General features: G+C 40.2%; 3 protein-coding genes and 3 long non-coding RNA genes across 31 annotated transcripts; 4 read left to right on the top strand and 2 right to left on the bottom strand.

The window, feature by feature from the left end:
• Positions 1-20,633: 20,633 nt before the first annotated feature.
• On the top strand, positions 20,634-63,192 carry POC1B (POC1 centriolar protein B). 2 transcript variants are annotated; one of them, XM_085222712.1, is made up of 12 exons: positions 20,640-21,059; positions 21,136-21,220; positions 33,924-34,095; positions 34,849-35,028; positions 36,120-36,227; positions 36,846-36,961; positions 37,262-37,395; positions 38,193-38,261; positions 40,293-40,445; positions 44,481-44,567; positions 59,822-60,004; positions 61,222-63,192. In XM_085222712.1, the coding sequence occupies exons 1-12, from the start codon at positions 20,859-20,861 to the stop codon at positions 61,324-61,326; spliced, it is 1,593 nt and encodes a 530-aa protein (XP_085078838.1). In that variant the 5' UTR covers positions 20,640-20,858; the 3' UTR covers positions 61,327-63,192. The 2 variants fall into 2 exon arrangements, with proteins under 2 accessions (XP_085078844.1, XP_085078838.1); XM_085222718.1 differs by lacking the exon at positions 44,481-44,567 and having other exon boundaries at positions 20,634-21,059.
• On the top strand, positions 21,266-26,262 carry GALNT4 (polypeptide N-acetylgalactosaminyltransferase 4). Its single transcript, XM_010708952.3, has one exon. It carries the CDS (start codon positions 21,661-21,663, stop codon positions 23,410-23,412), a length of 1,752 nt encoding a protein of 583 aa, XP_010707254.1. The 5' UTR covers positions 21,266-21,660; the 3' UTR covers positions 23,413-26,262.
• LOC146545265 (uncharacterized) lies at positions 34,753-68,633 on the bottom strand. The gene is made up of 2 exons (XR_014882999.1): positions 68,361-68,633; positions 34,753-35,121 (listed from the first exon to the last, which is right to left on the bottom strand). It is a non-coding gene; the product is annotated as an uncharacterized LOC146545265 (long non-coding RNA).
• An 833-nt stretch (positions 68,634-69,466) lies between these two features.
• Positions 69,467-119,635, bottom strand: LOC109366554 (uncharacterized). The gene is made up of 8 exons (XR_014882982.1): positions 118,994-119,635; positions 117,570-117,664; positions 105,842-105,971; positions 96,147-104,397; positions 94,026-94,148; positions 86,619-86,793; positions 73,444-73,707; positions 69,467-70,941 (listed from the first exon to the last, which is right to left on the bottom strand). It is a non-coding gene; the product is annotated as an uncharacterized LOC109366554 (long non-coding RNA).
• DUSP6 (dual specificity phosphatase 6) lies at positions 96,782-100,906 on the top strand. The gene is made up of 3 exons (XM_003202120.5): positions 96,782-97,184; positions 97,606-98,043; positions 99,389-100,906. The coding sequence occupies exons 1-3, from the start codon at positions 96,782-96,784 to the stop codon at positions 99,694-99,696; spliced, it is 1,149 nt and encodes a 382-aa protein (XP_003202168.2). The 3' UTR covers positions 99,697-100,906.
• Positions 103,706-209,537, top strand: LOC109366551 (uncharacterized). 25 transcript variants are annotated; one of them, XR_014882948.1, is made up of 10 exons: positions 103,706-103,835; positions 106,100-106,248; positions 119,630-119,774; positions 122,818-122,970; positions 123,136-131,486; positions 139,800-140,127; positions 165,459-165,548; positions 176,909-176,961; positions 196,866-196,975; positions 197,172-206,023. It is a non-coding gene; the product is annotated as an uncharacterized LOC109366551 (long non-coding RNA). The 25 variants fall into 25 exon arrangements; XR_014882955.1 differs by lacking the exon at positions 103,706-103,835 and having other exon boundaries at positions 105,811-106,248; positions 123,136-123,250; positions 128,664-131,486; positions 197,172-206,029; XR_014882979.1 differs by lacking the exon at positions 103,706-103,835 and adding an exon at positions 115,390-115,519 and having other exon boundaries at positions 105,814-106,248; positions 197,172-206,025.
• The last annotated feature ends 9,930 nt before the right edge of the window (positions 209,538-219,467 follow it).

Raw genomic sequence — 219,467 nt, 5'->3', positions numbered from 1 at the left:
CGGTTTCTTTCCAACAGCTCTGTGTTCATAAGCACAGTATTTGCGTGGATCATTTTTCTTCTTTCCCAGAGTAGTCCGTAATATTGAAGGTTTTTGTTTTTTTTTTTTTTAAAGCGGTCCCTTGGGAGGAATTACATTGGTAATGAGGGAGGAGATAATGATACTAGAGCAAACTGCAGAAATGAGCAGGTTAAGGAGACAAACTCGAGCAGATCTTTTCCTTTGTGGTGGGATAACTTCATGCTTGCGTTTGTTCTTCAGTGGCTAATGTTGAATGTGTAGCACTGTATCCCACTGTCAACCACATCTGAATTCAGTCTTTTCTAGTTTACTGAAGAAAATACACTGAATTCTAGGCAAGGGGAGTTTGCACTTGACACTTTGTATAGTAACTTCTCCCACGTGTTTCTAGCACTTCTCTCACTTCAGATTTCTTACCTAGAGTGCTTGGTGGGGTATTCCTTTTTATGTACGTGGTTTTTCTCCCTACTACTGAAGTCAGATAAACGTCGGTTTAAAATGTGGAAAATTTCTTTACCCATAACAGTACGCCACCACGAGAGGAAGAGTCACTGTATCATAACTCAACTTGATTTTGAAAACAGACTTTAGTTTTTCCCTCTTCCAGTTGTGCTCATGACTGCATTGTATCTTTCGGAATAAATTCTCCACGTAAGACTTTTGGGGGACAGGGGAGCAAATGTAGGCTTTGTACATCAGTGGTCCCTCTTGATTCTGTTAATATCAGTGTGCTGTTCTTTATAGGAAGTGTAAGTAAATAAGGAAAAGTTGTTGGGGGGGGGGTGGATGGGGGAGGGAATGCTTTCTTTGTGATCTCAAGAAATCATAACATGTTGCCTAGATTATGAAATGGTTATCACTAAGCTACTGAGGCCTTCATTGCCTTTCTGGTTGTAAGGTTTACTTGTCTTTATTGTAACTGAAATAAATAAATGTGCTGTTCATCTCAGTCTGTATGGGGACTGAAATTCTTGAATGTCAGTACAGGACTGATTTAAACCTGAAATGTATGCTTATTCTATAAAACAGCTCTTACTGCCATGACTTTAAGCTCATTCCTTTTCAAGAAGTCAGAGTATACGTGGTATTATGATCAAGCAATAGTAACTAATCTGAAAGTAGTTCTATGCTGACTTCTGTTTGAATTCAGTGTCTTGAATGGGATGTCTAATATATTTCCTTATATGACAAATCTCAGGACACTTAACGTTGGTTTTGGAGGAGTTGGTTGTTTTATAAGTGGTTTCATTTTTTTCTATATTGATCGTGACAGGAGGAGGAAAATCCTTCAGCGTGGAATAGTCTGAAGAGAATAATGGAAACAAATGCTGTAATGTCAAACCAGTAGGAAAACACAGGGGTCTGTAGCAAGTGTGAGCATCCAAGGATGATGAACTGACACCCAGGATTTAGAACAGTAGGAAGCTTTCCAGTGTGTTTCCAAGTGAACAAGTAAATATAATATTCATAGAAGGATAACTCATATTCAGCTGATGGTATTGGGAAGTTTTCCCAAAAACCTAATGTGTGCAGCTTCTGCTAGTAGTGCCAGCTTCTGCAATGTCTAGACAATACTAAGCCTTGTGAAAATTAAAGTAGAATATCTTAGCATCCATTCTACTTTTACAATAGAAATGCTTGGTTCTAAAGAGCTCCTTGCTTTTCCCACCACCATATCCTCTCCAAGCAGTGTATATCTTCTGATCTTACAGATTCCAAACCCTCACTGAAATACCTTAACTTTGTTGGATGAGCCTTACCAGCTCTGACTTAAACTTACCTTGAGACAGAAGGTCTGGCTTGCTTGTTCAAGGTCACATCCTGAGAATTTTTGTGCCAGTCAAGAGCCAGAGAGGTGCTTCAGCTTATCTCCTGATCTCTATACAGAAATATCTAATCAATAACTTCAGGAGACCACAGCACCAATCCAGGAGTTGGCTTACATGGTGTCTAACCCAAAAGCCTCCTACAGGTACTTAAAGGAACCTGTATCATTTTAAAAGGACATAAAGATCTCAAAAGACTCAAATTCTGCTGATTTTTTTTTTTTTTTTTTTTACTGCTTTTTCCTGGGGTTTAGCAGGATTATGCAACTTTTAAACAGGTGGACTACTCAGATATTAAAAATGAATGCATACTTTTTGTTTGTTTGTTTCTTTGAAAACATACTGCAAACAAACTGAAAGTTGTGTAAAATCCAAAGCTTAGGAAGGGAGAGACATGCCTTTACCCTAGTCAGCAAACTTGAGTTTGTAAGTAAGATGAAGTTTCCTTCAGACTGCATTCATTCCCATTAGCTCAGTTATTTTACTCTTCTGTATTTCTAAACTTAACAGAAATGGAGGCACCAGTTTTGTCGCAGAACAGTAAAAGAAAATAAAGTTAATGGTTTTTTTATCGTTTTATTTTTGGTAGTTAATGAATAAGATTAAGCTGTGCAGAATTAGAAAAGCTCCTAAACTTCATGTGAATACCTTCCTAAAACTTCTGAGTAAAGTGTTGCTCTTAAAAAAACAAAAACAAAAACAAAACAAAACAACAAAAAAAAAGACAACAAAAATCCTACTGATAAACCCCAGAAGATATATTCATTTTCTTTGACAATTTCAGTTTTATAAGTAAAGGCTTTAACCTGTCGCTTTCCCTCTTCCAGAAGTTGGTTGCTCTGATGATGGCTGTAGCTAAAAAGCATCTTTAGATTTAACCTAGGCTAGTCTCAAGACCTCCCAAAGGTAAGCAGCTATTTGGCTGATGTTTGTGAGGAAATGAGCTCATTTCTGATGCTGTGCTGGCAGGTACTGAGTAGTGTGTTGTGCTATGTACTTCAGGGAAGAACCTGCAAAACTATCAAATAAGAACATTCAGGTCCTTGCCAGAGGACGTGTCAAAAGACACATGGGTGAGAACGTAGATTGCCTAAAATGGGGAGCTCTTGGAATTGGTATTTTGGTAAGAGGCTCTCGGACTTGCTTTATGAGCAACAACACTTCTTCAGATGAGAAGGTACATCTTCACTCACCAGACATGTCTGTGGGCCTCTACATTCTTTCTGACATCATACAACAGTCTAATATAGTGTTGGGAACCAACATATAACAAGCACTTCTATTAAACTACTAGAATTAAACTACTATTTAGTTTAAAAAGAAAAGAAAAACCATCCATCAATCCTGGAACATTTATTTGCCGTGGTACTTTAATTTTCTAAGAGGAATAATTCCTAGCTTTTTTCCTTTTATTGGATTATCTGGACCGTTTTAGTGAATATAGCAGGAATTTGGACATGACCTAAAACCAGGTATGTTCTCCCTTTTCCTTGCTTCTCCTTCCAGTTTGTCAAAGACTGTCCTAAAGAATCAGTGAAGGGCATATGCAGTAAGAGGTATAATTATGGAGTTCTCCTGTATTATCCTCGTGCTTTGCCTTGTGGTCTCTGCCTTCTACATCAAGATCTCACCCACTGTCAGCATGCTGGGAAATATCTGTGTGTCATGGCTTTTCATTTTTTTCCAGCGAATTATCAATTATATGCTTAAAATTTTAATTGGTGTGAAGGCCTAAAGAATTACATCTTAAAATAAGCATGGACACTCAATGAACATGAAAAGGAGCAGAAGTGAATGGCAATTTCAGGCCAAGCATTTTTCCCAGGTAGTTGACGTAAACATTGCTGAGAACAAGAAACATTTTGGATATGTCTAAAGTAAGGGAACCCTCTACTGCTCTTCAGTGCAGTATGAGTAGTTCAGCTCCAAGTTAGGATGCTTAGAGTCTGAATTCCTCGTGTAGTTGCCTGATCCTGCACAGTCATTTGGCTGACTGGTCATTAAGCATTCACCTTGGATGACCCGCTGTCCTGGCTCCAGAAGACACTTGTGTAACTTTCAGCTGCCTCAGCATGAGTGCCCGGTGCCATTTTAAGCGTGCTGATGAGCTGCTATTCTGAAACAGCGCAAGAAGGATCCCCTTCTTATTCAGTGCTACTGCTGTGGTTGCATCACCTGGGGCTAAATCACACATTGTCAGTCACAGTGCGTCGCTTCAGGCTAATGTTAAGCCATCAAATTGGTATGCTGAGGGAATCTGGAGATAGCTGTCAAGCAGTTGTGTTAGTATTTGCTATCTGTCTGTGGTGAAAGGAAAACAAGAGTGCAAAAAAGGTGTACGTACCTAGAGAAATCACTGTAGATGAACTGAAAGTCTACAGGAACAAAGGAGATGGAGGTTATTCCAATCCTTCAATTCCTTTACATCAGGATTGAAAAGCCTTGAAAGAACTGCTTTGGTAGGGATTGGAGGGGGTTGGAGAAGGAGTCACAGAAGGAAAACTTCCTCATGGGTTAGCTACAGGAAGTGAATAAGGCTTTCCGTGTATGCTGTAAGCAAGCAAAAGAAACCAACTATATTTTTTGAAAAACAAAAGGTAGTCTTGAAAGATTTATAACAGAGTTTATTGTGAAACTCCTGAACAATAATTGTGTTGCAGCTTAAAATTCCTTTTCTTACTTTCTTTCAGAAACAGGCAACAGTAAAAACCCACAGAAAACCAGTTGTCTTTTTTTTTTTTTTTAATGAAGTAAAAACATTTGAGAAGTGACTGTGTAGAGGTGTCATAAGAGCAAGCAGCATTTCCTTACTATCTGTAAAGGGAAATAGGACCTATATTGGCTTTATTTATGACAGAGCATGAAGAGAATTTGCACTTGCATTTTAATACTCTACTGTTCTATGCTTGAACTTACTAGGTTTTGAGCCAAACTTTAAAGTATTTTAAGAATGTACATTACTGCTGAAACTCAATCATAAGGAAAATCTGTGCATATCATTTGAGATGTTAACTTCTTAAGTATATTTAGTTGACTTTACTGCTGTTGCTTGCTCATTCTACCCCCCAAAAGCAGTAGTAAAACTATCCGGTTAAATGAGTTTGCAAAATATAGTGTAACTGGCAAGTCACAGGCATTATGTTTGGGCGAGAATGGAGACCCACAAATGTAGGACCTGATGTTCACATGTTTTATCACAGAGCTTAGCTGTTGCTGTTCATGAGCTACGCAGATTTTGTGTAATGTCCAATCCCTTCTTCTTCTCCTTTCTCAGCTTACAATGCAGTTCTTCAGACAGCCATCTGGGAAGATATTCTGAGTTATAAAAAGGGCTACTGAGTTAAACCAGTACTTAAACATTCAAAACAAAATATTGTTCCACCATTATGCAGATGGAAGACTATTCAGCAGAAAATAACACTTATGGAGGAAAATTCACAGCCTTTTTTCTTCACAAACATTAAAGGAAAGATGCTTCATGAGGCAATTAAAGTGAAACTTCACAAAGTTCTACTGCTTTGAACAGGAACTTAGATGACTGCCCAAGGCCCCTGCCAATCTGTATTATCCCCCAATCCTATTTTTAAATACTCTTCAGGGACTATCTGTTCAACTTTGTTTATGCCTTCTAATGTTTGGTTTTTACTGTACAAATAGGATGTGCTCAGCCACTTTGAGGTAGCAGTCTGTAATACATGAGGAAGCCTACAGAAAGCTGTACTGCACTCACGTGGAAAGCGGCTGTTCCTCAAGGAAGAAGATGATTTGTCACTCAGTTATTTGCCTCTTTTATATCGTTCCAGTGTACAAAGAGCGAAACCTACTTCTAAGGTAAACAAAGAGCTGCCTTATTTGCAGATTGGTGAGGTTTCTTTGCTCTCTACTAGGGACGCTTGCAAGAAGTTGTTCCATTTTCTTGGAGCTGCTGTTTTATCTTGCTGGTTTCAAACGCTGGTTTCTGAAAAATATGGTTCTCTTGTCATTGCATAGTGCTAATGAAATCTATATGATTGTTCAAATAAGAAAGAACATAGAGCACAAATATGTATTTTCAATAATAGAGGCCTATAATTTCAGTGGAATTGAGAAGCTGACTTTTCAGTTTAACTTGCAGAATGGCTGTCTTTCAGGCTTTTGTGTTACTAGGTGAAATAGTAAAAGAGAATACAGTATCAGCTTCAGTGCTTCTCTTCTGCCTCAAATTACAAAATATACCTGGTTACAATTGTAGTAATTCATGTTACATCAACTTCAGGTGTCTCTTTACCGATTTTCAGTCAATTGCGTACATAATTTTAAATGAGTGCAGTGTGCAGATAATCTTGTGCAAATGTAGGAAGCCTGTTATTCTGGTCTTAATGAGTGTAATAGGTACAAATTCTGCCAAATATTCCAACTTTAAGGTCTATAGTAAAACTAGCTGGCTGACCGAACATTAAAGTGACCTGAGATTATTCAAAGAGGAACTTGACATTCTAGCTATTAAAAGAAGTCAATTTTCTGACAGTTGCTATGGCAATGTCTTATTTATAACAAAAGAAAAGGTTTTTTCTGAAACTAAAAAGATTTTAAATGAGTATGTTTACAAGATATGTGAGAACTGACTACAACACTAAACGTTAGTGTATTATGTTCTGGCTCTCTAATAGTACAAAAATTACTTGAATTTTCTTCTGTAGGACCAGTGTATTGCCACGCGTTTCATTTAAAAAAAGTATTAGTGTTTCAATAAATGGTGACCTAAATTCCATAGCAAGAGTTAAAATATAAATAAATAAATTCAGAATTGCTATTTTTAAAGAGCTTGAGATCAAGCAGAAATTGCCAGGCATTCTGCAGGCGTATCAGTACCTGAATGCAGTTATTTCAGCTTTAAACTTCATTCATTCTAGTCTTTGGAAAAAGGGCTAAAAACAGTGTAAGCCTGAATATCAATTACATGATGTCAGATTGATACTAATTACTATGATCAACATTTTCTGTACTTCACTGGTGAAGTTCTACGGACTTTTTGATCATTGGAGCTGATAAAATATTCCTTTACAATACCACTTTTGAAATTTTTTTGTTACTGTCCCCAAAGGCAACCTGCACAACAACCTAGACCCTCCAGTTGGTTTTCCAATGCCATGTTTGATCTTTATTAACAGTTTTGAAAAGACCAAAACACTGAAACATTCTGGTATGCTGTCATAAACTCATTTTGAATCATTAAAGTTTATAGTAAATTCTGTTTAACATTTTTATCAATAATCTGGATGCAGAGTGGAATGCATCCTTAACAAGTTCTCTGGTGATACTAAACTGGGAGATGCTGTTGACTCTTTGGAGGGATGAGAGATCCTACAAGAAAGATTTGGATAGACTGAAGAACTGAACAGTAATCAGCACCAGGGAATTCAACAAAGGTAACTGACAACCAATTGGTACTGCATCTGGAATACAGTAACACTGGATACAGGCACAGGCTGGAAGGTGAGTGGCTGGTGAGCAGCTCAGCAGATCTGGGGATGCTGCTGACAGCAGGCTCAGCACAAGCCAGTGGTGTGCCCCTGGTAGCTAAGGGGCAATCTGCTTTTTAGGATGCATTAAAGACAACATAGACATCTGATGGAAAGAGGTGATTATCTCACTGTATTTAGCATTGGTGCAGCCTCGTATTGAATGTTATATGCAGTTCTGGGCTTCACAAAAAATAGCAGATCTTAAGATATTTGAAGGCAACCAGAGGAAGGTGACAAAGCTGGTAAAAGGGCTGGAAGACATGTCTTTTGAGGGGAGGCTGAGGACACTTGGGTTATCTGGTTTGGAGAACAAGAGGCTGAGAGAGGAAATGAAGAGAGAGGTGCTGATCTCTTCTCTCTGGTAAGCAATGACTGAACACGAGGAAATGGCACAAAGCTGAGCCAGGGGAAGTTCTGACTAGATAGAAGGAACAAATTATTTATTATGAAGGTGGTTAAACACTGGGACGGGTCTTCTAGAAAGGTGGTTGATGTTCTAAAGCTATCGGAATCTAAAAGGCATTTGGATAATGCCCTCATTAATATACTTTAACTTTTGACCAGCCCTGAAGTGGTTAGGCAGTTAGCCTCAATCTTTGTGTAGGTCCCATTCCATTCAAGTTCAGTTAATTGCTGAAAGTTATTTCCTTACTAACTACAGCCAGAATACTGCCCAATACAAGGCAAGTGTTCTTCTGTGTTTCTTGTCTTGTATTGCAAGGCCTGTACTGTAACTTAAAAACAAGAAGTTTGAGAAAACCTCATGTAGAAATAGATTCATCTATTGGCAACCCTATTAAAATTACACAGCTCAGGAGGTTTGCATTTGGGACAGAAGAATAATGATGTGAAATAAAATAGGTTAGCTATTTCCAGAAATGTAGTTGGAGAGGGAAGTGTTATTTTTGCATTAGTGTTTGTTTGCTGTTGCTATTCTAACATCTCCAAGCTATTGAACAAGCTTTGAGACTCAAAGATGATGTCCTGGTATTGTGGGTCTCTTTTGCTATCTAACCAGAAAGTGTGGACAAGATGTAACTTGTTAAGTACATTTTATAGTTGGCATTATCAGCTGTTGAGCACAGTTCTCTGAAAATTCTATCTGTTCCAAGCAAACTGCTCAGTTCAGTTTCAGGTGAATCCTGACCAAGCTGCAGCTGATACTTTCATACTGCAGTGATAATGATCATAATCCATGATGATGTCCTGAGTTACCTCTTCTGCTCTGCCCCTCTTCCTGCACTTCCTCTCAGTTGGGCCATTTCAACTGTTCCTGTGACAGCACAGTGTACCATGTCAGAATCTGTTCTAGTTAAACTTTTGCTGCCTTAGTTACTACTCCTACTGCAAAAAATGCTTGTCATGCTATCCTTCTGTATGGTTGTTCTGCGGACAGCAAGACTTGAGCAGAAGGGTTCTTCCCACTGAAGCTACCCTACTATTTGAGATCATGTTAAAAGGCCTTCCTGATACCAAGGTATGCAACATACGTGCAACCGTGCACCTAAGCACAGAAGGCAATTAAGTTGGTCAGGTGTGATCTGTCCTTCTTAAATCTATGATGAGTGTCCTCAAAAAGTTTCTTGTTCTTCACACAATTACAAAGAACCTTGAGGAAGATCAGCTCCACAGTCTCACTGGCCCCTAATTTCCTGGTCCTCTTTTTGCTTTTCTCTGATCAACAGCAGTGTCCCCTGATCATGACCTAGCAAACATGAGAGAGGAGAGCAGTCTGGTTTCATAGACTTATATGTATTAGATTGGTTTAAGTGCTGTATAATTGTACCTTTCTCTACTGTAAATAATGTTTCACTCCACAAACTACTAGTAGGATTTAGGAAGCTGAAGAAAATACATTGCTGAAAACCGATATAAAAAGAAATGAGTCCATCAAACTTTCCCATGCCCTCTGGCAGTAGGTGGGTCCCAGTGAGCTGTGGATGTACTTTCCTTAGCTTTCCTTTTGCTGTACGTACTTAAAGAAGGTATTGTTGTTTTTCACATCCCTCCTTTGAATTCCCGCTAAGCTTTGTCTTTCCTAATTCCAACCTTCTGTATGCAAATAATTGTTAAAACTGCCTTCTCTTCTTGAAGTTCTATATCAAATCTTGTTTTCCCTTTTTATCTTACTGTTACCTCATCAACTTTTACTAGTGATTACTTTCTTATAAACTCAGGCAGAATAGACAGTCAAAGGTGAAGCCATTAAGACTCAACTGAGTAACAGTCCAGGCATGTAGCACCTCCTGGCAGATGTGACATGAGAAAGAGAACTTTGAGGCTACTGTTGTTACTTGCAAATATATACAGTAGAACAAGAGAAGGTCTGTTCCACCCTGGCTGCCTGTGTCAGACCCAGAAATGCTAAATTCCAGTACATGTTCTGGTAAAATAGTAGAAAGCAGAACTACCACGTACATATCCAAGGACATTCCAAGGCACCAGGCCTGCATCCAGCATTCCACGTGGAAGATAAGCTGGAGGAAAAAGGATGTGAGATGATCACTGCTTCCTCTACAACTTGATGTCTGTCTCATCACAAAATAAGCAAGGTTATAGTTCAAGTTGAAGTTGGCTCTAGAAGTAACAGAGTACTGCCAGTATTACCTGATGGGTAAAATCCTGATGGGATTTGCATGTGAACTAGCAATGAGATGTGTTGAATTAGCTCTGCTATCTCTGCTCCTGTGATGGATTACTTAGGTTGTAGATAATCTGTAATTGACTATGTATGGTGTGCCGTTGAGTATCATCTTCATAGTTAAAAGTCCTAATATGAATGGGGACTTCTATAAAATCCAAATAAGAAAAGAAGTACAAAACCTGTGCTTTTTTTACTGCAAACTGTAAAATGCAGATGTGAAATTAATGGCAAAATAAAAAAGCAATTTCATCTCTGAAAAGACAGCAGAGCATCTCTCCACTATCTCATATAGAGTGAGAATACCAGACAAAGAAGAAACTTGTGGAAAAGGTGGAACTTGGTAATGCAAAGGTCTTCTTAGATCATCAAAACGTAGAGGCAGGGGAGAAGCTTGATGAACAGATGATATTTCAGCTCAGTGTGACAGGAAGAAAGAAGTAATAAAAGAGATTAACTCAAGGTTGTGGGGGCAAAATCCATGTTATCTAGTGTTCATATTTGCTAGAAGGCATTTTAATCTCAAGGTCCTACCTGGTGACCAGCTGACAGCAAGTTTCAGTTTAAGAATAAACAAAGCAATGAGAAAAATCAAGATGTTATCATATAGTCTTCATTAGCAAATTCATAAGCTGTATCTGCAAAAGCAATTTATATATGCAGAAAAATGCTCTTGATCTGCCAAAAAGTTATTTTATAAATCTACCTTTCTATCTCCAGTTCTTTCATCTTCATCTAAGTTCAAAAGACAAACTGTACAGCCAGTGGGTGGGAATCAGTAAACAACCACATAGTTTGTAAACATCACAGGAGAGAAGGAGAACCTGTGTGAGAAACATTAGGGACACGTTGCACTATACTGTGATTACTGAAAATACCTTGTTTACTGTTAATAAGCCTTACAGCAATCAGAAAACTTTTTAGTTGAGTTGACCTACTTTTAGCAGTAGCATAACATTACAAGTTGTGATACAGATCAGGTTGTTGTTACTAGCTGATCATGTGGTGGCACTGTATGCTGACGAAACCTAGAAAATGAGTCACCTAAGGATGTCATTTGACAGCCTCTCCAAGAGAACCTACAGAATAAGTACTGCCAAAAGCCACAGTGCAACACTTAGCAGCAAACTCCAACCACTTACTGTGCACCAGCATTAGCATCGATCTGATCCTGAGAACTGGCATACATTAAAGAGTAAATAAGAGAAGAACACACTACTGTTCTTGTTGGTTTAGCACTCTAAACTGGTTCTATCCTAGGTCAGATGAGCATTAATGCCAGTATGAGATAGAAGGAATGACGATGACACTTTAGGCAGCAGCTAGCTGCTAGGTTTATTTGTCTGTTTTAGCACTACAGCTAAGCATAAATGCAGCACAAGGATGCAAGAAAATTCAAAGTTAGAACAACAATTTGATTTAAAAACCACCTGAAACAGGCTAATCAAACTAGCATATTTAAACACTCTCACTGCACAAAGCTTGACATACCTTGCTGACACTGGTAAGTCCATTAAGCTTCACCCTGAGCTAGGAGATACTTAAAAAAAAAAAAAGAATTTTATCAACATGAGCAAGTAAGCAAGTATTCAGAACAGACCTTGGATTCTGACTCAATCTTAAAGTATGCTATGAATCCAGGTACTGTTTACATATACCTAGTATATCTTGCTATAAACTACCTATAATCCAGAGTTCTATTATTCTGACATTTAAATTTCAAGCAAACATGCAAAGCAGGGCAAGAAATATAGAAATAGCTGTTCCCTTATTCTTCCAATTTGACTCTGATACCATAAAACAAAACAAAAACCAAGTAGCTAGCAGAAAACAAAAGCAGCAGAAATTCTCAAATGCAATCCTGTGGATTTCTATTCAGTAAAAGACAAGAGCAATAAGAAATGGCATTTGAACAAGGTGTGACACAAAGCACACATGAGGATATTGAACAGAAAATGCCATTAGTTAAGTGAAATTCTGTTATGCCCTTCAGTAGGTAACTTTAGCAAGTAGCCTTAATTAAAAACAACTCTTACAACTCAGAATTTTATCTCCACACATTTTTCTTTTTTTTTTTTTTTTTAATGTCCCTTGGAGGCTTGCCAGTAATTTCTTGCAGCCCTGAAATAAGAATTTGGAGTCAGACAGGAATTCTGGTTCTGATTCTACTGTAATTCCCTATGAAATCTGACTCCTTGAAATGTATCTTTTCAACAGCAGTCTTTAGCATTCAGCACTGTGTGAGTCTCTGCAGAAATTCAAAAGTAAGTAAAATCCTACCTGTAGAACAAACTACTAGTCAGACTGAAAAAGTACTTCACAATCTCTGAATAAAAAGCATCGTATCAATACAAAGTACCTGATTTAGCAACGACATGCACATCTTCTATTTTTTCATTCAATCCCATAATTTCCCAAAGAATCAGAGAAAACCTATGCATCCTGTTCTGTTTTGTTCCTTCAAGATGAGGAAAAAAGCCTCAACCTTCTTGTCTTTGTTCTTCACTGGCACTTTATCAGCCTACCCACCCTCACTGATACGCTCTGGATTATTACACAGCCTTCAGATCTGAACATCCTTCATTCACTTCCTTATGTTTACTTCATAGCTGTCCATTAAAAAGTTTCTGACAGCTTCTTGGGTTCCTGAAGTGTTCTAATCAATTGTAATTGCAGGTGGTAAAACAAGGTGATTTTTCTACATTTTCTGTTTAAATGGAAAGTATACAATATTTTTCTTTTCTAAAAGCTTAGTCAAGCAAAACGCATTAAGGTTTTATCACTCCTTATATTCTCTACATCTTCACTGCAACATTGAAAACATCACCCATCTACTTTTAGTTGTTTATAGTAAACCCCACGAACTACCTGCCAACAGGAGTTCTGCTATGTGCAAATATCAGGTTCCTCTGTAACATCCAACAAACAGATGCTGTGTCACCATTTATTCATAAATTTGTCACCTCAGACAGAATTTGTTTTCACCATATTTGGACTTCAAGAAAAGCTACTAAAATTGAGTAAGTGAGTTCATCTATCAAGAGTTCATTTTTATTTAAATTTATTGTAGTTTCTGTTGGTCCTGTTTATTCTACTTCTCAGTTTCTTCTCATTATTAGTTCCTTTATGAATAACGTTGCCTTGAGGTGTACCAATAAGCAGACATTTCATCAAGTTAGGTATCTTCACATGGCAGTTCATCAGTTTTCATTAACTCGCTCTTGCAGTTAATAACCACATAATGTTAGATGAAGTTATTATTCAGCTGTACTAAATGGAGATAATCTGCAAACACCATAACATATGGCATCTGCCAAAGCATCACATTTATTCTAATTTTTGCTGCATTGTAATAAATTCCTCAAAACTTGTTCTAACTTCATGAACCTAAAACACATAAGTGTTCACTGGTTTTAAACATCCCTTACCAGAAAGTTTGCTGAAGTTGATTATGCAATTTTCTCAGGTTCTGTATGCAATGGAAACAGTCATCATACCACATATCTATTTAGAAAACGTTGCTTATTTCTAGAAAAAGTACATGCAGGTGCTCTGAAATAGAAATCTATTTACCAACATATTCGTGTTTCTGCCAACATAGCAAATATTACTGATATTGGTCATCTGTTAAAACATTATGAAAGGAGAGGAGAAGGAAAAGATGTTCCTTAAAGTTATAATTACACGTGGCATGCAGGTATTGATGTCATGGCTATAAACCACCATAGCAGGATTATCATAGAATCGTAGAATGGTCAGGGAAAAGGACCATAATGATCATGTAGTTTCAACCCCCCTGCTATGTGCAGGGTCACCAGCCACCAGACCAGGCTGCCCAGAGCCACATCCAGCCTGGCCTTGAATGCCTCCAGGGATTGAGCATCCACAACCTCCTTGGGCAACCTGTTCCAGTGTGTCACCATCCTCTGTGTGGAAAAACTTCCTTCTAATATCTAACTTAAACCTCCCCTGTCTCAGTTTAAAACCATTCACTCTTGTCCTATCCACCCTTGTGAACAGCTGTTCCCCCTCCTCTTTATATGCCCCTTTCAAATCTTGGAAGGCCACAATGAGGTCTCCCTGGAGCCTTCTCTTCTCCAAGTTAAACAAGCCCAGTTCCCTCAACCTTTCCTCACAGGAGAGGTGCTCCAGCCCTCTGGTCATCTTAGTGGCCCTCCTCTGGACTCATTCCAAGAGCTCCGTATCTGTCTTGTACTGGGGGCCCCAGGCCTGGACACAGTACTCCAGATGGGGCCTCACAGGAGCTGAGTAGAGGGGGACGATCACCTCCCTCTCCCTGCTGGCCACCCCTTTTTTTAATGCAGCCCAGAACACAGTTGGCCTTCTGGGCTGCAAACACACACTGCTGGCTCATGTCCAGCTTCTTGTCCACCAGGACCCCCAAGTCCTTCTCCGCAGGGCTGCTTTCAAGATCTTCCCCCAGTTTGCATAAATACCTGTGATTGCCCCAGCCCAAGCACAGCACCTTGCACTTGGCTTTGTTGAACCTCATTATGTTCTCACGGGCCCACTTCTCCAGAGGGAGAAATTATCCATTATCCCAGAAAATTCTACTAGTCAAACCAATCTCATTATCAGAAAAAAAATCTGTGGCTGCAAGTATTCTCACAGGTCCAAACAAAATGTGTACATTAAAGAGACCATGATTTATAATGAACACTGGAGGTGAAACTAAGGTTTAGATGCAGCTCACAGCATATTATTACGTGAAGTACCTTCACTGTGCTTTTAAGGTACTTATGGAGAAACATTAAGAAATGTAATTCCTGAAGTCATTATAAACATATGCTTCTTTTATACAAATTATCCTAATTAAAAGGAACAGACAAAAAAACCCTTTGGATAACATACCCATTTTTTCACAAATTCTAATGACTTAAAGACAAATTCTTTGGCAGAGTAACTGCCACTCAGTTTCTAATTATTTGTTTTGTAGTGTAAATTATGCTGTTTCTCTTTACAGGTGTTTCCCTTCAGGCACTTAAAGTTCTCTTATGTATCCTTCAATAAAAATACAAATCATTTAGTGAAAAAGGAAAAAATCTTAAAAATCTATCAGCTGCAAGCTACTGTGAACATTAAAAATTATATTTAGATTACTGTATTTCTGTACTGTGCTTAAGCAATGCCCTATTACACATTCTTCCTCTCTTGCCCTATTTCAAGGATACCTTCAAGAATCAAGGGCACCTTAGAAAGTCATTTGACCTTATATGTAAATTTGTTGCCATTTCATCAATCTACACAAACATAAAACTAATTATTTAAGGAATCAAAGCTCTTGACATTTTAATTCATCTCACCATATAGTTATTGAACTACAGAACCATGTAGATCTAAAACACACTGCCTTCTAATTTCTACTTAGAGATACATGTGACTTGCATGCAATATCTAACTTGTCTGGCTGGAAAAAAAAAAAATCCAAAAAATAAATGAATCCAAATGTTTTAGTTTAGCTAATATAATAGCTATAACCAGTGCAATTCAAAAAGCTGCAACTCCTTTTTATTAGAAGATTTCTACTGGAGATTATGTAATCTATTTGGAAATAGAGCGGTGATATAGATCACAGACATTATACATACAAAATACTCCATAGCCATCTACATGAGGATGCCACTGATTTTAATGAATACAAACCACTCAATATTCAATAACTTTCATGTATTTTAATAGGATTCCTGAGCTACCTCATTAGCAGATTTAGATATAAAATGTAAATTAATATTTTAATTAAACTAGTAATAGTTAAATATTGGTTAATTTGCCATGTATGCCTTGCTTTGATAAGAGCCTCATCAGACTTTTTACTGCGTACTGAACTACATAATACTGTTAAGAGCACTTCATTAATATAAAACTCCTACCATATCCTTCACCTTTTGTGAAGATTAGAAAGCTGGGACATGAAGCGGATGCATCTGACTATGGTTCTACCTTGCATTTAGTGGCAAAAAAAGCATCCCGTTTCCACAGCAAGAAGATCTAGAGTTTCTGTAGCTGAAGTGTTTGCTGGCTCCTCAAGCTTTTTAGACCAGCTGATGAAAGGTCTGCCAGGAGCACAGAGTGGTGTTTTGAAAGGGCTGCAGCTACCTTCTAGCTGAAAGCACATTGTTTGGAAACAGATCTTGTAGTATCTAGATGCTTATCAAGGTCTACTGATCTGCAGTCCTATGAAGAGTTAACAGACAGGAAAGCAAGGAATGGGGTTTAGCTAATTTTTATGCCTCCCTTCTTTGATTTCTCGCAAAAACAAGAAAAATGTTTCTGAACTTTCCCTCAGTTTATCATATGCATTCTGATACTTAGCACACTCTACAACTTACTTCTGATCTGCTCACTGCTCATTTCTGAAATTTCAATTTTTTGTTTAGATTCAGCTGATCTGGTCTGTCAGGCTAAGGAAATAATTTGATACAATGATGTATGCATAGAGTATAAGAATACAGAACGAATATATCTACCAAGCTTTCCCACTAAAAACTTCTATGAGTGCTCTTCAACAAGTCTTTGAGGTCAAACAATGTTTTTGAAAGTTTCAAGTGACTTTCTTCAAATAAACTATTCTGTCATCCCCAAAAGGTAATTTCCAGTTATCTCTCAGGTACATGTGTCTTAGACTATAAGTAACAACAAGACATTTTCTGAATTACCCTTGCATTACAAATCTGTATGTACAGGCTTTCAATCCTTTTATGTTCTAGGTGTCATTGGTAAACAGATTTTAATGGGACTTTGATAAGGAAATTCCTCCAAACCAACAGCAGTCCACAGTTACTTACAGTCTTATTTCACAGCTCTTTGTTAACACAGCAGAAAACAAGGTAAGAGATTGGAAAGATGCAAGGAGAAAGAATTGCAATAGTTCTATAACTGCAAAACAGCCCCAGTACAGGAAGGATGTGGAGCTCTTGGAGCGGGTCCAGAAGAAGGTCACTAAGATGACCAGAGGGCTGGAGCACCTCTCCTGTGAGGAAAGGTTGAGGGAACTGGGCTTGTTTAGCTTGGAGAAGAGAAGGCTCCAGGGAGACCTCGTTGTGGCCTTCCAAGATTTGAAAGGGGCATATAAAGAGGAGGGGGAACAGCTGTTCACAAGGGTGGATAGGACAAGAGTGAATGGTTTTAAAGTGAGACAGGGGAGGTTTAAGTTAGATATTAGGAGGAAGTTTTTCCACACAGAGGATGGTGACACACTGGAACAGGTTGCCCAAGGAGGTTGTGGATACCCCATCCTTGGAGGCATTCAAGGCCAGGCTGGATGTGGCTCTGGGCAGCCTGGTCTGGTGGCTGGTGACCCTGCACATAGCAGGGGGGTTGAAACTACATGATCATTGTGGTCCTCTTCACCCCAGGCAATTCTATGATTCTGTGGATAATATGATTAATATGTCCTGAGACTGCTTTTTCCTCCACCCTCCAGCAGCTAAGCTACAAACTCACTCCACCCTGGCAAAGTGCATCTCACACCCCCTACCACCCAGGGTACACTGGAACTGCCTGGCTCCCACATGTGCTGCAGAGCCAGCACCAGCCTCTCCCGGCTGCTAAAGGCTCACCCTAGTGCTCTGTGGGTTCAGCTGTGTTAGGAGCCACTGCTGATGGGACTCCACATCATAAAAGTTGGACTCTCAGTTTTATCTTGAAGTATAATATGACATTCAAACCCTGTATTAATACTAATGCCATAAAGTCCTCCTATGAGATAGGATGGAATTCTCAGCGGGCTGGTGTGTTCAATTCGTCCCTTTTGCCACACGCATTATTACCTATGTAATTATGAAATAATATGTAATAATAAGGCTCAACTTAATTTATGTATGCATTGCAATATGTATGCAAGAAAAGTACTAAGTTTGTCTACGCGTCCTTGAATTCAACATATAATTTAATTAGGTCCTTCCCTACTGTGACCAGGTAACCCGCATAACTTTGAGCTACAATCTTAGCGTTCCTCTATACACACAGTTTCTGGTTGGACATACATACACTACCTTAACTCAGTATCTGAGAACAACATCACAGGTGATAAAGCAGAGGCTTGCTGAGGCATTATGCTTGGAAGATATCTTCTGATGCACCGTTTGTCATTGCCATCATGGCATACAACAACCCAGTATAGTAGATTGCAGCCGTATATTACAGAACAGTTGCTCTCAACCATGAAAAAGTTAATGTCAACTCATAATTTTACTAAATAATTAGGAGTTTCAAGAATCAGAAAATCATTCCAAAAATAAAATCTATGCATGCTAATGAGAAAAAGAAATCTACATAAAGACTATTAGCTGCCAGCTTTATAGCTACAATTATTATAGCTAATTATATATCTGCAACAAGGGAGTACTTTATCTCCTACGATCATTTGGGAGTCCTCAAAATGCCCTCAGGTGAGGGAAAGCAGCAAGGAACAGATTAACTTTGTAAACCCTGAAAGTTGAGAAACTTTCAGCCAGTAGAAATAGTGATATCCACACTCCTTTCAGTAGTTGCAGTTCTTTCTTTGCTTTGTGCCTATCACCTGGCACTATGTCAGGAATTTTAGGGTAAGGTACAGATTTTTGTTAATTGGCAATACTCTAAAATGAGTAAAAGATACTGATCTGCTGGAAATGTAGCAGATGTGAAGGCAGTAAAAGGAGAAAGATTCATTATTACTTAACTCCCATTGATCTCAGCTTGTAAATATAATGCCAAGTACTCCTGCCCACTGGCTTCCAGAACACAAGATACCAGAAATACTGAGATACTTCAACAAGTGAATTACAGAAGCAGAGGGTAATTTCTCTCAGAAAATATAACGCAGCAACTTGAACTGGTACTAAAATTGCTTCCCAGATGCATACAGCTCATGGTTGCTTGGCTGTTCCCCTGCTGATAGGCTTCATTCACAGTCAATAAGCACTAGGAGAAATGGGATAGCTGGAAAAACAGTAAAGAAGTGGTTGGAAGACTTCAATAGTGGTAAGGAGGACAAGTGAGTTCACTGAGGATACCTCAGTGTTCCTACAACATGGCAGAATGTGGGACACTCAAGTCTTATCATTACCAATTTTTTAATGTTAGATTTTTACTTTGCAATAACTAAGTCATAGAAGTTAACATGAATGGATGAATTAGAGTGCAGTGTGGAAAAATACAGTGCCAAACCAAGAACAAATAGTGACACAAAGCAGTAGCTTTACTTAGGTCAAAGTTTAAGTCAATGTATTCCACCATTTATTTTTTGAAAAACTTCTTTAAGCTCTGAAGCTGTAAAGTCAAATAACCAGTATGCAATCAAAGGTCTGACTAGAAGATAATAATGGAAACCTTTTTCACCTCACTCATGATAATCCTGCTTTTTCCAGCATTTTTAAATTGCTATTTTAAATCTAAATTTCATAGTTAAATATAATTGATTTGGAGCTGTTCTGTAACTGACCAATCTTACATGTTGGCCTAATTACTAACCTGATTCTATAGATGTTTGAGTTCAATGTCAGATGAAACGCTGTAAAAATGCAGGCTAGATTTAAAAAAAAAAAAAAAAAGGGGGGGGGTGGGTAATTGCAGTATATAAACTATTTCTTCATGAATGCCTGCATATTGAATGATAGTTTGATAGCAATCACAGCCCTCCATTTGCCAATTACTGTTACCTATTTCTCCTAGCATAACTATTAAAGCAGTATTTTTCCCTTGAGATTGGTTTCTGTATCTAAGGATTTGAAAAGCTGCACAAACATTTGCACCACTAGTAACAGTAACTTTTTTGTTGTTTAAACAGAACAAAAAGTCTACTCGTACTTTTTTAAAGCACTGCAGCTGGGAAGCCCACCTGTATCATGGGTTGCATCAAAAGGGGGGTGGCCATAAAGACAAGGAAGGTAATTGTCCCCCTCTCCTCTGCCCATGTGAGGTCCCATCTGGAGTACAGAGTGCAGCTTTGGGGCATTCAGCACAGGAAGGACATGGAGTTGTTGGAACGGGTCCAGAGGAGGGCCACTAAGATGATCCTCTGATCAGGAGCTGGTGCACCTCTCCTATGAAAGAAGGTTGAGGGTGTTGAGCACCCTCAGATGCTCAGTCTGGAGAGGGCTCCTGGTAGACCATACTGCAGCCTTTCAGTATTTAAAGGGAGTTTATAAGCAGGAGGGGGACAGACTTTCCATGTGGGCAAACAGTGGTAGGACAAGAGGGAACGATTTAGGTTAGATGTTGAAATTTTTTACTCCAAAGGTGGTGAGGCAGCAGAACAGGCTGCGCAGGGAAACTGTGGATGTCCCATCCCTGGTTCAAGGCCAGGTTGGATGGGATCATGAGCAACTTGGTCTAGTGGATGGCAACCCTGCCCTTATCAGGGGGTTGAAAATGAATGGGCTTTAACGTCCTTTCCAACCCAAGCCATTCTGTGAATCATTAAAGGAGCGTTTGAAGACAATTCTATGTGATACAAACACAAACTGAGAAATCTGGAAAGCACAAACAGGTTAAGAAAGAAAGGGGGGGGGGAAGAGGCTAATACTAACTAAGCTTGTTTAATTCAAAATCACTCACTGAGATATTACTTACAACTTAGAGTTGTCCTGTGTTAATTTAAGGAAGATCCAGGACAAGCGGGCCTTTACTTCCACCAGCTCTGAAGGTTTTGTCCTCTCTCCAACTCCCCTGAAGGAAGGAAGAGGCAGATAAAAGTACTGATAGAACCAGATGCACAGCAGACTGACTCCTGACATTACCCTCAGGCACTCCTTGCCACGTTTGCAGCTTGGGGCGACGTTCCTACAGAGTAAAAAAAACGAGGGGCTTTTGTCGGGGAGGAAAGAAAAAAATAAAAAATAAAAAATAAAAAATCGAGTACCGATGGCGGGGAGGAGATCGAGTGCCGACAGGGCACAGCCCCGCCCCGCTCCCCCCGTGAGGCCGCCGATGGGCGGATCACAGGACGCGAGGCGGGCGCCGCGGAGGAGCTCGGGGCTCGACCGGCCGCGCCTGGAGCGCGCGGGGTTTGAGGCGTCGCTCGGGCGGCCGCAGCAACCCGCTCCGCCCATGGCCTCCGCGCTGGTAAGGGAGCGGGACGGGGGGCGGCGGAGGGCGCGGGTCTCTGCCACGGCTCTGACGGAGCGCCGCTTTTCCTCAGGAGGACCCGGTCTTGATCCGTCCCCTCAGAGGCCACGGGGCGGCGGTGACGGGCGTCGCCTTCAGCGCGAGCGCCGCGGAGCTCGGTGAGTGCGCGGGGCGGGAAGCGGCTCTCCCCGCCCGCCGAACTGAGCCGCTCCGGCGGCGGTTCCGGGAACGGGTCCGGGGGGCGGGGCGGCCTCCCGCGCCGGCCGGCCGGCCGGGCGGCGAGTCTCTGCCCCTTCCTTAAGCGACAAGTTTTTGAGCAAACCACAGGGCGGGGGAGGGGTTTGTCCCGCGATGAGAGGGGAGGAGGAGGAGGAGAGGGAGGAGGAAGTAAGCGGACGAGCAAGTAAGCGAGGGCAGCGCCGGGGCTGTGCGGGCGGGGGCTGCGCCGTGCCTTTCTGCCGCCCCTCGTCTCCCCGGCCCGGCCTGCCGCACACCCGGTGTCGGCCCGAGCCCCGCGCGGGGGCAGCCGGGGACGTGAGGGAAGCCGGCGGCGGCTCCCCGAGCTCCGCTCCGCGAGGGGCTGCCGCGAGGGGCTGCCATGAGGATCCGGCTGGCGAGAAGGTGGACGTGGGTCCGCAGAAGTTGCGCGTTGCTGGGCTTCTTGATGGTCGCCTACTTCGCTTTGGAGCTGTCTGTTTCTTCCTTTGGTGTCTCCCTCGCCGGGGAGAGCATCTCCAAAGGGAAATGGGAGCGGCGCTTTACGGACGGAGCAGAAGAGGCGGTGGATTTGGCTCGCCCGGTTTATGACAAATCCCCGCCCGATTCTTATGCCCCGGGAGAATGGGGCAAACCCACTCGCCTGCAGCTGAGCCCCGAGGAGAAGAAACAGGAAGCAGAGCTGATCGATAAGTATGCAATTAATATTTATTTGAGCGATAAAATCTCTCTGCATCGGCACATTGAAGACAATCGAATGAGTGGCTGTAAAACTAAATCGTACAACTACAGAAAGCTGCCCACAACGTCTGTTGTAATCGCCTTCTACAACGAAGCCTGGTCCACATTGCTGCGGACAGTACACAGCGTTCTTGAGACTTCTCCTTCAGTGCTTCTGAAAGAAATTATATTGGTGGATGATTTGAGTGATAAAGTGTATTTGAAAACTGACCTTGAGAAGTACATAAGCAGCCTGAAAAGAGTTCGTTTGATACGGACCAACAAACGGGAAGGGTTGGTTCGCGCGCGCTTGATTGGAGCTACCTTTGCTACTGGTGATGTCCTCACCTTTCTCGACTGTCACTGCGAATGTGTCTCCGGTTGGTTAGAACCACTGCTTGAGAGAATTGCCGAGAATGAGACCGTTGTGATCTGTCCTGTTATTGATACCATCGACTGGAACACATTCGAGTACTACATGCAGTCAGCAGAGCCCATGATCGGGGGCTTCGACTGGCGACTGACGTTCCAGTGGCACTCAGTGCCGAAACACGAACGGCTGAGGCGCAAATCTGAAACAGACCCAATCAGATCCCCAACTATGGCCGGGGGCTTGTTTGCTGTCAGCAAGAAGTATTTTGAGTACCTGGGTACCTATGACACGGGAATGGATGTCTGGGGAGGAGAGAACTTAGAGTTATCGTTTAGAGTGTGGCAATGCGGAGGCATGCTAGAAATTCATCCGTGCTCCCATGTAGGCCATGTGTTTCCAAAGCGTGCTCCGTATGCTAGACCGAATTTCCTTCAGAACACAGCGCGTGCTGCTGAGGTGTGGATGGATGAGTATAAAGAACACTTCTACAACAGAAATCCTCCAGCGAGAAAAGAAAACTATGGAGATATTTCTGAGAGAAAGCTACTAAGAGAGCGTTTGAAGTGCAAGAGTTTTAACTGGTATTTGAGAAACGTCTTTTCCGAGTTGCATGTACCAGAAGATCGTCCTGGTTGGCACGGTGCTGTCCGCAGTGTAGGCATATCGTCAGAGTGCCTTGACTACGTTTTACCAGAGCATAATCCTACTGGGGCTCACCTTTCTCTCTTTGGATGTCATGGTCAGGGAGGAAATCAATTTTTTGAATACACATCAAACAAAGAGTTTAGATTTAACTCTGTGACGGAGCTATGTGCTGAAGTCCCTGAGCAAGAGGATTTCATAGGTATGAGGAGCTGCCCAAAAGACGGATCTCCTGTCCCAGAAATTATTATATGGCATTTCAAAGAAGATGGGACTATTTATCATCCTCATTCTGGAAAGTGCCTTACTGCTTATCGTACTGCTGAGGGGCGTGCTGATGTGGAAATGAGAACTTGTAATGCTGCAGATAAAAATCAGATGTGGAAATTTGAGAAATAATCATTAGCGGTAGTAAGAATCAAATTGAGCAGAGTCTCCAAGGTTTTTGCAACGTTTGATTGTATACCTTGGAATGTCTTCAGATGTGTCTTTCCTGTAGTGGTGTAGGAACTATCTGCTGTGGTGAACTATATGGAAAGCAAATGCTGGGAGTTAGTTTCTTAAACAGTGATTTACATTTCTAATGCCTTCTATTTTTGTAAAATTTTGACCAATTATTTTCTTATTTCGGTCTCTCTTAATTATGGCAAAACAAATCCTTCTGAGTGGACTAATTGTTTACTCTTAGAAAATGAGTGCATTAAGCCTGAACAGTAATGTTACATGCAAGTAAAAATTTTGTACTTACTGAAGTAGAGTATTGCAGTATTCACCTATTTGCAGATTAATCAAAATAGGCGTATCTCTTGCCCTAAGTTATACTGCAATAGCATGTGACTGCATTGACATTGGTGTGGAAAGCTGAATCTGAAGTCTTGGAATATTCTGGGAGTATTTTTTCTAGGGAATTTACATGCTATTAAGGGTTTTAGGGTGACCTCTAACTATAATACGGCATTGAAGAGAAGGAAGGACTTTTTAGAGTGTGTGGATTTGGGCACAGCTTTGCAGTCTTGCTCCTGCTCTGTAAAACTCACCTGGCCAGGATGAGTCTCATGTGTTTAGAAAAGAGCATAGTAGCAGTGAAACCAAGGACATGCTAGAGGTGCTGCATATGAGAAGAAATGGGTGGTTAGAAGTATGAGTTCTGCTGGAAGGTAGCAAGTAAAGCACAGAACTGCATTAGCTACTGCTGTTTCTTTGCTATGTATTTAATATTTACATCATTGGGTAAGCTTTTCATTAAGTTTGGCTTCGTAGAGCACAGTCTACGTGACTACGCCATGTATCCTTTTTTAAAAATAAAAATAAAAAATTAATGAATCTTACACGTTTTAGACTGGCAGCAAAGTAGGGGAGAGAAATACAAAGGAAAAGTTGGGCTGCCGCCTTTTGTGTTATATATTTGTCACCAGCTGGCATGCTGTGCAGACTCGTTAGAGTCTGGAAATAATGCAGCATACACAGGTTCTTTCCATTCACCATAGTGTCCTGGGAGGCCTAGTCTGGGGTTGCTGAGGTGAAGAGGGCTGGAAGGGCAAAGGAGAGATCGGAAGAAAACAAGATGTCTTGTGAACCATATAACAAATCTTATTAATGTTTTCTGTATCCTGTTATACTGAGCTTTGAGTAACACCGATTCTACAATCACGTCACTGATTAGCTTTCAGTGTGATTATAGATAGTAGATGACTGATATGTTTTTTGTATTTGAAAAAAAAATCTTGATTCTGTGTTTTTTAGTTACATACAATTAAGCTGAGCACTTACCTTAATATTTTGGGCATTTGAACTTTGGTTCCTTACACTGAAGTGGTAAATGTCTTTCAGTAGCCACAGTATAGTAATCCTTGACTCTGGGCTGGTGGGAACTTGAACTTTGAGCAATGGGAATCTGGATAAAGACAGCTGAGGTATGCAGTAGATGCACGTTTGGTAAAGGCGTTGCTAAGTAGAAGGGTTAAATGGGAGCAAGTGAGACCTGAAGTAAGTGACCATATTAAAGATAATAAAGCAAGAGTTAATGAAGATTTATGTTTGAATCTAAGCAATTTGAAGAATTGAAGGGTTTGGATGCAAACAGGCCGAGATTAAAGGGGTGCAGAGGAAGAAAATTTGGAGTGGGGGATGCAGTGTTGAATCATGCTCAAAATGCTTGCCACTGTGTGGCATGGGTTGTTTTAAGCCTCTAACTTACTTTTAGGAGGTTACTTACAACTTAATTTTTTTTCTCTCTTTTTTTTTTTTTCCCCCCAAATTCAATTTTGGGGTAAAAGGGAGTTCTTTACTATATAAGGGAGACATTCCGGAAAAATTCCATTCCACTGCAGTAAGGAATTATTTTGCAGACCTACAAGTTATGAATCATGTATCAAATTGTAAAAGGCAACCAGTCATTAAGTACTGGAGGAACAAATTATACGAAGTATGTGCTTTTGTGAAAAGCTTGTTGTAGGCTGTTATATTCAGTAGGTACAACAGTAAAAAGGCCTGGGTTCTTCTACGTGACTGAAGCATCAGTTGTATATGCAATGCATGTTTCCTCAGATGAAAGTAAAAATATAGACTATGCAAATTTTATGCAATTAACTTTTTTTAGGATTTGACAAAAAAATATATTTTGTATAAAGAACTCCTTCATGTTAAATCTGACATTCAAAGTGTTCCTTATCTATTTAAGCAATAAATCAAAGTGAATCTGCCTCTTAAAGTTTAAAAACTTGTTCTACGTGTACTTGAACCTTTCTTCCTTCTCCCCACCACCTCCCATTCTGTTTTTGTGGTTATTCAAAACCTAAATAGAACTGGGAGGGGAAACAAAATCAAAAAAAGCAAAAGCAAGCAACCTGGCCGAAGTGAACAATCTGGATTTCAGACATAAAGTGTATATTTTCTCCCAAATGGAGGAAAAAGGTTGAAAGGGGGGAAGTAGGCAAGGAAAGGAAGAGAGAAGAAAAGCTTCCCATTCCCAGTTCAGCTAGTCTTGAACTGGGTTGTGGCAATTGTACAGAAATACTCCAATCTGGTTGTTTCCCAGTGCCTGCAGATTCCTGGAAAATCTGTAGCTGTGGAAAATTTTTTATTCTGTTAAACTTTAAAAATTTGGGGAGCACTTGTGTATATTTTAAACTTTTAAACTACTGATTTTTTTTAAGTGACTTAAGAAACAGAATGTAAACTTAACACTGAATAAATGTGAGATTACTTTGAGGTTTCTCTTGAAAAATAAAATCCAGAATGATAATTAAATGTTGGCTGGTGTGCTGTTTTTTTTTTTTTTTTTTTTTTTTAATTTATTTATTTTCTCTGCCACTTGCATAAATAGCTTATACTACACAATGAAATTGCCATGATCGTGATCTTTGTGGGAGCTATTAAAATTTCTTCATGTGGAGTCCACTATTAGAATCCCAGATTAGTTACTTTGTCAGAAGTTTAACTGCTAACTCTTTTCCTTGAAGTAGGAAATGTTTGGAATCGCTGCTAACTGTATTTGTATTGTGACGCTGCACCTTATCACAGTGTGATTTGCAACGTTGCTGTAAGGTGTGAGATTTTCCTCTTTGTATTGTTGTTCTTCAAATACTCACACGCACGTTCTTGTTCTCCATTTAACGTGTAATCTTTGCACTGAGTGAGCTGATTGTGCTGGGCGTGTTTCAGTATGAGGGGGGCGGATGGGATGTAGGGGCAAAGGAAGAGTGACCAAGTGGTGCGTTTAGCTGGGAGAGCCTTGCTATGCATATCCTTTCTGATCTTTTGCACAACTTTATCTTGTAGTCACTACTGTGGTGTTCCAGGAAATGGAAGCGCAGTACGTAATTCCATACTGAGGTACCTTGTGTTTATTTTTCTGTTTCTACATATACATGCATTTCATGATGGAACACGGGCACCGCAGTTTGAACTCTCTTGTAATACTGATGTATGTCCATCCCTGTTGGAGCTGAAATTGTAGTACACAAAATGCTAGAACCGTTTTGTATTATCAGAGGATGTGGAATCACGTGTTTTGTATGAAACATTTGGTGCTGTCATGGTGGTGTGACAGAAAATGGCAGTCAAGCACAGCTTGTTTGAATAAGTACTCTAGTTTGTAAGGCTTTGTATTCACATCTGGCAGGGCACGCAGGTGGAGTCTGAAATTGCACATTAGCAACTTCGCATTAACTCAGGACTAAGTTGTCTTTTTGATTTTTTTTGTTTTGTTTTCTGTATGCAGTTGCATGAAAGGAAATTTTTTATTTATTTACTTGTTACTTTATTTAGTTCATCAGTTTCTGATTTCATCTGTTTCATCAGTGCTGTTGTACGTAGTCTCCAATTCAAAAAGCATTCCTTGTTAGAGATAATCTTACCTAGGTAAGTATGATGAGCATAGTTCTTCCTGACAGTTATCTGTACTGTGCTGGAGCACTCTGAGTATTTGCTTTTGTGTCTCAGAATTAACTGTAAAATAGGAAAAAAAAAAAAAAAAAAAAAAAAAAAAAAAGATGGGAATTGTAGATACCAAAGTTAGAGTCTTGGTGGGTGAGCAGTAGGGCTTAGGATAAAGTTAGGAATTCAGGGTTTTCATGTTTGAATTAAAAGCCTGAATTGAATGCATAATAATTCTTTGAGGGCTTTTTGTAATTAAACGTGGCTGAAGTTGTCAATCAGGTGAATCCAGGGAAATCATTGGTTTAGGATTTGTGATTTCTCCAGAACATTTACTGCAAGTATGTGAAGATGGGCTGAGTTCTCTGTGTTCTCAAGACACATTCATGGCACTTTGCACCCGAGGAATGCTGCGTGGCAAGCTGAAGAGGATCAGTGTGAGGCTGTTGCCAGTGTTGGGTGGGAGATCCAAGAAAGAGAAGGTAGAGATAGGGAAGTACTTCAGGCAGATCTCAAGGCTGCGCAGAGCACTGCTGTTAGGATACCAGACAGGGCAGGGAGCCTCAGTATATGGGCTGCCTGTACCCAGGTCACCACCTGGCTTTCTGGCAGGACTGTTTCAGTGGAATTTTTTTGCTCCTGAGTTGCTACTGAGTTTGATCAGTAATCAAACTATAATTTTGAGAAGGGGGTATATTGTACTACCTCAGGTATAGATAGTGGGAGTCCCTGCATGGCTTGTGAATGAATTCTACTGATGTTGCCTTGAAGCTGAGAGCTCCATGCTCTGTGAGAACCATGGAAAAAAAAATTAAAATACTTTCTTCCCTCTCTAGCCCCATAAAGATGGTGCTTTTGAACTTCCCTTACCTTCTTCCTGCCAAAGAAGATAAACTGGTGTGGTCAGTAGAGAGTAGTGCTCTCTTTGTTTTCTTTCTTTTCAGTTGAACTTTTCTTTGCTTGACATCGATACGTGCAGTATAAATAGTAACGTCCAAGCTGTCAAGGCAGAGTTGAAAATATGGCTTATTCAAGAGCTCTTAGAATCACAATTTTATGAAGTTTTATAACTCATTTTGAAACTTCATAACATTCACACAGATTCATGAGCGTTGTTTCAGAATTTTTAGTTCAAAGCATATGAAGAGACAGAGTATTTTCTGTAAAGTGGTGTTTCTGAATGAGGCGTGTGTTGCACAGCCAGACTGTGTGTGCATGTCTGTAGAGAAATGTTGACCTCTAGTTGGACTTGAGCTGACTTCTGAAAAATCTTCTCTTCATTCTCTGATGAAAATCTTATCAAATCTTATTAAATAAAATGAAAGTTGGAAGTTAATAGATTTAGAGCAGCATACTAGCAGGGATCCAGGACGAAAGGGTTTTCTTGAGTTGTTTTCCCTGGTTTCATTTAAAATGGGATTAATAGCTAAGGTGGAGATCTGCCAAGTATTTCTAAGTATGTTTGGTTAAATCCTCTAGTTCTAATTAATAAACTTAAAATCTACCAGGTATCTGCTACCATTCTTGAATACGTTATTCAGTGCAATTCTTGCCCTTCCTAGTAGCTGGAAAATGTACCTAGAGAAATAGTGTGTTATTACAGGTCATTAATCATTTTTGTTCATGGCAATAATGAAACACAAGGATGAAGACAAGTTGAAAGATAGAAAGTGACCATAGAGGATACGTGACTGAGAATCAAGATAGTTTGAGTCCTTTTTGCCTGTCAGTATTCTTTTAATGTGAAAAAAATTGGAGGGGATTTTTAAATGTCATAAGCATATTTGAAATGAACAGTAACTGACAGTGATAGTTATAAATACCTTGATATATTTAATTGAACAGAAAAAGTAGATTAAGAGGTAGGGGGAAAGTATAAGGGGATTCATTCTATGTGCACTCACTAGAGAAATACATTACAAGATTCAGAGGCTAAAAAGGAAGCAAGTCAAATAAAAATGAGCAGTATGCTTCAGTTTTTAACAAGTTAAGTAATGGATTCAGCATCAATCAGTTTCCAGTCAAAATATTTATTTTCTTCCTTGATATTCTGTAACTCAAACAAATAGTTGTCTTTTTGTGTAGGAAGTCAACCACACTAGTCAGAACAAATCCTTCAAAAAAGATTAAAAAAAAAAAACAAAAAAAAACAAAAAAACACAACCAACAAACCATGAAGCTAATGAAAGATGTGTATAACCTGTAATAGATTACTTACCCAGCTAGATCATGAAACTTAACAACAGTGCTGGAAGTAGAGGCGTATCTGCAAGAATGCTTAACTCTTGAGAAAATCTAATTGCAATCCTGCTTTAAGTAAATATTTTTTCATATTTCTGCATTTTAGTTAGGCATAATATTCATTCTCTAGTCTGTAGCATTTTTTGCAGGTTAATATAAATGCTATTCATACTGCAGTTATAGCAAAGATGATGTGTTGTGCATACTGTTCTTGTTGCTATGTAGATACTCTTACAGATAGAGAGGCCAGACAGGCCTTTAGCTGTGAGGTACAGGAAGCCATACATTTTGAAATTCTTGGTGGGGTTTTCTTTGAGGCTTACTTTTTTTGAAAAAAGAATCACAGAGTCACCAAGGTTGGAAAAGACCTACAAGATCATCCAGTCCAACCATCCACTGATCACCAATAGTTCTCACTAAACCATGTCCCTCATCACAACGTCCAAACATACCTTGAACACCTCCAGGGTCAGTGACTCCACCACCTCCCTGGGCAGCCCATTCCACTGGCTGACCTCTCTTTCAGATAAGTAGTATTTCCTAACGTCCAGCCTAAATCTCCCCTGGTGCAGCTTGAAGCCATTCCCTCTAGTCCTATCAGCAGTTACATGAGAAAAGAGGCCGACCCCCAGCTCACTACGACCTCCCTTCAGGTAGTTATAGAGAGGAGAAAGGTCTCCCCGAGCCTCCTCTTCTCCAGACTGAAGAAGTCACAGAGCAAGCAAAAGATTGGGAAAAATGCGTCATATTCACTATCTTTGTCTATCTGTTTGCTTAACTGCTACTTTGGTAAGGAATCTACTGCCTTGATGTTTTTGAACAGCATTCTGCTATTTTAAAAGATTTTACTCTGCATAAATCTGTCAACGTTTGGTTTCAGTTAGTGCACATGTCTATAGAGCATATACTTTAAACAAATATGTCTTACTGTCCTTTTTTTTTTTTTTTTTTTTTTTTTTTTTTTTTTTAAATATTTTCAAGAACCAGACTGGCATAGGAATAAATTGGAATCTTTGTCTTTTGGGTGTATTCTCCCCTGGCTATGCATGCACACAGCCTCATTTGGTGCATGTCAGTGAATACTGCGCAATTCTTTCAGCGAATCAGAATGCAAGACCATCATGAATTTACTGTCACTGATTCTTATAGTCAGGATACGTGATTTTGGTAAAGCATCTTCTTGGCAATACTGGAAGACCTTAAGAATACTCAGAAGCCTTTCAGGAAATATTTTACTGATTGTGAGGACTTGAGATAGCACTTGTAGGTATCCACAGGATTTGTAAAGCATAGTGAGGACAAATTGGCAGTGAATGCCTGCATCTCAGACTGCCTGAACAAGGTAGGTACTGAGAGTGTCTCTATAATGTTAACGCTGATGATGTGAGAGCCTGAGTGCAGGGCTGAGTCTGAGCCCTGCAGACACATTTCAGCACGTGTGTACTACCAAATCCATCAACGTGCCTCAAGATGCATGTTCACACCACACAGCTCAGCATGAGCTGTTAACAGGTGAATACACCTGTTAACATCACACCTCAACATATGTGAATGGACTTTTACCCAATATGTGCCTCAGCATGCCTGTTCACCTGTTTTCATTTCTCCTTTCAATGTGCTGTGCCATGCCTGCATGTATATATTTACATCACATTCCTCATCACAATTGAGCATGCGCGTCCTATAGGAAAAGCAGAGCTTAATTTCATTGCAAAGTACCTTAAATGTTTTTCTTGGCTTATTGAAAGCCTAGGCGTTTGTTTAGAGAACAGGAGCAAAGCAGTGTGTAAACTTGACCTTTGCATTTAATCCAGGTCTCCGTTCTTTGGTATTCCCTTCTATTGTGACACATGACCACAAAAACAAATTTTCTAGCATTGTCTTGGGTGGATGTACTGAAAGCCCTGAGCTTATAAACTGGACCAAGTTGCATATTGAAGTAGCCCCAGAGTGGTTTTTAGCTTTCATCTTTCTAGTTACATGTTGCAGATGGTCAGTTATTATCATTGCTACAGCGAGTATTGGTTAGTTGTTTTTCTCTACATGGACTTCTGGTTACATTGTATTTCTGGGAGGAGAATGTGCCGCAGATCTGTGATGTAGCTCCTCTTAAAAAACTGCTCTGGACCTCCTGTACTTGTTTTGTTTCATTTCTGATGCTTTGAATTGGCCGTGGAGATCTGTATAGGCCAAGTACAGTAGGATAACAGGAAACCAAACGTTAGGATACTGGCTTATTTAGCAAAGTGCTGGCAGGAGGTAACATCAAGGTCTGGTCTGTGTCCCTGCCGGACCCCTACATAAGCTGGGCTGGAAGGTTCTTGCTCCTCTTCTTTTGCATGCCTAAATGTATGCACAGTGTGAACTTGAGACAAGAAAAATGCATCAAAAGATGAAGAAACAATTCCTAAGGTTCTGTGCCTGAGTAAGTTGGAGAAGCAGTGTTACAAAGGAGATAAAATCCTGGAAAGTGAAATGAAGAGAAATAGAAGAGTTAATTTGATAGAAGTGATTTCTGCCGCACATTTAACACATTTGCAACTTTTTAAGATTAGATCTGATAATAGAGATTACTTTTGACAACAATGTTGCCCTGTAGATTCCTTCCTAAAATAAAATATTTGACTTCACAGCAAAAAGCTTAGGTATTAACCACATACTCTGAAGTCGATTTCAGCCTCTGAGGCATATTCCTGGTAAGGGGACCTAACTTCCTTTGCAGCCCAAGCTCAAAGGTTTGATTTAGTTTCTTTCCCTGGGCTTATGCTTCTCAAATTGCCGCAGGAAGGCATTCACATTGCCTCAGGAAAAGAGTTCTGCATTTGGTCTACCAGTTATTGACCCTTTCCTGTGCAAGTTCTGAACTCCTCCGTTCTTCTGACCCTGGAGTGGTGTCAACTGGACTTAAACTGCAGCAACAGAAATAATAAATAGCCTTTAAACTTCTTGGTAATGAAGAGGTGATTTGAAGAGAGAAACCTCCCTAAGGATGGAGAGAGTTTCAGCACAGGCAGTGGGGAATCCAAAGGAAGAGCAAGGAAAGTTTTTGTTGGTGTCCCAGAAAAACATGAATGTCACTGCTTGTGTCATTAGCCTTGAGATAATCCTTCTGTTGGAGTGCAAGCAGCAAGAAACCAAGCTTTAAATTTATTATACTGTCATCTCTTAAAATATTTCCTTTAGTTTTAGAACTGGAAGCAAAGAAGGCTAGTATTTGAAGGTCTGTTGGCAGTCTGTGAGGTACTTATTCATGTTCCATAGGTAATTGGCAGTTCATACATTTTAAATTTTAGGAAACATCCATCTTGTATGTTCCACATTTTCAACATGACTCCTTCAAATTTTATTTTGGCTTATTTTTCTTTTTTTTTTTTTTCCTTCTTGTTTATGCCGCTCTAGGTCATGTTTTTCTGAATCAAAGACAAAAATAAAAATCACTCAAGTACCTTTAGCAAAAGCTTATGTGAAATAAAGAGATCAGAAAAGTTGGAATGGGGGTGTGGTTAAATAGTCTATGCTTCTGTCAGATTTACGTCTACTGATACGGGTATTGGGAAAGTCTTGTTCTATCCCTTCTAGCAGAAGCCATTTTAGGAGGAAAATGCTATCTCTGAGCCAAGTTTCAAAGTCTAATATTTTATTTAAGGTTTGCCTTGACACGTGTGCTAATAAACTTCTTCATTTCTTCAATTGCTGCCAGTGCTATCCTGGTGCCTGAAACAGGCATCTGTTTAGATACACAGGCATCTTTAGGTACACGTTCTTTAGATTCTTTAGATACACATCTCAGTTTAGGTATATGAAGTATTAGGAATGTTATATTGAGTTTAAGATTGTCTGTTTCTTCTGAGTTAAGTAGTAGGTGCTCAAAAAAAAAAAAAAAAATTCATCTCAGAGAACAAAGTTTCTGAACTTACCATTGAAAAGTTTCTCTTGTTTTTAGTGACCTTCTTAGTATTTGCTAACACAGTATCTGGATTCATACTCATGGTATGCGTAATGTTTGGCTTGCTTGCTCTATATGTGGGAGAGCTAGCTGTTAAGCATTATTAGCCTTCACTTCCCTAGTCCTTTCATATCCTTGCCATAAATTGGTGGTGATGTTTCTGGCTGCCAGGCTTCTATTGAGGCCAAGCAAACCAATCTATCAACTGAAACCCAGTAAATTCTCCCTCCCCAAATGCCCTCCCAAAATAGCAAGTTGATGGTGATTCCAAATCTGTAATCATATGGTCTGATTTTTCAAATAACAATTGTCAGACATTTAATATGTTTTAACCGTTTCTTGCCAGCTACCTCTTCTTTGGATAGGTGTCTTATGATATGGAAGCTGAAGAAACAATGCAGAGCTTACAAATTTGTAGGTCACACGGATGCTGTGACCAGCGTGAATTTCTCACCAGAGGGGCAGCTACTTGCTTCAGCTTCCCAGGATCGTACTGTCAGACTGTGGATTCCTTGCATGTGAGTGTCACTGGGAGATGCTAGCCATACGTTTCTTTAATGTGTAATGTGAATATTGGGGACCTTTCATGGTACATGTTTCTGTTTGCTTCTCATGTCCCAGCCTGGGTGTTGACAGATACAGAAGAGCACAGGTAGTGTGATTCTTTACTGTTTATTCTTCTAGGAAATAGTTTAGCAATTTAGAGATTATAATTTCATGAGTGTGCAGGAATACACTTGGTAATATACTTCTAGTTTAAAGGGTGTATTTCTTTTGTAAGAACTGCATGGCTGTACTTCATTTTGGAGAGACAAATGATGAAAGAAACAAGAAGTGTTTTTAAAGAAAATATTGTAATTGATTTGTCTTCTTAGACTTATTTTCAAGCAGTTGTAATTGTGAGCTATCCAGGATGACCTTGGGAAGAGTGGTGTTGTTTTAACTCTTAAACATTTTGTAGATTACTGTATCAAAATATTCAATAAATCCTTTTTCAAATACTGCATGGAGAATGGAAATGATAGTTGCAATATTTTCCAAATATTGGTCTTCTTAAATATGATCACTTTTAAGCCTATATTCTAATATTTTATCTGCAAATAAGGCAAAAAAATATTGACAGCAATGATTTAGCCAGTGTGTATTGCTTTTCTCTATTTGGATGAGATGTAGTCTTCCAAGTAGATAATTTTTTTTTTTTCATTTTTTAACCCTATTTTTATTTAATGGTGTTTTTTTGTTTTGTTTTGTTTTGTTTTGTTTTTTTCCAGTCATGGTGAATCGTCAGTACTGAAAGGTCATACAGCATCTGTCCGTAGCGTAAGCTTCTCACATGATGGCCACCTTCTAGTTTCAGCATCCAATGATAAATCAGTAAAAATATGGAGCGTTCAACGTCGGCGCCTTTTGTTTTCACTGTTTCAACACACTCACTGGGTTCGCTGTGCCAAGTAAGCTTTGGTTTTACTCTCCTCAGAGGGGCTTTCATGGTGGATTCTGTGTTCAGAACTCCTTGAAAAAGATTTTTGTTTCCTAAAACAGAACTAAGAGAGGAAAAATCTGTGAATGGTATAAGCTGATCTATTGCTAATAATAAAATTGTAATAAGCCAATATCTCACACACACATATTTTGCATTTATCTCCAAATTAAAATCTGAAAGTTTGCTGTGTGTTAATATAGTACACACATAGTAAATCAGCTATTGATTCTTTATCCTTTTACTCTAAAGGACATTTACGTCTTAGGTACTGAGTAAAGGACATTTAGGTCATATATCACTGAGTGTCTTGTCTCCTTCCACTATCCTGTATATGTCTGTGCTCTGGTAACAGCTTAACTTTGCAGCATTCACTTATGTCTAGTTTCATTATTCGTGGCAGTAATTTTCTTAACTATTCTTCAAACAATAATGGCATAAAAAAAGGTCATGAGTCAAAGTGAGTTAAATTTACAGAAGTGGAGAAGGTAAAATAAAGTCTTTGTACTGAAAGCTAAGATTAACATCCCATTTAAGGCAGAGCAGATTTTCAAAGACAAAAAAAAAAAAAAGATTGTTCTTTCATAATTTCTTTCCATATTAATGGCAAATCTCCAGCTAAGAGGCCCACTTTAAACATCTTGGGGAAGAAACATGATACTTGTAAAGCACTGAAGCCCTATAAAATTCCAAAGTATCTAACCTTGAAAAGAAAAATGGAAGCTGTTGGAAATCACAGTTTTCTGTAATTATCTCATTGGTATCTGAAATGCCAACCTTAGGCTGCTGTTACTGTTGTTTTTTTCTCTTTCCATCACTTATGGGTCTAGTATTTATTGTAGTTGTCTGTGAAATGGAAAAAAAAAAGTGTAGAGGGAAGTTTACGGTTTTATTACTTCCTAAAAAATATGAGAAATTCAAATGTTGTTTGAATGCTATTCATTCTACTTCTGGGTAGACTTTCCTGGTTCTGGTGTTTTTCTGCTTGTGTCTAGAATACAAAGTGACTGATACTTCTCAGACTAGCATTCTATACATCTCCAATTTCTATACATGTTCCAGATTTTCACCTGATGGAAGACTAATAGCATCTTGCAGTGAGGACAAATCTGTGAAGATCTGGGATACAGTAAATAAAACATGTATTGATAGTTTCATAGATTATGGAGGGTAAGTGTTGCTATAAAAAAAAGTGCAAGTGTATAATTCTAATAAGATTAAAGTTGTGTTTTGTTTTGTTAACGTGTGCTATATTTGAAGATAGGTTGTAAGTTCTTCTATCACCCATATAAGCTAAAATAATTAATTTTTTTCATTTTCCTAAATAATGCTATTTAATATTGGAACTTTGAGAACTCTCTACTTGCTGTTGAGGAGGAACGTATTTTGTTAGCTTCAGTAATCTGCCACATCTAGGTATGGAGACATTTATTTTACTTCCTACTTAAAACCTCTTGATTCTTGTGCATATCAATGCCACTATGGTCAGGAATAGATTTTGCAGCATTTTCTTCTAGGAGCTTTGTATGCAGGTATCAGTTGTGGATATCTGAGTCAGTAAGCAGTCCTTAAAAAAAAAAATACAACAAATAACAAAAAAACCCAGATTGTACAGAATCATCAGCCTTAATTAGTCTATAATTTATTAGGCACATTTTGTTTACTCATGCTTATTTAAGTTCCCTGGAAATTCAAGTGAGGTATTTCTTACATACTCAATACTTTATTAAAAAAACAAATATTTCTACCAAAACAATTAATCAGTCTATTTTTGTGAATTATATTTAGGTTTCCAAATTTTGCAGATTTCAACCCAACTGGTACATGTATAGCTTCTGCAGGTTCTAATCATACTGTGAAACTGTGGGATATTCGAATGAACAAGCTGCTACAGCACTACAAAGGTAAAAACAGCATCGTTTGTTGTGTTTTAGTAAGGGTGGGACTCTTTGTTACAGAACTTTTATATATGTGATTTCATTCCTTATTGGAGAAAGTAAAGAAACAGATCATGCTGGCATTTTGTAAATAATCTTTTTATAGCCCAGTGACCCTAAAAAAAAAAAAAAAGAAAAAGCCTCAACATAACCTGCGTTCCGATTATCCTAAACAAACATTTCTTTTAGAGTGGGGAAGTAGAAAAGATCACAGAAATTGTGTATATTTCCTTATATAAACTTTGAATATTGTCTTCTGTATATTAGTTCACAGAGCAGAAGTTAACTGTGTATCGTTCCATCCTTCTGGTAACTATCTCATCACTGCTTCTACTGATGGTACCCTTAAGATTCTGGACCTCTTAGAAGGAAGACTTATTTACACACTTCATGGACACAAGGTATACACCATAAACCTATTAAAGTGGAGATTTTAATAAGTTTCTCATTTTTTTTTTTTTTAAGTGAAAGTAACATTTGCAATGTCTTGTCATAGTTGAAGATTAAATTTCAGTGAATGGCAAAGTTTTGTTGTGTTAGTACACCTTTCTACAAGTGTGTAAGGAAGCACATCAGTTTTGGCTACAGCTGTGCAATTCAACTGTCAGTATTGCATGCATGCTTAACATTGAATAATGGTTTGTGTTATGAATTAATAATTCATTTTGGAGAGTTAATTATTTGGAACATTAGGCTTTTGTCTACTGGAAAAGAGTGTGGAACACTAGGCTTTTGTCTACTGAAAAACAGTGCTCTCCATAGGGGGAAGCTTATGGAAGATATTTTTTGTGAAGAATGATAGATTTTTTTTTTATCCTTTTCCTCCTTATGCAGAAGAAATCTTAAGTTTGATAATGAATCTCTCAAACACTTTCTCTTGAGAAATGTCATATATATTTGATCTTTTGTTTGTTTCTTTGTTTAATTTCACATAAAATCTACGGAAAGTGTCATCTTTTTTTTCAGTATCTATTACTGAAAAATAGATATATAAATGAAGCATCTTACCAAGATGTGCAACAGTAATGCATCCGTCAAATCATGCAAAAATTTTTATAGCTTATTTGCTCCTTTATTATTGAAATTGTTTTTTTTTAAAATATTAAATAACTATGATTTTTTTTTTCTTTTTCTGTGTATTAAAATACTATGACTACAGTCATAGCATTTTACTCTGCTATTTTGTTTTTTCCTTCAGGGACCTGTCCTTTCTGTGGCCTTTTCAAAAGGTGGTGAAAAATTTGCCTCAGGTGGAGCAGATGGTCAGGTTTGTAGTGTAGTCTTTTGAAATTAAATGTCTTCTCAATGTTTGTTACAGTTAATGTTAATTAGAGTATGCTGACATTCTTGGCATTTTGTCTAAGAATGTGTTATCCTAAAGTTAAATTTGGGTAGAAAAGTGGTAAATATGTTATTTAAAAACTTAAGCTTAACTATGTTAGATTGGATATTATGAGAAGGAGATAATAGGCACTTCTCTACAGGTCATTTGATTTACAGTAACAAAATGGTTTGTAATAGAAATATTTCAATTGTTGCAGTTCAGTGTCAAATAAGTTTTTTTGCAAATAATATTAATTCATACACACTCAATTTGTTTTTCTCTTCTTTTAAAGCCACTACTTTGTTTTTGCTTGATGTTTCACGTAGCACCCTTTCTAGAAATGACTTGAAAGCATTCAAAATAAATAATTTTTAAAGAAGGAAAAAAAAAAAAAGATGCATTGTATTTCATAGAGTTGATAAGAAGGACTGCTAAGATTTGCAAATATTGAAAAAATGGAAATGCTAACAAACATCCATTTTAAATTTTTCAAGCTAAAGGGAAAAAAAAATGTACTCCTTGAGCCACTAGTATAATCTTTTATTTTTTTTTATTGAAATTTTCATATGAAATTTTTTCTGTTTCTGAAGACAATTTTGATTCTTAAGGAATCCTGAATTGTCCTTATTCTCATGAGCACTTTCTTGGAGCCTAACAACCTCACTAAGGAATAGGATGGATGGCCACAGCCAGAGCGTTGCAGTGACTCTGTGTCCAAATGAAGGCTGGTGATGAGTGGTTTCCCCGAGGGGTCTTTCTTGGGACCAGTACTGTTAAATATCTTTATCAACAATCTAGATAGTGGGATTGTGTGCATCCTCATCAGGTTTGCTGATGATACCAAACTGAATGGTACAGTTGGTGCAATAGCAGGAAGGGATGCCATCTGGAGAAACCTGGACAGACGTGAAAACTAGACCCACACGAACTGAATGAGGTTCAACAAGGCCAATTGCAAGGTGTTGTGTCTGGGCAACCCCAGATATGGGTGCAGACTGGGAAAAGAACTTCTTGAGATCAGTCTTGTGAAGGACTTGTGGGTCCTGGTGGATGAAAAGCTGAACATGAGCCAGCAATGTGCTCTTGCAGCCTGGAAGGCCAACTGCATCCCAGGCTGCATCAAAAGAGCTGCTAGTAGGGTGAGGGAGGTGGTTGCTCCTCTCTTCTCTGCCTTTGTGAGGCCCCACCCGGAGTACTGCATCCAAGTCAGTGGCCCCTGGCACAGGAAAGGTGTGGAGCTGTTGGAACAGCTTCATAGGAGGGCAGCGAAGATGATCAAAGGGCTGGATTATTTATAAGGAAAAGTTGAGGGAGCGGGGCTTGTTCAGCCTGGAGAAGGGAAGGCTCTGGGGAGACCTCATTGTGGCCTTTCAGTACTGCACTAAGCGATCATGGAAGATATTGAACTTGAAATGAGCTTGTAACAATCCATCTACTTAAGATTATACTAGAAATATGATTTAGATGTAGTAGAATTTCTGCTTACAGGTTTGACCTTTCTGATGTTTACATATTTTTGCTTTTTTTCCAAAAAACATTTTTAATAGTTGCTGTAAATACTCTTGCTCTTTTAAGCAAGTGATTTTTAAGTCAGACCATGCAGAGTAGACCATGCTCCAATCTCTTTTTCTTTTTTCTAATTCAGAGGATAACTAAAAGAAATCAACATTGGTCTTCTGGAAATTGCCATCTTCTGCTAAGTGTTATGAACTTCTTTTTATTAATTTTTTCTCAGTATTTAAAGACATTTATTTAAAGACAAATATTTAAAGACAGAAATCATGAAACTTATGCTAAATTTAATTAAATGACTTACATTTCCAATTACTTTGTTACATGAAAGAGATTCCATACAGAAGTGTCTGTATTGTAGAATAGACCAGGCTTGTTCTGATGTTATGCTCTATTGATGCTAACAGCTATCAGTGAGTAGACTCAAAATAGTTACTTGCTGACATAGTGGCTTTTTTACAGGTATTACTATGGAAAACCAACTTTGATTCATTTGATTATAAAGAAGTTCTTAAACACCACATTAGAAGAATACAGACTGATGACCCTCCTCATCTTCTTGATATTTACCCAAGATCACCTCATCTCCATGATGAAAAGCTTCAGTCAGTTGAGGTGAGTGCAATAAGTGCTCCAATATATAGGAAACTGGAAACTTACGAACACCATCTGTGTAACATTTATAGTTAAATGTAGTCTGTAAGTACTAAAAAGCTTTTTGTTGCTGTGTATGATATTTTGGGAGTAATCATAGCTTACAAATTCATATTAACATTACTAGGCTAGTTGATATTGGCAAATAAGTTCTTACAGAATTCCTTTCATGTTTCTTGTGTAGGTCTGTATCCTTCTAATTAGAAAAAAAAAAAGTGCATACTGGTAGTAGTCTGGTTTCTACTGAAGTACCCTACTGAACTGTTGCAGAAGATACCTCGATGAGCAGGACAAAGTAGCATTGTTACTGAAATTCAGAAACTAGATTGTCACAAGTTACCCCTCTTTCCAAAACCTTTAGATGTTGTGAGAAGACCCTGTTATTGATCTAAAAACATATCAGGCTACATATCCACTACTAGGGTAGTGGAGTTCTTTCATGTCATTATGACATAGTAGGTCCATGTAGTCTGATTTCTTGCATCTTGTTCTGCAGATGCTTTGCTGTCAAATCTTCTGTTAGGAAGCCTTAGAAGTACTGGGAGTTGGGGAACCAAAGTGGTATGTTGAATACTGTCAGTTTGGAAAATCCTGTTGTCAGGTTGTCTGATAGTTAAGCTCAATAGGTGAATACTACAATGCTATAGACAAGACAATTGTTTGTGCATAAATCACCATGGATATGTTTGTGACTGCCATTGGTATATCTGGATAGCTTTTACTTGGTGATGATTACCTACACTTTTATATCTTTGATATTCTCCAGATGTCTCTACTGTCCAAAAGTTGAATCCAGTATATAGATCCATTAATTATTTGACTTCTGTCATTACTAATAGGGCCCTATAGAAATTCACCATTATCTGTTTTTTATTCAAATAAAATGCTGCTATGGTATTTGTTTCCTTCTCAGACTTTTCAAAGACTTAAACTTGACACTGAGAGGTGCCACTGTGTGCCTCTGCAGGCGTATTTGGCTTTCCCTATTGAATGGGCCTGAGCATGAGGACAGTATTATTACACCTTTGTAGAAAGCACAGATATGCAATCTGAGTATTATAAAGATTGAAAATATTTTGGTGGAGGTCAGGAACCCCAAAAGAATCCATCACTAAGTATTCTCACTTATCTGGTTTGTTATCAAGTTAGATGTGAAACATTCTGATCGTGGTCAGAGTAAGAGCAGGGTAATTTTTTGTATGACAACTTGATAAATAAACTTTTCTCATGGACAATGCTGTATCATTGCAAGGTCAATGAATGAAGTGTAAGTCCTGTTTGTAGCAGCCTTCAGTATCAAGGGTCAGTGTTTGAACAAACTCAGTCACAGCATTTACCATCACATTTAAACTACCCTTCCTGCATCAGCAGTTTGCTTTAGGATCTGTTCAAATTGCATACACTTAAAATACTTAAAAGCTAAGAACACAGGTTAATTTATAGTTTCAGGGTTTGGTTGAGTTCTTTTCAAGTTGATTTTTCCAGACTACTCAAATGCTTAGCAAATGAATGAGTATTTACTAAAGCAATCTTCCTTTTTTTTTTAATTTTCTTTTACTCCTGGATCCTAGGCAATCAAGATCTGGAAAAGTGTTGAATTCAGGCTACAGATAAACTAAGGTTCGGAAGCACCTAATTATCTTCACTAAAAGAGCAGATAAGGGAAATCTGATATTTGAACGTCAGGAAATTATTTACAAGCCAGTTTTGATGGATTTAGTTTAACCTATTATCTGCATTTCTGCATGGTTGTAACATTTGTAGCATTTTACAGGCTTCTGGGTTAGCTGTTCCCAGGGAGTATAGTAGTCTGAATTTTAAGACACAGCTTTGAAATATATTCTTGACTTATAAATCTTTATGGCTGTTCTTCAGTTGCCCTTCATCTATGCAATTCTTGATTATTCAGGAAACAATACACTAGGATCTGCTTCACTTTTCTAAAGCTTGTAACCATTACAATTATTCAGACAATTTGGAAATATAAGTAAGTGACTTAAAGTGCTCACTTTTCTCCATTGACCATAGAGGTAATCTTAGATGACTTGCTCAAATACAGCAGTATGTCTAAGTTTAAAATGAAGTGAACCCGAGTCACTGTCTCCTTTTGGAGCTAAGGAACTGTTGAGGGTATTTGAAAATAGTGTGCTCAATCAGTAGCACAATTTTTCTGCAGTATTCCGAGAGATGCGTTCCATTTGGTGACAATTATAGAAAGTGAAATTTCCTTTAACATGTTAAAATCCCAGTGCTATCTTTTTTTTAAAGATAAGTGTTTCCATCTTCAGCATGATAATCTAATGATAATTTAGTTTCTCATTAAAATTTCAGCGTACTTTCAGTTGCAAATATTTTCACAGATGTTTGAAATCCACATGTACACTAGATGGCAGTAGAAATAAGAATATATGGCTACTGCTTGTTTGCCTTGAGAATTCCAGTCTATGGAAAAAACAAGTGTTAATCAAGTTCAAAGCTAAATTTCTTCTTAATATGTTTGGAGAGGTTATTTAACAGCTTTTCTAGGAAATGTTTTGCATGAGTCATTTAGAACTTTATCTTTTAATTTTATTAATTTATCAATTTGCTATCTTTTTATTTAGCATCGCTGTCTTCTTATGAAAGATGAATTCTTTTTGTTTCTTTTCTTGTTTGATTTTTATCCACTTTAAAATGAAATAGATAGAATTAATTCCACCTCTGCTAAGGCTGCTGTTGGTCTATTGATTAATAGTTGAAAAAGGGAAAGTTCATTTCTCTTTGCTACTCCAGACTTCATGGTGATGTGAAAGTCATCTAGTCCTTCTTTATTTCAGCCTTTACAAACTAAATGAGCTTCCTTTTCACTTAACATGTTTAGCACAAGAAGCTGGATACATTGGGCTGTAAATCTCCATAACTGGCAGTGCTCAGCACAAAACACAATTTCGGGCCAGCAAAATATTTGGCTTTTGTGCCTTCTTATAATGCGTATGTATACTAATTTTTCCATATACGAAAAGATTATCCGAGGGCAAAGGGAGTGTCCTGTATTAGTATGGTGCAGGTTTTTATCTATATGGTGCTGAACTATAAGGTTTTTTAATTGTGGTAATCATGAAGGTAAGTGATAGTGTGAATGTTGTAAGTATACTAGCAGTGTACATGCTGGAAGTCTCTGTTTTGGTGAAGTAAAAATCTACAGAATAATTTTTAAGTCTGTATGTTTCAGCTAGAGTGAAGTGGGAACAATTTGGTGTGAACCATGGACAAACTAGAGCAGACAGCATGGGTGATGCAAACACATGACAGCTAAAGCTTTCTATAGTTTCTTTATTTGTAGTTACGGAGAACATAAACTAGCTCCAGAACTGAAAACCTACTAGCAGTGTTAATTTGGTATTCCATATAAGACTAGCTTCACTCTATTTCTGCCCTGTGCTAACACTGATTCAACTGCCTAAAGTTGTTCACTGCTCCAAGGATGACGTTTTGATATGGTACAGATTCTTAGGTGTCTGTGTCAATTAAAAAGAAAGCAGTATAACTTAGCAGTAGCACATGTCAAAACTGCAAAAACACTTTCAAATTAGTTATGCAGTTTGAAATTTTTTATGAATAATTCCTATTGTTTAGTATTTCAGCAGCAGCATTGGTCACTTTTTTTTTTTAAGTTGGATGTTTTTTGAGGTGCTACCTCATGATCATGGTAAATCTATGTCAAGCTGGTATTTTTGATTTAATTTTTCTTGATTTATCATGAAACTAAATGTTTGAGTTAGTTTTGAGGAAAAAGATGTTTATAAAATATAAATGATATCTCTAATAAATGCATGTCTGGATTCTCTTTCTGTGCTATATGATCGCATTTTATATTGTTGTGAATCAGCATCCTTCCTTTATTCTTAAGACTTGTTTTTAGCTTGTGGCGAATAGTAATTCCTCACTGAAGCTTTCAGTCTTATTTCCCTTCTTGTACTGCTGGAAATAATGAGGACTGTAATTAATTTTCAACAGGTCAACCCTATGTTTGATGTGGCTGATACACAAACAGTTGACCCACCTGTTGTAGAGATTAGTTCCTCTCCATCTTTTGGTACTCTGGTAAGTTGTCTTCTGAGCCAGAATGAAAGAAAAAAAGAAAGAAAGGAAAAAAATAGCACTGCTTAGGTAGCTTAGCTTTAACTAAAGATGTTACAGAATTTTTTATTTTTTTTTTATCTGTATGAATAAAGTACATTTTTAATAAGTTGCTGATTGTTCAGAGCTCAATATTCCAACTTCTCAATTTAAGCTTTTTCTTTTTACAGTTCCCAAGGCTAACCAGAAGATGGTGTAATAGTGAAGCTTCCACTCTGTACTAGTAATTTTATTAATGTACTAAGCAGAAATTCTAATTAGATGCCCATGTTAATTCTATCTAGACATTGCTGTTAAAATCTGGCTTTTTCTCAGACAATTTTTGTAGCTGTACTTAGCTTCAAATAATGAGAAACATTATAATGAGTAGTTGTCTCACTGATGAGATTCCAGTAGAAATTCCAATTTTTCCAGGGGAGGAAAAAAAAAAAATATTTTAGGAGAGAAATATAGGATTAGTTCCTTCTAGTGTTAGCTTTTCATATGACATTGTTAGAGCATGTGGGAGGAGAAGGATGAAATGTTTTAACCATAGTTTTGTAGGAGGAGAAATATGCTTTTCTAGTTTCAAGTCCTAGAAGATGTACTATTCTAGAATTGGTTTAAATGAAAATATCTTTTCATTCTGAATCTGTTCATGGGAAGGTATGATTTGTATCTTGAGCAATTTTAATTACCATAACAAGAATTTGTGCAGCTGAGGGGTCAATACATATCAATAGGCAGCAGGTGTGGTTTCTGCTGTTTTCCTTTGTTGTGAATGCTTTACAAAAAGGCATGTTGGGAGGGTAGTTTATAAAATGCTTTAAGGTCGTTCAGTGAAAATCATGATAGAGGTTCACATCCTGAAATAAACCTTTCCTTCAAAAACAAATAAAAATAATAATTCAATTTAAGAGATGGTATTCAGGTCACTCCAAAAGTAATGCCTTCTATTTATTTCTGTGGAAACCACAACAGATACAAAGAGCACAATAACACTACTTGATAAAGCAAATGTTCAGCTACAAAACACTGTTTTTCAACATAGTCACCAGCACTGGGCAGTTCACATGGATGAGCTGATGAACGTGCTCTTCATTTCATGGTGTGACAGCTGTGCATGGCCATCCAGAATGAGGCTTGTCTTTCATGTCGCTGTTGCCACACACTGCCTTATTGTGCTCACATCCACTGTTTGGTCTCCATAAAAATTCAGCAAGCATGGATGAGTGTCAGTGGGTGCAATTTTTTCTGCACTGAGGAATTCAATGACACACCTCTGCTTCAGACACACTTTTATGTCAGATACGACTTTGTCAGACTGCCTTTCTTCTGCCATCTGTCATATGGCAACAAAACGTAATGGAATATTGGTGGGAAGATTCAACCTCTAATGCTATACCACCAATATTCACCTCTGATGTTGTGGGCCAACATAAAAAAATAGGAGGGATTACTTTTGGAACAGCCCTGAAGCTCCATGTATTTTAAGTTGCGGTAGTTGATGTGTTATGTTTTCACAATACAATATGGATCTTTGAGATAATTTCAGTCAAAAGTAATTTGCAGACTCGCAGATGTCTCTTTAGGAGGCTTGACAGATTGAGGATTGCAGTGGATAAAATTTATTGATTGTCAATTCAAAATATGCCTTGTTCACTACTTCCTGTTCTTGATACTGATCACAGAATCCAAATGTACAGCTGCACTGTAATTCTTTGTTATGTACCTATAAATCTGCCAATCATTTAATCTCCTTCCTTAATTCATTTAATATGAAAGCAGTTTATAAAATTTTATGCCCAGAACTCATTCTGGGATTAACTTGACTCACTACTGACAGCATTCTCTTCATTTCAGTATAGTTGGCTTTACATTTTTTTATTACAGAAATGTTGCTTCAAAATTCACATTCATCTCTTTTGACAGACAGTAATCACTATGTTTTTGTTTTTGCATTATCTTTATCTCCTATTCAGCTTTGGTTCTCACCTTTCTGCATCTCAGTATTCAGTCTGCATATTTTGTCTATCTAATATTGTTTCTGTATCCTTGCAATTCAGACTAGAGACACAAGGACAACTGCTTTATCTTCCATATTTTTTTCTTTAGCTAACTTTCCACTCCAGCATAGTAAGTAATACTTTGCAAAACTCTGGTCCTCCCTGCTTTATGTCATCTTACCTTTTGAGTTATCATTCTGTTCAGCATCTGTGTGCCTTACCTACATCTATTGTTTGTGGAATGATTACCTGTTTCTTAATTGGGTGAACCATCCAATATCTTGGTTGCTTTCAAAGCTATCTCGATTTCCCTAGTATGTAGAGGCTTCACGTTTTCTTTCTAAAAGAAAGGAAGATGCTGGATTTCTTCCCATCCCACCTTCACTGCCAGCTCTACCTCCTGGATACTATTTGGCATCGTGTGAATGGTACTGTGTTTGTGTATCTGTGTATTAGAAGATGTCATCAGCCTCTGGTGAAGCTCATTTTCTTCCCTGATGTGTTACCTCCAGCAACATCATACTAAACCCCTGGGTTACTCTTTTCCTACTGATTATCAAAGATAATATAACTGTATATTATTTTCTTCAGAAACTTGTCAAGACGCATCAAATCCACTTGTGGTTTTTGGTCCTACGTTCATAGGAAGTACTCTGTTCTAGGCTCTTGCTCTTCTGATAACTGAAGTTCTTAGATCAGGTTATCAGATTACTTTACAAAAGACCACCATTTAGCTGCTTTATTCTTTTTCAATCATTTTTATTTAGCTTAAGCAATTCTTCATCCATTCTGATTTATTTAGAGAGAAAAAATACACTCCGTACTTATGTATCCTTAAGGATTCTTGATCAGTGTAATTGGAGGTTTAGGTTGGATATCAGGAAAAACTTCTTTACAGAAGGGGTTGTTAAACACTGGAATAGGCTCCCCAGGGAGGTGGTTGAGTCACCATCCCTGGATGTGTTTAAAAACCACGTGGATGTGGTGCTCAGGGACATGATTTACTGGAGGGTTGTTAGAGTTAGGGTAGTATGATTAGGTTGTGGTTGGACTCGATAATCTTAAAGGTCTTTTCCAACCTGAGCAATTCTGTGATTCAATGACAGGGCCCTAAGGAGAATTTACACAACATCTTGGCAATTCCCTGAGCCACTAGTGGTAGCCAGTGATAGTACAACAGACGTACTTAACTGTTTCTATGGAAGATGAGAGTTAAAGCCTTCTTTCAGATCACTGTCTTAAGTATTTAAAGACAAACTTCTCTAGAACAAATGAAAAGCTTGTGTAGGATCTGTGATGAGTTTCCCCTAGATCCCTGAAAGATCTCCAGAGAGAATGGAAGTCTATACCAAACCATATAATGTTTTGTTGAAGCAAGAAGTATACCTTTTCCTCCCTTCTGTGCAGATAGATTAGAAAGGACATCTAATTTCATCTGTCCCCTGCCTTAAAGCAAGGCCAACTTGGATGAAGTTCTGAAGGACCTGATCCAGTTCTTTTGTGAGTGTGTGTAACGATGGAAGTCATGCCACCCATCCAGGCAGTTTGCTATGATGTTATACTGGTGAAAGTATGTGTCATAATATGTAGCTAGAATTTACCATGTTCCAATTTATCTGTTGTCCCTAATTCTGCCACAGTGATTTTCTCGTAAATTTTTGGCTCAATCTTCTCCATTTTTCACCCATTAGATATTTTAGGTGGCAGTAAGATCTCCATGTGGCCTGCCTTCTCTGAAGCTGAGCAAACCTGGTTCTCAGCCTCTCCCTGAATTTCATGTGTTTCAGGCTCTTGATCATCTTACTCTTCTCCCTCTGGATTTATCCAGGATGTCAGAATCTGTCAATGTACAGTCTTGTACTGAGAAATACCAAACTGGGCACAACTCTAGATAGTTAAGGTGCAGCTTCATACTATAGTTGTTTATTATTTACAACTACACAAATTATTAAACTCCGAGCAGCATATCTTTTCAATATTTGTACAAAGTTATATGGTATAAGGCCAGTTATTTTCAACCTTAGTGAGTAGTATGCTTTTGTCTAAGATCCAAACTGGAGCAACTTACTTCATGAACATAGTAATGGGAACATAGTCATTGTGTCAGTGTAATAACTTAAATGTAATTATCAGTACAGAGCTACTTTCTTTTGAACTGTAATCACAAAAATATTAAGAAATCCTGTCAATATATTGGTATTTTCAGCAAAATAGCTTTTTCTAGCTATTTTTTAGCTAATTTGATGATTCATTTACTTGTTTCCTGTGTGTTACTGAAATGTATATAAAAACAAGCTGTATATTCTGCGTAGCTAGTTCGCATAATGCCCTGACTTTTCTGATGTTAAGGGTGTTTATATGTTACAGTTATTGAAAATGAGGTATGTGCTAGCCTTTTACACTTCACGTTCACTGAACTGGGGTCAAGTTTTTGGGGCTACATGAGTGGGTTCTTTTTCACCTCTATCTTACTGAAGACCCTGAAAACATTACTGCCTCTCTTCCAACCACTCTTTTCTGTGTAAAGCTTCTTAACATTGCCTTTGTTTTTTGAGCTATTGAAAAGGAAAAAATGGAGGTCTTGTTTCCCTTTTTTTTTTTCTTTTGGTATGTAAGCCAATACACTCATAACCTCCGGTCCCTGATAAGCCGTTGGGAACAAGTGAAAGTTGATGATGTCTCAGTAGTTTTTACTGACAGCAGCAGGAAATCACTGTAGAGGCTCTCTAATGTTCCATCCCCTGACCTTGCTCATGTAAACAGGATTTGGAGGAAGCAAAGCAATGTACTGTAATCTGGAAGTCAGAAAGTCTGCACTGACTGTGAGATGTTTGCTGTTCTTTCTTTTCCAGTACTGGTTAACACTGAAAGAAAAATGTGCTTTTTATTTATTGCAGTATGGATTGTTAAGACTGTAGATTAATTATTGGAAGGGGAAAGATTGTTCCTGTTTGGGACAAAAGGAACATGCTGTGTTTTAATATAGGAAGTGACCAAATAAATTCTCCTCAAAACTTGTAAAATATTCAAATAAAAATATGTAATTTTGATTCCTTGAGATCAGGCATTATTAGCTAAGCTGTATTGCATTTGTAGTTGGCCTCTGGATGCAAAAACAAGTATCTATATTCTCAATTTATCCTATACACGTGCCTTCCTTGGTACGTATTTCAATGCCTAGGTATTTTTGACACAATTTTTAATGACTGTATTTTGAGTACAACCAAAAAATAAACAACCCCTTGTAAGTTGTCAAGTCGTCTCAGCAATTACAAATGCAAAATTTGCATCTAGTTCTTCCATCTCTGTGTATATTAAGGTTTACAGAACTATCCTTCTAATGGCAACTTCTTTTGAAAAGATCTTCATGGAATATTGTACTTTCCTTGCATACCTTAACACAACTTTAGAATTCTAACAAAGGGAATAACAAAAGAAAATTTATCTTAAAACCTAAAATCACTGCATGTTTTACTTACTGTACAACTTCAAATATATTGTGATTTACGTCCTTTCCTAGCTCTAACCTTATATGGAAATAAACACCAGCCCTTTTCAGTAAGTTTAAGGCAAAAGGAAGAAGAAGAAAGGAGAAAACAAGAATTTTACAGCTAGATGCAGTTTTTTTGTAGATTAGTATACTAAACTTTAAAAGAATCTTCCAACACAAATGCCAAAAGAATGAAGCAAATGGTATATTGAACAGTGAAATTCTAAACTTTTAAATGTCTTCATAGATGTGCAGGCATGTTTAGAAAAAAAATGTGTATTTAATCCTAAAGGAACCATGATTTAATAATACTAACATAAATAATAACATAAATAACAAAGGTCAAGACACATAAAAGTGAACGTAGTGTTTGCAATAGAAGAAGAATAAGATCCAAGTGGCCCTTGCATTTTGCAGTGGTGATATTCTACCACAGCATGTAACTGCAGGTTTACAGGGATAGAACAGGAAATGTACTAATGTGCTACGTAATTAGGTAATAATATATGTCTTGATGTTCTCTAATAGGATTCATTATATTCTTTGAGTGAACTGGAGCTTCAGAGAGTTGAGTTTTCATTGCAGACAGAATTCTGAACTTGAGCACTAGAGAGTGCAAGAATATAATATTTCTTATACTGCTTTTTAACCTGCTTTCCCAGGGAAACGTAGCTAATGAGTTTATACAGTTTATTTGTCTCTGTCTCATCTCCCTAATAATTCTTGAATTGATTTTTTTTATGAACAAGTTTTGAAATCAGGAGCTGGCAGAATAAAGAAACTGAAGTCAGTGCTGCCACTAAATTAAAAACAGGTGGGACGTGACACTCTGACCCCACTGATGCTGGACTAAGCATGGACTAGCAGCAGGTGACCTGTCCTGTAAGAGTGTCACTGTACATATGGAGGGAGCTAGAGTAGGACAAGAAATTCAGGAGATGGACCTAACAGAAACCCACTCCAGTGTAAAAGATTAAGCTTCAATATTTAGTTTTTTCACAAAGCAGTTTAATTATGTTGCCATTGCCCCACAGTGATATTGTTTACACGTGCTGTTGCTGGACTTTCCGTACCATTTTTTGACATTATGGGCTTCCTGTAGATGACTTGGAAAACTGGCAGTATTTTGCTTTGTCTAAGGTCGTAGTCGTGACAACAGTGCAAAGCCTCAGGAATGCTTCAGGTTGATCCACGTCTTTATATTGTTCTTTTAGCAAATCAGCACTTTTCTGGGAACTAGGGGCCTGGAAGTTCCAGGTATTATTTCTGCTTCAACTTCCTGAGATACTGTACTTGTCTGTTCTGACCTTGTCTGCCAAAGTCATGTTTCCTCCTCATATCTGCTGGGAATCCAAGCTGTATTCACAGTTCTCACAGCTGATTCTGAGGCATGTAGAAAATGCTTGACAGCTATCAGCCCCCACATCCAATAACAACTGGTTCCTTCCTCTTCCTGGGGAAGTGTAACATCCTCTGAGAAGAACTATCCCCTGAGGAATGCACGACAGCAAGCAAGCCTTTCACACAGGAAATTACTACTATTGCACTTGCAGAAAAGTGTCTCTGTCACTTGGATTGTCAGTTTATAATGAGCTTCCTGCTGACCTAGATGATGATTTACTACTGATCTGAGTGCCATTTGTGAATCATTTAGCTTAATGGAAGTAAATGAAGTTAGCATTCAGTAGCTCTACTACTGTAAACACCTGTTATAATTTGTTTTTCATTCATTAGCACAAGTTAAGTTTTGAACTTCTTAGTATTCATGGCATTTCAATAATTCTGAGATCCCACATTTTCTGAGACAGAGAAACAAGGGAATGTTTGGCTTGGTTCATAGTGTGTGATTCCCTTAGAAAAGGTTACAAGGTTTTATTTTTGTTTATCTTAAACTGAATAATAAATTTGTGCCACAGGTGAAGCGTGCCAGAAAAGGTGATAGTATGCTCTTTACTTACTCTATGTTCTTAAATATTACTGGAATGTAAGCTCAGCACAGCGTGCTTTCAAATTAGTTGTGCAATCTTGAATATAAAATTAAGTATTTATAATAAATATGCTATTAAAGTGATTAATGCAAGTTTGTTACTAAAGGAACTGCTTTAACCATGTTTAAATCTCTTCTTATTTTTCTAAATAACGGGGCTTGAATGAGTGCTACCAAATTCTATTTATCACTGAGATTACAGTGATATGTAAACAGAGAATACTTTCTGCTAGTTTGCTGTGAGAGTTTCTTGCTCCATGTGAGACAATGGAAACACTGAGTTGCTTAAAATGGGACTTGCAGAGACTTTTAAAATAAAATTCAGTACCAAGAGCAGAGATGTTTTTCATACTGATCTCATCCAACAGATGTTTGATGCAGAAAAAAGTGTGAAAACCTTTTGGTTCCATCTTCCGTTTAAACAGTTTTGAGGTCTGAAATTAGGTAGAACAGTGCTAAAGGATGATCTCACAGTCATTTTAACTTAATAACTGTTTTTGTTTGGTCAGTTGCATCCAAGTCAATTCCCTGATCTGCGTAGCTATTCAAACACCAATACCAGCACAAAAGAAATAGTGGGAAAAACGATTTGGAGATTAAGTAGGTTAGTGCTGGCTGTAACTCAGTTTAGGTTAACCTGTGTCTGTTGAGCCCATGTATTTAGTCTCAAGAAAGACCACCTGAGGTGATTGTACTGTAACACATACAGATGTGTTATATACATGGCACATCTGAGCATAACCTTTCTTAAGATACTGTCCAGGGAGAAAATATGAACAAAGCATGTGGTGGTGGTGGCTTCCTTTTGTTGAGGCAATAGGTGTCTTGGGTTCAGCTCTCCTTTGCAGCTTTAGAGGGTTCAGCCTGCTTTCTTCCATCTGTATGGCTCTACCTAAATAGCAAGAAATGAAGACAGGAACTGAATGGAAAAGATTACTTTTCCAAGCAGTGATTTGTTCTTAGAGGTGTTTTCCCATTTCTTACACATTGCTTTGGAAGTATAGACAAAGAATTTCTGTCACATTTTTACCAGTGTAATGTAACAGTATAATATGACCTCTTGCTCAGTACTTTCAGGTAGCTAAAATTATATTGAGGCTACTGTAGTTTTTCACTCAATAACCTAATCATATTTGATTTTATCATTTTGATCAGTTACATATTATGATACTGTAATTCTTTTCCAAAACGTCTACTTTCCAGTCTATAATTTGATAGCACCTTCATCTCTGCGATCTTACCTTTGAACATGATGTTGCATTTGGATGGTTCAATGAAATCCGTTTGCCAAACAGCCCTGACTATTTTAGATAGCAGTTTCCAGTATATCTCTTTTACATCAATATCTCTTTTACATCATCTGTTAATTTCACGTTTCTCATCTTTTTTTTTCCTTCTCAAATCATATTGATTTGCATTATGTTATGTCTTAAGTATTTGCTAGTTATGTTGTAAATCAACTTCTTACTGTTTTTCCTGACATTATTCTCAAGCCAACTGTGACCTGTGACCTCACAGTTATCCTGTTTATCCTTTCTAAATATTGATGGATTGTTAGCTTCTCCATTCTCTTGGTATTTTTCCAGGATAAAAGCAAAAAAAAAAAAAAAAAAAAAAAAAAAAAAAGCAAAGCAATACCATTAGCCTACCTGTCAAGTTACTTTTAAAACCATTGAGTACAAACTATATAACCCAAGATTTAAAAATATTTGCATGCAGTGTAAGTTGTTTAACAGTTATTCTGATTATGGTTGAAATCAAGAGTATTTTACCATAAGTGCAATTACTGCATTCATGTTCTTACTAAACAGAAGGTAAAATTACCTTATTAACTACTTAAAAAAATTTCTGCATTGCTCTTTAACATCTCTAGCTATTAGGAGTACTATTGCTAGGATTTCGTTTGTTTCTGATACTTGTAAAGTACAAATAATGCTTGAGTGGCAGAAATAATGTATACTAACTTCCTACATATCTATGTTGCAAATGTTTTATTTGAAGCTTTTCCCTTGTTCTGCAGTAATTGTAAGTTCTATTTCTCATGTATGCATTCTCTGGTCTCCGATAATATGTAAAGTTGTGCCAGATCCTTTCTCCCAGTGGGAGTACTTATTGATTTCTCTCCTTTAGCTAGCAATCTATTCTTAGGAAACTTATCTGAAATCAGTTCTTTAAGATACCTCTATCATATTCCTCTGTCAGACCCTTTAAAGTCTGCAACAAGTTCAAAATGGAGAAATGAGGTGTGGGGACAGCCAGACAGAAATGAGTGGGCTAAAATGTCTTTTTTATTGCTTGTAATTCTAATGACTATAGAGTTCTTGCTGATGCCATCAGTTATCCCAGTCTGATGCATTTTGTCATTTATAGTTTATGGTCATTTGTGTTATTCTGCTAAGTTGTGAAAACCAACAATATATTTTACATATCTGTGAAGACTGTAACTCCCCAAGAGGAATTTGGCATTTAGGATTAGAATGCTATTGGTCTGGGATTACAGTGCTAACTGCTTTCATTTTTATTTTTGTTTTAACATCCTGTCATGTATAGTATGTGGTACACAGCAGTGTTATGTCTTCTTCCATATTCCAAAGTGTGTGGCTTCTCACATGCTGACTAGACCACTACCTGTCATAACTGATACTATACAATTGATTACTCATTGTTTAGCTCTCCTGTGCTGTTGAAAGCATACAGTTGGTCTGAATCAAATAAAAATAATAAAGGGAATATAACACGTTGGTCTGGTTTACATGCCTTTAAGCATGGTTGTTTTTGTATATCCCAGTGCAGTTTTTCATTAGTGGCAGCTACATCTTTCTATGTTTTTCTTTCAATACAATCGAAAGTTTTTGACAGTAAGGGTGGTGAGGCACAGGCACAACTTGCCCAGAGAGGTGGCATCTCTAGTTGGTATAGGATGTTCATTGCTTTTTATTGTTGTTATTTTTCTGTTATAAGCATTATTGCTTATTTTATGGAGCACAATCCTCAATTTCCTCTAAATGCCAGACAAGTTGTTGATTAGACCATTTTTAAAGGATAGTGGTTCTCCCTTTGCAGATTGCATAGCTACTGAACTTATGTACTATGAGGATTTCATGTTAAGGGTTAGGTTTATCCAAATCCAGGGAAATAAAGATAAGCTATTAAGTTTTTGTGGATCCCTTTAGTGGATCTGACCATGCAGGGAATTGTCGACATTAGAAATAAAGATCAATTGAACAAACAAACAAACAAACAACAAAAAAAAGGAAACTTCAAAAAATAATATTTTCTGCCTTTAAAGCTTAGGTATTACCGATAATCTAAGAATTTAGGAAAAGCTAAGAGAAATATTATTTGCATCTAGCTGCATGTACACAAATATTAATGGACTGCTATGATCTTTTGCTGAGCAGTTTAAATTAATTTTTGTACTTCTTTGGAAAAAAAGCTTTTCTTTTTTCTCCTATGTTCTCTTGACAAGAAAAGGATATGGAACAAATTGTTTGATGTTTACTAGTTTCTGAATATGTGGAATTACTCACTGTTTTTCAGCTTTTTTCTGACCAGCAGCAATGGTAAATAAAGCTATTGGGGAAAAGCTGACATAGTAAAACAACATAGCCAGTTTCTCAGTATATGTTTGATAGAACACTGGTAATGCACAATATGATTTATTTACATAAAAACTTAGTCTGTTGTGCCTGTGAACAGAAATGTTTAGTCTTTTATACTGTTACAGCAATGCTAAATTTAACATAACTGTAATCCTGGTAAAAATGAATCTGATGAATCAGATCATTCTTGTAAGGGCATCAGGATTTCCACTAATTTTGCATTGATGTTTTTAAAAACAAATTAGCAGGTAGTTTTTATTGTATTGTACTGACCTCTTGACCTCTATAAACTCAGCTGGCTTCAGATGGAATTTGCTGTTTTCATGGTTAAGAAAATGTTGTCAGTGAAAATGCATGTTTTGCTAAGGAACATAGTTGGATAGTCTTGCCTGGTGTGCCAGCTGTGAATTTGTACCCTGATAGCACCGGCAGCCATGGCTGGATTCTACGTACTACCAGTAGTGATGACATTTGCATGGAAGAGTGAACATTTGCTTGCCAGATTGGATCATTTGCATTTACAATAAGTATTTTCAATTTCTATGTTTGGATTCATTTAGATTGGACATTCTTTTAAGAACTAGAGAAGATTAAGGTGTATAAGAAACTACAAAAACCTTTGAATTAAATGTGAAATCCTGTATTGTGAGTTGTTCTGAAAGCGTTCTGCTCAAACTAGAAATGTTTGGTCGAACTTTTTCAAGACAGCTGCACAGTTTATATTATTGCCTGAACACAACACTTCCATTAAAGTTTGCAAATAAAATATATCAGAGCAACCACATCAGATAACAACGGGCAGAGAACTGCAGTTTGACACATGGCAAGTTTCTGCTGTGCTTAATGCTGATTCATGTGCGTGCAAGAGAAGAGAGGAAACGATGAATGCTGTCATCAGCTGAAACCAAGGGGAAGTTTTCTGCAGTAGAAACTGGTAAAACAGATTGCGATTTATCATGCTTGGTGTTAGTCTACTAGATTAGAGAACTTTATTTTTTGTGGATCATTTATTCATTCAAAAAATAATTACAAAGCACTAGAAACTATCTGCCTCTAATTATGGCCTACCTAAGATAAATACATGCATACATACATACATTCCCCTGGATGGTTCACTTTAGATATCCACAGTGAAACATTTTAGTTTGAGGCTGGGTTCTCAAGATAGAGGAAAAGACAGTGATAATAGTATTATCATTACTTCTCCTGAGAAATTTCCCATGATTAAAAACAAACAAACAAACAGACAAAAAACACAGAAAGTCAAGGTCTGCTGAGCTGGGAGACCACTCTGTCAAGTCTTTTCTTGTTGGTCTATTTTGAGCTCTAATGCTCTATTTCTGACTAATTGTTTGTAGTTGTTTTAATCACAGTATCAGAAATGTTTTAGTATTAGTTGGCAAATGTGCCATGTGTTCAAAATTTAAAGCATTATTTTTAAAAAGCAGGCCATGCCAATTTTTGTGATTCATTAGGAAGCTTACCAATGTCACTTTTTCATATAAGCCCATCTTAATTATAAATAAGATCATTAGGGTATTCATTTGGAAGCTGTTGTGTATATTTTCTGAATTCAAAGCTCTTAGAAGGCTGAAGCCTAATGATTTTCAATTGAGTGACATAGACATGTATTATTTCCTACCTTTTTTCCTTTAAAGAATTGTTTTTTCTCTATAAATAAAACCGCTCGGGTGTCTTGATATATGGATGCATTTTGCTCAGATTCTATTCTTATACATCATCTGTGAGTGTTTCATGGGAAAACATTTTGGAATACGCAGAGATGAGCAGATCACATGTTAGGATTTTTCAGAAATGGGTTAAGTACCACCCACAGAGTTTTGTCTTATTTTACTCAACAGAAAACAAAGATGAGCAATTATGGTTTGCTGCTTATGACATCATTTATAAGCTGAATTTAATTTTCTACTGAACATCCGCTTGGTAATGTCATGGTAATAACTTCCTATTGATTAATTAAATCTGCTCCTTCTCCTCCTTGTTTGTAACTCACATGAGTTTGTCCAAACGTGAGTCTATTTTATTACTAAAGGGCTATGAATGGAAACAATGTACACATTTTAATTTTCTTCTTAGTTTGCTCCAAAGTAACAGTTTTAAATTGTAACCTTATTCAAATTTATTCTCTTACAATAAGGAACAGCTCAGAGGTTTTACAGAATATCACTTTTTTTCACTTTTTTTTTTAATTATGAGGCATTTTTACAACATTCCTGGCAACTAATGTTATTTTTATGTACTTCAGAATTAACTATTCCCTAGGACACCGAATTTGCAAAGCAGTATGCCATAAGCAAAGCCAAACAGTATTGGTTGGTGTTTAAATATAGTTATGTAGGTTGCTCCAAAAGCAACTACAACAGATACCAAGAGCACAGTAACACTGTTTAATAGAGCAAGGCTCAGCCTCAAAACCCTATTTTTCAACATAGTCACAACCATTAGCTCTGCATTTTCACCAGCAACGAATAAGAGCCTGCGTGCAACATTCATAAAAATCTGCACCAGCAGAGGCAACCCACTGTTTCACAGCTGCTATGACGGCGTTATTGCCTTGAAAATGTTGCCCGTACAATCCATCTTTCACTGGCCTTAACAGATGGAAGTCAGAAAGCACCAAATCTGGACTATACTGTAGGTATGAAAGGGCTGTCCAGCCAAGACTGGCAATATGCTTCATAGTACTCAAAAGTATGGAGCTTTTCAAAGGAAGTCTACAACAAAAGTATTGTACCAACTGGATGTTTTTCAGTGGCACTTCCAACTTCCCTTTTCCAATTGTCTGCATTTCATAAGGCACATGATAGTCAAGCAGGCAGTGTGTCTCACCTAACCTGTCTTCAGGCTGAGTGTACCCTAGAGAAAACATTCTTGACAGAGAATCATCCAACTTGCTTCTAAGTCTCCCATGCCCTTGGTGACTCATCAACATGCCTTGGTAATCTTATAAAGGTTTGCCACTAATTCTGTCATTCTACATAATTATTTTAGAGACTTAAGAGACCATTTTTAATGGTTCACAATGATTTTTAGATTTTCACTTGAAAAATCTATTCAGCTTTACAACGTAAGTATTTTGAGTATGTTGTAGACATTGTGTATTTTAAGCACATCAGATAAGATTGAAATTTCCTTTTTTTTTTTGCTCAGTACATGGATACTTTCATCAGCACTCAAGATATTTCAGAGAAACTGCTGAACTGGAACTAGTTATTTTATAATGGTTGCAGATATTGCAAATATAATTAGAGATAATAAAATTTGTCTGTTTCTTTCAATTTTTGTTTATTTTTATACTATCTGAAGGTAGAAGTTCAGAGAAATTGCAAAAGGATTAATAAATCAGGAAAAGTTTTTATGAGGGATCCTCTAAAGAATTAGTGATGATTTAACCTGTCCTGACTCAAAAGGGCCTTTAAAACTTCAAGGCACAAATAAAAGCAGAAGTGATTGGGAAGATCATGCTCTTTCACTTACCCTGAAGCAATATTTATACAGCAAAGTTATTTCCCTTGTGACATGGTGTGGATCTTTTCTGTTTTCTTTTCCTGTTTCCTGAAGAAATTGGTTCTCAAAAAAGTAATGCAACTAAATAAACATCTAAAAGCTACTTTTTTGTTCTTTTAGGCAGAAAACTCATACCAAAGAGAAGTTTCATACTATGAAGTTGAGCGGAACCCTTGTGATCATCTAGTCACATATGGAATTTTCATCCATATGACTGCTTTGAATGAATTTCTTTGTGAGCTAGAGCTATCTTTTTGAATTAAACTCAGAACAGCAATAGTATTTGAGCTTTAATTCAAGCTCTAGTAGTAACGCATTTAGTTCTTCAATCAAGTACCTGAAACTTGTTTGTGTTGAAATCATTCGTAAAGACTGCTGAGATTTCTCACTACATCATGTGTGATTATTGCCTCATCTATCACAGCTGAAATTAACTCTTAGGTCAGAAGGAGTTGAAGTGTTATGAATTGGATGTGGTACAAGAAGCAAATCTGAAAGCCACTGTGTGTACATGTGTTAAGATTTTTAAAAATATAAAAACAGACCTTTCTGCTGATTTTCGTGCATTATGCCATTAAATGAAGACAAGGGCAACTGAATATTCAAATGGTGTTTCTTTATTTAAGGATGATGTCAGCAATGAAGATTTGCAGTATCCCTCTGCTTCGGTCTTGGCAACAAGCTCAAAGAGGAAGTCTGAGAATGAGACCGAATCAGTTATGCATAATGTGGACAAGAAAATAGGTGTCTCCCCATCCTTGGGTAATGCTCTGGAGAACATTGTGGAACAGCTGGATGTTTTGACTCTAGTAAGTATGCAAGAACAGATAGCACTCACAGTGGAAAATAATAATTTTATCAATGGTGGAAAAAACAGGAACTATGTTCGTAAATCAGAATGTTAAAGTCTGTAGGCTTGAATGATTTTATAGTGAAATGACTGTTTTGTTTCTTGCCTTTCAGCAAACACTGATTGCACGTGTTGTGTTTCCTAAAGTAAAAGCTTCCTGCTACATAATCGTAAAGATTATTGTGTTTTTAACTGTAGAAGAAAAAAAGTCACTATTTTTCAATAGTGAGATCTAATGTGGATTCGCCAGAAGCCAGTTGTTGTGTTGACATTGTCAAATTCCAGCTTGAACAGTCATGCATTAGTAGGGGATGAACAAAGTAAATTGGCAACGTACCGTTAAATCCTTCTTCAAACTCAGTGCTCAAGATATTGGCTTAGGTAGGAATCTATGCAGTGGAATAATTTCAAGTGTCAGTGAAACAGTACAAATGTTAGTCTCTGTCAGTAACTCTGAGTTGCTTCTTTGCAAAAGCACTTATTTTTGGTGATCCAAATTCAGACAGTTTATATCTTAATACACTACTTTATGGTCTGGAATGTATTAACATTAATCATTAATAGGAGTGGTTAAGATTGTTTCTTAATTCTTCTGCAATATGTATCTTAGCTAAAGAAATATGTTTTGAAAAGTTTGGAGTCAAAGCATCAGCTGAAAATTATTTGTGAGGTAAGTTGGATTGGGAAGAAACTGTCAGCCTGTGTCCAGGAACCTACTCTTCTTGAGGAAGATGGTCTGTTGGGGAATGCCTTTTAATATTGGTTTTTTTTTCACGCTTCATTTATTTTTTATATCTTTAAAGTTTCTTTTAGGCTTTTGGAAGACATCATTTGGGGTCGCAGTTTATGGCTGTTTTATATTGCAATATGGAGGCAGCTTTCACATAGTATTTCTGAGTAGTTTTTATGTGCACATAAATATTGTACACACATAGAGTTTTTTTTTTCTCATGAAAACAATTTAAAACCTTTAGACAGTCTTCATAGATACAAATCCATCATTCTTAAATACAGTTGTAAACAGTAGTGGAACAGCTAGGGCAAAGCCATCTTTAGGCTATTTTTTTGTTGAGTTAAAAGGATTTTTTTTAATGTTACCGTTTTGCACACTGTTGTACTACTGTGTGAATGATATAAAAACATACTGAAGCTATTCCTACTGTCCTCCTCATGCAGACAATTTCAATCCTGGAACAACGGCTGACTTTGACTGAAGATAAGTTGAAAGAATGCTTAGAAAATCAGCAAAAAAATTTACCTCAGGGAAGACAGGAAGAATAAAAGATGAAAATGAACTGCATTGATTAGTATGTTTTGTATTTTCACAAGGAAATAATAAATGTTACTTCATTGGATTTGACTATAAGTGGAAAAAAATTCCTTTACTGTTCATCAATGTAATAAAAACTGAAGAAAAAAATTTATGATATTTTAAACATTGGTAGCAAGCAGACACTCTGGTTATACATTTAGTAAAGTGTAGCCCAGCCAAAAGTAATATCAGCCAAAAGTACCATCAAAAGTACTATCCCACTGAATGTTTTTAGTTACAGAACTCTTATTTCAGCCTAATAAGATCTTTAAATGAAACAAGATGTATGTTTTTAGATAAAAAACACTTGCCATGGAAGTGCACTATGCAGATTTTTCAACTCAGGTAGGGGCTGTGAAAGTAAAGCTCATTGTTCTAAAGCAATATTACTCTAGCACATAAATAAGGTCCAAGTACCCCTATCTGCTTAAGTGCCAGAAGTTTTCTTTGTCTCTTATGGACTGTCAGATATTTTACCACAAGCTTATGACAGTTACTCTTCATCTTCTACATATTTTAGTGATGATTGCAAGATGTAGTGTAATAACTTTTAGTTACGGATATGAAGTCATGTAAATGTTGAAACAATGATTGTATGTGTGAATTCAGATGCAAGACATGCGGTGTTGCACTTCTATTCATCCAGCAGAATTCATTTTTCATCTTTAGTAAAATAAGAATTAGCTTCATATTTCTGAGGAGTATGTCTGAACCAAACACACAGTAACTCAAAGTCTCTATCACAAATACAAAAGATCCCCATCCTCCAAGGACTTCCACAGGTGCTCACGTTTCTTGTGCTATGAATTCTCATCATCATTTAATGCATTATGAATTAAGCCACAATCAGTAAAGGCATTGTATGAGTCAGTTTGCCATGTATAATGAATTTTGGTTTTATTTGTAATAAAAAAACGATTTTTAGAAAGGCATAATTGTAGGTATTGTTCTTCAGTAGAGAACATCTCTGCTTCTTTATGTCTACCTATTACTTTTTTAAATGGCAATTTAAACACCTTTTGCATATCCACAATCAAAAGTAAGTAGTCATCCCTTTCTGCAACTTCGCATTTCGTAGGTTGAAAAAATAGGACACTTGAAATGGGGGGAGCATCTTAATCCAATTCTGCAACTGACTGTATATAGATAAAGCCCATTTCCCAAGCTGAGCCTCATTAACATCAATAGAATTCAGCTTAAGTACAGGACTACCATGCAAACACCACTGCAGTTGGGGCCAACATAATAAGCAGTCAAATGTTCTTTTAGAACTTTTTATTTTCTCTTATAGTACACCTTTGGATAGCCAGAAATCATATCAGTTAGTAATTAGTAAACTCTGAATTTTGCCAACAAGTGCCACTTACTTTCAGCTCGGCTTTAAATAGTGCTGTATACTGTGAAGAAACAACTTACAAGCTTTCCAGATATGACTATTTCTATGCAACATCCTATGCACTGATTTTTTAGTGGAAGGATAGTCTTACATATTCCAATGTGTACAGCCTGACCTTTGATTTTGCAATTGTTTATAATGCTATATAATGCAGAGTTATGTAAATACTGTCTTTTAGGTCAGATGTATTTTGTTGTTTTGCATTTGGAAATATTCTTGTGGTCTTTGCCTTTTCTTGGTTTCATTACAAGGCACAAAACCATGCAGCTGTTAAAAAAACTTGGCTTACTTCTTGTTTTTTTTTTAATGGACTACATATTTTTTTATTTCTATATAAATAGGATTTTTTTGTTAAGCTTTTCAGGATTATTTATCAACAACGTATGAAAATATTTTTTGTTTGTTTTATATTTTAATAAAATCTTTGCTTTTGTCTTCCCTTCTGCCTTAACTCTGCCTTCTTCCTTTTCAGTGGGAGCATTTAATACTTATGTATGTGAATCTGGTGAATTAATGTAACATTTCCAAATTAATGTATGTTATTTTCATTCGATCAGGTAGTCTGTTGATACTGTAATGCTCAGAATGCCTGACACCTGGGATATCTGTATAATTAGAGAAGATAGTTTGATAAAAGTGTGGAGGTATTTTCCTCAAGCTGTGAGCACTGTCCTAAAATACAACAACTACCAGCTAACACGTTTTTTTAAAGGAATTTTGACATGGGCTATTAGCCTTTTTTCTTGATCCATATAATTTCAAGAAAGGCTACAGAATAGAAAAACTTCCTTTCAAAGTGGCTGAAGGGGCTGCTTAAACTCTCAGAAGCAAGTATTCTCAGTATTGCAAGGGTGGCTGAATACCAATTCAAAAAAATAATAGTTGTGTCTGAATGGCACGCTTCAAAGTGTGGTAGGTCCCTGATGTTTGTGAGTGTGTGAGCATGGCAGAACAAATAGCCCTGCCTGAGTCCTCTGGAAGATTTGCCAGGGGAACAGACTGCAAGTTCGTAAAGTTTCACAGTGCTAGGAAGTAGCTTAGCAACTCATCTTAGATAATTCTGCAGAGATTTCCAATCAAAGCAAAAAATACTTTGTGCGAATTGAAAGAAATGCTGTTGGCTGCTGCTGTGTCTTAAGTTCCATTTGTAATTCCTATCAAAGTTTAGTCATTAATCTTAATGGAGTTCCTATCCTGAGCATTGAGTACAGCATGATACTGAAGCAATCAAGGTATTTTTCTGAGTTTTTTTACTTTTGGATAATTCTGTGTCATCTCTTTTGAAGCACACATGGAGGTACCAGGCTCTCGCCATGCGCTAGACACCAAGTGGCTCATACTGCAACGTGGGTCTGGAAGGCACTTCTCTGATATGAATGTACAGGTTTTCTGGGACATTAATCTATGCCAATAATGGGTTGTGTACTATGGACCAGACTGACAACTCAAACACTATTCTGGGTTTTCTCAAGCTCTATCTTTATTATTATTATTATTATTATTATTTTAAATTTATTTTTATTTTATTTTGTCCATATCCAAACATTCTCCAAAAATCTCTATTTACCTTTTGCTGTTGCTGCCATGTCTTCTAAAGCCCTAGTGTTTTGGAAAACCAGTTCCTGGAGATGAATGTATCAGAACGACTCCCAATCTTGTTTATTGCTTTTATGCATGTAAGATAACAATTCATTGTTTCATTATCATAATCATTATCATGAGAAACTTAAACTACAGGCTTACATTCTGATTAAACTTACCTTTTGGGTGGAAAAAATGGTTGTAGACACATTTCTCCCAGCCATTTCCCTATGTAGATCCCTGTAGCATGACTTATTCCAGAACTATAAATTGCCATCTTTATTTGAATAATTAAGTGTGCTGTACTATTTTTAAGGTAAACAGTTACGTCTTTTTCTTCCTAGAAGTCTTTTAACAGGGTTACTGAGTTATTTTAGTTGCTGTATCGCAGCGCAGAAACACTGAACGAGAGTAGCTGGGATCAGAATGTATTTCCAAGGACATAGCTTTATGTAACCTGTTTACCCTGTAAGACTTGTAAAAATCAGAAATTCTGTACTCTCTGCCCCAAACAATTAATGAATATGTATGTTCACATTGGATCCAGGAACAGTATGTTTTTGTCAGAGTGCCCCCTCAGGGACTTTTGCACGCTTCGGATGCATAATACAATTGAAGCCGTTTCTTTGTGAGAAAATAGGTTAATAACTTGCCAAAAGGCAGATGTTAATTGGAAAAAGTGCAGACAAGTCCTTTTCTTTACAATGTATATGGGTTGTGTTTGTTATGACTTGCATCCAAGAACAGGTGCAGTTTCAATTGACTCAGCTAACAGGATGTGCTGAGTGCACTCCTCTCCAATTTTACTATAAATTTTAAATCCAGCAGAAAAATACAGTTTCCAAACTAGTCAGTGAGTGGTAAGCTGCATCTTGTACCTGTGTTACAAAACATATTTACAATGTATTATTGAATTTGGACTTAAGCATCTTAGCAACACAAAAATAATGCCCTCGTTTATTCATCAGTGCTGACGAATTTTACTGGTGGGGAATTTTACAAGACAAAATGTGTCTTCCCTTCCAAAGTGTTTATTTCCTAAGGGATAAAGCAGTTCTAGATGAGGTAGTGTGTCCAGCAGTGTGCACTTGTAGCCCAGCAGACCAACTATGTTCTGGGCTGCATTAAAAAAGGGGTGGCCAGCAAGGAGAGAGAGGTGATTGTCCCTCTTGTGAAGCCCCATCTGGAGTACTGCATCCAGGCCTGGGGCCCTAGTACAAGAAGGACGTGGAGCTCTTGGAGCAGGTCCACAGGAGGGCCACCAAGATGATCAGAGGGCTGGAGCACCTCTCCTATGAAGAAAGGCTGAGGGAACTGGGCTTGTTTAACTTGGGGAAGAGAAGGCTCCCGGGAGACCTCATTGTGGCCTTCCAATATTTGAGAGGAGCATATAAGCAGGAAGAGAAACAGCTGTTCAGGGGTGGATAGTGATAGGACAAGAGTGAATGGTTTTAAACTGAGACAGGGGAGATTTAGGTTAGAAACTAGGGGGCAGTTTTTATACAGAGGGTGGTGACACACTGGAACAAGTTGCCCGAGGAGGTTGTAAATGCCCCATTTATGGAGGCATTCAAGGCAACGTACATCAAGTGTTGTTGTCAATGACTTAAAGCAGAAAAAATATCCTTACTTTAATGTAATTAATGCATTTCCTGCCACAAAGTTACGCAGCAGATTGAGCTCTTTAACCTTCCCCCATCATTTTTCCTGTCTTAAAAAGCAAAAATGAATAAAACAAAAGAAAAGACACACGCACAAGAAAACAATACAAAAACATCTGGGTGTAGCAGGTCAGAAGAGCAACTGTTTCATATTTAATCATTCAGATCCACGGGTCTCTTGGGCTTGCTTGACTACTCATATGAGTCCACTGAAGCAAGGATTTTGGTTTGGAGCCATGTGCCCACCCAATCCTAGCTCATCCTTGAAAAGTCACTGACCTAACGCATGCTGGCTGTGAAAGCTATGGCTGCCCAGGAAGCACCTGACTCAGCTTCACCCTGGAGTACTCTGCAGCCTCAGAATCAAAGCCTTTGTCTATGGTGAAATAACATTGGCTCAGACCTGTGCTCCAAAGCCACCCGCATTAAGACTGTTCAGTTAGATTTCTAGTCAGTAAGGAAAGCTGCTGGTAAAAGGGAGTGTGCATGTTTTTAGAAAGTCTTGATCCTGGTCGATTTTCATACCAGGCCAAAATCTGCTAGGCATCTTTTGAGATGCTGACTTGATTGAGGCCTATGGTGTAGACTGGGCAGTAACACCTAGTCCAGGAATCCTAGAGAAGTGTCAGCATTAATGGTGATACTGGGTCTACCGGTGGTGGGGTCACACAATTTTCACATGCCCATAGCTGGGCATGGGCATCAGCAGACTTGATGCACTTGCAGAGACAGGAGTGTGCTGGGGAGAAAAGCAGAGGCTCTCAAGGCCATCTAAATATAGGATTCCGTGACTCAGAGAAGTGGTTGGACTTGTAAGTCCCTGTACTGCTTGAGCCCCTGCAGAGCAGGATAAAACAGAGGAGCCTAACTTCTCTTCAAAGCTGCTGAAGAGAAAGCAATTGCCAGAAGACACGAAGGAAAGACATCCATTAGGCTTCTTTTTCATCCTTTTGTGCTTTGTATTGCAACGAAACTGTACCTCTCTCAACTTTTTTTCCTCCTCCCAATCCCCGGAGGAAATCCCTGCTCCTTTTAGAGAAAGAAAACACTAGAGAGGAGAAAAAGTAGCAGGATCTCTCCGCGGCAGGATTTCACTTGAAGCTTTTTCTGGCTGCTGTGACGGCTTACGGTGCTTATTGCAGCATCGGTACTAATCATCAGCTCCGTCCTAAGATTAACCATCAGAAGCACAGTGTGTTGGCTGCTGCTTGTTGGGACTTCCTGAACAAGTGTCATAGGACAGAAGTCTGGGAAGCTCAAAGTGAAAAAATCCTGCCTGATTTATTTTAAGAAAGAACCAGGTGAGCCATGCACAAAGGGCCCTGCTGCTTCATGCTGCCTTCATGGTTCAAGTCTCTCAAAATGAAACATCTAAGATGCAATACACTTGGGTGGCAAAAAGGACACACTGCTCCTGGCAGCAATTCTTCCTCATGAGAGCACTTGTCTAACATTTTTTTAATCATTCTTTTTATAATTATTTTCACCCTATGATACATGTTGGATGCACAAAGCCCAGGACATATTGCTAAAATCTACAAAGAGCAACTTGAAAGGGAAAGAAGAGACAGTGTTGGTATCTGGCTGTCAGCAGATTCTGCACTGATTACTGTGTTAATTCTGGTGATTACAAATAAAATGACACTGTGCCTAAAATGTGATGCTGGTGCAAAAGCAGGTCTTAGTCTGTAAGACTTGAAAATTCCTGTACTTCACAAGACTAACTTAGCTTCTAAGAGAAATTTTTTAAGTGTAATAAATTAGATACCATTAACTTTTCAGTTTAGAAGTGAGTGTAATAGGGCAAAGCATAGTAGGTTATAATATTTAATTGTATACAACCATACTGAGTTTCAGGCTGCACCAGTGCCTCTGTACCACTTCACTGCTGTAACACGGCGAGCTTTTGTGCAGCTTCTGCAGTCTATTCAGTATTGACCCGACCTATAAATAGCCACATTATCGAGAGACTGCAGGAGCTTCATTAGAGAAGTTGTGGCAGCCTCTCAGTGCTTATCCCAAAGAGTTGAAGCAAGTGGGTGACACCAAGGCTGAAGCATTTGCCGTGTAGGCAAGCCAATGTCACTGCAGCCAATCCTCTCTGTCACAGAATGGTTTGGGTTGGAAAGGACCTTAGGGGTCATCTATTCTAACCCCAGTGCTATGGGTAGGGACATCTACAGATCAGGCTGCCCAGGGCCCAACCAACCTGAACCCATTCAACTTCCAGGGATGGGGCATCCTCAGCTTTTCTGGGCAGCCTGTTCGAATGTCTCACCGACCTTTGAGTAAAGAATTTCCTTCTAACATTTGACCTAAACCTCCCCTCTTGTAGTTTAAAACCACCCCCTTAGCTGTGACTCACCAAGCACACACCACGCTGGTTGCGGTGCCCATGGGTTTCCTCCCAGACGGCAGCGCGACACTCAGCAGCCTGTGGTCAGGCGGCCACAGCCAGCAGAGCCCGGATGCTGCCAGGGTGGGTGCTCAGGGCCGGGGCCGTGGGACATCCTGCAGGGCGCTGGACCGGCGGCACGGCCACAACCGGGGAATGACTCATCAGCCCAAAGTCACACGCAGGCAGCAGTGCTGTCCTGACTCAATAGGAAGTCTCTGGCTGAAATCAGTGAGACTTCTCACATGCTTGAAGTTACACGGTGAAAATGTCTCAATCTTGTACGTTATATTCACATAATGGAGGGAAAGAGAAAGAAAGGTTGGGAAGAAACCAATGGCTGATTTTTTTCTGAAGGTAGATGGGAAACAAATGTAGCCATGAAAACCTGACTTTCTGATTCATTTAAGGGTGTACTTCGCTATTTGTTGCACAGCTTTCTGAAATAGAGGCCCTGGAACTCAGGTAAATGAAGAGTGCACAGGACCCAGTGCTAGGTTTGCACACGCACCTTATCTGCAGCCTTCTGGATGCTCATTCTGAGGAGTTGATGAAACAAGAGAGGTCTACAGTGTCATTCAAAATTGTAAAAGAGGAAATATCACTCATTTTTTCTTCCCATCCCCCTTCCCCCCCCCCTTTTAGAAAGAAAAATGCTTTCAGCCACTCAGCTAATTCCAAGCTGTGTATATGTTGCCTACATTTCTCTCTCACTTCTCTAAATGATCAAGTTAATCATTTCAAAGGGAGAGTTATGCCCTTGTTGCATAACCTGAGTACTGGGGAGGGAATTGCCGTGTTTTTCTGTGTAATGGATTTGGGAGGAATGGGGAACAGTACAAAGCTAGCAATCTGCACTATTTGAAAAATGCTGTTTGGCGTGGAAGACATTATGGATGCAGTAAGATCTCCCTATTCTCACCCAGTGTCTCACAATTCCATTTATGTTTGTTTAACTTGTAGCATAACAAAGCTGAGCCTTCAGCCCTCACTGTGAAAACAAAACCAGACCGAAATGCCTGAGGTCAGATTTTTAAGATTTGTTCCACACAAAGAATCACTGACAAAAATATATATAATTTGGCTCATTAGCATTAGCCATCGCACACCCACTTTCATTTTATTTATTATTGGAGGAAGAGCAATGCCATAATAAACAGTGCTGGGAGATTTCCAACAGAACAGGTTTTTGTCAGAGGATGCTGATTTGTCGTAAGCAAAATATTTCGCAGAAGCACATCTGTTTGGGTCAGCTTCCGCTGCAGCCCAGGCAGGTTTCCATCACTGTCCTGCCTGACTTCCTGCCAGCCTGCCTGGCCGCACTCCAGGCTCCGCGGCTCCGGGACGGCTCGAGACTTAACCTGGGATTCTTTCTGGTTCCTTGTTTGTTTCGTTTTTTTTTCCTTCTCGTTTGAAATTAGAGGGAAAAGGTCTTGGAAGAAATATAAACCAGCCCTGCGTGCCTTTTTCCAATTGCTCAGAATTAGTTTTGTGTTGTTTTTAATAATGATGACATCACACAGCACATCTTGGTTTGTTATACGGGAGCACCAGAATAGTTTTCTTCCCTGATGGAGGTTAAACTGCCCCTGGAAGTGAAATAGTTTCCATGCCATGTTGAGCTTCATTTCTGAGCGTTTCCTGGAGAACTCTTGGTGCCAGTATAATCTCCTCCTTCCTATTTTCTAAAACACTTAATTGCATCACAGTCGCTCTGAAGCAGCAGTGCCTTTCGGCACTGCCTGCCTCACTTGCTTCTTCCAGCCTGGTCTCTGATACAGAGGCTGCATCTACCCCTCACATGGCTTCGGGACACTTGCAGCTGCTGGTCATCGTGGTGGACAACAGGTGGTTTCCTGGGACCTCGGGCACCAGATTTACTCTAGAAATCCACCTCAGTGGCCATCTGCTTGTGCATTAGCTCTGCTGATGCTTCCTGCTTTATGTGCCCCATTTTTATTGGAGACAGGGATACTTCCTTGCACTTCAGCCTGTCCCCCCTCGGTGGTTGTTTTGGGTTTTTCTTTGCACTGGGGTTATCCACAAGCAGAACCCTGTGCAAAAATGTGCCCAGGATCTTAGGCTTCATAGATGAAGCAAACTCTCTTCCACCCCTGAGCTCAGGTTACAGGCAGTCAGCTTTAGCTGCCCTTGTACTCCAGGCCCAACACTTCTTTCTATCAAACTCCTATAGTTTTGTTTTTTTTTCCTCTTTTTTTCCCTCCAGACCATAGGTTTTATCAGTGTCTGAGTACTTGGGTTAACTTGGCCTTGAAAAGCAGCTGACTAAGAAGAAGCATTCGGTCAAAATTGAGAAGATCTGGTGAGTTGAACTCTGGAGTTAATTTAGTTTTGGTGTTACCATGCTGGAGAAATCTGTCTGTAACCAGCATTTTAGAACTCATTAGTGTATCTCATTTTCCCAGATCTCTCAGATTTAATGATATTTTCTCAATCAGGAAACCCATTTACATTAGAAATTGGATTGTCCCAAAGGCTAGTGCAGCCACCAGTGTTAGCCTGTCAGAGGTGGTCAGGAGCTGTAGAAAGACTGAAAAAAGAAAGCCATGTGTCACAGTGCAGTTTTCAAGGTGATGTGAGCTCTGCCAGACCCCAAAACCTCCATGGAAAAGGCTCAAAGTGTTTGGGGTTTGAGTGGAAGAGGCAAAGCCAACAGATATTGAATGTGGCCAAAGATAGGGAGAAGACAAACGTGAACCCCATTCTGTTGTTGTACCACTTCTGATAATTAGGTTGAATAGTCTTCCCAATGCACCCACAGCCTCTGCCTCCTTCTGCACGAATGCTTTGCCCCTTCCCATTTTGTCTGTCCTGCTGTAGCCCATCGCCTCTTTGCTTATCTCTTCCTCTCTCTGTTTTCACATTCTCTTCTCTCCCATCCTTTTCCTTTAAAACAATATTTTGCAGCCACAATTAGTGCATTTGGCTGAAGCCTCATTGGGCATACCAGGAACTTTTCCAGATCGCTCACGGGTGGAGTTTCCCAAAAGCATCAGTTTGGTATTAGCGTTGTACAAACAATGGGCCTGTCAAACTGAGCAGCATAAGGCAACCTCAGAATGTGGTGCCTCCCTGCAGATCCCCACTTCCTCTGTGGATCACCTCACACAGCATAGGCACACAACAAGAAGTGACCAGGAAGGAGCGTAACCACAGCATGGGAGGGATGGATCTGGGTCTTGCTCCTTTTTATCTCTCAGTGTCCTCACACTGCTTGGTAGCTGCCCATTCAAGAGGCTGTGAAGAAGTCACAGCTGCTGACACAGTTCAAAATGCAGGCACAGTTTCAAAGTTGTGTGTAAATTACCCAGCTCATTTTTGCCAGCTGTCTTGGGATAATGAAGTGTATAATAATGACATTGAGAGCAGCCGCTGTGGGACAGAGTTTGCATCACTACATTGTCTGCAAGAGGATTTTAAGTAAATATTGCAGTTTATACAAGACTAGTGTGACTTGACATAGAGAATTAGCTCATTTGGGAGCCTTACTCCTGGTCAGGAAAACAGTAGGCAAGAACTCCTACAATAAACTTAAACCACAGACTAGGTGGTAGCCATTACTTCCTACATTTCTTTTTGTAAGAAGTGGTTCCCACAAATTTCTTGAACTTAAACTGCCTTAAGTTACTTTTCCATTCTTGGTGCACATTTCAGAATGAAATTTTCAGGAAATCTTTAGCTTTTTTCAGAGAATGACACCCTCTCTGGATCTTTCATCATCAAAAATAGAATGAAACACTGATGGGGTTGAACTGGTACAGAAGATGCTTATTCAGCTCACTGAAAGCCATAGGGGAGGATGGCCCAGGTCAGACAGAAAGCAGACACAGTGGGAGTGAGGACACAGTGGAGCAAGGACACAGAAGAGATCTGAGCACAGAAAAATGCATGAGGATGCTATGAGATACTGAGGAGTTAGAAGCAGGGTCAAGGAGATTTGTAGTGCTGGGAGAAGTCATGCTTGGGGGTAATGGAAGAACTGATCCTGGTCCATGACAGCCTATTTCTTACCACTTTGTAGTGTAACATCTTGCTTGACTTAACATCTGTCAAACAGCTGGTTTGGTGCTCACTCTGAGTACTCTCACTACTGTAATGTGAGTGAGGGTGGAGAATAACACCTTGCTACAGCTTTTGGGTGCTGCACCTGCTCAAGAGGCAAAGTCAACGTGGTGAACCTAAAAGCACAGAGAAAATGTATACAGTGAAAAGTATCTGGAACTGTACTCTAAAATAGTGTTACTAAGGCAGCTCTGGAGAATTGGATTTTATCTCCGCATCTGTATCATCAACCTGGCAGCTGTACTCTGTGTAGGAAGCAGTGGGATGGAGGTGTGAAAAGAATGGTAAGGAGGGGGATGTGAAACCCAAAACCTGGAGACTGTGAAGTTATAAGCAAGTGTTTTGGATCCTTGGTTGAGATCTCAGAGATGCTACAAAGGAGAAAAAAGCATTTGAACAAGAGTCAAATACTGAAAAGCAATGCTGTGATTATAGGTCCAGTCAATAGCTTTTATGTCAACAGAAGGATGAAGAGGAGTGGAAAGGACCTTTGGAGGAAAATAATTAGTTCGGCATTGGAAATGTGAAAAATAGAAATGTGAAAAGCTGCAGATGAGGCATAAGGGGACATTGCCTGCTGTCTTGCCTGAGATAAAGGTTCCACTCTCTATCTAACTGTGGTTTTATGAACCATAGACCATGTTTATCCGTTGCTCTTCCTATTCGATTTATAATGGTGAGTGCATCCTTTTGCATTTTTTTAAATCAATTTGATGCCTGCAAATTGATTTGCCATGCGAGCATCCTCTCCCGCTCTCAATGCGCTCAGGCTCTAATGAGCAACCCATGCTGCCTTCCACTCACACGCTCATGGCCCCGCTGGCTCCGAGGCATTTTCCAGTCTCCCAAGCATCCTGCAGCACTTTACTCTCGCCCCCTTCTTCCAACATCGATTGGCATCACCTCAGTTGCTGTACCTGCTGCTCTGGCCGGCTGCTCTAGCCTACTGAAGGCCACTGGTCCCACTAACCTGCAAGGTGCTTCCCTGGGTGCATTCCTCACACATGGCAAGCTCCAGGCCTAGCAAAGGCAGCGAGGTCATCATGGTGGCACTGGGGGTTTGAGGGCATTGCTTTCCTGCCAGGCCCAGCACTTTCACTTCAACTTGCATACAGTTTCCCAGTTTGTTCCTCCCAGAGTGTGAGGTGCAGTGCCTGGGGGCTCCCATTTCTGGCCTCCACCAGCCCACCTGGGATCCATCTTGTTGTTGGGAGCAGGACGTTCAGGTGGAAGCCTGAGAGAACATGAAGGAAACCCGCTCAGTGAACTGGAAACTCCCACACTGTGTTGTCAAACACGCTTGTTCACTGGTGTGTAAAAGGGAAGCTGAGGAGAAATGAATTTGAATGCCTTTTAGTTGGGATTATGGGCATATGGTGTGGTGCCATTTGTTTTCCTCTTCCTGCTCTGCAGCGGGGCTTTGAGACCTTCACACATTTGCCTTTATCTGTCATGTCAAAAGGGGAGACAGTGAGAGGCCTTTTTTCTGCCCTTCTGCGAGGCCGTGCTCACAGCCTCTCACTTCACTCTGCACTTTGCCAAAGGAGCAGTCCTGATTTTCAGAACAAGTGCAGCCAGATTGCAGAAGTGGATTAAGCAGCTCCAATTTATTTTTATTAAACTTCTCAGTGGCTCCTGACAGGACTTTTGCTATTTTCCAACAGCAGAAGGGGATGGATTTGAGGGGAGAGGGCAGACATGATGTCCACAGTGCCACATGCACACAATACACTGGCAGCTGGATGGTTAGGTTTTATTGTTACAACACTATATTTAGTGTTTTGTAGAAAGCTACTTAGGGAGCCACTTCCCCAGTTGTACAGCAGTTTGTTAGCTGTAAGATCCAGACATGAGCCTTTAATTATGCCTAGCATCTCCGCAAAAGCAATTTTGGTTCTCTTCCCTGCCTCATACAGGATCTTGGGATGCTCTGCAATTGAATGTGAACAAGCTATTGTTTAACACAGCTTTAAATCATCACAGAAATGTTCTGTAGCATCAACTGGGAACGCCTGCTCCCATCTGCCCTGCTCATTTCTCACAGTCCTGCTGAGAATGAGGGCCAATAATCACAGAAATTTTGTTTAAAGGTTAAGCACAGAGGAGTGTATCTTCATACGCCATGTGAGTTAATTGCAGGTGAAGATGTGGCTCAGAAGCACTTAAAGAGGAAAGTACAGATTGATATTGAGCATCTTTCCCAGCTCTCATAAGCATCTTTCCAGTCACTTTCCAAAGATGTATATTTATTTTTCAGAGGACTTGCAGGACCCTTAAAAGCTAATGTTCTCTTCAGAAAAAAATGTTTGGCACTGCTAAAGACAATGTGAATCTGCTGCTGCCTCTGACACAAACCCTCTGCGGCAGACTTTGAGCAGTCACGGCATCACAGCCTAACCCTTACACTAAGCCTGTAGTCTGAACAAAAGTCCAGTCATTCATTTTTCTTCTGAAAAAACATTACTGATGGCTTTAACATACAGAAAAGGTATAAACCATTGGCTAAATGTAATTAAGTACTTCCTATATTTGATGCTCCTTGTGTCCCAAGGTTTCTGTTTCAAATAACGATGAAAAAGTTGTATTACATTTACATCAAAGGAAAGTTGTGGAAGCAGAAACATGAATAACAAACACATGCATAATGTGATACTGAACAAAGAAACCTGTGCTGGAATAGGCTATGTAGGAACACATGTATGTCATTGTAGCATATTGCTAACACATGTAAGGATCATCTGGATATGCTCGGGAGCAGCTGAGAGCCTGGTTTGAAGGTAAATTTGAGAGAAACTACTTTGTTAGTACAGTGACAACAACTGCTCTTTACATCTTTATAGACTGCTTACCACAGCTGTTTATTATTGTGCTGTGCAGGTTTCCATATACAGTGGTGCTCCAAAGGGAGAAGGTAAAGTGTATGTAAAGAAGAGTAAATGTGAAGATTCACACACACACACAGAGAAAGGAGTTTGTACACATCTTTAAAGTGATTTTAAAGCAGTTCAGCAGCTTTTCTTCTTCAGGAATTTGTGATATTGCCAGCTTTTCAGTGAAGCATGGAACATGTCCAAGGAGCCACCGCTCTGCATGGGAGTGAGAATGCATTTGTCCAGTGTTACTGGAAGGCTCTGGCTTCAAGCTCTTAGTTCAGAGTGCTTCTGCAGGAGCACTGATAATGGTAATTCAGATCTTTTTTGGAAGCAATTTAAGGTTTTATACTTGCTACTCAGAAATAGGTATACCTGATGTTTTTTAGTAATGCTCATGTTTTGCTTTGGTTTTGCCAGGTATTTGGAATCCTGCACAGACACTGTCTATGACATTGAATGTATTACTGCTTTCCTGTGCTGCAGCTCTGGGCCCTGTCCCTCTCCCCTTTACATCACCCTATTGACTGCTGGTCTTCAGCACCAGATTTTCCAAATGCTCATCATCCATAATATTGCAGCAGATTTTCAGCAGTGGGAAGACACCAGCTGTGACATTTACAGCCAGGCCCAAATTCTCAAAAGAACTTGGGCATACTGCCCCAAATCTGATCCCAGCCAGGGATGTGCAGTGCTTTCCATCAGGAGTGAGAGCCCCGATACTGGGACCAAACCCCATTCTGCACAGAGGAACCTTGGCTCAGATGTGTGCTGTCAAGATGAAGGGGGAAGGAAGTGCCTTTCAGACATGGGGATCCTGCTTTGTGGTGTGTGCTGTGCCACAGGGCAGCAAAACTGAGAATGCAGCTGTTACAAAATGATAGTTACAAACAGGAAGAACCCATAAATACAAAACGCATTTTACATTAAGGAAGTCACATGGCTGGCCCACTGCATTTCGTGACTGATGCGAAATTAGCCACTCAAGTTTGGCACATTATACCTACACAAATTAAAGCAGGTCTTTAAACTGTGAGTCTCTAAATTACCTTTAGTAGATCTACAAAAAGTCTCCAAGAAAACAAGATTTATGTTCATTATTCTGGGATGTTACGTTTCCACCTATAATATCACTGAACAATGCTTAGAGGTACACAAATTCAAAACAAATTTTAGAAAAAACCCTGGAATAGAATTACAATCAGCATTAAAATGGGAGTTTTGAAGATCACAACCACTAAATTACTTTTAGAAATAGGTTTCTTGACCTTCTGCCACACTAAAAACGTAGCTGAAGGTAAAATCAAGCAGAGTGAAATCACCAAATGAGGGATTAATGTTATTCAAGGGTCAGCTGGCCCTTCTAATTGGCCCTCAAAAACTATCCTGTCTACTTTGAGAGCAATGAAGGCAGTTGTGCAATTTTTAGACTAACCTCAATATATGTTAAAAAGACAAACAAGAAAGCATCACACACAAAAAAGTCACCAAGCGAAAAACAAGCAAGGAAACCAAGACCCCACCAAGACTCTGGTGGTGAGTAAGGCCGCTGCCTAGGGTTCTCCCACAGCCTGTAGACAGACAAAGCTGCAGGAGATAACACATGGTGCAGGAAGGCATGGCAACACTCCTGGGCCTTGTCTTAAGGACAGTCTCTTGCTCTCCATTTGTGTTTTGGTGCGTTGCTAGTATGCTCAGGCTCCCACAGTCCTTCGCAGCAAGTAAACACAGACGTATCACGCCTGAACACTTTCACAATATCCCCCAAATACACAGACAGTGCCTGAAACCCTGCCCTGTCAAGGTCAGTGGGAACATTTGTCATTAACCTCGGTGCAGGCAGGATTTCCCTCCTGGACACACACCTCCTCCAGGATGTGTGTGCATGTGAGTGTATGTGTATATACAGAAGCTTTACAGTACAAAGCACTTAGAGAAAGGCATCTTCTCTCTTTAAATGTTTTTCTATGACTTGGTATTGCATTAAATCAGACCCTGACTATCAAAGCCACAGTTTCTTGTGACTTAATGGTGTTAAAGAGCCCTTCTTGCTGGGAGCTCTGCAATAACAATCAGGCGGGAGGAAGAGGAAGCGAGCTGCGTAGCACACTCTGTACCTTCCAGCCACCAGCTATTGTTAGAAGCACGTTGCTCCAGACAGAGTGGCAGCAAGGCACAGAGTGGGAAGCAGGTGTAACCTGCCAGGAACACCAGTCTAGCAAAAGCTGTTCTTTAATTCTGATGAGTACCCCTCCTTCTCATCTACATCATTTGAAAGAGATTTTGCATTCTTATTGATCAACCCTTGAAAGCTTAGATAATACCATTATAGCAATCCAAAAGTTCATTTTGTCATGTTAGTACTTTGGTCATTCATCTGCAAAGTCACTGATCTTTTTTTCTTCTGCTCTCTGTCATAGCATAGCATTTTAGATGCAACACTTAGATCCCAAGGAGCGTGTTTCCAGATGCTTAGCTATAGTCTGGATTATTTATGGAAGATAATAAAATCTCTTCTTGCACGCCCCGCCTATCCCATTCTTTTTATTGTATATTATTCAGAAAGAGAAAGCCTGACTAGTGGAGGCTGCCCAGGCTCCAGCAGGTCTAGTGGAACACTTCATTCAGAACAGGCATGTAGAGCTATGCCCAGCAAGGCTGGCTGGGTTTGGACTGCTGCTGGGTGACCCAAGCCAAGCCAAGCTCAGTAACCGCACCCCTAAATTCACCTGCAGTGCATTGCTGGAGAGCTAGTCTGCCCTTGGCAGGCCGCGATCTGCTCTCAGTCACCCACTGAGAGAGTTTAGAAATATCAATGTAGTGGGCTTACCCAGAGTATGTAAAGCCAGCCGCCTACAAATTTAACCCTTTTTTTCATTTAGCGTGGGAGTTACTGTTCTGCAGAGCAGTAGTAAATCCTGTTTAGTTCACCGTGCCTGTACTAACACCTTGGTTTTGGATACCTGCCTCTTTGCTGAGTGCTCGCACACTGCAGTACAACATAAATAAGCAAGTCCAGTTGAGCTGCCACATTGTAAACCACCCTTGCACCCTTGTTTCCTTCTACCCCTTATGCAGCAACTTCAGCTTCAGTCAGACTTTCCCAGGTTTTCCTCAGAAGCTGGCTCAAAACACTGCCAGTGTCCCCAGGTGTCCCCCCAGCAACTCTTTCACAGTTTTCTCGTCCTCTTCCACAGTTGTTCTTATGCCATCCATGGCTGATTCTGCCTTCTTCCTAGTAGTCTGACTGGAAGGATGCTAAAAAGCAACAAGAAATCAGAAATGGTCTTTACACCAGGGAAAACTCTCCAATTCAAATAGTCCCTTTGTGTTTGGGAAGAAAAATACATTTTATATCTCCTTACTACGATTCTCCAGTCATTTGCACTCCTGAGCTCTGTTGCAATTTTATACTTGCTGCTGATATGTATGATTTAGCCTGGAGCTGCAATGTATAGATTCAGACTATGGGAAAAAGGCTGCAGACTCTGTACTAGTAGTCCACTGAGCTTTATTTTACACAGTGGTGACACTGGACAGCAACAACTTAGGTGCCGTTTTGGACTGAACAAGATACATTTGACCCTTCTCTGTGGTGGAAACCCATCCATCTACATGCCCGAGCCCTATTATTGTTTCCTCACTTATCACTTCCCACTTATTACATCACTTTGTCTAGTTAACAGCAACTTGCCATTACAGAGCCAAGAAACTTAGAAAATGTTCTGATTTTCATACCAGGAAAGGCCATAAGTTGCATTTTGCATATCGAATGCCTCAGAAACTGGTATTGTGAAACTATAAGCACTCAAAATGCAAGTGCATACAATCCTATGCTAGCTGCTTGTTGTTTTTGCTTTTGGTGCATTGTTTTCGTAGTCTAATAAATCTTCTCACATTCTGCTTTGCATCTTTCCATCTGGCACTGCTGATGTCAGATTAAGGAATGAAGAAGGAAGAGGGCAAGAAGCTGCCCCCATTAGGAACTGGGCTGGCATACTCCAAGTCACAGTACATAAACTCCTTAATACAAAGTCCAATCTCCCCTCTAAAAAAAAAAAAAAAAAAAAAAAAAAAGCGCCTTTATAAGAGCAACAGACTTGTCTGCCTAATTCTTACAGAGGTGTAATGCTGCCAGCTGCTCTCACTGAGGCTGTTTCTCATCTTGGGGTCTGGGCTGTTGCTGTGTGAAGGGGTCAAACGGTGCCCTGGGGACAATGATTCCTGCAGCTCACTCCAGCCCAGCAGGACTAGTTGGCTGGGGGGAAGCACCATACAAATACGCTTGTGCTGTCACCAGAGATGGACAAGTCACGAAGAAGCTTCGCTGACTGGGATGTGAGTCTCTCCTGACAGTGAAAGTGCCTGCAAGAGCAGAGAAACCCAGGCTATCTACAGACGTCTGTTGATGCCTCAGCCCTACACCTTGACTGGCTCTTCTCCGAGCTCTACAGCACTAATGCTATCACAGTGTGTGTGTCTCCTCTGCAGCCAGCATGCTGGTAGGGTAATGCAACCATAACTAAACCTACTGTGAAAATCAGAGGCAGTTCCACCTGCGCTGTCTCTAATATTTCCATCACCATGAGTATCCAGCCTCCTGTAAAGGAAATCCATGTGTCATCTTGTAATGTTAGGAAAACAGATACTTAATGTAGTAACCCATATATTGACTGTTCTATTGTCATGTCTTGCTGCTCCAGAATGGCAGATCAGAGATGACACATATCACTGGAGAGATGTTAACCCTTTCCCTGTAGCTAACACCTTCACAGTATTTCTTTTTTTAATTCGATGCACTAGTGTGCTTTAATGTTGGATTTGCTGAAAACACTTTTTCGTGTTCTATTCCCAAATGTCAGTGATCAAGAGGGAGAAGCAAGACCAGTGATGATGGTCTCTGAGAGTCCTCGCCACGGAATATTTTAAGAATTTAGATGGTAGAACACCTTCCTCCAAAGCGTTGTTTGTAGAGATTAATGAAACCTGTATGCATTTTACAAATCTGAGTAGTAGAGGATCTCTTAAATTTAGAAGAACTTGACACTACTGTAGCTTGTCTAGATTGAAAAGTAAACTAATTTCAACATGTTAAAAATCCCACTAAATGGAAATTTCCAGTTCTAATCTGCTCTGAATATCACACAAATAACATTTCATATTTTTATGGCAGCAGATCAGAACAGCATCATTCCTTTCTTCCATATGGCAAAGATGATGCAAAATAATAGCTGGAGTGAGAAACAAAAAAAATCTGTGGCAATTTGAAATACAAAGAAGAGCTTCTTTGAAACAATCTCTTTGGAACATCATCTCTCCTAACTCAGAGCTCCTCAGCATGCGTTTGGCACAAGCTCTGCTATGGTTTGCTTCTGCACTACTGACAGCTAAAGATGCAGAATCCCAGATGCATTTTTTTCTCCACCAAAAGCAACTGGCGTAAAATCAAACTAGTCCTGTGCTGTCTGGCTTGAAGTCCCTCTACAGAACATGATAGCTATCCTACTAATATTCCAGTATTTTCCTTCAATTGAGTGACTGAGTGATTACTGAAAAAAGAACAAATTTTTTAAGACAAGGACTTTCCCTCCATGCCAGCACCAGGCTGGACCTCCCCATCTCCTTTGCAGGCCATAATGGATAACAGTATCTCCCTGAAGAGCTGGTAGCATTGCAAAGAGGCCATGCCTCTATTGCTCCAAACAAGGAACTTCTTACAGCAGAACAGCTGATATGAATGGCCTTTTTTGTCTGTGAAGAAAGTGTGTGTTTCCAGGCATGTGCAGGGCACAGAGATGGCAGCTGCTGAGGGAGCAGTGCTTGGCCAAGCTAGAGATCCCGCTAGGCAGAACCAAAATAGCACATGACTTCATCACTCATTATTAAAGAATAAGTTGTCCTGCTCTATGGGCATCAATTCTCCATGACTCCTTCACAAGAGTCTGGGGTGAATGAGTAATTGATGAGAGTTAAATGTCCACTAACACATACACAGAAAGGCTCATAGGGTCTACCATTCTAATAAAAAGTAACAAACAGAAGCTACTACCTTTTATTCTTTATAAAGTGATGGAGGAAAAAACAATGCAGAAATATAAGCAACTGCCCTGAACTTGCCATTTCTTTAAACATTAATGAAATGTTTTCTTCCATGCTAGATCTTCAGTGATGCTGTTTCTGTTCTGCTCCTTCGGCAATTTGTGAGATGAATTGGAGACCTGAGATATCTTGCCCAATTTGAATTCATTTCAGTGAAGAGTTTAAGCATCTCTTTCTTGCGGAGAAGAAATTATTTCTTTTCCCCTCCAGTGATCTATTTACATATCTTCTGCACTTGCTTTACCATCTTTTTAAAATCAAGTCATGACCACTTTGACATGTTTACTTAGAATTATATTTTTTTAGACCAATGCAGGTGAAATTATGTCTTTCTTTGTCCAAAGAAGACACAAACATCTTGTAAGAACAAAGTTCTCTGGATCCTTCTATAGGAATGTTCACATACACACTAGCAAAGAGGTTTTATGTTCTGTATGCATGGGTAGGTTGGAAGATATATATGCAAAACAAAGCATGCTCCTTTAGATACTAGTGTCACATGCTATTGATCATGCATGTGAGACTCTGCTAATTATGAAACCAATGGACAAAGCAGCTGACATTGCTATCCATCTTGAGCATAATAAAAATTCATTTAGTTTTAATTTCACTTCGTGGAAATTGGAAATTTCCCTGATCATTGTATTGACTCTATAATTATTATTGTTAAGTAGTACAGTGCTGAAGGGCGCTGCAGGCCGTGGAAAATGATCAATAATATGTTCTATGGGAAATCACATGATCAACCTTTACTGATACAACAGGAAAGAAGAAAATGCAAGTTTATTTTATACTGATGCAGTGACTATAGAAACCCATGCCCATGGGGTTACCTGAGAAAGCTTGAACCCAGCTCTCCCCTAAGCCAGGACAGGACAGGAGGTTCTCTGCAGGGCACTGAGCACCCAGGGTCTTGGCACAGCGTGACTATGAGTGGTCCCATGTGCAGAAGGCATTACTCCTAAAGGGGACAGAGCCTTGGGGCAGAGACATGCTGACATCTTCAGAAAGGGAAAGTACAGGCTGCTGTCTTTTCCTTGCTTACTTAGGGAAAATGGACTCTGATCTGGAGTACACTAAATGGAGATACCTGACCCACAAAACCACATCCCATCTTCCTCAGAGGCCACCAGCAGGCTGGGAGCTCTGGAGCAGCCAGCCATGGCTAAGGACAAGCAGCTCCTCCTCAGTCTTCAGGCAATACTCAGAAAAGGGTGGATGCTTATGTCTTTTCCATCATCTGAAGAGCTCATGCACATGAGCCTTCTTCCCCTCTTCCCCTCCCAGGAGCACCAGTGCCTCTCTGGGCACCACCTGGCACCAGTGGCAGCCAAGCACCAAAGGACACAGGGCCCCACAGGAGACAAAGATAGCACGTGACACGTATTGCCAGGAATTTAGGGCTACTCCTGAGGAAAGGGATCCAGAAGCTTCTCTGAAACTCACGCTGATTCCTGTGAGGCCATGGAAGTTGTCAGGAATGCAGCATTTCTTCAGGATCCTCCTTCAGGAGGAGCCACCTCAGGGCCAACTGTGGCCATGCAGCGGCAGGAAGCCACACCACTGGTCTGCCCTTCTGTGCCTGAGGGCTGGACCTCTTCCAGTCATGGGTTGTACAGCTGCTGTAGAAGCTGCTTCTGGCCACATGTTAGCATAGGCTGTGACAGGCTGTCATTTCAGTGCTGAGGCAGTGCTCGACTTCGGAGCACAACAAAGGGGATAGCTGCTGCACAGAAGCTTGCAGTATGTACCATGATGGCCGCTGTCATGGGTCTCTAGCTGATGGCATGCAGGCCATGATGGGAAAACTTCCTAGGAGCTGAGTCTGCAGATACTGCCAACAAGCAGGGGTTGTCAGCATGATGAAGTCTATCAATATCCTAATTTTTCAAATCAGCATTTGATTTTAAAATTCAACAAGACTTACGGAGCCAACGCTTAGCGGAAAACACAACAGATGTCAAGAGATTCATGCTAAAACTGGGAGAGAGCTGTGTAAATGCAACACAGGTGGGCTGAACTGCAATCATTTTACCTTCAGGAAATAAAGTTTTGCACTAGAAAAAAACTGTTTCGTGGAAGTCTGAAATGCAAACCAACACCACCTGTGGAGCGCCTGTTGCTGTCCCACAGCCTTCACTGGAAAGGACTGGAAGGAAGGCACAGTGAAACCAGTAGGGAAGTGCTGCTCACAGCTGCCCCGACATTGTGTTTGCACAGGGAGTTTGTACCAGGGATATGAAGAAATCGTTCTCTTTGGTTTCCATATCAGGTTTTCAGATCAGCTCTCTTCCCAGCCTTTCCTCCTCCGGGCTGCTTGCAGTGTGGAGTGCTCTTTTCCTGTTTACCCTTACATGCCTTTTTATTACCAGGCTGGATTTTTTTTTTTTAAAGCACACTCAGGCGCCTGCTTGTTTTTTCTAAAGCTCTACGGGGATTTGTTGGCGTCTTTTGTAGCAGGTCATCCTGTTTTCAGACAAAGTTCCTGTCTTGTTAAAAACAATCATTTCTGGATGTCTCTGTATGGCTCCTGCTTTTAATCATCCTGAGTCCTTGAGCCACGTAGTCCGCACCCCATTTATGTAGGTTGTGTTTGTTTGTTTGCAGATTTAAAAAAAAAAAAAAAAAAAGGAAGAAAGTAAAGAAAGGAAAAGCCACTGTGGCACACTCAGGACGAAGGCAATGAGTTGCAGACAGAGTGGCGGCAGCAACCAGCCCCCTTCCCACCGCTGACAGTGCCCTTTCCTCTACGGGTGGGAGCAGGCTGGCTGCAGATGTTGGGAGGGGACCAGCCAGAACAGTGCTGCTGGGCAGGGTCTGCACTCAGAGCACCTTGCTGAAAGAAGCACATGGCAACAATCATAGAATTACAGAATAACCAAGGTTGGAAAATACCTCCAAGACCGTCCAGTCCAACCATTCACCTATCACCAATATTTCCCACTAAACCATATCTCTCAGTATAATATCTAAACATTTCTTGAATGCCTCCAGGGATCGAGACAATGCTCTATGTGGCTCTAAAACCCATGGATGGACAGTTATAATGCTAGTCTAATCCTATATAGCTTGTTGGCTTTAAATTTAATGCTGAGAGAAAAGCTTAGACAATTCTCTGCCATATTCCACCTGTTTGAATTCTGTACATGCCTCCTATAACTGTAGCAAGGGCAGCTAACAAGAGTGCATCCATGTAGCCAACACCTCCTGTGATGAGGGGACTGCTGTTTTTTAAATTACAGTAAGGCTGTGACAGGCATCCTGCATGGCTTACTTTGAAACAGAAATAGGAAATTAGCCTTTTGGTAGAAAATATTCTTGATCATGGGAGGGCAGCTAGCACCTCTTAGCTAGTCCCACTTCCAAGCTGGTGGCCAGTGACATGCATTTTAAAAGTTAGATGTAAATAAACACCAACGATCGGTGATAAAAAATGCTTGCGTGTTTAACAAGCATATTTAGTATCCTCCACATATTAATAGATGGGGAAAATAATTCCACAGAAGGTGGCATGCCTTTCCCTAAGCTGGGACCAGAAGTCCAGTCTCTTTTACCTCTCCCAAGAGGAAGGCCTCACTGTATGCCAGCTTGTGTTGCTGCTCTGGAGCAGAGAACTGAATCTGTGAGCTCTGGAGCTCGCACTTTCCCGCCTCCTATCCGCTGGGGAGTACTGCTATTACAAACAGCAAATAATAAAAAAAGACAACTAATGCATTCTCCTTACTGGCTCCCACATTCTAAGGGGTCTTGGGCCACCTCCTTGGGGCCATTTACTCACATAGGGAAAACTCGCTTTCGAAGGTGCCTTCCAGAGTTTTTTTGTGTACTGTTATGTTCCAGAAGGTGATGAAATGTGTTTCAAAATATGTATATTTAAAGGTGGTGTGGCTTGCAGGTCCATCAAGAGAAACGGTCTATTATGTACTTCCTTATGCTGAACATTCCTGCAAAATGATCATCAATCAAAGCTTCAGCCTTTGGTAAATTTACCCCTGACAGTTCTTATACGAAGATGTTACACAATCCCTAACCCAAATGCTTTGATCTCCTAAGTCAAAGTCAATATGTCCAGCTGGATAAATAGCATTAAGCCCAGCACTCTTCCTGTGTAAGTGATAAAAAAATTGATGAAGTCCTGACTTGCAGAAGCACAGGTGCTTTAAATCAATGGACTACAGCTCACCAAAGCTATTAATACCAACCCTGGAAGTCCTGACTGGAAGCAAAGAGCTTTGTAATTTTAATGTACCTTAGTTCAGAACCGAAGTTCAAATGAGGTCATTTTCAGATGGCCACAGACACTGGGATGGTGCAGGTCAGTTAAGCCATTTGCTTTAACTGGACTAGAGGCACAGAGCTGAGATTCAATCTCCGTGCAGCTCAACAGGGTGAACTCTCCCAGATATGTCTGCAGAAATGGATTTACAGCCTTGTCCCTGGTCTCCATTCTAAACAGTCCTCTCTTCCTATGCATTAAAGATGTCCCCCTCCCTTCTTTTCTCAGGACCCTCAGATTTTTTCAAAACTCATTTATTCTTCTTGGACTCCAAACTGACTATGGTAAAAATGCCTCTTCTTCTTTCTCCACCCGGTGTTATCACAGGCCCACAACCCCTCTCCGTGGGTAATAGCAGGGCTCAGGCAGGTTTCCTGCCCCAGCTTACTCACATCCCAGCATCAATAATCTATTACAGATTCTGCCTTAGTGCCCGTTCCCCTCCTCCCCATGAAGAATAATGAAATTCTTGAAAGCTTGAGATAAATATCCTGTTACAAAACAGATGATCAGGATGCATATTTCTTTCTTCCTCTAAGTCACTACTTGTGGGGGAGTGGAGATAGTCTGTTTAGCCATATGGATAGTTTTCCATCACTTGCAAATGTCACTGACAGCAGGGCAAAAAAAAATTCTTTGACATGATCTTTGGATTGTGTCAGTTAAAATCCCCAATTCTTGGAAGGTAAAATTCACCCTGGCCCAAGCGCCACTCCATAGTAAATACTGGCCACGTGTTCTTATGAAAACCCTGAAAACATGAGAAATTTCAGAAGAACATGGATGTGATGCTAAGAAACCGTTGGAGAAAATCTCTGAAGGAGTCAGATAAGAGGCACGGGGCTGGAGCTGCACAGACCTACAGGACAGAGGCTGATGTAGGGAAAGCGTTGGCGTCACCTTGTAACCCCTGCTTCGGCCTCACTGTGCCAGAGCTGGACCTGATCCTCCCAGCATGTCTTCCCCATCTCAGCTCTGTTCTCTGTGGTCAGAAGTTCATTTTCTCCATCTTTCTAAAAGAGATGTGCTGAATGCAGCTTAATGGATTATCATCGCCCCTGATCGATTCCAAGCCCTGAGAATAAAAAGCTTTTGGTTAATTTCTCTGTAATTTTGGCCTCATTTGCCTTCTAAAGCAATATATTTTTGCAGTGACTCAGTTGCAAAATCAATGTGGACTATGCTTATAAAAGAAAATAGACAATCAACATCTTGGGTCCTATCCCAGGCACTGCTGATGCCCTTATTATGTCAGCTAATCTTAAAAAAAACTGCTTTAACACCACTCACGGGGAGGTGAGGCACTGCCATTTAAAATGGGTTTTGCTGCACAGACCGCTGTTATTCTAATTGTGAATTTTGCTATTGTTCCTTGCTACTACTTTAATGTTACAGTTGTTATTTATTATGGAACATATAAATGAAGAGAATTGGGTCAATTTACCTACAATTGTCTACTGACTAGAACCAGAATATCTGCTGCTCTATTTGTTTCCAGTCCAGTTGGTAGCTTGAGAATACCGATCGTCTTACTCAGCTGAGACAAAGAGCAGCCAAGTGATTGAATCAAGTGATACTTCCTCAATGGAGAGCGGCAGATTTGCATCTGACAATTAGAAGATTGTAATCAGCGTTTTCCCATAGCAGTATATCTCTAAGCTTTAATATTAATAATGTAGCCTTCACACATTTATTTTTGAGAATTTTCAGGGGAAAAAAAAAAAAAAAAGTCCAGCTAACAAAATCCTTCAAAGAAAATGTCCTGTTGTACACTGAGGAGCCCTGGCTGTCAGTGCTTAGAAGCTGAGCAATGCAGGTAGGTGACCTCCCCTTGCGCAGAGTAAGAGTTTGTGCCCACCTGATGTAGCAGAAGCATTGTGTGTGTTCTCAATGAGTCTCAAAGGAGTGGGAGCAATTATTTTAAAATAATTAGTCTGCATCTGAACCTAAGAGAGACAAATTTTATCAGTGAGCATAGAGAGCTATGGTATGCAAGAACTCATGTTTATTTGCCTCCAATTTTCTCTGAGTAACTACGTGAATTGACACGGGTGGCAGTTGAAAGCACTGGACTATAGTGAGGAGTGCTCTCATCCTGAGCACTCACTGCAGAAGACTTAGTTCCTTTATTTACTTTGCACAGATCCTGGAGAGGAAATATGAGGCACTGAAAGTCCCTTTGTTTTTGCTCATTGGATTTAAGCAGTTCCTCCTGCCCACATCAGAACAATGAATTCCTTCAGTCCACCAGTCTGTGAATGATATAAGGCTACGGATTCACACTGCAGATCTCCAGAATTTTCCAATTTTTGGAGAAGCAGTTGGACAACTGCAGCAACAGCAGATTCAAACTTTGAGTCTGCTAATATCAGAGGCAAGCGATAAAATGAACCCCCTTATGCTAAGAGTCTGAGCTGGTGTGAAGTATATATTAGTAAGCTGGAACATCCAGGCTTAAGTTGTCCTCACTAATTGGGAAAATTGCTGTCCAAAAATAAATGAGTTGGAACTCAAAGAACACAGGTTAACACAGATTCCTCACCATGTACTGTCACTCATCTCACATACTTCAATCTACGTAAGGATTTGCTAACAATGCCAATGTATGCAAGCACCTACACATGGATCCTGTTCTGCCTCCATTTCCAGAGAGCAAGTAACATAGCCCTTCTCTGGGGCTGACTCCAGGAAATCTACTTTTTCAGGTGAAAAACTTCCTAAAGTTCTTTCCTTGACTACCCAGCAGCCACAGACTAATGTTGTTTTCCTGGTTGATCACTCAGGCATGTCAGCTGGATGCCCAGTACCATTCAGATTTATGACTTACCTCGTTATGGTATCATGTAGAAGAACAGACAGTGTTTCAAGGTCATGATCACTTGAAAGAGTGATTATATACTTAATACTTAACCAAGAAAAAAAAAAATAAAATTCATTGGCTAGTTTGATGGGAGGCTTTTGATTGTAAAGGCACAGCTTGGATCAAGATACAGTTATTATTACAATTATACAGGTTTTGTTTCTTTCCTACTTGATCTTTCAAGAGAAATCTTCCCTGAAAATGTCACTTGGACACTGATTTAGCCTGACTAGTTTAGGTATCTTGCTCTTGGGAGGCAAACCAGTTTTCCTTGTTTCCCTGTGTAATACATGTAGAAGAGCAGTTGCCTTGAAACTTAATCTGCCATATGTCATGGGGTGCCTAACCTTGCCTAACCTATTCACCTTGAATATAGGATGTAAGGCATGTCAGGAGGTAGCATAGAGGTTGCACTATCATTCTGCAGCCCAAAAACTATATAGGCAAAAAAGTTAAAAAAAAAAAAAAAAAAAAAAAACTTAAAATAAAATTTAAAAAAAGGTGTCGAGGTGGGTGTGATGATGAAAAAGCTGACGGGCCCTTACATTCGGTGGCAGCAATTAGCTCTAACATAGTAAATTCCAGGCATATGGCATGGCAACTTTCGCACCCTCTTATATGATTTAAAACGGTTTTCACAAATGTTCGTCTCACTGTAACTGTGAAAAATCTCCTGTTTTCTCAAGAATAAAACTGCTCCAATATCTTGCCCTGACAACTGATGCTTCAAAAAATGCCCCAAACCCTCCAAATCCATTTAAGGCAATGATGTGTGTTTAATGCAAGAGAGCAACAATTAGAATATTTTTGACTGAAAAGAACTTAGTTAAGCTGCCAGAAATGTCAAAAGTTCCTTGCTACCCTGACACTTACGTAATTGTTCTGCGAACACCCACACACCGGAATAGACCTACTCCACCAAAAATTGCAGGGCTGACTCACTGAGTGTTCCTCTACGTATCTGAGGACCCAACCATCTAGGATACATCATCCTCAGCGTAATTCTAATGTGATTTCCCTGATTCAGTAAAGTTACAGTTCGCTTAGGGAAAAAAAGGGATCATCTCCTTCTTTAGAATCCTGGCCACCTATCATGGAGGAAGCAGCCAAGAAGGGCAGTGATGTGGGGCCAACTGGAAAGGAAGCAGGCTACTGCTGAATCTTCATCTTTGTTTTCTGCATGCTTCAATCCTATTTGGTATCTCGCCCATTACAATTCTGATGTGATCCAGAAATGCTTGACTTCTCCAATCTGATATGGTTGCTACATGAAATGAAGCAGATTGGTGGAAAATGGAACTGAAAGAAAACGAAAGTAGTAACTAACTTTTATAAAAATTCTGAAGAAAAGCACTATGAAAGAGCAGAGAGGCTTCAATACATCCCTGGAAAGCACAGGGGTGTAGACATCTCTACACCAACCTCTTGTCAACACTCAAAGAGAGATTCATCTGCACACTCTAGCCAGAATAGGAAACTTTGGGAAAATGGTACTTCACAGCTATACTACAAAACAACTCAGAGTAAGTAATAATTGAATCTAATTTACCTTTGTGGTATGCTGATGACACCAATGCACCAAATGAGTAACATAAACTGTGACCACAAAAACTGTGGTTTTTTACACTGTGATCATCACACCATGGCATACCAAGTGACAACCTGGTGTTTAGGTTGGACAGTTCTACCGTAGAGACTTCACAAATTTCTAAGCATAGTAAAGCCAGGATAAACAACAGTAAATTCTCAAGTCAACATTGGCAGAAATTACACTTGTACGCACCCAGTTTTCCAGGTTGTGTTGTGTACTGCAAAGCTCTTAAGTGCTGAATCAAAGATGCAGAAATAACTACTATGCCCAACTATGCCCATACTTTGAGATATATGCCTTTTAAAAGGATAGCACACCTTAAACATGTATTTTTCTAGTAACATGCACAACTCAATACTATTCCAGACACGTTAAATGCTGTTCCATGGTTAGGGCATTATCCTTTCCCCATTTGTTCTATACACACCAAACTACTTCTATGGGTTTCCTTCTTGCGCCAACAAAGGTCTCTCAAGCTTCCAGAAAAAATAAATTAATTAGAGAATTAGGAGGTGTGGTGACTCCTTGAGATCACTGTAATTTGGCAGTTTTCCTTTCATCTCCCACTACCTGTTTATATGTATGGGTTGGGAGCATGGTGAAGTGTATCAAACTGAACCAGCTGAACCAGAAAGCTTGACTGTTCACACTAGCGATGCCACTGGTGCTTCAAATTCAGCATGTGATTTGACCTCTTTTTTTAACTGAGTAGCACATTTTAGCACCTAGGTCAAACCATAAGTTTGGTCAGTACATTTACTGCACTTGCCCATGAGAGGTCCCCACGGGGGTTACATCGTGGAAAGCAAAGCAGATGTGCTAAGCGAGGGCTGCAGGTACCAGGACATGTGTCTGTCCACTTCCCTACTCCTGCGACATCCTGGAGCCAAACTGCATGCTTGGCTCCAGCAGATCCCCAGAACACTTTCCAGGGACCATATAAAAACCAGGCAGCAGAAATTGAATTGTTCATGCCTGGGTTAGATTCCTAATTGCCTCTCTTTGGAACCAGAACACGAAATAGCTGCGCTACAGTTCTTTTCCTGAATATGCCTGTGCCAGGATGAAGATCTTTTTCTTGCATAATTTGCTGCCCTTGCTCTGCTCCCTGCACAGCTGATTTAAACTGCACCATACAGAGACACGGCTTGATGCCTAGAGCAAGCCTTCAGCCATCCCAGGGGCAGGTTTTATTCCCATGGTTAGAGTGAGTAGCTAGAGAGGGATGTGGGATCAGGGGACCTTGCAAGTGCAGAGGAAAATAAATGTGCAGCATTGGGAACAGAGTTGCTTTCTACACTTGCTTGATGCTGTCAGGTTTGGTTCCCTGTGGGATGAGTGAACTGGAGGAAAATGGGACAGGGTTAGTGCAGTGACATGCTCCAGCGATGGCACTATTTCTTCCCCAGGTAAGCCCACGTGCTACTGCCTAGTAAGCCCTTCTGAGCACATCAAAATGGGCTTCACTAAAAAGATTACAGCATTTTCTCAGCCGCCTCATCCGTGGTGATGCACGTGCCTGGTATAGCATTGCCTGAATAGCAGGCAATTTCAGAGATATAGACACCAGAACGCAAAGCAAGGGAACAGACTTTGGACAAGGCTGAGCTCTTTAGCATTGGCAGGGAAATAAAATAACCACATAGTTGTCTATGCAAACCACATGATATTCCTGCACCGTGGACTGGGAATTACGAAAAGGGATTGCTGCTTTCCTCAGCAGAGGTAACAGAATTATATGAATCTGGTTTCCAACATGTAAGCTAATTTATTGATTTATTCTCTGCCACTAAACTTAAGGGAATATCAGTCTTTTCATTCAATCACTGTCCTATTACTCCTCTTGAAGCTTAGTCTGCTTCTCCTTTTTGCTTCCTTTGTACAGTTCATTATTTATTTGAAAGCTTTCCAATTAACATGTAATTATTTGTAAGGAAAGTATGCACATACAGCCTTCTGTTCAAGTCTATTATTTTTAAGACAGAGCTGCCCACCTGTTCCACGTTTCTGCTGCCAGCAGAATGTGAACGACTACAAAGTGATACACAGGTGAATACCACCAAACTGGTGCTACCAAGTAGTACTGGGGAAAAAAAAGATAAAGGAGGAAAAAAAAGAAAAAAAAAAAAGAGTGGAGTGCTGGCCTGTGTGCCCAGCCAACACACTGCATGCATGCTTTGTGTTGCCTTTCTTGCCCTCCTGCAAGCTTAGTTTCATCCTCTAAGAACAGAGAGACTTATAGCTATTATAGATCTGCTGTGGAACAAGCCTGTTCACTCTACGTGCCCTGAGGAACAATTTGGGGAACTCAGGTTTGAGCTCCATTCAGACAAGAGTTTATTTTGTACTCACAGAAGTCAAGAGAAAACAAAGCCTCCTGAATAAATGCATTTCCGTAGTAGCTGTTAAGTATATTAAAGTCATTCCAAAGTAATTGCTAATTATATTACTTTATTACAAGGCACAATTAAATATGTGCTTGAGGTCATCCAGCTATTTGCTGTTTCAAGGAAAGCACTTGAGTCAAAAGGATTTCCTAAATGGAGCCATTCAGTGTTTTATTTCTCCGACTTCAGGAATTATTCTAGATGTGAATAATTGGACATTGAATTATTGGTGAAATACTATTTCCATAAATTGTTTGCGCTTTATATAAAACAAGCAACATGCTTCATAGGGCACTTTGTTCTCCCTTTGCAGAACCCTGCACACACAGTATTGACACCATACATGCTGCATTTTATGGTGGGTTTGGTCTGGGATGATTTGTGTGTTTCTATTTCCAAATAGATAATTCACACAAATCAACACAGACAGTTAATTCTCACTTCTACTGAAATTAAAAGGAACTGAGAGAAGAATTCACACCTAAACCCAGAGGTGAGGCTCACAGGCTCTAAGTTAGGCACCTATTAAGAGAAAGAACTAGTCAGTAAGTGGATGTCTAGCTTTTAGCATCAAAAGCTGAATGCCTGCCATCACAGAGGCCTGTTCAGTCAAGGCTGACAGTCATGATCCTCAAAATTCATGGCTAACTGTGACCTGTCAGTGGAGAAATATGTTTCCATTACACTTCCCAAGCACCTGTGCACCAGCATTGAGCTGAACTCCATCTCAACCAAAGCCCTGATGCCAGCATGTTTCATGCTCCTTGGCCTCCTCCACTGGCAATCTCTGCATTTACTTCACCAACATAAAACAGCCCTGAGACAGAGGTTCTCCCCTGCCACTTTGATTCAGACCATCAGTGGGAGCTGGAAAACCAAGGCTGGGGCTCCTGCTTTCATAAATACTTATTTCTGCCACATGGGAAAGGCTGGATCAAAGGAACAGAAAAGCCTTTCCCATTTCTTTTTCCTCCTTTTTTTCCTCATAAAAAGACAGGCTACAGTCAAATTCTGTTCCAGGTCAAGTGGAAAAGAGCTGTGAACCTGCATCTTTAGAGGAAGAAAGCACTTATGAAAACACTTTTCCATCCTTTCTTCCCAGTTCAAGAAGAAACCTCACTGGCACTAAGCCCTCCGAGGATCCCTCTGCCTCACTATCTCAGTGTCCCAAGTTGTGAAGTGGCTCGCAGTGGCCCAGTTGGCCCAGTTTCAAAATGTCTTAGGTATCTGCCTTTTTTTGGTGCTTCTCTCTCCTATTACACTATGTAGAAAGTCCCTCTGCTGAACTCAGGGGTTCTTGTTACAGGGAAGAACACGAGGAACCGGCTGAGCAATGCCGAACTCTAATCTCCATTTTCCACTCTCCTCTGCACCATCTAGTCAAAAGGTCAGCCAGATAGGCCTTTTGTGATGAGGATGCTTTCATTCACAGCCAGGGAAGTATAAAAAGAAAAAACAAGCAAACAAACCTGAACTAGCCAGAGATGAACATCGCAGGGTTCAAAAGCTGCCTCTGCCTTGACTGGAATAATGATGGTGAACAGGAACAAGCTCTTCTTACTGCTGAGGTACGCTATAAAACCTTCTGGAAGCTGAAAGATAAGTGACCTGGTGATGCTTGGGCCATAGATCTGGTCCTTGATAAAGCACCACATGGTGGCATGGTCCACTCCTGCACATCCTCAGCGACTGACAGGATAAAGTGGTTCAGACAGAAAAAGCGAGGGCATGCATGCATGCGAACACGGAGATAGCAAAGCACAATATAGCTTTCACTCTCCCCCAATTATCTTCAGCTGGTGGGTGCTGAGGGAGGTCCTGGCACAGAGGGTGTCCCTTCTATTGCATGTGTTCAACTCCACCGCAGCACAGAATCTCCTGTCTGGCTCCCAGCTTTGCAAACACCACCCTCAAACTGTTGCCATGCAATGAGCTGGCAGTAGCCATCATCATAACAAGTCTGCCCCCAGACCCACTTGGGAAACACAACTCTCTTGAGCATCCTTCATATCAATATTTATTGCCTTCATATATTTAACCTTAACATTCATAATATTTCAATCAGATCTGACAGTACTAATGATGAAAATGGTCTTAAATGCTATCACTATTTATTGCTGCGTTACTACTAGGCAGGTAGCTCAATGGGTTTGATAAACTGCTTGCATAACATGTAGCTTTCAGTTAAAATGCTGAATGACTAAGAATTTTATTTTAAACTACTGCCATAAATCGTCACTGAAAATGCCCTGAAGATGACAATCACAACGTATTTTCTTCCTAAAATATTTTAGTCGTCAAAGAGGCAAGTTTACCTTATATGAATGTGGAAGCATTTGATAGAAATACATATATATATGTTTTAATTGAGATGATAATTTGTTTTTTTTTTTCCTCCCATTTTTTTTCAAATCCAAACTCTGAAATGCAACTAATCTTGTCTGTTTTAAAAAAAAAAAAAAGAATCAATGCACACTGCAAGCCCAGGGAACAACGCCAATTAATAACAACATGGACGACAAAGAGCAAATTGTATTTTATCACTGCACTGAGCTTGCTGGGACTTGCCACAGTATTATACTGAAACTGCCTCCACCTCCATCTCCCGGGCCATCACTTGGTATCACTCTTGTTTGTTTTCTAGACAGACCTATAATTTTTACAATGCCAGCTCCAAAGAGTTGGCCGTCATGCCCTAGCCCTTACCTGGGTGGGAAGGCTTAAATATAGCAGAAAGGGGAAATCCTAATAATCAAGATAATAATAACGAAATCAAAGAATTCTACTTTGCTCTGATGCTGTGCGGAGCACCGACAGCGCTCAGAGGCAGGACAAGCTTTACAGAACGCTTTCCAGCCTTTCATCCGGGCAGCACGGGCCCTGTCACAGCCCCGCTGCGGGGCCACCTGGGTGCCACGTCCCATCAACATCACGCGTGCCGGCAGCGCGGGGAACGCGAGGCCGCCGTGCGAGCGGGATCAGCCCCCGCGGAACGACGTTACCCCCGCGCAGACGCCGGCAGCGGGATTAGCGTCCAGGCCGGGCTTCTCCCGGGTTATTTTCGCTGCCGGCTTTTCACTTACCCCCGCGCTAAGCCTCTCTCGGGCGCACCCCGCCCCGCTCACCCCCCGGCGTCGCTCCGCCGTGCCCCCGCGTCCTTCCGCTGGCTGCGGCGGGCTGGGGGGCGCCGGGACCGAGTCCGCGGACGGCCGAGGGGCGGCACGGCGCGGGGAGACGGGGCCGCGGGGACCGGGAGGGAGCCGGGAGCTCACCCTGCGCGGGGATCAGCTGAGGACAGGGCCGGCAGCCCGCCCCTTGTGACAACGGAATCCCCCCCCGTCTCCAGCGCCCCAGCTCGGAACGGCGGTTGGCGGGGGACGAGAGGCTGAGGGAAGGGGCGCGGGGGGGCAGGAAGGTGCCGCCGGAGCCCCGCGGAGCAGCGGCAGAGCCGGACCGGGCCGCGCCCCCTCACCTGCCCCCGCCGCCCCCACCCGCCGCGGCAGCCGCTTGTTTGCTCTCGGCTTATCCGGAGCGGAAATTCCTTTCCGTTTTTGTGAATGACAAACTCATTAACAATTCATCAACACAACCTGTTCCAGCCGGCCCGTCGCCGCGGCAACAACCCCTTCCGCGAGCCCCCATTGGCTGCGCCGCAGAATGTCTCCATTGAGCGCGGCTCGGCCGTGCCCATTGAGAGCCGCTGGGTGAGAGGAGAGCGCTCCGGGCAGCGCCGACACCGGGGCGGGAGGGAGGGAGCGGCCCCGCTCTGCGCCGAGCCGGGCAGCCCTGCTCGGAGGCACGCTAATTGGATTTCATTCACTCGGGGCGGAGGAAAAGCCCAAGGGCTCGGGCTGCAGCGGCGATTAGGCAGGTTCATTCAGGGATTCATTGAGAAAAAAAAAAAAAAAAAAAAAAAAAAAAGGAGAGCGGACAGCAGGCAGCGGCGCACGCACACGGAGCGCACAGACACACACACACACATACATACATACACACATACATACACACATACACACACACACACATACAGACACGCACGCAGCCGCTGCTCCCTCCCGTGGCTCCGCCGCCCGGCGCGGGGGAGGCGCGGGGGGGCTGCGTGATTCACTTCCCCGGGGCGGGGGGAGATAAGTTGTGCGGAGTTGCGGGGCCGCAGCCCGGCCGCACACCCTTGTGAGAGCGAGGGGCGCTTCCCGAGCCCACTCCGCGCCCCCCGTCCTTCCTCATGCTAGATACGTTCAGACCCGTCCCTTTCGCGTCGGAAATGGCGATTAGTAAATCCGTGGCGTGGCTGAACGAACAGCTGGAGATGGGCAACGACCGGCTGCTGCTGATGGACTGCCGACCTCAGGAGTTGTACGAGTCGTCCCACATCGAGTCGGCCATCAACGTGGCCATCCCCGGCATCATGCTGCGGCGCCTGCAGAAGGGCAACCTGCCCCTGCGCGCCCTGGTCGCCAGCAGCGAGGAGGACCGGGAGCGCTTCGCCCGCCGGTGCGGCACCGATACGGTGGTTCTGTACGACGAGCACAGCCGTGACTGGAACGAGAACACGGGCGGCGAGTCCGTGCTGGGGCTGCTGCTCAAGCGTCTCAAAGACGAGGGCTGCAAGGCGTTCTATCTGGAAGGTGAGCGAGATTCTACGGTTCTATCAGAAGGGACCGGGAGGGCCCGGGTACTGCGCGCTGACAGCCCGGGCAGGGGCTTCTCCCTCTCCCCGCTTTGTTTAAAGGGGCCCCGGGGGCTGGAGGGCTGTGATGGGGAGCGAGAAGGACGGACAAGCGGACTGCCGCCCGCACAGCGCCCCGCAGCGCGGAGCGGCTTCGGGCTGTAATCCCGGGCGCTCTGAGCCCCGCGCAGCAACGGGAGATTTCGCTAAACCTTCATTTGGGTCAGTCCGTCTGCCGACAGTGTGGCGTTTTCCTTTTTTTCCCGAGACTCGAGGAGGTGGGGAAACAGATGTCCCTTTGCAGACTGAGCTCTCCCAGGCTTGCCACGATATATATATCAATCAGGTTGCGATTTTTTTCCCCCTTGCTTTCCTACTAGGTGGCTTCAGCAAGTTCCAGGCCGAGTTTGCCCTGCACTGCGAAACGAACCTAGACAGCTCGTGTAGCAGCAGCTCCCCTCCTCTGCCCGTCCTGGGCTTGGGAGGCCTCCGAATCAGCTCCGATTCCTCATCGGACATCGAGTCTGACATTGACAGAGACCCCAATAGTGCCACCGACTCGGATGGCAGCCCGCTCTCCACCAACCAGCCTTCCTTTCCCGTGGAGATCTTACCCTACCTCTACTTGGGCTGTGCCAAGGACTCCACGAATCTGGACGTTTTAGAAGAGTTTGGCATAAAATACATCTTGAATGTTACCCCCAACCTGCCCAACCTCTTTGAAAACGCCGGCGAGTTCAAGTACAAGCAGATCCCCATCTCAGACCACTGGAGCCAAAACCTGTCTCAGTTCTTCCCTGAGGCCATCTCCTTCATAGGTGAGACCCCATTCTTTGCTAGCAGCTCCCGTGGCAAGCAGCAGAATCCCCATTCCCTTCTCAGAAATCAAACAGATTTCGGGTGAGAAGTGGTAGCAGCGTTTCTCGCTGTCTCTGGGGGATGATGCTCCGCTTTCTGATCTTTAATTTTTTTTTTTTTTTTAAAGCCGGCTTAAGGGGTGACGGTTTATTGAGGAGAAGTGTGCCATGTGCAGGCTGCAGCTGCATACCTGGCCTGGTGCTGGGAATTCCTCACTGAGCCGCCTGCGTGAAGCCGGGGACTGAGCAGTGCGCAGGATGGGGTTATTTTTAAATCTCCTCTTAGGGGAGAGGGATAAGGCAAATGAGCCCCGAGCTGGTGGTGGCTTATGCGTCTTTTGTTGCTTTTTTTTTTTTTTCTTCTTCTTTTTTTTCCTTTCTTGAGGTTACTGGAGAACAGCATAATGAAAAGAAACATTCTGGGGAGCTAACTTTAGCTTTTAAATGCGAGTTACTCATAACCGGCATCCCTGGCAAATGTATAGTCAGGGCTCTAATTAAATCCCACGGTAACCATGATCTACCTCTCGGGCGCGGTGCCCCGGCCCTGTGCCGCTATCCGCTGGCTCTGGGAACGCGTTCCCGTGGGCTCGAGGCGTCCGCGTTCGCCTCCCCGTCTGCTGGGGGAGGGCTGAGATCGGGGTGCGGTGGGGTGAGCACCGCATTATCTGTTGGGAAGCTGTGCTGTAATCCGGTTGAATGATACCGGTAATAGTGGAGAATGTAGGTAATCTGAGCCCAGCAGGAAGAAATGTGGGCTGGAAGCCACAAAGAAACTAATCTCCAGGCATTGTAATGCATTTCCTATTACAAAGGAACCCATTTTCAACCAATGTTGACATCCTGTTCCTCCTAATGGGCTGTCCCCTGTGACTTCCCTCATTCTTTTAAAATGCCTGAATACCTCCATTGTTAGCTGCACAACAGTTGGGGAATAATTTAATAGACCTTTGCAGTCTGCTGGTCTGTATAAAAGGCATTCAGTGACATATTGCAGGATTTCCATGCTGGGGCAAGGGGACTAGGAATTTAAAGCAAATCTCCAAGCGAAAGAGTGTCTTTTAAAGCCGACTTTAAAGCAGTGTCATGTGGCGTACTCCCTTTGTCTCATTCTTAGTTTCCTCAGCTTTTGGGCTCCTGTACATGCACTTGGGGGGATTCGCCTCTTGTCCTGGTTTTAAGCCGGTGAAGTTAACTCTTGCGTGGTACTGCCGCTGAGATCAGAACGGGCTTTTCTCTTTACCCGATGTTAATCTCATTTGTGTCGTGAGATCTGATGTGTCCTTCTCTGCCTCTTTGTGCACAGATGAAGCGCGGGGGAAGAACTGTGGAGTCCTGGTGCACTGCTTAGCGGGGATCAGCCGCTCAGTCACGGTGACGGTGGCCTACCTCATGCAGAAGCTCAACCTGTCCATGAACGATGCCTACGACATCGTCAAGATGAAGAAGTCCAACATTTCACCCAACTTCAACTTCATGGGTCAGCTGCTAGACTTTGAGCGGACCCTGGGGCTGAGCAGCCCCTGTGACAACCGAGTGCCCAACCAGCAGCTCTACTTCACCACTCCTGCCAACCAGAATGTCTTCCAGGTGGACTCCCTGCAGTCCACGTGAGCTCTCACAGCTTCCCTTCTCCTGTCCGTTCCATGGGATCATTCCTCACTGGTTTCTCCTTGGCAGTGAAGAAAGAAAACACAGCTTTCTCTATTTTCTGGCCTGTGGCACTGCAGAGCAGCAGCCAGCGCAGGCTAGAAAGGGTCACGCAGCACGGAACCGGCTATTGCGGCGGGAGGGAAGGCGACGAGCTCTGGGAGGCCATGGAGGCCGGGCGCAGGTGGCCGCGTCCTGCTGGCCAGCCCCAAGGACTGCAGAGGGGCGCAGTGGGGCTGGATGGGCCGTGCACATGTTCCCCGGGACTGGGACTGCCCCGCTTCCCTCTGTGCTTCTGGATCTGTGACATAGGTTCTGTCTTCAGTGAAGACTGGTTATGTTTTGTTTGTCACTTTTTAATTTAGAGGAGCCAAAGAAAGAGATTTCAGCATAGTGTACTTGGAGTATTTGTTTGCCAGGAGCTTAGTAGTGTTCTACTTGATCAATGTAAATATTTAATCTTAAGTCGATTTTCAGCTTTTTTTTTTTTTTTTTTTTTAAATCATATGTATTCAAGAAATCAATCCAAGGGACGCCTAAGTTTTTGTTCTCTTCATAAATTCTGCTTTATTTGTTTGTTCTTTTTTTTTTTTTTTTTTAATTATGGCAAAGAACATATTTGCAGCATGCTCAATCTTACTGTTCAGCTGAGGCAAGCTTTCCACAGGGAGAAATGGCAATGGTGAGAAGTTTGCAAGTCATGTTAGTGAACAAGTACAATCTCTTCCTTCATATATTTTTCTTGTGGTGATTTTTTTTCTTCACACTCTTGATGTAGTTTCCACATGATATATATATTTTTTAAATTAAATTAATTTTGTTTTTGCCTTACCTTTTGTAAATAGATCATCTGGGAGGAGATTTGTCTTTGAATGCGAAAGATTTTTGATCACTTTTTAGAACTTTCAGATGTACTAAACAGTGCATTACCTCTGTACAAATTCTTCAGGGAGCTTCACCTCAAATGCAATATTTGCGTCTTTTTTTTTTTTTTGTATAAAACTGGAAGTATGTGCGAGCATTTGTACCTGTGTGTACGCACAGTGAACCTGCACACAGTTGCCAATAAGGGAGAGTCTAATTCACGATGTAAAAGTTTTAAGATGGAATTTATTATAAGAATGTAAAACCTTAAATTATTAATAAATAAATAACTATTTTTGGCTATTGAGAACCGAGCTGGTTTGTTCTCCCTCGTCCCTCTGTGTGGGTGTGGTTGAATGGCACATGCACATATGGTTCTGCTTAAAGGTAATTGTTTTCAGCTCTTGTACAGCTCCTGAGACAATAAGGCCTTGCTTTGCCATTCAGTTCTCCAGTCCCTAAATGAACAAAGTGCATGGGCTGGGTCCTTGCCTCCTTTTGGTGGAGGTCTTCAGGTTAATCAAAATGTCCCAACACCTCTCTGCAGCCCCAGGGATGCACCTGGCCCTGGGGCATAGGGATCACTTTTAGAACAAGGAGCTGGTGGTTTTTTTCAGCAGCTTGTTTCTTTTGTTTATTTACAAGTGAGGGCAGCTCCATTGTGAATGGCAGGAGGTGGGATGCCATCCCTTTATCTGTATGGGAGAAATTCATTTCCAGAGTCCCATCAGTGTCTGCAGTCAGTCCGTGTTTATTTGTCTCTGTCAGACCGTGCTGCAGCTTAGCAGGTGAAGGCATGGAGGAAGCATCCCTATATACCCATGGTCACCTCATATCCTCTTTGGCCCCTTTGAGCGGCCCTGTCTCTGCGGGAGGGAATAGAGGGGATAACTGCGGTTGCAAAACTTCCTGTAGTGACTCACTGACATCCCAGGGAGCAGAGCCCCAAGGTGCCAGGCTCCACGTGTGGGATAGGGGAGATGGAAGGCCCTCGGGCTGGGCCACAGCTGAAAGTTCTGCATGGTTCTGGGCAACCAGAGCATATCCCATGTAATTTTAGCAACTGTGAGTGTGTGAAATGAAAGGCATCAAAACATGGGAAAAAAGTGAGTCAGTGTCTCATGCAGTAGTGGCCTAGATTGAGTGCATAAACTGTGAAAGTAGAAGTGGGTTGCAGTTAAACTTGGCTTGTACTAATCCAGTTTTGAACGGTTTCCGCTCTTGGCATTCCCTATGCTGCTCTGTTCAAAGTGGAGATTTGCAAGCAGCTCTAGCAATTTCCTGTCCAGCTGCAGCTCAAGTGACTCTGTTTTTTTTTTTTTTTTTTTTTTTTTAATATGGTCTGTGGATAATTTTAGCCAGTTTCCTTTTTGTGGATTATTAATCTGCTTTCCTTGTAGAAACCTACATAGCTGCGTCCCTACTGTTCTGCTGAAGTCAACAGATGGCCTCGCCGCCACTTCCTCTCGCTTCGCTGTGGGTTTGTTGTCAGGCCACTTCTGAAATTAATAGTGTTTTCTGGCCAGCTGCCACAGGCCATTACCACAAAGGGGAAGTAACACATCTGAATAGCAGGAAGCCAGGCAGGGTCACCCTGTGAGCTGAACCTGTTGAGCGCAGCCGGGCCTCTCTCATTCAGCAAGTGTCAGGCTCCCTGCCCTCCCTCCCTGTTCAGATCAGCTCGCAATGCCTCAGCTGTTTGTGCCCGGCACATATTCCCGGCTAATGGATTGCAAATGTTAATTGTGACTAGGTAGCCTCTAAGGTGAGGAGGTAAATAGCAGTGTGCAATGAGGCAGCTGAGGGGAGGCCCTTTGCTTTCTTTGCAAGCTGCTTTGAAAAGTTAGTGCTCACAAGGGCTTCCTGCTTCCTTCCTGCTTTGCCGAGTGACTAATGCCAAGGGGTAGTTCTGCAATTCATCATTTTTCAGGATAAGCAAGCGAGGGAAACCAGCCTTGCTTACACACCCTGCGGTGGCCAGGCAGAGAACTGGCTCCTTGCCATAATTTCTCCTCAAACAGGCCCTGGACCAGGGCTGTTGGTCAGAAACTGCAGCTGAAGGTGAAACAGAACCAAACGAGAGCAACTTTGGGTGCAGGCAGACCAACCACAGCTGTACCACATCTAATCATACAACACCTGGTTTGACCCGTGATTTTGCTGGGATTCTTCGCACTTTCTGGTGTACCAGCTCTGAATTACAGATGGTTTAGAGGGAAAAGAGGAGAGGGCATTCCCCAGCACTGCTTACTCCCACTTGCCTGTGCCCCAGCAGTGTGAAAGCAATGGCATGGCCCACGCAAGCCCTCGCTGGCTTTCCTGAGGCTGGGATCTGTTTGCCCTGCAGTCGCCCCCCGCACTTGTTTCCCAATAACTCATGGCCTCTCTGCCCTCCCTTGTTTCAGGTCTCGTGGGGATGGGGCAGAGGGCTCAGGCTGCTGGGGCGTTTGGCAGCTATAGCAGTTTCTTGGCTGGTAAAGTAATTTGTAAAGGGAAGAATAAATCCTTTGTGCCTGCATGGACAGGCCCAATGTCTGTAAGGAAGAGGGGGGGAATATTCCCCCTTTGTAGCTCAAAAATCACAACATGCTTCATATTATAGTGGAGGAGTGTAAGATACTGAGTTACTTCAGAAGCTGTGGAGGAGTCAAGAAGGAAACGTACCACCAGGGATGAATCTCTCAAAGCCAAAGCTTTCTCACATGGCCCATCTGTGCCTTTAGCACAAAGGGTGAAATTGTGTCCCATGGCACCAACATCCCCTTTGCTCCTGCAAGGCCAGGGTTCCCCTTGTCGTTTGGGTGTGCATTAGCACTTGGCTTTCATTCTCTGTGCAGGAATGTTGTGCAATTCATAATGCTGTGTCCCTTTCTCACATTTCTACTTTCCCATTCATGCCCTTTCAAACCACTCAATGACTGCCTTCAAAATGGCTTCCACCTCCTTCTGTTTTTGTTATTGTATCTGTCATTTTCTCTTTCCCTGTTCTCTTTCTTGTCCTTTCTCCCATCACCTTCTGTTCTTACACAAATGTTGCCCTAAGCTCCTGGATCGTTTTTTACTTTTCTTTCATTTTCTTACCCTCTTCCTGTTATACTCTTCCTGTTCTCTTTGTATTTCAGCTCCACTTTCTCCCAGCTTTAAGTCTCCCTTCTCTTTGTTTTCACAGCGAAGGACAGGATAAGTCTCACAGACTCAGTTTTCATGAATGACAGGAAAAGTGTATTCGAGAGGAAGAGGTAAGAAAATACTGCTGTTGTCCTCTTACCAGCTTCCAGGAGATGAGTTTTTTCCCCATCACCATTCCCCAGTGTATTTGACTCAGGCTTCCCAGAGGGTCAATTATGGAAGGAAAGTGGGGAGAGGCCTAGCACGTGGCCACCCAGGGCGTCTGTGCTGGCAAAACTGAAGCTGAATGGACTGGTTGTGTATCTGGAGAGTGTTTCTTCAGCTTCTTCTGCATTCTGAAAACCATGTCCAGAAAATAGTGTGCCAGACCCCATCCTACAGCAGTAACTGCAGGACTTCAGCAAGGTGCTGCCTACAGACAAGGCATCTGGGTCTTCCCCAAGCAGCTCATAGCTCAAAGGCAATGCCCACTGATGTTTCCTCATGGCACATGGGGTCAGTGGTGTGCAGGTTGTGTGTCTTTGCCTTCCCCATCAGCCGGAAATGGATAGTTCTGCATCATGTGTCTCCTTCCTTCATTGCTAAATTGGAGAGATAAGCATACGCTGTACTTGATAGATAGCACAGAGAGCTGGTATGGGAGCTGCTGTCTTTTAAGTAAAGCGTGTGTCTCTGTAAGGAAAGGAAAAAAACACGTTAGATGCTTTCTGCTGTTTGTTATCATAGGAATCTGCAAGTGCTGAGGGAATTCTGGAGTGCTCACAGCCTTAGCTTTCCCTCATAAGGCAAAGATGAAGGATGTTGACTTACCACAAGCACAAGGAGATGATTATCAGATGGAAAGTGGGGGTATGGAGTCTGTTTAGGAAATATCTCTTCATGACAGAAGCTGCATTCAGGACTATATTTGAGATGCATCGGAAAGTGCACCCTGCTCTGCTTCACAGCTGCGATCCCCAGGACGCAGAAAGCAGAAACGCTGGCGCTCTCCCACCCCCAGGCTGCTCCAGCACTGCGGATCCCAGTGACACAAAATGGCCCTATGTGGGAGGTCTGCTCACCCCAAAGTGCAGGCCGTGGTGAGGCACTCTGCTCGTCTCGCCAGAGGCACAAGTGTGCCGAGGAGTCCTGCTGCCCAGCTCTTCTGCCTTTCCAAATGGACAATGCCTAACTCCAAGACTTCCATTTTAATTAATTTCTCTGTTTTTCTGTTGAAGTCATGTTTTGGGGCACTGTGGAAGTCTCTTTCTTTCCTGCTGACTCCACAGGAAATAAATTCCCATCTGCAAGCGAAGCCATCTGAGAAACAGATTGATGGCTGACACTGGTCTTACTTAGGGCAAAAGTTCACTGTGGTTTAAAGGTGGCATTTCTTCCATTCTGGGAGATGATGTCCGTACAGAAAAAGCCAGGAAGCAAACTGGGATATTTACAATTTGTGAAAACATGTTCACTTGGTGCATTGAACACTCCAGTGGTGTAAATAAGCATAGCAGCTGAGAATCTGCCACTGACGTGTGGATATTACAACCTTGAACATCTCAATGCTGCTATCTGCCTCTATACAGAGGCCATTGTGAACACGGGTGATCTTTTTCCTGCATATAGTTCTGAATGAGACATAAGAAAGAAGGTTAAAATATCTCAATAGCTCCTTATTTTTAAAAATGATGTTTTAGTGTCCTGAGGACTTATCAACACATTAAAAAAAGTTCAGCATCAGTGAGAGTTCAGCTACTGCTCGACCAATGAGGATTTCCTGTGCTATCAGTGATCTAAACTCCATTTTCTATGTCAGTATTTCCATCACAATCGTTTGTCTGAAGGGTTTCTAGGCCAGCCCTGCCCTCTGAGGACACGCTGCTCAGTACTTCTCATCCAAGCAGAACCACTGAACTGACTACATCTAATCATAGGTAACTGGGTAACACACAGACTGCAGGATGTTTTTGTTGTATACACGGACAAAATGTGTCTGATTTCTGGGAATACAAAACGAGAACGGCAGATTAATCTTCACACATACCTTTACAATCCCTCACCCAGGTTTTGGTTTTAATTGACGTTTTGCAGGCTGCTGTATGTAAACAAAAGCTTTTTTATATTTGCAAATTACCGTCAGTGCAGGCAGCAATGTCTGTAATTAAGGTGGACCAATGCTTCCGCTTGTAAGAGGATTTTCTTTTCAGATGTTTACAACTTTGCCAGACTTTGTTTGGACTCGATTATAAATGCCTCAGGCTGATCTATAAAGATAAAAAGAAATGAATATCCCTCTGAAAATGTCATCTGAGAAGGCTTGGCTCCTTTTTCTAAAGAAGATGCCTTGTTTTCTTGTCTGTGTAACAAAATCCCTGACTGTTTCCTTGAACAGCCCCAGCACTGGGTGCCTGGAGGAAGGGCGGTGAGCTTGGCCAGGACGTGTGGCTGCATGCTGCTGCTGCCTGCCTGTAGGGCACCCTGTACCCGAGGTCTGAGCACCTGGAAAGTGGCACATTGCACATGCCGGGCAGAGCTTTGTTGGTAAGTTAACAGCAATAAAAGGCAGTTGAGAGGGTTTCTGGTGCAGAGTGATGGTGGGGTCTCTGATAGCACAGTGCCTGGGAAGAGCCGTGTTGTCTGTACCTGAGCAGCTAGCTTGCATGTCTTTGCATTATGCAGTATAAATATTTCTCACCTCTCTTTCCCGAGGGAAAATATGGGTGATATGAACCATTCATGAACATTCTGGGGCTTCGACAGAGGAAAAAATGAACATCATTTGACAGGAAGCAGGGTGCCTTGATGACATTAGGCAAGAAGTGAGTCCGTGGCAGTTTCAGGGTTTCAACAACATTTAAAAATTGTACACTTGGAAGTATCCCATGTGGCAGCTAGGTGTGGGACTTCTGTAATCTTAACAATGTCCTTCTGATAAAGTTTTTTCTTCGAGCAGCAATACATATCACAGCCTCTCCAGTGAGGTCTAAATGAACAGCATTCCTATGGCTTTACACAAGAGTAGCTGAGATCACACTTGAGCCCTCAGTTTGTTATTATGGTATTAAGGTTTCAAAAGATCCTACCAATTATGGTGGAATAAAATTAACAGGATTCTCATTTTTTATGCTTCAAAGTGTATGTAAGCTTCCTTTGGCACAGATTTCAGTCATCAGATATGTTTATACAGTACCTTGGCTAATGAGAGCTGGTTAGAGCTATGGGGCATTATTGTGATGTTAATAATAAAGATGATAATTAACCAAGGTCAAAAGAAACATTCCCTTTTTTTCTGAGTCCTGCACAGCCAGGTACAGCATTTAGCTCAACTTAAACAATGTGCATGTTGCTATGTTCTGGAATGACAGCTCTTGCCTACGTCTTTGAATGGCTGAGTCTCATTACAGAGTTCAATGAGGTTATTCCTGTCAGGAAAGTACTTAGCATACTTAGCTATTGGCTGAATCAGGAACTGGGGTATTCTTTTGGCTGTGAAAATACTCTGCAGAGTATAGGCCATGTAATAATCAATAATACTGGCTAATGATTGAAGAAGCCAGGAATCTTTGTGCAGCCAGTTTTCCACAATGCTAGAATTTTCTGAATTAATTAATGATCTAAATGCCCTTGTGTTTTGGCTGAGAAGCATATGGCAGAAGGAAGCATTTTGGAAGGTGCAGAACATTCACACCCTGCGAGGCTGGTCTCTCAAAGGATCATTGAACCAGGAACTTGGGCAAGTTGATCACAAATCCTGAGCCAGTTTGGAAAAGTCCATCCTCATCTCTGGATCCTGAGAGCATCACAGATAGGGCTCATAGTTCATGTCAGTTCAGCACTGTAAATACTATCCCTCAAAAAAGGCTGAATTAATACAGTGGTCAGACCCAGGAACTGTGCATGCAAGTGCCATTACTTTGCTAAAAAGGAAAAACAGACTTTCTAATGTGTTCTTGTAAAGGTGAGTTACTATTATTTAAAGAATGTTGAAAGAACATGCATTGTTTCAAAGTGAAAGCCAGAAGATCCTGTTCCTCGGGTCTCTTGCCTATGGTTATGATGAGGATTGATCCACTCTCTGTAGAAGTTTCTCGCTGTTTTTATATTTGGGTGTTAGACTAGAAGTCACAATTGTTGTCAGATATGTCTTTGATCTGTTGGTAATCACAGACCTGGCTAAAGACACTGGGTTTACTTCTTTCATACTCAGTACCAGAGCATTTAATAAACGCTCTTTTGTACAGTGATGGTAGAAAGCAGACATGAGTTATGGCCCAAGGCAAGGAGTGCATGACAAAGCTTGAGCAGTACCACACTGCTTGATTTGTGCATGCAATAACAAGAATATGATGGGCAAGCTGTTGTTTGGACAGAAAACAGAAAATCACCAGACTATAAGCTACTTATGGTCATTACTTTGAGATGGAGCAGAGAGCCAGGGTGATGGGTGCAGTGTACTGACTGATGCTAGGCCAGACTATCAGGTGATCAGATCCCACTGAAAAGGCAGTCTGTCCCCTGCAGTGTGTGCTTGCAGCCCCAAAAAGCAACCATATCCTGGACTGTATCAAAAGAAGGGTGGCCACCAGGGTGAGGGAGATGATTGTTCCCTTTTGCTCTGCCCTTGTAAAGCCCTGTTTGGAATACTGCTTCCAAGTCTGGGGCACAAAAAGGACATGGAGTAGTTGGAGCAGGTCCAGGGGAGGCCACGAGGATGATCAGAGGGCTGGAGCACCTTTCCTATGAAGAAAAACTGAGGGAGATGGGCTTGTTACACTTGAAGAAAAGAAGACTCCAGGGAGGCTATAGAGGCCTTCCAGTACCTAAAAGAGAGCCTAAAGGATAGCTAGAGAGGGACTTTTTACAGATGCAAGTAATGATAGGAGAAGGGGTAATGGCTTTAAGATTAAAAAAGGGTAAATTTAGATTAAATATAAGAAAGAAATTATTCACTATGAAGGTGATGAGGCAATGGAACAGGTTGACCAGGGAAGCCGCATCCCTGGAAGCATTCAGGGCCAGACTGGATGGGGCTTTGAGCAATTAGATTTAGTTGGGAGTGTCCCTGCCCATGGCAGAGGGGTAGGAACGGGATAGTCTTGAATGTCCTTTCCAACCCAGACCATTCTGTGATTCTACCATTCACCATTGTGAAACCTTCAGGACTCCCAGACTGTCTCATTAGCTGGGTAACAGATAACTCCCACATGCAAAATGGCAAGTTCCTTATGGAAGGTGGCCAGTTTTTATTTATTCTGAAGCATTATTTTATATATACTTTTTCTTCCATTTCTGAACAAACCTTTGTGTAACAGTCACAATGTGCTTATAAATTAAATTATAAAATAAAAAGCTGTCCTATGTGAAGAATTATTGTGATATTTTGGTGGTGAGTTTTCATTTACAAAAGCAAAGTGGCATTTTGCGAAGCGAAGGCAGAAAGAAGCATGAATGGAGGCATTTGAATTAGGAGACAGGTTTGCATTTCATTTTGAGAATATCTGACTAAATATCAGTTTGTCATATTCACAGAAATATATTGCTGCTTTATGGTACTGTCATACCGGTTACTATAGCCTGTGCCATGTTTAAATCAGGCAGATGGAGACTTCTTGTTGGTAGCGTATGATTCTTGAAGAAGCAATGCCTTTCGTACCTTGGGCACTATTCATGTGCTACATTTTGGAAAAAAATTGTGTGCTCCGTATTTGGGTGGAATTTAATGTTGTTGTGCCATCTATCTGGAGTAATTCACACAGCCATAATTAGCATAAAAATGCACTACTTATTTTCTATCTCCAAACCAGAAGAATGCTTCGAAAGCAAAATAAAACAACATGCATTGTGCCTGTGATTAGTCATTGCCAATAATTTATTTTACTCCAGTGTAACAAAGCCTGCCTATCACAGAAGAAAGTGGTGACTGATGAGACCTGTTTCACTCAGTTCATGTATGGAGGAATATATATTTGCATGTAGGTGATGTTAGTCTGGGGTTCTTAAAAACCCTGGGAAATGCCAACAAAAAGACAGACAACTAAACAAGCCTGGCTATTGCTTTATTTTTATTTTATTTTATTTTATTTTATTTTATTTTATTTTATTTTATTTTATTTTATTTTATTTTATTTTATTTCTTCTGCTTCTGTAAAGGCCAGAATCTTTCCTGTCCACAGCCCAGGAGAGGCCTCTTGGATGCCAGCTCCTTGGGAGAGAGATGTGGGGCTGGAAATATCCTTCCCTGTGCTCTCAAGCATTTCATCACTGAGTTAAGAGATGTTTTTGCTACCACTGGTCTTTTACAAAACCATTTTTTTGCCAATAGTTGTGCAAGCTTTTCTGTGAGTCTCCAGCTTTGCAAAGGACCCATAAGAGGATCCTTGTAGAGGTAGGTCAGCTTGGAAACAAAAAGCCATATCTGTTTTAACGTGCTTGGCTTAATTCAGCTGGCAAATGCAGCACCATTAAATGTATCTTTGCCCCAAGAATTGAACTGCGAGGTAATTCCACTGCTGTGCTAATTGCCACCATGTACTGAGGATTTCCAAAGATCTCTTGCTTGCACAAGTCCAAGCATTTCTGTCTGTTTCCTGAAAGCTCAGGAGGTGGCCAGGGTGCCATGGCAGAACTCAGCAGGACCTGACATGTGAAATAGCTGGCCTCAGCACTTCCACTCTTCCACTCCCATATAGGGGATCAACATCCCCTGGCAGCAGCAGGGAGGGCCCGCTGGCAGCCACAGGAGAACCAAGTGCCACTAATGCTGTCAGAGCTGTCAGCTTTGATACCAGCAATGGCATATTTGTTATCTTTGATGGCAGCGAGTGGAATTAATCTTGGAGTGACTCCATACTCCAAGTGTAATGAGGGCTGCCCTGATCTGTGATGTATTTCCGTGCACAACATTTTATTTTGAATGCGGAGAAGTTTTTGGTGGTTAGGCTCTGATCTCTTGAGAAATGGGACCCTTTCCTCAACCTGTGCTTATGCCTGAGCAGCAGAGGCACAAAACCCAGCCTTGTGCTGTATGGAGGATACTGCTGTGCTCTGGAGTACACTTCCTCCACTGCACGCATCAGTCTTGACTTGTCCATCCTCCCAGCCACACTGCTAAGGGGGAAAAAAGTCCCTTTTGTCCCCATCCCTTTTAAGTCAAGGGAGGGCATCTCTCCATTTCTAGTGAATTTTGTACTGGGGCTCTGGGGAGAGAGATTTAAGGCAGATTATTTAATTTAGTAAATCAAACAGCTTTCAGAAACAGCGTGGCCCAAATAAAAGGTGCCATCAAAAATAAGATCTTTTGCTTTTGTCTTAATGAATGAAGAGACTAAAAATACATCCCCAAATGAAAGCAAGTCGGTAGATCTTTTACTGCTAACCGTGCTTTCACCTTTTGAAAGAAGAGTCTTTGCCTTCTTTCACGTCTTGCATTCAGTTAGCTCCTAGAGCTCAAATCTGCATTATCTCAGTAGGACAGTTTTAATTTTAACACTATCTGCCCTGATCTCTCTTTGTCCAGTTAACATTTCCTTGACCTGGAGTTCAACCTCTTTTACAAAGTAACCTCGGCCTTTGATGGCAGTAATTCTACCTTCACCTCAACTGATTCTGAATACATAACCTCCAGGCCCAAAAGAGAAGATTAGCAGACTTTACCCTTATTACTTGTTATTGTGTAGTTATTAAAAACGATTTTGGCTCCAGAAAATGAGGCTGTAGCCAGACAGAAGTTAGCCTGGGGTTCAAAAGTCTAGCAATCTTTGGCTCCACAGGCCTATAAAAGCAAAGTGTTGACTGAATGCAAACAGCCTGCATTGAGAGAGGCCCCGACAGAGGCAGTGACAGCAGGCCATCAGTCACAGGGAGCCGCGGGGGGTGGAGGAGTCTCCCTAATGGCTCCTCACTGGCCTATTAATGGATGACTCCATTTGATTTCTCTGTCGGTGGGAATGCCAGACATTGTGATGGCTGCAGCACACGGACCTTTACGTGCATGCTCTGTTCTTGGGATTTTGGAAGGGGTGAGTAGGTCTGATGCACAGCTGGAAAAAGTAATCCCCTGTGCATGGGATGCCTGCAACATGCTAATCTGCCACTTCTTCAGGTGCTTATTTTAGACTGGTGTAATGAGCACCTATCAACAATTAATGATGACTGTTGCATCGGGGAAGGAACAGGAGTCCCTTTTGTGAAGTGAGAAGCAGTCAGTCAACTCCTCACCTTCAAGCATTAAATGTCGCAAGAGGTCAAAAGGTTTTGCAAGGAATGCAAAGTTTGGAATATTTTTAATTAAGCTACATCCTTTGAAATTCTTTCAAGTCAATCTTCAAACAAATCAGGTCTTAAATCAACACTCTTTAAAAACACATACACCTCTGTTAAGTGCCTTCATACAAGCTCTACTGGGTATTGCAGAAGGCAATTAATATAATTTTATGGGAGTCATGGAAAATCTCCACTTATTTTTGTGTTCAATCCCTACAGGATCTGTTAATATTCCTTTTCCCTGAATACCCAAATTTCTTATCCTTGGTTTGTGTGTGAGTGGATTTGCTGTCTGAATTTAGCAATGCTTTAAGTATAAAGGTTACAACAAGAGTTTGGAATATCAATGTTTTGTTAACCTAAGCCATGTCTGCTTCTTTGTTTATTTGTTTGTTTTGCAATCTGTTTTTATGAAATTCCCATTTCTTAGAGAGTTACTGATTGGAAGATATCTTTATCATCCTATAAATAGAAGCTGCAGTTGACATACAAATATCTGTACTTGTGACTGGAGTTTAAGGCCCTTTTGTAAAGTTTTCTTTTCACAAAAAATTGAGCAGCTGGCTAAATCCTAAAATGCTAATTACACAAAAAAAAACCCACAAAATAAAACTTGACCCAAACATGTAAAACACACTAAATGCTGTTAAGTGACAGCAGCTGATTTGGTTTCTATCCTAGCTGTCATTTTCAGATCTGCACATTTTCTGTGTTATTTTTGTGACCATTACACATGGGATTCAAAAGACTCTGCTAACTAAGACCTTTGATCCCTGGATTAACTCTTCCAACACTCTTCTTAAGCAACTAGGAACATAAAATTATTACCTCATTATCTATTTTGAGAGAATACTTAGAACGGCCTCTAAGAAGGACTGGAGGTGGCGCGTGAGCATCTCAAGTGAAAGTTACCGGGGAGGGGTTGCACCTATCAGTGTGAATAGTTCAAATTCCAGTCCTAAGCCCAGAACGAGTCCAGCAAAGTTATTCTGTTGGGAGTTCTGGCATCTACCCTGCTTTCTCCATGGCTACATCTGTGGTACAAAGGCAGCTGCTCCAGGGACAGCCTGTGACCACAGGCCAAGTGGTGGAAGATGATTCCTGTCCACAGTGCTCAGGAGTAGCTCTAAGGGCAGCATGGCAGGACTCAGGATAGAGCTTGTCCCAGGTCTCCTCTGATCCTGTATGGCCCTGAGAGATTATTGTCACTTGTTTGTGGTTAACTAATTTGAAGTATGTATTGCCTGCTTGAGGATTGCCATGACAGCACTTGGGGGATTTAAGGACACAAGGCCTGTTGGAATAACATCAGACGGCTGCCACGAGCTGACGGAGTTAAACTTGTTGCAATCCAAGTCCATTTTGTTTGTCTGGAGCACAGCCTGGAGCAAACTATTCTGTCAACTGTGTCCAGGCTTCCTCTCCAAGGAAACTGGTCGTTTCACTTCAGGAGGGAGCCTGGGATTGAGCAAGCATATATGCAGCATGAATGATGAGAGGATCAGATGCTGGCAGCAAACAGGAGTCTGAAAGTATGTGACGGAGACTTCTGTTTGATCTTTGACGGGGGGCCTGCTTCATCTATGTCAAGGGCAGCATTTGTGCTTTAAAACAACCCACATTCACAACTTGAGGCAGACAGATTTCTTAGTTTAAATGAAGATACTCAGTTACTCAGCAAGAGCCTGCATTGGAAGCTTAGCTACAAGCCCCTTTTCACTCTGAAAATGGTTGCTGCACAGACACAGCTGCATCTGGTCTCAAATTTGTCCTAATCTGGAATGAAGAGAGAACCTAAAGAAATTGTAACATGGATGGCTGTACTCTGAAGGCCTGCATTTTTTGCCACTCTTCTTTCACTTTGTGTAGTTCAATATAAGTCATACACCCTGTTTCACAAGAAGCAGGACAAGGAAGCCCAGCTTCCTATGGATTTTCATTTGACCTGGCCATGAGGGTCATTGTCCCCAAAGTCCATAAGACTTCCCCAGTCCCATAGATCTCCATTCCACTCATACTGCTACACATCCTCCCATCAATCCTAATTTACTTCTGTGTCAACTAATTCCTCATGTTTTCCCTCATCTTATTTCACCCCCATATCCCTCAGCTGAGCACAGTGCTGCAGATGCTGTGGCTCATGTGTGTGCTGATCAGGGAGCAGGCAAATGCATGTTTCCTGTCCAGCCAATAAGTCCTGTGAAACTCATGGTGAAATTGATCTGCATCATTCAATTTCCTGTACTCGTCTGCTGATTTTCATGAGACTTGTGGAAACTCCATCAGAATTTGCCTCTTTCAGTCAGGCTTGATTGTCAACAGCTGTCAGATTCAAAGAGCTATCAGGATAGGAGGTGAATGACAGACAAACTGAGATACAAATGGATAGACAGCAGGAATGGAAAAGCTCAAGTTTCTCAAGAAATGAGGATGAAGAGAAGGTGACAATGATATCACCTTGGAGCTCTGTCGGCAGCTGGCACAGAGAATGTAGTTACCAAGCATGGCAAAGCTGTGCTTCAGAGCTGGTTCCTGACACTTTTTCTCAAAACCTAATGTGACCAGGTTGAAAAGGAAGTTCCTCTAAATGTGGTTACTTTATGCCTTTTTTTACACATCAGCATCAGAATATTCTCAAGGAATGCCACTGCCGTGCCTGGCAGACACTGATACCTCAGTGTTACCTGTACCAATGAACAGAGGCTTTTTGAATATGCAACATTGTTTTGTTAACTTTTACCATTTTAGCTTCTTTTACATTTAAGGTGAGTTAGCCAGTGATTATGCATCTAAAGCAAAGACATTTAGATAGAGATGGTAGAGATCTGTTCTAAATTGCATGCAGTGCAAGACCTCTGAAGTTAGCAGAATTCAAACTCTGAGACAGTACATATCCAGAGGATCAGTCTCCTGATACCTTTTGTATTTTTGCTTTTGTGTAGACAAAGCTTACCTAGTTTTGCTTCTGGACTTTATATCTGAAGTATGTGCTATCTTACAGTGGAGGATTTTGATCCTAAAGCAGGACTAAAATGTTTCTGGGAGGCTAAAGCCAAAAGTGTGATAGAAAATTCTGTTGGCAGAAAAATCAGCTAGCCTCTTGATGTGCTTACATCTTTAACCCTACATTTTCACAATGCATAGATTTACACTGTGTGTGTATTCACAGAGATCTCTTCAGAGCAAAAGGACTTGCAGATCTCATCTAAAAGCAGTACTTCCACCATCTAAGTCCCCCGGTAGACATGTCCCATGCTCAGAGGAACCTGAATTCATGTCAATAGCATAAGGCCTTTCAGAAAAAGCAGTACTGACAGCTTTCTTTTGAAATGATGGGAGTTTGGGAAGTGTTTATTTTTACCTTGTCTTTTTTTTTTTTTTTTTCCCCTTTGGTAACAGCTTAAATTTCTGTTCCAAAAGATCTAGAGCCCCTCTCAGAATTTCAAACCCAACTCCTGGGAAGACCAACCTGTTTTGACTGTTGTATCAAAGACAAGCAAGGAGCAAGGAGAGAAGTCTCTAAGTAATGGCACCTTTGCAGAGGTCCCCTGTAAGTAGCCAGCTGACTCAGAGACTTTAATATTCAAAAAAGGTGGTTTCTAACACAACCATAATCTCAGTGTTTCTTATTGATCAACTAATAATTTCCTCAGATAGTGGCTGTTTAGGCTGTCTGTCTGAGGTGTAAACTGTAGCTGCACATAGTACTGGATCTTCAGTGGTCTGACAAAGACTTGTGTTCTTTAATCTCATTTTTCTAATAGCTTTGATGTAGGTTATTTAGCCTGAACAAAGGACATAAGACAAAATGTGAGAAGCCATAGAGGGTATCTCACCAGATTAACTTCTTGGTAGCTTCTACAGGATAAGTAGGTGAAGCAGATAGCTCAAAAACACAGTAATTTCATTCACTCTATAAATCAACATAGCACAAATCACTCATCAGAGGAACATGAGGTCTATAAACAACAGCTCCTTGCCATGGACAAGTTAAATCAATGATAAAGATCTGAAACATTAGTGCGTCAGAGGTTTCCTTCTTTAAGCTGTCTTGTGTATTTGCCTGCCTCTGTTTTCACACGTCCTCTGTTACAATAGAAAAAGAATGTTTTTTTTTGCAGGACAGCACAACTCTTTATTCAGAAAGCCAAAATTAGTGGGCTTGAGTGCCAAGAGTCCTTCTGTAGCCACATCTCTTCTGTGCTGTAGGAAGTACTGATGACTGTTTGTCATGTCAGCTGCACACACTAGAAATGTATGTGGCCTCAGTATTCCAGACATGAATCCTATTTGCCTTTTACAGGCAGGAACTCCCAGTAGCCTCACCTGAAGTTTGTTAGGGTGGAAAAGAGGAGTTACTCAGTGGAACATCTTGATTGAGATCTCTTCACAGTATTTCTGTATTTCTTTTCCCCTACATGAGTCATACAGTCTCCATAAGTAGTACAATGAAGGTAATAGCACTTTACATACCACCACACCATGAAGGATATCACATGAAATTACCTCAGCAAAAGAGAAGACTGCTAATAAAAGTAGATCTTATAAAAATTACTGCTGGTATCTTAGCCCTCCCAACGTCTCGCAACAGTTCTTGCATTTACGATTAAACTACACAGATGCCTGGCAGAACTATAGATCTGAAGAGAAATCTTGGTTGTATCAGCAAAGTTATTGAAGAAAACCTGCTACCACTCTGCTATCTATTTGTGGAAAGTTACTTTAATGTTCCCAGAAAATAATCTTAGGTTTAACTATTACCTGGAATAGGTCAAGAATATGAATTATGCTGCTTGTCTGCTTAGGGAATACTTATGTTTGAGGCAACGTGATGAGCCTTGTTTATGAATGTAAATATGGGCTGAAAGGGAAAGGAATGAGAAAACAATTTGTTCTATTTCTTCAGTGCACCTACTGTGAGGTGCCACAGCAGGGGAAAATATTCTGGCAAAAGTTGCATCCATCCTACCTCTGGCTCATAACCAGATTGCTAATGTGTTAGTGAACTTGCTGCAACCAATCATCAGCCTCCAGGGCTTCTGGCAAAACTAGTTAGGCCCCTAAGTGACCCAGATTCACCTATCTACTCATCAAAAACACGCCAGGAGATTTCAAGTGTAGAGTTAAATCAATTTATATAAAACTTTCACTTGAAAGTGATCCTCTAGTTTAGAGGCACAGATCTTTTCTTATCTTGGGTGGCCATATACTTGTCGCATTCTTGTACGAGAAAAGCTATTCCAGTTTATTCCTGGTTACAAGGTTTTTCTTAGTTTCTGTGTTATGTTCACCCATGGGCAGTTTGCACTCAGCATTAATCACCCTGATATCACCTACCAGCTCTACTACTTTTTTCTCCCTCCTCTCTTTTTACATCTGAGGTGCAGCAAACATCACCTCACAGTTCTTGTTTTGCGAGACAAGTTAAGTGCTTTCAGTTTTTTTGTCATTACTTTGTTCACTGCATTTCTTCCAGCTTGCATTCATCTTTCTTGAACAGATGCAATCAGAACTATACACAGAGGAGGTTTCACAAGTACAATGACATTAAGAGTTTTTTATCTCTTCTGAAAAAAAGGATTTATAGGGATTGCACTTGCCTTTTTCACAGTCAGATCACACTGAGTGTTCATAATCATCTTGTGAGTAACTGATGTTCCCAGTTATTTCTCCGTTTATCTCCAGCCAGCATGTTCTGGAAAAAAAAATCTTATTAGCAATCGGAATATATTGCAATCATAATGTTGTGTTTTGTGCTATTTCTATTACTGTAGACCTTAAAGTTATCCAGTTCTTCCTTTAAAATTGCCTGGTCCCACACTATGATGAAAAATACTTTCAAGTAAGAAAAAGAACTGTTACCTGCTTTCATTACCTCATTTCTGTTTCTGTGGCAAATTCTCTGATAGCAGTACTGAACAAGTTGGATCTCCTGGCTGATCTTTTATAAACAGCTTTTCTAGTCTTTCTCTAGACAATAGTTTCTCTTCCAAGACTACCTACTGTCCTCTGCTCATTATCCACCTATATTTGCAATAAATGTCTTCGTTGAATTGAAAATTTCCTTAATGTGTGAAAAGCTCCTTAAATGTTATACTTAGCTTTCATTCATCTTGTAATACAGTTATCAAAGAAAGATATCTAGATGGCCTAACGTGGTAAAACCACATTGTAAATTATTTGGATTCTTCACACCTCTAACATTGCTAACATTAATAACAATAAGACTCACTAAAACCAAGGACTCATAACATTTACTTCTGGACTCAAGTGTTTCATCTGGAAATTGGAAACTTTTTAGCTCTCTAGGCTGGAAGGCAGCACAAAACAGTGAGACAACCTTTTCCCTGCATTGATTTCCCCACATCTACTCCAGTCAGCAGACTTTCTTTTACAATCTATGTAAATGCCATTAGAAATACAGTTCTTTTAAAAAAGAGGACAGAGAACAGTACCCTCCTCAGGTATAATAATTAAACAGTACTAAAAAGATCTCAGAATGCAATGCTTTTCTTTTTTTTTTTTTTCCTGCTCAGATCCAGTGTTTCTCAGTGACACTTATTTTAGGTATTTATCATTAAGAATCGATGGGGTGTTCTTTTCAAAAGCCCCAATGGCAGAGAGTAAATAAGATATGTGTTTATATATTGGTGCTCACATTTGCACTCATAATGCTTTCTACTGCATTACTCTATGGCGCTATGAATTACTGTGAACTTTAAGAGTAATGTAAAAAAAACTTCTAGTTTCTGGATGGTCCTTTTGCAGAATAGTTGTAAAATCCACCCCTAGCAGAGCTTTGTACATAACTAAACAATGATCAGCTAATTGATCTTTAGGGATCACTTTAGTTCTCACTGAAATTAATAGAAAGTTTCCCATCTGTTTTGCTGAGAGCTGGGTCATAACCCTGGTGAGAGAGTAGATTAGCTCAGGAATATATCCATGGGAATTAATAACAACTAAAACTGATCTGAAAATAATCCATAAGAAATGCTTATGCAAAAAGACTGCATGGACTCACCTTGTTTCAGAAACACTGTGTTTGATCAAAGTGTGCGGTAATGGCTGCATCCTCTGGGGAGAAATTTGTTTAACTAAAGAAAGATCTTATTACAAGGCTTCTCATTTCCTGTTTAACAATCACAAACTGGATGCTTTGAGAATCAAACAAACAAAAATTGTACGTAGCAAAAATGATCGGTTGGCTGCGTACTATATAAATGCAAGGATTGTGGTTCTTTCTTCACCGTCACATCAGACCTTCAGCTGCTAAGTCTGAATTAGAGATGAATCTCTATAGCAAGAGTCCATAATATGTTTGTCTTCTGGATTTTGTTATAAAGAGGGATTTGTGTCACACATTCACCAGAAAGTTAAACAATCTAATCAGAAGTTTGTAGAGCTGTCCAGTTTGCAAAAACCTACTCAAATTTAAAATAAACATTGCATATATGGAAAGCAGAAGGAAGTAGAACATCCTTTAGAAACTAGCTGTATACTTACTGCCAGGCTTATGATGAAAGTTTGTTTCTAACTTGGATGTCACTTGTGTTCTCAGCTACTCAGTTAATATTTTAAACATATGATATAACCATTAATGCAAAGGTGGTTTTTTATCGTTTTTTTTTTTCTTTCTTTTTTTCTTCCCTTTATTTAGACACATTTCTATTTGTGGATATTTCTCTTTCAAGAGCAATAATGGAGATGAGGAACCATAACAAGAGCCAGCTGCTATGAGATTTGGAAAGACACGAAGATCAAGGACAAGTCATTCTATCTCTGTGAACAAATGATGAGCAGAGGTAAATATGTAATAACAGAAATTCAATTTTTAAATGAACCAAATGATAAAGACAAAAATACAACTTTAAAAAAACACAAAAACAAACAAAACAAAACAAAAAAACCCCACAAACAAAAAAACAAAAAAAACCCTTATTTATACTATTCATAAGCTGTAATAATTCTCCCACACTGGAGATTTCACCTGGATTTGGCCATGTATGCCAATGAAGTCCCATACCTGATACCTTTGTAGACCACAGACCTGTGGTCTGTGGGCTGTTATCAGTTGTATTTACCCACAGTGCGTAACTCCTGAGTCAGAGAGCTCGTTTTACAACTTTTCTGAGAACATATGGGGAGTGTCTGGGTGTGGGATTGCCATTCTGTCAGGAAAACAACCAAACTGAAATTTATAGAAAGGAGTGTTCAGAGCAGGCATCGTGTATGAATGAACATCCTGTATAGGCTGCAGGCCAGTTACGTCCTCCTTTTTGCTCTTTGTTTGCTAAGGCAGTGTGTTTCGATGTGTGCACATATTTATTTGCATTTCTACAAATAAAAAGTGGAAGTCCAACCTAACCAGAGTAATTTGATATGTAGTTCACTAGTTCGATAAGCCTGGTCAATTAATATTTTCCACAGAGATATGTATATGTGCCTGCTGAAATACTACATGGTAGCCCATTGCTGGTTACAGCTGGTCACAGGCCAGGCTGGCACGCTTTGGAGCAAGGCTGCTATTTCTGAGGCTGCTTGGTCATTTCATGGACTAAACTGAAGGAAACAATGTAAAGGGATGTATGATGTGGGCATCCAGTGCACACTGTTCTGTGCATCTTAACAGTGCTCATGAAAGCCATGTCATCTGCATCTGTGCAGTGCAAGAGAGTAGAGTCACTGGATTAACGTGGCTTCAGTGAAAGTTCACAGGGCTGTATCCACCTCCTTGGGGCAGTGTGTAAGCTCAAGGGGGGTACCCATAGGGAGGTGCATGTTGTGTAGCCACAGCTTCCTGGGGAGCTGCACTCTGCACGGAGGCTCTCAGAATTTCTGGGCCAGTCTCTGCCAGATGGGACACTTGGCCCTTTCACCAGGCCATTTTGCCTATGGGCCAATGGTTCATGAGTATGGGAGCACAAAAGAAGAGATATGGGGTTCCCACCATGTAAAGAAGAAGGATTTGAAGGTGTGAAGAACAAGGGAGGGATAGGCTGCAGGCATGAAGAGGGAGTAATGAGGGATACACCATCAGCTGACTCTGGTACAATAAGTACATGGCTTTCGCCCCTAACGTCTCTGACATGTCAAGGAAGAATAAGAATACAGAATATCCCAGCCAAAATCATCTAGAATGTGCTGGCTAGGATTTTCCATCAACCAGCTCCAATACTGGCTGGAAATCTAGGCTGAAGTCTGTGGTGTCTCAGCTGTCCAAGGCAGCAGTGTCCATCAGGAGGGAAGTGTACACGCATGGCTGTGTCAGCCATCCACACTGTGTCTTCTGGGATGAATCTGACACAGCCCTACTTTTCACCTTTCAATTACAGAGCCTTTTTAAGGTCTAAGATTTTTTACCAGCTTTTAATGATTTTTAAAACTTTTAATAAACAGCTAGCATTATTGTGTCAATTGTATCATTTGGGTAAGCAGCTTAACTTAATGTCAAAAACTGAGTGCATTTGTTGAGTCTATTTTTAATCTTTAAACATGAAATCTAAATATATTTCTAGACAGTCAGAAAGGTGATTATCTCTGTTCTCTCCATCTAAGGCAATGTGCTTTCCTAATAATGTTATTTATAGCTAGAGGCTGTTAAAGTGTAGCACAGACAGTCTGCCTACATAGCATGTAAAACTGCTTGCTGGAGTAATTACACATTTTTTCTTAAGCAATGTGGTAACAGAGAGATGGCTGAGTACTAAATGGGTGCTTGCCTGGCTGCTCATCTGCACATCTGTAAAGATCACTGTAGGTCCACATGTACTGGATCTGAAGGAACCTGCCATGCTGTGATCTTGTGCTCTCCTATAAATTTTTGCAAAATGACTCTGATGCACAGTTTATTGCCCTAAATCTCCTCTAACAGAGTAAGCTGCAAAGAGATCCCACACTTCTCAGACTATAAGGACATATAGTAAGTCCAAAAGTGAGTTGCACAGATGTCTGTAGAGTAATAGAGAGCATCACTGCCTGTCTTACAATGGATAGGCTCTGCTTGGGATCTGAGCATTGATCCCCAAGTATTCATTGTCTGCCTGAAGTGTTCCTGGACACCTTTTGGAAATTATCTTCCTTCTAGATAGGAAAGATGATTTCTAGCAAAGTGAAATGTAAAGCATTACCGCTAAAGTGGTTGGATTCAAAACACGCACAAAAAAGGAATTGTTTTCACAATACATACACACATAGCAAAATTGATTGTCACAGGATATTTTGGAAGCCAGAAGTTTGCATGACTTTAAGGATTCAGACAAAGTGATGCAAGAACTTCTCTTGCCAGCTTTTTTGTATGTGAATTTTGGCTCCGGAGGTTTGTAAGCTGACTGTCTGTCAGATGCAGGTTGGATATCTCAGGGAAAGATCACTGAATTAATTGCATATGCTTCTGATGCTCCTCAAGCAACTTTTGCTATCCATTATCAAAATGGGCAGATAGAGCTAGATGGACTTTTTATCTACCCAAGTATATAAATTCTTACATTTGTATGTTCCACTCCTTGTCTGGCTAAGAAAGAATTTCAACTAGATAATGTTTTGTTGTTGTTCTTGTTGTTGTTTTTTAATAGATGGAAGGAAAATTTAGAAAAAATATCAGACTGAAAGCTGGAAGAAGTGCAGTCTCAAAGTAAAGTGTGACAAACTAGGAAACGTGCCACTGGAACTGATGGACTATTCATTGTGATAAGTTTTTTATAAAGGCTTAGATGGATAAAGAAACATTTGGGACCAGAAATGCTAAAATTTGGTCCTTCATCAAGAGTGTCCCAAAAGACCCAGGTTACAGTGGATAATCATGCCTAAGCAAATCTTTAACCTAATGTATTCACTGTTTTATTCAAGGATAGAAAAAGAAAGACGAAAAAAGATTCTAAAAGCAGCAGCACTAGATGGAGAGGGCAGAAAGATAAAGAGAGGATCCATTTTCTGCAGCCAAGAAGAGGGAAGGATAAGTAATTTGAGGTAAAGAGAAAAAACTGACAAAGAAAAACAAAGGTAAGAATAAAGCTAAAGAATCCCTTTCCTCCTGTTCCCTCCCCTCCCTTCCCCCTTCCTCCACCACTTCTTTTTGTCCCTTTTCTATGTGCTTGGTATCCTTGCTGATAATTATTAATGATAAATTTGAAAGTTGTTTTTTGGATTACTTTAATTGTGTTTCAGAGCCTAGATGTCAAAGGACAAAAGAAAGTATTTGAGGCTTGCCTGCAATGACCTTAAAGACAGAAAGAAGGAAGGAAAAGCAATAGCATAGTGAAAGGATGATCTATGGGTTAAGGTACTGGATATATTTTGAGACATCTACACTCTAACCTTGTGTCTGACTGCCCTGAGTAGTTACAGTCAAGTTTGCAGTGTTTGGCCTTCATTCCTGTGTGTGTGATCTTTGCAGACTTCTTGAGTAAAGAGCAGTCTTTCCTTCCAGCAGTTGGCCTAAGAAGAGTGTCACCTCTACAGTGAAACTGTGGCTTAGCTGTAAGTCAAGTGGTACTAACAGAAACAGCACAGAAATATCAATAACAAAATAGTCGTTTTTACTACAGGAAAATAGGAAACATCTGAGATTTTCAGACTTCCAAAAGGTGGCAATTTCTTTGTAAAGACATTGCTAAAACATCACAGTTATTTTCACCATATAAGGTAAAGAAAAGCAGCTGATAGAGGAAAGAGTCTTTTCCTCTGTAGGAAGGAGTATTACTCAAAGAAGTTGAGATGTTACCAGAAGCAAGCTGAAAAAAAAAAACCAACAGCAATAAAAAACTAGGAAGAATAATTGCACTCTTACGCCAGAAGGGTTTTTTGTTTCTGTTCCCAGGCAAAAACATGAATTCAAATACTTTAACTGTTGTTTGGAATGAGGGATGTTTCAGCAGTCCCCCGAAGTCAATCTCACTTTTACCATTTGAGTCGCTTCTATAGAATGGCCAAGAAACTATTGACTTGAGTAACTATCCTATTAGGGAAAGCAAAGTTGTTCATGTAGATCACAGTTGAAGCACTAGATAAATTATGATTTAATTACAGCTATTAAATATAAAGTCATGCATGACTAATTGTAGGAACTGCCAGAAAGAATTTCAAAGGAAAGCCAAGGACTCATAATCCTGAACTTCTAAAAAGTTTTTTGAGGAGCATGTTTGAAAATAAGACTACAGATCTATCTAGGCTGTGCAGGTACGTGAACTAGTTATTTTGGGACTTGGCAGCAGCACAGATGTTAGCACAGTGCTCGGCCCATGTGTTGGGGCTGGTTAACTCTCATGAGACTTCCAATTCGGGAGATGGTTGTTTCATATTTACTGGGGTACTGCTTTGACAATGCAATGAAAGCAATAGACAGCTTAGGTTAGAAATAGAATATGTTCAAGAAGTGATAAATTTGGATAATCTCCGTTAAAGCATACATATCAACCTCACAGAAAATACCCCCAGATAAAAGATGAAGTTGCTCAGAGCTGAAAGAGATATGGTTATGAGGTGATTTGAGTCAGATACATTCTTAGTGATGCGCAAGCATTCATCTCATTTGTTTCTCTCAGGAGAAGACGCATGCTGAAGTCTATGCAAATGAAACTAATCATTACCATCCAGTAGACTTTTGTGTGTGTTTGCACTTAGAAGATACTTCTGAAGCCTTGCCAGTTCTAGAGTCAGATTTAAGGATTTTTTTAGACTAGGATGAAGTAACAGGGCATTTTTCCAACTAAGTTAGCTCAAGAATAATTTAATGGAGAAGTACCATCACTTATGCTACAACTCACGCACTTCTGCTCACTTCTAGTTAGTTTGGCTAATGAATGTGAAAAGACTGATTTCTTAATCAGAGAAGACTTTATTGATGTTCCTATGCTAATTTGTTGCTGGGCTGGTACTTCAATCAGTAACCCAGGTTATTCTGAGATGGAGCAAAGTTTTGGAGTACTGCCAATGTGGAGATGAGGGAGTATAGCAGAAAAGACGAACTCTGCACCTTAAACAAGAAGTGTTGGTATAATATGAGGTATCAAGGCAAATGAAGGAAGAAAGAAAAATTGGACTGTTTTAAGTAGCTGAAAAAGTAAAGAGAAAACAGTAGCTCTCAAACGATGCCTTGTGGACTTGTGCATGTAGTTTCTTCCCTCTGGTCAAAACAGAGTTTGGGTGCCTTTTTTCTGTGGTCCTAATCTGGAAGAACTGAAGGCTTTGGTAGTAAATCTCTGCCTGAAGTAGGTTATGGGCTGTAGTTTTTGGTCATTCTGGACCATTAAATCAGTAACTGCACTGATTACGACTAGTATGCATGTGTGTGTGTGTGGGGCGTGTGTACTTGTTTGCCTCAATGTGACTCATATTTTGTAGCTGTGACTATGTTTGCTAAATCCTTTCTTCAAATTTCCCAAATGGCTATATAACAGAGGTTTAAAGTGAAAGAGCTGCCACAAGTTATTAAAATAGGGTCAGTTAATGTATATTTGTTGCAATAGAAAAGATTCACTGAATTGCATGAGGTATGAGAGTTCTTTTCTGTCTGGGAAAGCTGACCTGTCCAAAGAAGTAGGGAAAGCAGGTCTGTACTCTCTGGAAAAATAGAAGTATGGGAGTCCAGCATTTCTAAATGAAGAGTAAGGAAGATGTTGCAAGGCTGTTGGGAGTCATGTCAGAGAGAAATCAGAAGAGAGAGTTATCTCATAAAAATTTTTGTTTTTAAATAACAACATTAAATATATGTACTGAGAATGTAGTATCCTTCTGAGGGAGAGAACTGGTATATGCACACAATTCTGAATAGAAAAAAGTAGGAGAAAAATGTCACCCCAGATCAGGATTTCTGACAAATCTTGATTACAATAAGAAGTGAAGTATAAATGTGGAGAAATAATTTCACAAACCAAATTTGAGACCTTTATCAACAGGAAAGCCATGATAATGCATCAACTATGATAATGCATGGTTTAATGAGCTATTGTGATACATGTTGCCAAGCCAGAATCAAAACTAGTTTCTTTTTTTTTTATACAACAGTACAAGTAGAGAGAAAACCCATATAAATCTGCAGATCCGTAGCTTTGGGATTCTCATTGCAGTACTGCATGCCAAGACACAGTAGTTGGGAAAATAGCAGGTGTTACCTTTTAGCATGTGTCATCATTTGGAGCTTGTCTGATGCTTGTTTCCTGGCACTTCATGTATTGGAGTTGCTACAACAAAATATTTGTCCTCAGATATCACTACACTGATTATTTCTTGTCATGTCACACAGTAGAGAAGAAAAGGGGAATCTCAGGTTTTACTTCTCTTTTTGTTTCCATGGACACAGTTTTCTAATTCTGTAAGAAATCAAAATCTGCTTCCTTCATTAACTTCATTCTTGGAATGAACTTCCCCATCAGTTTTTACTGGTTATTGAAACAATTTCTGAAGAAGAAAAGGAAAAAGGAAAAAAGAAAGGAAGAAAGAAAGAAAGGAAGAAGGGAAGATGGGAAGAAAGAAAGAAAGGAAGAAAGTAAGGAAGAAAGAAAGGGAGGAAGGAAGATAAAAAGGAAGAGAGGAGGAAGGAAAGAAAGGAAGTAAGGAAGGGAGAAAGAAAAAAATGGCAGAAAAAAAACTCATACTACAATTCCAAGTAAACAGGAAGTTGCAGGTTAAAGCTGAACAGAAAAAATAACAACAACACAATTTAATAAATTCAAGGGAATTCTATGGGAAGGTAACACAACAATGTAATACAAAAGTCTTTTGATTTTTATTTAAGATAGGTTTTATACTTCATGGCTTTCTCTCAAGCACAGCTTGTTGCCTATTACGTGTAATACATGCTTGTGCCCTGTGCTTGCCAGGAATCTGAGACACTAAGGTAGCTGTGTTTATCAAAAGTAATGATGTAAGGGCATTTTCATCTGGAATGTCTCTTACCTAACTTTTTTTTTTAAGCAACTCTTAGTAATTTCTCATTATTTTACTGTTTCTAAGGATTACTTCATACGTGCAGAAACTGTTGTTTCTCATGACAGATTAAACCCATTACAAGTCTGATATTTAAGAAAGCAAATTCTTAGTGCTCAGTAGTGTAACGAGTTGTTGACCAGCCTTGGGTTTGCAGCAGATACAGAAAGAGCTGCTCAGGGCTAAGGGAAGGACTTGTCCATTGAACGGCAGGGCCAAGTGAACACAATAGGGTCAGGCTCCATCTGCACCATTAGCTACAGAATTTCCTTCCTTCCCTGGCATGCACATCTGCTGGAGCTGTTCCTTACCAACTGCCAGTTCCCACTGACCTCTGTAAGCCAAGAACATGCAGAGGTAGGTAGGATGTAGTGAAAAAGTGAGGCTTGAGAAGAAGAAAAACATACACTGAGCCAGAAGTAATGGGGATCAAGGAGGGGTGAAAGAAAAGGTGTATGATCTGGTGTATACCAGAGAGCCAAAGTGAGACAAAGAGAGCCTTACTTTTGTAAGGGTTGTCTTGGCTGAGAATAGAGAACAGGAAACAGAAGCATTTGGGAGGAAGGATTTAGAGAGAGAGCAAAGCGTACTTGAAACAAGGACACTAGTGCTAAATACGTTTCAATTCTAAAATCTATTAAAAGTATATTTTCTATCCAGTGCTGCAGTTCAGTCATAAGAACAAAATTCCAGACCGTGTTTGTAAAATTTTTGTGCTGCATTGCCACTGCCACTTTCTTTGCTGCTGGAAGATTTCCTTCTACACAAGGAGACCTTAAATCAGATCCTTAAAGGGAAACATTGGCCATCAGCCTTGTGGGTAGTGAGTGTGCTAATCATATCAGATCTGCAGGATTTGTTTCCTTTTTTGTAAGCTTTCTACACATATGATTAAATATATGATTTCAGTGTCTTCTGAGACTAGTAAATTTTTCTGAAAACAAAGAAAATGCCTTGTTAAAGTAGATTTTGCCAAATCTTCTGGAAGTGCTTTCTTTGGAATAAGGAACTAGAAGTTGTGGCCCAAAGGTTATTCTTTCTGCAAGTGGCATTGCAGAGCCTGAGAGACCTAGAATGAAACTGACCATTCAATTAAAATGATGGTTTCTTCCCATCAAAATGTACACTGCAAATTTGGATAAGTCCAGCACAGCAGAAATCAGTTAATGGAAGGTTGGCTTTGCTCCACAGAGGTGTCCTCCCCTTCTCATTGCATTCCGGATACCCAGAGATTTATTGACGCTGCTGTTTCTCTTTGAGCTTGCTTTACTCATAGCCTTGTGTAGTCACTAAAATCAGCTTACCTTTATGGAAGGCTACCCTTAGTGCAAGGCTAATGATCCTATCCAACACATCTAACCTTAAATCTCTGAATTGTTGCATTGCAAGAGACAAATAACATCAGTTCTTCTCAAAACCCTACAAAATGTAACACACTTTTATCTTATCTTTGTGCATCTCCAGAGCATCCATTCAGTTCCTTATAGGCAGGAATGTGCAAACCAGTTAAAACAACTGCAGCAGCTGTAAGCATTCATGCCTCCACCCTGGAGGACGTGAGCTGCTGCTGATGGCTGCACTATGTATTCTGCAACTCTTGCTCCCCTGAATTATCCTGTCAACCCCCATTGGGGGCCATAGCCCACAGTTTGGACAAAAATAGTACCTACACATAGGTCGAACAGATATTTAGAAGCCATATTTTGGAACTTCCTGTCTGCAAAGTGTAAATAAAAATGCAGGTACATTTACTGTTCTTTAAAATACAGGTTCATAAAATCACTGAATCACATGATGGCTGAGGTTGGGAGGGAACCTCTAGAAGTCATCTGGTCAACCCTGTTGCTCAAGGAGGGACACCCAGAGCAGGTTGCCTAAGATCAAGACCAGACAGACTTTGACGATCTCCGTCATGGAAGGCAACCTCACAAAAATTCTGGACAGCCTGTTTCAGTAACTAATGATCTCCACAGTGTTCTTCCTGGTGTTCAGATGGAACTTGCTGTGTTTCAGTTTTGAGCCCAGTACCTCTTGTCCTGGCACTTGTCAACTTGTCATTCGTGTGTGTGAGCATACGTGTATGTGAATGTATAGGGATATTAAACTTACAGCATCCACTTCATATAATAGGATCTCTAAGCCTTAACAAGAGATAGAAACGAGAAAAATATTTTGAAGGGACTTTGGAGATGGTGAAGGACTACCTCTCAAACAGAATGGCTGTCCATTGCCAGCACCATTGCCAACACCAATCAGGTCAGCCATGGCTTTGTCTAGCTGAGTCCTGAAAACCTTCAGATATAGAGATTCCATCTTCCCTATGGGCAGCCTGCTCCAGGGCAGTCCTTCTTGTGAAGAAGCCTCTTCTAATGTCCCACCCTGACTTGTGTCCAGTGCCTGTGATGTTGTCAAGAAAAACAAGCATGAAGTTGGACTTATCTAAACCTTTTGTGCTTCAGGTAGCATTGGAATCTGTGCTTTAGCAGAACTAACACTACCAAGGCAAGTCGGATAGTAGAGCTTGCCTGAGCATGTGTTTGTAGGCACAACCCAGGCATTAGCCCTCCTACCGGCTGCTTCATAAATGACTGAAATCACCGTGAGTGCTGTAATTGTATATGTGCTACTCTAACCACCTGGGATTTTGAGAAAAAAAATAAAGAGCTTGAAAGTGTGAACATGCCATATCTGTTTCCTTTAAAATGATAATTGTTCCTGACTTCAGTTTATTGTGCCAAATACAGCAGGAAGTGAGTGTCAATAAAGGGTTTGTAACTGGATGTAGACATTGCTGAGGTATACAAACATTTATTAGAGGTAGTCATGGTAACTAGAACAATGTATTACACAGACTTCATATGCAGTTCTTATAAATGCAGTATTCCGCCGCTCCAGACGCTGAAGCTTTTGACTATTCCAGGTTTGAACTGGCTATTCAAAATCAGTGTCAAATACATTACAGGGTGTAAACTTCTAAAATTCAAAGAGTTAAAATTACTCTTAGAATTACTTAAGTGCAAGAATCAATTTATAATTCACACTTCAGAGAGAGAGAACTTCCTCATTCTTCCTCAGAAAATGTTAACCTGCATTAAAAGCCTCACAAGCATATTACAAAGACATATCCAGGGTCAGATTATCTTGGATTTTGGATATTTATCTTCCATCAAGTTAGAAATTTCTCTCCACTGGGGTCTAACTTACATTTGTTACTCCACTGGGTGGTACATTTAAATGTCACAGTGAACTCACACCGACACTTGCTGTGAAAACTGCCTGCAGATGCAGGCCTGGGTGTATGCCCCTGAATTTCCACCAACAGACTGTACAAACATTTCTGGGTAGAAGATCAGTCCTATGTGACAAATAATGGCAGTGTTCTAGGGAGCAAGGTGTTAATTAAGTCTTCTTGCTTAGGAAGTCAAGCTGACAGTTTTGTCATTAATCATAGAAAAACAATAACACAAGTATCTTCCCTTAGGGGAAATTCTCCTCCACCCCAATTACACTGATCAATTTTTGCAATATCTTATACAGGTACTAGAAAAAGAGGGCAGCTATGCATCCCTCAAGCTTAAGACTGCCCTTTAAATCTCTAGTCTGAAAGTAGACCGATGAGTTGTGTGATATGTGGGTGCAAATGTGCACGTCAGGACATTACCCTGCAATTCTCTTCCTCTTTCTTCAGATCTGAACACCAAATTATGCACAGCTTCTAATCTTCATATGTTCAAATCCTTATTTGTATCACCATATCAGTCTGCTTTAAAAAGAAGTAGATTAGCAGAGCAGGTATACAGTGCTCTGCACATCTCCTCAAGCCTGGTGTCTCTGTGTTTGCTATTGTTGGGTGAACCAGAAGGGGAAATTAAGTATTAAAGAAAATTACATTAAAGTTGAAATTAGGAAGAGAAATCAGAGGAAAACCCTCAAGAATCAGACTAGGAGAGGTGGCACTGCAGATAGAAAGGTTATATGAAGAGAAAAGACATCTGACAGGTATGGACCTGGTCTTGCTTTAGGCCATGGAATAGTGTGTGTGATTTTTTTTGTGATGATCTATATTGTAGCTCTAAGTTCTGTGCTTCCAAAAGGATTTTTGGAAAGTTCTTATTTATTTTTTTCTTCCATTTACACGGCAGTTGTCTTTTTCTTCCAAGATCTGATGTTATGTTATGCAGTCATATGATGTCTATGCTACAGCCCTGTCTTTTGAGACCACTAAAACATCTACATATAAATGATGTCTCCAAAATAAAGTTATTTCTAGTCCTTCTGGCTACAGTCACATAAACAAAACTGAATTTCTTTGTTCTCTTTTCTTTCCAACTAACAGCCTGAGAGCTGAAGGAGAGCTTGACTGTGGATCGGGGAGTAGGTGACTGGCAGACTACACTCTTGATCAGTGGTTGTCAATAAAAGACATCCATGAGAATGGATACAAATTTCTAGTTTACACTCAAGGCACTGTGCATGTCATGTTTTGACATGCAGTTGGCCACTCAGGATTCGTTTTGTGCTTTTGGCTGCACAGAGAGCACCGTGAATGACTACATCTTCTGAAAAACCTGTATAACAGAGGCTGTTTCCAGGTAATGAAGGTTGGTTATAGTTGCATGAAAATATTTAAGACCACAGCAAAAGTTTTTTTCCCAATTAATTCAGGAGAAAATCTAGTCGTTTAAAGCTTCAGTAAATTATTAACATCAATTGGAGTGTATCACCTCTAGTTTCTGCTATGATCCACTAATCATCAGTGCAGGAACAAACTGTGCCTAAGGGAGATCCTCTGGGATGAATAAGGCTCAGCGTGGTGGTCAGTGTGGTGCTCACCCACTGACTTCTGTGATGCTTTGAAATGAATATACTTCCATAAAACGATTTTATTTCCCTCAGGTCCTTTCTGTAACTCTACCATGACAGGCTAAGGTACACTGGGATTTTTGTGGGCCCAGAAAGAGGAGATTTTAAGAACTTTAAGCCAATTTATCAGTTTTTGTTGTTATTGTTGTTGCTGTTGTTTTTTTAGAGGAAAAATGAGGACAAATATTGAATACTCATGAAATTGCAAAATTAGAAAACAAAATTTAGACCCAGGAAAAAGAAGTTCTCTAGTTCTTTCTGAAAGAAACTTGGATATTTCCTGGGCTTCTGCAACGCTTTTGATATGGTCCAACATGACATTCTTATCTTTAAATTGGAAAGATGTGAATTTGAAATATGGATTATTCAGTAAATAGGGAATTGGTTGAATGGTCACAGACAGAGGACTGTGGTCAATGGCTCTATGTCCAAGTGGAGGATGGCGATGAATGTTGTCCCCCAGAGGTCTGTCTTGGGATCAGTGCTCTTCAACATCTTTATCGATGACATAGAGGCGGGGGTACTGAGTGCATCTTGAGCAAGTTTGCAGATGACACGAAACTGAGTGGTGCAGTTGACACAACAGAAGGAATAAATGCCATCCAAAGGGGCATGGACAAATTTGAATAGTAGGCCCATGTGAATGAGATTCAACAAGGCCAAATGCAAGATGTTGCGCTTGGGTTTCAGCAATTCCACATGTGTGTACTAACTGGGAGAAGAATTAATTGAGAACAGCCCTGTGGATAAATACTTGTGGGTTTTGGGATGTGAGCCAATAGTGTGTGTTTGCAGCCCTGAAGGCCAGCTGCATCTTGATCTGCATCAAAAAAAGGGTGGCCAGCAGGAAGAGAAGGTGATTGTCTCCCTCTGCCCTTGCAAGTCCCCATCTGGAGTATTGTGTCCAGTTCTGAGGCTCCCAGCACAAGAAGGACATGAAGTTGGAGCAGGTCCGGAGGAGGGACATGAAGGTGATCAGAGAGCTGGGGCACTTCTGCTATCAGGAAGGGTTGAAGAAGTTGGGCTTGTCCAGTCAGGAAAAGAGAAAATTTCAAGACCTCATTGTGGCCTTTCAGCACTTAAGTGAAGCTTATATACAGGACGGAGACTGACTTTTTACATGGGCAGATAGTGATAGGACAAGGGGAAAGGGTTTCAAACTAAAAGAGAAGAGATTTATATGAGGTACCAGAAGAAAATTTTTTACTCTGAGGGCAGTGAGGCACTAGAACAGGTTGCCCAAAGGAGCTGTGGATGCCCCATCCCTGGAGGCATTCAAAGCCAGGTTGGACAGGGCTCTGGGCAGCCTTATCTAATGAGCGGCAGCCCTGCCCCCAACAGGAGTTTTGGAACTAGATGCTCTTTAAGGACCCTTCACTCAAACGTTTCTATGATTCTATGATTTTATTTCCATCCATGTAGATCTTCAAAAGCCAGGAGGACATGGTCCTGGGCAGCCTGCTTTGGGTGGCCCTGCCTGAGAGTGAGGTTGGACAGACGACTTCCACATGTCTCTGCCAGCCTCAGCCATTTTGGAGTTCTGGGATTCTGGAAAGCTGAATTATTGTGTTTTGAACAGTAACTACTGTGAATGAAGGTTTAAAAATTTTGTTCAGTAGACCTTTAGAATGATACTCTTGGCTAATACTACTTGGCTCCCACAGATCTGTGACAAATATGGAATCAGATTATTTAGGATAAGAAGTGCCCCGTCTTTCTTGCAGGATGAAGGTAGGATGTAAGCAGTCCAGTCTGTAGTTAGCAGCACTCTATATTTGCACCAGTATGAATATTTCTTTGTAACATTAATGCAATTGTGTTACAGCTGCTGTTAAAAAGTGAAAAATATTTTGTGACAAAATAAATTATTTCGAATGAAAAGTAAGTTTTGGTAACATAGTAAACTTGAAATGACAATTGTTTCCGTAGATTCCAGGGTATGAGGGTTCTGATATTTACTCAGAATGGATGTAAGTGGTTGAAGTCTGCCTGGTGACTTGATAGATCTGCAGCCCATACTTTATATGCTATGGCTACCTATTCATGAAAAGATAGATACTTCTAGATAAATAGACATATTTAAATACGTCTGCTATATATGGGACAAAAAGATATGTACATACATATTTATAAATTTAATGATCACAGTGACAAATGTATTGCAGATCAAAATGGGAAATCATCACTGACTCAAGAGAAATTTAGTATATAAGTCTTCTTTTAAAGCATTTTACAAGAATATGCCTCCTACTCTATATTAAAAAAGCCAGACCCTTAAATGGTCAATTTCTTGATCATCCAGATAATACAAAATGACATAGTTATTTATTGCAACCCTTGTCCAGTCAGCAACAGAGCTGGGAAACTCTGTGTGTTTACCACCTCTTGAGCATAATGGTCAAAATCCTTTCTCTGTTCTTCATTCTGCCAACAACCTGATGTCTTCTACTTTTCACTTTCACATTCCAAGCAAGTCAACCATGAATTACTCAGGCTACAATTTCAATCACCTTCATTTTACATTGCCTGCAATTTACAATGGAGAATCAGACTGAATGTCTCTATGCATTTTGTTAAATCATTGAGGATTTCACTCCATGTCATTCTGATTACCTAAAGATTTTTTTTTTTTTAATTAGCTTTATATAAAAGAGAACTAAAGTCTTGACAGGAAGATATATTTTTGACTAGAAAAAAATGTAGTATCCTATACATGTATGATTCACCCTGTGTACATTTATTCATCTATTTTTCCTGGACAATATCTGTATCAAAATGTAGTATAAGTCAAGTACAGTAGAATATGCTCGGACTTTTAAACAATATAGAAAGATGCATGTAAGAGATTTTATACTGAGTTTCCTTTTACATTGAGCTGTGAAGAATTGAAAAATTAGCAACATTTTTTTAATAAACTGAGACAATTTTCTGTTTTAAAGCCTGCCCCATAGAACAGAAAAGATGTATTCCAAATACCTTGAACTACCTGGCTTTTATGGCAACCCGAATTAATCCACCCATACCTTCCAGTTGTACCTCTTAGATGAAAACAAAGAGCCAGACTCATAGATTACACTGTTTTTGTTTGGAATGTAGGAGGATGTTAATTAAAACTCCATTCTACTGGGTGGAGATCGAATGACCTGGGTTACAACTTAAAGTTACAGGGCAAATCCCTCAGGTTTTGTGCCTTGGAGGATCCCTTTGTCCCCACAGACTTGTCTCTGGTGGTCTTGGCAGGAGCCTCCCTGTGTCTGATTTTTGTCTTAGACAGCTGGACCACCCAGGCCTGGGAGATACAGCCCTAGAGAGCACAAGCAGAGCAGCTGTTCTCATGTTTTAAAAGAAGTTTTGGGGAGGAATTGGAGGAGAAAAGGGATCTGGCTTAATGTACCACAACACTTTATCATAGAATCTCCAAATCATAGAATTGTTTGAGTTGGAAAGGGCATTTTAAGGCCACCTAGTCCAACTCCCCTGCACTGAACGGGTACGCCTACAGCTAGATCAGGTTGCTCAGAGCCCCATCCCTTCTGACCTTGAATATCTCCAAGGACAGGGCTTCCACACTTCTCTGGGCAACTTGTTCCAGTGCCTCACCACTCTCATTGTAAAACACATTTTCCTAATCTCCAATCTAAACCTTCCCTCTTTTACTTGAAACCATTTCCCCTTGTCCTATCACAACAGACCCTGCTAAAAAGTCAGTCCCCTTCTTTCTTATAGCCCTCACCTTCCTTGATTTGCTGACCACACTTCTTTTGATGCAGCCCAGGATACAGTTGACTTTCTGGGCTGGAGTTACATCCTGTAAATATTTAGCTAGGGCTCACTGCTAACAAGAAAATATTTTTATAAATAAAAATATAAATGATCTGGCTTCAGTCCTGCCTGCCCCATTTCCTTTGTTTACTTGTAAATGGGTATGAATCTTCATATACAGGATGTTCCAAAGGTTCATGACCCACGTTCAGAAAATAATTGTCAATATCTTTTTTTTCTAAATTCTAAAACTTCCGCAATGGTGGTATAAATCAGAGTTACACTGCCATGCCTGTGGAACAGAAATGATACACATGAATTCTGCAACCAATTAGAAAGAGACAATAGAGTTCATATTTCAGTATTTTCAACAAACTGTTTGAAGATGTCCTTAATCTGCTGCCTTCACCGATGACTCTTTGCAAGCTGTCTGGTGAAATCAATTTCATATACTTTTTTTTGTGTTACTGGTGGGAACCTTTGTAAACAACATGAACAAGAGCATAACCAGCAACTAACAAAAGAAGAGCTAGTCTTCACAATGCTGTGATGATTCCTTTATCTGAGAAAGTCATTTCCTCTTTGCCAGCAGAAAGTTGGAATTTGTCAGGTAAACCATTCATTATCCTTGCTCCAGCCAAGCAGGTGTGTGACATGCAGAAAAGCTATGAGCAAAAGGGGAGCACAGTGCAAAAAACAACAGGTAATAACTCTTAATGTTAAAGGGAAAATATAGCTGTTATAAATGCTATAAAACATTAATCTTAGTAGTAAAGCACTAAAAACTGAAATCCACCTCTGTTTTCCATTGCTAAGGCACTAAAATGAAATGAACTCAGATCTATAGACTCCACAGAGATGCATCACATTTTCATTTCCTCCTTCTCCTTTGGAGATAAGAACAGATCCCTGAAGGTTGTTCCTCTTGTCTAGTTAAGGCTAATGACTTGTGTTTGATGATGCTAAAACCTGCTTCTGTTACTGTTTCGGCTGCTTTGACAGGTGACTGACAGCCAACCAGGGAGTGAGGGAAAACCCACAGCAGCCTGCCTCACCATAAATCTCAGTGCTGAACTGCATACCACGGAATGAAACTAAAGTTTCCTCCCTGGTCACAGCATCTTCTGCTCCATGTTCAAGGGGTTGGCAGGACCAAGCCCACAGGCACTGCTGTGAGTGGGTGAAACTGGGTGCTCAGGGTTCAAAAGGTATCTGGGAGAACCAGGAGCCCAACACCTGCCACAGGAGAGCAAATGGGATGGTCATTCATCTTTGTGCTAGTTTCAGTCTCATCCAGGGAACATGAGAAAATTATTTTTCTGGCCACGTGATGTGAGAAACTTCTTAGCAGGGAAGCTGATAAGGTCTCTATAACCTTGACAAATTTTTTCTAGGAATTATTAAAAGTACATTCTCCTGGCATCTCTTTTCCTAGAGTGGGGTTGAAAAAAGAGTAATCGTTCATACATATCTTTGCGGGGTGTAATTTTCTTACATCTCAAGCCTTAAAGATTAGCATGTCACAGATATCTGTTACCTAGAAACTTGGATAAGGCCAAGGAGGAGGCCTAAATATCAAATCTTTACAAGCAGTATAGAATTTAATACTGTAAGCTTTAAAATCTGAGGGAGTTTTCCCTTTATTACTAATGAAACTATCATGCCTTTTCCTAACATAATAAAGAAATTGCCATCCTAATGAATTCTGCTGCTATTGATCTGTTGTTGTTTTTTTTTTTTTTTAAAGCAGCCCTTGTACTCTTCAAATATTTTGCCAGCAACAGCTTTACACCATAAATCTTTTATGTTAGCCACTGAACGTCAAAATTACTCTGGTGACATCTGGAGTGATGAAAATAAACAAGATAATAAGATAATTCCTTATCTAGAGAAGTCTGAAAGCAAATCTCATCTTTGAACAATCTCAGATATTGAGGCAAGATGCAAACTTGACCCATACCTTGCATTTTGCCTTAGAACTTTTACCTTCAAGAAGGGCAACACAGTCCTGAGAAACCTGGGATAAGTAGCACAACAGACTTCTCTCACTGAGCTCAGCCACAAAGGTATTCGCAACAGTTAAAGTTTCTATTTCAGCTGCTCCAAGAGTTGTTACATAGGAAAGGGACTGCTCATTAAGACAGTGATAGGGGCCAAGTCACTATCAAGATTTCAGAAAAAAATGCAGTCCTTTGGGGATAGCAGATCGTGTAGCAAGCTTTGGAGTAATCTTCCAGTGGGATGAAAATGACTCTAAATTCCTGTTCCCAGAAGCCAAACATGACCTTCTGATTCACTTAGCTTGCAGGCAGAGCTCATGAGTAACAGTTCTACACAGATGCAATTAAAACCAGAATTTGACCCAAGACTCTTCTGTAGTTGAATTGGTTTGTTTACTCTCTAGATGCCAGTAAAGCTTGTCAAGAAGGACAGTTGGAGCAACAGTATTTTCTGAGAAAAATAAACAGATATGAGAGAAGACTGTGAATTTGACTGTAGTCCGTACTCTACCTTGTGTAATCACTTGCTATGGAAGCACTATATTTAAACAGTTCAAACCAAATTCTGCTTTTTCATTTCAATAATTTCACTAGCGTCAACTTTTTCCACTGCTCACATTATTGTGTGATGGAGTTAAGCCTAGTCAAGGATGACTCTGCTTAATTATGTACATAATGATGATTATGTAATAATTGCTTGATTTGGCAGCACAAGCCACATACAGTTTCTTCAGCATCTGAACTTCTTCAACACAACTCTTTCTCTCATTGTTGTCATTGTTTGCCTTTTCTGATCTTCATTCTGACCTAAACCTGACGTAAAAGAAACCTCATACCTCTGAATGTAACAGTCATGAAAAAAGATAACATAATTTATCAGCACTTACTTATAACAGTCTAAGTTTAAATTTCCCTCCTCCCACTAGCAGGATACTACAGGACTGAAACTGATTTCAGAATACCAAGCTCTCTCCAATTATCACCTCTTCTTGAACAAATTTTCACAAACCCACCAATTTTAACAAAGGACTTCAGCTTAAGTAGCAGTGCCTGTAACACATTAAGTACAGTATCTGATTTTTGACTATGGTACTAGAAATTGGCAGTCTTGTTCTTAATCCTAGCTTGGGGATATCTTGCATGCTGCTGAGGCAGTGCCTTAAGCAGGATATGTCCTCTGTGCAGTCACTTTAAGGGAATGAGAAGGAAGAAGAGATCCAAAGCTACTCATGTTTTACATGATCTGCAATGCTCAATTAATTCTGAGCAGTGAGAACTGGAATTTTTTCAATTTCCTCCAATTTCCATTTATTCCCCTCCCAAATCTTCCTACTTCGGGTTCCATGCAACTTTATGAAGACATAAGTGATGGATCCAATACTGGTTGAATATGAGTAGATGTTCAAGTTCCTTTGAAAAGAAATTGTTTTCACCTTATTTATTTAACTGTCACATTCTTATACTCCTAGTTTTTGTTAATCTTCCTCTATATTGTCATATTTAGCTTCTTGGGGCACAAGGGAAAGAACAGAGCCAGCTCTTGCATGGAAAAAGGAAAGCAGTTTTCTACTACTTACAACATTCAATTTTTTGTAGCTTTCCTATTCAACTCCATTTTGTCACTTGTTTGATAAGTATGTTTGTTTTACCTGGTGGTAAACTGGGAAGTTTGAGATCTAGCTGTTTTTGGACTTTTCTGTGGAAACAAAGAAAGTAGAAATTGGTAGTCTGGGGGTAATGTTTTCATGCCATTATTCTAAATTTTTTTCCTGGGAACATAATTCTGTGAGTTGAAGTTAAGTCCACCTACAGCTCTGAAACTAGTGTCTCACTTTGTGATGGGAGGGCGGGTTTCCTACAGATTATAGCTCAGGGCAGAATCCACAATTCTCCCCCCCCTCTCCCCCCCCCCACGTATGTAGGAAGTTATGAATCAGCAAGCATAAATCCAGAATGCCTTCTTAAGGCCGGCTATTTCTCATCCTTATGAGTCAGTAGCACCTTTTCCATCCAGTTTGACTGTCTCTCCACCTACTCTTATGGAAAATAAAAATAATGTGAAAAAAAGGAATTCAAAGGATTTAATTCAAAACCTCCACAGTACTCCCACACAAAGACTGCCCTTGCCATTTTAGACGTACAATCACACATGAGAAAACTCTGAATAACGCAAAGTCTTGTATACTGCAGTTAGAATGGACATACTGGCTACTTCAGAGAGCTCTGATGTTGCTACAGCAGTCCCACATGTATTGTACATGTATTGTCTTTCTTCTACAGGCTGTGTCTTTCTCACCTCTAGCTTAGCAATGAGAATTTTTCCTACACCCAGATTTGGAAATTGTGACAAACAAGCTGACCAACATACACAGCATGAAGACTTGAGCAAACTGAAACAATGGTGAGGCCACCTCTCCTAGGCTCTGCTGACACCATTACCACAAAGGCTGAAGTTACATCAGCACAGAAGTGGTTATGGTAGGAGATGTGGAGTCCGTGGTGTTGGGGGTCTGCCAGGAAGTGGTGGTGGAATAAAGCATCTGTGATGTCTACTGCAAACCTACTCAGCATCACTCCAGATGGGTACCATTATCCAGTTGTGCTTGATGTAAGTAATAATGAAAATCAATTATTTATGTGACTTGAGAAATATACGCCTAACACTCTGCCATGCACTGAGTGAGGTCAAAAGAGAACTTTGCCACCAGATCTACGTAAACATACGGCTATCTGGGACAGATAAAATGAAGCAGACCACCCAGTGTGAGAGCTGGGATGCTTTGGAGCAAGAGGATTTGCTGTAGATGCTTTGGTATTTTAAATGAGAACAGAATACACTACAAAGTAGTTGGGAAAGAGTAATAAAACCAATGTTTCAGATGTGTGTGGGGCTACATATGGTGAAGTGATAAGGTATGTATTAGTCCCGTATTACCTATTAGATTCTTAAAGATTCATCAAAATCATGTTTAATTAAAAAAAATAAAATCATAATTTATATAAGCTCAGAATATAGTTTTCAATTCTTCTACATTTATTCCTGTGAAAAATAAAGAATCAGTGAGGTGGCAAAGCAGAGTTTTTATAATGTCAGACAAAACAGAATTAAGTTTGTACACAGGTCAGTATGATATTGAATTATCAATAAATCCTTTTATTCAGAACTTCTACCCCAAACAGAATGCAGTGTGAGGCTCTTCTCTAGAAACTGGTCAGCAGCATGGGATGAGAAATCTGCTCTTGCAGATTACTGCTGGCACTGTGGAGAAATTTAGATGTGTAGTGACTGAAGCCAAAAATATCAGAAACTGCAAGGCTGATTTCATGTTTGAGGTACTTATAATTTGGTCAGAAAGGAAATATTTGAACTCTTCCTTGCAGTATGGAATTCTTCCTCTGTCTCTGCCAGAGTCCTTACACATGGTGATGAGCCAGACTTTGACAATATGTCTCCAGACTTTTGTTATTCATGTTAATCCATGTGAACTTCTGTGCTCTCTCAGATACAGTTGAAGGGAGATGGGCTTCCCATCCAAGGTTGCTAATTAGTTTAAGAAGCCAAGCTGCAGGTATCTGACTGCTCCTTATTGGTGGATAGTCTGACCTTACTTGGAGACACTAAATACTTGGAGTCCTAAAATAAATAAGGAACCTCTGGCCCCTTCCCCTCACATATCAGTACATGGAAAAGCAACTTTGTTTCTATGATGATGACAGACATAAAAATTTTTGAGGCAAATATTATTCTGCTTTCAGAGATGGTGAGCGTTATGTAGTAAATAAGGCTTGAAGAAACTAACTGGAGGAAAAGCAAAATACTGAAGACTTACTGATGAAATGGCAGTGATAGCTGAGGCAAGGATAGATGAGGCATCTTATGCAAATAATAGCAATATGTAATCAGCTGGCTATCATGTTGCTTGTGGTTGCTCAAGCAAATCATCTGGCCCTTCCTAACATTCTGAGTACACTTTTCCACTTTTTTTCATGTCCTTAGAATATAGTTTTTGTATTATTTTGTGGATTTTGAAAAATGGCAAAGTGAAATTCTATCATCTCATATTATGTTGGCTTCCACAACAGGAAGATAGACAGATTAGTTCCAGAAGCAGATGTCTGCAGGGCCTCTGGAGCTAATGGATTGAATGGTATCTAGCAGTTAGCATTTGAAACAGGTAGTTTTCTCTAGCAAATTAGCTTTGGGAGGGTTGAAATCTGCCCTCTGGTTTCCAGTCTGGAGAAGAGATACTAGTCCCAGTTCTTCATTCATACTTCCATGTCAGACGCCATTTTGTCAAACTGCCCCTCTGCCATCTGTCGCACAGCAACAAAATGTAATGTAATATTGGTGGAAGATTCAACATACTACCAACATCTGTCTCTGATGTTGTGGCTAATATAATAAAATAGAAGGCATTAGAAGACCTCTACAACATAATCTGAAGGCTGCAGAATCTCTCTCTTTTTTTTTTTTTTCTTTCTCTCTGTGCAGTCCTAACACACACCGGGACACGCATAAGGAATAATACAAGGAAAGCAGTAGGACAATCATCAGCATCTTTGCTATTAAACATTTTGATTCAGGGCCCTAGACTGCTAATCTGAGAGCCAAGGCTTGGCACTAAAATGTTGAGTTGGAAACCACTGCTGTATAAAAGATGCAAATCTAAACACTTCTGCAAATTTTTATCCTGTGAAGAAAAAGATTAATATCATTGACGCTATAGAGAAGTTTCATTCTCAGACAACTGTTGCCATTCATCCCACTATTGTTAACAATAAAGATTTACCTATATCCCCTAAGAGGAAAAATGTCTGTTGCATGTACAAGGTAATTAATATCGACTCAATGAAGTGTGTATATCTTTCTTTCTTTTGTGAACTGGGTAAACACACTTTGGGAGAAATGTGATTTCTCTATCTAGTAACAGATTACATTTTTTCTGCTAGCTGACATGGGAAGAAAAATGAGATCCAGTGCTATTAGTATGGATGCCGCTGTTCTCTTCTAGAGGCTGGAAAATGTTAATAATAAACAGGGATATGTTAGTCTGTACCATAAAATAAAGGAACTGAACACAGTCTTCCTCCCTTAGACAAATAGTGTTTAAAAATGGTTGCAGCCACTGTCAAGAATGATTTCTTAGTGAGTCATTCACCACCATAAAAAATTAGTTTAGCTTACCAAGAAAATGTTTGTTTCCTGTTATAACAAGAATTCAGTATATCAGCAAGAAAATTGAATCATCTCACTTGGCTGTAATGAACAGCTGACTTATACTGAAATCACAACTAAGTACAGCAATCAGGTACCTTGGCAAACTAGAAGTGATGCTTAAGGTGAGTAACAGAAACTAATAAATTCTGAATGAAAAATTGATTTCATCTAACCAAAACCAAGCCCAAATGCTCACATCAAGAAATTGCCAGGTAATAGTCTGTGCAATAAAGTGGGTGATGATCTGGAAAAAGCAGGCCCATGAGGAGCTTACAGGAACGTATCATGATCCCTGCTGTATTCTTATCAATACTTCTATAATTTGATGACACCAAAACCTATAAGTTTTGTCCAATTCATATTAAGGTCCTGGGGATCAAAGTTAACAAAAGAGGGAAAAAAAAACAACAAACAATGCCTACAAAAGAGAATGAAAATACAGAGTGTCATCAATCTATTGATGGCTTTTAAAGCAGTCATTCTTCACATTTGCAACCCTAAGCACTGCATGAAGCTATAAGAGAGATAGGGAGAAAGAGAGATGGAGAAAAGGAAAAAGCAAAAAGGAAATATAAGGGAACTGGAATGACAATGCCTGCTTTAATTTCTCTTCTTGTGATATCCTTTTCTGGTAAGCTTTTTTAGGTCTACATGTGTGAACAGTAATGACAGGGAAAGAGAGCAACTACAGAAATCAAATAAAATCAGGGTGCAGAAGTAGGTGAAATTGTCTGAGGCAAAATGGACAGAGATGACTTTTTCTTACAAGGTTTATGATCTTCCTTAGGCCAGATAAATAGTCTGAAAGGCATTATTAGAAAAGACAAGACTAGTTGCCTACAAAAAGAATCCTTGTGTTACCTCCCCACTTTCCAGAGGGAGAGATGATGCTTGGGTGTAATAATACTGTATGGAATATGAATGTATACTTAAGGATAGGGCAAAAAATAAGCAAGAGCAATCCCATCTGAAGGGTAGTTAGGGGTTTAACAGTAACAGTGTGTCCATGTTACACTCTAAGATATCTCCTGAATAGTCTTGTATTGCACAGCTGAGTGCTTCCAGTTTCTTAATGACCTCAACAACACATAACATATTAAGGAATATAATGCTGTACTAAAATGAATAGCATGGCTATGGGTTCAAGGAAGAAGGAGATGGATGCAAAGTGATTGGTTAGGATCTGCTCCTGACGTGGAAGGAATATAGACCAAAGCTCTGCTTTTCAATGTCTTTTTACAACTCTATATGAAAAATATTGCCTTTTCTTAACTGACTGAAAAAACAGCTTTAGCAACTTTAACTACCTGTTGCTTCAGACCTTTCCTGTGGGGGAAGCTTGGGATCAGCTCTTCTCTCTCTTTCTCTCCACTGATCCCGTGCTTTGTTATGGCTCTACCCCATGCTCCAGCCCTGTGGGTTGTGAGCAGTCAGACAGCTTACCTGGGAATATCCTTGTCAAAAGGAGAAATCTGAAGAGACTGGAAAGAAAACTATGTGAACAGAATTAAAGACATAGGAATAAAAATAATCAGCACAGGCAAGACTGTGTGGAAGAGGAGAGTAGGGTGGACTTGTGGAGAGATGGAAAACTATGAAAATCAGCATGCTGAGTAATATGCAGGTGCATAGGAGGAAAGGGTACATTTTTGATGTTTGCACTAAGACTATCTTAAACCTCATTATAATCCTGTTAAGTCACACACTGGAAGAGTCCAAGAAATCCTCTGTGCCCTTCACATAAAAGTTTGCAAAATCACAGTTCAGAGAAGTGCTACAGACAGCAGAGTGACTAATCTCCCCACACTACCTCAAATCTGTCTCATAACCAAGTTCCTCTTTTTGAAGTGTTCTCATCTCATTGCACGGAAGAGCTTGCCCACATCTGTGATGCTTTCTCTGGAAGAAGAGAAACAGAAACAAAGGATGACAAACTGGCCAGAGCATAACCTAACCAGGCAATCAGTTTTTTAAGCACAAGGTTAAATCTGAATCATTCTCATAACAATGTGCCCCTACTCTTCAGTACTAGTCAGTGACTAAGGACACAACAGTAAGACCACTAATGTTGTAAGAGCTGTTAAGCAAGCTGATTTGCACCACAATCCAAGAAATCTTATTTAATTCTGAAAAACTCCAGGTTATTTCCTTCACCCTAGCCTTCCGTATCAGAGCAGTTATTATAGATCAGCAGTGGTCCATCTCCAGCAATATCCAATCTATCTCAGGGTTACTCTGGCTTTTCCCAAGTTGTGAGAACAGCATATGACATAACATATTGGATGGTAGTGTTGTTTGGAGAAGATTTGGAGAAGTTTTTACCATGGAACAGGTTCATATGCAGGTGAATTTTTCTCTTTGACATTCAAAAAAGTAATACCACATGGCTTTTAACATAGAAGAAATCATGCTGATTTCCTCAAGGATGTATTTTTCACTCTGAATGGCAGAAGAGGACAGGATAAGGAAGATGTTCTTTGCAAAAGACACTGAAATCCATAGTTTATCATATCTAGACTGGCCAGGGTATGCCTAATAGGACTTGGGGGTGTATCAAACAGGATTGGAAAATAAGAAAGTTTTGTCATATGATTCAGTAATACTGATGGATGATCATCTACTTACTGCTTTATCATCTGTTTTTGCTGTCCAATCAGTAGGAATCACCCAAGATTTTTTTTAGATTTATTGAAAGATTTTACGAAATAGATGTGGACTTGATGCCTCTTCTGTTACTTTACATGTAATGTAAATAAACCCACATAAAAGCTTGAGAGAATCTGATAGTGTCCAACAGCAAACACTTGAACTAACTGCATGAAAACAAGTAGAATACAAGGGAAAGAAGAATTTGCTTGTCCAATCAAGACAGCTTAAATCCACAAGTTGTCTCACTGTACGCAAGTGACTATATCAATGTACTCCATGTCATGCCCTATCACACGTGATCAATGGCTTCCCTAAAACTGCTGCAAAGATCTCAGTTTTGAATGAAGTACACAGTCGCTGCATGGTGAGGAGATTTCCACACTCTTCCCGGCTTTATCAGGGTAAATGAAGTTGAAATGATGGGAAATGTTGCTGTCACAGGTCACTTGATGCCAAGATCCATGCTTTAAAGTTTTGACAACTTAGGAGTCAAACAAGCATGAGCATGGCAACAGTAACATGCTCTCCAGGAACAATACATCTGAGTGTACCTTCCTAGAACTGTGATATATATAACAGTTATGTCATAAAGAAAGTTCCATTTCAGAAAGTCACCAAAATAAAAGGGAAAATAAGCCCTGCTTTGATGGAGTTATTCCTGCTTTTTTAATAGTGTATGTGTGATCCTCTGAGTCTTGAATTGCTAAGCCACTGTCAAGTAACTGCATTTGGCAGCTAGTTAGCATAGATATGACTAAAAATGCCCACAGTTACTTGCCTATAGGCAAATTTTCTTAGCTCTACTAGGTTATGGACAGAGAGCCATGTGCTTTTAGTTCTTATTTCTGATGTGCTTTACAGTAGCATTATGTAAGACCAGAACAAAAGTGAGCTAACATCATGTGACACTTTAGTTGACTTAACCTGAAAAAATGCCCTAAATTCTTGGGATTATTAAGTAATTGTAGGACTTTCAAGAAACTAAAGCAATTCACATTTTAATAGCTGAGTTCTTTGGTGGTGGTACACTCCTTGGTGAGTAATGTCAGTCAAATCTGTAATGGATTTCGTACTTACTGGGGATTTAACTGGGACCCTGTGTTGTTTTTATGCCCTAGCTAAGGTCAGTGAAGGTGTGCCAATAAAATCAACAGAAATTAATGTAGGCAACTCTGGATGTTGATCTGGATGTTGTCACTTTTTCTTTTGGGGAGCACAGATCATGAAAGGACCTCAAGATTCACCTCTCCAGTCTCCTCCCTACTTTTTGTTACTCTCTGGCTTCATATACTGCAAAGATTAACTCTAGGTCATTCTGTGATGCATATTCTTCCCTTTTCTGTAGAAAAGTGTGCAGAACTCAAGCTCCTAGAGAGGGTTTCTTCTCTGTATGTGGGCTTTTGTGAAATGGATGTCCATATTTTGTCAGCAGCTTTTTTGAATGTTTGGCAGGACAGGAATGCTGAGTTTGAAAACTCAGTAGTTTCTTTTATACCCTATTGAGGAGGCTTCCTGTTGTGGGCTTCTGCTGCACTAAAAATGGGGATCAGTGGGAGCAGCAATGACTTACTTTCAGATCATTCCCTCTTGGAAGCAGTCATTATAGAAATGTTCTTTTTTTATTGACTTTGCAGGGGATGAATTACACACAGCCTGGGTATGTAAACCTGTACTTTATTCACCAGAAGAGAGATTTTTTTTTTTTTTTTTTGCTAAAATTGTTCCAGAATCTACTAAACTAGTCAACTTACAATATGTAAAAAAGATTTGTCAGTCCTGAAGTGCACCCAAATTTGAGAAGGGGAAGTGCTATTACAAGGATGGATTTGCCACAGCTTTTTCCCATATAATTTAAAATTATTTTTACAAAGCACTGAGAACCTAGAAGGGTAGGCAGGGAGAAAGAATAGACAGGAAAAGGCGATTGGTGCCTCAGAGGTAGGTGCTTCAGCTTCAGGCATTTGGAAACGTGTACATGATCAGAAAGGATGCTTCTCTTCAGTTGACTATCCATTTGTTAGCAGTAAGAAGAATCCAAATGTCCCACTTTCCTGCAATAACTGCAGATAGGTAAAATAGAGCTATAAGATCATTTATGTGGCAGACAGGCTACGAAAGAGAACAGTTTTCTTCCTTGATCTGGGAAGGATCAAGGAAGATCCTTCCCAGATCTTCTCCCTTTTGATTCTGAATACATTCAGTGGCTTAATCCTGAGCATGACATTCCTAGGAATAGCAAGGAAACTGACTACCACCATGTGCCTCAGCACTCATTGCCTAATACTACCTCCAGCTTTGGTAAATCTATGATGCTCAGAGAAAGGCTGTCTTCTCCTTCATCTTGCAAAAACCAAGGACCAACTTGGGCACCAAGGATAGGCAGGACTGGAACTCTTTTTCCAGTCTACCATGGGACCACTGAAGCACAGCATTAAATACATCAGAAACCAGGTACAAATAAGTAGCACCTTCAGAATACTAACACAACAACATCCTTCAAAATACTAGCACACTGAATGCTCACAAGCTCAGGTAACAAACATAAAATTTCCAGTGGTCATGAGACTGTTATTGCTTTGTGGTTTTTGTCTAGTCTGTCTGCTATCTTAGCTTTAGAAATATTTAATAATATTCTGGAGATGACAGCGCCTTGATGGAAATTTAAGAACAGAAAGGGCAAGTTATCTCAACCTCAGAATATGTCAGAAGAACTGCACTGCCCCATGCAGTCATCTGATCATCTGGCTGTCTACAAAATGCCTTCTATTTCTTTCCATTGATCTTCTTGACCTTTTATGTGACTTGATTTTAGGCTTTCCTTTTTCCTGGATTTTCTTCAACTTCAGGCACATAGTTTTTTAAACACTCTTTTGCTGTAAGTTTGCCATTCCCTTCCTCTGGCTTTGCATTTTTGTTTCCTTTTGGCTCTATTCAGAGATTCCATATCAGAGAACACATCACAAATACAAGTTTGCAGACCGCAGTTACTGCTCCAAATATTATCTTCCACACAACAAGATAATGGTTGTGAATAGCAATCTTAAAGCTTCTGTTACAACTCAGCAGAAAACACTAAATAAGGTACTAAAACTTCTGGCCCCTCAGAAGGTTAAATAAATGCAGTGGATTCAGATACTAGTGTTTTGAACAAGGAAGATTAGTAAGAATCTTTAACACCTTTGCACTGCAGCAGCTAGTACCCTTTCATCATGCTCAGTTTCAGCCATCTTCAAGTCATAAATCTCCCAGGTTTTAAAAGTGGTTGCTTGTGTTTCATCCTCACCATTTCACTCACCAACATCAATCTGTCTATATCTCCTAAAATGTGAAGGTCAGGAGAGACAGGGAGCAGGGGAGTTAAAGTTGTGCTTTAGCTGTGAATCTTCAGAGATGAAAAAGCAATTAACTTTGTCCACATTTATAACTCGTATGAGGCATTCTTTTTTTTTGTCTTTTTTTTTTTGTCTTTTTTTTTCTGGTTGGCTTTCCTATAACTGCAAGCTCTGAAAATCTTCACAACTGCCATTAAAATCTTTCTTTCCTTTCCTTCTCCTTCCTTCCTTCCTTCCTTCCTTCCTTCCTTCCTTCCTTCCTTCCTTCCTTCCTTCCTTCCTTCCTTCCTTCCTTCCTTCCTTCCTTCCTTCCTTCCTTCCTCCCTTCCTCCCTTCCTCCCTTCCTCCCTTCCTCCCTTCCTCCCTTCCTCCCTTCCTCCCTTCCTCCCTCCCTTCCTCCCTTCCTCCCTCCCTCCCTTCCTCCCTTCCTCCCTTCCTCCCTCCCTTCCTCCCTTCCTCCCTTCCTCCCTTCCTCCCTTCCTCCCTTCCTTCCTTCCTTCTTATTTATCATTCTTATTTTTTTAATGTCTTGTGACATTGATAAAGAAAATGGTACTACTGTCTGTATTGTGATAACCAAAACCAGCTTCCAAAGCCCTTATATTTATCAGTATCCCAAGCAGTATCTCCATAGTTACACATAGTCACGTCAGTTAATGTCTTCTTGTTTGTGGGCATTGCTTACAGACTGCAGGAAAAAAAACACACACACAAAAAAAAAAACAAACACAAAAACACAGCCTGAAAATGTCCTTTTCTTTGTTTTTTCTGTCTGCTTTTGTGCACTTAATCTACTCTTAATGTGAACACTCTCTAGTTAGAAACTGTCCTCAGGGACAAGGTATTTGTCGTAGGCCCTCAGATTAGTTCACACATTATTTGAGATGATGATTTCCTCAAAACTCATAGCTACATATAAAAAATCAGCCAACCAAATAAAACTCACACACAAAAAAGCTCTCATAAAAGTTAGGAAACTAAGAGATAAGACTTCAAGATCATCCAAAGAGCAGTTCTAAGTAGGAAAAAAAAAAATTTGCCTCAATACTAGGAGAGAGCTTCACTATAGATAAAGGACATAACCCAGATGTGGCAGCAAGGACATTTTCCCCTACTTTTTTACTAACAAGTTTTTGGGTTGTTTCCCACAAGACATGGTCTATGGGACACATAAAGCTGAGCAGTCACAATGGCTCTCCAAAGCCTGAACCTAGGGCAGGTTAACTTGGCAGGGTGGGCAGTAAGGTCCGACAAGAACTATAAGTTTTCTTGTGCCTGAGGAATCCATCCATGGATTCTTATACTGAAAAGCCCAGAATGATTTGGGTAGTTAACATCCAATCATTCAGTCTTCCTATTTAGGGAGAAAGAAAGACTGGTTTACTTTGTTTTGCGTTTTGATTTTCCTTGGAGTGGAAAAATAAATTAAAAAAAATCAAAGCAGAAGCACATCTTTTCCTACAGAATAATTGGAAATATCTGCAAGTAATTCTGCTTTACTAGTTCTTCCAAGGGCATGTGTCTGTTTAATTTAGTATGGCAGCTTCAATTAAACAATCCCTGGTAGCACATTGTGGTTAATTGCTTACTGTTTACCAGAGCCTTTTTTTCCTTTGAAAAAGGATCCTTCCTTTCCCCAAAGCGTGCCTGGTCTACATTGAAGCTAGTGCTTTGAGTCTGATTATTTACATTTAAATGCCCAAAGCAATTAAAAAAAAAAAAAAAAAAAGAAGTCAAATAAATGAATTTACACTCCTGGCCATCTGTTTAGCAGGTGACAGAGAGCATATGCTATTTTCTGACTTTATTAGAGAATTATAGTGTGTTAGTGATCTAAAATGTGCTATTACAGAGTTAACAATCATTATCAATAACTAATAGGGTTTGTATGCTGGACAGCAAAAATAAATTTGTCCACCCGGAGAGTTCACAATAGACTTTGGGTTTGGTGTGCTTTATTTCTTTAGGAAAAGAAGTCATATATTCCCCTTTGTCCTTTCTCCTCCTGAAGCAGTCAGTTTATGTTGCGCTCTTAATGTGTTTAATATACATATTCATTTTTTTTTCCAAATTAGTTGGAGGATTTATAGAAAATACAAAATGTGTTAGGGAAAAAAAGTCATGAAACGAGAAAGAAGAAATTGTACACTTGCCTTATTTTTAAGGATTCTTGGTATGTCTTCAAGATATATTTAAGGAAATAGGAAAGGCTGCCAAGATCAGGGAGCTGGGTGAAAATCTTGGAAAATTGGCCTTGCTGACTCTTCTGGAAGAATATGAGCAATGACTGCTGCTTCTGGGAATAACTGCTCCTAGTGATAGCTGCTCTTACACATTCCCATGCCACAGCAGCACTCCTGGCTTGCTAATGTTGTGGTACCCCAGGACAGAGACTGGTCACAAGGACTATGGCCAGTGTGCTGCTCTCAGACATTTGTTGTTTTAAGCAGCTGCCAACTTTACCTATGCTTAGTGGTAATCCTGTGGCAACTAGTTGAATACTGGTTGAATGTTTCTTTAAAATGATCAGAATCATTTAAAACTGTGCTAGAGAGATTTTCCAGGTCATTTTCATCCTCTCTATATGAGAAGGATTAGCAAAATTTCACTGGCAAAATTCTTCTTTAGAAAAAAATGGATTTTCATTTTGAAAGAAGCAATCCATGACATCACCTTAATCAGAGAAAATTCAAGGAAAATGCATAAATTCTACCACCTCAACTTCCTCCTCAACTTGTGTATTTCCAAAATGAAACATATGAAATTTGTTTCAAACTGTGCTTAATTTTTAAATTTCTTTAAATATAAGGAAGTCTGACAATCTTGTAAGTATTAATCGTTCTGGGAAGGAGAGTGATTTCTGACAGTTGTGGCCTGTAAACCAGATAATCAGCTTTTGGTGCATGTCCAACAGGCACAGCTTCCATCCTCCTCAGATCTGAAGTTTCTGAAAATTTGTTCAGAACAGGTATTAAAGCTCAATCCAGGAACTACATAATACCTGACTGGAGTCAAACAAGGTTGGTGTATACTCTTCACTAAGGACCATTGCTATGTTCCTGAAGAAGGGAAAAGCCTTTACCTTGGATGCGCAGTGGTTAGCTTTTTCCACAAGCTGGTTTTGTTATAACACTGTTTTCTGGTCCAGACCTCAGCGGCAACTCAGAGTTTTGCTAATGGCCATTAAGAGAAATAAATGAATATAGAGGTTTGCATAACACTTTATAGCAAGCCTTTTTTTATTTATGTACCTGTGTTGTTTATGTCAAGTTTTGTTATTTATATTATTTATGTGAATACACAAAGGAAGCAAACAAATATGTCTTTGACTTGCTAAGACTCAGGCTCCCTCTTGCATGGAGAGAGTCACATTTTCAGGACCAGGATCTGGGACCTGAGGAGTGATGCAGAAGCATGCAGAGCTGCCCTGGATCCCACTGTTATAGTCAAGTCAAGTGAAGGCATTACTCCACTTGTAGCTATTCCATCAGGACAAATGAGTTTTCTGAGGCTATTCAAGTCCTCCCCAAAGACAGTCACAACTCCAGGGTTGCCAAGTACACTTGAAAAAATGAGACCTGTTAATTCTTGGGCAAGATGCATTCATGTTTTCTTTGTTATCTGTAACCTGTTTTCTGTGATGGAAAGCAAATCAGAATAAAATACAGATAGGGTTTAGGAAAGCTACACAACACTATGAGAGTTATGTTGAGAAAAACACTAAGATGTGATTACAAAAGAATTCCTCCCTACCTGTCGGATTGTGACCATGGAAACACGCTGATGCAAAGCCCTGTGATGTTCCAGCATGCTCTTTCAAGCCATTCTTGTTTGATCTACTTCTAGGAAATTCTGAAAGACTCTTTAGGTTATTTTAAACCCAAAGTCCCTGTCTAATTAATGTTAGCAATGTCACAGAAACTGAACCAACATTTTGCCATTATTCTGATCAGAACCAAAGCTTCATAGACCTGATATTCTTCCTAGTGAAATCTTAGTAATAAAATCTCACATATGCTATATGACACTGTTTCTCCTCTGTGTCTATCTAATGGATCAGTACTTTTTTTGCCCCTTTCCCCCATCGATTCTTGCCAAAATAACAAGCTGCAGTTTGTCATATATTATAGGCTTTGAAATCAGCATTCAATTTTAGAAGTAGAGAGTGAGCACGTTCTGACATAGGCGTATTCCAACAATACTGAAACTATTTCTCCTGTGATGAGTTGGAGATGGTATAGGATGACATTCATCACACGTCCACAGTGAAAGGAATCCGTAAGAAATTTTGGCTTTATTATCTCACTGGCTGTGCTTGCTGTCAAGCCCACCTCAGGTACTGTTTCAGTAGCTCTATCATTCACAACTTCCCTTTTCACAGGAGAGAGCTCTCATTATCCTTCAAAAGAGCAAAAACATACTTGAGAGATACAATAGAGGAAAAGCATAGCAAATGCTGAGAGATGTCTAACTATGTGCATTTTTGCCAAAACAGAGTAATTGACATATTTGATAAATTAAGAGATTGAATATCCTTTATTCTTGAGCTGTAACAGCAACAATAAAAAATACCCCATAGATATTTCTCATTTCCAACCTTTCTGTTTCCTGATGGCTTTGTTCTTTGTCAAAACTGGGTGACTGCACAAGTCACTCTGGCTTGCAGCCTTGCCAGGTGAATGTTCTCCCTCTTTAATTTAAACTGCTGCCAAATTTCAAGACACTTGTGGAGCCAGGGAGACATGACCCTGGCAAAGGAGCTACTCTAGGTCTTACAGCAGCAGGGACAAAACATTCCCCTTGGCTTCCTGGTGTTAAGAAGCCTTGCAAAAGTCTTGCCCTTTCTATCAAAAACACTACTCGCTCTTGTGTTCTGTCCCATTTCTGTAGAAAGATGAACACCTTTCAAGCAAACTTTATCAATACTTTTTTTCTTGCTCTTCCAAAGTCTGGAGGAGCTAATTTCTTCTCAATTACTCCTGAAGGAGACTCAGAGATTTTAACTGGTTAAGCTTTGCTTCTGCACTTGTAACACATGACTTCTTCATAGCAAAACCCTACTGGCTGGGGAGGAGAAACAATTGTCTCTCCATCATATTATCTAAAACCTCTACAGCTGCCTTTTGTTTTGCCAAGAAAATTATACTGAAATATTTCCATGCTATATCACTCTGAATGAAATTATATTTCCTGGGAAGGATTCATATTTCACAATGAGTCTTGTCGGCCTGAATTAGCTTTGGGATGAAAAGAAAATATAACAATATGAGTGTATAGAGAAACAAGAAGAATGCAATGGAAACAAACAAACAAACAAACAAAAAAACAACCAACAACACCTTAGAAGATGTTAGAACATGGCTGAGAAAATCTCATAGTTTCATTACTAACTTCTTCATTAGAGTCAAACAATGTAATTACACCATTTTGCTTAGCACTTGCACTTCCTAAGGCCTCAAACACTATGTCTAGTTTTGATCCTTCCAGTTTAATTGGAAAGTGTCCAGCAAAAGGCCATAAAGATTTAGAGGGAGGTGGAGAAATCATTATAAGAAAGGCTAAACAAATTGGCGTTGTTCAGCCTTAGAGAAATGAGGGTTTGGGGGATCTAACCCCAGTCCTGCAAAACCTAAGCAGTAGTTACGGAGAAGAAAGAGGTAGTCTCATGACACAGACACATGGAGAAAGGACAAGGGGCAATGGGATAAAGTTGTTTCAGGGGAAATTCCATCTGGTGTCAAGAAAGAGTTCTTGACTAAGAAAATAACCAAACTTAGGAGTAAGTTGCCCAGAGAAGGTGTAAAAACTCCAAGACCTGGATTAGGAGAGACCCAGATAGCCTAATCTAAGGCCCTGCTTTTAATAGAATATTGGAAATGATCTAGAAGTCTCTTCCAACCCAATTCTAATTCATACCTTAGAATGTAGGGAAAGATGAAAAAAAAAAAGAAGACTTCACCTTGTTTTCCAGGAAAAAGAGATTAGTGATTTTTGTTGGTTAAGAGTTTCTGGCTGCGTTGGTTTTCTGAGCATTCTCTTAAGCAACACTGCCAGGAGTTCTATAACAGTAGTCATCAATTCCAGTTCTTTAATATCTCCTTTCTATCTTCTTTCTCTGCTTTAGCATGTTAGCAGCTACAGTGTTAATGCTTGTTCAGATGTCTGTTAGCCCAGACAAAGCTACAGCTTTCACTAAATTGTGAGAAATCAGGGAAACCCTAACAAATTACCTTAAGGCATATGTACATCTCTGGCATATGTATGATAGAACTGCTCCGTGTACACAGTGCAATTCAGTCTAGTGCCTAGAGACCAAAGAAAGTTCTGGTTAATCTAACATGAGTTCTGGAAGCAATGTCTATGTATGTCCTTGCAGCTCAGTAGCAAAGGCCCATTTTATACCAGTTAAGTTGCTGATATCCAAACTTAGGTCACTGAAGGTCTACTTTGTTCAGAGCAGGTAGGAAGGAAAAACTCAGATGCTGTAAATTTGTTTTTTTCATCTTGACCAGATTTCAGAGGAGCAAAGCTAGGATTAGAGCCCAGCACCAATGACACTAGCTCCTGTGACTTTTAGGACAAAATTAGTTTCTGTCTGTCATATAAGATTTTATCTGTCCATCCATCTATTAGGGCAATCAGTTCATTTTAGATTCAATAATATAAATTCTCCTACCCCCAGTATAAAACCTATACCAGAACACTACCGGTGCTCCTGAGACAGAAGATAGAAGTTGAAATCCACCTACTAAAACACACACACACTCACATAAACTGCTTGTCCTACTGCATGACTACATGCTACAAATATAACTTCCAATCTGAAACTGAGACAATTTGTTGCATATGTTTTTAATTTTGCAAGTCCCAGTTTCATGTTCATTCAAGACATGACAGGTGTACTCTATTTTATACATTATAGGAAGCTTGGGGCTGTACAAGTTGTGCCAAAAAGAAGTAATTAAATATTTAATGTTTCCTGTCTGTTATATAGTCCCCTTTTTCTTGCTTCAGATGCTCTAGGTTTAGAGAAAGGTGAGAAATATTTCTGAGCCATCAGTAAATATTCTGTTGCTGTTTCTGATGTGATAACATACACCTTCAAAGACAAGCTCGTGCTGGAGTGCACTTTCTGCTTGCTGGTTTATCACTCTGGTGCAACTGAGATGGAGTCATTAGACAAATATTATCAGCATTCCTGGTACTGTGCCTGTTTCCTGTGATAAGTCCTTGAGGAGAAAAGGAAAGTAGTCTAATGTTCAGGCAAAAGCAGAAATAGGAGGGTTTTCTAACCTAGATCAGATACTGATATAAAACCTGGCAAAATAAGAAATGAGTTGTCTGCTTTGTGAAAACAAGGGGGAAAACCCCAGGGGAAGTTAATTCTAAGTCCCTGGTGACTCTGGTTACATAGCCAGATGTGCATAGCCCAGGCTCAAATATGCCCCGAGAACTTTTCTTGTGGTTGTTAATGAAGCAAGCAAATGCTATTAAAATCCTCAAAATATAGTTAAAAGGATACTGAACCTCAGAAGATCTGTAGAAGATAAAAATGACTACATTAAATATTTTAATATTAAGTTTTCAAATATATTTCAAAATTCGGTTCCAAGTGCATACTACAGTCAGTGCTACAGCAGAGTTTTCATGAGGTTTTTTTACTGCCATCAAGATTTTTGGTAAAGAAAACAGGAGATGTAAGAAGCTATACCCACATAACAGTAGGTATGTCTCCATTAGCAAGTGATTTGGATGAAGAGAATGGGTTTACTATGTAGAAACATATGGCTCTGAGGCCTCCTACAGTTTTGTACTTTGTGTCTGGGAGGGAGGATTTACTTGGGACTGGGATTTGTCCTGTCTGTGGGTCATACATTCCCAGGACACGTGGTTCAAAACTGTCAAAATAACTTTTTTTTTTTCCTTTTTCTTTGATGCTTCTTTTTCCTTATTTAAGGCTTGGAGCATAAAGAAAGACATGAATTTTCCCTTCCCTAGGAGGAATGTGCACCAAAACAATTCTAGAGCTGAATGGCTGTGTGGGGAGTAGGGATCATCTACAGGGAGGAAGGAAGTTCCACTGATAAGCCTGTCCTGCTGCTTTTACAGGTTACTTTACTGCCAAGGGGACTGCAGGACCTGGGGAGGCCCTGTTCCCATCATCAGGAAGGAAGGAAGTAAAGAGTATTAATGATACTGGGGATGCCTTGCATTCCCCGGGATTTCCATCAGATCCTTTGCCTTCTTTGCTGTTAATTCAGCCTGAGAAGTTCCTCTGCTCCTGCCGCTGCCACGTGAAAGAACTCCTAGATACTGTTTCACCTGAACAGCTGAGGGGAAGAGAGAAAAGAAGCTGCTCTGCTAAAGTCTTCTCAGGAACACTGCAGATCAGTGGGCTCTGTGGCTGTGGGAAATGATTTGCCAAGGCAGCAAAACTTGCCTCTTTTCCTTGAAAGAATAACGGTTTGTATCACAAGGATAACTGCTCATACCTCTTAAGACTAAAGAAAAAAACAGAGGATGAAAAATGATACGGGAGGCATATGGAAAACTGCCTGGAAGCTCAGAGAGAAAAAGCATATTTTAAGTTTAGGTGCTCCAAGAAGAGAGAGGCAACATCTCAGTAAACCATTTATTTATTTATTTATTTTTGTGCAGGCACATCTGTGGCAAGAGATATCTATCTTAAGAACTACAGGAAGCTGATTTTTTTTTTCTTTATGAAGAAATATTACAACTCTTTTTTTTTTTAATAAATGCATTTGGCATTATCTGAAACATTTCTCTTACTGCATGTACTACTTATTGCTATTACTGTAATTATTAGTATTTTTATTTTAATCACCGTGCAAAATCCAACATGTTCTAAAAATTTACCATGCCAACTGGCAGATAAAAAGAATGACTTTGTCTTAAAACTAAAACCAAACATGCCAACACCAGATGCCACTGTGACTCTGATGGGATGTAGCCTTTCCCCTGTGTAAATGACAGTATGATTTTCCCCGGACAGCAGTATGGGATTTGCTGGGTCAAATGGCAGCAGTCCCCCCCACTAATGAAACCTTGCTAAGGCAAGATGCAGTAGGACAGAAACACTGAGACAGAGGGGCACAAGGAAACAATGAGCTAATGCATCTTTCCATGAGAGGTGGCGGGGCTAAGGGCTTGGCACCATGGCTTCACAAACACTTGAAGCCAGCAGAAACCAGAAGTGCTGCCAAAAAAGTCAGCCCTGTCCTGTTGTTTTCTCCAGCTGATAATTCCTGTTTCCGTGTCCCCTGTGCCACCTCCCTTAACCAACTACTCCAGCCCAGAACAAGCATTGATGCAGAAAACAGCTAACTGAGCAAAATATAGTTATTTTTATCCACGTCAGCTTCCTGATTCTTCACTGGATAGCCACAGAATTGTTTCTGCTGGCTGGCACAAGATGGGGGGACAAGAAAGAGGCTCAAAGGAGAGATCTATATGTGTGATGGAGAAGAGCCCTTTTTATTGGCAATGTTCTCTATTGCAGGCTCAAGCTGATGGTGAAATGGTACAATAAGTGTTGTAACAATTTTTTTTTTTTTTTTAAATGGGCAGAAAAGGGAAGTTTGGGGGTGGGTAATGAAATTGCTGGTAGGATGCTTTAAAGGAGCTCCACCCTGTGGAACACAGTGGACAGAAGTGAAAGTCATGAATATTTATTTAAAAAAATGTAGCATGTTGGGGATATGCTTGAGTACCATGGCTAAACTAGAGAAAGAATCTTTCTCATAAATGAATGAAGCATACAAACCAGACATGGCCAAAATAGTGTAATAGAATGAGTTTAGATGATAAAGAAGAAGGAAAAAATGGAAGGATAAGCTGAAAGGAATGATAGAATCAAAACTTAATTGTGCTTAAAATGGAGCACTGAATCTTAGCTCTCAAAAGCTGAGAGCTCTTCTCTATTTCTCAGACAGCCAGGCTAAAGTGATCGGCAGACAACCTATATGAGGGAGGTATACTGACCATCTGACCATCTGACCATCATCACTGGTTGATGGAAATGTAGAAGTGATCTCCAGTACAAACCTTGTTTGTAGGCTTCATTTGGCAGTAGGGTCACAGTGCAACAAGTTACACGTAACCATCATCTTCTTCACATTGGGTAAAAATACTTAAGAAAGATTTGCTCATTTGGCTAGACATTTATATTTTCATCTAGAGAAACACATATAATAATTTTTTTTGCCTCTCTATGCTCCCCTGCCTTGAACACTCAGTGGTTTGGTATAGATCTTTACTGCAGAAAGAGGGTTTTCCTGAAACAAGGAAGTAGATCACTGGCATACAAGGAAAGGGCTGCACTGCTAGTAGAAAACAAAAGAGGGAAATTATACTGCACACCTTTTGGTACCTCAGTATCTTATTCATGTGCCCAGAAAATGAGTACAGGGACACTTGCTCTTAATGCTTCTCATTCCTGGAGCAGAGACATCCCACTGTCATTTTCACATTATCATGTGCAAAGGCAGGTATAACCCCAAACATTTTGCAAGTTGCAGTAACATAATTTTTTATGCATTAAAGAGCATTGCTCTGAGAAAGCTGTTCTCTTGCACTTCTGATTGGGGTCTGAGGCACAGATGGGAGAAATAGATATGCTGAAGTCAGCCAGAAGCAGAATCCAATTCTTCTGGACCCTGGTAATGTGCCTTATCTGGTAGGTCACACAGCTTCTTAAGATTTAATCTGCAATTCATTGTGCATCTAGTCATGGCTTAGCGTACAACTACTTAATGTAAAATAGAACCAGTTGGGTATCTCTATTATATGCAACAGTGGGCTAATAGTTCTTAGGAGGCTAAGTGAAGCACTGAATGCACAAGCCCTGTCTTTTATGACTATTTGTTTGGCCTCACTGGAAGCACTATAAATTTCTAGAATATTCCTGAGTTCATTTGTGTTTTTATTTTATGACAGCTCAGATTTGAAAGACTCTGGGTTTGTTTGCCTGTGGAAGGCTTTTTTTTTAATTGGAAATTCTTTCTTCAGCTTCTCTGTGTGAAGCTCTGCATGAAGGGAAAAGAACACAGGGGCTTTAGGTTAGCATCACTGTTTAGGCACGGGCCAATGATCAAACATCTGTTTGTGTGCAGGCAGAATGCTCAATAATTTATAAGCCCAATGCCTTCTCCAAGTGACCAAAAGACCCCAAGAAAATTTTAATCAAAAGAACATGCAGACAGAAGAGTAAAACACCTGCACAGTTCTATCTGCAGAGAGTGTCGTACATGTAGTTTGGTCTGCAACTCATTGGATCCCATTGACTTGAGCATGATTTTCAAAGGGAGATCCTGAGCTCTTTTCAGCATGGTTCTCATTCAGAGAAAGCAGAGACTGGATGACTGGAGAGGTATTATTCTGGAAATGCTTTAGGTTATTTATCTACCTTCCAAAAATCATCTCTGTATCATAATACAGATATTACTTCTATTCAGAGTTATTTTACCCATTGATATCTTCCCTTGTGCTTAAGCACAAGTATTTCTCATGGAAAACTGCAAAAAGTATTTAAATACTGTGATTGTGAGGTAAAACCCATTTTAAGGGCAGAACATCTTTGTACTGTTTGATTCAAATATCCTTGTTAAGGTATATTTCATGAAAACACTGACTTTGTATAGATTCAGTATTTTTTTCACCATAATCATCCCTGTCCCAGCATTCCCATGTGCTCTTCTGTTGCTGCCAGCAACACTGCTTTTTGTCCCTTCTGAAGGTGTACTTCAGGCAGCAGGATGCTGTGTTGCCCATTTATTTCCATGGCAGAAATGAGTATGCTGAGGCTTCAGCTGGCAAACAATCCTGGCACAAACAAAGCACAGGTTGTTAAAAGACAGAAGTTGAGGTGTGAAAGAGGCTGCTAATTTGCTCCTGAGACTGTCAGTGCAACCTCCACTAGCTGCAGCCAGAGTAACTCTGGCACAGGAATTAGTTCGGAGAAAACATTGCATTCTGGAAAAATGTAGCATGGAAATTGCAGCTACATCTTATTAATTTTCTTCCCAAAGACTTGAAAATAAAATAAGAGACTGAAGTGTTAATGCATCTGTGTTTGTATATCCAAAACAGCGTTTGGTTGCTCAGACTCAACAGATAGAAAAAGCCTCAAAGGTGTATCACCGATGATAACAGAAACCTTTTTTCATTGCAACACTAACAGTGGACCTGTGGCTGGCAGGGGCTAGTTCACTTCAGGGTGGAAAGCTACAGTACAGATCACACTCCAAGACAGCCAAACTTTTGCCATTGTGTGGCAGCCACCTACAAGCATGGATTTTCATAGCACCGTAGGCAGACTGAGGCTTCACATCCGGACATGTATCCAGGTCAAGTTGTCTGAGTCTTGAGAGGAAATGCGAACAGCTGTCTCTATCACAGTGTGCACTGGGACTCAAGAGCAAAATTGCCCTGACATATTAAGCTTTATATTTCTGATAGAAATCAATGAAATTATGATATAAATCAATAGAACCGTTAGATCTCCGCATAGGCACATATAATTTTATGTTACTTCTGAGTCAACAAATACACTGTAAGTGTGACTAGTGTGGGTGCTGTGATGTCAGTGGCCAGATACTGTTCCAATGACACAGGGTTTTTTTAAGGTCTTCTACATGGAGCTGGTGGGAATAAAGACTGTGCTTCACCCCAGGTGAAATGAGGACAGAAAACAAGGAAGAGAAATATCTTACTGGGTTTGAACTGAAGAACAGGCTCAGATGTGAATGTGCAAGTAATTACTGTCAAAGAGGCGGGTGATGTCCAGCAATGCAACAGGTCCCCTAAAGCCTTTCTTCCCCTCTCGGTGTATGGTGGGTGCCCCTCCTGCTTGCCAAAGGCAACTCAGACAATAGGTGGCTGCCTCTGAGACGTGTTTCTCCTTCTGTGTTGCTCTGACATCTTTGCCTCCACCACGCTGAGCTCTTTAGGGTCCCTCTGGTCTGCCCAGGTGAGGTTTGTCACAGAAAATGCTTATTGCAGTGGGGCTGGACTGAGAGCCAAATCACATCACGTCACTCTTCCCACTGCTGTGATGGGGAATGGCAGCTTGCAGTCTTAGTCCCTTGAGCATAGGTCTGGGTGCTGGCCTTAAAAAAATGTTCAAAGTACTTTATAACAACAATTCTTTCTTATGCCCTCTCTTTCCACCCTCCAAAGTAATACAAAATACTTCAGACTGGAACCTTACATTAAAGAAATAAAAATAAATGAATATATTTGCCTGTAGATTAAAATGGCAAAATTATCATGTCTCCTATTCATAAGGCATTTTGGAATATAATTTGGGCAATTTCTCATTGTTGGGAAAATCTGTCTCTGCTAGAATTATGGCTTTCCAGCATTGTAGGACTAACATTTCCATATTGATAAAAAACAGTAAAAAGGTACTTTTAAAATAGCTAGTTAGCCTCCCATTGAGCATGAGTTACAGTCACTGAAACTTTCAGTATTTTGAACCTTTTATTGTGTTTTCCTTAATTTGTGATTGCTGTTCCAGGGCATGCAGCCAGCAGAGGGATTTTCACAATTCTGACAAACACTGAATCTGTAGTTCTAAACCTCAAATGTGATGTCCCCCAAAAATAACCCCACAGAAGTCCATCTCTTTGAGTTTCTGTAGGGCTAATGTGATTTGAATTGATGATTGTCTTCTACCATGATCTTTATTGCTTTGAGAAGTACTGTTAAGGTAAGTAACGTTCCCACAGAAGAACAATTTATCTTAGCTACAGATCATAGGAGAGTAGTGCTGTAGGAATGAAACAGAGGTAACTTAAACCACTTTCTATTTCAGATTCAAATCCATGTCCACTGGCAAGTGCCAGCATTCTGTGAAGCTGGTGAAAAGCTTCACTAGCTGGGCCACCCCATGAAGGGAGATCTTCATGCAAGGGCAAATATCACTATATTCAAACTCACTGTATTCTTTCAGTGCTTATGCGAAGCTGAGAGTTGATTGCAGGATCTGCATCCTTTGATGTTTAGAATGATTCTCCCAATAGCTTGTATTGGTCCTGTGAGAAAGGCAGACAGATTTTTGACCTACATGACAACAAATATACCAAAGAAGGAAACATACTAGTTTTGCAGGGTACTTGGTAACATATTTGCAGACTCTCTTGTATAGGGAGTGCAAGGAAAGTGAGACAGAGAGAAGCAAGACACCACAGCACTAGTTACATCAATCAGCCTGTGAGTTGAAACACGTTACCCCAAACACCAGTGTTACAGGGCTGGCTTCATGATAGTGTTTTCTGCTCAGTCATGCATTACCCAGATCAATCCTGAGCACCGTTAACCCCACCGTGTCCCTATATCTACATCAACGGTTTGGAGATGGGGTCTTGCCAGACTGAATGCCATCTTGCTCAACCAGTTTTCACTTTTTGTCTAGCAGAATGCCTGAAAAGAGGAAAGCTGGTGCATGTCTGATGTGTAAGGTTCAGGAGCGTCAAAGATAGGCAGCATGGAGATCTTGAGGGCCACGGAAATTGACCCACTGTTGGTGTCCTCTTGGAGCAGCTCCGCTTGTGCAATGAAATAGATCCCTTGGAATATTATATTAGTGACTGGTATGGACCTAGGCTAAGCTGCAAGTGAGTACTCAGGAGACAGAGATCCTTGCCTCCTATTTCCATACCTTTAGTCTTGCTGACTCATGACCTAGATGCAGTGCCACTGCAAGATTTGGAGTTACAAGCATCAGTGGAGTAATCAAAGATTCAAACAGCTCACCATAAATAATGCTGCACAACATCAGTGATATGCCATAAGGACAAAAATTAGCCACAGAGTTTAATAAAACAAACTACATGCAGTTGGCTTCTGTGACTGCATTAGATATTTTAGGTTTGTATGAGACGTGCCCATTGTACTTCCCAAGGGAAAAGTCTCAAAACTAGGACAACAGTTTACTTTGCAACAGAATCTGCAAAAATTTATATGTTTTTTCATTCTTTATAAAAATATAAAATAGCAGACTACACAAGTATATTCTAGATCATACACAGATACACAAAAAGTCTTGTTATATCATTGATAGTTTGATCTGAAAGCTTCTTTAGTACTCTTCCTTCCTCAAGGCAAGATTTACTTCATTTTTCAAGTCTGTCACACTTTACATCGAACAAAAAAAAAAACAATAACATCTGTGATCAAAATATAAAAAGAGGGAAGATCACAAAACATTCTCGTATCCAAGAACATGATCTGATTTTTCTCTTTCGTCATGTGTTTCTTCCACATTCATTAGGATAAGTTTACAGCAAGCCTTTAAACCCCAGATTAAGAATTGCAAGATAGACAATTAGACCTTCCTTCAGTGGTAATATATAACAAAAGTAATCCTTATATACCATAACAAAGATGATATACTCAGAAATGAAAACTTCAACCCACTAATGGCCTAAGAATGATAGGTCATAAATATATCAAATGAATGCTTTAGAGAACCAAGTGTACTATCAATGTTTGAGACCAGGTTGGTCATTTGGGGGAAAAAAAATGGTATTTTAGATTCTCTGGACATTGGAAAGGTCTAAAAACTGCTGTAAAAATTCACATATTTTTCCCAAACCAGCCTACTCCTCAGATTGTCAAGTGCATGGAATCACTGTTGTCACTCTGGATAAATTTGGATTTAAGGTATGAGTGGATTCAGAAATGACTGTCCGTCTGTACTATGCAGCATGCTAGAACTCTAGAGTTAAAATCCACAAATCTAACTTCAAAATATGATCTTCAAAAGGATATATACTTGCATCGCTGGCTAATGAGTTTTTAAATATAATTTTTCAATTCCTCACTCATTAATTCCTGTAGAACTGTTTTAAAAAGAATATTTATAATGTATGTATTTTTCCATTCAGTCTCCACTTTCTGTCTGCTAGGAGTCAGTAAGGCCAGACCTTTCTTCTTGCTTTACATATGGTTGGCAGTAAATGGAGCAGTTTTCATTGTGATGAAAAATCTCTGTATATAACCTATCACCCTGAGGAAGAAGCATATTCTGTTTAATAAGAATTTCTTCCATGTGATCCAAGAAGAATCCATTCAGAATTTGCAAGCAAAGAGTGAAAGAATTATTTGATTATTTTATGTTCTAATGAAAAATTTAAAATATACCAAGCGTGTAAGCTTAGAAGGCTTCTTGATATTGTTTTACCATGTTGCTTAACAAAGAAAACACAGATACAGAAAAAAATTATTAAGTGCAGCAAAAAATGAAATGTAGTTTTGTGGCCAGTCTCAGAAGCTTGTTGGAAGGAGAAATTCTGTTCCCGTCATTGAAAGGACTGTATGTAAATGGAAATGTATTCAAAGCCACAAGAACAAATGTTCATCCTTTGCTCACCCAGGCTGAAGATTCCACGCAAAAGGAACATCTGATTGATCCCACTAAATCATCTTTTCAAAACATAGCAAAGTTTTACACAGCAACTGGCAAATAGGTGGGAAAATATAAAAAAACATAGCTGATGCCTACTATAAACATTCACACAACAACAAAGTTAAGGGGGCTGATGTTAGCCCACGAAGCAGACAATAGCATCAAGTCTGCCCTTTATTCTTTAAAACACGTTTTAAACTTCTGTCTAAGAAGACATCCAGCAAGTAATTCCTCAAAGCTGAATGGGGTTGGTTGTCTGGAAAGCAGGGAGATTTACTTTGCTTTTTTTTCTTTTGTTTTCTCATATTCAGAGCTATGGTTTCTGAGATTTCTGCCAACTCAGCAATGAGGCAGTGAGTTGCTGATTTTGTTCCATCTTCATTCTCATCTGCAACATAAGGGTGAGTCATCAGTCAGTGCACTTACAGGCAGATTTTGGAGGCCTACTAAATTTGATAAGCACTTTGATTACTGAGACAGTATATAGCTACTGAAGTATTTTTCTGAAGGAAGTGACTGTTTGGAAAGAGAATTTTCTGTTGGTATGGGGATGGGGCTAGACACAGAACTAGCAAGAATTCCTCTGGTAGTCTTGACTACATGGCAGAGCTGGTAGTCTTGGAACTGAGGAGAAAAAGTCTTCTTTAAATCTTCTTTAAACATGGGACACAGTACCATGTAGCTCTTTTATTCTGAGTTACCTTTTAGAAGCAAATGATGAACTGCAAGAAAATGTTGTATGATAATGATAAATTACAAAAAAAAAAAAGAATCTAGACTTTTGTTTTGAAGGTTTATCAGAAATACTGAAAACAAAACTGAATTAAGAACTGGGACTGACAAAAGCAAAAAGTTTTGCATCCAGTATGGTTATAGTATGGTTAATACAGATTGTAATTTTTTTTTGTACTTTTCTGGTGTTTTTGTTGTTGTTGTTAGTTTATTTGATTTTTTTTTTTTCTCTGCCCTCTGAAAGCTTCTCAGCCATTTGAAGTGTTTCTTCTACCCCTTTATTCTATTGTCAGGAACTAACCCTGTACATATCATTCAAAAACACTCAGTGGAACAAGTATCACATTAACAGAAGACAAGCACTTTGTAGGAAATGGCTTTCCAGTGCTCTTTGCTGTGTGTACCCATTTCTCTAAAGCAACAACCAGCTTACTGAAGAACTTGAATAGAAATGGAAGGCTAAAAACTACATTTAGATTCAGCTGTACGCAGCAAGATGGCCCTTGGGATTCTGATTCATGACTGAGTTCCTATGTGTAATGATATTGCAAATAATAAATAATCATTGCCCTGTCTAAGTCTGCCAAGGGGAATCTTATTTTTATTTAGGCAGAGGATGTTTTGCAATTAAAAACAATTACTCTAGGATGTGGAAAGTACTTCTCTCTTGAGGATAGTAAGGCTGTAGGCTAATATATGCCTCTCTTGAGAGACTCCTCACTGCCTGCTGCTGTAAGTACTTGGGGATTGGTGCAGAGAGAAAAAAAAAGAGGGACTCTCAAGGAGTCTGGTGTGTGGCTAAAACCTAAATATATCCCATGGAACTGATCTTATGCACCATTGTAACAGCAGATCTCCAGTCAGCTTAGCTCATTCTATGGTATTTGAGTAGAGTTGTGTGGAAAAAGAAGACATTCCACAAATGATTTTAGTACTTTGATTGCTGGTTCTGGACTGCTGTGGAATAAGGACTGCTAGTGTTGAAATCCTCTCAAAGGGAAAAGAAGCTCTGATCCCAGGACGGATCAGAGATTGGTGGAACTTGGTAGCCTTTTGCTGCCAAGAGGCTGTGAGGCTGGAAGCAGTGGGCAATCATGTACCTTCCTGATGGAAACCTATAGGTTTTGAAGCTTATCCCTGTTCTGTTCTGAACTTTGTGAGACTGAAAGACTTCTACAGAACATTTCAGTTTAACGGAGCCTGGTAATGTTGACAAAGGTGGGATATATTTTGGATCAGCAAAAGTTACAATCTATTTGAAATACAAATAAACAGTCTAAATTTTTACATGTATCAAATCAAATTACTTTGCTTTTAGGTCACAAGAATTGACCTTTCTTTCTTTCTTTCTTTCTTTCTTTCTTTCTTTTTTTTTCTTTTTTTACATGATCTGATAAAATACAAGTAACTGTTTGACTTAATTTTTGGTCACTGATTTTTCATCAGATATGGGTCTAGCTGTATTTCCCTTCCCACCCTCTTCCCTGTACCCGCAGGCCCATTATGCCATGTCATGTTGGGTTACCTCCCACTTTAGCAACACGTTCCATGATGTGACACCCCATGATTCACAGAGACAAGAACAAAGTACTCTAAACAGTAGAGTGATTGTGCTGCCGTAGTATCTGGGGCATCTGCAGAGTGCTGGATGATGGTACAGGTTTTTAGCTTTCTGAATAAAAGTTGGATAGCTCAGCAGATCTGCAATGCTTAATAGGCTAAAATACAAGGGTAATCAGTACCATAAAGAACCTCGTGTCTGGAGTCTCAGCAGCCCATGAAGCAGAAAGTAATCAGCTCAGCGTTCTCCAGTGAGTGTCACTGAAGCTTCTACATGTGGCTTCAAGGTGCCTGAATGGATTCAAAGTGAAAGAGAAAAGTAGAGCAGAAATGCCATTCAACCCCTATTATCCTGCTTCTTAGAGGAGTTGTTAATGCACGTCTTTGGGAATGCCTTGATGACTGAGCTTTAAGGCAGTTGGTGTATGAGACACGCTCATTCTACAAACTCATACTGATGATTATTCATCCTCTTTGTTGTGGTCAGGCTCTCGAAGAGGGTATGTTGACCCTTTGTTGTCCAGACTAATAATCATCAAAATCATCAAAACAACATCTGCACCACAAAATGTGCAACCTGAAATTTAGGTAGCATGCAACAAATTAATAAAGGGAGATTCAGTGCAGTACAAACTTTTTGAGTGGTTTCAATAGCCCGTGGTCTTCACCAGTGTAATCTTGCTAATGACTGGTAGATGAATTCAGTGTTTCCAGGACTTATTTCCATGCTTATTTTCCCATTTAGGGAAAGCACAGATTTTTTTTTTCCAGATATGAGTTGTATAGACAGCCTAATTTGCTTCAGAAAGAACAAGAGCACTTCTCTGTGAGGAAGGAAATATTGGCTGCTTATATGTCCCAGTTATGGCAGGCTCCTTCCCTGCAGTTATGCATTCAGTTGACTTGGCCACAACTTCTCTTCAGCCATTCTCACTACAAAGAACAAAAGGTCAGAACAGAAAGAGTGGACAACTGCTAGGATTTCAGAAAGGCAAGCAAAGGCAAGTAAATATGAAACAGAAAGGACATTGTGATGGCAGGAGTTAACGTCCTACGTAAGTTACTATCTGCCAAACAGTTATATGATGAAATCACAGGCTCTAGGTTCACTTCCTAGTGCTGATGTAGACTTAGGTTTCTTAACTCCATTTCCTCATCTGAAAAATGGAGGTAATTATAGCATTTACAATTTTTTATCATTCTGAGGTCTTTTAGGAGGACCTAAACCTTGACAAGAAGCTGGGCTGCCTACGCAAGGGTGATCCAGACTCTCTTAAGGTTCTGCACTGAAGCATAAAACAGGCTGTTGTTGCTTATACTGACTATAATAAGTGTACTAGCGTTAAGTAACATGGGGTACTGATTGTCCTTCCACTGTTCTTTCTATTGTTCTGCTTCAAGCACAGAGAACACATTGGCATTAAAGCTCTTTGATTAGATAGGTATGTAAAATCAGTAAAACAAAACTCTGTCAAGTTAATATTTATTTTGTAAATATTGCATTAAAAGCAAGAAGGTACAATCTGTGCTTTAACTGAAGTTCTGTACCCACCAGTGCAGAGAAGTGGCCAGGTTAGTACAAAGTATTGGCCAGTAAAGGAGCTGTTTTTTTAACAGTAACATTTATCACTGTACGTAACATAATAGTATTATAGTATAAAACATATAATCTGGTGTGTACCAAGGTCTTGAACTGTGTCTTGGACAAGTGATTACGCTCAAGTATAATGGATTTCAAGGGCTGCTATTGTCAAATAACAGAGTACATAGAAACGTATGGAAAGTATGTGAGGTTGTAAATCTTAGGTTCAAATAACTAGCAGAATCCCATGTTCACGACTATACTACAAAACTCATCTTTCACCAATCCCAGTCCTATGTTTTTGATACATCTCTTGATTAGTTTCATTGTGTTTCAGTTTAGGAGATAGTTCTTCAGAGAGTCATACACTACCAAGTCAGGATGCTGTATAATCATAGCAGTGGAGGGCTGCTTCTCTCATTTGTTATGCACACAGAATCAGGTTGAAATCATTTAAAGTAAGACTGAAGTATTTACAGCATTAGCATGCATATTTCATTTAATTACTTGGAAGAAGTTTGACACAAAACTTGTATGTTCAGAGAAGCAAAGTACTACAGCTGAACAAAATACTTTAGGTATTTCATCCTTCTGAGAAGTGATCAGCACTTTCTGCATTTTCTGGACACTTAATAAATTTTTTTGTTTAGTGAAAAATTTGCCTTACCTTAAAAATAATTCTCAGCAAGACAGTAGTAAATGCATAACATGGGAATGCCTTTATTCTCTGCAATTGCAAATTGCTTCTTATGAACTGTTAAGATTAGAAATAGACTTATCTTGAAAAACGGCCATATGGTACCTTAAAATTAAAATGCTTCAGAGCTTAAAAGACAACATTAAAAAAAAAAATACAACTGCTTTTCTAATTCAATATATTAGATATATTGAAATTAAGGAAACAAAATTTCAAAGAAAAAAAATTGAAAATCTTGAAAATCTGATTCGATTGAGGAAAGACAAATGATTTAACATTTATTTTTAAAGTCATGTTGTTATCAAGGCTTTCAAAATACAGTAGAGTGTTTCAAAATACTATTCTTACTATTCTTTAACAAGAATATTTATCTTTTCATAAGGGTGTCCTTTGATGAACTATGAAACAGAACAATAATGGATGATAAACTGAAGTTCCTTTCTAAGAACCAAAATTAAAAGAGCAAAACAGAAAAATAAAATCATGTGCCAACTTCAAAAGAATTTCAAAGTATGAAATTCCTTAAGCTTGAAATATAATTCAATGATTTATGCATAAAGATACAGTAAAGAGCTTTGAAATCTTGAGAAAACAGGAAAAAATGAATTGTCTTTTCTGTGATTGATGACAATATGTCCACAAAGGATTTCTAATTATGATATCCCAGATGTCTGGGATGTACAAACATGTCACACCCAGCAATCTTTTTAACTTTCATTTCCTTTTTTTTCCTGTGGAATTGCATGAAATAAAACATTATTTAAGGCCAAGTTTCTCAACTGGAACTTGTCCAGCTCAGAAGTCTCTTTAGCAACGAGGAAAAAAAAGAACTCTTCCCCTCCAAAAATGGGAAGAAGGCACTTGTGTTGCATAAACATTTTCCCTCACCCAAAGTGCGTGTGACTCTGGATTTTGTTAGTTGTGACTGTTGCCATGAGCTGTGCATTTGTTGATATTTACTCATGTTGACCTTGTTGCTCCACTATGAGCAGAGATTAGCTGGTACCAGAAGACTCACCAATCATGTACACAGTATCTCATAGAGCTTTAATTCCGTGTAAGCTTATTCTCTCCCCGTAAGTGGAGAGGGTACTAAAAAAAGCTAGTTCGGACAAACTGCCTTACTTTTTTTTGTGTAATGATGCCAATGCCCTATTCTACGATTCTACAAATATCAAACACGTCATTGTCCAATTTGCAGCTCTGTACACATCTTCATTCTTCATAGGCTCCTAAAATGCACAGATCAAGAGCTCTTACTTGGCCTGTGCATGTTTTTATTCTCCGTTGCTGAAATTAGCAAAAAAACTCCAAACAAATAAAAAACATAAAACAAAACAAAACAACAACAACAAAACAACAAAAACATACAACTCCAGTAACAGAAAATTGAATCCTGGTGCCCCAGGTTTTATGAGGCTGGGATGAGTTGACAGACCTCTTCTAAGAGTCCCAGTGGATATGGGGCTGCTTTTGTGGCAAGAGTGTCAAAGGAGCAGAAGTTGTGCTTGTAAGTACAACCTTCCTCTTCTGGAAGGATGAAGAAAGAAGAGTTTAGGAGGTGTGGGTCAGACCAAGTGTTTCAGTCAGTTCCTACTGGCATAGCTGTTTGGCTCTTTGCACTGCACCCCATATGCACGCATCAAGACAACGCTGTTTCTTTAATAATAATGGTAGAGTTTGAAATTGGAACTCTTTAGCTTAGTGTGTTTGCTGAACAAACACTGAAAGGCAGCAGGGAGGTAAATCATTGTTGCATGCTGAAGGGAAGCACGGCATTACTTATGAATGACTGCATGCATGGCTGCCTGACTCAATGAATGAATCACCCGGAATAAGGCTGCGCTGCTCCAACTAGCACAGAAACCTCTCGGATATTCATTTATAAAGCTCAGTCATAAATATTGTATATTCTACAAGGCAAGGAAGGAAGCACAGTCAGAGCTGGTTAATGTGTTTTATTTCCAGGGCTGGGTGCTTTGTATTGTCGCAACGCTTGGCCCTGTGGGATCCCTGTGGGCACGCAGCCCTCTGGGGCTGTCAGCACAGACATCTCCAGCTGGGTTCATTGACCTGATGGGTTGTATTATACACATTCATTAGAAACTGCAGTGCCACTGGGGAAAAATCATACCGGGAATTCAGTCTTATACAACAGACTTTTAAAATCCAGGGGTATTATTAAATAATTTAAATATTTTCATGTTGGCTTACACTTTTAAATAAAACTGGGCAGAATCTAACAGGTCAACATTTGTGAGGTGCTTACAGCCTGGCAATCTTATAGTGTCAGACTATCCAAAACATTGCCAGTATTGACAATGTCAGTTGATGTACCACAGCGAGAAACATTTCAAATGATGAAATATTTGTTCTGAAGGACACTGTCTGAGCCATGACTTATTTAATTCTGAAAGTGAATGTTCCATATTGCAGAAAGAAAATTTTCACAATTTTATTTGATTTTGAGAATGTTTCAACAAAAGAACACATACTTACACTCTTCTGTCTTTACTTGAAAATAGATTTGCTGCTTTTTGTAATCAGCACACGATGAACAAAAGTCACTCTATTCCTCCAGTAAAAAGAAACCTACCTTCAAAACACAAGATACTGAAAATCCACTAAATTGCTATGAAAATTTTAAGTGCTCCAGAATCTTTTAGGAGTTCCAGTCTGATTTCAAGCTTTATGAGTGGAAATTGATCTACACTGATGAGCTCTGATGTGCAGACAAACGATGATATTTTATTCTAAGATACCACTTCAAAAACAAACATAAAAAACAAATTAAAAGAGACTACAGAAATATCACTGCTGGATACTTTTTAACTAAGGACAGTGCAGTTCTTTAGGCTTTCAGCCATAGCAGATTTAGATATAATGCAGCTGTGCTTTGTGAAGCATGTCACACACAATATGTATCCAGAAATTAAATAACAGGACAGTGTAAAGCGTGCAACATGAACCGCAGAGAAGAGTGTGCAGACGCTGGCAAACAAAATTGAAATACAATGTTAAGACAAATAATGAAAGTTACATTCCTAGAAACAATCAGGCTAACATGAAGGAGGCTTCCCCCCTCTCCCCTTCCCCCAATAAGATGGAAGTAGGCTGCTGCAAATGAAATAAACAGAGGATTAGGCTGAGATGAAAGAATGAAAGGAAAGCAAGCAGACTGTGTTTTCTCTTGTGCAGCTGCTTAACATGCTCTGGATAAACTGCTACTGAAGAGCTCTGCAGCAGGATTGGTGCTATGTCACATAAAGCTGTTTATGTCAAGGGCGGGATAACAGGCTGCCCAGAGAAGTTGTGGCTGTGCCAACCCTGGAGGTGTTCTACACCACATTTGATAGGGTCCCAGGCAACCTCATCTGATGCCTGATTTAATGGCTGGCAATCCTGCCTGCAGTAGGGCGGTTGGAACTGGATGACCTTTACATTGCCTTCCAACCCAAGCTGTTCTATGATATGATTCTGTGATATGGCATGTGGAGAGACTTTGCAGGAAAACACTGCTGGGACCACAAGCAGTGCTGTCCCACACTGGCAATGTTCAGATGGACACAGCCTCACAAGTACTTGCAGAAAACCCCCTCTTTCATGCTGGGAACAGGAACCAGGCAGGCCAGGGGCAGCACTCAGGGCAAGGAGCCCTCTCATTGAGGATCACCCCTGCCCCTACCATACCCCTCTGTGACGATGACAAGTGAAGATGTGCTTCAGAGTAGGTCTGGTTATAAACTTTCCTCCCACAGATAAGATTCTTGCATGCTAGGTCACCTTCTTCTGCATGAGCCTGGACAGAAAGATCAGTCACTAAAAAGCACAGATGCTGACCACAGCATTTGCTATAACCACAGCCATGGTAACAGTTCCTTACTGCTCCTCTGGACACACATCTCCTCTGGTATGAATTGTGAGTATCTTGTTGATAATGCAGGTTGGCATTTCTCCGAACATGACATCTAACATTTGCTTCTTGTAATAGGGCAGGACTGCTCTCACAGAACAGAACAGAAAAGCTGCAAGCCACATGCTGCTCAGTTCAGAGCCCAGAGGAAATGAATGCACTCGCAGATGGGAGGAGGCAGCAGTGGCTTCCCAGTGTGCTTTTGCAGATGCATTGTATTGAATCACAGAATCACAGAATGGCTAAGGTTGGAAGGAACCTTAAAGATCGAGTTCCAAACTTGCTGGGCAAGTGGGCAGGGTAGCCAGCCACAAGATCAGGCTGTCCAGGGTCCCATAATGGGCTCAGTAGTTCTTGCTAATTAACTTTGCCTACAGATGGGAGAGCACAGTGCCAACAGCAGCAGCATGGTCAGCCTGCCAGCCATGCAGTGCAGCCCCGTCATGGGGTCCATACTGTAACAATTCAACAGTTCAATGCAAAAAAAGGTGCAAGGATGCCCATTGCTGCTGGTTGTTCTCTCTTTTTCTTCTAGCTCCCAATGCAGGAATTTCACCCTGTTACAACTCTTCTGCTGCAGCTGACCATGCTTTCCACTAAGCATGAAGATGGAGATCTGCACAGGGTTTCAGAATACTCTCTAGCTTGTGAACACAAAACTACCATAAGCGCCCTTTGGAAATGCAAGCACGATAAGTAGTGGTTGTATATAGTGTAGATGCTTTCACTTTTTAAAGTAGAACCCTAGTGCACAAGCCACTCCTTGCACAGCCATGACTTGATGGTTGACTGCATTTGCGAAACCTCCCTGTTGGGGCAACACCTGAATGTCAGCACCTCTGGCTCCCCTGACTCCTTTGCAAGTTGCAGTGCTTCACTGCCCAGCCTTCCCTGCACACAAGCTGCTTCTGCTCACACACAGCTTTTATGGCTCTGCTGAACCGTGTCCCCTCCGATGGCAAGATGCATGTCTCCTCCTGTTTGCTTGGCGTTGTGCTGCCTGCTGTAGTGTGACGATGTTCTGTCCCGTGCTGAGCTGGGGGGCTGGAAGGAGAGTGCTGGGTAGTTAAACCAACTTAAGCACTCTAAAACGCGTCAGAAGGATTTGTTACAGTGATGGAACCTGGTGTGTAATTCAGATCTAAATCTGCAGTTACACTCCTCTGCTTCCCTGGAGCAAAGTGAGAGATCCAAATCTGCACACCTCCAGGTTTATGTGTGCCTTCTAGGTCTGGGCTTTAGGCCTGAGCATGTCCACAAGCTTGGGGAGCACAGCAACATACAGCCCTGCCCCAGCAGGCAGATCCGTCCCTCTACAAACCACCGCAGCAGGGTGAAAGGCAGCTCCAAAGCTGTTGCTCCTGGTTGTAAGTGTGGAGATGTTTCCAGCCTTGGCTATTTCAGAAACCAAGTTTCCAGGTCAGATCTTGAATGCAGTGTGAGTGTACATTTTTCAATTCTGTTTTCCCTCTGGTTTCTCTGACAGATCACATAGCGCAAGCAAATGCCTAAAAATAATACAGCATTCAAGTTTTGTATTTTCCTTTTTGTTTCATTCCCTCAATTCAATTTCTTGGATCTGGTTTCCCATGACTGTACCTAAGCAAAGCACCCTTTCAGAGGAGGCTGGATCTTTTTAAAAATACTCACTTCTGTGTAACTGAGTAGGATGAGTCATGTAGCAGGAAAAAGTTACGAATCATAAACACTGACTCTGGCAATACATTGCTTCTATTAGTAGCAATTTCTTTATGACCTGAAGACTTCCGTAGCAGCATAAATATTTTAAATGGTTGAATCAATTCAAATAATCTTCATTTGCTCAGGCATTAAAAATGCAGCAGTGAAGGAAGGAAAGGTTGCTAACAGCATTCAGACATAGAGTTATAGCCCCAGCCATGACTGCATCACTGCATGGCCGTAACTTTACAGGTGGGTTTACAGTGCAGAAGTCACCTGTTGGCCAAAGCGCATGGAACTGAAGACCTCTGGAACCAAAATCATAAATCATGCCTTGACCTGATGAGCAATAAGGAACTCTTCAGGCTAAGTGCTTCATGAACGGGGTAGAGCAACATGCAGCTGTTTCTCAAAGATAGCTTACAAGACCATTATAAATCCTTCAGATGCAATGCTTGTTGCTTTTGTTTGGTAAGTACTCCATGCCAAAATAGGGGGATAAAGAAATTTTATCTTCACCTGTAATTCTAAAAAAAAAAATAGGGCTGCTCCAGTAAAGCCCCTGTGGGGGCAAATAATGGTAAAGTAACTTCAAAGAAAAAGAATTGGAACGCAAAATAAGTGCTTTGTTTGGGGGCTTTTTCAGTTCAAAGGCTTTAAAACAAGGTGGAGACTGGCCTGCAGGCAATCAGAGTGGTGTTTTCATAGCATGAAACCAAAGCTATGTGTTACGTGTAGGCATAGCAGACAGAAGGAGTTGAGACTTTCATATACTGCACTTTAAAATACAAAAGTAAACATGACCCTCCTTAAGAACGTGCAAGTTTTCTTTCTGATTTCTTTGCATTCTGTTTAATATGTTTCTTTGATACCTCATTTGAATTTGATGTTTTGAGGGTAGAAGCACCTGGCAGCTGTGGTTATAACTGAAAACTGAGTAATAAACAGTGCTTATAGTGATGATTTCGTTTGCAGGTTATGTGTGGAATAAACCCCTCAGGTCTAGACCTAGTGTGGATTTGCCATATGAGCTAGGCTGTGTCTGGTCTTGCTTATCTCATGAGCACTGGCCACTCAGAGGAAGCTGGAAACATCCATTATGAATGTCCTGTGTCTTTGTGACGTGTATGCCATGACTTTGTGAGAAATGACACAAGTTACCATGCTTCTGCCTGACCTGTTCTTATCCCACAGAGAAATGATGCTTAAAAAAGAAGGTGTTGTAGCTCAGTCTCACTGCAGACATAGTCCAATGTTATTCTATTTATTGATTCTAATTTTCTAAATATTCAAAACATTATTCTAATAACTTACTCGTTCTTTCCTTCAAGCTGTTGCAATATAGAATTCTGCGAGGGTCACATTGGAACATTTTATTTTCAACAAAAAGAACCCCTGTTGTCTTTATTCTTTCTCATATCTTAGTTTAATCAAATCTAATCATTTTTTCTTTTGCCCAATGTCACATTATTTCCAACATAAGAACATTACTCTCTAAATTATTTCAGTTATATTCTCAGTCAACATCATTTCTAGAATCTAGGCTGTCTTGAGCAGAGGCTAAGCCATAAACTGTTCTTTCTTTTCTTTCACACAGAGTGTGATCTGAACTTTATGTAGAACTGTTCACATGGATAAATACTTGCCAAGGTGAGTCAGGGTTGAAAAATCTGGCCCTAAAGCTTAACCAAGAGATATATCAGATCAGTTCTCTAAAGATAAATGAATGATGTTATTATTTTATTAAGACAAATACTACTTTGGTTCATAGAATAAACAAGCTTCCTCTCAGTCCTGTCATATGATATTCATGCTGGAGTTCGGTTGAACAAGAGTGCATTCATTTCATAATAAATAACTCGTGGTTATACAACACCTTTGACCACAAAGTGTTCTAAGGGCTGTGTTGTGCTCATTCCACAGTTACTGAAAAAAAAAGAAAAACAAATCCAAAGAAAAGTGAGGCATGTGGTTAATTGTGTGAGTAAACTGCAAACAGATTGCGGATAGTCCACTACCAAAGGCCAGTTTTATCAGAGAATTTGTTTTGCCCTTTATTTGCTTGAAGCAAACACGCACTCAGTACAATGACAAGGAAACTCAGTCTCTACGTATAAACTGACCTACAGTCACAGAAACTGTAGTCAATAGAGCTGGCTTTTAAACTCACGACCACGTGTCCTACAGTCCTTTGTTCACAAACTTCCTTTCCAATGGTGAATGCATGAGAACAAACAATAATTTTTAATCAACTTTTTCTACTGAGGACAGAAAAGGGAGGAATGCATGTTTCAAGGCTTGAAAATGCTGAAATCCCCATCAGGATACCGAAAAGAGCTTAGAGCTCAGAGATCTCTTAACCTGAATTTGTTTCTAGGAATCTGCAGATCAAGTTTATTCTTCTGTTTATTAAATTTATTGTTTGGATGACTACAACATATTCATGGAAAACATGAAATCATGAAAGACTTATGGTAGTTACCATAAATACTCATTCATCTGAAACATCATCTGGGAAGCATCTTCACAATTAATTGCTTCAAGATTGCAGTTTCCCAACCAGATAGTACAAACAGAACTTTATAGCCTAAATGACATGTTACTTACCACTAATAGTACCCAGTGAATAACACTGATGTATTCTGCAGACAGACAATCTGCAGAGTGGAATGTGTCCATCTGAGCCATGCAGTGAACCCCCCCCCAGGACTGCAGTCAGGCAGGGAGTGCTTGTGAATGGTGGGTAAACAGGAAAAAACCCTAAAGGTTATTGAGGGAATGATTAGTGATAAGTGAAGTGATATCATCTGTGACTTCCTCTGCATATTTGTTTTCTAGATATGAGCAAACTTAGCTCTCACTCCTCATAAAATAGTTACGTTTTTGAAGCATGAAGGTTGTCAGGCTAATTCAGGTCTAACAGCTCTGTAGCAGACTACGGATATATCTGGATCAAAGAGAATTTTGAAAGACTTTATGACTAACATGTTTGAAGTTGAATCTTTCAAGATGCTTTTAAAATATCTAGAAAGAGCCATAGATACCATTAAAATCTGTGTATTTGTAGGCTGTGTTCTACATACTCGTTTCTATGAAGGTTAGAGCTTGGATGATAACACGTTCAGTTCACCAAGAATGAATTCTCTACACAGGTGGCTTTGTCATATATTTGCTCAGGCTTGATTTACCTCAGCTATGTTGACTGTCGCTTTAGTCCTCTTATAATCATTTATATAACTGTAAAGTATTATCGAAATATCATGGAATCATAGAATTGTTTGAGTTTGAAGGGCCTTTAAAGGTCATCTAGACCAGCTCCCTTGCAATGAACAGGGACACCTACAGCTATCATCTCATCATATCCCAGTTGTTCTATGTGATAACTTTGCTCCAAAAATGAGTGCTCATAGGCCTAATCTCAGTGATGTGTTCTGCATATGTAACATGTTTGGATCTTTAGGAACTCAAAATGTAGAGGCATTTATAATCCTAGTATATTCTCAACATGCCTAATCCAAAACTTCACCTTGTAAATGAAGATGCTTTTAAAATGTGTTTTCCTTTCTCTGAAGCCAGTATTAGACAAATTTATGTTTTTTTTTTTCTTTTTCTTTTCTTTTTTTTTTTCTTTGTCAACAGCATAATTCACTTACTGGTTTGCAAATCCATAACAGCAACATTTTAGAGAGATCTCTACCACTGACAGTTCCTTATGAATAGGTATTAGAAATGGATTTCTCTTATAACAGTTTGTTATCACTGGCAGTCCTAGTATTTCAGACTCAGTTTTAATGCAGGGATAGCGCAGGATCAGCCACTTGAATAAATGGTACTCGTCACTGGTGAGCTTGTCTCCTGAAATAACCCTGCTCTGCTGTACTGTCACTTCCATATCAGGAAAAGAAAACAGACTACTTAATTTCTCTTCTAGCTCTGAAGACTTTCTACCTTTCTAGTCTTATTAAACAGGCCTCAGTTTTTCTTATCTAAAAAAATGAATCTTTTGTGCTTTTAAAGCTTGATCAGGTGCTTTTTGGTCAGTGGAAATCTCCTCATTTACTGCAGTGGCCTTTCATTTAGCCTCCATATCCTTTCACCTCCTTTACCACTGAAGTTCTTTGGTTTTAGATTTTTCATGAGAAAATGGATTTTTTTTTTTTTTTTTACCAGTCATCTCATGCATAATGAATCTCCATCCCTCCCACTGGAATAAGCAGGCTAGATCCTTGACGAGCCGAAGTCAATAGCAGATTCTACCTTACCATCCCTAGGTACAGCATGTGAACTTTGGGACATTGAGTCTTGGGGAGGAGGTGTGATGAATGCTTAAAACAGATGTATCTGTGTTTTGGCAAGATGCGAGCTGTTATTCACCCTGAGGTGGAAGGGAAGGCACCAGAAAAGGGGGGGAAGTTTGGCCCCGTATGGAAGAGTAAGGGGAAGTGAGAAAATTGAAGTAAATGCAACCAGTATCATTGTATGGCAGTTTAGAACCTGAATCTAAGAAACACTGCAAGCATTCAGTTACTTGTTTTGGCTGAGAGTCAGTGAAAGGGATGTTACTTAGAGTTTTCAAAAATTTGGCAACAGAACAACTATATGTGAATGATGTTCCAAGGGAGGATGTAGCACTGAGACAAAGATTTCATACAGATAATACTTGGCTTCAGGCTTACAAGATTTAGATATCTCCAATACAAACACCAGGACACTAACAGGAAAGATCAAACACACCCAATGAATCTTTATTACATTATAAACATTGAGAAAAGCCTTCTAGCCAGCTGTGCTGCTCATCTGCTCCTAGGTACATAAGAAGTTGGAAATCAAACTGAATTTCCTAACCTCTCAAAAAATTCCACCTTAAAACACTTCTCTGAAAAACTAGGCTCTACACTATTTCTTTCCAGTTTCCAGTTTGCAGCTGCAACGGATCACTTCCCACATCTCTGTGCAGTGCTGCAGACTCATTAGCTGCTGCTTCTGGTTTCCCGTTGAGCTGTGGCTGAGCTGTCCCAGCCCTGCTCCGGCACCATGTGTGGACGTGTGCCCTCATTGGGGCCCTGTAATTTTTCGGAAATTGGACTGCTGTGGTGTTAAGCTCCAGAAGAATGGCTTTGGTGGTAGATTCTCCAAGGCACCTTCATGCTTTTTACATCCTCAGTAAAGTGCACAGTGCACATGCCAAACCAATGTAACCCATCTATGCAACCATAACGAAACCACTGTGTTCATCTTACTACTTAACGAAAATATGGTAGGGTTTCAACTCCATCTCCATTGTCAGATCATATTTTCAAAGCAAAGTGCCATAATAACCACAGGAAAGACGAAAACACATTTGCAGAGTCTACCAAAACCAGGTACTATATGTTGTTTTTCTGTAAGTTGATGAAGGCAGGGAGAGAGAAAAAACAATGTGCTGTGGGTAAGAAATCTTAAAATTTAGGCATTGAGAAAATATTTTCAGCAGCTATCTGTACTGATCCTGACATGTCCTTAGTTAAAGTAAACATGGTGAAGGTGTCATATGTGTCAGACTGGCACTGACATCATGGTGAGATGTGATGCAGTGGCTGCTACTGTTGCCTCAGGCTCTTGTCTGAGCCTGACTGCCTCCAACTACTCCTACTCTTTTTTCCTTCAGCCACTCTCTGTTGGAGCAAGAAGAGGGAAAAAATTCTTAAACAAAGTGCTTTGTAAATAATGCTTGCCTTTTATTAGAGACGGGAAACTGGAAGATGATGACTAGGAAGTCACATTGTCCATGCTCTGCCAGAGTAAAAAGACAAAAAGGAAAAGAAAAAGAATTAAATTGTCAGAGTAGTCTAATGAATAGTTTGCAAATCAGAAATATGACCTCCAAAAGCCCCATTTCTATGAACTTGCATTGCAGATACTGTTTTGCTTTCTCATGAGCAGCAAAAGGCTGCTTAGAAGATTCCTTAGTAGCATCACAGTTCTGTGCTTTCTCTGATAGTCCATTATTGGTACTCTAATTTACACACTGAGACATTTTCTCTGAAATGTCTCTGAACATTTTTACCCAGTGTTCTCAGTGAGGTGACAGCAGGTGTGGTACAGAGAGATTGGTCACATGGCAGGGGTGCTCTGAAGTCTGCTTTTATTCAGGAACAGGAGGCAGGCTGAAGTTAGGCAGGAGGAAATAGATGTCACCGCAGCTGTGCCAAATTTCTAATGCATAACATTAACACTGGCAAAAGAGGAAAGGAAATTTAAATGTGGGGAGGGAAGGCATCTCTAGGGAAAAGGCACGTTAAAATACTAAGAGGAACCCAAAAGCAGTCTGTTTTTGATTTGAAGACTATAGCCCAGCCCCCTGCCCAGAGGAACTGAAAGAGACTCTTTTGTAACAACCGGAGCTTTGAGTGTTGCACAAGCAGCTGAGAAGCACTCTGGGACATCCACAAGACTTCTGTGGATAAATATAGAGGAGGAGGAGGAAGGCGTTGAACACTATCTCACGGCTTACAGAGAGAAGACAAGGGTAGTGAAGTATGTTTTGCTGCTCAGACTATTAACCTGGTGAAAACAATAATATTCTCTAGAGACTGAGAACTGATGCTATGAGAGTGGTGGAGAGAAGGAGCTAAGTTTCCTCTGCTCCTGGGTTTTACCCTGACAGAATTTTTATTCCTCCTATCTTCTCACAAGCCTAAGAAGAAGCAGGGGCTTGAAGCTGACTTTGCAGTTATGATTCCTACATGGACATCTTGATTGCTTTGTGAACTTTTGTCTGCTTTGAAGGCAAATGTGAAACTTTCCCTCATTTTGCTGGATCCCATTTATCATAGTTCAAAAATTACTGTTCCATGTTCTTTATCCTCTGGTTTTATTCATTTATACATTAGAAAAATTAAATTAAATTAAATTAAATAGAAAAGTAGAACCAGCACTTCTGAAATAAAAAAACCCCACATACACAATTTATTATGTTATTTTCTTTATAAAAAGATGGTTGCCCGAGTTTTCAGAAGCCTCATATGGCATAAATTTGACTGAAGACCTACTTTCAACATATGCTGAGCAGCAACAGCTTACACTGACTAGAACAGGAGCTATGTTAACTTAACACTTTTGTAAACCAGACCAAGAATCCACAAAGTACTATAAAATTTCCCACTACTTTCAGGAAAATAAAACTTGTGATTATCAGGCTTTGAACTTTTAAAGAATTTCCTCAGCTTGGGTAGCAATCAAGAAGTGGCAAAAGTCAAAAAAATCCCATCATGGCATTCAAAATGTATTTGCTTTTGCAAGTTGCTATGTGAGGGCATTTGTATCACCTAAGCAATGAATTGTAATTGCTTTGCCCCTTAGTGGCTGGATACCTTGAAGGAAGATAGCAATATTAATAGTATGGGTCGTAATTGGAGCTTCTCCTTCAGCTTAGGGGGTAGAACTACAAGGCCAAGTTCTGCCCTCATTTAATTTCATATAGCTTGATTGTGGATGTTCAGTGGTGCTGTGGTTTAGCTGAGAAATTAGTGTCACTGATGCCTTGCAATTCAAATAGTACACAGCATCATATAAAACAGGTTAATTCTTCTATGCTTCATAGGCCACAAACATTGCAGGGCCTGCTGGTAGGGATTAGCTCCTTCATTCCCAAGGCGCTTACCTGGAGAGCAGCTCAGGAGGAATTATGAGGTGACTTTATTGAATGATTTTCCTAATTGTTCTAGTGGACATAAGTGAGTTCCTCTCTGTTCATGAAACTGGTATAATTGGCTCCTAAAAATTACGGCTATTTTGATAAGGGACTACTGGTTTTCTCTTCTGAGGCTTCAGAAGGTTCATCTGTTATTCTCAGCTGATAAAATCTGTATGCCAGCTAACACTAGTATATTCACTAGAGACTTGTAACTGGGAACAGAGCAAAAGTCAGAAATAGTAAAAGTTTTTGGGCAGAGTACAACTCTATAGTGTTCAGCCTACAAAGATCATTTATTGGATTTGTTCACGTTGAAAAAGAACAAATTATTGGTTGATGATTCTATTTTTCTATTTTGAGAAGAAGAGATGGCTCTATAACCTTTCAGGCTATGCGCAATTAGCCCCAGGGCTGATTCCTGGCCTGGAGACCAAGTCACATGGACTGGCTCATGTCCTGCCCCTTCTATGGCAGATTTGTCTTGAAGAAAACTAGCTGCAATGAGTGAACAATAAAACAGTGTGGACAATCAGAGCTTCAGTGTTCAAGCTTGTTCCTCAGCTTTCTGTTTCTTAACGCTGAAGGCATTCTTCAAAGTCTATTGGAGTCCTCTTTTCCATGATCCTATGAAAGTGATTATTCATTGTACTGAGCTACTAAAAGTAACTAAAGCTTGTGAGAGTAAATCTCTTTCAGTGAATATATGGTAAGGGGGAAGGGGCGAAGAATTTCATTATTGTGGTTCCACCACAGTCCAAGGCAAAAATAACGCTAAACTTTTGCTTGACAAAATTTTAAGATTTTCTGGTCCGTCTATTCTGCTGTCTCAGTTCAAGGCAGGGACAACAAAGAATGAAAGGTTTAAGGTAATGCGGTGCTTTGTGATTTTATAATAGGCTGGACTCTTCCAGAGAGTCCAGAAGGAAAATCACAGAAAATCATAACTATAGCTTTGCTCACATGTGAAGGAGTCCAAAGCCCGAGTGGGTTAATAGCCCAAAGGCTCTGAAAGGTTTATCAAACAACAATAATAGGCCACCTTGCTATACCGATGTCTATATATCTCCCTGCTGTATATGACAAGAGCTATGTTCCATAATTGACAATAAGTGTGAAGCCAGATAGCTAAATTAAACATCATTACTCATGTTCTTCATAACACTGGCATAGAGGCATAGTGGAAAAGAAATGCACATATAAATACTGTGTACCTTTCCCTCACACAGACAGACTTTCTATGAATTACCTGCGAGTCGCAATGATTGAGCCATGGATGGCGGAAGCACAGTTTAGATGCATAAATGCTGGAGGCTTCTCTAATTAAACACTGTGGAACACTGGGATCTTTTAAAATAAATACAGAAGAACATGAAATAGCTTTTTTTTCCTTTTTTTTTTTTTTTTTTTCACTCTACACTTACACCAGATTAATCCAGGCAAAAATGTAGAAAGAAAATTAAAGGCTACTCATTGAATGTAAGTTCTTTCCTGTAGCACTTGTCTCCTGCTCTAGTGAAAAAAAAAATAACCAGATTGATCTTTTAGAAGTATTATGTTAGGACATATTGTCTTCTGTAAGACCAAATACTTTAATGTCTGTGCAAAAGCATAGATGCACTTTTATGAAATCGTACATTCAATCTTTTCTCATTCTTAACTCTTTCATGCAACTGAATTGTCCGCATATATGGTGTATGAAATCTTAGTGCCTTAGTACCTTCAGAAAGGCAGCCTTCTGAGGGAACTGGATAGTACATTATTGCTGTCAATTCTCTCCTTACTCACAGGGAGTCCAGCTTTTTAAATTCACTATCTAAAGGGGCATGCTTTTACTGCGATCTTTGTACCTTTACTTCTAGAATAGTGCTAGTTTGTTCTTCAGAATACTTTCCCACTTGCCTTTTCTGGAAAAAACAACAACAACAACACAACAATACTGCATTGATGATCAGTTATTACTCATTGACTGTTAACTCACGAGAAAATTCCTTTCACCTAATAACGTCCTGTAGCTTGATTAAGTAAATACACACATGGAGCTTCTGAGAGACACCGCACAAGAGCAGCTTGACATTTGCACTGTGGTGCCTGGGACCCTACAAAAGCTCTATGAGGAGCACCAAGTCACAACCCCTGTTCCAGACCATGCTTGCTTTATGTCTTCAGTGACAGCAGAGTGTTCTGGTGAATATGGGGCCTATCACAAAAGCAGTTCTTCACTTCCTCTCGGGGAAGTTTTCTTCCTTATTGCCATGAGATAAAGACAAAAAGGGGTAAAAGGTGTAGTAAAGCTTCTTATCTACACATGCATAAAGGCACAATTTTGAAAGTTGTTAAATTCACTGATTATTCTCAGGTTTTGTGGATCTTACTCAGCAAATAAATTGAGAGATCAAAAATAGAAGTAATTTTAAAAGCCAAATCAAAGGGCAAAATGAAGACTTTCTGTACAGGAAGCTCTTTGAAAACACTTGGGTGTTATTCATTTCACCTCTGAATGTTTTTTATCTCCTTACAGACCAAAATGTTTTTTTATGTATTTGGCAATAAAAGCGATGGGGTTGTGAAACAGCATTGATAGTGTACTTTGAGAAAGTCAGGAGAGTAACTTTGTAGAAGCAAAGGAGAAAAGAAAGAGAAGGCAGATCTGATAAGACTGTGGTGCATACCAGTGACAACCAGAGCTGCTCCATATCAAGATGAGAGAGAAATAGCTACACTGATAAAAAGGAAATATTTGGTCACCATCAGCTTTCCCAGAGCATCTACTAGCACAACAGACCTAATGAGTAAATCCACATTGGCAGCATGAGTCATTTCTCTCAGCTTCATGAACAGAACTTAAAGACTATGTGCTAGGCACCCTGGCCTCTCCTATTTCAAAACAGCAGAGAATATTTTCAAGGAGCTGAATGAAATAATTATCTGATTGGGAAATAATATGCAGGAGGCCAGTGTCTGCTGGAGAGAATTTTAAATTGACGCCAGATAACCCATGGAGAGAGGCTGCTTGACTTTGAGCAAGAGTAATGCAGCCTTTGCAGAACAAGCTAGGATATCAGCCTGCTTCTATTCAGAATACAGCTCAGCTACTAAAATGCCCAATGCAATTGCAGTAGTTATTGTGGCTGTAAGACCTTTACTGTAACAGATGTTAAAAAGCAACAATTAATTGTAATGAGAGGGTGCTGTTTTTCCAGGCCATGAAAAACTTAGCAGACTTCCAACAAAATACAGATTATACATATACATATCCTCAGATTTAAGCAGAGAAAGTCAGATAGAACTAAAGTATCTTTTGGTTAATTTACGAGGAAAGCACTAGCATAAAGACAACCTGTTTTTCTCCCTCTCATTTGTTTCAGAGCTAGTTTTTGACATCTTGATTGAATTTTCTGGCAAAGCCATCTCTCCAGTACTGTGGAGTGACCAAAGGACCATAGATTAATATTTTTTAGAAAGTTAATAATGCTGTAAAAGGAAATCAGAGGAGCCTGTTTTCATGGGATGCTGGACTTGATCTGACCATGCTTGGAAACTGCTCTGAAGCTGCTCTTTGTTTGTTCATATGTTTGCTTGTTTAAGTAAATGCAGTATTTGGGATATTTGCAAAGAATACTGGAAAACTGCAGTATTAAACCATATAGGAGATGACTCTGAGAAAAGAGCAAGTTACTTTGAGACAGGCTGCATGCAACTGAAAGTAGAGAACTTGAGATTGTTCATATTTTTTCAGGCATTTGCTGAACCTTGTTATACCAAGTACAGGATATTTAAAGTAAATGAATCTTGCACTGGGAGTCTGAGTCACTGTTTTCATATCCTACATAATATTAACATTACAGAAACCGGTCCATGTACTACGTGCAGCCTGCAGCAAACTGTTTTGCCCCAGTGGATGATGAACTTTTTGAGTTCTTCAGTGATCTTTACACTTCTGCATGTTTTTGCAGTATTCCACTCCTATCCCTCATCATTATGAAATTAATTAAAGATAGGAGTGTCCTGGCGACAAGATGCATGCTTAATTCTGCCTACCAGCAGGAAATCCTATGATATGAAATATGAAAACAGACTTTAGGAGGTCACACTTTAAAATGAAAGCTGTCTTTTGTAAGCCTAGTTTGTAACGTGAACATTTTATTCTGCTCATACGTGTACTTGGACCCATCTCGTGCTTGCCTGGGGAGCTTCATTATCTTTACCAAAGCATAGATTTGGCTTGGTATGAAATTTTACAAAATCTTGCTAAGCAGATTTATAGGGAAAGTACTAGCTGCACTTTCCTAACTCATAAGACAAGGGCCATAGTCTTTTCACTAACAACTTCTTTACTGCTGTATAAACTCATTCAGAAACTTAAATTACTTTGAGTGACAATGATTAAAGAACATTTTACAAAAGCCCCATGTGGTACACACTATCCTTCAGTAAAATAATACAAAAATAATTAGCAGGAAGCAACTGAATACTTAAGAGATTTGTAGGAAATAGATCAGTAAAGTTGTGAGGCTAAATTCATTCCCAGTGTAATTCCTCTGACTTCATTCTGAGTGGAGGTTTGCACCTCAGTGCACTGTTTGACTGCTGGGAAGTGTCACTTCTAAACTGACCCACTATGCCATGCCCCACTCCAGGGGTCTCCACTAGTCTTGATCCAGCTGTTATCTGCCATTTTATTAAGATCAACTGTGTTAGAGACTTGTAAGTCTTCCCTGCCAAAAAATAAACAACTGAAGAGTTTGCATGTGTGCACATGAAGGCATATGTAGACACCAAAGCTTCCATTAGTTAGCTTATTGGTAGTGGCCTACTCAACTATATACATATGTGAGTGTTTTTAATGGAAAAAAAAAATTATTCTTGACAAAAATTAGAAAAAAAAAGTTGTACTTAAAACAAATATCTAAGGTTTAACATTCATAATTTGTTTAGTCTGTCTTGAGGAAAAACTAACAATTTACTTTGAGTCATTCTTTTAGAATGTATTAGAACCTGGTATTGCTCAGCACTCTATGGAATTTGTGACCGACTTCTGAAATACCCCATTGCAAAACAGATATGGGAAATATGATTGAGAGCCTGGGAGAAGGTAAGGAAGACACTGGACCATAGGAAATGCACAACTTGATAGAAAAGTAGTAAATCATTCTTTTTTATTATTTTTTAAGACTACATTTACATTTCAACCCCCAAATTTTTGTCATTCACCGAACAAAAATGTTCTCTGATTTGCCATACCTGGAAGTGAGCTGTAGTGAGCAGCAAGCCTCAATCATCAGCAGGGGCTGATGAGGAATAAATGAGTTGTTAGTCCTCTGCTCCTTTTCTATCTTCCACCATTCAGTGCAAGTCAATCGTCCAGATTTTACTAGTGTTATTAATGTCAGTTTATAATTGCTGCTGATAATCGAATAAGGAAAAATAAAGCATTGCCTGTATTGGACATTTTACCATCTACTTTGAGATTCCTATCTTAGGTTTCTGATTTCCACCCACTTTTCCAGCCTCCACAGCCCCCAACACCATCCTGTTTGCCCATACAACTCTTCTATCTCCCCTTCCTGACAAAAAAAAAAAAAAGAAAAAAAAAAGAAGAAAAAAATCCCTCCCACAAGTACAACTGATTTATCTAGATAAGGAAAAAAACTTTAAAATAAACTGATATGTGTCCCCTGTGAAGATCCGTGGATGTATGCTACAGCAGGAAAAAAAGATGTATTTCACAAGCAGACATAGCTGTGTCTCTGACATTTGATAAGAAAGAGATCTGTTTGTGTGCTGAATTCTAAAGCCATTTAACGATCAAAGAGCAATCCTGATTTTATCTTCCAGGGCTTCCTCAGTGGTGATAAGATTAATTCTTTTAATGTTATGTTAGACTGCTCTAACCATAAATAGATGTGTAAAAATACAAACACGCAAGACTTGAGAAGAAAAAAGGAGCATTACTTCAGAGGCAGAGACCATTTTAAATGCATTCAAATATATACTTACATATATTTTTTCATTTCTTCCCCCCCTTCAATTTCAAATCTTATAGGCTCTTCATTTAAAAATTTTATAAAACTACAGAATTACAAGATTATTGTTCACATGGATGAGGAGTAAAAAAATGTTATCAAACAAGATATTATTGCTTTCTGTTTCTTCTTTTCATATCTTTCATATTTTCCTTCTCTTTCTGTTTCTTTTTTTCTTTCTTTCTGCTGTGCTGATTTCAAATTTTCCAGCATCTCTACCATACTGCTAATTCTGTCTGCCTTCTGGGTGATAGATGGGATGTTGGATGTGGGCCCTTCCCTGCAGGAACTCAGCTGGCACTTGCAAAGGCGGCTGTCCCTAGCAGACATCAATCTGGAATGTGGCAGGGGATCCCCTTCCAGAGGTCAAGAGTGAAGCCGGAAATGCTCACAGCTATTAATACTGGCTTTATTTTTATGATGAAAATTTGGCAAGTGTAATACTTTCAGGTCCATTCCTACTCAAAGTGCTATTGTAAATGTTGGCATGAGACCAAATGGGTGAAGTGAGTCTAGTAAAACTAACCTCGTTCTCTTCCTCTTCTCCCTCCCGTAAGTATAATCAATAGAATAATTAATTCACTGCCATAACTTAAAAAATAATTCTGTTCTGGGAGCTCAATTACATATTCAGACATGAAACTTAAGTCTTGTAAACTACAAAACCCTGAGGAAATTTTTTGTTCACAGCATAGAGTAGCAAACTCATATTCTGTCTCTCACAAGGAAAAGTTAAAATCAGTAGCATTTATGACCTTTCAGTAGGGCTACACGGTTGGCTTATTTAAAAAGTAGTTTTAACTGACTTTTTTATTTTTTATTTTTGGAATAAAATCAAATTTTGCATGTGTAAGAATATACTTGCATAAGTGATGAGGAATTTACAAATCCAATAGCATGCGCAGTGTGAGATCTGAAAATCTGGAAATTGGTATGCTGTTCTGCTTTTCAGCAGAGCTATTTTGGCAGCTGCATGAAGTGCCTGTTCTAGAAAGCATGGCATTTAACTTGCACTCTAATGATTCCTGCATTCCTGCCATTTTTGTCCCCACAGTAGCACATCAAAGAAGCCTGTGGCATTTTGGAAGTCAGGGTGAATACAATATTTACTAACTAGATCTATTTCTAGAGACATGTAGCTAGAGGGCGGGCAATTATGGATTTGTCCTATACTTGGATGGGACATCATGAGCAAGTCTGGATATTGGATGAACATATACCCACAGGAATTAAGCAGAAACTCTGCACCTAGTTCCATCGTCACTGCTGAGCTGGGAGAACAAGAAAGAGGTGAAAGCAATACATAGAGATTACAAGTGAGTCCACAGTTCTCTGAAGACTTTGTAATAACTCTAAGTCTTGGCTTTACAGAGTTGGATAAAAGAGAGAGGAAAGGGATATTGGAGAAACTGAAGTATGCTAAGATTAAATTACTTTTAGAAGCAAAAGAAATGGAAGAACTGGGATTGTAGGCAAAATCTTCACATGCCTGAGTGAACAACACTTTCATTAGCATGTGCTACCACTCCTTGAGTCCATCAAATACACTTCATCTGCTACCTCACTGTTAGCAGCCCTAGCATGGGTACTGATAATGGCAATTGCACTCTGTAACCCTTCTTGCTCTTTATGTTAAAATCAGAGGAACAAAGATGCAGAGCTGTGCCTGAAACTACTAAATTCAACCAACAGTTGAAATTATAGCCAGCTCCGGGATGACTCATCTGGGATATTTGCTAAACTTTGCTCCATGATCTTCTGGACCTCAGCCCCTCAATGTCAATCACTGTTGACTCTTGATGATACTCCTAAGAGCCATGTCTGCCAGTCTCATGTAGCAGAGGGCTTCTCCTTCCTTTCTCTTCTCTCTCTCATCTTTCTTCTTGTCAGGCTCAGAAAATTCCACCAGTATGGGCACTGAAGAGGCAAAAAGAACTACTACAGATGAGCTTCCTCTGCAATGCTCTGGCCAAAAGAGCTAATATCTGATATATGGATGTGGTACCGTGACTTAACATTTTCATACACCCTCAGTGAGACCAGACGCAGGTCTGATGATGACAGTTTAAACAACAGATAATAACATTGTAAGAGTGTGCAGAAACCACTCAGAGGCAAGAAGGCTGGCTTGCAATGAGTATTGAAAAGGGAAAAATTAGTTTATAAAAATGTGCATTAAGAGATGTCTCAGCTTCTGGCAATTAGAACCAGTATGAAAATATTTGTTTCTAAAAGATTATTGAATCTACTAGAGAAAGACATAATAAGAACTGAAGTTTTGAAGCTCAAGCTGGATAAATTCAAATAAAAAAAAATAGAGCACATATTTCCTAACAATGAGTGTAATGTTAAATTTGGAAAGAAGCCTCCAGGAGAAGCAATAAGTTGTCTACCTTAGATGTCTTTCTGGAAGATTAAGTTTTAATCAAGCCCAAGTTATTGGCCTTGGGAGAGGTGAAATATAGTGGCTGTTGTTATATTCAGAGTTTAACTGTATGACCCTGAGTTTCTTCTTAGCAGTAAAATACATGAGTAAAGACATCGTAGGAAGCTATGATTATGTGAAAGATTTGTGCCACCAACAAGTGATTAATTTAAATAGGTATTTGGCTGTGTAGCCTGTTGGTTGGGACCTCTAGCTAGCTTTGGGAGTCAGATCTGTCCCTGTTCTTGTATGTGCTTTTTACATTAGCAAGTTCTGGTAACAGATTGCCGGGAGACAGATCCTACCCAGATGTAGGCCCTAGCTGCTGGACTTCACAGACAGATTGCTTTTAACACACTTTCCTACTGCTTCCTCAGGTCTTGCTCCTGTAGCTACACAGGGCTCTTCAATTTAAAGAAAGGAATATGTCATCCCTGCCCGGGGATAGTGCATGGCATACCAGCTTAGATGTGCTCCTAAGATACAGAGAATATGAATCTGACTCCCACATTTAGGCAAAGCTCCAAATAAAATCTTAATTTCCCGAATGACTGTGCTGACCACTAAATAATTGTGCATAAGTAGATACAGCCATCAGCAGTTGTTTTTGTCAACAAAGTAGTGGGTTCCAGTAGGAGATTAAAGTAGCGATGTCTATGGTCCTATTACAGTCAGAGATCTAATCAGTATGGTGTCACTGGAGTTTGGAGACATTCAGCTAATTGGCAGTTATGCCTGCAATTGAGTTGCCCACACATATGCATCTCAAGCCATTTAGTGTCCTCCAAGAGTCTGAAATGTCTGCAGGCAGAAGTGAATTATGACATTGGACATCCTTGTTTCCTGGAGTGGCAGCTGGAGGCTAGGGAATATGCTCTGCAGCAAGTGAAATGGCACTAGACTTTACACTCATTTCTTCTGTCCTCCCTTTGCATCAAATTTCGGTTTGATTACTCCCACCTGTGTGTCTAGATGTCTGCTGAATGTGATGGGAGTTTAGACACCTTTCACACATGCAGACACCTTCATATAGGGGTCTTAATCTGATACTGAAGTCTACTACCTGTAGTTCTGATGCTCTGTGTTATGGTCACCAAAGCTAAGCCCGTGCAGAGCGTACCACTCTAGGGATGACAGATTCTGCCTAAATGCCAGACTTATCACATGTGAGCAATTGCACCCAGATGGCTAAAATGTAGGGTCCCAAGAGCTCTAGGGCTCAGCCTGGCCTTTCCCCATGAGTTGAAGACATGACTCATGTAAAAGCAGTACCAGACAGAAGGCTTTCCCGGTATCCTGTTTAAGATAAATTTGCCTTACCTGTGCTGCAGCTTGGTTGTTCCGAATCTTGACCTAAATGTCCTACTTATCCCTTCAATGTTACATTAAGAAAAAAAATGATTGCTTTAGCCTAGATGGGGATATAGGTTCAATAGGCAACAAACCAATATTAAGACCATTTATGATGTGAAGAAATCCATTTCTATCATTAATGAAGAAAAGAGATTTTTAAAAGCCTGTTAGGTGAAGCAAGGGCCCTTAATCACTGTCCCATTCTTAAGAACGGTTAACTATCTTTAATGAGATCTACCTCTGAATGGCTACAACAGCCACAGAGTCCTTTTCAGTACATGATACTAAGGTGAGAGAAAGGCGGTTATAAGGCGTTCGGAGTTTATAACAAAAGTTTTCAATTCAGTCAGGGAAAGATCACTGAGGCAGATAAACTGGGTAATGAACCATTACTGACACAAAGATCATCACAACAATAAAAACAGAAGAGTTTGAGTCTTCCACTGAGGATGGTTTTATTTGATATCATATCCACTACACAGTGACTGATGAGTGAGTAGAGAAAGCAATTATCACAGAGCCAACTGGGAAGAGAGTTAGCCGTAAGTAAGGAAAAAAACAATGTCTGTCATTTTAAACCAGAAAGTTCACGTTTCTTATGTCTTGCTATCTTATTCTTTCCTTTTCTGCTTGCATTGGCACTGCTTGTCCTGTTCCGCTAAAATGTTTTGTACAATGCATATCCCAGTTCCTATTTCTTCTATACCAGAATTCTTCAGCCATTTCTAAAATGCCTGCTGAAGCACAACATTGTTTAAAAAGCATATAATAAAAGTACCATATTTTGCAGCACATTACAGTGAGGAAGATGAGCCCTTGGTTTGCTCCTTGCCCCTACTGCCATCCCTACCCAGGGCATGCTGTCTGTAGGTAACCCCGTGTCAGTGGCTGTGCCTCCCTGTCACTACACTCTGGGCTGGGTCCAGAGCTGCCACAAGGCCTTCCCTGGAGGCAGTGGTAACAGAGGATGGCCTATGTCTCCCTGCTGTGCTCCTGCAGTCAGGACATTTTCCTGGGGCTTTGCCCCATATGCAGGAAGTGAGAAGTGAAGAAGGAACTGCATTACTTCTTTTTTGTGGGTGTTTTCTTGTCTCTTGGTAGTACAAATATCTTCCCAGTGAGGAAAGAACTCATCCTCAGCACTGGATGCTGTTGAGTTATTCTCTGCCTATCCCAAATCTGAGGGGTTCTTTCCTTTCTTTCTGGCTTGTTTATGGGAAAAGTATCTCTCAGCCAATATCCAATATAACTTCCATGATGTGGCTGTGAGAAAGGTACAGCGGAGTACTACTGCAGACGCTGGACAACATGCTCTTTATGTCTGAAACAATGCAGCCTTTTTCTGAGTTGAACAAACACTTTACCCAGCAATACTATCCTTGGCAGTACTACAGTGTTCTCAGCGTCCGTGGCCTAAGTGGGTAGATTAAGTTTCTCACCTGATTAATTACTCAAGTGGCCCTTGCCCAACCCGGATGTCTCTGCATCAACGCTTGCTACAGTCACTGATGTTCTTTGCTATTACAAACTTTTTAAGAGTTTTGATGAAATTCTTTTTTTTTTTTTTTTGCTGGTTGATCTTATCCCAGTCACTGCTGAACCCGTTATTTTAATCTATTTGTTCACAAGGAAAGTCTCGTTGCTGCAGGTCTCAGCATCCAAGCCAGGCTTGCCCTGCTTCAAAACTGTATATAGTTGTCCTTTGTTTCTGTTCTCCCGCCCACTGTTCTACCAGCTAGTCTAGAATTACCTTGCCCATCATTCTCTCCTGCTTTTGGGCTGGCAATTGCTATCTCCATTGATATTTCAGTCGCTGCAAGAAAGCCTCATGGTCCACCTGGGTTTTGTGCTTTCTCTTGGCACTGAACAGAGGTGGTCTGTTGGATATTTTCTTCAGACATGGCTCAAGCCACTGACTCTGCTTTCTACAGTTTGACCTAAGAAAAAATACTGTTCAAGATTCAGTGAGGGAAAGTGTAACCACTAGATGCTGAGGAAGAAAACAGCGCATTGAAAAAGAAGGCTTGAGAGGAACATGTTTTCAGTAATTCACATGGATGAGCTATTCCAAGCTTTTCCTGTGTTCTGATTCTCATGTGTTTCTCAAATTGTCCTTCACTAGGCAGCTTGTACTGAGCTGGTAGTTGGAAGCCCTAAACCCTGAAAATCATTTGCATGTCACGCATTAGGGGCACCAGGTACAAAACACACTTCTTAAGCATTCCTCCTTCCTATGAGGGTTACAAGGAAGCTTTGTAGATTTCTACTCCTTTGCACATCTTTAATCTGAAAGCAGAGCATGCTTGTTCCCCCTTCACTCAGTGACAGAGAGCTCAGGCCTCCTTTCTGCATCATGGAGGCAGCTCTGGAGAAGGCATGCCCCACACAGGGCTGCAGAGAAATGCTGCTTTCTGTTTCCTAGCTAGGCTAACTAGCAGAGGTTAAAGCAGTGCTGTTAATCACCTTTTTGTGTGATGGATGGTGGTATCCACTTCTTCCAGAGATTACTGTTGCATCTCCTGCCTTATATCAAATCAAAAGGAGACAAAACATAGTCTCAACAAGTAATTTATTGAGAGTTGCAAGCTAATTAATCCCTCTAAGCTGACAAACATAGAGGGGATGGCCATGATTACCATTAAGGCCATGGTAAAAAATGGAGCCTCTTGAAAATGAATAGATGAGACTGGTCCCTCTGGACATCTATCAGAGACTCTCTTCCTGAGCCTTGCTTGCTCCTCCATCACCAGGTGACTTTTTCGTCCCACGAGGTTTCTTCCAGGGCAGGCTGTGTGCTGCTAGAGAGAGTCCTCTGTTTATTGCTTGCTTCACTGGTGTCTGTATTGCTAGTGGGGTGGGCAGTGGCACTTATGTCAATATGGTTGGGTGTTTGGGAGCCTTCCCAAACTCCTAGTAAACACAGAAATTGCAGGCATATTCTGTTTCTCCCATGGGATGGGGAGAAATTGCAGGCTATGACGTACAGCTGCAGGATGAAAGGAACAAGTGTGGGATCTCCCATTCATTTCATGGCATATGACATTTATTTCATTACTCTACATTTCAGCTGAAGCAGGCTGTTGTAAAAACAAACATTAAGGCTTTGAGAGTGCCTGCACCCAGCTGCAGCGGGTGATTGGTGGCACCCTTTTGACGCACTGTGCTGGGCCCAGGAAAGAAATGACCGCTGTGGGAAGCCTTATCTGGGATGTGGCATTTCATAGCGTGACTATAAAGAGGAACTTGTGTGCACCGGAAGACTTGGGCTCTCTCCACAACATCCCGCCACTTGCTGAAGAGGCTGTGTGAAAGTGATCCTTATCTGCAACCTGGCAACTGCCTGTAGGGCTTTGTGAAGCCCCACAGCCCGCTGCCTTGTAGATACTGCAGGATCCCTTTGCTCCGAGTAGGGCTGCCTGGTCCTGAAAGAGTGTTTTCCCTAGTGTTAACCTTCAACCAATACTGAGGAGAAAATAGTAAATTTGCTTAAAGACATGGATTTTCAAGAATGGGGTAATGCTTCAGAAGGGGCATCCGTTAACTTTCCACTTCATGTTCTGTCATAAAGCTGTCATTAGAAATCAGCAAGAGAATATGAGGGAGAAGGTCATCGGTAGGTAGATAATATCAAAGTTGGCTAGCTTATCTGTCTCAAAGTGTATCCTGTAGCTATATTAAAATGTTATACTATAATTTGTTTTTCTTTTTTGGTAACCAAAGCAGTCCCCTTCCCATCAAATTTCCATGGCAGAAAAGCAGAAATAGTTGCTAACTGCTCTGCCAAAATGATAATTACTCCCTAGGGAACCATACAGTTACACACAAACATATGTGTGTTTATGTCTCCTGCATAATGCATATCACTTAACTAGTGAGTTTTTTCCTTACACAGGAAGTCTGTATATCTGTGTTAATATTATTTCCATTGCCCTTTTAGAACTTGCAGAAAAAAGAAACAAATGACTGTTTGTTACACGAATGCACAGAATCTAGCCATGGATTTCAAATAGCAAAAAAAATTTTGTCCTTTCTCTGTATGGAAACCATATATATCTTTCTGTCTTTTAATAACCTTCAGGCTCTCAGGGGACTGCGATGAGAGTCCAGCATAGGCTCACAACCAGCTCAGGAAACAGAGAGAAGGGATGATGAAGTGGAGAGATGCTCATCTTTCACTTTTTGCTAAAGGTAATTTGAGGGAACGGGAGTTTCTGTGTGGGAGAATATGTGATGCAAGAACAATCTAAAAATATTCCTTCTTGCTTCCATAGCAACTCCCTTGCCAGCATCTCTTTGAATGTATTAATTCAATCCTTCAACCCTCTTTGTGGGCTTTGTCCAGTTTGCAGAGGTATAAAGTGATGTTTATGGTCCGTGTTCACAGGTGTGTGTGCCTGCAGACTGCTCCTCTCCACCTCTGGCAGCGGCAATGGCTTGGAGAAGGGTGATGATGGTCTTATCCTCACACACACAGACAAAGAGACAGCAATTACCATCTGCAAACTGCTCTCTCCTTTGCACTCCGTGTCACCCTTAGCTGACCCCAAAACATCAGAAGATGGGCCCTGGGAGCACTAACATAATGCTGCAGTGTTCTGGCAGCATCGCTCATGTTGTCTCTATTTCTTCTGTGACATAGCAGTACAATTCTGAAATTTGTACTTGCAAATGTTCATTTCAGTATGATATCCTTTCTTGACTCCTCTGGGAGGTAAGGAAATAGGAAAGGGGTGCAAAGCTGTCTGCACTGATCTTTTTCTTGGTCCTGAAGAGATGTGGTGTGAGCTATTCACACCTCTCTGTTGAAGAACTTCCAGATGTCTGCATTTAAGGAGAAGGTGGAAACAAACTGCTTATTGCTGTACAAGTCTGCCTTCTGTCTCTGAAGAACATTTTACACCTACCACTACAGAGGTGAGCAGGGCTGGCAACAGAGACTGAGCTGTATGGCCCAGTGGGTGGCCGGGCTCTGTGGGAGTCTGCTCCTGGCTGTGCCTTCAGTTCCACTGCAGTCATGTCTTTCTGCTTTCTGCCTGATGTCTGCAAGGATACCGTCTATCTCCTTCTTTCTAAGTTCCTAGCGGGGCCTTAAGTGAAAAGTGCTGTAGCAAAACAAGATTTCTTGATTTCTAAAATAATTTTTCCCCAGAAACTCTATATTGTTTTAGAACATGTGTTGGCATTTCTGGAAAATCTTTGTTAATACTGATCTCATCTCTGTGAAGAACCTCATAAAACTTCTATGTTTACAGGTAAACAATTTTAAACAACGTTGTGGGAGGAATTAGTCACATTAGCACATGACATGCTTCTGTGAGATATGAAGGGGTGAAGACAACCACAGCTGCTCATTTTAAGGACAAGTCACAGTGGAAGAATGCCTTAGACTTGATGTGATCAATCTTGTTTGGGGAGCACAGAATAATATTCTTCAGGGTGATAACTATGAGGTGCAACCCAACCTGTCGATAGTGATGATAGTGGGGAGATGTTGCCAGCACAATCTCTGCAGAAGTCTGTGAACATAACTCTGAGACAATGGCCTGAAAGGGCTCACAGGGCTTCTGCAGCTGGTGTGGCTACCAAATTGTCTTCTGTGAATACATATATGGGACATGGCTGTGGTTGGTCCCTGAGAGCAGAAAGAACTGGTTTTGGCATCTCGAAGACCAGACCCAACACTGCTCCTTTCTAATAATACACAAGTTCTTGCATGCTTCTAGAGTGCTTTGAACTTTCTTTCAGTGTTCTGTCCAAAATCTTCCGGTTCCCCAATTCAACAGCTTCTCTTAGACAAAAGACTTATATCCTCTCTTCTTGAAGGAACAAAGATTCAGCTGCTGTGACCATATGGCTTCTGGATGGTCTTTTCTGTTTCTCTTTTTCAGCCTTTCACCCTTGGATCAGACTAAGAAATTCTATTTGATCCTCTTACACTTTTAACTTTCAATCTTTTTGAAAGAAGCAAGAAATTCATAAAAGTCAAAAACCAACATAGGTATGTAAGTTAACATTTTAAACTGTAACATCATAAAATAAAATAACAGCAAACCACTCCGGAAGATGCCATTTTAACTAATTCAAAACACAGCTGCTCTGCCATCTAGTGTCATTGAATAATGTACGCTGAAACCCAGCTTCTATGATAACTGCTGAAACACATCTGCAATGTGCTTTCCTTTCTAGCACATCTTTGAGGTTTAGCACGCACCTGTCAGTGGGTTACAGAGAGGGATATAAATCAGGATTAGACTCCATTTGGAAATTCTCCCCTACTAATAAAATCTATATACATTGTCCCTTACGTAAAAGGACAGTTCCTTACCTGGAAATGCAGGCTGCAAAGATAGGCACATCAGAAGAACCACTAAGCTTTCCCAAATGGCTCATTAGATCAGTGGAGGCCACAGAACAAATTCTTTATTTTACTCAGGAATGCATCAGTCCAGTCAAGAAAAATTCATTCATTTTCATATATATCATTCAAGAACTTCATTTTGCCCAGGACATTTTTCTGCTTTATAACGTGAACTCAGCTCCAGAAGCTAAAGCTTCTGAATGCAGGTGATCTTCATTGGATATAGGGGACAGGCTGGAATGTGTTGATCCGTGGACTTTTTATCTGTTTGTTTTTATTTTTATCCCTCCCTTTGTGTTTGATAATGCTCCAGAAATGAGCTTACAGTTGTCAAGGTCAGGCAACTGTTTTGTCATTGCTTTTTGTTTTGTTTTGTTTGTTTGTTTGTTTAATATTAAAAAAGCTATAAGAAGAATAATGTCAATTGTCAATTTTAATGCCTCATGTAAGCACTTAAAAAGCAGTTAGAATTTTTTTTTAGTACCAAACATCACTCTCTCCAGGGGTATAAAACACGTGGAAGTGAGGCATTACTCAATTATTCTGCTGATTTCTTAAAAATCAAATCTTCTTAGCTAGACATCGTACTGATAAGTCTTTAGAATTTGCATAATGTGCCAGAATAATTCCAATTTTGGATCAGTGCTCAGAACTTCAATTAACAACAGATGTTTGGCCCCGATTAAAGGATTTGAATCTTAACTATGACTTTGCACATCTCATTCTGAAATGTCACAGCTCTTTGTTCTCATATCTAGAAGCCATGTCAGAGCAAACCAATACCGTCAATAACAGAGTTGAAAGAAAACCCACAGAGCACAAGAAACTACTTTCCAGAAAGAGTTCCAAAGTGCTTTGAAAAAGCTCAAATTTGGGGCTATAAGAGCCATAGTATAAATACTGCAGTGCAACAATGGTCTGCTTAATTTAGGAGGAGGTGAGAAATACTGCCTTAAATCTTTTTCAAGCAAGCTCGTGAGAATGCTACTTCATGGAAAATAAAATGCAGTGAGGGATATCTCAGCTACACTTACCAAGGGTATCTTTGAGCTTTAGAACCAAATTCCTAGCCTAGAGAGATGTTTGTTCAAAAACAAGGAGAAAGGAGAAGGGATATTCTTCCTTGCAGTTTGTCCTATTTGCATGACTTTTAAATCCACCCTATATTTGTACCCAATTCGCCCTACTTTGAGGTGTTGTGGAGGACACTAGAGCTTTCTGAACTGGTTCTGCTGAGCAAGCAGAACCTTATTGTGCTGTAGGTGACTTGAAGAGCCCTGAGTTTTTCCTTTCCCATAAAAGCTGACTGAAAGACAACTGGGTTCTCAGGTGTCAGATGCCAACCAGTGACAGCAAACTTGGTGCAGTTTGCTCTGCTCTGATATGCTCTAATTCTCAATAAAACAAACGACATCCTCCTCTCACCAAACTGAGTCATGTTTTGTTTTTCTCACAATGGCCCCAGCTGTTACAAATAGCTAGCACTAATAATCTGTGGTTTAGACTGATTAGCAACCTATATCCCTTCATTTCTAAAATGGAATTTTAATCAGATTGTAATTCCTTGAAGCCTCCACGTCAGTGAGTACTTCCCTGGCCATTAATCAATTGAATTTTGCCCTCTATTAAGCTGCTTAAGTCCACTTCACATTACTGATTGATAACTTCCATTGCCTCCAGCATGTTGCTGACATACTGTTTTTTTTTTTTTTTTTAACATCAGGGCCATGACACTATTATAAGACTGAGAAAAAGAGCAGACGTTTGCATTGCTGCTGTTGTGGCTTTTCAGCTTTCCCATTTTAAATCCCTGTTTTCTTCAGGGATTTGAAAGTGGGTCATAAATTCATTCCAAAGTGAAATCACTTTTATTGGCCTAATCATGCAAGTGCTCAATGTCTCTTCTGGGAGGCCAGACTCTTAGCGTGGAAATAGCTTAGCCCCTTTTGCTCAATATCCCTGCATTCATATTTTTTGGACTCTGTGCTCTTCCCTGTTTCCCTCCTCCCCCCCATCCCTTTTACTTGGTTGCTTGTTTTTAGTGCTACTATGTGGAAGAACGATGTTTGTCTGTTATGACTCTTTGTTGCAGAAGGAGCTGTCATTTTGGCTAAGGAAAAAAAAGAAGCCACATGATTTGGGACCAAATGCTTACTATACTAATACATTGCAATTGGTTTACTGGTTTACTGGAAATATGAAGAAGATGGCATTAGCACCTTTGGTCATAAACAGCTGTTATGATTTGTCAGGTCAACAACATGCAACCCGAGGGAAAAGTTCTGCAGTCCTTGCCCAAGCTAAGGGAATTTAAGTCTCTCTCTGGGCCATACATCAACTGACAATAAACGAAGAAACATAAAACATGCTTCTCAGGTCTAAGTTTATTTAGGTTAATTAAGTGTTCATGATTGAGGGCCTGATTCAAGCATGTCCTGTTTCTTGTATATTCACTTTCCCTGAAGCAAAGCAGATGTTTTGCATGCTAATTTGCAGCAGTGCATATGTTATGCTTCACTTCTAAGTTGGTAACATTTCCCAGTTATGGTACACCCAAGCACTTAAGTTAATTATCCAAAAGGCAGAGCCATAGATAGTAACACCTACAGTGTGGAATTTGACCACCAGGAGAGACAAGATGAGGATAAATGCTTAGAACCCCAAGCTAGCACAGAGCGGGGATCACCTTGAGAGCGTAAGCTGAGTTCTCCTCAGGTCTTGCTACTGATGTAAAAAAGAAAAAAAGCAAACCTCACAAACCCAAGCATTTCCATTATAATTACGACTGCTAAATCTAATTAACTCTCAGTATGTGCCAGACATAGCAGACCTGATTAAAGTCTCCTGTTCTGGTGTTAAAAGACAGTCTAAGGCCTCTAAGCTTTTATTCAGATGCTTATGATTTCACTAGAGCACCTGCTCTGCAGCATATGCCAATTAGAATTTTTGAATTATAATTGTCCACATCACCCATTTATGGAAGGACAGAAGGAAGGAAGGACACTTTACCAGCAGTGGAGTGCTGATGGCAGCTCCTAAAGGAGTGGAGTACTGCTCTCCTTTTAAGAGCTAGGACGTTTCTTTCTTAATCTCCATTATTGGAGCTTAGCTTCACCTTTAGTTTCATTCCCATCATATTGAAATTATGTTCCTTACCTTGCTATGTGTTGTTCAAATTGGTGGAAAACTGCTGTTTATGGCTAATGGAATATTTTAGTTCCAATTGAGAGAATTTTGTGTCACTGCAGTTTAATTCTTTCAAATTTGGAGCAAAATTTTTAAAGAAGTCCCTCATTTATTTCCAGAAATTGCACTTCACTTTAGAGCAAACTGGAACAACTGTGATGATCCTGATGTAATCATAGACTATGGTTTTGACAGAAGAACGAGCAGAACAAGGCTGCTTGTAATAGGAAGCAACTGTAACCTGAGTTCATCAAAGCAATGCAACATAATACAAGCTAGATCTGATTTTTTTCATTATCTCAAAGGCTTTAATACTTCGAAGGAGATGGGCAGCTTGCTTGCTTTTATTTTAAAACAGTCCTATAATTCATGATAGGTTCCTAGATTTGTTATTAGAAAAAGACTCACAATTCTTTTTGGCACTTTGTTGTTCGCTGAAACTCATGAAAAAGAAAACTCCAGAATTTTTTTTTCATCAACTGTAAAAAAAGAAATCTATGTTTTATAATTACAGTTTTTGAGTAGTTACTAATTAAAGCAGATTTTAATTTCAGTCCTGGTTTTGTGCTGTGAAATCATTGCTACAACAGAATCCTTTCTTCAGAAGTTAAAAAAAAAATAAATTTCCACAAAGATTTACAGGATAACCTTTATTTTAATCACTATATTTTGCTTATGTGTTTGCCTTTCGCTCTGCCCACCTCTGGTTCTGTGCGTATTTGTCTTTATCTCTGTTGCTTCCTTTTCTTTGTTTGCCGTTCTCTGTCCTTCCTGTTTTTTTTTGTGTTTGCCTTTCTCATGCATGTTTTTAATGTACCTTTGCTTTTCTTAAAGCTTTCTGTGTGTTCTCATTCTCTGAAGGTACAGGGTTATGTTTGGCAATCAGTAACTCAGTGACTGAGTCACCAGCCTCACTGAATTGATGCTGCATCCCTGTATCCTTCTATCACCTTTCTCAACCTACTTTTTCTGACACTCCAAGGATTTGTTGAACTACTGTGTCAGGGTAGGAAAAACAACATAAGCTTTCTCTGAGATAAGCATGTTTCCTACTGTGATCTGGCTTGCTCCTTCTAGGTCTCGCATAGCTCATTGCACTGCCAGAAGCCCTAATATCCTCTCAGTTTATCTCCAAATGAGCCCATATATTTTGGTGAAGCAATGTCCTCTTGCTTCTCCATAATAAACCCGAAGGAATGTGCTGGCTGTGGCTGTGCCTCAGGATATTCATGATGAGTTTATGCCACAGAACGGGCACAAACTAGTTCCTCAAGTTTGAAATGCAACCACAGAATTTTTCTGTGATCTTAGTCCTGCTATTATGGTTTTCCTTCCCATTCTGTGAGGCTTAGTTCCTCACACAGGTATTGTTTAAAAAGCCAAGTGTTTTCCCCCATGAATTTATTGATTTTCTATACGCCTTTTTCTTTAGGATAAAACCTGGATATTTGGTTGATATTAGTAGGAAAGACATGATGCCATGCTGTTGTCTTTTAGAGTCTGAATGGCATATGAGAAAATGAGCTGAACACCCTTGCCCATTTCCTATTGGTATGTTGTTCACAAACACTGTCTCTATTGCCTGCAGGAAGTGAATGGACACATAGCTGAGCTGTCAGCTTGAATCAGAGAATGAAAATGGAAAAATAGAAGTGTTATAAGTGCTTCACACCTTGAAAAAAACAAGTAGTGTTATCTCCCCTTGAAAAGAATGTTGATTTCTTTTTTTCCCCATTTCCAAAACAAAGCTTCAGGTCTGAAAAGGAACAACACAAAATATTTATGACTCTAGAAATGTTTTCTGAAACAAAGATTCCATTTAAAGGCTTTCTATGAGGGAAAAAAAAAAAAAAAAAAGAGAATTTTTTTAGGAAGGTAATGGATATGTGGAGGAGAAGTAAAAATTGAAGGTCATTGATTGAATGACCTCCAGCCAGTTAGCATTCCTTTTCACAGTGAAGTACAAAACAGTAACTTCAAAGGTAACAAGTTTAAAGCTGTTATAGAGATATAGCGGAAAAAAATAACCTCTGAACATCATTGCACTGGAGACTTTCAGAGAGAATAAGCTGAGAATGGCTAGTATAACCCTAACTAGCCCAGTTTAAGAAAAGGTGTATCTTTCAAAGAATATGGTCAATACAAAGATAAATCCAAAGCATACTGCTTGTGATAGAATTACCTCAGATGTATTCGTTGATTTTGCAATCACCTCCGAGACTTTCAGTATCGATTGCTGTTGAATGGACTACCAGACTTGATGTACCACATCTGAAGTAACCAGGTAATTGCTGTGTTGGTGGGTCAGCGTGTAAAACCTCTGGGCCAAAGCAGTTCCAGCTGCAGCATGGAAGGGTCTGGAGGAAGGGAAATGCTGCTTTAGATGATCTTTTGGGACTTTGGTCTGGAGAACATGTGCAGCACCAAATGGCACTTAGGAGGGGGAGGAGGATGGGACGTGGCATCCCATGAGGGCTTATTTCTAACAGATCTGCATCTGTCTGTGGATGAACTGGGGTTCATGGGGAAATGTCAGTTTGACTTTTTTCACAAATTCTAATTGCGTCCCACATCATTAACTTATTTCTTTTTAAATCCTGTTCTTTGCACTGACATTAGCGCTCATCAGTTGGTGGAACATAAAAGGCTCTTTTTTAAAGTGGCTCATATGAAAATATTCTCTAATAAAGAAGAGCATGTCTAGGCTTAGTACTGCAGATAATTCTTGCTAGGATTAAAGTAATTTCTATGTTACAGGAAAAAGTATTTTTAATAGATCTGTCTTTAAAAAAAGCGGAACCTTTTCTTCAGTGATGTTTTTTGACAGTTGAACTTTGCACACTTCTTGAGTCCTCAGATTAAAATTAAAAAAAGTTACTTCTCACTTTCTTTCCTGTTAATTCAATGTTCTGACAAGATTCTTTACTATTGAAATCATGTATTCTAAAAAAAATGCCAATGGAAGAATAGCGTTTAGGCTATGACAAGTCAGCACAAGCTCCAGTATGTAAGAGCATAGGTCTTTTACAGGCAAACAGACAATTAGAGGATTTAAAAGGAAATCAAGTGTGAGACTTTGGCATGAAGATACAGTGCATCATCATTTCCAATCTCACAAATCTCAGTGGCTGTGCAAATTAAGAACTGCTGTTAGCAGCTAATTGTTCCCACACATGAAGTTCCTGCTGCCAATTCAGGCCTGATGAGGGTCTTATGAGTGGGAAAGCTGGCTCACATTTTCTGCCTCTGACAGCTGCTGCATGAAGGATGTTACCTCTGTGCCAACCTTGCCTCTTCTCCTCTTGCCAAAGGCCAGGTGAGATGGCTTCAGACTCTGGACCAGAGCTGCTCTCTAGGTACCAGATCTCTGTAGGAGTGGGCAGTACTCCAAACTTGGTGTCACATATGTTCCAGATTGAATCTTTCGGAACACTGCCTGTCTCCAGGTGATGTGAGGGACCTTGGGAACCTGCTGAGGATGAGTGCACAGGATAGCTGAGCAGGCCCAAGCCTCACTCCTCTTGCAGCACAAACAGCCTGACTGCTGTTTGCTAGCTGGTCCTTAGCAAAGGGGCACACTAATTTCAGGCTCTGAGTTTTCATCCTATTTTACAGGCATGAGTCAAGGCTTCCAAAGGGGATAAACAGGCAAATGTGACTGCTGAGTGCTGTAACCAGCTTACAGTACTGAGTACATCTTCATCTCTCTCTCTCTCTCCACAGCCAGCCTTCCTCGCTCCTTCCTGCAAGTCCCAGACCCATGGTCAGCACTGGCACAACAAATCCAGGTTTCTGCTGCTTGGCAAGGCAATTTGTGAAGTCCACATGCAAAGGGTCCTGGAAAACCCTGTTGGGCACTGCATGGTCCACACTTAACATCTCCCAGTACAATCTATAAAATGGATGTACCGGAAAGGATTCATAGGGCAGCAGCGTGAACTTTGATGTCCTAAGCAAGGGTCTGACAAAGCCCTGAGTCATGCTGGAGAAGTTGGGAAGAAACAGCTGAGATGTGCCCAGCCAGGATCTACCTGGGAAGTTTGAGTGAAATCTGTGTGCATGGAATGTCTAAGACTTGTAAAGGAGGCAGATAACCAGAGTTCTCTATAGAGAAAAGTGGCTGGTGAAGGACTTCATTTAGGATAAGAAAAGTCTTGAGAGACGTATTTAGTTGAAAATCTGCTTCAGATCCCAACAAGCTCCATTCCAAGCATGGAATGAATAGGAAATTGAGAATCAAGTAACTTCTTTGTATGAAATAACTTCATCTGTATTTACAAATACATGTACACATCTTCACCCACTCATTTCTGTGCACACAGCCACTTCACATATATATTTATGTTCCCCTGCTACCCAGGTGTCATTCAGGATCATTCAGGCCGAACACCAACACCCAATATTGATGCTGGATGTTTAAATCCAGGGGCTGGGTGCCTCCCATCTGCGGGTGCGCATGGCTGGGCATGGGCAGGATGAGGTGAGAGGGAAGTCGTAGGCAGTTGTAGGGCTGGAGTTGTGATTTTTAAAGCCATACATTATCATCAAATGCAGTATTTTCAAAGTCTGCCCCTCCAAATATCCTGCTACCTGCCGATATCACCAAGGCAAGTTTCCCCTAATGAGGCAGACGGTCGCAGTAAGTGTCTGTGCTCACAGGAGGGGCTTGGTGATTCAGACAGGCGGTGATGATCAATGAGCAAAGCAGCGCTGAACGTGTCAGGAACAGACAAAAAGGTTAGGGATATCTGAATGAGGGAGCTCAGCTGTCACAGTCAGTGCTGCCGCCAGCTCTCATTCTGAAAATCAGAGGGAAGCTGTCGTCCTCTTCTCCAGAGATTTGCATAGGACATTTGCTGCTTCAAGGATTTCTTCTGCCATTTCTAATGGAAACAGCTAGAAGAAAGAAGAGAGTCAGATAGCAGCATGTCTCTGTGCGCTGTGTTGTTGCCAAGCAGATTACGTGCTGTAATCTGTAAGCAGTGAACTGTGTTTGAATGATGAGGAACCTCTCTCTCGCTTTGTTTTTGCTCCCCCCCCTCCTCCACTCCCCGGGAGAAGCGATGTTTCCGGACAGCTAATGTCACAGCATGACCTGTTAATAACCTGCGAGAGACTTCCTCCGATCCGCCGCCTCCTGCTCCCCCAGGAGCCAGCAGCTGCAGTCACATGGATCGAATGCCTGCCTTGTGTGCGGTTCATTGAGAAAAATCCAAGCATGTGGCCTGAGGTTCCCCTGATGACTGTCTGGGGATGATGATTTCTACCATCTGCTCTGGCTGCCTGCGGCTCCCGGAAACACCGAGGTGTATATTGCTTCTGGCCATACGTGGGATTCCTAATGAAACCTCAGCTGCTGTCCAACTGTCTACGAATATCAGATGTGTTTGAATTATCTTTCCGCCAGGAGTGGGGGGGAGAAGCACTTCGTTTAATTCTTTAATCTGAACCACTGCGCAGCTCGTGCATAATCACAGGGTACAAAGCTGCAGAATTATTAGCATCTGCATCCCGATGGCAGCTGTAGTGCTTGCACGTGTGCCGGGTCTGTCCGATTTGCAGTGCCCAGGCTGGTTGTTTCCAGGCTAAATATACAGCCCTGAGTCAAATCCGTCTTGCTGTAGCTCACATGGAAGCCCTGTAATTATAGCAGAGATTTATTTGATCTCTTCACTTCTGATTTGTGTCAAGGCACGCTGCAGCCACACAAATTGTGGATCGGTCTATGACAAAAGGCTGTTATCAAGTGGTTTAAATGCAGCCAAGGAATGGCAGCAGTTTCAAAGCCATTTATTGAGACAGTAAGTCCCATCTAATTGATATTAATCTCAATAGACGAAAGAGACTTTCATGCAAAAAAAAAAAAAAAACCCAACTTGATAATGAATACATGGAAAACACTTGTCTGTCGGGGTTTGACATTCTGTCCGTTATTTTCCCCATAATTTATCATTTAGAAATCTTTTCTTGCCATTCACCAAGTATCAGATTTCAATGGACCTTTAGGGGCACTAAATCATTTAAAGGGCCAGCAGAAAGGATCTGACATTGTTAGAATCGCCTTCGCTCTATCCATTCAGAATCACACTGTTTTCTCCATTGATACTCAAGCTATTTTCTCTGAATGAATAGATGCTCTCATTAAGAAATCCACTGAATTCTATGCGGTCGGAAAAAATTGTTTACCGAGTCAGTGCTGGAGGAGCAAAGCTGTACACAGCAGCTGAATGAATCAGAAACATCGCTTACATTTCTTGCAGTCATTGTTTAGGCAGTGCAAGGCAGAGTATGAGATTCTTACGTGACTTCGCAGCAGAAAAGGAAAAGGAGCAGCGACCCAGCAGCAGGCATCAGTGATAGCCTTGGGTTGTTAAATGGTGAGGGAAGAATATCAACACATGCTGCTTGCAGTTCCATATTTTCAGATTCACGTTAAACACCTCTGTAGCATGACATCACCAACCTATTTTTAGAGGCTGCTTTCTACTAATATTTTTGATGCTTATCAAAAAATGCAAAAGCACCTCTTAGCAGTAGCATGTTAAGGAGGGGAAGGCCCTGATTTTTTTTTTTTTTTAAGCTTATTTTTTATGCTATGAGATGTAACAGAAATCTGTTAATGCATTCAGCAGCGTAGGAATGGGAGTGGGAGGCAGAGTTCCCACTGCTGCTGGCATTCCTTACTCCCCTCGACCAAGTCTTGCAGAAATGTATGTGTATCGCTTACATATGGACTCTGTCAGAAATCAATATCAGAGAAGAAAGCTTGAAAGCAGATATTGCCAGAAAATTCAATAATGCCTAGAAAAATATTTCTAGTTCTAAATTTCTGCTTTATTGATCTCAAAAATAAAGTAAAATAAAATAAAGACACTCAAATACGCAGGAGCTATATATGAAAACCTTTCATACATTTATCATCTCCAACCGGGAATGATCCCAGTAATCACCTCTGCATCATCTTTAAAACAGGTTTTTTTTCTTTTAGCAACAAATCCTAGACCAGTGGCATTTAAAAAGCATGTGTCAGTTAGACAAGGCTTGTGAATATAGGAGGTGGCTTATCCATAACGCAGAGCTTCCCCAAGACCAGTTTTATTTCTGTGGTATAGATATAGGAGAATTTAACTGTGCTATCAGTGGCTGGAAGAAAAAAAAAAAACAACCACCATCACCATAAAAATAAAAAAAGAAATGGGGGTGGGGGGGGGGAGGGGAAAAACAGAAGAAAATATTTTTAAATTAGTTATCTTTCAGCCCAGAGCTTTTTAAGGAAAATCTGTTGTTTCTTCTATCTGCATAGTTCTCTGCATCACAGAAAGAAAGCCCATAACTGGTTTGACAGATGGAGACAGCTTGTAACAATGTACTTGAAGTTCTTAAAGACTATGATGAGTAATCAAACCATTCCCAAAATGGCTTTTTCATGAATCTGTCTAAAAATATGTCACAGAGAATCTCTTTTCCCTCCTCTCCTCTTCTCCCTTTTCTATCAAGTTGGGTGTTTTATACTTAGTTGGATGTACCTCATTATGCGTGATTTCCCTTCTCACTTAGTCACATCACATCTTGGCTTGCAGTCACATGTGACGTAAGGTACTGCCAAATGTCACCAATAAATATCTTATGTGACTGTGAACTAGAAATAAAACACGGAGATCCCAATGAGAATCTCACCATCAAATTCTTCTGCAATAGTCGACTTGTCGACTTCTGATGTAATTTACATTATGATGAAACATCTGAAATGGTTACTCTGAAATGGAAAAATATACCCTTTAATTTCCAGGTCTCAAATGATGACTGTTATCATCCTCCAGGGAATAGAATAGGAGTACTTCCCTTCCTCTGTCATTTGAAATATTCCCTTTAAGCCTAAGGGCTATTAGAGGCATCTGAGCATGCATACTTGTGGGAAAGCTTGGCCTGAGGGGATTCTTTCCTGATTGCTATTGACAACAAACTACTGCATCAAATCCTTAGTTATCTGTACCACAAACCCTAGCCAGGTCAGAGGCAGTGCTGAGGAGAACATTGCAACTGAGGAGGAAAAATGGTTGCCAGATCAGTGTTTTTGCTAGCATAACAGAAACAAGTCTACATTTGCATGTGTACCCATATGTATTCCCCATCCGACTTTATGAGCATCCAGTCTTTTCTATTGTAGTTTGATAATTTGCAATTCCAAAAATCAAAATGATGGCTTCTATGACAGAGTTATTGTTTTGCTGGTTCTTTCAGTAAAATTGCCTCTCAAACCCTACTCACAAACAGCTGACAACTTCAGTAAGAGCCAAGGTCTGCTTTTCAAGAACTGATATGATTGCTGGTTGCTTGATCTTCAATAAGCAACTGAGTCCAGCCAATACAGTGCAGTCTTCTGCCATCTTATTTTAATCCAGAGATGATCTTAGACCAAATTCTGATACACTTGTGAGATTTAAGTCTGCAAATACAAGGCCAATGGGAGTACACACATGCACACGCACACGCAATACATAAATACCAGCAGTAAAAAGGAGGCAGTGTGATACAGTGTGATATGAAGAATGATTTTAGGAATATTCTTGGCATGAAATTTTTTGTGATGGCGATGTGTTATGGTTGGAATAAGGAGCAGGGACTGTGGCTTTGTTTCTAGGAAACATTTCAGAGTGGTGTGGTTGAAGAGGAAGGAATGACATCCCCAAAAGCTTTACCTCAGAGACGCTTGCCCATAAAGCGAAAGCACACAGTTTCAACTTCAATAGATGCAGTTCTTATTTATTCTTGGTACAGTTGATAGGGTGACTCACTCTTTGCTAATGAAAACCTGGTGTTTTTTCTTTAAAAAATACATTTTGAATTCATTCAAGCAAAACATGCATTCAAGCAAGATTTTACTTGCTGCCTTTGTTCTGCTATTTTCAGGGTAGGATTAGAGGACAATGTTAACAGGTAGAATTAAAGAGACATGTTTGTCCCTCCATAAGCACAAAGTGAAAAGAACACAATTAAAAGACCAGTGAACTAGAAAGGAAGGTGTACAGTGAGTAACAGGAGGTGTACTGGTCTGCCTGTCTCAAACAAGGCGCAGTGTGATTGCAATCTCAGCCTTCACAAGGACCGTGAATAAGAACATCAAACAAAGGAAGAAGAAAACAGGGCCACATCCTCCTTTAGGGTAAAATGCCAAAGCTCTGCTGAAGCAAATGGGAACCTGCTTAATTGCCTTAAATATGGATTTCGTCTTGTCTGTGCTCTCCCCATGTGGGCCACTGCCAGACGCCACGTAGGTGTCACCCCACCCACTCTTGTGATACTCACCCTGCTCAGAGCATCACCACTCCTTCCTGTGACATGCAGCAAGGGGTTCATGCTGGGAGAACACCGCATTGCCTGCACCCTGCAAGCAGCAGTGTCTGCCCCAGGGCTTTCAGCCTGGGATCTGCTCATGGGCATGGGTAAAGGGGCACAGACACATACATTTTACATAAGATTAAGAAACTTTTTTTTTTTTTTTTTTTTTTTTTTTTTTGCTACCATGGGAAGCATGAAGATCTAGAGGGAAAAAATAACATGCTAAGTTCCATAGAATTTTTTGGGAGGGTTTTAAATCTCTTTATTCAAACTCCTTATCTTTTCAGCATGTCATGGAGCATCTCCCCCCTTCTCTCCCCCGCTTCCTACTGCCTTGCTTGTTCATTTTTGATAGCCAGTCTGAGCAGAATCCTGCATCTGCTATAAAAATCTGCATCTCTTCCCTGGAGATGCTTATGGAATATCTTTGTGATAGTTCCTGATCTGCACCACCTCTGCAGTTTTAAATAATGCAGTTAGCTAGCTGTGTCAACATTCACATTCAACAGTAAAGAATACCTTAGTTTTGCAGCTTTAGCTAACCCACTCCTCAGTGCATTTTCACCCCAAAAGATGTTTTTTTTACATTTGACTACAGATTTTGATCCTTTGTCTGCCAAAGTTGTTATTTAGCAATTGTCAGTAGATGTGTCCATCAAAATGATATTCTACAATCCTGGCACTTCTATACCAATTATTTAATGATTTGCATATTTTTCACGAGTTTTATCTATACAATCAAGGCTGTTTGTCTTATTAAGTTCTGAGGGTATTTTTATTGCTTAATGAGTTTAAAGATAATTGCTAAAGATAGGTATAGATTAGAATTTTCAAGAAGTTGTAATGTAAGGGATGACATGGAATCAGATCCGGAACTTGAATCCAGTGACTCCTTTGGAGAAGTTACTTCTAAGTATTCTGCATCTCAGGCTGCAGAAAAAGAATGACAGCTCTTTTTGCAATCCATTCAAAGAGAATTCATGGACATCTCATTTCTAACTTTATTACAATAAAATGGAAATCAGATAACTGCCAAAATCAAACATTTTAGAGAGAATTTCTGCCTGCCTCACTGAAGGCAAACTCATCATTTCCAGTGCTTTGAATAGTGCTAATGGAGCTTTCCTTTGGTACAGTGGGGTAAGTGAAGCAAAACTGGCCTTTTTTCCTATAAGCTGGTTTGCTGGGTCAAGTGGCAAAATTTATATATAAGACGAGGACAGGTGGTTTCATGCATGATAGAAAGCTTGGAAATCTGTTATCATTAGAAGGAGAGAAGGCATATCATATGTCTGTGAGAACAAGAAGAGGAAGGTTCAGAGATAATCTTAAGTGTGTAGACTTAAGCCCAGTCTTAGGCTTGTTGTTCCATACAAAACCTCCTGCACAATTCAGCAACTGCACTTCGCAGAGTCATTTCCTGTGAGTCAGAAAAAGCTTTCAAAGAGAAGGAACAGTTTTGCTAAATTGGATAAGTAATAGCTACTTTTATGATTTCCATTCTTATGGGAGGCAGCTTTCTCTGTCGAAATTCCTGTATTATGCTAATAATAGGTGCTGGATACTGTTTGCCCCTATTGTCCCTAGATTTGCACAGCCTTTTTTATCCATCAGAGCTGTTCAGGATATTTCTTCCTATCTGCCTCCCACACCATTCTGGTGCCAGGCAGGTAAGCTCTGGGTGCAGCCCCCTGCACCTGTTCACTCAGTCTTCCAGTGTGCAAGTGTAAAACAGGGAAGTGGGCACTGGAAGAACAGCACAACTAATGAAGCTAATTGACTAGAAGAAGTAACGTTGGTAGGTTTGTGCTTAAATCACATTAAACATTCTCTGTTAATTGTGTATTCTTTCAATGTTCTAGCTTACAGTCCTAGAGTCTGCAATCACCTATTAATGACATAGGAAGTACCAGGCAAGAAACGTCTGTTCCAGCTGCCCAACAGCACCAGCTAATGTGCTCAGATCCTTTTTCAGGGGTGAGGAAGCAGGTTGTTTGCTCTATTCATTCTGTGCCAGGGTTGCCAGGATGTTGAACAAGGTTGTATTTACACAAGGAGTTCTCTGCTGATATGAGAATACTGCTGTACTCCGCTGGCAAAAGGCTTCTCATGCAATCCCAGGCTACCTCTACAGAACTGTAGAAAGCCACCCCTCACAAGTAAGCAAGAGTAGAACAGTAGGTATACCTTATATCAACTCTTCAAATAAGGGAATTCTGACAGTGCAGCTATGCTGGGGAAGAGGTGTAAGGAGTTAACAGATACAAAATAATTCTTCTGTATTTCTGTTAAGTGTATATTTATGAGGAAATGCACATGTAAGAAAAATATGTGGAAGAGCGGAACCTATGAAAGAGTGAAGAAAGCTGCCCTCTAAAGGTTCTTAGCAATCTGTGATTCACTTACTGTAAACAACTACCAAGTAATCTTTTGTACTGAGGTGGAACTGGATCATCCCATGGAATAATTTAGGAGGGGAAGATATGGAAGGAGAAATGAAATATTATTGCCTCAAATATTAACATAGGCACAAGAACAAATGTGTACAAACTGCATATGAACAAGCTTAGTCTGGGAAACCATAAAATTCCTAACCATTAGAGGATTTTTTTCTTTTTTTAATGGCTTCTCAATAGAAAAATGGTAGAGAAAAGAAGCACAGCTGTTCAGTGTTCAGGGACTGACAGTAGAAGACTGGTCACCAATGCATTTGATGACTCAGGTGGACCGTTCCAGCCTTATGTTCCAAATAAATATTTTAGGAGTTGCAACAGAAGGTAGTACAAGTTTAGAAATACAACAGTACCATTTCTTGGATGTCAGATGGGAAGGAGTATGAGCTCCAGAGAATGTCAGAGTGAGCAATACCACCCTACGCTGTCTCTCTTAGCTACAATGGTTGAGCCCCTCGTGATGCATAAGAGCATTGCAGGGGATTGCCTTGCAAGAAAGCAGACAAATAGTTATTTTTAAGGGGAAGGCTGTTGCTGTTTGTAGAAGGCTGCAGGGGGACTGTTGTCTGTGTTCATCAATCCCCTTTGTGGGATACATCCACCGTTGGACTTCTCAGGGAGAAGACATGAGAGTGTAGATACAGAGAAAAGAGGCTGTATATATAGATACATAGGCAATATATAAACAGACTGTATAGAATCTTCCCTGTGTCTGTTACTGACCTTAGTTGTTGTGCCCCAAGCAACGTACTGAGTTCAGCATAAACTTCAGTTACTAATGAAAGTGAGATATCTGCAAGGGTAGGGACATGACCCAGATACAAACTCCTCAACCTCTCACCGCTCATTTTCCACACCACTTTTCTCTAATTCCCAACCGCTGCCTTCAAGTTAACACTCTACTCTGCCCAGACTGCAGGCGAGCAGTTTGAGCCTGTCCTGCAAAGCTGTTGTCCTTCGTTTTGTAGCCGCAGCCCCCGCGCAGCTCCGCTGCCTTGCGGCGCAGCTGACGCACGCTGCCGGCGGCGTGAATCGCGGTAACCGCGCGGCCGTTCCGAGCGCCGCAGCAGCGCTGTGCGCAGTGGAAATGCCGCCATCTGGTGGTGACTGCGGGAACTGCCGAACGGCGGGCGGAGGTTGTACAGGTAGAGCTGGCTCGGCTCGGTGCGGAAATCCCCGTTTAGATTTAGAGATTAAGGCTCCCTGGAAATCATTGCTCCTGGACAGAGTTCCACATTACAGACATACCAGAAACGGCGTCATTTTTTATGATGTTATTGCTGAGAAGCTTGTCGTGGTCAAATGCTTCCAACACAAGCTTTGGTTTTGGTTGGCTTTTTGGGGGGAGAAGGTGGGGAGGAAGAAGAGGAATTCGAGGACAGGATCACAAGTTGACTTCTTTAAGAAACACATATAGAGGCCACCTACACGTTTCTTAAACATGCAAACATTCCTCCTCTCCCTCCTGTTTCTTATGCTCCCTGTGGGTTGTGGAAGGGGTAATAGGCAGAAAATTATTTTTCTCTATGAGACACTCTTCAGAGAATCTTACATTCTCATGTGCCCTTTTGTTTTCTTGCTGTCAATGTCATTTTTTGTTATTATTTTTTTTCCCCCAGAGAAGTTTTCTGGTTATAACTGCATATATCTTTCTGAGATGGCTCAGTGACTTTTGGCATAATTATTACCACATTCTAGGCTGAGGGAAAATATTGATGAAGGGAAGGGAATGGGGAGAGGAGGGAAGGGGAGGGGAGGGGAAGCTCTCTCTCCTCACAGGCCTGTATGGCACTCAGTCCAAAGAGACCTCAGCCTCTGGTGTGATCTTTTGGCAGCACTGCCACGTAAAACAGGTGCTCTTATCATAAACAAATTGCTTTGACAGCTACAGCAGCCATTTCCTGCCTCTCCTCTTTCCTGAGTGGTTCTTTGATGCAGATAGGGGAATGTGGGTAGGAAATATAGCCATGTGCATTACATCTCATGAAGGGAAGTAGCTAAGGTATGTTGTTGGTGGGCTCTGGTGCTTCATGCAGGCACTGAAGACACCACAGTGTGCACACAGGACACCCAGCTTTGATATATCATACATCCAGCCAACAAATTTTGCCACCCTGGTGTAAATAAGCATTGAAAATCATGGAAGTAAAACAGGGAGGGCTCATACTTAATTTGCTACTGATGCCCTCCTGTTTTTTACACAGCCTATGGGAAGCACAGTTGTTAGTGCAAGTCAGATGGCTCTGTGCTGCTCTCAGCTGCTTTCTGAGACTCTCTGCTCACGTCAGCTGTGTATATTATAGGCTCTGCCACTGATATGCAGAAAACAGCTTTGCAATTGATTTTTCCTCTCTATTGTTAGGAAACATCACATTGCTTAAAAGATCACACTGAGAGCTGTAACCTTCTCTCCCACCGGCTCTTTGTGAGTCTTTGATTAAATACACCAGTTGGCACTTTTGCAATGGCTTAAAACAAGGAAAATATTTAGTCAATGGGTAACCTTCTCATTCCAGGCATTTTTAAGCTCACACTGGTATTGATTTCAGCTGCAACAGGTTCTTGGAGTCCCTGAGCTTCCTGTTGGTGGTATTCATTGCCTGCTGATGTGAATGGCAAACTGTGCCCTGCCCATGGTGTTTGGTTCCTCCCAGCAAAGCCAGAGAGAAGTGACACCAGTTAGCAAACAAATAGAGAAAAAGACCTAGAAAGCAAGTACCTTAACTTGTTGTATGCAAAGCCATCTGTCAGCTACCTGGCAGTTAATTGTTTACTGGCTAGCAGGTATGTTTTGCTGAAGATTTAATTGTCTCTCACTATTATTAGTTACTGGCTATCGAGCGCCAACAACCTGTTCTCTATCATGCAATGGAAGACACAGCTTTCACCTCTTCAAACAGCTCTCATGAAACTGTGAGAGAAGTTCAGCAATCGTAAAGAGCTTGGTTAAGCTTAATTCTTACAGAAATAGATTTCATCCCTTGCTTTCTCAGAAGGATTTTGTCTTTCAGTAGATTTCTTGAAAATGCAACAAAAACAGGGAAAAAAAAGATTTGTACAGGTGTTTATAACGTGCCATCTTGCTCCTAAGCAGTGACTGGGATTACTGTATCGTCTAAATATGCATAAGGAGCGATTTAAAGCCACAGGGATTTCAAGCTCTCTTGTTACCTAATCCTCCTCTCAGACAGCTACATCATCCAATTAACACCAGTTCTGTCAGGACTTTCAGACTCCTTGAGAACAAAATACTGCTCCAGGGCCATGGGGACATACTCTGGAGCAGGGCAATCTGTATCCTCTAAACACAGGAGGTGAGCTCCCTTGCTTCCTCCATACCTGAAGCATCTGGAAAAAAAATAAATGCAATAAGGAATTTCTAAAGTAATTTTAATGCCTTGCAGGATTGATATTACATTAGTTCTAAGTGTCAGATTAATCTTAATAGAAGTGTTATTAAATAATTCAATAGTCCTATGACTTTCAGATTCTTTTTGACTGAATGAAGACTATACGAAAGAAAATATTTAGCATATTCAGATAGGAAAAAAAAACCACTTCTCTACAAGGTAGGCAACTTGGTCACTTTTTTTCAAGCTAAGTTTGGTGCCTAGACTATCCACCTGCAGCAGTAAGCAAACGGTGATCTTTGAGACCTTTATTCACCTGCTAGCTGAATCCCTGGGGCCCATATGTTTATAACAATTAATTTAATGCTCAAAGGAGATGATAAATTCGGGTAAGCTGAATGTTGCTCAGAGTCCTTTGGGAAAATTGGATTTGTGCCCTTCACGTAACCTGAAAAATGACAATCGAGCTTGAATAGTCTGAGGGGTAATAGGATAGATTGAAGTGGATGAAACCAAAATTGCTGTCGAGTTGTTCCCTCAGCTGCTGCTTCATTCTTTAGTTTCCCACCATACTGAAGCTGAACAGCTCTCTGTGACAGAGCACAGTGCGTTGGCCTCATTATCCGTCATGGACAAGACTACGAAGAACTATAGGGAGATGCTGCTATGTATTTGTGTATTTGTGTACATGGCACCAACTCCTTAAAAAGACTTGGGATTCAAAGGAAAAGTAGTGTATTCTGTTCTGTGTGGAAAAAAAAAAGAAAAAAAATCATTTTATATAATCAAAATTTGAATGAGATCAGATAATTTTAGTATCAGTTCATCTTCAGAGATGTTTATGTATACTTGACTATATGATTTTTGTCTCCAGAAGTTTAAAAATTTCTCATAAGTGTCTATCTGCAGAAGAATTGCTTTGCATTAAAACAGATGGTTGAAATAAAAATTATTATAGTGGCTATTCTCGTAGACTTCTTTTCTCTGTTTTCTGTAGGTGCACTTCACATTAACGTATTTTGGTAGCGTAGATTTTACACAAAACCTATATATTGACCTTATCTTTGATTCTCATTAGGACATGCTTTTACTGAACAGCATGCTTTCTAACAGTATCATATTCCACTAACATAACAACCAGACATTGTCAAAGAGAATTTGACAGTGTAGAGTTTTAGCTAAAGTGTATTTAGTTGGCAATTACAGCTGCAAACATGGAGAAATAGGATTTTTAGTAGGAGATAAATGAAGTGCACTCATGTTTCAAAGCTTCAAAAAGAAGTAATCATAGCAATTATATCATGATATCAAGTTGCTCTCCCTAATAAAATAAAAAAAGAATGGAGGAACAAATAAAAATCTTTAAATATTCTCAAAAGATTGAATTAGGAATAAACTGTCAGATCCTTAAATTTAGGGAAAAATATACATTTTTAAGAATTCTATAAGTACATGCTTATATAATTCTGAAGCCAATAGATTTATGCTTAAAACTCTATAACTTCCTCAGCATATGAATTGGAAATATGAGTAACAGCTGTTTTCTACGAATTATTGTCTGTCTTTGACTTATCCAAGGCATAGAACAACTCTCCTATGGGATTAGGCTGAGAGAGCTGGTGCTGTTCAGCCTGGAGAAGAGAAGGCTCTGGGGACACCTGAGAGTGGCCTTTCAGTATCTAAAGGGGAGCTGTAAGAAAAAAGGGGAAAGACTCTTTAGAGGGGTCTGTTCTGATAGCACAGAGGGAAATGTTTTTTTAACTAAGGGAGAGGAGATATAAATTGGACATAAGCAGAAAGTTTTTTACAGTAAGGTTTGTGAAACTCTGGAACATGTTGCCCAGAGACGTAGTTGGTGCCCTGTCTTTGGAGACATCCAAGTTCAGGCTGGATGGGGCTCTGAACAACCTGATCTAGCTGTAGATATCCCTATTCATTGCAGGGTTGTTGGACTAGATGACCTTTAAGTGTTCCTTCCAACTCAAATGATTCTG

Source organism: Meleagris gallopavo, chromosome 1 (genome assembly GCF_905368555.1).
Source record: "Meleagris gallopavo chromosome 1, MGAL_WU_HG_1.1, whole genome shotgun sequence".
Classification (NCBI taxonomy): Eukaryota; Metazoa; Chordata; class Aves; order Galliformes; family Phasianidae; genus Meleagris; species Meleagris gallopavo.
This window is presented reverse-complemented; position numbering and strand designations above follow the sequence as displayed.

Bases quoted from the DNA above. Each gene is read 5' to 3' on its own strand.
- GALNT4 (XM_010708952.3), top strand. From the start codon at position 21,661: ATGAGGATCCGGCTGGCGAGAAGGTGGACGTGGGTCCGCAGAAGTTGC.
- POC1B (XM_085222712.1), top strand. From the start codon at position 20,859: ATGGCGGGGAGGAGATCGAGTGCCGACAGGGCACAGCCCCGCCCCGCT. The intron at 37,396-38,192 runs GTATACACCATA...TTTTTCCTTCAG, and splicing joins ACACACTTCATGGACACAAG to GGACCTGTCCTTTCTGTGGC. The intron at 38,262-40,292 runs GTTTGTAGTGTA...GCTTTTTTACAG, and splicing joins CAGGTGGAGCAGATGGTCAG to GTATTACTATGGAAAACCAA.
- DUSP6 (XM_003202120.5), top strand. From the start codon at position 96,782: ATGCTAGATACGTTCAGACCCGTCCCTTTCGCGTCGGAAATGGCGATT. The intron at 97,185-97,605 runs GTGAGCGAGATT...CTTTCCTACTAG, and splicing joins CAAGGCGTTCTATCTGGAAG to GTGGCTTCAGCAAGTTCCAG. The intron at 98,044-99,388 runs GTGAGACCCCAT...CTTTGTGCACAG, and splicing joins TGAGGCCATCTCCTTCATAG to ATGAAGCGCGGGGGAAGAAC.